General features: G+C 39.2%; 1 protein-coding gene and 1 long non-coding RNA gene across 3 annotated transcripts; one reads left to right on the top strand and one right to left on the bottom strand.

The window, feature by feature from the left end:
* Window positions 1-36,367: 36,367 nt before the first annotated feature.
* On the bottom strand, window positions 36,368-52,345 carry LOC148107009 (uncharacterized). Its single transcript, XR_015723365.1, has 3 exons — window positions 52,094-52,345; window positions 50,895-50,993; window positions 36,368-36,487 (listed from the first exon to the last, which is right to left on the bottom strand). It is a non-coding gene; the product is annotated as an uncharacterized LOC148107009 (long non-coding RNA).
* Window positions 52,346-86,533: 34,188 nt separating this feature from the next.
* GLRA2 (glycine receptor alpha 2) lies at window positions 86,534-261,293 on the top strand. 2 transcript variants are annotated; one of them, XM_087859367.1, is made up of 9 exons: window positions 86,534-86,601; window positions 88,760-88,893; window positions 132,039-132,106; window positions 140,142-140,365; window positions 162,973-163,055; window positions 166,015-166,152; window positions 167,880-168,094; window positions 224,675-224,824; window positions 260,931-261,293. In XM_087859367.1, the coding sequence occupies exons 1-9, from the start codon at window positions 86,534-86,536 to the stop codon at window positions 261,207-261,209; spliced, it is 1,359 nt and encodes a 452-aa protein (XP_087715493.1). In that variant the 3' UTR covers window positions 261,210-261,293. The 2 variants fall into 2 exon arrangements, with proteins under 2 accessions (XP_087715493.1, XP_045646816.1); XM_045790860.2 differs by lacking the exon at window positions 132,039-132,106 and adding an exon at window positions 131,876-131,943.
* Window positions 261,294-288,358: the final 27,065 nt, after the last annotated feature.

Genomic DNA, 288,358 nt, shown 5'->3' with positions numbered 1-288,358 from the left:
ATGACAGATGGGCCATTTATATGCCACACGCACGGTCTGTCCAGTATCAAGGAAATTCTCTCTTCCGAGTTTGATTTCCTCAGAGTGATGGTAGGTGTTATACATGCCCACATGTTTTGAATGCCAATGCAGAAATTCTAGCAATTCCAATTAGGGTCAGCTTGTTGCACTCATGGGAGGAACATCAAACACGTATAATTGAGTTTCCCAAAGAGGGGATGACCTCACTGTTTGCCCTTCACAAATACACATGCTCTCTTAGTCTATTTAACTAAACTCCTGCCTAAATATGTCTTGTGGGAAGGAAGAGTTTATATAAAGCCATCGAGTAGTCTCTCTCAAGGCCCCTGCCTGTGGCAGAGTTCTTTGTGCCTGTTATATACCTTTATTGAAATCTATTCGTCTGCCATTCTCATGCCAACCAGGGAAACTCAGCCTGGGTTTTGAAGTGCACAGCACACCTGATAAATCTGTCTGTGGGAAAAAGGTCGTGGTGGCTTATATTATTGCCAGTGGAGTAAATTTTATCTCTTTCAAAGTCTACAATTTAATAAACTTTCAGGAGTTTCTATGACTGAAGGATTATCCTGGATATTGGGAGATGATGATCTACAGTAAGCCTCAGTTTCTACATCTATAAAATGGCGGTAACGATAGAACCTACCTTGTAGAGTTGTTGTCAGAATTAAAGTGTGAAATACAGAAAGCACTTAGGAGCTGGCAAAAAAATAAGTGGTTGATAAATATTCTTTCATTGTCTTTGTCTTTTTCTTTCTATGGTTATCATCTTCTTGTGGGAAGGCAGACACATAAGTATCTATAATGAAAACCATAGGGCAGCCAATGTTGGTTGTGGTATAAATCAATACAGGGAGGGTAGAATTATCCATTCTGATTAGGGTTAGATGTTTTCGTGGAGGTGGCAGCATTTGCCCAGAGCTTTTTAGTATGAGAAGGGAGAGAGAGAAAAGAAGGAAATTCTCGGCAAAACTACAGACAGTGGAAGTGTAGCCCATAGCTCAGGAATATGAACAGAAGGACCAGTGTATTGGGCTGTTGGATTTGACTTGGAGAATAATTTGGTTCTCAGGAAGGGCCTTGAATATAAGACTAAGAAATTCAGGGCTTTCTCAATAAATGCACATCCATGACTCATTTGTGAAATGGGCAATCATAACACAATGTGTGTTTTTTAGAAAGATAACATTGAAGGCATTGTAGAAAACAAAATTAAGATGGAGACCATCTGGGCACCTTCAAGACATGGCTGATATTTAAGATGGGTCATGAAAAGTTTAACTTTTTTTTTAAAAAAAGATTTTATTTATTTATTTGAGAGAGACAGATAGTGAGAGAGAGCACAAGTGGTGAGGAGAGGGTGAAGTAGGCTCCCTATAGGGAGCCTGATGTGGGGCTCAATCCCAGGACACGGGGATCATGACCTGAGCCAAAGGCAGACACTCAATTGACTGAGCCACCCAGAGGCCCCCAAAAGTTAAACTTGTTGACTTGACTTTCAGGCCTCACTCACTATTAGTACAAAGACATTCTCAATAATTAGAAACTATATCAGTGATTTTTTTTACCCTGTGAATTCTCAAGACTTGGAGGATTATAAAATAGATTTGGAAAATACTGCCAACCCTAGTTAAGACAATAAACAAATTGAAGATCTCTTGTTTCAGTATCTAGTATAATCATAAACATGCTACCAAATGTTAAGAAAAAAGCATGGGAGACTTAAAAAATTCCAGTGCCCGTGTCCCACCCAAGTGCAATTACATCAGAATCTCTGGGTATGAAAACCACTGATCTCTCTTAGGTGCTTGATACAAATGTGGATATTTACTAACCAATGACTCATGACTTATGATAATCTATACATGGTGTTGCGTATAATTGGTTCAAGTCTTCCCTTCCCTACATGCATTTGTAGACAAGTGACTTATCAAGGAAAAGTTCACAATTCCAATGCCTCTCCACACGGAATTCTTTCTCTTCCATGAAGATAATGAGAGATCATCAGAAGCAAAGGAATATCAGCCTAGTGTACTGCTTCTAAAATATTCTACCAAAGTACCCATTTCGGCAAAACAAACAAACAAACAAACAAACAAAAAAAAAAAACCTACTCTCAGGGAACTAGCAGGCTTCTTATTTTTTTTTGAACTAAGCCTTTTGTGAATATTACATTTGCACAATACATTTATATTTACATAAGCACACACATATTAAATGATATCTGGGATCATCTCATACTAAAAACATCCAACATGGACATTTTGTATGATCTTATAAAAGACTGGAAGTCAGGGGCGCCTGGGTAGCGCAGTCGTTAAAGCGTCTGCCTTCGGCTCAGGGCGTGATCCTGGCGATCCGGGATCGAGTCCCACATCAGGCTCCTCCGCTGGGAGCCTGCTTCTTCCTCTCCCACTCCCCCTGCTGTGTTCCCTCTCTCGCTGGCTGTCTCTCTGTCACATAAATAAATAAAATCTTTAAAAAAAAAAAAAAAAAAAAAAAGACTGGAAGTCAGAGAGTTGTACAGTAATTAAAGAGTTGAAACAGGAAAATCCATGAATGGGGGTGTGTGTTTGTGTGTGCATATTGTTTTGTTTATTAACTCTTTGGGAATCCATTATGTAAATTTACTCAAAGTTTGGGTATCTTACTTAGATCAACTTTAAAGCTTACATCTTTTTTTTTTTTTTTAGCATAGTTGACACACAATGCTACGTTAGTTTCAGGTAGACAACATAGCGATACGACATCTCTATACGTTATGCTGTGCTCACCACAAAAAATCTTATGTTTTTATTTATTTGCTGATTAGCTGCTTTTTCAAATGGATGTCGTGAACAATTTCCCTACATTGTGTTTGGGTCATGTATTTCTGTGTACAAGCTATCCCCAAATCCAGTGGCTCAGAACAGCGATGGTGTATTCCTCCTTGCAAATCCATGGGTTGACTGTGCACTTGCACCTGCCCTAACGAGAGCACACTGCTGGGGGCTCTGCTTGGATGGCTGGGACTCTCTCTTCACGTGGTCTTTCCTGTCAGCTTCTCCAGGATGGTCTCAGGGTTCTGGGAGGGCATAAGCCAACGTACACGCCCGTCCTCCACTTGAATTGCATTTGTTGCTGTTCTACTGGCCAAAGCAAGGCACACGGCCAATTCCAGAGTCCAAGTGGGAGAGGATTACCCAGGGCAAGACTTCTGGGAGGCGTGATTCATTATTTAACAATGTACCACAACTCCTTATCCATTTGACAAAAGTGAGAGACAACACTGTTTGAGGAATGCTATGAAAACATTCCCTCTAAAAAAAAAATCTCCCTTTGGGTACAAGCGCCTGATGTTTATAGTAGCATTATCAACAATAGCCAAATTATGGAAAGAACCCAAATGTCTACTGACTGAAGAACGGATAAAGAAGATCTATCTATCTATCTACACACACACACACACACGCAAACACACACACACACACACACACACACACACAGAGGAATATTGCTCAGCCATAATAATGAAATCTTGCCATTTGCAGCAACCTGGATGGAGGTAGAGAGTATAATACTAAGCGAGGTAAGTCAGAGAAAGACAAATACCATATGATTTCACTCATATGTGGAATTTAAGAAGCAAAACAAATGAACAGAGGGGGAAGGAAAAGAGAGGCAAACCAAGAAACAGACTCTTAACTAGAGACCCTGCTGACAGTTATCAGAGGGGAGGTGGGTGGGGGATGGGTGAGACAGGGCGGGGATTAAGAAGGGCGCTTGCTGTGAAGAGCACTGGGTGTTGTGTATGTTCAATCACTAAATTCTACACCTGAAACTAATATTGCACGGCATGCTAACTAACTGGAATTTAAATAAAAACTTAAAAAAAGTCTCCCTCTATTGTGTTACCAGAGAAACCATAGTCAGAGTTTCATCGCATTTGGATTAGGGCAGGGGTTCTCTACCGGAGCTCATTTCAGAACAATTGTGGTATTTTCTCAAAAGACAGGTACCGGGCTCCCCACCAAAGCAACCGGATCAAGTCACTCCATAGTTGATTTTGATGTACGCATGTCCTGGTTAAGGCTGACCGAGTTACGAACTCCATTTTCAGTAAGGACCAGTTAACTTGTGGGAGACCAAAGCCCCAAAGCCGGAGTGAAAGGCCAGTTCCTGAGGGGCAAGGCCAGCGCCTGGGGTGAGAGCGGGACAGGGCGGTAAGTCACCGAGGTTGCAGGTGCCTCCTTTCCAGGTCCTGCAGAAGCAGTGGAGCGCCTCACTGTGGGCTGTGGGAATCGTTGTCAAAGCTAGTTCCGTTCTCCAGTCTCTCAACCCAAACTGAGAGTTGCGTTTTAATATTTTGTTATAAAAAAATTAAATGACTAATCCTTAGGAAGCTAGTAATCCCTTTATACTGTATTTTAGGTAAGTAGCACCAGGTGAACAAAAACAGTTTCTTGTTGATGTGCTTAGGGCTTGCTCTTGTTGAAGATAGCTAATATCATAGATTAGCACGTAATTTATTTAATTTATTCATTTAAAGGTTATAAAATACTTGAAGGGAATAAAACATACTAATGAGATACTCATTGGTGATTAGGAAAAAGTAATAGCACTTTTTTTTTTTAAAGATTTTTTATTTATTTATTCGACAGAGATAGAGACAGCCAGCGAGAGAGGGAACGCAAGCAGGGGGAGTGGGAGAGGAAGAAGCAGGCTCATAGCGGAGGAGCCTGACGTGGGGCTCGATCCCATAACGCCGGGATCACGCCCTGAGCCGAAAGCAGACGCTTAACTGCTGTGCCACCCAGGCGCCCCAAAGTAATAGCACTTTTAACACCAAACTTAAGTATGGTCTTAACTCTAGTTTGTTTTTGAGAGTTGAATAAAGCAATTTATTAGAAGTCTTCTCCTAGTGTTTCTCTTGCCAGCCCAGGCCTCTGAGATTTTGGAGCAGCACGTTGGCCTTCTCATCTCCTTGGGCTAGCTGTGTATTCAGTGCATACAGCTATCTGGCTGCTCAGGGGAGAGAACTTGCTTGCCCTTCTAACCTCCTTATGTCCTCTTCTCCAGTTGGCAAAGGCGAGGGGAAAAATAGCAGGCCTCGTTGTGACTTTCCAGGTCTCAAGTTGAGAAGTAATTTACTCAAACCACCTCTTCTTTTCTTCAAAGAAGCTTACATTGGCGTGCATAATTGTTATAAATGCCGACTTCAATCACATGCTTAAGATTATCCATTAACCATTCAAACAGGCACCTGGCTCCTTTTGAAACCGCTCTATTTTTAAAGGGCTACACCCCCTTTTTATTTTTGGACACTGCCTTTGAAATTCATTTAAAAATAACCGTTTCCAAATGAGCAGGTAAAGGCATTGTTGAGTGCACCGGATGATGCAATTGGAGATAGGAAAAGCTGAGGGCTTTTTACACTTGCACGACTCAGTCATCATGCTGATCACATAGACGCTTGTTGAGCAGAGAAATAGCACTGATTTGATTCAGAAGACTGGACCTATAATTCTGGCTCTATCATCAATTATATTTGAAGTCTTGAACATGTCATTTCACCATGTGGGCATTTATCTTCGCGTGGTAAAAATAGGGTGGTCGCGCGCTAGTTTATTCTGAAAGTGATTACCAGGGCTAATAGTTGACAATTATGAGCACATTGTACTTTTGTTGATGCTGATTTGATTCAGGGTCCTGTTTGAGGTCATAAATCTTTTGATAACCTTCTCATCAGTGTTTGGGATCTAAATTTATTTTAAGAAAATGTTACACAAATGTTTAAAAAACGAGACTGAGGACTGTTCTTATGTAGCAAGAATTTTATACTTGATGCATTACTAAATTGCAGACATTTGTTCTTGAAACCTAATCTGTGAACCTCTGTGGGATTATATATTCTCCAGAGGCTCTCTTATAAATTACCATGATTTGGACAGTTAGGAACCTACACGTTGATTCATGACCAGCCCTGGTAGGTTAGCAAATTATTTATAGCTTATTCTCTGAGGCAACTGCAACCCTTTTACTATCCACGAAAGCATTCTACATGCAGAAGATTGGAACAATCACTACAAAGACGCCATTTGAAACTGTTCTGAGACTGGGCATCTGAAACTTTGACACACACAAACCACCTGGGGATCTTGTTAAAATGCACGTTCTGAGTCAGTAGGTCTGTGATGGGGCCTGAGATGGTGCATTTATAGCAAGTTCCCAGCTAAAGCCAATGCTGCTGGTCCACAGCCCCGTGAGCAGTGAGGCACTAAGGGACTGGGTAAAATGTGTGTGGATTTCATATCAATTATAAGTCAGTTTGCCCATTATAAAGACAGATAGGCTGTACACCACTTCCAAAACACACTACCTGAGCTAACAGGAGAAGGATCTCTTTCCGAATGGCACATCAATAGAATGGCATGTTTCAACTTTAAATATTCATGACTTGTCTTCCTCTTGTTTCTTTCAAGCATTTTGACATTTACTTAAGTAATTACTGTCACTTTCAAATGGCGGCCCATATTTTTGTCCTTTGTAAATCCTCCTATGTTATTATTCATGCCTTTGTTCTGTTCCCACTCTTGGAAGCTGCCTTTATCGGGTTTGCCAGGTGGATTCCGCACATATCCGGAATTAATCTCCACGGCCCATCAGAGTGTAGCCAACTTCATTTAATCAAGGGAAGAACCAGGGAGGGAGACAGTGACTGGGAGGACAGATTGAGAACCCGATGACCACGGCAGCTTATCCTGATCAGACAAAACGAAAAAGCCACTTTCCGCTCACATCTTCTTAGAACTAGCAACGCCAGAATCTTAATGTGTTTTGCTAAATCCATTGTAGAGTTATCTTGCAGACATACAGATTGACATGTTAGCTTCATGCGGTCTTTGTTTCCCAAGATTATCTATATTACAAAATATTTTAGAACTGACAAATTGTCTTCCTTTTTGTGAGTCCATTTGGGAACTGAATTCGGTGGGAGACACTTAAAGGGAAAGGGAAGTGACATGTGCTCCTAATTGTGCTAAAATCTCTAAATTTATTATTAATCTTCTAAGCCTATTTAGTGTATTTAACACATAGCCAGTTATGCATGAATCCCATATGAAGGGCTGATTTTTTTATTAAAGGAAAAAGTCATTTTCTGATTAAGAGGCGCTTCCTCTTTTAATGAAAAGTCTTTTGGTTCTGCTATACAGAAATAAATCATCAAAGTTCTCTCAGTAATGGCTGTAAATATTTTGTACTTGTGCACTTTTAGAATAAAAGTTGAAGTCATTTTAAAGTCGATCAATTAGTCTTTGCCAAGGTTAAGTACATTTGGGTATTAGCATGCTATTGCATAATACAGTGAGCTGGCAGAACAGAAAGCAATCAGCCAAGTTTAAAATGCTCATAGAGTCTTTATTTTCTGGTGACCTTGAGGCAGGCAATTAACAAATGCTTTACATTTTAATTTTGCAGGTAAAGAAATCCAGAAGGGGTTGACTAAATCCAAGATCTGAGTGAATCAGATGGACAGTGCAGAAGCTACTCTTTTATGGTCTCTGTCACTGTAGCAGCTGAATTTTGGGTAAAATTATATTGGGAAAAAATGACCTCTTGATCATTTTTCTTCACCACTGATAATACACATTGTTTTTTTTCCCTGACAGGCATTATGCCTCCTTCTTTGCCCCAAGAGACAAAAGAGCAATCCTCACAGGCAGCTTTTTGTTATGTAACTCACGCCTGTGGAGTCTGAGTACCCACATGCCAGAGGCTGTAAAACACCTCCCACCCCATTGTAAGTGGCAGAATCTCTCTCTCTCTCTCTCACACACACACACATACACACACACACACACACACATACACACATACACACACACCCTTTGCAGTCAGAACTTTCGGATTCTGCCAGACTTCATTTGGAATCGTCAGGGTTATGTGTGTGACGTCCATGGGTGTGCCTGTCAGGGAGAGAGGGTTCTCTGTGGGCTGTGCTGACGTCTCGCTCTGAAGTGACTTCAGTGCTGATGCCCTGACTCCTCCCTCGGGGACTGCAGATCCATCCTGGCGCATGTCTGCAGGGGCAAAAATAGCTCACAGTCTCACAGACTCAGGTGCAGCCTCTTTGGCAGCCTCTGGGCCACGTCAGGTGAGGTCTGCCACCTGCGTGTTAGTGAACATCACAGAGCAGGGAGAGGACACAGGGCCACTGCTCAAGCTGCCCTTTGCTGGGCTCATTTCCATGCTGCTTTGACAGCTAATCTTTTGAGTCCTCCTTTCCATATAACCTCTCAGCTCTTGAAATGGCTGAAGTGGAATATGTTTACCTTTTTTAATGTGATGGATGCTGTTAAGAATTGCTTATATATGGTGAATCTTCTTTCCCCTTGACTCAGATCCTCATGTGAGATGTTTTATTTTCATTTCAGACTGATCTAACACTTGAGATTTGGCTCTGCCAGGTGGTCAAGGGGTCAATGATCTGTAAAGCATAACAATTTATTAAGGAAGCTTGCTATTTACATGGGCCTTGAATGCACTACTGCAAGGGGTAGGAGGTGTGGAGCAAGGAGGTATTATCTCTTTGCTCTGTGATGCCTCTCTGTGTTGAGCATACTAATATTGGAGAAAATCATATTGGAAAAAAAGATCTCTTTAGAATTATTCCCTAATATTGATTCAGATACAAGTGAATGATTTCTGATACTAGCAAGAAAACTCATGGGGCACCTGGGTGGCTCAGTCGGTTAAGCATCCGACTCTTGATCTCAGCTCAGGTCTTGATCCTGAGTTCAAGCCCTGTGTTGTGTTCCACACTGGGCGTGGTATCTACTTAAAAAAAAAAAAAAGGGGCGCCTGGGTGGCTCAGTCAGTTAAGTGTCTGCCTTCCGCTCAGGTCATGATCCCAGGATCCTGGGATCGAGCCTACGTCAGGCTCCCTGCTTGGTGGGGAACCTGCTTCTGCCTCTCCCTCTGCTTGCCACTCTCTTTTGTGCTCTCTTTCTCTCTCTCTCGCTCTCTCTCTCACTCTCTGTGTCAAATAAATAAATAAAATGTTTTTTTAAAAAACAAGAAAGAAAACTCATTCATTCTATGATCTTTTCCATCAGAGATTGGGGGTTTTATAAAATGAGGCCTGACATGGGAATAATAAACTGAAGTGTCTATTCCATAAAAGGGATAATGCCTTGTGGTCCACATTATACCTTTGAAGTGGTATTGGTGGTGTCACTTTAAAACTAGATGATTAGAACTATAGTCCAAATTGTCATTTATTTTCTTTATGATCCTACTTAAGAACTTTTTGCCTGCTCATAGGTCATGAAAATAGCATCCTGTTTTCCCCATTGCTCCACTTTTACATTTATATCTACATTCTAAAAAAATTAATTTTTGTGTATGGTGTGGGGTAGTGGGCAAGATTCATTATTTTTCCATTTGGATATTTAAATAATCCAGTGCCATTTATTAAAAAGATGCTTTCCCCCATTGCACCGAAGAATCAATTTTGTCGTGAGTCATGTAACTCTACATCAGTGGGTCTGTTTCTGGACTCTCTACTTTGTCCCAATGGTTCATTTGTCTCTCCTTGCACCAGTACCACATGGACTTAATTGCTTTAGTTTTATATAAGCCTTGATATCTAGTAATGTCCTCCAGCTCTGTGCTTGAAGATTGGCATGGATAAATAAACTGGACAACTTAGAAGAAATGGGCAAATTCCTAGAAACAGACAATCTTCCAAAACTGGATGAAGAAGAAATGACAAATCTGAACATATGGATTATAAGTAATGACATTGAATCAGTAATTTAAAAAAACTATGAGAAAACAAAAGTCTAGGACCAGATGGATTCACAGGTGAATTCTACCAGACATTTAAAGAAAAGTTAACACCTATTCTCCTTAAACTATTCCAAATAATAGAAGAAGAAAGCAAGCTTCTAGATACATTCTATGAGGCTGGCATTACCCTGATACCAAAACCAGACAAAGACACCACAACAAATGAAAACTACAGGCCAATATCCCTGATGAACATAGATGCAAAAATCCTCAACAAAATAGTAGTAAACTGCATGCAACAATATATAAAAAGATTATTCACCACAATCAGGTGGGATTTATTCTGGGGATGCAAGGATGGTTCAATATTCACAAATCAATCAGTGTCATATACCACATCAACAAGATGAAGGATAAAAATCATAGGATCATTTCAACAGATGCAGAAAAAGCTTTTGACAAGATTCAACAACCATTCATGATAAAAACTTTCAACAAAGTGGGGTTAGAGGGAACATACTTAAACATAATAAAGGCCATATATTAAAAACCCACAGCTAACATCATACTCAGTGATGAAAAACTGAGAGCTTTTCCTCTAAGGTCGAGAACAAGACAAGGATGTCTACTTTTACCACTTTCATTCAAGATAACAATGGAAGTCCTAGCCACAGCAATCAGACAAGAAAAAGAAATAAGGTGTATGCATATTGGTAAAGAAGAAGTTTAACTGTCACTATTCGCAGACAACATGATACTATAAATAGGGAATATTAAAGACTCCACCAAAAACCTATTAGAAGTAATAAATAAATTCAGTAAAGTGGCAGGATACAAAATTAATACCCACAAATCAGTAGTGTTTCTATACACTAATAATGAAGTACCAGAAAGAGAAATTAAATAAACAATACCATTTACAATTGCACCAAAAAGAATAAAATACCTAGGAATAAACTTAACCAAGGAGATGAAAGACCTGTACTCCAAAAACTATGAAACACTGATGAAAGAAGTGGAAGATGACAAAAATAAATGGAAACACATTCCATGCTCATGGATTGCAAGAATTAATATTGTCAAAATGTCCATATTACCTAAAGCAATCTATAGATTAAATGTAAACAAAATGCCAACAGCATTTCTCACAAAACTAGAATAATACTAAAATTTTCATGGAATCCCAGAAGACCTCAAATAGCCAAAGCAATTCTAAGAAAGAAAAAGAAAGCTAAAGGTATAACAATATCAGATTTCAAGATATACTACAGAGCTGCAGTAATCAAAACAATGTGGTACTGGCAAAAAAAAAAAAAAATAGACACACAGATCATGGAATAGATTAGAAACCCCAGAAATAAACTGACACATGGTCAATTAATTTATGACAAAGGAGGCAAGAATATACAATAGGAAAAATACAGCATTTTCTATAAATGATGCTGGGCAAACTGGACAGCTACATGCAGAAGAATGAAACTGGACTGCTTTCTAGCACCATACACAAAAATAAACTCAAAATGGATTAAAGACCTAGATGTGAGACCTGAAACCATAAAATTCCTAGAAGAGAACACAGACAATAATTTCTCTGACATCAGCCAGTAACATTTTTCTAGATGTGTCTCCTGAGGCAAGGGAAACAAAAGCAAAAATAAACTATTGGGACTGCATCAAAATAAAAAGCTTTTGCACAGCAAAGGGAACCATCGCAAAACAAAAAGACAGCCTCCTGAATGACAGAAGATATTTCCAAATGATATATCTGATAAGGAGTTACTAGCCAAAATATATAAAGAACTTACACAACTCAACATCAAAGAAAACAAACAACCTGATTAAAAAATGGGAGGACCTGAATAGATATTTTTCCAAAGAAGACATACAGATGGCCAACAGACACATGAAAAGATGGTCAATATCACTCATCTCAGGGAAATGCAAGTCAACACCACAATGAGATATCACCCCACACCTGTTAGAATGGCTAAAATTAAGATGACAATAAACAACAAGCGTTGGCAAGGATGTAGAGAAAAAGGAACCCTTATGCACTATTGGTGGAAATGTAAGCTGGTATAGCCATTATGGGAAACAGTATGGAGATTCCTCAAAAAACTAAAAATAGAAATATTATAATGTCTAAAATTTCTACTATTGGCTATTTATCCAAAGAAAATGAAAATCTGAAAAGATATATGCACCCTCTATATTTATGGCAGCATTATTTACAATAGCCAAACTACGGAAGAAACCTAAGTGTCCACGCATAGATGAATGGATAAGGAAGATGAGGTGTACACACACACACACACACACTCAAATATTATGCACCCATAAAAAAGGATGAGATCATGCCATTTGAGACAACATGGATGGACCTAGAGAGTATTATGCTAAATGAAATAAATCAGACTGAGAGAGACAAATGTATGATTCCACTCATAAATGGAATCTAAAAAAAATGAATAAACAGACAAAAAGTAGAATCAGACCTATAAATGCAGAGAACAAACTGATGGTCCCAGAAGGGGAAAGGGGTGGGAGTTGGGCAAAATGGGGGAAGGTCAGTGAGAGATATCAGGCTTCCTGTTATGGAATGATTAAGTTGTGGAATAAACAGTACAGCATAAGGAATACAGTCAATGATCTTGTAATAGCAGTGTAATGCAACGGATGGTAGCCACACTTGTGGTGAACATAGCATAAAGCATAAACTATTCAAATCGCTAAGTTGCACACCTGAAACGAATGTAACATTGTGTGTCCACTATCCTCAAATAAGAGAAACAGAAAAAACTGGTGGTTACCATAGGGGAGGTGGGTGGGAGGATGGGTGAAATAGATAAAGGGGATTAAGAGTGCAGTTATCCTGATGAGCACTGAGAAATGTATAAAATTGTTGAGTCACTATATAGTACACCTGAAACCAATGTTACACTGTGTTAACCGGAATTTAAATACAAACTTAAAAATATATACTTCAATTAAAAAGAAAAGGAAGAATTAAAAAGAAGACAATGTTAAAATAGATAAAATTTCATCAAACATGGCTCTTATTAAAAATTTCCTAACAATCTATAAAATACTCAAGAAGTTAACATATTACTGGGGTAGGTTAAAGGGGGTCATTCTATTTTTGAATTTGATCTTAATTAATAAAAAAACTACATATTGTAAAGAAACAAACATAAGAATGGCATGGATATTCTTTGCCTTTGCATTTCCATATAAATTTTACAGTCAATTTGTGTATTTTCACACATTGAAATTGTGTCAAATCTATACCTCAATTTAAAGAGAAATAGTATCTTTACAATATCAAATCTTCTAATCCACAAATAGAGTAAAATATAGTATATTTAGAGGAAAGGGATGCAGATTTAAAAGATCTGGAATAAATTCTGCTTCCTCCTAAATCAAGCAATTAGTTGAGTGCCATATATGTCCTAAAAATATATGTGAAGAAGGTGAGTATTAGCTTCAGTTCTGCTCTCCATTCTTTTTGTCTTCTCCTCTCCCTTTCCTATCACTGAAAATCCAGGAACGTCACAAATTCTTTCGGGTGTCTGGGCATTCATCTCAATAAAACTCCCCATTACTTCTCTCCAATCAAAATTCACATAGCACACAGTAACCTAATACAGAATAGTGGTAAATCACCCACTTAAGAAATGTTAGTTATGTTGGGGAATTGTAGGCACTGTATCAGGAAATATTTGTATTTTGTGTATTAGTAACTATGATGACAAAACTGAGGGAAAACAACCAATCACAGAATCTCAGAGGCAGAGAGCAGTAAGCTCACAGGTTTGAAGATCAGCTGGGGGATGGCTCCTCTGGGAGGGACTGGGCTGGGGAAGTTGGGCTCTCTGTGCCTCTCCTTTTCCTCCCAGGGACAGAGAGATAAAGCAAGCTCTTCTCACGGTGATAGCAGAGGTGCAAGTGAAAAAGCCCAATCTCCAAAGTGCTTTTCAAGCTTTGTGTCTTTTGACAACCCGCTGTCTAATATAAGTCAATGGGTCTAGTAGCCTGGTGATGGGTATTAAGGACGGCACGTGATGTGATGAGCACTGGGTGTTATACGCAACTAATGAATCATTGAACACTACACCAAAAACTAATGATGTACTATATGTTGGCTAATTGAATTTAAATAAAAAAAGTAGTCAATAGACAAACCTAGAATCCAGGGATAGGCAAGTATACTCCATCCACAAAGAAGGAGGAGGGGCAAGTGAATAATTTTTAATAACTTAATATACCACAGTTAGGGAATCTTAAAAGTTCTTAAACTATCTGAGCTTGTGAGCTGTGAATGTATAATCAAATTTTGTTTCAGTGAAATAACAGAAATTAACAGGTATGTTTATGTTGCTCTAAGACTTCCTTTGTTTCATAGGTATCCAGTCCACATTTCATCAGTGACACGATCTCCTATAATGTAGGACTCCGAAATTCATCTTATTAATCCTTCCTCTCTTATGATATCAGTTCACTACAACTTCAACCTGACCAAAATGGCTCCCTCTTCACTCTTCCCAGTCTCTGAGAATGGTCCATTCAAATCTCTAAGCAGAAGTCTGGGGAACATTCTTGATTATTTCCTTCTTTTGCTCACTCCTTATATTCATCCAACCCCCCAGTGCTATGAATTATCTTTCGTAAACTTCTCTCAAATCAGACCACTTTTTTTCATAGTCTAAACCACCCTCATTTTTCCTCTCGTCTACTGCACCAGCCTCCTAACTGGTCTCTACACTTCCTTACTTGATGCCCTCTAATTCAAATTCTAGAGCTGAATGTAAGTAATTTTTCAAAAATATAAATATGGTAATGCTATTCCTCTTGCTTTCCAGCCAGATCCCACAATCCAACCCACCTACCCATTGGGTAATAGTGTCTGAAACCACTAATTGCCCCCATTATCCATTCTTCCCTTTGAACTTTAGTCAATCGTGCCCTTGAGTTGTTGCTGTGCATATGACTGACCAGATAAAGACTGCATTTCCAGCCTCTACTGCAGTCATATTACTAAATACTGGCCAAAATGATGTGAGCAGAAGTGATAAGTGAAATACCTGGCTTATTTGCTTTGAAGGAAAGGAGGACGCCTTCCACACTCCTGTTCCTGGAATATAGACATGATGGTGGGAGTTGGAGTGGCCACTCAGATCATGAGATGGAAGCCATGGTTTGGAGATTACAGAACAACACTATGAAAGGCCTGGGTACCCCACACTGTAGATCTGTCTTATTGCCCTGGATGATTTATGATTGGAGTGTTACAAGGGGAAAAATGAATGCCCATCTTGTTTAAGCCACTGATATTTTGGTGTAATTGTTAGAGCAGCTGAGCCCACATCCTAATATCATTGACTTCTGCCTAACTTTACTGCCTTATTGTCTACAACTTCCCACCCTAGTTGGTGATCCTTGCTTTGTCACATCTCTGTGCCCTTACATGTATCCCCCATTCATCTACTGGGATAACTTCCCACCTTTTCAAGATTCAACAAAAGTCTTTCCACTTCTGGAAGCCTCCCTAATGCCTCTCTGTGTTGGGTATTTTTGAAAGGTCCTTTGGTCTCCCATTGCATTCACACTGTGCATTAATCTATTAAAGCACTTAATACATTGTGTTGAAAATGGTATTTGCTTGTCTGTCTTACTTCAACAGGTCTTCTCTCTCAACTACCCCACCTGTTCTCTTGCTGTGCGTTCACATAGGGCAGGATTGATCTTTATTCTTTGATCCTGGGTGCTTAACAGTGGGTGATAAGTAAATTCATGTTAAATGAGTAAATGAATGAATGATTTCTGTGCACATTTGGTGAGTGTGTATGTTCTTAGGATGGGTTTTGTGTCTTTTAGAAAGAGGCAACAGGGGTGCCTGGGTGGCTCAGCTGGTTAGGTGGCTGACTCTTGATTTCGGCTCAGGTCATGATCTCAGAGTTCTGGGATCTAGTCCTGCGTTGGGCCCCATGCTCGGTGGGGAGTCTGCTTGTCTCCCTCTCTCTCTGCTCCTCCCCTCACTCACTCACGCTCTTGCTCTCTCTCTCTCAAATAAATAAATAAATCTTTAAAAAAAAGAAAGAAGCAACATAATTGAATCAGAGTATTTGTTAAATTATGTTTTTGGTCTATTTAGATATTTTACGTATGCCTCAACTGAACTCTGGTTGGAAAGCTCCCTTTTTTATTCAGATAAAAGAAATGGAAAAAATTTCAGAGGGGAAAATGACTTAAATGTAAAGTATTCTTTTGATTTAAAATAAAAATCAGTTGCCTAGTAAAATCTCAGGTTTTGCTTGATCTCAGGAAAAAACTATTTCTATAGCTATTATATTAACATCTTCTACAACTTTGGTTTCTTTGAGATTGCCTATTAAAACTAATTAAAAAAGGAAAAACTCTGCCTCTGAAGAGAAAATATGTTTATGTTTTAACTGCCTTTGAGGACCTAAGTAGCAGTCACACACATGTGCCTTCCCCAGCTGGTGTTTGCTTATCCTTATGTAAGGGCCCATCTTCTCTCCTTTCTCCTTGAAAGGCCATTTTCTTCCTCTCCCTTAGCCCAAAGACTTCTGATTCATTCATTGGCAAAAGGAATGTCCCAGTGCCAGAAAACAGCAGGACCTAGGATTGTGAGGAGACAGTGACATTTGAAACCCTTTAACTTTCTATTGTCTTAAAGTGATGGCTAATTTGGTGGGCCAAAGGCAGAACTGAAGAGGCTTAGTTACATATATTTCCTTTTTGTCTACCTAAAATGTCAAGATTTGGTTTAAGAATACCTTTAATGTACATTTTCAGTTAACTGATCCCTTTTTAAAATAATAATATTTTCTATACAGCATATGGTCATTATAGAAAATACAGGCAATAGCTAAATAAACTAATAATATTTAAATTATCCCTAATTTCAACAATATATACTCATTATGGAAAATATAGACCATGTAGTTATAAAAAATAATATTATTTCTAGACAGAACCATTATTAATATTTCTCTCTACATATACACACATTTTTAAACAAAAACATAAAAATATTGTACATGTTGTTTCTTAACTTACTTTTCACTTTATAATATATAATGAACATCGACATTTCCCTTATTCTTAATTGTTCTTCCACAATATTATTTTAATAGCTAGATTATATAATTAATTTACTCAGTCCCTACTTGGTGTGTATTGAGGCTGTTTCCAATTTCTTCCCTCAAATACCTATATAGCCATAGATTTTTCAAAGCCCTATGATTTCCCCCCCTCAGGATAAATTCCTGGAAATAGATTTGCTAGATCAAAAGATATGCAAAATACAAATTAAGTCTTTTCATATACATTACCAAACTGCCTTTTCTGGATTTACTTTAATACTTATTTATTGCTTTTCATTTATAAGCAATGTGCCTCCTGAGCTTATTCTGTCCTTTGTTCACTTCCTGTGATCTCTGGAAACCCTGAGGGACATGGGATGTAAAGAGCTGTGCTCGTGCTACCCGCTGACTATGCAAGCAGAGCTGAATCCATGTCACACACACACTGGTGTCTGCCTTGCTGGGTTTCATCTTTACAGAGAGGTCCCTAAAACCACCCTTTAGGCCCTCATTGTGGCCCTTTGGGAAATAAGCAGCTGAAGTTTCAAATGTCAAGTCAGGTGCCATGTCAATCATAGCTGAAAGGCTCATTGTCGGTGTTTCATTTTTCAAGGCTGGTCGAAGTACATGCCAATGGCAGACTTCTTGTCTATTCTTGAGAATCAGCTTTTTTACTGCGTGTATTTCACACATGGTAATTTTCTCACAATACATGCTGCATAGACACTGCTAAAAAAATCACTGTGGGGGGCACATATAATGATTACTATAAATTTGAAAGGGAATATGAATACATTATGGTCATAGCCATCTTCTCATTGATCTAGAACAGTGCATTGCTCAAAGTAGGCAGTCAGTAAACATCTATTAAAAATTGAGTGGATGAGTGAATGAACGTTGTCTTGTGAAAGAGTTGTGTACGGTTGTAGTACTTTAGACTCTAGGCATGACTGGGGCCTAGCCACATTCTTCTTGAGTCTCACCTAAGTCTGCAAGAAGATATGAGTAGAGCTAGAAAGCTGAGTCAGAAAGAATATGACTATTATTACAAATATCACAGTTTTGTCAATTAGTTATGAATAAGGTGAGTGGGATGGACCAATTAGGACTTGGAAGTTTAAATAATAATGATAATAATAATAATCCTAATGAATCCCCAAACTTTTGGTGTTTACTTAGGGGATCAGATCGGCAACAAATCTCATATGACAGGAAATAAGACTATGTCCATTGGGGGGGGTCAAAAATCTCTTTGGAACCCTGCCTGATCTCTCTCTCTCTCTCTTACACACACACACACACACGCATGCACACACACACACTTCTTTGATGCAGAAGATGTTAATTATTTGTCATTTTTAGAAAAGAATCTGTATTCATTATCTATTGTTGCATAAGAAATTACCCCCCAAAATTCAGTGACTTAAAACAGTATGTATTTATTATCTCACAGTTTCTGTGGGTCAGGAATCCACATATGGCTTAACTGGGTCCACTGTCCCAGGGTCCCTCAAAAGGCCATGGTCACCTCAAGGCTTAACTTAGAAGGATTTGCTTCCTAGCTCACTCATGAGGTTGTTGGATTGTGTTGGACTGATGGCTTCAGTTCCTCATTGTCTGTTGGTCAGAGGCCTCTCTCAATTTCTTGCCAATTGGCCTCTCCACAGGGCATCTCCAAATATTACATCTGGCTTCATTATAGTGAGTACATGAAAAGGCAAGAGAAAGAGGGCAAGAGAGAAGGAAGTCACAGGGATTTGGAAGTCTTGTTACTTCTCATTGAGGAAGTAATATCCCATCACTTTTGCTGTATTCAATTTTTAGAACAACTTACTATAAGCGGTCCAGGCCACACAAAGGGAGTGAGTTATACATGGGCATGAATACCAGAAGGTGGGGATCCTTGGGGCCATCCTAGAAGCCTGCCTGCCAAAGAACCCATGAGGGGGAGTGGGGGAGTGGGTATACCTTTGTATCTACCCATCTGTTCATCCATATCTATCATCTATCTATCTATCTGACTATCTAACTATCTACTTTCCTACCTACCTATGCATCTCTATCAAGATTCCACTAGTTAAATAGCTCCTGGGCAATATCTGCAGCCTGGATTAGCTTTATAGATCTTTATCTCCTCAAAACTGATTATTCGTTCCAGTATTTCCTCATCCTCTGTCCTCCATAGGTAACACCTTGTTCAGTATCAGATTGAGAATGATGTTATGGCATCATTATCAGCAGCAACAAGACCAACAGACTTTTATTGGACAACTACTCTATGTGAGGACTACCCAAGGACCGCAAGGATATTAAGTTCATCCATTCATTTTTTTTAATTTAATGAGAATTTATTGAGTCTCCTCCACCTACACTATGCAAAGCACTTCAGAGATACAAAGATGAATGTCTCATTAAATGTTTGTCTAGTTAAAGTCATTAAAAGAGGTCCAGAGCCCATGTTCATGGAAGACATTTTAGACTGGTCTCATGAAAGAGGAGGTGCTGCCCAGTTTGGTCCCCCAACACAAGCCCTTTCCCCAACAGCTCTCCACTGTAATGCAGCTGGACTGATCTCCACAGACTGTGTTGGAACCTTGAGGGCAAGCCCATGCTATCAACACAGCCAGCTAGAACAGTGATTCTTAAAGTGTGGTGCTGGACCACCAGCATCAGCATCATCTGGGAACCTGTTACAGATGCATATTCTCAGGCTCTACCCCCAATGCCAAATCAACATTTCTAAGGGTGGGGCCCAGCAATCTGTGTTTTAAGAAGCTTTCCAGGTGATTCAGACTGACAGTTAGTGACCCAGAAGATCCCCTGCTCTTACTTCATAGTAAATAGATTTTCCCCCCAGTCCCAGAGACAACTTGGATCCAAATTCTGAGGTGGGCTTAGCCCCAGAGCCCCCTAAAAATTCTGACTTTGAAATCACCCTTTCTTCTGTTGCCTCTCAGCTGCCTGCTGTGTCTCCATCTTTTCCCCTTCCTCCTTCTATGAGCCCTATTGTACTCCTGTACAGGCACTCTTGCTCTGGTCTTTAAGTCACTGCCAAATAAAATTCAAGAAGTTAGCCATCTCACCATGGAGGCAGATGCACACAAAATCAAAGCATGGTCAGAATGATATAAGTCCTAGTAACGATCAAGGTGGAGATAAATGTTGGCAGAATCCAGGGGAAAGATTATTTGGTTCCAGCTGGGAGGACTGGAGAAGGTGTTATAGAAGAGATAGGGCTTGATCTGAGCTTTGGAGGATGAGAAGCATTTTAATAGACTGAGAAATGGGGGAATTAGTGTTTTGATATATACCTGAAGTGATGTGCAGAGTTATGTGCTTAGAGGTAAAGCTGCAGGTACAGCCACTGGAATTACAGCTTTTCCCAACTTGTAGCATTATCTGCTTTAACCTGGATTCATTCTGACCTGCCTCAGCCTCCTTTTGTCCAGACTTTTCTCTCCTCGTCTCGTAAATATTCTGTATTTTCTTCTTCATGGGATTAGCGCCTTATAAACAAGTTTGAGCAGGGACATTTGTAACTAATGGAGACAATTTGAGAGTTAATAGCCTGGGCAAGCCTAAATAGTTAAGATCATGTGGAAGCAATTTCACTTTGGTCTCAATCCAGTAAGTCATCATCACGGGTTTATAAGTCTATGGGTCTGGGTGATGAGTTGAGGAGTTTGGTTGGAAAGAGAGGGGAGTGGGTGGTGAAGAAAAGTTTTTAATTTCCAAAAAAAGGGGAAAGAACCCAGAGGAGATACACAAGTACTACTGGTCTTGTTTTACTCGGATTTAGAGTGCCGTGATGAATTACAGTGATTCTCAAGAAGGGAAGATTTTGCCCCGAGGAGACATTTAGCAATATCTGAAGACATTTTTAGTTGTCACAATGGAGTGGGGGGAGCTACTGGCATCTAGGAGGTAGAGGTCAGGGGTGTGGCTAAACCCTACAATGCATAGGACAGCTCTCCCCTCAACACAAAGAATTCTCCAATCCAAATCGTCAGTAGTGCTGAGGTTGAGGAGCCCTGGATGAAGAGCACATTCAACACGTATCAGATTGGCTAAAATAAAGTACAGTAACATACCAAGGGGTGGCAAGGATGTGGAGAAACCAAACGGAATCACACATGCACGGCTGGTGGGAACGTGAAACGGGGTAGCCACTCAGGAAACCTGTTTGGTAGTTTCTCATAAAACCAAACCCGCAATCACCACACGACCCAGCAATTGTACTCTTGGGCATTTAATCAAGAGAGATGGAAATTTACATTCCCACAAAAACTAGTGCACAAATATTCAAAGCAGCTCGATTCATAATAACCCCAAACTGGAAAGAACACAGATGTCCTTCAATGAGTGAATGGGAAACAAACCATGCTACATCCGTAGCACAGAATATTACTCAGGGGTACAAGGACTAGACTACTGATACATGCCACAACCTGGATGAATCTCCTGAGAATTACGCTGAGTTGGAAAAAGCAAATCCTAAAAGGTTACATACTGTATGATTCCATTTACATAACATTCTTGACAAGAAGAAATTAGAGAAATGGAGAACAGATTAGTGGTTGCCAGGGGTTAAGGACTGGGGAGTGGGGGAGCCCGTAGGGGGTAGGTGTGCTTTTAAAAATGCAATACAGAGGGCTCTTGCATTGGAACTGTTCAGGATCTTGGCTGTAGTGGTGGAGAGACAAACCTGTCTACATGATGAACTCTCTCTCTTTCACACACTCACACACACACATACACACACACACACTCAACACATACAAGTAAAACTAAGGAAATCTAGACAAGCTGGGTGGACTGTTGTGATAATGTACTACAGTTTTGCAAGATGTTATTATTGAGTGAAATCGAGTAAAATGTACCTAGAATATCTCTGTATTATTTCCTACAAGTACATTTGAATCTACAATTATCTAACATAAAAAGTTAAAAAAGAGCTAACTCAGATCTGCATACTTGGAGAACATTAATGGTTTGTTTTGCACAATTGTTCCATAGATTATAACTTTTCTTTTTTGTGCTCAAGTCTATTGTGATTTTTGTCTTCTTTCCTCAAATTAAGTATGAGGCTTTAAGGTAAAACAATCTATTCACTCTTACTGATAATTTCTCAATGTCGCTAGATATGAAAATTATAGTGATCCCCTTTCACCTAACCATTTTCGTTTGCAAATGCCACCGTCCCTCCTAACTACATGTGCTTCCGTAGGCTAAGAAACATAGCCTGTTGCCATCAGTACAAATACAGCACTTGAAATAAGGCCAACCTTTAGCAAACTGTAACTCATCTCCAATATACTATGATTCACAGAACGAAGAGGAGGAATTTAAAACATCAGCTCATCAGAGATTATAAATATGAGCGACATTTAAAGAAAAAGGAAGTTTTCAAAATAGCTCTTTCATTCCAAGTTTTATTTATTCAACATTCTTAATTAATATGTTTCGAATTAGAACTCCATAGATATTACCCATGTAAATGTTGAGTCTAACTGTTTGTTCTTCTGTTTACTTGTCACTGCTAAGAATATGTCTTTATTTCTCTGTGAAGGATGAACAGTGATTTGCCAAACCAGTTCCATGCTGCAGTGATGCTACTAGCTTCGCTTCTGAATCAGAGCCTCTATGGCACCTCCGTTACTAATGAGAATTCAGAGTGAGGGATCAAAGACATAAAATCTGCTTTGTAAAATGAAGGATACAGCTATTTCTGAGACTACGGAAGGTAGAAAGCAATAGGAGAGGGTGAGGTTAGGTGTTTCAACTCTCCTCTGTTTGATTTATTTGACAAATAGAAGACAAGCATAGTCTACATCTCAGGACAAGATAGAACCAGATTGTCAGCATGATTTTAGAGAAATATCTGGAAAATCACAGAGGACAATGATATTGTGTGCCTATAAAAGGCAAAAGGAAATTTCTGTTTACTTAATGAGCAATATGGCAATTTAAGAAATTATCTGGCAAAATTTTTTGAGGATATTGGAATAATTAACTCAATAATCCACTTGCTTGACTAAAAGTGATGTCTGTTTTCACCACTGGTTTTGATAACTGAATGAGTGTTTCCTATTGCTCAGGAAGACATTGAAAAATTGTTTGATGGTAGGAATCATTGTCCTGATTCTGTTGTTGACAAAAATGTCTCTATTTTACTGTTCAGTAAGAAGTTTGCCCTTGGTCCTTGATAAATACGCTTGCTCAAGTTAAAGACACACTTCTTGCCATCACTAATCATTTTATCACGAATTTCTGTTTAATTTTAGCATATGAACCTATTAAGATGTCATATGGCTTTTTCCTGTTTAATTACGTAAATTGTTTCCTGGTGTTGAATTATCCTTTAATTTCTTATGTGTGGTATATTATTCTTTTAAAATCCACTTGATATTCAATTTGCTAATATTTGCAGTATATTCATAAATGAGATTGGCCAATAGTTTTCTTATCTAAATGGCATGTCAGAGTTAGCGGAGTCTCAGAAATGAGTTGGGACTTTTATCTTTTCCTTAGCTTTGGAATAGTTTAAATAGAATACATATTATCTTCTCCTTAAAGATACCATAGTGCTACTCCACAGAACTATATGGTCATAATGGCTTTTGTGGGGGAAGGGAGAATTTTGACAATTTGAAAAAATTTCTTTTATGGTCCACTCAGTCTTTTTAACTCTATTTGGGTCAGATTTAATAATTTTTACTTTCTCTGAAAAATGTCCCAATCATGTATGTTTTCAAAACAGTTGGCATATAACTGTAATTCTCCTGCATAATTTTGAATGTGTCAGGCAAAGCATAAATTTGAAAATACTTCACTGTATCAGCTATTATATATAAAAAAATCTGGGTTTAGGGAGACCAATATTCTATCCGAGGTATGGGAAAAATTAGGTCTCAGTCTCTCAAGGATCCTCCACTTTCAATAAAGCTTGCTTTAAACATAGTCAGAATTAGGAGTTGCCTGGATGACGTGTATCGAAGGGAACCAAAATCTCTATGTCCCAAATACTTTACTACTTCTTGATCACAATAATGAGGAATCCCACCAGTCACTTCTTTAGATTAAGACTCTGGAGGCCCCAGATAAAGTAAAAATATGCTCTATGGAAGGAGTCTCACATTCTCCATTTTACCTTATCATAAATTTGTTTAGCCCTAACAGATCCCTGAACATCTTGGTTGGATGCGTACTGCTAGGTTTCAGATTCAAATATAAATGGGCCCAAGGGCTTGCCCTTGAAAAAATATATCAGTGCTTATTGTTTTATTCCAGTCTCTATATTCTAGATTTTATTCCATGCCAGGCAACCTGCCCCTAATTTCTGCCTCAAATTTGCTTGCCTGTTTGATTTTGGGTGTTTAATCCTGGATTGTGAACTTTGGTTAACTAAGGCAAAATCCCTCAGAAGGAAAAACCAGAACCCCCATACTAGATGCAGACTTGAGGGTGCACGGATGCCCACTGACCACAGACGAGCAAATCAAAAGTTAATTAACAAACAATTAACAGCCAAATAACAGGGTCATCAACCTGCATTGAACCAACAGCCTGGAAACTTAGGTATTCATTGCCCTTGAAATTTGCATTGACTAAAATGTACCTTCATGGCTTCTTGGCATCTATCTACTTACTTATTATAAACTGAGAGGATGGTTAGGGCTACCTAATAATAAACCTAATGAAACCAATAAGTTAGTTTTCCTTAATTCTAAAAATGGAGTCTGGGGATACCACTGCATAAGGTATAGAGCTAAGAGTTAGTAGTCTGAAATTCAACTCACCATGTTTAGCTCTCTCCATGCATTGTCTCCATCTGCTCTAAGATTGAGCATAATCAATATTGATCCCTTTACCTCACAGGGATTATTTTTTTTTACAGTGTAATGAGCTGCTTGTGTAAAGCTCCTTAGAGAAAGCTACTGCTAAGATACAGCACTTCAAAATGCATGGAAAAAGAAATCTATCATGGCCTTATCAAATGAAATTAGTATACAGTCACACACACCACCTCTTAGTATCTTGAGGAAAATCACACTTTTTTTTTTTTTTTGGTCTGTTTTGTTTAAATCAAGGAAGCGTTAAAGACTTGATTCCCTTTTCCCCATTAGTCCCAAGAAGATAGCTGCAGGGAAATCGCAGAGTGGAAATGCCCAGATAGAATAAAGCCAGGGACTGATTACACGTCTGCTGTGCATGCTAATGCCTCCCCCCGGCTGGTTCCACGTGGGGAAATGGGAGGGTTGCATTGATTCCGTCCACACTCCTCTAGAGCTCTGATTGATGCTGAGCCGTGTTGCCTATAGCTTCAGTCGACCGCTCCTGGAGCCAAAGAGGGCTGCCTGTTAGCTTCCTTTATAGCACAAAGTGAAATAGTCACGTGGACTATATTCTGATGTTCCCTTGGAAATGGTTCAGAAAGTTTCCAGGTTTGTTTCTATTTCACAACCTTGAAAGCTCACACACCAAATATATTCGCTTTGCTGTATGTTTCAGAACAAAAAAAGAACGCTTCAACTCAGAAGGAGTAGGCAAATAAATACAATCCTTTCCAGCTTCTGCCTCACCAATTAAATCCTTCCTTTGTAACGTACCTCAGTCCATTGTTTTCTTTTTAACTTTAAAGTGCACACAACCCGGGGCGCCTGGGTGGCTCAGTCGGTTGAATGCGCACAGTCCGGGGCGCCTTCCGCTCCGGTGAAGATCTCAGGGTCTTGGGATTGAGCTCTGCCTCGGGCTCCCTGCTCAGTGGGGGAGTCTGCTTCTCCCTCTCCCTCTACCCCCTCCACCCCTGCTCTCGTGCAGGCAGGTGCATGCTCTCTGCCTCTCTCTAAAAAAAATAAAATCTAAAAGAAAAAAAAACAAAGTGTGCACCATCCCATGAGGATAATGTTACGATGCACAGTATGACTCAGTAGACCTGGGTGGGGCCCGAGAGTCTGCATTTCTAAACACCTCCCAAAGTGATGGCCAAGCTGCTAGTCCACAGACCACAGTATGAAGAGTGGAGCTATATTGTCGCACAGAGGTGCTAACTATTTTTGAAATGTTTTAGAACATAAAAAAAGAAGAAGAAAGAAAGGAAAAAGAGAAAGTAATCAGGCAATGAAGGAACTAGGAGGCAGCCTGGATTTTCAAACAGTAAGTGAACAACTAGTAATGTACGGCTAGGCAAGAGCCTTGGAATTGGAGGTGTGGGGATGTGAGGGGCCTGTGTGTTGAGGCGTCGAAGGTGGGCAATAGAAACAATAGGACTCGTGGATATGAGCAGCCACTGCTCTGAACATGTATTCCATTTCAGTTCCCAGATGGATAAAGATTTTCACTCTCTCATGATTCCTCAGGTAATGAGAAAAAACTCCTGAAGTGTGACATAAATGGCCGTCAAGAGGCATTAGTGTTTAAAGACAAAAAAAAAAAAAAAAAAAAAAGAAGAAGAGAAAAGAAAATCCTTTACTTCAAGGTTATTGCGGGGGAAAGGAGCATTTGAAATTAGCAGGTATGGGAATAGCAAACGGTGAGGCAGAATTTTCCGTCTTAAGTGGGTCAGTTGATGAACTATTCAAGTCTGTTTAGAATCATCCAAATGTTCTAAGGCATGAGGGTGTACTACAGTGTTAGGTGGACTTTAATCTTGGAAGAAAATGTCAGAAGGAATCTTCCCTGCTCTGCTAGGTGAGGAGAGGACTGGTGGGTAGACTCTGGGAGGAGAAATTAGCACCTCTTCATCCTTTAGTAAAGGTGTGGAACACTTGGGTATAATAAAAATGAGCACTAGGCAGGGAGTCAGAGTATCCAAGCTCCAGTGCCAACGCTGCTATGAACTAGCTGTCGGACCTTGGGCAACAGCTCTCTGAATAAGTTTCCTTCTTGAGAGGATTAATCTAGAATAGCATTTTCCAAAGTGTGACAGAATGTTAATTGGAGTTATCTGGAAAACTGCTGTCTGTGGTTGAATGATAGGCAGATACTGGGTTATATACACCTAAATATCTTTCATTAGAGGTAAGCTTCTAGAGTTCTTTATATGGCGCCTCTGAATATGGAGAGCAGTATTTCCCAAACATGCTTCATTGTGGAACCCTGTTTGCAAGGACCATCTCAAAAGATTAATGCTCCATGGAACTTACTCTGGGAAATGTAGATGCTTTTAAGGCTATTATTCTATTTTTAGCACAATAATATCCAAATACCAAAGTTAAATCAGGAATATCCAGAAATCTACCTATATAAAAAACTTAAATAAAAAAATGAGGTTAATACTATTTTTAATTTGTTGCTGTTTTAACTTGATAAAATCTGTTTTTCAAAATAACCTCTTGATGTAATTTCAAAGTCAATGCACTTATATTGGAGAATTTGATTTGAAAAATAGAAAAGAGCACAAAACTTACAATTATTAAGAGAGTCACAACTGTTAATACTTCCATGGAGATCCTTCTAGAATTCAAAGTATTTCCTAAATTAACTATTATTTTTTAAAAACTATTATTTTCAACTTGGTATGAATCCTTGCATTAGAAAAAGACTTATTTATTTATTTATTTATTTATTTATTTTAAAGAGAGAGAGCGTGTGTGCACGCATGGGGTGGGGAGAGGCAGAGGGAGAGGAAGAGAGAGAATCCTAAGCAGACTCTCCTCTGAGCACAGAGCCCTGTGTGGGGCTTGATCCCAAGACCCTGAGATCATGACCTGAGCTGAAATCAAGAGCCAGATGTTTAACAAACTGAGCAACCCAGGTGCCCCAAATTAACTATTATTTTTATTGTTAAGTCAAATTTTTAATTTCCCATTTAGCAGGTCTCCTGTTCTAGTTTGCATATGGCCCAATTTTTATAAGGACCTTCAAATATAAAATTTTTCTGATACAAGATGGAATATTGAAGCCTAAAAATATTCTAAAATGAAAGATAGTAAAAAACTGCAAAGCAGAAAATTAGCTTCATCTTTACAGTCAGATACATTATTCTTATTACATATTCTAAGGCTGAATTTTTGTTATACCTGAATATTCCCCAACAGTGGCATCTAATTTATTTGTATATTTATACCCTACCTTATTACAAACATAATTTATGATGACTGTCTAAATGTCTTTAAATGACTTCAAGAATTAAAATTCATTGGCTTGAAGATACTGAGAACCCATCGCACCTTAAATATCTCTGAGGGTAGGAGATGATCACCTTCATTTTATAGATTCATCAGGACAGCAGGATTAATCATAACACCTGAATAAGTTTTCCCATTGGGTGCTTTTACTGAAAAGGCTAGAACAAATTCTAGGTTTTGTTTACAACCCTGCCTAGAACAAATGAGGAATACACAAAATGACCTCCGGGAGGCCTTCCAACTTGGTATGAATCCTTGCATTAGAAAACAAGTTTCTCAAGAAAGCGATAATGGTGAACTTCGTGAGTTAAGATGGCGGAGGAGTAGGGGACCCCTTTTTCAGCCGGTCCCCTGAGTCGAGCTGGATAGGTACCAGACCAGCCTGAACATCCACGGAATCAGCCCGAGACGCAGGAAGATACATCTGGATCTCTACAAATGAACATCTCCAGCGCTGAGTATTGACGGACGAAGCGGGGAGCCATGAAACCGCGCACAAATATCAGAAGATAAATGGAAGGGGGAGGGAGCCGCGGTGTTTGGGTGCTGGAAAGCGGTAGCCACCTGCACGGGGGAGTGGGCGGACTCGCGGACCGGCACCCGCGAGAGAGCAGACTGAGACCATGAGCCGGGGAGCGCGCGACCAGACTGAGGGCCGGAGCTTCGGAGCCTGCGGGGGTGGCTGGCGGTGTTAGAAACACAAAGGACAGACACGTGCCGGCCCTGGAAGTGAGGGCTGGGACGCCGGGTGTGGGGCGCATATCCCGGGACACTGCAGGGTTGAGCAGCACCAACAGAGAGTTAAAGTGGCCAGAACATCAGTGGAGAACGGTCCGCGATCCCTCTGTTCTGAGACAGAGGCTGAGATTCGGCCACTGTTGCTCTGACTCTCAGAAGAGGCACAGCAAACCACCAGGGAGCCGCCAGAGAACAGAAGCCTGGAAATACCGGCTCACAGTGTGCCCATCCCCATCCCCCCTCACAGGGGACACGGAGACTCTACCCAAATAGGGTTGCCTGAGTATTGGTGCGGCAGGCCCCTCCCCCAGAAGGCAGGCTGAAAAACCAAGAAGTCCACATCCCTAAGATCCCTATAAAACGAGGGCGCACGGCCTGGGTCCCGGTCAATAATTTGGGCTCTGGACAACCCCGCAACCTCTCCTCATCAGAATGACGAGAAGGAGAAATCCCCCCCAGCAAAGAAAAGACAATGAGTCTGTGGCCTCTGCCACAGAACTAATGGATATGGATATAACCAAATTATCGGAAATGGAATTCAGAGTAACAATGGTCAAGATGATGTGTAGACTTGAAAAAAGTATTAATGAAAATGTTAATGAGAATATAGAATCTCTAAGGGCGGAAATGAGAGCGAATCTGGCAGAAATTAAAAATTCTATGAGCTTGGGGCGCCTGGGTGGCACAGCGGTTAAGTGTCTGCCTTCGGCTCAGGGCGTGATCCCGGCGTTATGGGATCGAGCCCCACATCAGGCTCCTCTGCTAGGAGCCTGCTTCTTCCTCTCCCACTCCCCCTGCTTGTGTTCCCTCTCTCGCTGGCTGTCTCTGTCTAATAAATAAATAAATCTTCAAAAAAAAATTCTATGAGCCAAATGCAGTCAAAACTAGAGGCTCTGACGGCCAGGGTGAATGAGGCAGAAGAACGTATCAGCGAATTGGAGGATGGGTTAGTAGAAGAGAAAGGTAAAATAGAATCTGGACTCAAAAAAATCCACGCTCAGGAATGTAGGTTACGGGAGATTACTGACTCAATGAAACATTCCAATGTCAGAATCATCGGCATCCCCGAGGGGGTGGAGAAAAACAGAGGTCTAGAAGAGATATTTGAACAAATTGTAGCTGAAAACTTCCCTAATCTAGCAAGGGAAACAAACATTCGTGTCCAAGAAGCAGAGAGGACACCTCCCAAGCTCAACCACGACAAACCTACACCACGTCACGTCATAGCGCAATTTGCAAATATTGGATCCAAGGATACAGTATTAAAAGCGGCCAGGGCAATGAAATTTCTCACGTACCAAGGCAAAGGCATCAGAATTACGTCAGACCTGTCTACACAGACCTGGAATGAGAGAAAGGGTTGGGGGGGCATTTTTAAAGCTCTTTCAGAGAAAAACATGCAGCCAAGGATCCTTTATCCAGCAAGGCTGTCATTCAGAATGGATAGAGAAATAAAGACCTTCCAGAATTGCCAGTCATTGACCAATTTTGTAACCCCGAAACTAGCCCTACGGGAGATATTAAGGGGGGTTCTATAAAGGTAAAAAGGCCCCAAGAGTGATACAGAACAGAAAGTCACAAACTATAGAAACAAAAACTTTACTGGCAACATGGCATCATTAAAATCATATCTCTCAATCACCAGTCTCAATGTAAATGGCCTAAATGCTCCCATAAAACTCCACAGGGTTGCAGATTGGATAAAAAGACATGACCCATCCATTTGCTGTCTACAAGAGACTCAATTTGAACCTAAAGATACATTCAGACTGAAAGTAAAGGGATGGAATACCATCTTTCACGCAAATGGACAACAAAAGAAAGCTGGGGTAGCAATTCTCATATCAGACAGATTGGATTTTAAACTAAAGACTACAGTTAGAGACACAGAAGGGCACTATATTATTCTTAAAGGATGTATCCAACAAGTGGATATGACAATTATAAATAACTATGCCCCCAACAGGGGAGCAGCAAGATACACAAGCCACCTCTTAACCACAATAAAGAGACATATAGATAAAAATACACTAATAGTAGGAGACCTCAACACTCCACTATCAGCAATAGACAGATCACGTAAGCAAGAAATCAGCAAAGAAACAAGAGCTTTGAATGCCATACTCGATGAGTTGGACCTCATAGATATATATAGAACACTACACCCCAGAATCAAAGAATACTCATTCTATTCTAATGCCCATGGAACATTCTCAAGAATAGACCAAGTTCTGGGTCACAAAACAGGTCTCAACTGATACCAAAAGACTGAAATTATTCCCTGCATATTCTCAGACCACAACGCTCTGAAATTGGAACTCAACCACAAGGAAAAATTTGGAAGAAACTCAAACACTTTTAGACTAAGAACCATCCTGCTCAGGAATGACTCGATAAATCTGGAAATCAAAAATCAATTTAAACAATTTATGGAGACCAATGAGAATGAAAACACAACGGTCCAAAACCTATGGGATACTGCAAAGGCAGTCCTAAGGGGGAAATACATAGCCATCCAAGTCTCACTCAAAAGAATAGAAAAATCTAAAATGCAGTTTTTATATTCTCACCTCAAGAAGCTGGAACAGCAACAGAGGGACAAGCCTAATCCATGCACGAGGAAGCAGTTGACCAAGATTAGAGCAGAAATCAATGAATTAGAAACCAGAAGTACAGTAGAGCAGATCAACAGAACTAGAAGCTGGTTCTTTGAGAGAATCAATAAAATTGACAAACCGCTGGCAAGACTTATCCAAAAGAATAGAGAAAAGACCCAAATTAATAAAATTATGAATGAAAAAGGAGAGGTCACGACCAACACCAATGAAATTGGAAGGATTATTAGAAACTTTTATCAACAGCTATATGCCAGTAAATTAAGCAATCTGGAAGAGATGGAGGCCTTCCTGGAAACCTATAATCTACCAAGACTGAAACAGGAAGAAATTGATTTTTTAAACAGGCCAATTAATTATGAAGAGATTGAGTCAGTGATAAACAACCTTCCAAATAACAAAACTCCAGGCCCGGACGGTTTTCCTGGGGAATTCTACCAAACATTCAAAGAAGAAATAATACCTATTCTCCTAAAGCTATTTCAAAAAATAGAAACAGAAGGAAAGCTACCAAACTCATTCTATGAGGCCAATATTACCTTGATCCCCAAACCGGGCAAAGACCCCATCAAAAAGGAGAATTACAGACCAAGTTCCCTAATGAATATGGACACCAAAATCCTCAACAAGATCTTGGCTAATAGAATCCAACAGTACATTAAAAGGATTGTCCATCATGATCAAATGGGATTCATCCCTGGGATGCAAGCGTGGTTCAACATTCGCAAATCGATCAGCATGATACATCATATCAAGAAGAAAAGACTCAGGAACCATATGATCCTCTCAATTGATGCCGAAAAAGCATTTGACAAAATACAGCGTCCTTTCCTGATTAAAACCCTTCAGAGTGTAGGGATAGAGGGTACATTCTTCAATCTCATAAAAACCATCTATGAAAAGCCTACAGCAAATATCATTCTCAATGGGGAAAAGCTGGAAGCCTTTCCCTTAAGATCAGGAACACGACAAGGATGCCCACTCTCGCCACTATTATTCAACATAGTACTAGAAGTCCTTGCAACAGCAATCAGACAACAAAAAGGGATAAAAGGTATCCAAATCGGCAGAGAAGAAGTCAAACTGTCTCTCTTCGCAGATGACATGATACTCTATATGGAAAACCCAAAAGAATCCACTCCCAAACTATTAGAAGTTATAGAGCAATTCAGTAATGTGGCGGGATACAAAATCAATGCTCAGAAATCAGTTGCATTTCTATACACGAATAACGAGACTGAAGAAAGAGAAATTAGGGAATCCATCCCATTGACAATAGCACCAAAAACCATACGTTACCTTGGAATTAACTTAACCAGAGACGTAAAGGACCTATATTCTAGAAACTATAAATCACTCTTGAAAGACATTGAGGAAGACAGAAAAAGATGGAAAAATATTCCATGCTCATGGATCAGAAGAATTAACATAGTTAAAATGTCTATGCTACCCAGAGCAATCTACACTTTCAATGCTATCCCGATCAAAATACTGATGACATTTTTCAAAGAACTGGAACAAATAGTCCTTAAATTTGTATGGAACCAGAAAAGGCCCCGAATCGCCAAGGAACTGCTGAAAAGGAAAAACAAAGCTGGGGGCATCACGTTGCCGGATTTCGAGCTGTACTACAAAGCTGTGATCACAAGGACAGCATGATACTGGCACAAAAACAGACACGTAGACCAATGGAACAGAATAGAGAACCCAGAAATGGACCCTCGGCTCTTTGGGCAACTAATCTTTGATAAAGCAGGAAAAAACATCCAGTGGAAAAAAGACAGTCTCTTCAGTAAATAGTGCTGGGAAAACTGGACAGCTACATGCAAAAGAATGAAACTTGACCACTCACTCACACCATACACAAAAATAAACTCCAAATGGATGAAAGACCTTGATGTGAGACAGGAATCCATCAAAATCCTAGAGGAGAACATAGGCAACAACCTCTACGACATCAGCCACAGCAACCTTTTTCATGACAAATCTCCAAAGGCAAGAGAAACAAAAGATAAAATGAACTCGTGGGACTTCATCAAGATAAAAAGCTTCTGCACAGCCAAGGAAACAGTCAAAAAAACTAAGAGGCAGTCCACGGAATGGGAGAATATATTTGCAAATGACACTACAGATAAAAGACTGGTATCCAAGATCTACAAAGAACTTCTCAAACTCAATACGCGAGAAACAAATAAACAAATCACAAAATGGGCAGAAGATATGAACAGACACTTTTCCAATAATGACATACAAGTGGCTAACAGACGCATGAAAAACTGTTCAAAATCATTAGCCATCAGGGAAATTCAAATAAAAACCACACTAAGATACCACCTTACGCCAGTTAGAATGGCAAAAATTGACAAGGCAAGAAACAACAATTGCTGGACAGGATGTGGAGAAAGGGGATCCCTCCTACATTGTTGGTGGGAATGCAAGTTGGTACAGCCACTCTGGAAAACAGTGTGGAGGTCCCTTAAAAAGTTAAAAATTGAGCTACCCTATGACCCAGCCATTGCAATACTGGGTATTTACCCTAAAGATACAGACGTAGTGAAGAGAAGGGCCATATGCACCCCAATGTTCCTAGCAGCATTGTCAATAATAGCCAAATCGTGGAAGGAACCAAGATGCCCTTCAACAGATGAATGGATTAAGAAGTTGTGGTCCATATATACAATGGAATATTACTCAGCTATCAGAAAGAACGAGTTCTCAACATTTGCTGCAACATGGACGGCACTGGAGGAGATAATGCTAAGTGAAATAAGTCAAGCAGAGAAAGACAATTATCATATGATTTCTCTCATCTATGGAACATAAGAACTAGGAAGATCCGTAGGGGAAGAAAGGGATAAAGAAAGGGGGGGTAATCAGTAGGAGGAATGAAGCATGAGAGACTATGGACTCTGAGAAACAAACTGAGGGCTTCAGAGGGGAGGGGGGTGGGGGAATGGGATAGGCTGGTGATGGGTAGTAAGGAGGGCACGTATTGCATGGTGCACTGGGTGTTATACGCAACTAATGAATCATCGAACTTTACATCAGAAACCAGGGATGTACTGTATGGTGACTAACATAATATAATAAAAAAACATTAAAATAAAAAAAAGAAAGTGATAATGGTGATTCCCTCCCCCTTAAAATATGTTTTTCACCCTTACAATTGTGCAGTCAGTATTTTCTGAGAAGCCTAGCTTACAAAGTCACATTATTGATATTTAAAGGACAAATCACAGGTTTTTTGCCTGGAGAGGAGTTTTATTGACTTTCTATGGTTAAGGGATAACAAGAAGATTGTATACTGCCAGTTTTCCTCTGCCAGCTGCGGGTATTTTGATTGTAAATATCAAAATACATTTTCCCTTAGTACTCTTACAAAAATAACAGTGAATCTAAGAATTAGAGATAGTAATTGTTCAGATGGTTTGCCATCCGCTGAGAACCCCAGATAGCTTAAGGATGAATGATCAGGCTCTCATTGTAAGAACTTTTATTTTTAATAATTGATGACGAGTATGTATTGCTGCCACTGTTCCCCACTTAATTACTTTTCTTTTTGATCAAGCACATTAATGAAAAGAGACCTAATAAATCATGTGCAAAAACAGTAAAGCACTTAATTAACATGTGTTTCCCTGATTGATGGTGATAGAAAACCACAGTAGTGCTGAGTAGGCTCACAAGGGCACCTTCAACCGACATGGTGTCTTGAACAAACATACGGCTGAGAGCATATGTGAACTCTATTCTCGTTTAAGAACTAGCCATGACAACCACAGATCACAATGCCATTACATCTTCCTTCTCCTCTCTGACTGAGAGGCTCTATGCTCCTGGCTTGGGGGATGTAAACAACACATGGGAAACATAAAGCAACAAATGCAGGGGTAGACTCTTTCTAATGCCAACAGCCAGCATTTATTGAATACTTACTGTGTTCTGGGTTCTCTGCTATGTGTTTTAAAAGATTGTCTTATTTAACTCTTCAACAATACTCTTAGCTAGTGATCATTACTATCTTCATTTTATAAGGAAAAAAACCCTGATATGTATTGATGGTAAGCCATGGTCCAATCTGCTCAGCTAGTAAGTAAGGTAATCCGGTTAGCCTTACTCCATAGCACCATTTGATTGACTGGAAGATGTTTTCCCATGTGTTTCCAGCTAATTTGAAATTCTGTGGGAGACTCACAAACTACTATAGGTATCCCCAGAATGGGATCACCCGAGAACAAACAATGGTTGAGATAACTGGGTTTCATACACACACAATGAAAAAGTAGATCATGTTGCATGATTAAAACACAGCAACATCTTAATTTTGGTTCTGCGAGAATGGGAGATCAGGGGTGGAAGTGAGGGTTCGTTCTTCTTCCTTATCCCGTATTCCATTTTTTTTTTTTTTGGTGTAATGTGGTTTTGCTGCTTTTAAAATGACAACCAATAGAAGCCAATAAATAAATCCCTCTTCTCTCTACCTCCCTCAAGAATGGACAGGTCCTACGTCACCTTAATCTGATATTTCTCCAGAATGGATAAACAAATCAGCTTCACTCTTTAAATAGGTCACCTATGTTCCCAAATCACCTTTCAGCTCTGCAATCAAGTTTACTGATGGTTGAACACTTCCCACTCCCTACTGAGGATCCCTGGCTGGCCAGTCTGTTTCTGAAAGATATTTATGAAGACCTTCATCATCTACTGCTTCCAGATCCTTTCCCAGAATACTGGGGGGGGGGGCAGGTAAGTTAAGAACCCTTTGCTAATCCTGCATAGCATCTCTTTTATGGATGGTTGCTAGGTGTGTTTGGTTAAATGAGACAAGCAGACAGTGTTCTGAACTCACAGAGATTCAGATGAAGAAAGGGACTGATTCATTCTCTGTGCCATCACACCTCAAATTTGAGGACCTTTAGATCAGGTGCATCGTTTGTATGTTAAGGGATATGAAGGGAAGGCAAATATACTGAGTCTGTTAAGTACTCACATACAAGAAGGCAGAGAGCAGAGCTCCAGCTGAAGTGAACCAGGGGATCACAAAGGATGCCCAGGACCCAGAACAAACTCCTTTGGACCATGGAGAGAGGCAGAGAGCATCAGGTGTGTCCTAGAGTCAGAAAAAAAGAAATTCTAATAGATGAAAGGACCACAAAAGAAATTTTAAAAAGGCTGTAGGGAAATTGGCATGGAGACTGGTGGAGAGAATTACTCCTCCCTGCCTGACCCTTTTCTTGCCAAGAGATTTCAAAGTATAAACTGGAAGATTTTTTTTTCCTCCCCATAGGAGCACACATTTAATTTCATTATAAAATCAAGGGAAAGGAAAGGTCCACCTTACATATGGAGGGCAAAGTACTTCTGTGTAAAGGACAATCAGGGCCTGGTTTCAAAAGAAAAACAACAGAAGAGCTCCTCTAGAGTTATTCAGTAGGTATAAAATTTCAGCTGTGCAAGATGAATAAGTTCTAGAGATCTATTGTGACATGGTGCCTATAGTCAACATGGTATTGTGCACTTAAAAATTTCTTAAGACAGATCTCATGTTAAGGGTTCTTACTACCCACATACAAAAGACAACAAGGAAACTTTCAGAGGTGATGAGTATGTCCATTAGCTTGATTGTGGTGATAGTATCATAGGTATACGCATATGGCCAAACTTATCAAATTGCATACAGTAAAAATGTATATCTGTTTTGTATATCGATTGTACCTCAGTAAAGCTCTCAAGGAAAAAAAAAGGAAACCAAGTCATCCTCTGATGAATCAAGTTTTTACAAATTAAGTTTCCATTACTGCAGCGGTTCTTAGTTTTTTTGGAAAGGTAGTGAGGGTAAAGATCCTTTTAGGAATCTGATGAAGCTAGTGAACCTTCTCCACAGATAAAAGCACATACATTCATACACATGAATTGTTGCACGTAATCCCAGGGATCCTGCATCCCAGCTATGGCCTATCCATGGGGCTCATTAAAGAACACCAGCATTGTTGATTGCTCTCAGTGTTGTTCCGGGTTTCCTCCTTTCCCCAATAGGTATATAAGGTGCTGCCCTTGTGCTGTGAGCATCTCCGTGTCTTGTCATCATCGATATACCCAATTCATCTTTCATTCAACAGCTGTCCACTCCCACTTCAGAATGAGAAACCAGCCTGCTTGGACTTCATTTCTGTACACAGGGTACTATGAAGGCATATGATTTTCCTTTTTCCATGATCAATGTAGGTATGTGTTGATATCATGAAAGAAAACTGTTTCAGAATCTAAAAGGAAAGGGAAAACTTTCCAAATTGAAGAAAATATGGACGAGAGATTCCAATTTCTCCCCTTTACATTTGATGGTGTGATAAGAAGTAGAGAGTAGGGGGAATTTGTTACTGGAGCTTGTCTGGCTGTTTTCTGCCACTCTGTTATAAAGGAACACTTTCTAAGAATGGTTTGCACAAGATCCAGACTGATAATGAAAAGCAGAAATAATTACATCTTCTCAATATGTATGTTTTTCTTAATAAAAATGGCCCAAAGCAATCCTTAGACCTAAGAGGCTGTGTGTGTACAATGACTACTGTAATTACAACAGTCAATTGGGAATTTTTGTGATACTGTACGATCCACTATGCATTAACTGGGTATGATCTTATCATTAAACCATCCAATTTCCCAACCCACCAGGCTCTTCTCAAGTCACTTCAGTCTCTCATGTATGGCCAGACAATCAAATCCAACCGCTCTACAAGGCTGAGACGTACTGGTGGTTGCCCTGCAGCCTATACAGCTTAATGTGGCTTGAGATACGTTGCACCTCAGGCTGCCATGTGTAATGGTGCAGCTTGTGCCCTCCACAGATCACTGGGCTTTGGGGCTTGAGTAAGGACTGAACTCCGATCAGAGCTTACTGAGTGTCTAATTAGCCTTCAGTACATACCCACATAGCTCAAACCTTAGTGGCTAAAACAATAACCTTTTTTTTTTTTCCTGCTCATGGTTATTATAGGTTGGGTATCTGGATTGGGCTCAGTTGGGTGGTTCTTCTAAGTTTGACTGAGCTTGGCTAGCTGGCTTTTTCATCTATAGTCAGCTTATGGGTGGGCTGGAGCTAGCTGGTTTAGGATGGCCTCAGCTGGCATGGCTGGGATGACTGAGACCCCTCCCCTAACAGACTCCCATCATCCATCTGGCTACCCTGGGCTTGTTTGCATGGTAAGAAAGGTTACTGAGAGCAGCAGGAGGACAAATCCCAAAGTATAAGGCCTTTTTTGACTCTCTGCTTGCATCATGTTTGCTGATATCCCATTGACCAAATTAAGTCTTAGCGACAGTCCAGAAGTAGTGCAGGCGTATGGTACCAAAGACTATGGATGAGAGAGAATAACCTGTGGCCCTCGTTAGAATCTACACCACAGAGCTATGGCACTGGCCTGAGCCTACATTAGTGTGGAGGAAGAGGCAACTATTTCTAGATGTGTCTTTAGGTGTGTCTTTTCCTAATTCATTTGCCCAGAGTGGGTGCCTCTTTTTACAACTCACAAAGGTATGAGATGGGCTAGCTGAGGCTCTAGATTGGCCCAATATATGTTCTATCTTACTAACAAGATGGACATGGCAAATAATATCCCCAGGGATATTTTACCTTTTTTTTTTTTGTAGACTCTCCAAACCAGGCAGGCCCAACAATAAAGACCATCTCTTAAAAATTTTAAAATATTTTTAAGGGAAGGATCCATGTCCAATTCAACCTTGTAAACTCCACAGTCTTCAGCTTAGCATTAATTTGGGCTCAATAATATTTAATCTGAATTGTCACATTTTTATCATTAATATCAGTTACAATCTGTACCCCAGACACATGGTATTCAAAGTGGATCTGCAGACCACCTGAATCAGAATCACTTGGAGCCCTTGTTAAAATGCAGATTCCTGGGTCTGACCTCAGGTCTAATGTACCCAAATCTCTGCTTGCGGCTGGGAGATTTATCTTTAACTCACCTGGGTACTGCTTATGTACATTAAAATTTAAGAATCGCTGCCTTAGAGAAGTGGATTTTGCAATGGTCTGATCTCTATACAAGGTAATAAATAATTTTTACATTCTAATCACACACACACACACACACACACACATATCCATACATATACACAGAGACAGATGACTGAAAAAAAGATTTTAAGGTGAAAACACCCTAAGTACAATAGATCTTTTCTAATCTACTTACGTTTCCTAAATGCTGATCAGGGACTCAGATATATTTCATGACCCAATAATGTATGATGACCTGGCTTTTGAAAAACACAGCTCTAGGGAAGATGCTCATAGGGCATTTATTTGAACATTTTTTTCTTCTCCCATATATGTGGTAAGTATATAACGCTTCTTTTTTCTATGTTTATAAAGGCCTTTTAATATCCATTCCCCTATGCCAGTGGTTCTCAAATTTTGGCATGCATCAGAATCACCTGGAATATTGTTCACAACTTTCTGAGTCCCACCCCAAGAGTTTCTGATTCAGCAAGACTGGGGAGAGGCCAAAAATGTGCATTTCTAACAAGTTTCCAGACTGATCCTTCTCCTTGAGGGACCACTACCCTATATATTCCAATCTCTTTTATTTGCTCCACAAACCATAAGGCATCCCCAAGTTTCTGGACTGATTTTTTATTACCATTTTCTAACCACAGACGCACCATTTCTTGATTTTTTTTAAAATTACTGCTTTCCAGCTACATTTGCTTTAGCTGGTTTCTACTCACTCAGACTTAGCTTGCATTGTGTAATGAACATATTGGATTCAGCTGGCATTTCCCTAAAGCCTGCCAAATGCACTCCAACCATTGTCTTACTGGCACGTTTCCTACTCTGGTTCTAAAACTGTTCTTTTCGTTTCCCTGTTTCTTCAGAAAGCACTAAGGTGGCTCAAGTCCCAGTCTAGTGGTGCTGTTTGTTCTGTAAAGTTAGATACTGTTGTCTCAGAGATGGCAGATCAGCCCCTCAAGGATGTCATTCTGATGCTATTAATCATTTCTTCCTCCAAGGGCCTGCTAGATCTCAGCCTGAGTCTACTGGCCTGTGTTTATTATTGTGCCTCATGTTATTGGAAACTCTCTACCCTAAGCAGAGAGTGAAACATTTTGGGAAATTTCATATATTTGGCAGGATTGGACAAAATAGCAAGTTATTAGGGTGCCTTCTCTTCTCCCAATGCATAAATGTGGTTTTTGTTCTAGCCATTCTATCCAGTTGTTTTGGCTGTGAAAAAAGAGGAAGAGGGACATAGATAAGTCTAGATCTCCCCCCAAATCCTGTATTACCCATGGTAAGAATGGACCAGCTTTGAATGTTTTAATACAGGGGATAGAGGACTCATTCCTGTCTGAGAACCCTGCATTCTGGCCCCACCATAGGCCACTGTCCTCTCTTGGTCATGATAAGCTGATTAACACCTATGTCATGAATGGTCCAAGGGAAAGATATTTGGAAATCTGATGTCATCATGTGATTTCTCTCCCTCACTTGTCACCCAGATAGTCCTCAGGACCAGAATGGTGCTATGGTACTCATGGCAGTTGACCCTAACATTTCCCTGTAAAATTTCCAAGGTAAAAATTCTCTCTCCTATATCCTATGATCTGCCTATCTGGGGAGTGGGATGGGATCTCTGCAGGACTTTGAGCAGATTTTAAGTTCTTTTCTGAGAAAAATCTGGACTCTGCCCAGGTCCATCTGAGGCCCATTTCCATTAAAGGTAGGATGACTTTTTATCTAAGTCAAAATACAAATCATGTTCTTTAATTTTCAAAAAGATGTTTAAACTGGGGCACCTGGGTGACTCAGTCGGTTGAGTGGCCGGCTATTGATTTCAGCTCAGGTAGTGATCTCAGGGTTGTGAGATCAAGGCCCAAGTCAGATTCTGTGCTCATTGTGGAGTCTGCTTGAGATTCTCTCTCTCCCTCTCCCTCTGCCCCTCCCCACTCATTCTCTCTCTCTCTCAAAAAATTAAAAAAATAAAAATAAATAAAAATAAAAAAAGATGCCTCAACTTCCCACATAGTCATCTGAAAGCAAAAGCATTGGAAAAGCTTATTTTTGAACTGATATGTAACTTTAGCCAAAATCATGGTTGGGAAGGGTTATACTTGCAAGAGATGTTCTAGATTACCCACCAATAATAGGATCTCTTACTTCTAGCTTTGTGTTAAGTGCTAGATCCCCTAATAGCAATGCATTCAATAATACCTTGGCTGCAGTAGAATCTTCTTCAGGACCTCACTCCTCTCCCACCCAAAAGGTAAGAGCAGTCCCTCTGGCAACCATTTTCTGTGATATGGCCTTGGTTTCCTATACACACTTGAATGGTCCAGACTTATATGTGTGATCTAGACTGTATGAAATAGAGAACCTTCCCTGAAATTTTGGAATTAGGATTGAAGTTCCAGTTTCCATCAGGACTGCCTATTTAAAAGAAGGCAATATAATTCCATGAGTGGCAGTGCAATCCTGTTTTTCACCATGTGGACTGGAGAGCAGAGAAGCTCAGGAGGAGAGAGATACAGAAATTTCAAGAAGAAGAGAAAGAAATGAAGATGATACAGAGATGAGAAAAGGAAAGTGTACAGTTGGTGTTCCAAGCCCCTCATTTTAATGCATTCTAAAGGCCTTTGGGATCCATGTTATTATATCTTAATAAGTGGTGGCTTTTTTGCTTATACAAGTTTGGGTCCACTTAAGTCCATTTCTGTTATATGCAGTCAAAGGAGTTGTAAATAGGACTAATGCATTCTCTGAACTACTATCTAATGTTATCTCTCAGCTTAAATCAGAATCCTTATAGAAAAGACATCTGCATTCTCTACAGAGACATGGTTGAAGCAGCCCCCTTTGTATTACTAGCTGGGTGAAAAACAGACTCACATCTTTGTGTGAGTGTATTTCTGAATGCATATAATGTTACATTTTCTCCAGGAAAATGTTTAACTTCTCGTAAGTCATCTGACAAATGCTTATTGAGCACCTACTATGTGTCCAACATTATGATGAGACCTGGTTTTTTAAAAAAATGGTAATTTTTTTCTCTTAGGTGGTGACATTTTTGTAATCTATAATGTTTCCCTAATTATCTCGACTTCCAGGAAGCTCCCAGCTAAATTTACATGCTAGTTATGGTGACTATTTCATTTCACTATTTTATTACTGTTATGCTTTATAGTCTCACTTTCTTTATATGATTCCTAACCATGATTTAAATTCCTTTTTATTGGGGTGCGCATCCAACTCTTGGTTTCAACTCAGGTCATGATCTCATGGGTCATGAGACTGAACCCTGCATTGGGCTCCATGCTCAATGGGGAGTCTGCTTGGGATTCTCTCTCCCTTCTCCCCTCCCTCTTGCACACTGTCTCAAATAAATAAATAAATCTTTAAAAAAATTCCTTTTTACTAGCCTAGGTTCACATGTCTATACATTTTTATTTTAAGTTGACTCCAAGACTTTTGTGAGAAGTTGGGGCACAGATTATTTGGAAATCATACTAATGAAATTTGGTTCTGTTTGGGTTGTGGAGAGGTTGTTAACTTCAGAGTAGAGTCATGAGATGGCTATGTTTCTTGCCACATAGATGAGGGAGGAGAGACCACCCGTCAAGACAGAATAAGAGAGAGAGAAAGAGAACAAGAGTGAGAGAAGATACAAGTAGGCATGCAGGAAAACAAAGAGGCAAAGTGGAGAATGTTGCACTAAAGTGGGCTTTCAATATTCATGGTTATTTTTCATTTCTCCTCCAGAGATGTATCAGGTGCTTAGAAGGAAGTGTGCTAAGCGCTGAATGTCAGACACAGAGCTCCCTCTTAGTGTTTACACCGTCACTGAGGGATCATCATTTAAAACCCTCTTGAACTGAACCAGGTTTAATATTGCTGATCCAGGATGTCTTTTCTTTTTTTTCCAGACTGGTTTTCAATGGGTCTTTGGGCTTTATTTCTGATCTATGTTGTGGGATTCCACTTTTCACCCGCGGGTCTAATTAAAGCCCTGGTGGCCTCTCCTGGTCTTCACTAAGCCCTAGGTATTTACCGTACACCCCAAAGCCAGGGATAAGTCAGTATCCGACCTGCACCCGATGGTTTATCGCACTGAGGTCAAAGACGAGTCATGAGACGGAGATAAGCACTTGATATTGGCAGCTGGCTCTGCATGCAAGCTTGCAATTTAGAGTGAAAACCCAGCTGCCCATCCCCTTGAGCTCTTCCACATTTTAACAATGGCTGTGTACTGGCCGGGGAAGGGAGGCCTGTGCAGAAAGGAAGAATGGAAGAGAGAAAATCACCCAATCTACATTACGAAAATTAGAGCTTTGTTACTTCTCTTCACTACATATCCTAATATGTTGATCTGGAGAGATTTCCTTCACTGTGTGACTGTAAATGAATTCCATGAGATCCACAAAATAGCCTGAAGAGTGATTACAATGTACAGCAAAACAACATCACACATACACATATACACATACACGTTCTCTTAGTGGTGAAATTTTCTTCCAAGTCAATGAAATTTGGTCCTATTTAGAAGTCATATTTTAGCCCACTCTCACATCTAAGGATGCAACATAAATATTTCTTTGGAAAGCTGAAAGGAAAGACAATCAACTAAATGTTTCTATTTTATAGAACTGAATACAATTAGAATGCTTATATATACACACAATAGCAAGCAGGACTAACCATTTGGTTTAATTACACATTCTAGATTTTTTTTAAAAATGTGCTTTAACTCCCAATTGGCATTCTGAAATCTGAAAGTAAACTTCCTGTGATGGTGAATGGAAGGCATTCCAGAATTTGAAGAAGCCTTTCTTGAGGTCTCATCAGTGATCACAAAGAATGCGTTTGCTCAGTGAACACAATTCTACATTAATTTAGATGAAGACTGTCCAAGGAATGATTTACTGAAATTCAGTGTGCCTGGGTACAGTGGGCTTTGTGTTGGAAGTAGATGTACGTATAGTATGTATAATGAATTAGGTGAGATATTCTATTTACAGGCAACATCATTGCACTTTCTTTTGTCTTTGGGAATGCTCTAATCCATTCACAAGAATGTTCAGAATCACGTTCTGCAAATTCTAATGCTTGAGCAGTGCAGGGTGGGGGCGCAGAGTGAGGGGTAGAGGGACTTTCATCTAAGCAAAAATCTTCTCACTGAATTTTGTTCATATCAACCCTGGTTATACGGCAATTGGTAAAGGTTTTCTTTCAAATGTTCTCATCATGTCTCAGAGAGATGGCAAAGACGAGGCATGTAAAAGCCAGTAAGGGACCACAGAAGAGCTCATTGATAAATGGATGTTTCTAATTATAAAGATGATATTCATAAGTCTAAAAAGCAGAACATCTCAGCCAAGCATTCTAAAATTTGAAGTTCTAAAATTGAGCATGCCAACAGCAGAAAGGGGTTTTATGATCATCTCTATCACCACCACCATCATCACTATCATCGTCCCCATGCAGTCTTTTTATGTGCCAGGCATCAAGTTCAGCATTTTACTCTAATAGGTAATTTAATCCTCACACATACCCTCTAAGGGAGATATTATTATTATTCCTCTTTTATAGGCAAACAAACGAAGTCTTAGAGCAGCTAGCTAGATACCACTAAAGTCCAAATTCTGCCATTCTCCAGCTATCTGCCACGATAGAGACAGCAACCCTAAGTGTTCTTGATCTAGGTATTCTTTTTAAGAGAACACATTTCAAGTCTGAAGCGTGCAATCCACATTTGCTAGACGGAAGGGCAACCCTCTTCCAACGTGGAGTATGAAAGAGCTATCTGAATGTGATTTAAAGATCCTTTTACTGTTCCCTGCCTAGTGAAGAAGCAGCTATTTTTATCTTATCATGACTCCTGCTTTCCAAATTTGTAAAGTGGTGCAGAGACACACCAGGACACAAAATAAAAAGCTCTCTCTTTTCACCCGCCCTTTGTTAACTACAGTAAATGGTAGAGCCGATTTTCCCAGCGAGACATCAGAATGGCAGAACAACACGGAGGTTGTGACATGGATTCTGCAGCAGGACTGCCTGGATTCTTCCAGATCCTGGCTGTACCACTTGCTACCTGTGTGACTCAAGGCAGTCACTTAATGTGACTATACCTCAATTTAATTGTCTGTAGGATGGTGATAAAAAAAATATATCCTACTTCACAGGGTGGTGGTGAAGATTAAATGAGATGGTACATGTAACACACTTAGAACTATGTGATAAATGTTAACTTGTATTATCTGACTATGATGATCCCCACTTACTCACTACTAAACTGTCCCCTGGAGGTCATTGCTGGGCTTTTGCTGGCTCTAAAATGATTGGCTTCTAACTCTGTCTTCCCATGATAGTAAACTCCTTAATGGTGGAGGCCGTTTATTATCTCTTTATACTTCCTGGTGCCTGGCACAATTACCTTTCTATGGGTAAGAACTCCATACTGTATCACTGCATTAAAAAAGTGTGGGTGACAGAAAAGACCTTTTATTTTGTACCTTGGTCTATCTTTACACGAGTTTTACAAATTTCAAAAGCTGGAGTCATGACAATATAAAACTAGCTGCTGTACTCGACTGATGAAGCAGATGGAAAAGGATCTTCAAATCACATTAAAGCATCTCTTACATACTTTGCATTACCTGAAGGGAGGGTGTTGCTTTAAGCCAGTTAATGTCTGCTGCTGGTTAGTGCCTTGTATTTTTTCATCTTTTCTTTTCTCCTTCTCCTTCTTCTTTGAGAAGGAGAGGGAAAGAGGGAGGGTGGAGTAGAGGGAGAGAATCTTAAGCAGGCTCCACACCCAGCGCAGAGACGATGCAGGGCTTGATCTCATGACCCCGAGATCATGACCTGAGCTGAAATCAAGAGTTGGATGCTTAACCCACCGAGCCACCCAGGTGCCCTGTATTTTCTTGTTTATCTTAAAAAGAACACCAAGTCAAGAACACTTAATGTTATTGACCTTTCACTGGCAATGAATCCAACTGGATGGAGAGCAGAATTTGGGCATAACTGTGTGAGTCCTCAGGGATATGACTGAAGTTAGGTAAGAAGGTAGTGTGGCACAGAGGGGTGCTGTTCTTGGCCAAATCTTTTGATTAAATATCTATTATAAACCCAAGAAAGGACAAAGTATAACTTCTGTAGCAACCACACAGATTAATTTGGTGTTGGTAATGTTAACCTGAAAAACAAGTGCCTGGTACTAGCTTTGCAGACTGAGATGTGTGGGGAGAGAGTGTCATGTTGGTGATGGGGTCTGTCGTCTCTGAAAGTCACATGATCAATAAGGTCATATCAAGCCATCCATCTAGAGGGGTTGATGGAAATAAAACAGCATTTGGAAAGTATTCCACTGGTCAGCAGCAGCAGAAAATAATTGTCATCTCGGTAAATACCTAAGCTTTCTTCCAAGGGGCTCGAAGGTTTTATTTATTTATTTATTTATTTATTTATTTTTAAAGGTTTTATTTATTTATTTGACAGAGAGAGTGAGAGAGCATAAGCAGGGGAAACAGCAGAGGGAGAGGGAGAAGCAGGCTCCCCGCCGAGCAGGGAGCCTGACACGGGGCTCGATCCTAGGACCCTGGGATCACAACCTGAGCCGAAGGCGTTCGAACGCCCAACCATCTGAGCCACCCAGGTGCCCCACGAAGGTTCTATTTATACCCAGATAATGTAGAAATCTCAAAGCTTTCTGCTGTAAACATTCACCCCTAGGCTCATGCTAAAATAGCACTTGGTCTTAAAGAAAAAAACTGTGCTCTTGGAAGCCACATGGTTAGAGCTACTCTTGTTTAACACTCATTATTTGCCAAGAGGGACATCACTGTTGGTGCGTATCAGTTACCTAAGAATCAAGCCTTATAGACGTCGCACAACGATAACTCTAACATTAAGGAACTACAGGATATTAAAGCTGAACTTGATATATACGCCATGAAGGAGAGAGAGGGACTATTTCTTAAAGACATATACATACCATGTTGCAAACCTGTACTGTGCACTAGGTATGTATGGGTAACTTACATATATGTCATATAGGTTTATATACATTACATCCGTGCTGTATACTACATAATCCATCCTTACAGCTCCTCAGTCAAAACTCTCAATGTGTCACTCTTGATACCTCTTCTCTTCTTTTGATGCCTCCCTTCTCCTGCACCTCACAATGGGTTCACCAGCAAATACGATCAACCTGATATCACAATATACCTGCAATCTGACTGCATGTCACTACCTCTGCTGCCACCACTCCAGTCCCATCTGCCATCTTCTCTCACCTGGACTGTTGCACTGGCTTTATAACTGGTATCCCTGCTTCCGCTCTTGCCTCACAAAAGCCTATTCTCAATTAAGTTCCAGAGTGATCCTCTGATGGCATAAGGTGGGTCATGGCACTCCTCAGCTGAAAACCTTCTAATGGCTTCCATCTCACTCCATGATCTGTCCCACCTAATACCTCTTCGGCTTCATCTCTTGCTCTTCTGCATGCTTCATTCTGTTTTGTGTTTTATGTAAATAGAAGCACAGATTAGTTATTTTTTGTGTGTCTGGCTCCTTTCTTTCAACATTACGGTACTTAAGAGATAGTGGTATTATCTCAGGGTTAGAGAAACAGACTAATAGCACAAAAGGGAAGGGCTGAAATTGTGCCCACGCATACGTGAAAGAGATGAAAAGATTCATGAAAAAAAATGAAAAGAGATGAAAGATACATGAAAAGAGAGGGCCTAGAATTGGCGTACATAAACAAGAGTTGGCATGGGAGATCAGTGAGTAAATAACCCATCTCTTCAATAACAAACACTGGAATGAATAGTTATCCCTATGGAAAGAAATGAACTTGTATCTCCATTTTCTATCATAAATAAAATCAATTGCAGGTGGATACAAGACTCAAAGGCAAACAGAAAACTTAAACTTGAAGAAGAAAATACAGGAGAAAAGCATTACAACTCTCAGTGGGGAGGATTTCTTTAAGAAGATGACAAATACCCAAGCAAAGGAAATACATGCTAAATTTAAGTACATTATAATTAAGAATTTCTATTCAATTAATAGACCATAAAAGGTAAAAGATGGCCACAAATAGGGAGAAGATATTTGCAGTACATATGACTGGCAAGGGATTAATATTCAGAATATAAAGAAAGCCCCACAAATCAATGAAAAAAAAAGAAAAAAAATGCAGGCATTTCAAAAGAAAATATATATGAATGAAAATATCCCTAATCCCATTAATAATCTGGAGATGCTAATTAAGGACACAATGAGATGGCATTTATGCCTACCAGATGAACAAAAATTGAAATGTCTGACAAAGATGATTATTGCCAGAATGTGGCAAACCAAACACTTCTTGAGCTATTAGTAGGTATATAAATTGGTTCCACCACTTTGGAAAAGAATGTGACATCACCTTGTAAAGAAAAATAAGCATATTCTTATCACCCAACAGTTTGGCTCCCAGGCCTGTACCCTAGACTCTTTCTTATCTGACCTTAGAAACATGTGAAAAATATTCTTAGAATGTTTGTAATAGCAAGAGAATAGAAACACCACTACTACCATTGACTGGAGGATGGATGAAAAAACTACAATATATTAATAAACTGGAGCAGGGCACAAAAGAATACCTAATCTGTGCTTCCATTTAAATAAAATGTGTCAGCATATTAAGAGGAGCAGTGAAAATAAAATACAGTTATATGCATCAATAATGGGTGACTGTTAAACACAATATTGAGGAAAAAAGCAAGTCACCAAAGCATGCACACAGCATAATTCTGTTCATAAAATGTCCCAAAACATGTGAAGTAAAATAAAATTTTGTTTAGAAATGCATAAAGATTCTGGTAAAAACATCCAACAAAGTAAAGGAATGATGAACGCAAAATTCAGGATAGTAGTTACCTCGGGTGGGGGGGGGTGGAGTGGGGTACAAAAGGGTTAGGCAGGGGCACCTGGGGAACTTCAGAGGTTTGGCTAATATTCTCTTTCTTAAGAAGGGTTGAAGGGTACACGGATTATTTGATTATTATTTAAACTATACTATATATTCTTTTATGCCTATGATATATTTAATAAAAATATAGCACCCGTGAGTTCTATTACTGTGTTTTCCAATATGGTAGTCCCCAGACATGCATGGTTATTTGAAATCAAATTATTTAAAGTTAAATAAGATTAAACATTCAATTTCTTAGTCATACTGCCACGGTTCAAATGCTCAGTAGCCATATGTGGCTGCTGGCTACCATATTGGACATTGCAGAACATTGGGCAGCACTGTTCTAGAACATTTTTACCTCCTCGGCATTAGATACTGTTTTTATCCACTTTTTATAAAATCAGGCAATTCAATGACTTTCTGCAAAAAAAGTCTCCATAATTCTGTCAATAACAGCAGTAGGAGATGAAACAAAGATTTACTTCCTATGGATTTTGTTGATCCTCTTGGTTAAAGAAAATTCCATTAACAAATTTGTCAGACTTCACATTTCAGTTCACTTAACTCATCAAATGCCAGCATGAGCCTGTTTACTATTCTGCTTCAGGAAGTCAAAGACAGTTTCCATGCAGCTTCTTGTACCAACAAGGTTGTGAGCAGAATTTCATCTGCCAAAAAAATTTCATTGTGTGAAGATTTCCAAAGCTACATATCCTCCAAGGTAGAATTCGTAAGTGGAAAAGGGCCTTCTAGAATGAGAAGGTACCATAGAGAAAAGAGAAGATCTCTGCTTTCCTCCCACCTATTTTCCAGGGCCTTCCCCAAAGCAGATGTTGCTAATCCGAGAGGCTCAGATTCTAGCACTGTAGTGCGTGTTTTACCCTGTGTGTTAGAGGGTCAAATCCATGGGTGTTATTCTGTTTCCCTTGCCTTCATGGAGCAGAATCTGGCCTTGGGTTCTGGTGTCCTTTTCTTATTTTCTGTCTCACACACACTTGGATGTTCTAAACCCTGGCGTCATATTCCTAATACAGTTTCTATAAGGGTGGTAAAAATTTGAAAGTGGGGTATGGAATTAGGGGACGGATAAGCTCTCCCTGTGCACTTGGGTCTAAGCTGTGGATTCTTATCCAGTTGCCTAGAAAGCTCTGCATTGCAGTTTTAGGCACAAGCTCACTGAAAGAAAAAAAAAAGGTGCCTTTCTTCCCTTGCCATTGTCCATTGTGGGCGCAGTGACTTTGGGGGCTTCAAAGAGAAGAGAGGGGCTGAACCAAAATCAGATTCAGGTCATGCTTTCTCCTTTGCTCAAAATTCCACTTAAAGCCCCGATATCACCCCCAGAGATCCTAGGTGAGGATTCGTGGTTCAGAGTTGAACGGGGAGTTAGAAAAAAGAAGCAGTCATAAGGCTGCTGTCAGCTGTAGTCCAGCTCTGCTGGGAGCCAACATCCCTCCTTAAATGGGTGTTTCCTTCACCTTATGGGTGGTTGTCATCCCATCAACATCAGAGGTTGTACAGTAGGAGGCAAGTTACCTTCTGTCCTCGCTCAGGGCACTCAGGACATGCCTGTCCATCCTGGCGATGTTACATCTCAAAGCCATGAATGTTTGCCTGGTCTGCAGTCCTGAATCCCTGAAGAGAAAAGGCATCTTTTAAAACACCATTTTAATAGTCAAAATGTACTTCTAAAAAAGACATTTCATCTGATTGCTCTGCTAACACTGATGGTGGACCCCAAAGTAATAAGTGCCCCTAAATTCATCACAGATATTCATAGCAGTAACACGAATTATCATAAAATAATTTCCCATTTACCAATCAAAGTAATCATAATTCCAGACTCAGCAAAGAGGTCTACTTCCTTCTCTTCTACTAATAAGTCTAAGTTTGGGTCCCCCCCCAATTATTCATTTTCTATTTATTCATTCATTTGTTTATTTGAGGGCATTCATTTTCTAAGTCACTGGTTTCAAATCTATGCATTGTGGGCACTCAGGAATTCTAGGTCCTTTGCAAAAGGACCGTTTAATCCCTCTGCTCACCAAATATAGGCTGCCTAATTAATAAAAATAGGTCTTCCTATATATGGGCCTTGGGCTTCTGATATATGGACTATTTTCAAATGTCTGCAGGTGTTGTGATTAATAAAATACAAAATCATTTAAAACTGTGTTTGAAACTATAGTTATTTTGCCCTTGTATAAACTATTTTCTCAACCAACTAGCGCTAGAAACGTGGGTAAAATTATACGACGACTTGGAGATTTTTCTGATGGTATAAAGAGGTCTTCAGACTCCTAGTGTTAGGAAACTCTGGTCTAAGTCACGCAGAGTTGGGTCCTCTCTCACCGTGAATTAATGTCTGCCAACAGATTTTCCAAATCCTTGAGCAACGAGACGCACTGCTAATCAGTAACTGTTGAATACTGCTGGAGCACAAGCTGGGACAGAGACCCGGGATGTTACCAAAGGGAAACGAACAAAACCGTCTCACAAACAAAGAAAAAGCCCTTTTGCTTATTCAAAGTGATTGTTCCCTTCCTCTTTTTGCAAAATCCTATAAAGCCACAATTTCTTTCCAAATGTAAGGAAATAATAGCACCTAGAGGGAACGTGGAGGAAAAGTCCAGGGTTCCCAGGCATCTAGCCATCCAGGTTCACCCAAGCATTCCCTTGTCCTGCTTTTGTCTTCCACGGTGTTCCTGGATGGAGGCAGTGCCCAGCACCCTCACCTTTCAAACAATCTCTGCTTCTTCTCAGGCTCCTCGTATGCCTGGGATTCTGCTGGAGGAAGATGAGTGGCCAGCTAGGATTCCTGCTAGGGCTGTGCGTGCAACGTGCCAAGTGTCTCTGCAGTTCGCTTAAATAGCCAACATTATCTCTTCTTCAAGTCAGCTGCAACTCAGTTGGGGGACAGCATGGGGCTGAAAACTGGAGATGCACCTGGGCTCCAGTCCCAAGGTCAACAGATTCAAGATGTGATGACGAATTCACTTTCATTGAATTTTTTTTTTTTACAAATTCACTGGAAAAACAGTTGAAAGTATTATATGATATGTATCTTTTGCTTAAAGTTCGAACAGCAGGGACACACAATTCTCCAAAAATAAATCTTTTTGTAACAAGCTCCTTTAGCTCAGTTCCGTGTCCACACTCGGTACCTCACATTTTGGTTCATTAGTTTGCAAAATGCATGTTCTTGGTAACAACTGGGAGCGGCGAGGGTGAATCAGAGAATCTTCGTGGCTGGATGAAACAAAGAAACAACGAAAATCCTGCGCCCCTGATGCGAAATCAGCAGCATCAGCTTCCTGTGGAAAAAAACACATCTTGATACGGGGCTGGGGAGACTGTGAGACGTGGAAGGAGAGTACAGGGGGAAAGAATCAAACTTCATCACCTTCTAATGCCTACATTGGTTCTTGTGGGCATTTTAGAAGGCTAGTTTATTATACTACCAAATTGGCATAATGATGGCCAGCTTCAGCACAAAGCACACACTCCGCACATAATAACTACCCAATAAATATTTATTAACGCCATCTGACCAATTGGAGACCAATTTAGAAGACTGCTCCTGTCTTCTTTGCCAATTTGCCGCTACTTGATTTCAGCTCTCAGAATTCCTTTACCTAGGCTCAAGACCAAGATTATAGCTGGAATTACTATAAAACTTGCTCGTTTTGCCCTAGTATTATGCTCAAAGAATACTATCTTTTCTGGGGGAAATACACCACAAATAGCTGTGCCTGTTTTTTCCTCATGTTTCTAATATTATTTTTTAAAACATTAATTGTAAGGAATATAAAAAACTGTCTTCATTTAAAAATTACTTTATCATGTGCATTTCCTCTGAAGTAGTTCAAAAATAAGGCTGCATTTTTAACCTACACTTCATGTTTTTTAAAAGACTTCATTTATTTATTTGAGAGAGAGAGACAGAGTTAGAGAGCAAGAGTGAGAGAGAGCTTAAGCCGGAAGGAGAGGGAGAAGCAGACTCCCCGCTGAGCAGGGAGCCCAACGTCAGGCTCTATCCCAGGACCCTGGGATCGGAACCTGAGCCGAAGGCAGCGCTTAACCGACTGAGCCACCCAGGCACCCCTTACCTACACTTCATAATGATATTTTACCACCTATGGTGGTAAAAGGAGGGCCACACACTCTCCTGGAAGCTGGCAGTCTTATTCAATGCCTTTACTGGAGGCATCTTAGTTCTTCCTTGTTTAGGTTTAGGGAAGTCTAGTCCTAAAAGACTAATAAATCAACACTCAGTACAAATCTGAAAATATTGGGAAAAGCCTCTCATTTCCTCTTCCCAACTTTTATTTTTTTTTTATTTTTATTTTTTTTTAAATGATTTTTTATTATATTATGTTAGTCACCATACAGTACATCCCCGGTTTCCGATGTAAGGCTCGATGATTCATTAGTTGTGTATAACACCCAGTGCACCATGCAATACGTGCCCTCCTTACTACCCATCACCGGTCTATCCCATTCCCCCACCCCCTCCCCTCTGAAGTCCTCAGTTTGTTTCTCAGAGTCCATAGTCTCTCATGTTTCATTCCCCCTTCTGATTCTTCCCAACTTTTAAATTCAGCTTTGCGATAAGTGTAAATTGCTCATTGGTTGTTCTTAAACTTTTGAATGCATCCGAATCCCTTGGAAAGCTTGTTAAGATACAGATTCCTGTGCCCACCCCCAGAGATCTGATTTAGAAGGGGTTGCCTGAGCATCGGGATTCCTAACAAGCTCCCAGGTGATGCCGAGGCTGCCGTTCTGCAGACCACACTTTGAGGAGCACTATTCTAATGACCTGGATGAGTTAATGAAGCCATTTAAAATGCCTGACATCCTCCTAGAGGATTCTGTATGGGTGCAAGTAATCCTGCCTAATAAGTGAAGATGGATGGCCATACTTGGGCATCGTAAGACTTCAGCTCTGGCTATACCAGAAATAGTATGCTTTGAGACCAGCTCCGGTATGACAAATGTGTTATCATATAGCTGATCACCATGACTCATGCCTACTGATTCTGCTGTTAATGCAGCCTGAGAAGTATGCGTACCTCAGGGGGAAAGCCTGTCTCTCTACTTTGAGAAATACTGGGTCAAACGAAATTTGAGGTCGTTGCAGTAAAACTGTGGAAAAGGGAGAAAGCACCCAAGTAGATCCAGTTACCTTCTATGATGGCAGTTTAAAATACCACGGCCCAAGGGCATGGGTGAATTTGTCCCCTGGGAAGCAGAGGGGTTGACGGAAAACCAGTATGGATGTATTTTCAATGAATTCACACCAGTTCTTCTGCACACTTGAATTCTCTAGGCGCTTATCATACAGGACAGGAGGCTCTCAACAAATTGGGAGGCGTGATTCAAAGGAGAAGAGGTATCCTTGAGAGTCGTTGAGATGCGTTCATATCCTCTGGAGTCCTCATGCTCTTAATGCTCCATTTATTTGCTGTGCTGTCTATAAGACCAAGAGAAAGCATATTCTCTGAGAAAAATACTAAAATTCAGTTCAAGGTATGGAGTCTCCCTCTGTTTGGCTTATCTCACTCAGCATAATACCCCAGATCCATCTGTGTTATCACAAATGGCAAGATTTTATTCTTTTTATGATTTTATTCTTTGGCAACTACCAGTTTGTTCTCTGTATTTATGAACCCGTAATAGTCCACTGTATATGTATACCACATCTTCTTTATTCGTCTATCGATGGATGCTTCCGTTGCTTCCATATCTTGGCTACTGTAAATAATGCTGCCACAAACATAGGGCTGCATATGTCTTTCTGAATTATTGTTTTTGTTTCCTTTGGGTAACCGCCTAGCAGTGGAACAACTGGATCATATGGTATTCCTATTTTTAGTTTTCTGAGGAACCTCTATACCGCTTTCCACAGTGGCAGCACCAATTTACATTCCCAGAAACAGTGCACGAAATTTCTCTTTTCTCCACATCCTTGCCAACAAATTTGTTATCTCTTGCCTTTTCGGTACTAGCCATTCTGACAGGTGTGAGGTGATAACTCATCGTGATTTTGATTTGCATTTCCCCGATGGTGAGTGACGTTCAGCATCTTTTCATGCCATATGATTTCACTTACATGTGGAATTCAAAAAACAAAACAAATGAACAAACAAACAACAACAAAAAGAGAGGAACAGGCTTGTAAATACTGAGAACAAACTGGTGGTTGCCAAAGGGAAGGGGGGTGGGAAGATGGGCAAAACAGGGGAAGGAGATTAAGAGGTACAAACTCCCAGTTATAAAATAAATAAGTCATGGGGCCAAAAAGTACAGCATAGGGAATACAGTCAATAATACTGTAATACACTAATTGCAGTGAGCGTTTTGTAACGTACTTAATGTTGAATCACTTTGTTGTACAAATTTAATATCACATGTCAACTATACTTCGATTAAAAATTGGGGGAAAAAGGTATTGAGAACTTCTGGATCTGGCTAAGGTGGAGTAAACACACTTCGCCCTATCCTCCCACATATTACAACTAAAACCCCTGGACGGAATACGTACAGTAACATCTGAGGATGGCAAGTAAGCACGTGGAAGTATATTCAACATCATTTGTCACTAGGGAAATGCAAATGAGAACTGCAATAAGATATGACTACACAGCTATCAGAGTGGCTTATCCAGTGACCTGATAACAGCAGGTGCTGGTGAGGAAGCAGAGCAAGTGGAGCTCTCATACATTCCTGATGGCAACTCGAAATGGGACAGTCATTCTAGAAAACAGCTTAACAGTTTAAGGTAAACGAAACCCAAATAATCTAACATTCCTATGTGATATCCAAAAGAAATGGAAGCTTACATTCACACACAAAGCTGTACATGAATTTTTATAGAAACCTTAAAGTGAAAAAAAGATGTTTTTCAACAGATAAATGAATTAACAAATTGCAATCCAGGGGCACCTGGGTGGCTCAGTCGGTGAAGTGTCTGCCTTTGGCTCAGGTCATGATCCCAGGGTCCTGGAGGAGCCTCGCATCAGGCTCCCTGCTCAGCGGGGTGTCTGCTTCTCCCTCTCCCTTTCCCTCTCCCCCTCCCCTCACTCGTGTTCTCTCTCTCACTCGCTCACTCTCTCTTGCTCTCGAATAAATAAATAAAAATTTGAAAAAAACCCAAATTGTGATCTATACAATGGAATGCTACTCAGTAATAGAAAGAAGTAGACTAAGGACATATGAGCAAGATAGATGAATCTCAAATACATTGTGCCAAATGAGAGAAACCAGTCTAAGAAGTTGCATACTGCATAATGCCATTTATAAGACATTCTGAAAGAGCAAAACTATAAAGTGGTTAGTGGCTCGTCAGGGAAAAGGTGGGTAAGGGGTTGACCATAAAGGAACAGCATGAGGGAATTTAGGGGAATTTTTGTGCTTTTACCCAGAGTGTGGTCGTGGTTACATGACGCGATGTGTTTGTCAAAATCATAGAACTTGACACCAAAACGAAAGTGAATTTTACTGTATCCACTAAAGCTGAACATACACATATTGTAGGACCCAGCCATTCTATTTTTTAGTTTACATCCCAAAGAAATGCACACGTTGCTTCACTAACACACATGCATGAAAATGTAGTCATACTATTCTCAACAGTCCAAATCTAAAAACTACCCAAATGTCCATCATAATAGAATGGACAAACTGTGGGATGTCAGTACAATGGAATCTACGTGGGGATCGATGAACAGCAACTCCACATAATGCTGAATTTTAAGGAGCTAAATGTAAAAGTGTACATATTAAATGATTTCATTTATATGAAATTCAAAAGCAGGCAGAAGCTAATTAAGGCGCTAGAAGTCAGCACAGCGTTTACTCTCGGTGGCCTGATGAGTGAAAGGGGAAAGAGAGATCCCGCTGGGGTGCTGGTAATGTTCTATTTTTGATCTGGGTCCTGTCGATACGGGTGTGTTCAGTTTGGGAAAATTTATCAAACCATAACCTTATGTAATTTTAGCATGCTTTATGTATCTTATACTTCATTATAATGTGAATATGTATAGATTTTTCTAGGGAGAGTTTCCACAGCTTTCAGCAGTTTTGCAAAGGACTTCCTGCCTCAAACCTAATTGCAACCATTGAACTGGAGAACAAAGAGCAGATCTCAAATGGCATGAGGATTGTGGCTTGACCAGTAAACTTTTTTCTGGATTTTTCTACATTGAACGAGTCATTCTTCTTGTACTTAAGGGAGTTGGTGGTCACATGACATTCCCCACCCCTGGCTACCTTTAAGAAAGCTGTTCTGTATTTTCCCAGGACTGTAGGGTTTCCCAGCGCTAGGCACATTCGCTGCTAAAGCTGGCAAAGTGCTGCACAGACCAGACCAGAAGTGGAAGGGACCCCTGTTCTGCTTCTTTTTAGAAGAGAACAAATCTTCCAAGTCATGTGTCATTGGAGTTCTTGGCCTTTTGGAATCACCTGCTCCCACAGAAGCACCCAGATGTGTTTCACGGGGAAACAGAATAGAATTTCCAACAGTTCCCATATTTGAAGAAAACTAATGTGGGTCAGGGCAGCATTTAGAATTTCCCAGTGTTCTGAGGGTGAGGGCTGTCACTGCAGCTGGCCTTTAACCAACCCTCTGCAGGATTCCTCCTTTTGTCCTCTGTGCTAGGTGCAGGGGCCTGGTGCCCTGTGGCACCTCAGCTGCTGCACTGTCAGGACATGTGATTGAATGAATGTCTTTCAGAGCCCTTGCTGGTGGATCAGATTTAGCCCAGGCAATTGCGTGTTTCCAGACAATGAGTTCCCTAAAGCCCAGGGAGAAGGCACATATGGCCTAGTAGCCCTTGACAGTTTTCAGTGTAAGATGATGTTTTTCTTTTATACTTGGTGAACACCACTTAAAAATATTTAGTATAATGTAATCAAGGAGGTATCTTTTATAGGAGGTATCTTTGTCTTATGTAATAGTCACGCTTTTTGCACTTGTGATTAACAAACAGCCTCAGCATGGACTAGAGGAACAGAGGAAGTGGCTGGATTCTCCAAACATTGTAGAAACTCATAATGCAGGCTAGTGGACAGGATGTTTTACTTTCTAACCTGGTTTTAAACCCCCTCCAAAGGAACACATCTACACATCTATTTTTGTTAGGTAATACAGGGTCCTACTCTAGCTTCTAGAAAAGCCACTGTGCTTGGTATAAGAGCTTGAAAAGGGGAAGGGAGAGAGACAGGGAAGGAGAGAGAAGAGACAGCAAGAGAGAGAAAGAAAGAAAGGAAATGCTCTTGATAACAAGTTTATTGAATGCTGAGTACTTAATGAAATTTCTGACCATATATATATATAGAGAGAGGTAGATATATGACCATATATGTCTATGTCTATATCTATATTTATATCTATATTATCATTACACATGTATACATGATATTTATGTATATGTGTACATTATATACTTATTCAATCGTCTCAACAAACTTTGAGTGTATTATCTGTTTTATAGAAAGAATCTGAGGTTGAGAGAGATGAGTAATTTGCCTTAAGCATGCACAGGAGACAGAAGAGAAAGGATTTGAACCCCATTCTTCTTGATGCCTAGTGATACCTCAGGGGTGTTATGACCACTGTGGGCCTGGGAAATAAAACAGTCCATTTTTACGAAGGAGGACTCAAGCTGGAGGTTCTCAGGATAAGTTTGTTTCAGATCATCCAAGAAAACTATGAAAAAAAAAACATTTTAAAGGCAGAAGTCTCTGAGCCTTTAGGTTCAGAGCAATGAAGAATGCCACGTATTTGAGGGAAGAAGAAATAAAGCAGCATGAGGGAAATTCAAGGTCTGCCCAGGGTAATTGTGAGGGGGAAAATGGATGCTCAGATCGCCAGGGGTGAGAGAAGTTCTTGAACCCTAGATGAGGCATGTTGGCTCACGTGACCCCAAATTCTACCGCAGCATCAAGGGAGGTGACTGAAACCCAAATGAAGCCTTTTTTATCATCTGTTCATGGCACGATACACTTTGTGTCCTGAGTTTCAACTCCTTGAAATGACAGACTTCTCTAAGATTAGCCAAATTAGTGCTGAGTAAATCCCCCATATGTGGATTGACCTCAGACAAAATAGCTCAGATTGTTTCGGAACACTCTGCTACATTTCTCCTCCATTTTCAATGCATTTGTCATTACTTTCTGTCCTTGAGGTGATTGCATAAACACAGTTATCTCAGCTCTAAGGCAAGCGGAGAGACTGATATTACTGCATTTGCCTTATAATCTTAGAAACGGGTCATTTAGCTGGCCCTGCTTTCCAACACTGTCTTCGTGCTAACACCAAATTATTATCAATCCAGTGTATTTCCCAGGTGCATTGGTTCTGAAGAATTGAAACTGTTTTCTGGATTCTTGATTAATCCTTCCAATATGTGCCAGAGGGACCCGCTGTCACGTGTCAGGCCCATTTTACAGATGGGGGATTTGAGCAGCTTAATAAAGGACATGCCGGTCACATCCTCAAAGGCATGAGAGTCCAGCCCAACCGTGACCCTGGACCTGCTGGTTCCCAGCTATTGCTCTCCTTATTACCGAATGTGGCTTCTCTAGTTTTTACTCTGGTGCTGGTCTTCAGCTGGTTACTAGGCAACTTGAGCTATCAGCTTGGGTGCAAAACACCAGAGCATCAAAGTCCTAGAAAAAGGAGGCAAGTCTTCTCATTGTATGCGTATGAAACTGAGGCTAGCATCATGCCATGCCAGGCAGCACTGGTTAGGAAAAAACAAGAAGCTTTCAAGGGCAACCAAACACTACATCTGATGGATCGGGTTAATTTTAGGCTGCTAATTATTACAGGTGTCTTAGAGCACAGAAGAGGGAAAACTAAAGCACAGCGCTTACCCTACAGAGCTCCAGCTTCGGCGCTCAAATCAATACTTGTACCACAGGAAAAGATGGTGTAAGGGGGATGCTGAGGGGTCAAAACAGAAGAGAGAAATCATCCAATAACCAGGGCGACTTGATCTTAGCTTCTCTGAGCTGGCATGGTGATTTCAAAACAGGAAAGCAAAAATGTAAAGGTGGAGAGAGCAGATTACCCCAGCTACTTATTTCCAACCCATAAAAAAGAATTCCTCCTAAGAGTGAGAAGAGGAAAACAGGCTCTGTGTAGTCATCTATCATTCTCAAGGCGTGGGTCCACGTGGGCCTGGGGGTGTGAAGTGGGTTTTGTTCTGGGGGACAGAGAAGGGTGTGAGATGTGCTCCTGGGCTTCTCAAACAATAGCAGAGCAGCACGCCTCCCACACAGTCCTGAGACGTGGCGAGGGGAGTGGTGCACTGAGCCTCCAGCCGCCCAGCAGGCACGAGATCTATCGCTGGGAGCGTGTTCACCCCTCGCTGTGTAATGGGGGGAATTTTGACCAGACCCGAAAGTAAGAAGTTCACATTTTCTTAGTTTTTAAAAAGGTCGCTGCTCTTACTAAAAATGGTGTGGGTTGCTCTATCCTTGAGAGGTACTTCACACCCTGCCCTGCACGCTCCCTTCCCCCACCTGCCACCAACCACCTGGCTGTCAGATCTTGTCCCTTCAAAACCCTCTGACTCCACGGCAGTTCTGCTCAGGGAGGCGCTCTGACCCAGCCATAGCATCCTGATGGGACAGACAGTAGGAGGGTTCACACAGGAAGTATAGCTCTAAGGTAAACACTAGCCAACAGCTCATGCTCTCTCAGGGAAGAGATGTCACTGTTTTCATTTCTTGAGAGTTCTAGCTAATGCAGTACACTTTAAAAAGAGAAGAATTTATATAAATATTGGAAGAAAGTTATATTATCCTGACGTGCACATGATATAACAGTTTCTTAGAAAACCTAGTAGGTGCAATTAAAAAGTAAATTATTGGATTACAAGTAAAATAATTGAGTAACATACCAGTTACCAGGAAAAATACCTTAAAAATCAATTCATTTACTAGTAGAAACCAGATGGAAATGGAATTGGGCGGGGGGGGGAATCACACACACATCCTATTAACAATGGAGACAAAAACTACAGAATAGATAGGAAAAAATTTAACAAAGAAAGTGTAAGATCTATTTGAGAGCTATAAATGTTATTGAGGGACACAAAACAAGACCCAAATAAATATAAAGATACATCATGCTCCTAGATAGAAAGTCTTAATATAATAAATATGTTAATCCTTTTTAAATAAATATATAAATTTCATGTAATTTCTACCAGAAACACAATGGACTTTCTTTTTAAATTGAAAATAATGACTTAAGAAAATATAAGAAAACAAAGCATGCAAAATTGCCAACAATGGTTTTGAAAAGGTAGAAAATAAGGAGGGATTTATCATCTCTGCTATTAAAATTAAAAGCTACTGTGTTCCTGAATCTTTGTCGCAGCATCTGTTTCTGGGGAACCCAACATAACACAGTTATGATCAGTCTGTCACTAAACCATATATTGATGGGGATGTCAGAATTCAATTTCAACAATGAGGTTTTTATCCAGATAAAGAAGCATAAAAAGGAAGTGGGTTTAAGGTTTCTAAAGCTGCACGTTATGGCCAGTTGGGTCTCAGATGGGCTATGGGTCCAGAAAGCAGTCCTCATGATCCCTTTCCCATTGTCTTATGCCTTTGGGCTTTGCTTTTTAAACATTCACCTTTGTGACCTGGTCCTCTTTCTTGGCTGGGTCATTTGACTTGTTTCTCATCCAGCACAATTCCTTTCTGTTTTACTTGTAATTCTGTTACTTGGCATCCCTCCCAGTGCTTTGTTCTGGCTTGGCCACCTTTATGCTCCACTTGGCTTTGGCCCAAAATCCAGCACTTTTTCTCCCTTGCTCCATCCTTGCAGGCAGTTCCAGAATTCCAGATTTAGTCATAGAGTCATTTGCAATTATCCTACTCCCTCCCCAGAGAACACAGGCTCCAGTGGATTATGACAAGTGGCTAGACTCTGAATGATCTGGAGTCTGGGGCCATGTCTTATTTATCAGCCAGGCGTTGAGACTGTAGTTGTATTAGTTTGCTAGGGCTTCCGTAACAAAATACCACTCTAAGTGGCTTAAACAACAGAAATTTATTTTCCCACAGTTCTGAAAGCCAGAAGTCCAAGATCAAGGTGTCAGCAGGGTTGGTTTCTTCTGAGGCCCTCTGTTCTTGGCTTGTAGATGGTCATCTTCTCCCTGTGTCTCCACATTGTCTTTCCTTCATGCATGTCAGTGTCCTAATCTCCTCTTCTTATAAGGACACCAGTCATTTCGGACTATGGCCAACCCCAATGATCTCATTCAACCTGAATTCCTTAATTACCTCTTTAAAAACCCTGTCCCCAACATAGTCACATTCGGAGGTACTACGGGGTAGGAGTTCACCATATGAATTTTGTGGGGACACAGTTCAGCTCCTAACAATTGTCAAGCTATCTGGGTTCAAATACATATTCACCTCTTCCTAGCTGAGGGACTTTGAGCAAGTTCTTTCATTTCTTTGGGCCTCAGTTACCTTCTCCATAAAATGAAGAAAGTAAGTGTCTGCCTCATAGGACTGTGTGAAGATTAAATAAAATAATACATGTAAAGTGTCTGATTCACAGTAAACACCCAGTAAAGGTTAGCTCTTGGTATCTTTGAGGCCCCAGCACCATCATTGAATTCAATATGAATACACATGAAATTTCGTTTACATAAAAATATGCAAATGTGAGGTTTTTAATTCAGTTGCCCATTTGCCCAACAAGTATTTATTGAGCACATATCAAAAAGAGTAGATTCTCATTATTTGCGGCAATGGTGTTCTATAAAGTCACCATGAATACTGACTTAGCAAATATTGAAACATCGCTCCTAGGGAAAATACAGGGTTAGGTTCCTGAGAGTTTATGATCACAACATTTTTGTTAACTGACCAATATATAACTTTGTCTTATGTATATTTCTATTTCAATATATATTGTTGGTTTGTTCATACTGAACTCAGGCCAACATCATTATAACTCATGCCTGAATAAAGTTTATCGAATATGTGTATTTTCTCCATAAAGCACATCACAGCTTTCTTGTGTTTAGCAATACTAGACAACACCTCAGCATTATACTTGGAAGCCATTTTAAACCATGAAATCACCAAGAAAAAGCACAACAATTTTAAGCAATTTTAAGAACGTGGCACTAAGTTGGTTGGGAAACGTATGCTTATTTACAGTGTGAGAGCTAAAAACCAAGAAGGTGAAACTTTGTCTTATTTGACCTCAGTTGGAAGCATGCATGCACTTTGGGAGACTAAAAATTTTTTGTTGCCTTTCACATGCCCAAAAATGACCATGAACGCTCTGCAGGTATTGATTTTGGGGTTACAAATAAATTTTAATGAATTTGCAAATATGGAATCTGCAAATAATGAGGATTAACTGTAGGTTGGGCACTATATTAGGTTCGAGCGCACTACTGTGTAACAGCGGACAGAATGTCAGGGTGGCAAAAGAGGGGTTAATGAATGACCTGCTGACTTAAGGAGTTTGCAGGAATGTTCAGGTTCCTTGATTCCTCTGGGAAGGAAGAGGATTCCAAGCATCTGCCTCCCGAGGAAGCTCTACCATCACTCCATTCACTGAATGATGAGGATCTTTTTCCAGAGGGTACCACAATCAGGGTAAGACTTTACTGCAGTCCAAGCTGAGCTATGTGCTGTGTCAGCCTTTCCTGGTGTGTCCTGTGTCTCCTGGGAAATGCTTGTACTTGACTGACATGGGGCTTGCATTCTCCCTCTTATTTAAACAGTTCCCGGCTGCAACACTTGCCCTCTCCAGTGTCGCTGTGGCTGACCTCCTTTCAGTGCTCTCTGCAATGCCAACAGCCCACATTCTGCAAGGAGGCAGCAGGGAGGCAGTGGACACATCTCTGATCTGGGATTTACATGGCTTTTTTCTACTCCCCACTTTGTTCTACACCCCACTTTGTTCTACTGCCACTGAGCTTTAAAACAGGGATTCTAAACTTTCGCTATGTATGAGAACCACCAGGGGTGGGTACTTTGAAAAAAAAAAAAACATAACGCCAGTCTCCATCCCTAACCAATCAGATGGGCTCTGGAGGTGGCGCACAGGCAGCCCTATTTTCTAAAGCTCCCAGATAGATTTAGTGTGCAGCCAGAGTGGAGAACCACTACTTTGATCTCCCAGTCTCATTTTCCTCATATGTTGCAAAAGATGTTGGTATCCGATGAGTCCCAAGAAAATATGCTCTGAGCTACAATCCTAAATTCTATTTCAAACCTACCAGGGTACTTCCCCATCCAGTCTTTTCTTCCACTGATGTAGCTACTATAGGAAATATGTTGATTAACATAATTTCTTTCCCATAGCATGTTTATAGCATCATTGATGTCTGTCTTGCTATCTATAAGTTTGGAAGGAAGAAAAGGGATTTTCCCCCTCCATACAAACAAAAAATGAAAGAGACAAAAATATAACTCAGTGTTTACTAAATGGAAAGAAAAGCATCATAATCCTTCACATGCTAGCTGAACATGAACGCTCTATGGCATGAATTTCAATGCCACCTCATGTCTCAAATCCCATCCCTTGGGCCCTTAGGTCCGAGCATCATTGCTGCAACTGGAATGAGCAGGACAGACAAGGAGTTCGGCCAAACCATTTGTTTTTTCTGTTTGTTTTTGAAAAAGAACATGTCTGGAACTCTGAAAAATAGTTCAGATCAGAATCTACGAAGTAAGCCTAGAATAGATTTGAGTGGGCAGATGAGCAGAGCAGAGGCCACAAGGCTCTCCCCACAGGCCAAATGCTGAGTGGAGTAACAGGAACATTTTGGCAGAGTTCTCCTCAAATGAGACACGAAAATTCCATGCTTGAGTTACTTAACAAAACCCTCATTGGATGATATGTATGTAGTAAGTCCTCTGAAGGTAAAACTGAGTGCTAAGAATAATTTAGATAGACTGATTAGCGGTGGGCTAAAAGACTCTTTCTAGCTGTTTGATAAATGGAGTTTTAAAAAGTTATCCCCTGCTAATATGATAGGTCTGGGCACTCAGTTCATGATACCGCATGGAGGATAAGATATGTACTTGACCTCCACCAGCCAAAATACAATGTTTTTCAAAACTACCAACAGTGAAGAGAAAAGATGATAGAAGGAAACTCTGACCAAAGTCTGAATTTTGGGTCTGGGAATTTCCAGAATGTACCAAAAGTTTGGCGGGACTGACGTGGAAAGTAGCCAGCAGTTATTAGAATTCACATGCAGGGCAAGTGACACTCGGTGACATTAAGAACTACACATGATCAGATCTCAGAGGGGGAAAAAATGAAGGCTAGATAGAGGGTGCTGTCCATGGTGGAAAGAAGCAAACAGAATGCTTCTACACAGGGTATGAATCAGAAATCATGGCGTTGGGAAGCAGAAATGAGGAAGCTGGGCTCAAAGATTGACTCCAAAGGTTGAAGGACTCTGAGAATCTAAAGTGAGACAGGAAGTTACTCAGGATTCCAGCAACAAAAACAGTGGTTCGTAAGGAAAGATCTGGGGATTAGGGCTTCCTAATAGAGTGACCAGCTGTCCTGGTTGGTCTGGGACTCTTGGTTTTAGCGCTCAAAATCCTGTACCAGGGCAACCTCTCAGACCTGGGAATACAGATACAGCAAATCACCCTATGGCTGTATAATCCTGAGCCATGACCAGGCATTTTCTGAGTAAAAGGAGGCCTAGTCTAAAGAAGATTACAAAAGGATACAGCTTATTTGAGAGAGAATGTCAGAGAAGGGCTAGGGAATCAAGAATGCTCCTTGACACCACCATACCTGGCCATGGGATCTTCTAAATGTCCTTTTATCTTTGGAGACTTCAGTTTCTTTATGTGCAAAATGATTTGGTATTAGAGCAATGACTTTCAATCATTTTTATTTTCCTCTTATAAAAGCAGCAGACTCCATTCTCCAAATGAAATCTTACCCATAAAGGAATATATACACGAGAGAAAGTAGAGCCGAGGGGTTGGAGGCAGGTGGGGAGACCTATAACCCTGATCACTTTGTTGTGCACTTAACCCTCCCCCATTCTGTGCCCAGCTAGCCTCTGAGGCATCTGCACCAAACCTACACAGTTTTGAAGAACGGACTTTTAAAACCACCAACTGGATGATCTTCAAGTTCTCTCTGGGTCAGAAATCCCATGATGCCTTGGCCATCTGCAACATTATCACTATTTTTCAGAACTGGATTAGCTGTCCCTATTTTCAGAGTCCTGGCCTCAATATCTCTCCCTCTCTCCAACACACATACTACTCAGAACACAGTCAGGGAACCAGTATGGTTGGGATTTGCTTACTCTCGAAGTCAAAGAATGCAAAGGAAACGTACTGAAATGATCAGCTCTGGGTTGTGGGAATGTGGGCGACTGATTTCTTGTAGTGTGTGTGTGTGTGTGTGTGTGTGTGTGTGTGTTTCTGTATTTTCTACAATTTGGATATAATACTTGTTTGATCTTGGGCCAAACCCTGAGTCTTAGACATGCTTTGGCCTCGTCTACTCCAATTGACCTACAACCTCCCCCTGCTCAGAGACTCTTTTTTCTTGGCTCCTCCCTTTTGCCTTGCATCCTTGCTTTGACAGTGCACTTCCCCCCCCCCCAATTTCTCCTATATCGTTTTCCACCTTGCATTTCTTCCTCCTACTTTCGCTTCCAATGTGAATTTCTTTTATTAGCTTTACTGTCCTCTGCTCCCAGGGGCCTGATCCAGCCCTAAGATGCCACACTGTTTCCTGTGCATCTCCCTAGGAGCTAATTCCCTGGTGAAGTCTTCTCTCCCTGCAAATAGCTTAGTAATCATCCTGTGCCTACCTCCCAGCATTAGGGGTGATCTATCCCCCAGTTCTGTTAACCTTACAGGATGTGCTTTCCTTTGAAGAGGATGTTCTGATAAAGAGGAGACAAGTCCCTGAATTTGATGACCCTGGATGGTCCCATAGTCATATGGTCTCTCTCAAGATAAAGACCCTCCCATTGACCCTGAAACTATGCCAAAGGACGTGTTCCTCCCTTTGCCATGTACAGTAAAGCTTTATGGATAGATATTATGATCCTATCACCTTAAAAGTATCAGGACCACTGAGTTATAGTGGGACCCAGACAGTCCATTGGAAGGTGGTGGAAGAATCAGGTGATAGCTGTTAATAAAAATATCTTTGATTGCTTTAGAAAAAAAAGGACGCTTAACCAAAGCAAAATCTCTTATTCCAGTTTTTTATTGGGGTAGTTGCTTACAAGGAACACTCCATAGTCCAGCAACCAACTCAATTTCAACCATTCCTATCTTCAATTACATCACACCTGACTCATGCCTGACCTGGTTCTCCTGGTCTTTTGCTTCCAGCATTAATTTATGACCTTGGACTATCAGATCTGATTCTTCCTGATGTCATTCTCCTGTCAATAACCCTACACACTACAAACTGTTCAACCTTGCTACTTGCTGATCCTTAAGAAAAGATGGTGGTGGATAAATCTGAGTCAGAAAGAAACATTCCACCACTGAATGATTTTGTGACTTTCAGCTTATTACCTGAACTCTCTAAACCTCATTTTTTCATCTGTAAAACAGACAATAAGAATTTCCTCACAGGATTGTTGTGAAGACTAAATTATAATGTTCATAAAATAGTTGGCATAATATCTGCCCCTTAAAAAATGGTAACTATTATTTATATGGAACAGGGATACTCAAAGTATGCTTCATGGACCAGTGCTAATTGTTCATTACTGGTCTGTGATGGAAAAAGAAAAGGTAGAGAAATTGAGAGTCAGCATTTAGAAAATTTTAGACTGGTAATTTTCTTTAAAAAGAAAAACTAGACCTTTTCCAATGATACTTAGAGAAGCACTGCTATAAATGGAGTGGACCCTGGTTGGGAAATGTCTGATGTACAGCCTAGCATGTATTACCTGGAAAGACATTCTTAAGAAACATTACATGAGCTCTCCCTTTTCTGCTGGCCAATTACCTTCATGATTTTGTTAATCCTTGAAAGTTCTCCCATCACATCATCACATTCATGAAGGACCTCTTTCCCTTTTCTGCTCATCTGTTGGTGTCTGTTAAGGAAACACAAATTAACGTTAACATTTGTTCAAAACATAACTCAGAAAATCTGTTTCAAAAGCATGCAGGATGCATTCCAAAGCCAACTGGCATTTCTGATTTGTTACCCGTGCCATTTCCCAAAGCTGTCAGGGGATAATTAAAAGTCAGAGGGGAAATGTAATCTTTTCATGTTAAGGTATAGTGGCTATAGGAGAAAGAAAGCATTAACATTTTCAGGGGAGGAGGGGAGAAGTGCTTGATTAAATCTAAAGAAAACAATCAATTCTAGGTGTATGCTGTGGTCACTTTATCCATTAGCTTCAGGACAAGAGCGGCATTTGAAGCAGTCTTTTCAAGGCATTGGCACCAGGCCATTCCTGAAGCACACAGTCATTATGGAGACATTTAATTAGTGCATTTTGCATGATTGCCTATGGACACAGGAGGGGCAATGTGCCATCTAGCCCGTTTAGGGTCAATTGATGGCTGGAGAGGAGGCCAGCCTGCAAAGTCATGATAAATTCTGTGAGGTTAGGAACTTCATATTACTTCCATTTTTAATATTTCCCATGCCTGGAATGGGGCCTGCAACATAGTAGACTCTCAAAAGAGTGCTTGTTGAATGAATAAATGATTTCAAAGTCACCAAAACTAGCATCCTTCTAGAAATCTTGTTCCACCGGTGGTTTGGTCCAGCATGCCTGGTCCTAGTAAATGATAGCACCAGGATTCAAACACAGAGCTGTCCAACTCCAGAATTCAAGGTCATGCTATTACAGCGAGCTGCAGAGATGACACCAGAAATAAATGCCATGCCCTCCATAGCTGGAGTGGCTCCAGAATGCCCGATCTGGGCCACCCCCACTCCAGACTCCATGGGGCTGTTACCCCTCACTTCTCTCACTCCTCTCTGAAGAGGGATACACACGGTATCTCTTAAGCCTTTTATCAGGAAAACAAAATTGGACCCTTCTACTGTGGGCAAAGAAGTCCTCCCTCTCTCTATCATCATCCATGGGATGTGTTCTGGCCATGTCTTAAAGAACACAAGCTGGCCCTTCGGGGTACAAAAGGAGACATTGCTGTAATAGATTGAAGCATAAAGTCAAAGTGGAATCTGGCTCTAAACATTCATTCCAGTCTCATCTTTATTTATCCTCCCTGGACCAACAGCCTTGGGTACTATATGACCCCTGAGCATCCTTCACTTGATTTTTTTAATACAATAAAAAAACTAACAATGTGTTTAGTTTAAGTAAAAGTGATAGCACTTTCCAAGTAAACTGACCTCCTTTCCTTGATCAGCCAAAATAATTTTAAGATGAGCTTTGTATTTTGCCCTGAAGGGTGCAAAATTCAGACTGTTACATTGAGAAAGCAAGGGACTTTCAGACTCATAAACTCTGAGTCCTTTGATTTGTCATTAATAACCTAATTTAGTGGTTTTATAAAGGGGGATTTGGGACTTAAAGGGTTATAAGAATTGGATCCAGGAAGAAAATAAGAATGAAAGCATGGGTTAAGATTGAAAGAAAATAAGAAAGCTTGAAAGGAGAAGAAGCAAATCAAGAAATAATGAATTAAAATTTCAAATCCGGCTCCCTGCTAGTGCTTCTTCCTGGACTAGAAGCTAGGAGAAGTATGAAGAATGGATTTCTGTGTCATCATTAGGTGAAATATGTCTTACACTTAACTAAATAATTACATATGAATTTAAAACAAAGTGCAAAGTCATGATAGAGCATAGAGAACATGTGCTACAGGTGATATGGAAGAAGAGAAAATAATGTTGAATCCCAGCTTGCAAAACAGGAAGGTGACAGAGAATAGGAGAGAATTAAAGGTCAGAGAGAAGAGTTTGGATATGATCTCATGGGCAATGATGGCTTATATGGGAAGAGGTCCTAGCTTTGTATGGGAAGAGAAGTTATATTCGAATGAGTTAAATGAAGAGATCTGCTAAATGGACTATTTACTAAGGTCTGTGGTCAGGATTAAAGGAAGCCAACTAGGAATGGCAAAACACCTAGGAGCCAGCAATGGCAGGGAGCTGTTCAAGAGTAGAGCCATTATTGGGAGGTTCTAGAGTAGAGCCACCCTAGGCCTGAAGGTTCAAGAGTAGAGCCATTACTGGAAACTGGAAAGAGCTGTAGTTGTAAGAGAGCACCACCTTCCAGGAACTGTGGCCTTTATTTCTATTTGCTTTAATTGGTATAAGTGATACATTTTTGGAGGTTTGTATTTCTGTGTTATAATTTCAGTTTTTAGTGTTTCTCTCCCTTTTTCTTTATCCATATTTTCTTTGTTTTGTGCTACAAAAGTTTAATTTGAAATGTCTATCCATTTTTTAAATTGAGGTAAAATTGACATATAACATTATGTTAGTTTCAGATGTTCAATATAATGATTCAGTATTTATACATTGAGGAATGATCACAATAAGTCTAGTTAACATCCGTCACCATACATAGTTATAAAGAATTTCTTCCTTGTGATAAGAACTTTTAAGATCTACTCTCCTAGCAACTTTCAAATATGCAATATAGTATTATTAACTATAGTCATCATGTTGTACATTACATTTCCATGACTTATTTATTTTATAAGTGGAAGTTTGTATCTTTCAACTCTCTTTAACCTATGTGGCCCACTCCCTACCCCTCGCCTTTGGAAACCACCAATCTTCTCTCTGTATCTACAAGCTTTTAAAAAAATTCCATATATAAGTGAGATCATACACTATTTGTCCTTCTCTGTCTGACCTACTTCATGTAATACAATGTCCTCAAGGTCCATTCATGTTGCCACAAACAGTAAGATTTCATTCTTTTTTATAGCTGAATAATAGTCCACCCTATATTTTCTTTTCTTTTTTTTAGAGAGAGAGAGAGAAAGTAGGGGGATGGAGGAGGGGCAGAGGAAGAGGGAGAGAGAGAATCTCAAGCAGGCTCCACGCCCAGCATGGAGCCTGACATGGGGCTCCATCTCATGACCCTGAGATCATGACCCCAGCCAAAGTCAAGAGTTGGAAGCTTAACTGAGCCACCCAGGTGACCCCCCCCCCTTTTTTAGAAAGAGAGAGAGCATGGAGGGGGGAGGGGCAGAGGAAGAGGGAAAGAGAAAATATTTTTTTAAAGATTTTTAAAAATTTATTTGACAGACAGAGAGAGAGAACAAGCCAGGGCAGCTGCAGGCAGAGGGAGAGAGAGAAGCAGGCTCTTTGCTGAGCAGGGAGCCTGATGCGGAGTTTGACGTGAGATGAAGGCAGCTGCTTAACTGACTGAGCCACCCAGGCACCCCTGGAAAAGAGAAAATCTTAAGCGAGCTCCACTCCCAAATGCGGAGCCTAACTCAAGGCTCAATCTCACAACCCTGAGATCATGATCTGAGCCAAATTCAAGAGTCAGACACTTAACCGACTGAGTCACCCAGGTACCCCTGTATATTTTACATCCATTTCAAAATTGAGATATAATTTTCACATAATAAAATTCACCCTTTTAATACACACAATTAAATGGTCTTAGTATATTTGCAAAGGTTTGCAACCAACCCCTCTAACTCAAGAACGTTTTTATCACCCACCAAAACCCCATATCCATTAGCAATCACTCCCCATTTTCTTCTCCCTCGAGTTGCTAAAAACTACCAATCTATTTTCTGTCTCTTTGAATTTGGCTTTCAACAGAAGAACAAAACCACTACCAAATTTCTGCTCAGCTGTGAGGGAGCTGATGAAATAAATATTCCAACTTCTCTCTCCCTCCCAACTCTGATCTCGGGCTGGTCCCTCCCATTGGCTGAAATAAACTGGAAGCCAGATGTCAATAAAGCCTCATTTGTGCAGTCCATTGATGTCAGCCTCCAGAGGCATAGAGCAGGATGAAGGGTGGAGAGGGAATCTGGAGGGGGATAGAGGGGAAAACAGAGTGCCCAAAAGCCCTGTAAATTCTTGATGAGAAGATGCTGGGAAGAGAATGTACTGACAGACAGAACTGGAAAGTAAGGAGTGTGCAATCCTGGTACAAGGAACTGGAACTCCATGGTGAAAAAAAGAAACCCCTGGGGATAATGGGTCTATTTAACATAACAGAATCAAGGGGTCTGAAGTTCACAGTAAGATTGTTTTCAATGTCCTTATGTAACAAAAGATTAATCATGGCATCCTTTCATTTTAATTTTTAAGTGGCTTTTGGAGACCCAAGAAAATGATTCATCATCCATTATTCATATTTCATTTTCATTCTTATCTGTATCAGTGTGACTTTGTATACATGACATTGAGAATTGCATTCATCCTTTCTTTATGGTACCCTATAAATAAATATAAAAGCTTATTTTCTTATTATATGATGGGAGCCTGTACAACTAGATTTGTCTTGTATTTACTTAAAAACTGATTTAGTTTTGCAGTATAATTTGGCCTTATCTTCAAGGCATTACAATCCGTAACAAAAATAGTTTTCCTTAAAAGAAGAACGATGAATGGTTACTCAATTGTTTCAGTCTCTTGAGTTGATCAGATTTCTTGGTGTGCTGGTCAAGAAGCAAACACAACTCAATATTTTCCAGAATCAGTCTTATAGTTACATTAAATTACCTTTAGGTCCCTTAAAAATTTTTTTTTTCTGACAAGGAGACGTTTCCTTTGTGTCAACCGAATTCTCCCCCCATTCATATTTAGCAATTTATCTAAGTCATTTGGCTTGACTATTAAACATGTTTTATTATTAAACTTAGTAACTTAAAATTTAAATTAGGTTTTCTTTCCAGAAGCTCAAAAATAATAAATGACCATCTGAAAAATAATACGATCTTGTTTTCTTCATCCACATATATTTTGTATATACTATTCATCATCATTGAAAAATAAATTTCTCTTTTTTCTATTTTTCTAAATCAATGTGAAATGTTGAATACAAATTATAATCCTCTCCTTAGAATTAAGGAAATGATTAAGGAGGCTATTACATAAATAGTTTCATGTGATTGTGATAATGAAAGCATTTATTCAAGAATAACACTTAAATTTATTGGAGTCCTTGAAGTTTATATAACCCTGCAACCCATGTCATTGGATCCTTGCTACAACCGGGGGGGGGGGGGGTAGACAGGGAAGGTGAAATTGTCTCCCATTTTACTGAAGGGGAAACTAGAGCTCAGAGAATTAATAATTTGTCTGAGATTATAGAGCTAGTAAGTAGGGGTGCTAGAACTTGGATATACATCTTCTAAATTTTCAAATAATATCATGCACCATAGATGAATAAGCCTGGGGAGCAAGTGGGTTTATGACAGACCCAAACGTTTTTTAAAAATCTTTGTTGATGGGGATTCCACCCATTTCTTCTCTGCCTGGTCCAACAGCTAACCATTTGGCAAAAATTCCCATTATTTATATATCAGGACAACCCCTATATGGTTGTCCTGAAAGGAAATCGAGATATGCTGGTTTGGCATATTTTAGAAAATGAACTTTATATTCTTGAAGGCAACAGTTAAACTGTCCTTTAACATTCTCATATGAAGTGAACTAATCCCAGCATCTTGGTCTCTGAGAACCTGGAGTTGGGGGCGGGGAGAGGAAGATGGAGAGGGAACACCTCTGATTCTCCAGTTGAAAATGTTCATTCTATTCAACTTTTTTTTTTTTTTAGTATTTAAAAATTTGTCAGGATGACCCTCTAGCCTTCTACTCCCTCTATTATTCTTTCTGCTCATCTTCATCTTCCTTGATTTTTCTTTTTATTCTATCCTAAGATAGAACATAGTATATTCTATACTACAGCTTTAATCAGATTGATTTGGGTACTATTCCTGGCTCTCCCTAGTAAGATTTTTTTGCCTTACAACCTACTTTTGCCTGAAATTAATATACACTATTATTATTTGTTCATATTTACCTATTTGTATAGCAATTTCTATGTTCACTGCTTTTTCTCTCATCTTATACCTTCCTTCTGGAGTCACTTTCCTTTTTCCTGAAATAGTCTTTCACTCTAAGTTTTATTTTTCTTTTATTCTTTTCTGGATCTATCATTGTTAGTAAACATTCTCAGTTTTGTTTGTCTGAAAATATACTTATTTCACTCTTGTTTTTTTTTATTATTTTTATGTTCAGTTAGCTAGCATATAGTACATCTCTTGTTTTTTTAAGAACTTGCAGATATGTGATTCCAGGTTGACAGTTATATTCCCACAGTATACTGAATAATTCATTTCATTGTCTTCCTTTTATTATTGCTAAGAATTCAGCTGTCCATCTAATTGTTGTCACTTACTGATTTTTTAAATTGATTTCTGACTGATCTCAAGGTCTTTTCCTTATTCTTTAGTGTCTTTAGTTTCACTTTAAGTATAATTTATTTAGGTGTGGTAATTTTTCCATTTATTCTTGGATTTCGCCAGAATTTCTGATTCTGATGAATCAAGTTTTTCATCAATTCTGAAAAATTTTAGCCATTGCCTTTTCAAAAATTACTGCTCCTGAAATCTCTTATTTCTTTGAAACTCCTACTTGACAGGTGTTAGAGATCTTCCTTCTGTATCCTCCATGCTTCTTCTCTTTCATGTTTTCAAATTCTTTGTTTCTATGTGCTGTTTTCTAGATAACACTTTTGGTCTATCTTTCAGTTCATTAGTTATCTCATAAGTTACATCTAACATGATATTTAAAGAACTCATTGACTCTTAAGTGTAAATTATTATAATTTTCATTTCCTGATATTCTATTTGGTTCTTTTTGAGTTACTTATTTCTTACTGACTTTTTGTTTCTATAATCGTTAAACATAATTGTTACATCTATTTTAAGTCTGATAATTCTAATATCTGAAGGGTTTGAGTGTCTTATTCTACTACTCATTTCTTCTCCTGGCTCTTACGTATGCGTACCTTGTTTTGTCATATGTTCTGTGATTTGTGTCTGCAAATCATTATATCCATTATAACTTTAGCTAAAGGAAAACTTTGAGGTACGTGTTGAACTTCATTTCTCCCAAGCAGATTAGCATTGCTTCCACCAGAGATACTTGAAGTCACCAACTTAGAACAACTTTAAATAAATTCCCGGCTTGAGGTGTTTGGATTATAGAATTAGGATAACAAGCCTATATGATGTTTTCCTGTGGTTACAAATTATCAGATAATGTTTTAGCTCCATTAAAAGTCAAGTTTTGGATAGGCAGTGCTTCTGTGATAGCTCTGCTTTTGTATGGTTTATACAAAGGGTCTCCACATAGATCATCTCCCTGTCCTGGGCTCTAGGCTTTCTATCTTATTCTCCCTGTCCCCAGCCCTAGCCCATGCTGCCATTAAAAGTTAAGCCATTAGTCTTGGGGATCAAAAGATACTCTAGAGTAGCTCCTACCTTAAGCATTTGAATTTTACTCTGGATTCATGAGCTCTTGTTTTGGGTCTCGAGAATTTCTCTCAGTTCATGGCCAGTCCAACTTTGCCTTTAAAAACACATTTTATCCACAAATCCTAGGTGTTTTATATTGAGAGGTTTTTCAGTCTACCTAATCTTATTTATTGCTTGAATTAGAAGATGACACAGCACTGCAAATATTAATACTGGTAATCCTTTGACATGGCTCTTGTAGTTAATATTAAAGACAACTGCCCAATGAACCATACTTTCTAGTATTCACACCCTAGAGAAGTCTCCTTCCACACTGAAATTGAACTGGCCACGTGTAACTAGTAAAATGCAGCAGAAGTGACACAATATGACTTCAAAGCCTATGTCATAAGAATCCTTGCAGCAGCATCTTCCTTGTTATCCTGGAATGCTCAGTGTTGGGACATACCTTTTCATAACCCAGGCACCAAAGAGGAAGAAGCCCAAGCCTCAGGGAAAGGCCATGTGAAGATCCTTTAGTTGACCATTCCAGCTGAGTTCCCATCCAGTATCCAATAGCCAATATCAAATACCAATCATGTAAGAAAGCCATCTTGGAAGTCTGACCCAACTGAGTCCACAGATAACTCAACTTCAGTTCCATATAACACCTTGAGAGATCTCAAACAAAAATGTCCAGATGAACGCACTCAACCTGTGGAAACTTGAGAGATAGTAATAAATTGTTGTTTTAAACCATAAAAGTTTTTGGATTGTTTATTACACAGTCATACATTACGTGAACGACAGTCAAGTCTTTTTGGATTAGAGGCCACTTTATCTCTTTTTTTAAAATAAATATTTTATTTATTTATTTGAGAGAGATAGAGAGCATGAGCAGAAAGGGAGAAGCAGACTCCCTGCTGAGCAAGGAGCCTGACTTGGGGCTCTATCCCAGGACCCTGAGATCATGACCTGAGCTGAAGGCAGACGCTTAACTGACTGAGCCACCCAGGTGCCCCCATTTTATCTCTTTGAAGTGACTTTGCAAATCTATGCTCTAATATGCTATATCGATATTATAGGGCATTTTAATTTCCAAATTCTTATAAGGGGAGCATGTATGTGCATATATGTTTCCATATATGATCTACACACATCACTTAACAACTATATATGTATGACAGTCACATAGATAATTAAAATAGACAATATTTACTCAAGCTATTAATTATTTAAATGTGAATGACATTTAGAAACCTTAGAAGGTAATATAGGGACCCATCTTCATAATGTCGATATTGATACTTTTTATATTACAAGACAAAGATAGCAAAAATTATAAGGCAAAAATGAATTAATTGTATCATATTGGTAATATAAAGAATATGAAAAGCCACAAATTGGAAAAGATATTTGTAAAACATACAACTAGCAAAGGATTGTTAAAAAATCGATTTTACACAGGGGCACCTGGGTGGCTTAGTCGGTCTGACTCTTGATTTCAGCTCATGTCATGATCTCGGGGTCATGGGATTGAGTCCCATGAGTGTGGAGTCTGCTTGAGATTCTCTGCCTCTGCCCCTCTACTCTCTCTCTCTCTCTCTCAAATAAATAAATAAATAAGTAAAATCTTAAAAAATAATTTTTACACATAAATAAGGAAAAGGAAACAACCTAATTGAATAGTTTTCAAAAGAAATGTATTTCACAGGTAAAACACAAATGGTCAGTAAACATGTTGAAATGGTACTCAAGGTCATTCGTTAGATAAATGCAAACTAAAACCACAATGAGATGCTAGTTAATAGTCTCCAGATTGGCCAAAATTAAAAAGTCTGATAACATCAACTGTTAGTGAGGATATAAAGAAATTGTAACTTTCCTATACTATAGTGAGGGTGCAAATTATTACAACATGGTAGGAAACAATTTGGCATCATCTTAAAAAATTGAAGCTGTGCATACCTTAGGACTCGATAAATTTTCTTCCTCTAAATATGCATATGTACACCAGAAGAAATGTATAATAATACTATGCAGCATTATTTATCATAACAAAAACTCTGGAAACAACCCAAAAGTCTATCAGCAGTAGAATGGATGGGTAAGTTATGGAATGCTCACAGAATGAAGCAATGTAGTGTGAAAATAAATGAATTCCTGCTATGTGTAATAACATAATATTGACCAAACAAAGCAAGCCACAGAAGAACACAATCTCATTCAATTTAGGTACAGTTTGAAACAAGAGAAATTAAACAATACGTGTGTGTGTGTTTGTGTGTTAGAATAATAAATCAAAGCAAGAAAATGGTAACAAAATAGTCAGGATAGAAGTTAATCTAAGGGAAAGACTATTCCACATATATATTTTTATAAGTATATATATTTCACAATATACCATTTTCAAAAAGCAATGAATACGTCAATTAGCAGTGGAGTTGATTAGAAATGGAGCATAGGGGCGCCTGGGTGGCACAGCGGTTAAGCGTCTGCCTTCGGCTCAGGGCGTGATCCCGGCGTTCCGGGATCGAGCCCCTACATTGGGCTCCTCCACTGTGAGCCTGCTTCTTCCTCTCCCACTCCCCCTGCTTGTGTTCCCTCTCTCGCTGGCTGTCTCTATCTCTGTCGAATAAATAAATAAAATCTTTAAAAAAAATGGAGCATAAAAATAGAAGTCTGAGAGAAAAATCAAATCCCAATCCAAGAAATGAATAATGAGAACAGATAATATAAATATTCAGTTTCACAAATGGGTATTATGAAGTTGGAGATGGCTCTGTCGGTCTATTTTAGAGAGGTTCTACTCAACTTTTTCACATTTCAACCATTCAGTAAGATCCTATTAGTCTAACTTCATGTTTATCATGAAGCCTTCCCAGGCAGTGTGCACCCATAGAAGCTTATACACTGCTTAGGAGACATGGGTTACTTGGCAGCTCGATAGCTGTATTTTCATTCTGGTGTGTATGTCAGGCTCTTAGGTGTTATAGAGTTAGTATGTCAGCTCCCTAATTAGTAACATACTTGGGGCACTGACAAGATTAGTTTTGTGGACCTGCCAAGGTAAGAACCAGAGTCTATACTGTGAAGAATACATAGGTGAAGGTTACCTTTTGAAGCTCTTGAGTGTCAGTAAGCTGATTTCCTCAGATGATACCCTGACCGAGAGACCCACTTCTATAGTATTTATTTTTCTTATCTTCACATATACATCATAAGTCTCCAGAGGGCAGAAATAATATCTTATATTACTTTACCTCATCTTCATACACATATACAGTACTTTGTAAATAGTAAATGCTTAATTATTATTTGTTGACTGGATGATTGGCAGGACTGCTGATTACATATGCGCTACCCTGTTAGCATCTATGCTATGCTTTACAACAATAATAAAAATGTCATCATTGAATATAACGAATGGAACTGCCCTACAACTACCAAATGCTAGTTATCCGCAGATGTAAAACTATTGCTATCGTTCAAGTTAAAATAATTCACTCTTTTAAGATCAGCTTCTTTTCAGCCTTCTGTGAACCAAGAGGCATTTTATGGGGAGGGGAGATAAACCTTGATAAAATCAATAACAAAACTTTAAACTCTGAGAACTCTTCGAAGGACATTTTCAGCAAGGTTATCATGATAATGAAGGTGGGGTTGAGGCAGTTTTCATGCCAGTTGCAGAACGTAGATGATTCTAAGACAAGTGATACTGTAACAGTCAATCTTACTATTATTCATTATTTTCATTTTTGGAACTGTAGCAAAGGAAGAACCTTTCTAATACATTCAAGTGAGATTACATTTGACTTATCCTCCAAATTATTGTTTGCCCTCTTGATGTTTATGAAAAGAAATGCTGCATTTCTCACATTAGCCAACAGAGAAGCAATCACTTGTATGAATCATCGCTGGAAATAGAATTGTTTCAAGTGCTGGACACATTTGTGGTCTGTGAACACTGAACACTAATAAGCAGGAGAGTTCCAATCCTAAAACAATTTTTCTGACTTCTAAGTAATTTAATCCAGAAATGCTCTGGATAGACATCCAACTGTCTGCATGGAACCTGGAAGAAAAGTGATTCCATATTAAAACTTCATGGCGTTGAAGCTTGTCTCTCTGCATGCTGAGCATCTATCCATTCCAAAAGATAAGGAAGAGAGAAGCAAAATGGATTTCTAAAAATGAAAGAGAATAAATGCAGGGCGAATCAGCTCTTTGGCATCCTTGCTCTGTGGATAATGCTGACCATTGAAAACTGCTATAAATTCATCAGTACTAGTGCTTCTGGAAGCCTGCACAAATCAACATGAACTATGCTTTGGTTTTCACCTTCCATTTTAAATGCCCATCCTCCTAGCAAATTATTTAATCCAACAAAGTGGGCTATAGAGCCCTTACATTTCTAATGCAACCATTGCAAGGGGATAAAGAACATACGGGCCAGTGAGTGAGCATGAAAGTTGAGAGCCATTTGTTGACCCTGCAGTGGTAGCTTAGAGATCGGACTTAAGAGATAGACTCTCTATCTGATCCCTGAGATATTATATATAGTCAAACAATGGCAATCACTAATCTCACAAGCAACATGATTTAACAGATATCATAAAGACCACACGTCCTCATGTCATAGGATTTTCTGATCCAGAAATTCATTCTGATCCAGGGTCCCATAGTGAGAAAGGGTCTGTATAGAGCAAGAGAACTCTGTTAAAATTCAGAAGGTGCATTTTATCAAGATGAAATTTACTTCATTGTTCTCTGTGAGGAAGCATCCTCAAGAAAGTAAAGATTTCATAAAACAACTTTTTGCCCTAATTTACCTCAAACCTCTGCTTCTTGGGTGGTGTCAATTGTAAATTAACAAACCCTTTCTTAATCTCTAGTTCTTTTTAAGTGAAGGAAAAAACGTCCACATTTGAGGAGGATCATCTCTCTGCAGGAAGACCCATAAGAGTTCACAAGGAAACCTGATGTAGGATATTGATATATTAGACATCTTTGAACTCTTTCCCTAAGGAAATCAACTTTGAGACTCTTAATGGACTTTTCATTTGTCATTTGTGGGTAACTCAATATAATGGAGACCAAATGCCCTCAAGAAAGGGACACTTACTACAATGGAATAATAAATGTAGTGATTAAAAGTAGTTTAAACATAGGTATATAGTAGGTTTTCAGTGACTTCAAAGATAAGATCAATCATACATACGATGAGAAATAAGTCTGCTCACTTGGGTAGTAAATATAGAAAGTATGACTTTGTCACTTAATAATCATGTGACTGTGGGAAAATTGATCAACGTACATGAACTTTAGATTCCTCATTGGAAAAAAATGGTGATTAATCATCGTTCTGCCTACCATATAGTATACGTATTTTGAAAACTGTTAAGCATTGTATGTTAGAAGTTTGTCAGTGTTAGTAAATGATACTGATTTTCAAACAATGATGTTCATAAGACATGTCTCTATTTGTTTATATCTATTTAGGATTTTTAATATGTAGCATGATGCAGACCAAATATTGTATATTGATCTTTATGACATTATCAGATGGGTCAGAATCTTCTCACTGCTCTGATAAAAAGAGTACAAAACGAGGGTGCCACATGCCTCAACTAGTTGTAATTTGGTGATTTAGAAGCATAGGTACATTCAACTTCAGGATTCTGTTGCATTGCATAAAAGACCTTTTCTAAGCTCCTGAGACTTACTGTGTTTGAAAGTGGAACTGCCCAAGGGATAAAGTCAAAACACGAATTTTAGCAGTCAATAGATGTTAAGAACTGAGATTAGAGCCTAAAAACACATCCTCAGCTATGATTTCATATGACTTTCAAGAGTATTCCATATAGTAGTATTTTACACAATAATATTATCATCTGTATTTTACATATAATGAAAATGAGGCTCAGTGGGATTAAATGGCTTACCCAACATCACATAATTGATCAGTGTTAGAATTGGAACTGGAATCAAGGATATCAGATTCCTAGTCTCTTACTTGTACTTTCATCTCATGCTATAGACTCATTAGCCATTGAGCTTGGTTTCCTTTCAAATAATCATAGTTCCTCATTTGTTGATTCCCTGTGACAAATAATTTTTGACAAAATAATACATATTTAAGTATACTGTTTTGTTTAAGCAGCACTTGTGGATGCATTTTAAGAATTGTATCCTAATCATCATCAAAACCGTTGTGATTATTGTCAGTGTATTATCAGTGAATGTATGAGGATATAATGATGGTCTAATACAGATGCTATCCTTGTCCATTACAAAGCTCATTATTTAAGCAATTAACCATACATATGTATACATGCAATGGTGACAAGCTCTTTGACTCAGAGTTGCTGAGTGCTAAGGAAGACTATTATAGGGAGAGTTGACAGGTCAGGGAAGGCCTGAGGAAATAACATTTGGGCAGAGATTTGAAAAATAAGTTGATATGGGAGGCATAGGCATTCCTTGGGATTAAGCAACATGGCAAGCATGAGGAACTCAAAAGACACCAGTATAGCTATAGGAGAAGAAATGAGATGAGTAGGGGACGAGATGTAGGACAATGTAGGCATGGGCCAGACCATGTGGAACTTTAGGTCACATTAAGTAGTTTTTTTGTTCTACCCAAAGATCAATAGAAAGTCATAGTGTTAGTATTAATCAAGGGGTATGATATAATCAGATTTTGATTTTTAAACAACCACTCTGGCTAGAGTGTATAGAATGAGGTGGAGGAGGATCAGCTGTTGGTTCAGATAGACTAGTAACGTAACTATTGCTACAATACAAAGAAGGGATAGGAAGGCTCAACTGGGGTTGTAGAGGTTGAGATGGAGAGAAGTGGACAGATTTTGGAAACATATGAGGGATGAAATCAATCAACTAAATATGGTGGGTGATGGAGAGGGAGTCTTAGAGATGATGCCTTGGCTTTTGGTCGGCAACAATGAAACATGCACAGTAGAGTAGGAATGGATTTGGAGGAAGTATTAAAAGTTTGGTTTTGACATGGGGAATTTGAGGTGCCTTTGAGACATCCAGCAGGAATTGTTTAGGAAGCAACTGGATGTACAGGTTTGGATAGAAATATACATTTGCGTGCCATCTGTGTAAGAGGGTAATAGAAGGTATGGGCATGCAAAATATTGTCTAGGAGAGTATAGTATGAGAAGAAGAGAGTACCTAGAATCTAGCCTTTAGAAAATCTAACTTTTATAAGCCAGATAGAGTAGGCTATGCCTGCCAAAAAGACAGAATAGGAGGCAAGACAGGAGTACACTGTATCACAAAGTCAAGGGAGGAAGGTGCTTCAAGAGAGCAGAATGGTGGTTGCTGGGGACAGAGAAGAGGGGGGAGTTGGGGAGTTGCTAATTAATGGGTACAAAGTTTCAGTGATGCAGATGAATAAGTTCTAGAGATCCACTGTACAATATTGTGCCTACAGTTAATACTGTATTGCACACTTAAAAATCTGTTGAGAGAATAGATCTCATGTTAAGTGTTGTTACCACAATAATATAAAAGTAATTTTTAAAAAAGAAGGGAAACGAGACCAATAATGTTAAGGGCCATGGAAATGTCAAGTAAGATGACAAGAGAAAAAAATCCTTTGGCCTTAGTTACAAGGAATTCATTATAAGACTTAGTGAGAGCTATTTCTGTGGATTGATAGAGCTGGAATCCAAACTGAAAAGAGCTGAAAAGTAAAATGAGGAGGCTAGGATGCCTGGCTGGCTCAGTTGGTTAAGTGTCTGCCTTCAGCTCAGGTTATGATCCTGGAGTTCTGGGATAGAGTCCCACATCGCATCCGTATCAGGCTCCCTGCTCAGCAGGGAGTCTGCTTCTCCCTCTGCCTTTCACCTCGCTCGCACACACACTCTCTCTCTTTCTCTCAAATGATAAAAATAATATAATAAAAAATCTTTACAAAAATGAGGAGGCTAGACTAGATCCTCTTTAAAGTCCCTTCCAACTTTAAAATAGTAAATGCTGGGGCGCCTGGGTGGCACAGCGGTTAAGCGTCTGCCTTCGGCTCAGGGCGTGATCCCGGCATTATGGGATCGAGCCCCACATCAGGCTCCTCCGCTATGAGCCTGCTTCTTCCTCTCCCACTCCCCCTGCCTGTGTTCCCTCTCTCGCTGGCTGTCTCTATCTCTATCGAATAAATAAATAAAATCTTTAAAAAAAATAATAAAATAAAATAAAATAGTAAATGCTGTGATTTCATGCTGTTGGCCAGAGCGTCTCTTTGTCACAGGTTTCCCTACTCACCCTACTCCTAGTTAATAAAAAGACTCTGCCATTGAAAGTAATGATTTGCAAAGACCATATTACTTTAAGCATCATTACAATCAAACAAACTTGGGACAAATCATTCTCTTCTACGTTTACATATATATTTTTTCTTTTGAAAAGAATCTTGAGCACAGAAAATTCTTATATGATTTTTCCACAGCATCAGTTGAAGAAATATATTTCCAAGAATTGGTTTTATTTTTTGGGTCAGGACTGCAGGGATAAAATCAGGTCTAGAGTTTCCATGTGGATGAATTTGGAAGTGAACAGACTCGAAGCTACAGTCCAGGGATGTCTCACACTACACTATACTATTTTCCTTTTAAATTGAATCACCTTTTCTGGGCTTTGAGAGCTAAAAGAACACATCCAAAGAATTGATTTTGTATGTAAGCAGAATGCTTGGGCACTTCCTGCTTTTCATCTAAAGAGAGGTTCCTATATTCTCACTGTCTTGGTAGGACAGAAATCTGATAAAAGGTCATATAGATCATTGCTACTCAAAGTGAGATAAGTGGACCAGCAGCATCAACCTCAGTTAGGAATGTTAGAAATGCAGAATCTGAGGCACTGCCTCAGACCTACTAGATCAGAATATGCATTTTAACAGGATCCTCAGGTGATTTATATTAACATTAAAAGGTGAAAAGGACTTGCAATTTTTTTCTCAGAACCTACTTTTTTAAAAATATAGAATCCTTTGTTACTCTGCTATTTAATTAATCCAAGGGCAGATTAGTCATTTATGGACTAAAAACTAATCATTTTGTTTTAAAATTAAGACCTGCAGTAGAGTGCCAAGGTGACTAACGAGATATATTTTACAGGTTACTCACCCAACTCATGGTAGAACATGCATTTTTCATTTCCCCTTACCAGAAGCTGCCAATCAGTTGCATTGAACTATTTACTTTTCCTCTTGTAGTAATAATAATATTTGTAAATTTACTTTGAAATAGCAGGATTACCTGTCATGCTTTTGTATAGGATTTATAAACTTTCACTGTTTTCTGTCTCCTTAGCCAGTTTAGGAGAACATCTACACTTCATTGCATGGCCCTCCGTGGTGATTAATATCTGGAATGGACAGATGAAAACTCAGCCCTCAATCTCACCCTTCCTTTCTCTGTTTGTTACACGAAGCCCTACTCCAACCTTTAATCAAGGCAGAAAAAGATTGCTACTGCCCCCTGCTGGCCTGTTGTATTTTTCCTCCTCTACAAATTGACTTGAACAGGACGCCCAAGGATTTTGAGCCACTGAAGAAAGCTCAGCGCAAGGGACTTTCCCTAGTAGAGAGGTAGAGATCCTTGGGGAACAGGCGGCTAAAATCAAACGAAAACACACAAGGGGCGAAGAAGGCATAAAGGGCTTCTAAATTAAATTATTGATCCTCATGAACCTTTTTTTGCACACGGACTTGTCTATGCCAAGGGAATGTCCCCTCCTCTTCAGCACAGGACTCCTCTTTTGCCTCTAGGCTCCAATGACAAGGAGTGAACTACCCACTCCCCTATTATAATTTCAGTACTCCGGATTCTGTTTTCTGCTTCCCCCAATTTCCCTTTCCCACTCCTTGACCGTATTCCCTTTTCTGCTTCAAACTTCCGTCCCGCCCACCCACCGACAGACTCTCATTTCTAAGGGTCAGTCCCTAACCTCCTTCACCTTCCTCATCTACCCTGACCTCTGCTCTCCCCTGATTGTCATCGCATCTCCCTTTAGCACTCTTTCGCTGAACAGCAAGCCACTCTTTGCCTTTGAACATCAGGCTTGTCCCCTCTTGAATGCCTCTCCCCGACCCCCGCCCCAAGCGACTGAAAAAGGAAACATGCGCACTTCAGAGCTAGGAGCTGTCCGAGTGCTGAAATTTATAGGCTGGGTAAGATCACGTCTCCCGTCTCTTTCTGTAGCTCTCATTCCAGCACAGGATCTCAGCAATTTTGCCCTCTTCCCCCGTGCCCACTCCAGCGCGCAGAGTCCTTTCTTTTTTCTCATTTACAACTTCTTTTAAAAAGAGAACATTTTCTAGAGAAAAGGGATTTGCTAAACAGAAAGGACATAAAACAAAAGCCACAGCAACCCGACTTCCAGCATGGCATTGTCACCAGCCCCCTTTGCATGGTGATGCGATTAAGGTAGCGGCATTTTTATTATTCAGGAAAAGCAGCTGGGGAATCCATCAGTTCTAAGGCTTTGTCTTTCCTTGGTTCACTGATGGTCCTGAGCCCCGGTTTGACCTGACCATGATGCCTAGGACTGGCACTTCTTGTTTTTTCTCAGCAAACTGTACAAACCCAAATCTCTTTTTGATTTTCAAGGAAACTAGATTCCTGCCAGATTTCGAATCTGGACGATAAATAGATACTTTGTCCTAGCTTCTTTCTGGAATAATTTCGGGGATATTTTCCACAATCATCACAGAAACAGGAATGAACCGGCAGCTAGTGAACATTTTGACAGCCTTGTTTGCATTTTTCTTAGAGACAAACCACTTCAGGTAGGTGAAACGACTTTGCATGCTGATATTTTCCCCATGAAAACTGTTTAAAAGGGAACGTTTTATACATTTTTTATCTATTTTTCTATGCCCCGAACCATATTATTTTAATTTTATAGAGGAGAGTTAGATTTCTTTTGTTCTTTTAAAAGGCGTAATTATGGTGGGAGGGTGGTTAATTTTCACAAAGGCAAGTTTTTTGATCCATAACCCCACTCTATGTATTTCAACACATTTTCACAGGCAATGTGATATTAAGGAAGTCTAATGAGTTGCATGCTCTTTACATTTCTATATAATGATTTTTTTTTTGCTTTCAAATTCTTCTTAAAGTCATTTAAAATGATTATTGGATGCAGTGCTTCTCATATGGTGCAAGTGATTGGATTAATTTACAAGGAGCATGCTCATTTTATATAAAATATAAAAGAACCCTAATTCTTAGTCAACTTGAAACTTCTATTGTATTTCAGCAACTAGATGTATACTATGAGCACTATAATTCAGGAAATTTCTTGAAACATCAAAAATATTTAAAATCTCATTTTACCACTATGTTCCACTGCTCAGTATATTTGGAAACTGAATGTCTACCAAAATTTAATTAATATGACATCTTTGTATTTATCTATGCATGAGAAACAGACTATGCATAATTAAAATAAGTAGGAAATCATTATTTGCATGTGTGCATTTTCTACCTAGTTTATAAATTATCGAATCAGTTTATACTTCAAAGTATCAGATGATTACCAGTAAGTGAAATAGCCATCCTAATGGCAGAGGTTCTAAGACAACATAGAGACAGGAGATGTTCATACAACAAAGTGTAGGACTCTTCATTTAATTTTCACCAAATTTTATGGTATTTTTTCATAGAACCAAGAGAAATGGAACATATAGCTAATGTTATGAGTACTGGGAAAACCCACTATTTTCCTTTCAGGTTCACACCTACTATGATTAAGAAAAACTGTAGGCTGGGTTTCATTAGAAGCATCATCACCATCATCATCATCATCACCTTTATTACCACCAACACCACCATCATAATTAAATAATACTTGATTAATCAGGTGAATCTGCATATGGGAATGTGAGTATTTTTAGATGATTGTATCCATTTTTAACTCCTACCAAATGTTTAAATCCTCTTTGTACTTAATACTTTGTATTGAATACTACTTTGAAAAACTGGCAAAAATGGGGTGTTTTTCTCAGTGATAGAATTAACAAGATTATTTGTTAAACTATTAAAAACAAAGCTTGTAAAATATTATGCTTTAGGGAAGAAATTGACAGTCGACCACTATGTATTGTGAAAGAATTCATTTCACTACAAACCAAATAGGCTCTTTTTATAAGCCCTTTAAGGAAAATGAAAATATGAGAAATTTTCCAATCAACATTTAGTGGTTTTGATAATGCAGAAGAGAAAATGATTTAGAAGTTCTTTTTCATGAATACTTTACTGGAGAGTGAACAATTTAAATGCTAATATATAAATAACATCTGATAAAATAACAGAAGTACAGACACACTTATTGTTGACCTATTTTAGAATGAAGTTAAATTTCCAACTGAAGCTTTTCTTTTAGACAACGCATGGAAGATTATTAATAGCTGATAGCTGGAATAGAATCCAGCAGGTGAGAAAATAAGCAATGGAATAATTAGTTCACTGTTTACTTTGTTCTGCCCATCTTATTATATATTTCTAATAAAAAGTAGAGGACTTATATTAAGGGCTAAAATGCTGGAAGAATTGTTTGAGAGTCATGGGGGAATGATTTTAAGACAATCACATTTTAGACATTATCATCTTCGTTTCTCTGATGAGTCTAGAAAGAAACAGCTTTAACTATATGTCCGTAAAATCTACAACATAAGCTATGCATGTTGTATCATCTTAAACATCTTTATGGCTATAGTTTGGACATCTGGGAGATATGACTCAGGATTTCTAACTCTCATCATTTAAAGTTAACTTTAGAGAATGTACAAATTCAGAAGTTGACCAAAGAGTTTGTAATTTTCTTTTTCTTCTTACTAACATATCACATATATTAACAAAATATGATGTCAAACATACAGTGAGCCTTAGTTCTCAGGCAATGAGAATGGAATTGTTGCTAAAAAAAGTTAATGATATGTTTAGGACGGCTTTATGCAAAGACCATGACTCCAGGTCTGGAAAACAACCTTCGCAGACCCTATCACCTTCAGATTTCTTGGACAAATTAATGGGAAGGACATCAGGATACGATGCAAGAATCAGGCCAAATTTTAAAGGTAGGTTCCATTTAAATTTACATGAAGCCTGTGGGAAATCTAGATGTTTGAATAATCTGAAATAAGTTTTAAGGGCTTTTTATTATAAAATGGTATAGTATTCATTTCATTTTGGCATTCTTTTCAGCTAGCCAATTTAATAGTTTAAATTTTATATATTGCTTGCCACTTTTGAAAACTTTCCTCATTTGTATTCTATTCCACAAAGAAAACTAACGTGAGAGATTATTGCTACATTCCCTATTTTATCTTAAGTGGGAGTGTGACTGGAAATGAATCCAAGAGTAAATGATGGATTTGACTTATATGAGTGTCTACCAGGATTCATACAAGATTCAATGATTATTCAAAATCTTTGGTTTTCATTTCAAATACCTACTCCCAAAGTGAAGTTTAAATCTCAGTATAAAACAAGCCATTTTACACACTTTCAGGCCTCTCTCATTTTTCAACATTGTGGCAAGAGACTCTAATTGAATACATCAGAAATTTTTGGTTTCCTTGTGTTTAAACATTTTAATTGTTCATTTGAAATTGTTTATCTAAAATTACCAAAGATCATAGAATTGTAAAGTGCACATGTCAAAGATGGTGGATACTTTCTTTGTTCAATTAGAAACAAACCAAAAAGTTTGATGTTTTTGTTTATTTAATGTTATAAAAATGTAATTACTCATCTGTAGAAATTACTTTTCATCTATTTGGTTTATTTTTATTCTAAATAAGAACCAATTATTAATAAATGAATTATTTTGATGCTTTAATTTTTAAATACATTTTTAAATGACAATTGCATTTTATCTTGTAATTTAACATAATGCACTGTGGAGTGTTTATATTATTTTATAAAAGAAGAATCCTATAATATTCTAGATATTATGTTGTAATTCCATTGCTTTGGTTTTGCTTATTAGCGATTTAATTGGATTGCTTTCCTTGAGTTTTGATTAATTTTTATTATTGGCAAATATGAGCATGAAAGCTAAATTCTAGATTCATTTCTTCTTTAAATGCTACACCTCTGAATATACCCAGCTAAGGGCACATTTTATAAAGAGCTATGTCATAATTTTGACAAAAAAGTATTTCTGATTTATAGAGTATGTCCAAAAGAAACAACAAAACTAAGTTTAAAGCTCGATTTTCCTGAAAATAATTTTCATGCTCATCCCATTTCATACTAATTTTGTGGTCATTGCTTTGGAAGTCAATATTTGAAATAAAATCCTATGAGTAACAAGTTGAGAATGAGCTTTCAATGGGACCACTCATTCCTACATTTATTCACTTAGTCATTCAATAACTTCTGAGTCTGAACTATATGGGAAATACCAACTACTGCATGCATTGAAAAGTTGAGAGATGAAACAGGTTTGGGTGCAACTGTCAAAAATTTTAGTGGGGAGAGTAGATGTTACATGAATAGTTATAAATTAATATGTATTATGAGACAGAAATAGTTAAGTAGTTAATAGTTAAGTAACATTAGGAAGTACAGATAAAATGCTACAGGATTCCAACAAATGAAGAGATGATTTCCTATTAAGCTACTCATGGAAGGTTTCATAGAGAAGGTCCAGAGATGGAAAATTGTTTCAAGTATATGAGCATCTTGTTTAATAACAGCTATTATTCATTATTTTCTACAAGTCACTTTTCAAAAGGAGAGAAAAGTGCAGAGTAATAAAACAAACACCCATGTTGCCATTGCTACTTTAAATGACCATGTAGAATGAGCAATCATTTTCACACAGCTTTTTTTCTAGTTCTTCTGTGGATGTCACCCTTTGGAAATGACAGTTCTCATTATTCCAAAGGATAAATAAATGGAGAGAATATCAAGTATAGGAAAGCATGGTCATGTTTTTGAGATCTTTCCACTGCTTAAAGACCTGAGCACAGGATGTTTTAAAGAATTATAAAAGGGAAATGGGGTAGATATCCTTTAAGACTCGAACATTAATGGACTTCACTGAGTTTTGTCTCCCACTCCCTTTAACTCTCCACCTCAATGAACCCTGATCCTCTTCCATAAATTTTATTTACATGACCCATTTATATCAGATTAATTACCTCACAGGTCCCACAATTCTCTTTATTCAGAGAATCTTGGCTCTTCCTGGATGTAAAACATTCCCCATTATTTTAGAGTAAAATAAATTTCACTTCTTAGTATTCCCATGAAACTTTATGTGTCTAATATGGTTCTTTTGCATATTTATGTTTTATCAACCCACCCCACACTGCATCTGAGGGGGCAGGGTTATATAGAGAGTTTTATATATATTTATTTATATGGAGAGAGAGAGAGAGAGATTTACACACACACACACACACACACACACACATGCACACATACACAATGTACGGAAAAGAAGTCATCTTTTTCTCCAGAATGAGGAAATAAGGACCGAGAAAGAGAAGAAAATGTAGATCAATTATGAAATTAGTGCTTTCAATTAGTTGTAGTAGAAACTGAGCATAAGAACTTTTGAGGAACCAACTAGTGGTCACAGTGACTAGCAAAGATGATCTTAGCTGAGCTGAGGAGAAAGAAATAAAAGAGATAATAGGGAACTTGTAACAGTGAGGAGGCTAGGAAGAACTCTATAGTACTTACTGTAACTTACTATAGTTGATTAGCAATACGCCAATGAGAAATTTTATACAGTAGGTAGAAATGAAGGGTGATTAGGAAATGTGACTGTATCTGCAATAGTGACAGGTACACTAAATGCTAAAAAACAAATTGCTATGATAACAATAAACATGATGATGATGATGATGTTGAAAACAACAATAATAGTAATTAATACGAAGACAGAAGCACAAGGTTTGATCACAAAAATAAAAGCAAGAGCAAAATATGGGCTGTTGAGGTAAAGGGAATGGCTTTTCTAGATGTCTTATTAAATATTAGTTCTTCTCTATTTTCCTTGCTGCCATACATTGGCAAGGGAAAAGGAAATGCATATGCATAATTTTTCTTATTGGAAGGAATCTTTCTTGCATACTTTTAAGTCAGTAAAATATTTCATGTCTATTCTATATCCCTGATGGACTCTGAAAGATGTCATAATGGGCACATATACAAGAAGGAAAATGGACGTAAGCTAGAAAAGGGGACCAGAAATGAATCAGACTTAGGCTCTGTAATTGAGAGCCATTCTTAGAAACTACAGGGAAAAAAATAGCTTTTCTGATGTGCTGAAGCACAAGTGTATAAACAAAGTCATGAGTCAGAGTTGCCAAATGCATTCCATCTATAAGATCCATAGAGACCTGGGTCAAATCTTGTCAAAACAAAAATTTTCAAAATCTTCAGTTCAGATGAAAACACCAGCTATGTCCATTCATAATTACCTGGTTCCAAAACCATGGTAAATATTGATTCTATGTCGACAGAGGGGCCACTTTCCCCACTTGGGTGATTTGTCTCATTGTCAGTTGATTTATCATGGTGTTACTCCATCATCCTATCAGATACTCCTTTGTCAGTGTTATTGTATCTTGAGAATGCCACTTTAAACATTAAGCTTTTAAGGAGGCCAAATGAAATGCTCAAACCTGGGCAAAATGCATTAGTTCTGATTCTGTCTCTTTGAAACAAAGGCTTTATCTAATTTAATGAAATTTTCTTTGAAAATAAAATTAACTTAGAGTTATATCCTAAGTTTTATCCCAATGTGAAAAAATACATTCCACTATAGCATTCATTTTGGAATAGGATCTGGAATGGATAATGCCAAGAGATAATTATTCACTCCACTTCTTTGTGCATGCCATGCACACTAATTTTTTTCTATGTCTGGAGACCTAAATTTGAAAGTGTGATGTGTGACATTAAAACCTACATTTGCATGCAATATGGTTTCCTTCATTTTCTAAGGAGTTATCAGCTCAAGAGGTGTTTCAGATACGAGTAGAAATAGATCCACTTTCAAAAAAAAACTAGAGGTTCAGGTTTCTCCCCTTGGAAATTTGAGCCAAGTGGAACTCAAGCTCAAATGTTGTGCTTGCCAATCCCTGTAGGGGGTGGCTTGAGCACAAATGTCCAGCAGGGACATTTGGAAAGGGTGATTCTCTCAGTTAGTGATAATGCAGCCCCAGCATGACTATTTCTTTGATCACCCTGGTAGATATGGGCATCAGATATTACTATGGAATCTGAGAAAAAGAAATAATGCTTGCAAGTATCAGAAGTATTTGACTTGAGTGCAGGTAGGTGCAGAAAGAGTGCAGCCATTTTAGTACAGGACAATAGGAGATAAAAGGGGGAAAAGTATTATTGAAATGAAAGGCTGGTGGTAACAAAAGAAAATTTATATATGACAGTTTTATTCAAAAATGACGTTGAAGATTTTTGAACATCTGAAATCCATTGACTGTGTCACAGTTTAGTTTTTCTCTGCTGTATGGACAACAACCAACACATTTGTATATACTAGGCTGCTACTATAGGCCTACAAGGTGCTTGTCAGGGATTTGAGATGACATCAGGAAGGAGACATCTACAATATTCTAATAGACTCTGGCAAAGTATATGTTTTCCATTTCATGGTGACAGAGAAGCATAGTGGAAAGGGTCCTAGACTTGGATTCAGAAAACCCATGTTCATGTCCTTTTTGAGAAAAGGTGTCTTCACCTCTCCATGCTTTAGGTTTTCTTCTGCCTTTGCCCATTTCATTTGAGTTGTTCTGGGCATCAAATGAGATCATGCATCTGACTGATATGCTTTTAACTATTAAGTTTATTGCAAATAATTTGAATGATCAGTCCCTATTACTAGTCCCTCATTTCTCTTTTTTAACTGGCACTGATGATATATTGTCAAAGATAACCCTCTATGGTGGTTGGGGTCTTATGATTGCTTGATTTTTTTTTAATGGTAAAAAAAAAAAAACAAGTCAGAGAAGTTCTAGTACCTTTGAGTCCTAGTGCTCTAATCAGAACATAGACACCATGTGTCTCAGCTTGTTCTCCTTTTATTCAATTGGTGGGTAGATCTCCAACCTGAAAGAACCTTTTCATATTCCTAAATATGAAACAAAGAGGGAGTCATTTGTGTGAAGGAATTATCTTTATCCATTCAAATCCCATCCTGATTATTTTCTTGGACTCATTTTTAAATGAACCAAGTAAAAGAAAGAACCGATTTTACTTATTCCTAGAAAGAAGGACCCTAAATTTAACTGACTGTCATTTCTTGTGTATTTTCTTGTCCAGTTACTTCACTTGCAAGGGTCACTGCACAAGTGTGCAGAATTGATTTCTTATTTTAGAATACATATTTTGAAGAGAATATTTGGTCTCTACAACATGGAGGTTAAGAGCAACAGGAATGGAAGCCCATAATTTAGTTTTTGAGAATGTATTGCACACTGCTTGGTTGATTCTGGGTAACTTCATATCCTTAATTTTCAATATTGAAAGAGCCTAAACATTTTATCCTAAACTCTATAGTGTTTGCTGGTCCATCTTGAAGGACAATTCCATCCATTTTACTGATAATCTGAGATTTCATTTTTTATAAAAAAGATAAAAGCATTGATATCAGGCTATCTTGGTACTTAATGAGTGGACATTATAATGTGTCCAGTTAGAGCTATCAGGTTTAGAATGAGAAAAAAAAAATCATCGTTTGTTCTTGGTGGTGTTGAACATTTTTCTTGGTGTGTTGGATCACACATGTTTGGAATAGGGTCTTAAAAATGGAAATATAGTTGATCAAACCTCATACCAATAAGGTCTTTGGAAGCATTCTGGGTTCTCTTTGGAGTTAACACCTATGAGGCTGTCCTGACTGTAATACAAGCATTTGCTCATTGACTTCTTTCTTGAGAGGGCTACTCTGGACACTTGTGACTGATTGCAGACATTTTTTGCTGTGTGAAATGCACTAAAGGAAGGACCTGCACAAAAGGAATAGGTCTAAGTGGTATTCTTAAGTGAGCAGGCCATTTAAAAATACAGCCACTGGGTTACCCTCTTGGAGTCTATTCTGGGTAGCCAACCAAGTGTGGTCATGGGGCAAGTACAAGAGGAAAGATGGACACTGTCTTAGACTCATGCCCTAGCTTGTGTACCCACCATTTCCTTATGAACATGAGTATATATACTAAATGGCGTCTTTGTTTTAACACATTTATCTAAGAGGGCAAAAGAAAATCCTGGATCAAGTCAAACTATGGAAAGTCAATAGGCAATTATCACAAATGTGACTGCCTAAGTTTTTTTTTTTTTAAGATTTTATTTATTTATTAGAGAGAGAGAGAGAGTGAGAGAAAGCACAAGCAGGGGGAGCAGGAGAGGGAGAAGCAGGCTCCCCGCTGAGCAGGGAGCCCGATGTGGAGCTCAATCCTAGGACCCTGGGGTCATTACCTGAGCTGAAGACAGACACTTAACCGACTGAGCCACCCAGGTGTCCCCTAAGTTTTGTTTTTGATTTCTTCTTTTTTTTCTGATGGGAGGGGGCCATATTTTCTTGAGGAAAAATAAGCTATATCTGCCCATGCATTTTCAAAGCAATAGAATAAATCTGTGGCAAGGGAGCATCTATGTGGGCCCAAAAATTTACATGTAATGGTTTTACATCTTTATATTGGAGTTTAAACACACAATTCATTTTTTTGTTCCTCTTAAATAGTGAGTAATTACTATGTGCCAGGTGCCACGTTACTTGTTAAGTATACAGTGGTAAACAAAATTTAAGCTGTAAAATGTCAGTTCTCACTTCACTAAAAACTGGAATATAATTTGTAAATTGAATGTCGTATCATCCAGGACCTCTGCAGGAAAGAAATGGCACACTCCAATGGGGTGTGAGAGGGTTTGGAAAACCAATCCCAAAAGAAGAGTGTAGTACTCCAGGACTATCAACAATAGACCTGAAGAGGCAAGGGAGGGAGTGGTCATCAGAAAGTAGAGAATGTGGCTATAGAGACAGGCCATCTAATGAGCTCTGTGGAGCAATGTAGTCAATTTGTGCTGTCCTAGCAGGGAGAAAGCTAGAGAATATTTTGACCTCACTTTCCTCCTGTATTTCCTTTTCCTGTGGGAGTCTCTCATTGGCCAAATCCAACTAGAAGTCAGAGGGCAAGGGAGCTCAAAAATGCAAACCCCAAAGGTCAGCTTCCCATGGTACAGAGAAGAACAGAAAAGAGAAGAGAATGTCTCTGGATGGGAAATGGAAGATAATCAACACAGAGAAAACGTAGGAACAAAGGCATCCCTCAACCTTCAGGTGGCGGAGCAGATATCTCCAAAACTGATAACTAGTTTAGTAAGCCTTCCTTTATCAATCTTGGGAAAGAAGGGAAGTGAGAGCGGGATATTGTTTGGATAAATTATCCCAATAGTAAATGATACCTCCAAAGGCAGAGAAGAGAGAGAAGTATAATGTAAGGTGATAGTTCCTTCTCCTAAACAGACAACTGAAAGAGGCACAACCAATGGACTGGTATGTGTGCTTGTGTGTGTGTGTGTGTGTGTGTGTGTGTGTGTGTGTGTGAGAGAGAGAGAGAGAGAGAGAGACAGGGAGAGAGACAGAGAGAGAGAGTGAAAGAGCTTTCTGTGGAGTATATGAAAATAATGTAGTTTTCTGTTTATCTGATATGTTTCTATGTTTGCCAATACTGCATTGTTGTGCTTGCCCCATGGCAACCCCTTCCAGGCTCCTTATGCTGGGGTGTGTTGTGGGCTTAAATTTGAGCACAAGACTTAATGCCAAGTCTCTTTGGGGCAGCATTTCTAGACACATTCTTTCCCTTTGTGCTCGTCTGTTCTACATTGAGCTGTAGAGAGTTAGAAGAAGAAAAGATTGGGTGGTGTTTAGAAGAGCATAAAGACCAGGAGCAGAGTGGTGTGCATTTCAAAGAAATGGCAAGGCTGAAGGAACAGTTCCTTGTTTTCCACTTCTTGGTGGTTTGATTACTGCACCTGAAATACAGCTACTTATCATGGCAATTCTGCTACTTCGGGAAAATCTCAGAACCACTTTACCACATAATTTTTCTTTCATTTTTAAAACCCACGTGTATATAGAAGGTAATATAATCTATCATTTTTTGATTTATTTACATTTAAATACTTCAAAATGTTGATTTCTAAGAACCACTTCATGTCTAACAAGGCAGTTGAGATTTCTTTTATCAGGCTTTCTCTTAGAAAAAGCATTCTTTGCCCAAAATAACGTATTCAGTAAACAAGGGGTCAATGTATTTAGCTGTGAACCGCAAAGTCTCTGAAAAGCGAATGATACACACATGTGGCAAACCACACTGTAGCGACTCGTTAGATGATGTGATTTAGGATAATTTATAAATACACTGTGCAATGCTCACAATGGAATTCTTATATTCTACTTTTTCCTTTGAATTAACTCTTGCTTTAGTACTTCCGCATTGTACAGACTATGTGAAGGCAAAGGATTTAGGACTTAATACTAAACCAAATGAGCAACCAACCAGATGTCTTTCTCAAAAGACGCTTTTTGGAACACCTGCTCCAGACCCACCTGAGTCCTGTTGAAAAGGCACATACCTGGGTCCCACACTTCTCCAGCTCTACCCCTCCGGAACTCCTGAATAATGGGATCTTAAAATATTCACTTGAACAAATTCATAACTCCTTGCAACTTAAGCACTACAGGACCAGAATGAGAAACTTTTGCCCCTGTATCTGAAGGATAATACTTTTCTTGTAGTATTTTCCACAAAAATACTGTGTACCAGGGATTGCCTTACCAAATAAAGGGGAGGGAAATACCACAGGAGAAAAAAAGTCTAAACTGATACTCATGGGGCCTGGTTTTAACTCCAGTTTTGTCAGCCGTAACCTGGAGCATGCCACCTAACCTTTCTAGGATTCATTTTTGTCATCTCCAAAAATAAAGGATTGAGGCCAAGATGTCTATATCATTCCCGACTTTGATAGTCCCGGTCTTTATATTGTAAATTAAAATTCTGGAGTATGTGCTTTTAGAAATTATTAATTTACCCACAGAAGAGCTTGGATACATCCAATTTTCCTAGGGAATTTGTCTTTCCTCTGTAAAATACTAATTTTGTCCAGATTTTTTTCAGTTGCCCGTATCTTATTTCAACTTCCAATATTTCAAGGATGATCATTATTCTACAGGAAGACTCTGGAAACTTGTGAGGGGATTACTGAAGAAATCAGCCATTTACAATTTTGTCTTGCTTTTGGTTTGGAGGTAGCAAATTCATGGGTAGAGGCTGCTTCTGAGAAAAGTAGCTGCCATGTTTCTTTAGTTCAGCATCTGGCCAAAAATGTTTTTCAAAACAGCCCCACGAAATATTCTCAGATAAAAGGTTTAAAATGAGAAAATGGAAAATAAGAATAGGAAATTCTACAAAACATCTTCTGCCAATATTCATTAGTATAGTAAAAGTTTAGAGAAAACCTGCAGTAAAAATACACAAATAAATATTTTTAAAACTTTTTTTACACAGGGGCTTATCCTATACTTACGTGATCATGGATTTCTTAAATGAATAACATTCTGGGGAACTGGTGTTTCAGGAAATACACTTTGGAAAATGTGGGCTTGGTAAAATCCATAAATCTAAATTACATTTTTGCCCTGAAAATAGATGATGATGATGATGGTGATGATGATGTTGGTGATGATGGGAAACCTACGATGCTCTGCTGGAAAGATAATATCCATAAGAGAAGGCCTCTGCATTCAGTAAATGTGGCTTTCATTCTGATACATGGTCAACATTAGCATTCTGATGCCACAAGAGAATTACTCTACAAATTAAGATATTATTGCAGGCTATTTATCTCCTGCTTCATTTACATGAAGAAATGAGCAAACAGTGGCATTTTGAAAAAAAAAACAAACATTGAAGACAAAAGAAAAGACATTAGTCAATACAGCAAAATACTTTGATCTGATAATCATCTTCTGTTTTAGTCTTTACGATTCTTTTTTTTTTTTAAAGATTTTATTTATTTATTCGACAGAGATAGAGACAGCCAGAGAGAGAGGGAACACAAGCAGGGGGAGTGGGAGAGGAAGAAGCAGGCTCAATAGAGGAGCCTGATGTGGATGTGGGGCTCGATCCCATAATGCCGGGACCACGCCCTGAGCTGAAGGCAGATGCCCAACAGCTGTGCCACCCAGGCCCGCCCCCCCCCCCCCCCCCCGGTCTTTATGATTCTTGAATGCTGAATGACCAATACACATTTAAACAAGGGACCTTTAACCTTTAACTAAAGACATTTCTTCAGCAGGCTATAACAAAGTTTCATGCCTGTATGAAGAATTTCCTTTTGGAGTGCCATCTTCTCTTTCAGGCAGTATTCCAAGATGGATAAATCTTATGGTTGTACAATTTCCATCCAACTGTTTGTTTAGAATTTTTTCCCATTTTCCATTTCACCTCCTTGAAATGAAATTTTTCAAATTTGAATCCATACTAAAACAACCCCCACATTAAAAAAAATGAAATTATGCAAGATTTATCCGAAATAATTTGTGTAGATTTATGATCAAGGTCTTAATTTATTAGCAATAAAATATATTCTAAGTTAGTCTTCTCAAAATTAATCATGTTTCATACTTAGATATGTAAATTCCCAGGAAAAACTATTGAAAATTGTTTTCAATAAAGATGATGCAGAAAGAAATGTCTTTGAAATAATCACTAAATGTCTTGGGAAAAGATATATATCTTTATTACTAGTTCTGCCCCCATGCTTTCTCTGAGAGAGTTTGTCAAATAACCAAGTATAATTTTTTCTTCCTGTTGCTTACTCCAGGATCTTAGGAAAATATAGAGAACAAATTAGGGGATGGGAAATATTAAAGCTACCTTAGATTGAACCAATGGCTCCTGATCCATGTCATTTATTTCATACAGTAGATGAAGAGACATTGATGAAAGAGCCACTACACATTCTGCATGAGACTAGTCCTTTATTTGAAATATTGCTTCAAGGTATCCACCGTGATGGCCTTAGCCTTGCTAACATTCCACTGTACAACTCACAGATAATGCGATACCAATTTTTAAGCTTTTCTGGTGACTGAGGGTTGGCAGTCTTAGATATACGGCACCTTGGAGAGGAACTGAGTGAAGATTAATGAAGTTATTTAGCCTACACACACTTTGCTTACTTTGTCTTTAAATTTTGTTTTATATAGCCTGGGTGCCTGACTCAAATTCCTTGCTATCATTTGCTTCTGATGTCACTGTTGCTTCTCCATTTGTAGGAGGCAGACAGTGGCATTAGATATTAAGGGACGAGGAGATGGCTTTGCTGAATCCTTACAGAAGTCAGGGAATACGAACAAGAAGATAACATTTTCTCCAGGATTCTGAGATTTGCTTTCAAAATGAAGTATATAGTATCTTCCCAAAATATAAAAATTTAAGAAGAGATCATGCCTCTTTGAAAGGAAATGTCACATAGGCCCAGTGCCATGTCTTATAAATAGGAAAACTGACACAAAAATTTCCATTTTTTTAGGAGGATTTTTGATAGATAAAATGCCACTCTGCTTCTTCTAAAATTTGAGATCATAGCTTGTTAGCAACAAAGTTGCTGTACTATTCAGAATTTATTTTCTCTGGAATATCCCTATTTCATTTTCTGGAGTTAGGGACCACTGTGTGACCAGTGGCATACTCGACTTAATCCTTACTAAATTAACCGTATATTAGCAGGCCTATTTTTTCCAGGTCTCCAAAAATAGGAGGAATTACCCACAGTTTGGAATACCTGTTCCTTTTATTTTCCCCCAAGTACTACCTAGATTTCCAATATTCGCATTTCTTTATTAGGCACATATGCCTCATTTAAGATCATCCTTTATTCACATCTTCTGAACAAATATACCCACTTAAAACCCAGCAGGTAGCTTTCTGTTCCATAGATCTCCTGATGCCAACCAAGTTTATAAAATGCTGGGCTTTCAGCAAAGTGTGAATTTGTGACTTGGGGCAAATATCCTAAAGCCCATTAAAAAAAGGATTTCCTCAGCAAGAGAACACAGTTATCGCAAGGAAAAAATTGCACATTTCTACTTCTCAAACAGACTCTGCAAATAGCATAATTACACACACATTTCTTATTTCCTGCCTACTTTTGAAACCGGGTTTGTATAGGGCCCCTGGGTCAAGAGTCTTCCATAGCAACCACTCACCCCAACTGAGTTCATTTTAGAGGTGTCAGTGTATAGTTAACAGCAATATAGCTTAGGTGAAGGAATCTTTGCGGAGCTCAGCGGAAGTGGATTGACATGTGAAGCTTCCATGATTGAGTTATGAGTCCTCTACCATGGGACCTTTCTCCTTCCTCTATACATTAAAAGAACATTATTACATAAGGTGCTAGCAATATGTACCATAATAAACTGTGCATATGTAAAGTCTCAAGTGAGCAGGTATCCCTCAGCGTCTAACTTTTCATGTAAATGTCAAAATAAATTATCTGCTTCAGCGATAGAGCAAAACAGTTGAAGGTACTAACAAAAAGTGTCCATCAGTGACATCATGAAATATGCCATATAAATTGCAAAATGACACCTTTGAAAAAAGTTATTTACCACTGAGTGGTGATGTGGCAGGTGCAAAAAAGGCAAAGAAATAGAGAATTGGTAATAAATAGATTCTAAAGGCAAGCTAAGATCAGAAATAAACTCCTATACTTTTTTTAGAAAATTCATAGTGCAGCTGCTCTGGGGTGCCTGATTGGCTACATCTTTATCTGAATGCACAGGAAAAGCAAGCTGAGCTGTCACCCAAGAGAGTGCAGAGCTCAAAATACTAGTATCCTCAATGTTCTAGGCCTCTCATGACTCTTGAAATTCTCCTGGGACTTATCACTTCCTTATACACCTGCACATGGCTTATAAAGATCTTCATGGTTAGATTTTTGACTACATCTATCTGACGTTAGATTTCTGAGAAGCAGACCCTGTATGCAAATAATTATTAAGGATAAGTGAGCAGAAGAGGCACATAAAAGAGTGATAAAATCAGAAGAAAATGGGGCGGGGAACCCAGTATGAGTGTGATCTCAGGCAAAGTCCAACAGAGAGCGGGGGTCGGCGTGATCCCCAGAGTTTCTGGGGAAACTCTTCAGTGTAAGCTGTATCCCAGGGTTTTCCTGACTGGAGGCAAGAGAGCTGGCTTTTCATATTCTCCTCTGTCAATTACTGAGCAAAGACTGCCCTCAGGGTGTACTAGGTGGGTGGGGAGAGTAAATTTCCCAAATGCTTCTATCTCTTTTCACATGGGCAAAATGACCTCCGGTAGCCCCAGGACAGTCCTCTGTGAAAGGCCACAGGTTTTGGCTACTGGAAGCAAAAGCATACTGAGGTAAGAGGCACAAAACGATAAATGGGACCCAAGGAACCTGGGTGGAGAATCAGTATCGTCCATTTCAACCTGACCGTTCATATTTTCAGCCATGCCCTCCCACTCTGTTCCGGCCTCAATGCCCTGTTTCTTGTTCCTCAAACCTTTTATCTGCGGTGCTTTGTACTTTCATTTACCTTCACTGTGCCTGCCTTGCCATCAGCCTAATGCCTACTCATCTTAAAGACCTCAGCATCTGGGGCGCCTGGGTGGCACAGCGGTTAAGCGTCTGCCTTCGGCTCAGGGCGTGATCCCGGCATTGTGGGATCGAGCCCCACATCAGGCTCCTCCGCTGTGACCCTGCTTCTTCCTCTCCCACTGCCCCTGCTTGTGTTCCCTCCCTCTCTCGCTGGCTATCTCTGTCTCTGTCAAATAAATAAATAAAATCTTTAAAAAAAAAAAAAAGACCTCAGCATCAATATCATTTCCTCTAGAAAGCCTCTCTTCAACTACTAAGTCCATTCTGTCCTTCATGCTCAGTCTATAATCTCTATTGTGACTGGCTGCTTCCCTGTGTCTTTCCCTCCTAGACTAGTTCAAGGAGGCCAGAGATTGGGCTTATCTCATTCTCCACTGTACCCCCAATATATTCTGACAGTAGGTCAGGCCAATAAACATTTATCAGATGTATAGAAAAACTTAAAATACCAATCTTTATTCCTAGAATCTATATTAAAGCAAAGTTGGGTGTGAACAATTGAACTAAAATAATAAATTATTATCTGGTAATAGTTGTGATTCTTTTAAAATGCATGAAGTTCCCCCCCTACGGTATCTCATTTGACTCCTTATGCATTTCTCAGAATGGAAAACAGCTGGAATTTTGTTTACCATACTTGTTATTTAGGGGGAAGAAAAAAGTTATTTTGCTGCCAGACACGACTTAAATCAACACAGCCTTTCCAGGTATATAAAACCTAGGAAGATGGGGTACCTGGGTGGCTCAGTTGTAAAGCGTCTGCCTTGGGCTCAGGACGTGATCCCAGGGTCCTGGAATCAAGCCCTGCATCGGGCTCCCTGCTCTGCTGGGAGCCTGCTTCTTCCTCTCCCACTCCCCCTGCTTTTGTTCCCTCTCTTGCTGGCTGTCTCTCTCTGTCAAATAAATAAATAAAATCTAAAAACAAAACAGAACAAACCCAAAAACCTAGGATGGAGTAGAATGTATGTCATCATTTAAAGAATGAAGATAAAGACATTCAATTTGCAATACTTTATCGAACGTATTTTTTTAAAGATTTGTTTATTTATTTGAGAGGGGGGCACAAGGGGGGGAGAGAGAGAGAGAGAAAGTATGTACACATTGAATGTATTTTTAACATAACTGCCCCCCTTTTTATTACAGGGTGAGTCTAACTTATCTTTGAAGTCCCAGGTTTTCATGCCTTTCCTGTCTTTGTAGGAGCTTAATAAATGTTTAATGTTGAGTGAGTGGATTCACTCACATATAGATACATATCAGGCATTTATTGTGCATATGTCACTGTGCTAGGCACCAAGTAGAGGAGAATTAAAAGGAGAATTGTTAATTCGCCAGCATTCTAACTTCCAACTTTTCTATCCCACCTCCTTCTACTTTACCACTATTCCAGGGTCAATATCGCATGTATAAAATGCTTTATTTTCCATGCCCAGTTCTGAACAGGGATGTATGGTGGCATCAAACATACCCAAATAGGATCCACTGGCCTGAGGCAACTTTCTTACCCAGTGTCTGCAGTGTTTATTTTTTTTTAATTTTTGAAAGATTATTTATTTATTTATTGGACAGAGAAAGACACAGTAAGAGAGGGAACACTAGCAGGGGGAGTGGGAGAGGGAGAAGCAGGCTTCCCACTGAGCAGGGAGCCCGATGAGGGGCTCGATCCCAGGACCCCAGGATCATGACTCCCAGGACCCTGGGATCATGACCTGAGCCAAAGGCAGAGGTTTAATGACTGAGCCACCCAGGTGCCCCTTGCGGTGTTTAGTAAATAAAACCCATGTACCCAAATGATACTCATTTTGAATATTCAATATACCTGAATTACCAGTAAGTTTCAACTAATAAAGTAATATCAGATTTCCTTCAGGGTTATAGCCCATAACTCCTTCCAACCAGTGAGCCTGTGGTTGATTCTCCTCTAAAATTCTCCTTTTGAGCCTCGTCTTCCAGCTTCATCAAAAATCAAAGAGTGGCTTTCGAGGTGTAGGATTCTCCCAGACTATGAGGCAATGGACAAAAAATTTTCACAAAGCATGGGAAGCCCAAATAAGGCACCCACTACTAATGATGATCTTTATATTTCTTTGGAGAGTCCTTTATATGTGAGAGGCCAGTCTACAGAGGAGAAAAAAAAAAGTAGCTCTAGGCTTCATAAAAGAGGAGATGTTTGAATTGGGTCTTGAGAGATGAGTAGGTATTCAATGAATGAAAAAGGGAATTTCAGATAGGGAACACTTGATGTCCAGAAAGAAAATGGCTAGCTTGGGGGATAGCAAAAGATGAGTATACCTAGAGGATGTAAAAGAAGGGGGGTCATAGAAGATGTGGCTAGAGAGTGAAGTTAGGGCCAGAGTATTAAGGAGATTATTAAGGAATTGAAATTTAACCGTAGGTAACAGGAAGGCATCAAGGTTTTTAAACAGAGAAGGTGCATAATTATATGCGGTTTCTAAGAGGATAACTCAAGATGTGTTTCAATTGATATACTAGAAAGAGGGGGAATCAGGGTGCCATGACAATCACCCACAAGAGAGAAAGAGTGAAGGTTTAGGCTTAGGCAGGGACAATGGGATTAGAAAGCAGGAGCCAGATTAACAAGACAAATTTAAGGCCAAATTGCATTAGATAACATATGGAGGGTACAACAGAAAGAATAGTGTTTGACTCAAGGTTCCTGGTTAGGCAATTGAGCAGATGGCGATTTTGTTTACCCAAAGAGGAGATGTAAGAGGAAGAAGACGCTGAGGGAGGAAGGTAATAAGAGTTCAGCTTTGGGCATGTTTTTGAGATTACTGTTACAAATCCACACAGAGATGTCTAACCTGCAGTTAAAAATGTTAATTTAAAGCAAAGAAGAGATGTCAGGGCTAGAAATGTAATAACGGGAGTCATGAGAATGTTACAGTATCAACTAAGATCATTCAGTGCTAAAGTGTAGAAAGAATAGAGAAGAGGAATAAGGATGAGACTTCCATGCACATGGACATTGAGGGAGTAGGGGAAGAGAAGGACTCAACAAAGAGTACTGAGAAACAGTGGTCAGAAAATCTGGAAAAGAACCAGGAAAAGATGTAGTCACTGAGGTTAAAGGAAGAGAGAGTTTTGTGGATGAGGAAATCAACCATGCCAAGTGCAGCAAGAATGTTGGATAGAAAGAGGCGAGGAAATAGACCTTTGGATTTTGTCACTGGGATATTTTTTGACCTTAGCAAGGCAAAATTTCTCTAGAATAGGGAGACAAAAGCTTAGACTGTATCTAGTTGTCGAGTGAATGAGATTTCAGAAAGCAGAGAAAAGAGTGTGTAGACTTTTCATTTAAAAGACTAATGCCAGGGAGAAAAAGGGAGATCAGATATTGGCTTACAAAGTTTGAGAGAAGGGAGGCTTTTGTTTTGTTTTGTTTTGTTTTTCGTTTTTATATTAAGATGAAAAGAATGCTTTTGTGAAATAAGGGAAAGGTAGATTGAAAGTACAAGAGATATAGAAGGTAATTGATGAAGGAGAGTTCTGGAAAGGACAGAAAGGAGCAATGTCATGAGAACAGATGGAGAGACTATCCATGCACTCAAGGAGAAATATCACTTCCTTACTCCAACAGTAAGTTTTACAGGTGGAGAGGAAGGTAGTCAGGGTAAGTTCATATCCAACGGCCTCTGTTTTCTTGGTGAAGTCATGCTCCGTCACCTCCCACAGAGGAGTCACTGCCCCTGGCATGGACTGGTCCTGAGTATAGTCACCATTAAGCTGGAAAGGAGCACCAGATTCTTGATGTTTTGTCTTTTTTTTTTAGAGAGAGAGAGAACAGGGGGAGGGACAAAGGGAGAGGGAGAGAGAAAATCTCAAGACACGTGGTTTGATCTCACAACCCTGAGGTCATGACCTGAGACGAAATCAAGAGTCAGATGCTTAACCAACTGAGCCACCAAGGTGCCCCATGATGATTTGTCTTGATGGCCTTCTTTACCATCAGGGAAGTCCACCCGGACATTCAGGAAGCTTTTGTAAAATTTAAATACATCATAAAAACAGAGTTTTCTACTAAAAATACACTTATCTGTAGGCTTACTGAGTAGGGAGATTTTTAAAATACATTTAAACATGAGACCCAGAAGATGAAGCAAGAAGGTATTATGTGCAATACTCAGACAAAAGATAAGGGAAGGGGCTCAGTGTCCAAGATATCCATCATTTGCCTTCTTGGCCAACCCTTTATTCCTTGCTGCATCTATCCACGTATTTCACACCATTTTCATTGCAGGGGCCCAGAAAGAGTTAATAATAATAGTTTATGTTACTTGAGTCCTTATCATGTGTCAAGCATTCTTCTAAGCACTTTGCATATTTATTCATTTAGTCCTTCCAATACCCTATTCACTTTGTTATTATCCCTATTTTACAGATGAGGAAACTGAGAAAAGAGAGAGTGGTCGTTCATAGTCATACGGCTAGTAAGGGTGCAGAGCTAGCTTTCTATCCCAGGTAGTGTGACATGAGTCCACCCTTTTACCACTAGTAGGATAGTAAAGGCCTAGAGGATCTGTGTTGTTGTACACCAAGTTCATGAGTTAGACCTGCGTGCATTTCTTAATTACACAGCCATCCTGGGGGCCTTGAGTATGGAGGCTTGCAAGAGGCTTTGAAGCATTTTCCTCAGAATCTGTTTATTATTCAACCTTATATCTTCCAATTCGAGCACATTATTAATCCTTCATAAATATTTGATGAATGATTAAATGAATGAGCAAAGCTGATTTCTCTCCAATCACCCAACAGCTTTCTGCTTGGAATATACTGGAACTAGCTTGCAGATCACGGGGGTGGGGAGACAGCTAGTGGCTGAGGAAAGAAGAGATACAGTGACTGCTTCTTCACAGGTTACACATTCTGTGATTTTTGTCTCTGACTAACAGCATTTTGTAGTCATTTTTTACATCTTTCAGTACAAATTTGTGATATATTTAAATATGTCCCAGAAAAATGCTGACTATGACATACCAAAAGCATCTGGCATTTTTTCTAGTCTGATAGCCTCCTTCAGAGTGCAGTTTACTATCTGGGCTCTGGGAACGTTTTCTTTTAATAATCTCAATCATTTGGACACAGTGGGAACAAATGCTAAGTCTGGGACCTGAAGTCTGCAATTCGATTCTCTTTATGATAACTTTCCAACATATATGAAGAGCCCAAGCTTGCAAAGATAGCAGGGGAGGGAAGACTTATGAACTGCTTGCTGGAATAGTGTTCTATAAGAACTAAGGACACTGCTCTCTGAAGCAATGTATGTGGTCTTTCCCTAAGCAGAAGAAACAGGGGCTGCTTATGTACAAAGTCAAGTTTACTTTGTAGCAAGGTAAAAATTAATCACAAAGTTTTTGGAAGAAAGACTTATGATGGGCCTAACTTCTAGGTACTTTGGGGGCTTACTGAAAGCAGTAACAGGATGGTAACTGTCCTTTCAAAAGGCATCATCTTGATGAACAAATGAAATAATACACATAAAACAAGTCTGAGCAACACAAGTCAATTCTTCGCCATATAAACATGCAGCTGTGTACGGAATTATGTCATGGACACTAGGAGTTCTGAGTAAGGGAGTTGATGATGGCCAAAGTATAAGGAAGAGGTGGAACTTGAACTACAGGTGGGGTCTACAGAGATAAAGAGTGTCTCATGATGTGTCTGGCAACATGTTAAGTATATTGCATGCAGGATCTCATTTATTCCCTACAAAATTGACAAGTATTACTGGTGCTAATTCCCTTTTTCTAGATCCAAAAACTAATGGTCAGAATCCTTCCAGCTGGCACAGCTGGGAGAGGCAGAGCAGCCAGTCAAATTCAGGCTATCTAGTGTTGGAGCCCACACACTCACCCACCACACTATTCCTTGCGGTAGCCTACGCAGACTACCAGTGTCTGTGTTTGTAAATGAACAGTGCATCTGACTGGAAGGGAACTTTTGAGGAGGCATGCATGAACTCAGGGTAATCCCCAGAGAGAAGCCTCTCTTAGGAAGATTCTTGCCTTTTAACTTGAGGGACTTTCTACCTCCGTTACCTGATAGTTTGGGAATGGGACCATTTCTCATCAAAGGATTCTCTTCTACAACACAGCTCTATTGTGTTTGGCACAACACACAAAATTAGAGCCTCTTAAAAGCTTCAACAAATCTTGTCTCTAGAGCGAAAGGATTAGGAGTACAAACCCCATTGTATTTCTTTAGCAAAGCATCCAGACTCTTATGTCTTCAAATTATAATCCTGCCAAGGTCCCAAAGTGATGTTCCTGCTTCTTGTCATGAGCTCACAGAAAGTGATGATGTCTAATGGGAGAATGACATCCTCCACTTGAGATGTGAACTCAACTGTGGTGAATGAGAGGAGGCCACTTAGCTTCTTCATTCTTGGAAGGACAGCTGTACTCAGTATCAGAGATCCTATTACTGTGAGATGGAGGTAGAAATATAGGATATTAAAATCCAGATGAAGGACAGTTTCTCCACAACTTTAAAAAATCTTAAACAATGCAGAATTTGAAGGCCTCTCAATTTCAGGGAGGATACGTAATAAAAAGAGCAATAATGCAGGTTCAACCTTCGATTGCTGATTATGCTTTGGCTAATAATATGTACTTTTTATAAAATACAGCCATATCTTCCCCTCCTCTGTATATAAATACACCAACCTTCTTACAAAGAATCCTTCCTCTTCTTTCCCTTTCTCCATTCCCATGAATGATTCATTTCCTCTGCTACATTCCCTTAAATTGTTAGTCTTATTATCACATTACATTACAGTTAGTCTAATTGATGTCTTTGTGCCATGACAGATTGCGAGTTTTTTGAATGAAAGGATTGAGTACATTTTGGTATTCCAGAGCCTTGCAGGCACCACTCTAAGCACCCAGACCATATCCCCAATCCCTTATCACTGCAATGCACCATCTGACTTCCAAATGCCAACACTTGCATTTTTTGCTCGAGGGCTTTCTCCAACCTAAGCCACTTTGCCCACCCCTGTGGCAGAACAGATGTAAAGATGAATTAACGCCCTCTGAGAATACTCTCATTCAGTGACTGATGGGAATGGACATAAAATATCCCAGCTCCTTCCTCCCCTGGGTAGCATAGTTCTGGAAGAGTGTGCCGTCCAGAGTTGCTCATGGGATAAAGCTTCATTTTTCCTCAAAGGATAATGGACCTGCTAAACTACCTTTTCTTAGCTTCCTTCCCTACTCTGTCTCTCTTCCCCACTTCCCCACTCTGGCATATCGTTCACCTCTTTAATAAACTACTTTCACCTGAGTCCTTGACTTCAGGGTAACCCAAACTAAGTAAACACCCAATATAAAGAAGTCCGATATAAAGAAGTCTGATAAATGTCCTTTTAAATAAACTGAATTACAAAGATGCATAGTGTAGCATGAGATAAGAGATGGGGAAGCACTGTACTACATAAGTGCTAGGGGCCTATTAGTCAAATGTGAGCACACGTAAACACAACACACATCCTGATTTCAGGGTTTCCCTCTGCAGTAGTGAAACGGCTGTCCTAGTTGTTAGCAGAGAAGAGTGCATGTCAGGAACTCTGGCTTCTATTTTTAGATCTCTTGCTGACATAGAAAACCTCTGTTTCCTAACAGTACAGTGGTGATCTTCCTACCCTCAGAGAAATGGTGCAGAATGCCTAATGAGAAAACAGTCCCTTATTTGTGGAAGCCACAGAGGAACAGCAGAGGGAAATGAGAACTTAGGTACTATATATTGGCAGACATGGTGCTCTAAGATCTCTTTTGGCAGCAAAACAGCAAGAGCTGGGTTGCCCAGCAGTGCAGTGGCCTTGAACAGAATTTAGGTCTCTAAGCTTCCAAAGCCTGGTTCTGAGTCAAACACTTCCAAAGGGTAATCATTTCTTTCTCTTTTTTAAACCCTTGCATTAAAAGATAATTTTTTATAAATGTAAAATCACGACTCTCATGCAGGCACAAAATGAATACATGTTAAAGATTTTCTTTAACTCATTAATCAATGAGGGAACCAGAGAGACGGTATAGCCAGTTCAAAAGAAAATCCAAAGAACAGACACATTTATAGATCAAGAATATTGAAATGAATGTGCAAATGGAGGTGAAACTAGCCTCTTCCACAGTGGGGGAGGGAAGCCACTTGAACTTCTAAAGGACAGAACAGGAAAGAATTTACATGTCTCTAAGCAAAAGACACCTTGCTATCAGTTATAAAATTTACGGAACTGTAAAATAGCTCCCATAGAATCAGAATCAGATAACATGGCAGGGTGTACTATTGACAATGCATAGTTTCCACTGAAGCACATTTCCCCCCACATTCATGATTCTCCAACAAAGAGGAGATTATATATATGTTTCTTTTTCTAGAGCCTATTTATACTGTTAAAATCCAGGTCTTTCTCTCTTTTTCTTAACACTGTGAGTAGGGATGAATATATACAATGTAGGGCAGAGATATAGTGCTTGAGAAAAGTATATCTGGTTGTTAAATAAAGGGAAAGGTCTCAAGGTTTAAGAGGAAGATCTTTTCTTGATAGGGGAAGGAGATGGTAAGAAAAAAGAAATAGGTGGCATTTCATACACACAATCATATTCAGTCCCCTCAATGGACCTGAGAGTTCAGTGAAGATATTTCTTTTGTAGATGAGGAGCCCAAAGTGATTCAACAGCTTACAGAGGGTCACACAAATAGTACATAGCAGAACCAGGATTTAAATCCAGTTCTTCTAGCTCTGGAGCTTATGACTTCCCCCCCCATTATTTCATGCTGTGCTGGTGAGGGATGATGTTAGGAGGGAGGGAAACAGTCAAGAAGTTTCCCAACCCCCATCTCAAACAGGGCAGCTCATTATAGTTTCAAAGGGCCATGTTGCAATGCTACTCATTGGTGACTGTCACGTTCTTGTCATAATTTTCTCATTCTGCTGAGTGCTCTGGAAAGACAGCAAACAGAATTCACTTCTGATTTCACGAGAGTGGGATGAGACAATTGATTTAAACGAACAACCATTTGAATGAACTACCCTTTGAAGCTGAAGGGATGGAGGTCAATTGATTTAAATTGATTTAAATTTTGAAATGTCCATATTGAAAGTTGTTCTGAAATGAAATGGAAATGGAACGGATTTCTTAGATGCCACTAGCATTTCCTACACAAAAAGGCTAATATTCTGATCAATAACATTCATTGAGCATTTATTGAATGTCAACTATGTGCTCAATACTATACTAAATGCCTTGGAAAACATTATAGTGAATCAAATCTGAACCACAACTCTTCTAGAGCATACCAGAAATGATTAGACACATATGAAAACGTGACCATAATACAACAGGATAAGGGTTGTGGGGCATGGAAATGCCAAGAAAGATGATACTCAAGTGGGGAGAATCATGGAAAAACTCAGAGTAGGTATCATTTGAACTAGACTTTGAAGCATGAGAAGATTTGAACCTGGAAACATGTATGTATATGTGGGTAGATTGCACCTACCAATTCCATTATTACAAACCTAAACACAGCATAGTTCCTTCCTCAAAAATTATTAATGCAAAACAAATCTATTTTCAATTTGTCAGGACCTAACAAGTTGTTGAACTTGCTATTCATTTTGCAAAGTAGTAAAGGATCCAATTAACATGAGAGAAAGTTGTCTTTAATTCTATTTTTGTTACTTCCTGAAATCAATGGAAATATCATTTGAGTTCATGAGAAATTCTCAGATCTCTTCATTTCAAAACTAATTCCAAATGGCATTTAAAATTGTATTCTTCTAAGACGAAATAGGTCTTTATTTATCATTGACGCTAATCCCAAGATAGCAAGAATCTCATGGCTTTTTTTTTTTTTAGCATTATCCATCTGATGACATTTTATGATAGCGTAAACAGAAATACATGTAGATTACACTTAAAATTACTCCCAACATGAAGGTGTATATCTAGTCTCTGAGATCTTTAAAATAGTAAATGAACTTTGTCACCACAAGCAAAGTGCCCTAAATCTCCCAGAACAAAAACTGTTCACTTTAAGGTCACTATGATCCTACAATGAACAAAAAAGCAGCAGTTCACTTTTATTATGAGGAGGCTTAAGAAAAATGCCCTCTGTGTGATGCTTGGGTAGGCACACACTTTTTGTTCCACCTGACATTTAAGGGGTTTTCAGCAAATTGTTTCTGACTTGTCCGTAATGCCTGATTTTCTTATATTTAGTCCCACAACTCACCATCTAACAGTAAATGATAATTAGTAGAAGACCAAATACATACCAGGCACATAATGGGTACTCAATACATGTTTGTTGATTTAATGAATGACTGAAGACTTATAAGGTGGAAATGCCCAGAATTCAGTAAATGCCTGCAAAGAATCACCAAATTTAATTTCCTGAACCCAACAAAGGAATATATATTTCATGAGAGTTCTTACAAGAAAGTCACAGGATCAAAACTATTTTAATATGACCCTAACATATGTTTGGCGAAGCAGAATAATCTGAAGCTCATTTAATTATTACATAACATGTAATCCTTGTTGAAAAACCTTTCCACTCATCCTGCCATTTTTACCTTCTTCTTATAATCTAGTGGTTCTCAACCAGGGGTGGTTTTTTTTCTCCCAGGGGACATTTGGCAATGTCTGGACACACTTTTGGTTGTTACAATAGGGACCATGAAAGCTGGGGAGCTACTGGCATCTAATGAGTAGAAACCAAGGCTGCTGTTCAACATTCTACAATGCACAGGACAAGCTCCCACAACACAGAATGATCTGGACTAAAATGCTAATAATCCCAAGGTTGAGAAACTTAATTTTAAAGAAAAAAGCTAGCAGCAATTATCTCAAACCCATAGTGCTAGGTGGTTGCCCAAATGAAAAGAATGTTTATGCATAACTTCTGGAAGAAAGAAAGTTATAAAAGATGATTGGATCTTGCTAAAAAGTTCTGTAGATCTGAGAAAAAAACAGAGTTTACAGAGAGAAGAGAAAGAAAATTGGATAAGATGGGCATTATTTCATCAAGATTAGCACAGAAAATGTCAGGAGATCTAAGTTGTTGATGTAGTCTCAACAGTTCAGTTTACTCTATATTAAAATGGGTTTAATGACACACCTCCTGCATAGGCATATTTTCACAATCCAATGAACCTGTAATAATGATACTAATACTACTAGTATTACTATAAACTACAATTTATTGAGCAACTATTATGTGCCTTCCATACATTACTACTAATTTTCACAATTAACATCAAGGCAAGCATCATTATTCCCATTCGACAGAAGATATAATGGACTCAGAGAGTATTTGTACCATTTAAAGTTCACAGGTGGTAATAAGCAGACTAGTGGCAAAAACAAGACAGACTGTAGTCACCATACTTGAAAAACATCTGAGTAGTATGGCCCAAAGTCCAGGTTTTCTCAGGACAGTCCTGGTTTATGCTTGGTGTTTCTGTGTAATTATCAATAGCACCCACTTTCTTTCTTAAAAGTAATCGCCCTATATGAGATAATGGTCCCTGTCTTATCCCTTGTCTTTAAATCATTGTCGACATTCTCAAGGATGGTTGAATGGACATGTCTGACATGGATCTGAGCTATGTGCACATCTCATTTGGTTCTCTATATTTAAGCTACCTTAGGTGCTAATTAATTGCTTTTTCTGGCAATTTCATCATTTTTTCAACATGGCTGGTCCAAAGCAAATGGTTTGTTGGACTATCTCATAAGCTGTGGGAATCAGTAAATGGCCAACTTCTTTACCTCTCTAAATATTTTGCCCTTTCCACAGACTTAGATTTCAGCAACTAAACTAAGTGTAGTAGAACTGGTAAACCATTTTGACCATGTGTCAAATCAACAGTATATAATTCATTCATGGTGAATTATCAAGAAGATTAAAATAACGCAATGGATTACTTAGTTTATGTGGTCATTTATAATTACAATCATGATGTTTTAGAAAACCTTCTCCCTTCTTTCAGATTAGATGCCTCAAATCACCCCTCATAAAGGGGCTACAACCATGAAAATCCATTCCCTCCCCTTGCAATCCTCCCGTTCTCCAAGGCTCTCTCTTTCATGGGCATCAAAGCACCACGCAACACAGGAAGCCATCATAAGAAACATTGCTTCTCCCTGTTCAAATAGCAAGGCTCTGACCCTTAACAATACAACTTCTTGCTTCCTCTGTGTGCTTTATTTTCCCCTTTTATCTCTTGAGCCAATGGCAAGAATCTTTCTGCCACACAAAAATCTTCTTATTCCAAAGGAAACTTAATTTCTGTATAAATCAAGCACATATATTTAATATTCCATTCCCATCCAAGGGTCTTACACTAAAGCAACCATGGTACTTAATGATACATTAAATTATTTACTAGGAATAAAACACAAAATGAAAATGCCACTCTTGCCTATTTGTGACAGGAGAAAAAAATAATATTTTCATCTTGGAACTCAAAGAATGCCCTCTGCTCTTAAATCTTTCTCCTTAAAATGATGTTGGAAAATAACATTCTTGAGGCAAAACTAATGAATAGTGACTACTTGTTTTAGTATTACACAAGATCTCCTATTCTTTCTAACGCTTATTTTTTAAATCTTTGCTGCAGCCCTTGTTTAAATTTCTTCCAACTTTATTGAGATATAATCAACATATAACATTGTGTAGGTTTAAGGTATAATGTATTGATTTATACATGTATATATTGCAAAATGATTACCACCATAGCATTAATATTGCAAGATGATTACCAGGTAGTGTTAACATTGCCATCACATCACATAACTACAATTTCTTTTTCGTGGTGAGAACATTTAAGAGCTACTCACTTAGCAACTTTCAAATATATAACACAGTATTGTTAACTATAGTCACCATGCTGTACATTATAGCCCAAGAACTTATTCATCTTATAACTGGAAGTTTGTATCTTTTGACCAATATCTCCCCATTTCTCTCACCCACAGCCCCTATCACTCTACTCTCTGCTTCTGTGAATTTCTTTTTTTTTAGTTTCCACAAGTAAGTGATATCATACAGTATTTGTCTCTGCTGCTTATTTTTAAATAGAATCTATCATGAAGCTTTTTAAAAGATAATATTTATTCTTAACTTAGAAAGATATAGTCAATACAGATACATATATATATATGTTTATATTAATATAGTCACTAAGAATAATAGATAAAATTTTCATTACCATGGTAGAAATTATAAAAATTGTTTTCAGGTTTTAAATATGCAAGATAGAGAACATATTAAATATAATGACTGAGTCAAATATACTAAGTATTTATTGTCCACATTATCTGGCCTGGCCTTATTTTTCTTTCATACTGCCTCCTAGCTCTTGTAATAACATAGCAGTCTAACTCAAACTTAATGGTTTTCACCCACAACAGTGCAGCTGGCTCAAAGCACATCATTTCTTATCCAACCTTGCTGCCAAAGTAGAGTTTTCTCATGCCAAAAATCACAGTATCAAACTGATTATAGATAATCCTACAGACAGTCCCTATGCTCCTCCATGATAATGGCCAGTCCTCACTCACAGGTGTGGAAAAATCATGGAATTCCACAACAATTTCTGTTGTTCACCAACCTCCTACTCTGAGCCCAGAGCAGGGCTCAGCGAACTTGGCCCGTGGGCCAAATCTAATCCACCACCTGTTTTGTAAAGTTTTACTGGAACACAGCCACACCTACATACTGTCTATGGTTACTTTAACTACAAAAACAGAATTGAGTAGGTGTGACAGAGACTTTGTGGCTCACAGAGCCTAAAATATTTACTATCTGCCCCTTTACAAAAAATGTTGCTGACCCATCATCCAGAGCACTGAGTTTTTAAGAGAACTCATCCAACAATTAATACATTTTATCAAATCTGATTACAAGCGAGTTTTTCACTTGCATCTTTGAGTTATATCTCTAGACCACAGGATCATTACATAAATTTAGTCTTAGACAAGTAACTGAGAAAGATTAAGCTGATCTTTACTGATTCTTTGTTCTTTCTCCATTACCTCTCCATTCCAGGCACTTACCCTGCAGCCCCCAATAAAACATCCCCTCCTTGGCAGGAGCACAGAGTTTTATTATAGCCCTATGATTGCCTTTAGTTTTAGTCATAGTTTTATTATTATCATCTAACATATTTATTGTTCAACAAGAATTTGTTAACTGAATTAATAAAAGAAAAACGTGGACCAGCATTTCCAAAACTATGTTGTGCAGAATGCTTGCCATCTTTGAAATGTACTTCATTAAAAGGATGGTCTTCTATTTAAAAAACGAAAAACTCCTATGGTCAAATAAATTTGGAAAACAACAATACACATTATGTTCTCCTTCAGAAGCACCATAATTCACAGTAGTATATTAAAGTTTTGGGGAGGAGGAGGCTGATGTTAACAAAATGGCAGAGTAGGCAGCTCCAAGCTCTTGTTCCCCCACAGAAACATCAAAAAGTAAATAGAAACTGTCAGAACTAATTCTGTCAGAGTTAACTCTAGAAAATAGTCAAAAGTTTGCTGTAACCAAGAGACTGCTGAACTAAGAAAAAGCTGATTTCAAATGGTAGGAAAATTTTGTGGCATTTTTTACTCACCCTTGCCGCATTCTGTCCCCAGCAGTGGTTTGGATTTTGAATTAGTGGTAACCTGCATTTTCAGTGTGGAACCCTGGTCCTTGATTCTGGAAGAGGCAGAACAAACATTATTCACAAATTATTTTGTCTGCCTATTCTAACCAATGTCTTCTACCAGAAGGACTAATGCAAGGCACTTGTATTAGTTTGCTAGGGCTGTCACAACAAAATATCACAGACTGGGTATCTTAAACAATAGAAATTTACTTTCTCACAGTTCTGGAGGCTGTAAGTCTGAGATCCAGGTGTCAGCGGGATTGGCGTCTCCTGAGGACTATCCGCCTGGGTTGCTAACAGCCACCTTCTCACTCTGTCCTCACATGGTCTTTTCTCTGTGCACACATATCCCTGGCATCTCTTTTCTCCTCTTTTCATAAGGACACCCTTTATATCAGATTAGGGCCTACCCTGATGACCTCATATAACCTTAATTACCTCTTTAAAGATCTTCTTTCCAAATTCAGATACATTCTGAGGTACTAGAGGTTAGTACTTCAACATATGAATGTGGAGGGGCGGACACAATTCAACCCATAACAGTGCGTACCTCTGTTCCACCTAACTGGGAACTCAGGATGAAAAAACAGCAAGTATTGATTGAAAACACTGCAAAAAAACACTAAAAACTTTCAGATACCTGGGGCAAAAGACTACAGTTGAAATAGACAATAGACCATCTAAGGCCTGAGAGCTAAAGCTGAGGAAATTTTCTTAGGGAAATAAGGAAATTCAAATCAGCCATGTACGCAGGGGGATTTTTGAAATCCATGTGCATTTTCAGGGCAAGATGCATCCTCAGAAAAGACCTGAGCAGGGCCTAAGATTTCACCTTAGGACGATCTGTAGCTTCAGTTCAAGACTGGCTAGGTATTGAAGGAATGCCCAGCACAGAGGCAATCTGCATACTGGGAGAGGTGTGTTTCATTTGTTTGTTTGTTTGGTTGGTTGGTTGATTTGTTAGCTCTTGGTGTTCACGGAAATCTCTGTCAAAACCCTCACTGAACACAAGCTGAGGAAAGGAGACTACAATGGCCACATGTGAGAAGGAATATAGTCTTTGTAAAAAGAGTTTGGGAAACAGATGGATTACTATATCCTTCAACAATCAAAACATCCTGCAAACTCTGGGGAAGGGAGAGAATCTGATATCCAGAGTTATCACATTATAATATTCAAATGTCCAGTTATCAACAAAAGTCACAAAGCATACAAAGTAACAGGAAAATATGTTCCATTCAAGGGAACAAAATAAATTAACAGAAATTATCACTGAGGAGATCCAGACATTACTAAACCAAGTCTTTAAAATAACTGTCTTAAATATGCTTAAAGGTCTAAAGAAAAACAAAACAAAGAATGAAAGGAAATCAGAAAAGTGATGGATGAAAAAAATGAGACTATCAATAAGGAGACAGAAAATATAAAGAAGAATCACACAGAAATTCTGGATCTGAAAAGTATAGTAATAGGAATGGAGAATTCACTAGAGGAGTTCAACAATAGATTTAAGCAGGAAGAAGAAAGAATCAGTAAACTTGAAGATGGGGCAATTGAATTACTGAGTCTGAGGGGCATAAAGGAAAAAGAATGAAGAAAACTGAACAGATGCTTTGCCCAAGAATAGTAGAATACACATTTGACTTAAGTTCACCAATGTGATACCACCAAATAGACCACCATATACATTCTGGAAGTTCAAGAAGGAGAAGAGGGACAGGAAGAGGTGGGAAGAACATTTGAATAGAGTATTTATTTATTTTTTAAAAGATTTTATTTATTTATTTGTCAGAAAGAGAGAGCAGGAGCAGGGGGGTGAGGCAGAGGGAGAAGCAGGCTCTCTGCTGAGCAGGGACAGGGAGTCTGATGAGGGACTCAATCCCAGGACCCTGGGATCATGACCTGAGCCAAAGGCAGATGCTTAACTGACTGAGCCACCCAGGCGTCCCTTGAATAGAGTATTTAAATAAACAGTGGCTCCCCAAACTTGATGAAAACATAAATAATACAAATCCAAAAACCTCAATGAACTCCAAGTAGGAAAACCCAAAGAGACCCACACTTCTGAGAACCTTCATAATCAAACTGTTGAAAGCCAAAGAGAGTGAGAGGATTTTTAAAACAGCAAGAGAAAATTCATTATTTACATGGGATTCCCCAATAAGATTATTAACTTATTTTTCAGTGAAACCTTGGATGCCAGAAGGCAATAGAATGATATATTTTAAGTGTTGGAAGGAAAAAAATGTTAACAGGGAGCTTGGGAGCTGATATCCAACAAAACTGTCTCTCACAAATAAAGAAGAAATAAAGACATTTTCAGAGGAGCAAAAGCTGTAAGATTTCATTACAACCAGATCAACTCTATAAGAAGTGATGAAGGGAGTCCTTCAGGTTGAAATGAAAGGGCACTAGACAGTAACTCAAAATCTAATGAAATTAAAATTTCTGGTAAAGGTAAATACATGGGCAAATATAAAACAGTGTTATGGTAGTTTTTTGGTTTGTAACTCCACTTTTTATTTCCTCCAGGATTTAAGAGACAAATGCATTTAAAAGTTGTTAATCTATGCTATTGAGCACACAATGAATAAAGATACAATTTGTGACAACAGCATATAAAGGCAGGAGGATAGATTTGTATAGCAGTAGAGTTTCTGTATGTTATTGAAGTTAAGTTGGTATCAATTCATACTAAATTATTATTAATTTAGGGTGTTAAATGTCATCCCCATGGTAACCACAAAGAAAATATTTAAGAAGTATACAAAAAAGAAAAAAAGAGAATCAAAATGATTCACTGCAAAAAAGTCAACTAAACACAAAAGAGGGTAGTAATAGAGGAAATGAGGGACAAAAAAGCTGTAAGATATATAGAGATCACACACCAAATGGCAGATGTAAGTCATTCCTTATCAGTAATTACTTTCACTGTAAATGGACTAAATTCCCCAATCAAAAGACATAGACTGTAAGAATGGATAAAACAAAATATGATGCAAGTATATGTTATCTACAAGAGACTCACTTTAGATCCAAAGACACAAGTAGATTGACAGTGAAAAGATGGAAAAAGATATTCTATGCAAACAGTAACCAAAAGAGAACTGAGATGGTTATACTAACATCAGACAAAATATACTATAAGTAAAAAATCTCTTAAAAGAGACAAAGATTTACATTATATATTGAAAAAAGGGTCAAATAATCAAGATGATATAACAATTCTAAAAGTAAATGCACCAAATAATGGAGCCCCCAAAATACATGAAGAAAACCTTGACAGAAACAATGGGAGAAATAATACTTCTATAATAATAATTGGATACTTTAATACACCATTTTCAATAATGGATAGAGCATCTATACAGAGATCAGTAAGAAAATAGAGGATGTGAACAACACTATAAATCAACTAGACCTAACAAACAAATATAGAATGCTCCAGCCAACAACAGTAGAATTCTTCCTTCCTTCCTTCCTTCCTTCCTTCCTTCCTTCCTTCCTTCCTTCCTTCCCTTTCTTTTCTTTCTCTCTCTCTTTCTTTAACTTTAATTAACCAACACATAATACATCATTAGTTTCAGATGTAGTGTTCAACAATTCATCAGTTGTGTATAACACCCACCCAGTGCTCATCACATCTCGTACCCTCCTTAATGCCCATCACCCAGTTACCCCATCCCCCACCCACCTCCCATTCAGCAACCTTCAGTTTATTTCCCATAGTTAAGAGTCTCTCATGGTTTGTCTCCCTCTCTGATTTCTTCCTATCAGTTTTCCCTCCCTTCCCTTATGGTCCTCTGCACTGTTTCTTATGTTCCACATATTTGTGAAACCATATGATAAATCACATTCTTCTCAAGTGCACATGGAACATTCTCCAGGATAGACCTTACATTGAACCACAAAATAAATCTTAATGAATTTTAAAATATGAAAATCATAAAAATTATCTCTTCCAACCATAGTGCAATGAAGCTAAAAAACAATAATAAAAGGAAAACCAGAAAATTCACAAATATTTCAAAATTAACACACTGTTAAACAACCAATGGGTCATTGGCATTTTTCAAGGAGCTGGAACAAACAATCCTAAAATATGTATGGAACCAGAGAAGACCCTGAATCACCAAGGGAATGCTGAAAAAGAAAAACAAAGCTGGGGGCATCATGTTGCCTGACTTCAAGCTATATTGCAAAGCTGTGATCACCAAGATAGCATGGTATTGGCACAAAAACAGACACATAGACAAATGAAAGAGAATAGAAACTCCAGAAATGGAGCCTCAACTCTATGGTCAACTAATCTTTGACACATCAGGAAAAAATATCCAATGAAAAAAAACCAGTCTCTTCAATAAGTGGTGCTGGGAAAATTGGACAGCTACATATAGAAGAATGAAACTAGACCATTCTCTTACACCATACACAAAGATAAACTCAAAATGGGTGAAAGACCTCAACGTGAGGCAGGAATCCATCAAAATCCTAGAGGAGAACATAGGCAGTAACCTCTTCAACCTCAGCCACAGCAACTTCTTTCAAGACACATCTTTAAAGGCAAGAGAAACAAAAGCAAAAATGAACTTGTGGGACTTCATCAAGATAAAAAGCTTCTGCACAGCAAAGGAACCAGTCAAAAAACTAAGAGGCAACCCACAGAACGAGAGAAGATATTTGCAAATGACATTACAAATAAAGGGCTGATATCCAAGATCTATAAAGAACTTCTCAAACTCAGTCCTCAAAAAACAAATAACCCAGTCAAAGAACAGGCAGAAGACATGAACAGACACTACTCCGAAGAAGACATACAAATGGCTAACAGACACAAGAAAAAATGTTCAACATCACTAGCCATTGGGGAAATACAAATCAAAACCACAATGAGATACCACCTTACACCAGTTAGAATGGCAAAAATTAACAAGACAGGAAACAACAAATGTTGGCAAGGATGTGGAGAAAGGGGAACGCTCTTACGCTGTTGGTGGGAATGCAAGCTGGTATAGCCACTCTGGAAAACAGTATGGAGGTTTCTCAAGATGTTAAAAATAGAGCCACTTTCTGACCCAGCAATTGCACTACTAGGTATTTACCCCAAAGATACAGATGTAGTGAAAAGAAGGACACATGCACCCCAAAGTTCATAGCAGCAATGTCCACAATGGCCAAACTGTGGAAGGAGCTGAGATGCCCTTCAACAGATGAATGGATAAAGAAGGTGTGGTACATATATACAATGGAATATTATTCAGCCATCAGAAAGGATGAATACCCACCATTTGCATCAACATGGATGGAAATGGAGGGGATTATGCTAAGTGAAGTAAGTCAAACAGAGAAAGACAATTATCATATGGTTTCACTCATATGTGGGACATACGCAATAGCATGGTGGTCCATAGGGGAAGGGAGGGAAATCTGAAATGGGAGAAATAAGAGAGGGAGACAAACCATGAGAGACTACGGACCCCAGGAAACAAACTGAGGGTTTCAGAGGGGAGGGAGGTGGAGGGATGGGGTAACAGGATGATGGGTACTAAGGAGGGCACATGTTGTGATGAGCACTGGGTGTTACACGCAACTAATGAATCATTGAATACTACATCAAAAACTAATGATGTACTATAGAGTGGCTAACTGAACATAAAAAAAAAACAAACAAACCAATGGATCAAAGAAGAAATCACAAGGGAAATTAGAAATGAATGAAAACAAAAACACAATATACCAAAACTTACGGGATGCACTGAAGGCAGTGCTGAGAGGGAAATTTATAATTGAAATGCCTGCATTAAAAAAGAAGAAAGATCTTAAATCAATAACCTAATCCTGTATCTTGAGGAACCAGAAGAAAAAAAGAGCAAAATAACCCCATAGCTCTCCAAAATAGTAAATAATAGAGTGGAGAAAAAAATAGAAAAGCAATTAAGAGAATCAACAAGACCAAAAGTTGGTTCTTTTAAAAGATCAACAAAAATTACAGACCTTTAGGAAGACTGACAAAGAAAAAGAGAGATGACTCCAATAACTAAAATCAGAAATAAAAGTGGGTGCATTACTACTGAACTTGCAGAAATAAAAAGAATTATCAGAGATTATAAACAAATTAGGTAACCTAGATGAAATGGACAAATACCTAGAAACACAAAAATTACCTAAACTGGCTTAAGATGAAATAGAAAATCTCAACAGACTATAACAAGTAAAGAGATTGAATTAGTAATCAAAAACCTTCCAACAAAGAAAAATTCAGGATAAGATGGCTTTGCTGGTGAAGTCTTCCAAACATTTAAAGAAAAATTAACACCAATGCTTCTCAAAGTCTTCCAAGAATTAAAAAAAAAAGGGAAACTTCCAAACTTGTTCTATAAGGCCGACATTACCCTGATATCAAAGCCAGAGAAAGACACCACAAGAAAAAATCACAGACCAATATCCTTCATGAATATAGATGCAAACATCCTCAAAAAAATATTAGCAAATAAAAGCAAATAAAAGGGGCACCTGGGTGGCTCAGTTGGTTAAGCGTCTGACTCTTGATCTCGGCTCAGGTCACGATCTCAGGGTTGTGGGGTCGAGCCCCACATTGGACTCCATGCTGGGCATGGAGCCTGCTTAGATTCTCTCCCTCTTCTACTGCCCTCCCTCCTATGCATGCTCTCTCACTTCCTCCAAAAAAATATTAGCAAAACAAATTCAACTGTTTGTTTTGAAGAGTCTGGTTTTTGTATGTTCATTTTTTTCTTTTTGATTTCACATATAAGAAATCATATGGTATTTGTCCTTCTCTATCTGATTTATTTTACTTAGCATAATACCCAACTAGGTTTCCACATTTCAAAAGAATGAAGTTGGACCTCTATAGCACACCACATACAAAAGTTATCTCAAAATGAATCAACAGCCTAAATATTAGAGCTGAAACCATTAAACTCTTAAAAGAAAACATAGGGGTAAATCTTTATGACCATGGATTTGACCATTGATTTTTTTTTGATGACATTAAAACACAAGCAACAAAAGAAAAAATAGGTAAGTTGGACTTCACCAAAACTAAAAACTGTTGTGCACCAAAGCACATTATCAAGAGAGTAGAGACAACCTACTGCATGAGAGAAAATATTTGCAAATCATATATCTGATCAGGGTTTAATATCCACAACATATAAAGAACTCCTGCAACTCAACAACAGGAAGACACCCCACCCAATACAAAAATGGGCAAAGGACTTGAATAGACTTTTCTCCAAAATGATAGCTACTAATCACAAGAAAAGATACGCAATATCATTAGTCATTAGGGAAATGAAAATCAAAACTACAATAAGATACCCCTTCACACCTACTTGGATGACTATGAACAAAACACAGAAAATGAGTGTTGACAAAGATGTGGAGAAATTGGAATACTCAAACATTGCTGTGTTGCAATGTGAAATAGTGTAGCCACTGTACAAAACAGTATGACAGTTCCTTAAAAAGTTAAACACAGAATTAGCATATGACTCAGTAATTTCACTCCTGGGTATATATCCAAAGGAACTGAAAGTAGGAAGTCAAACACTTCATTGCAGCATTATCACAATAGCCAAAGGGTGAAAAAAATCCAAGTTTCCATTAACAGATGAATAAATAAACAAATTTTAGTATATACATACAATGATTATATAGTCATAAAAAGGAAAGAATTTCTGGTACATGCTTCAACATAAATGAACTTTGAAAGCATTATGTTAAGTGAAAGAAGCCAGAGACTAAGGACAAATATATGATTCCACTTAAATGAAGTATCTTGAATAGACAAATTCATAGAGACAGAAAGTAAATAAGAAGTTAACAGTGGCTGGAGAGAGAGGAGAATGGGGAGTTATTGCCTAATGGTTACAAAGTGTCTGTTTGAAGCGATGGAAAAATTTTGGAAATAGATAGTGGTTAATGGTTGCCTAAATTTGGAGAAACCTATACTAAAGAAACTTGTCTAACCTTATACAACAGTGTTTTCCAAACTTGTCTGACCTTAGTAGTTTTATTAATGGACTACAGTTAACATTTCAAGGAACGCTTTGGAAGACTGAAACAAAATACAAGTGACCTTGATTTTGAAAGGGAGAAGAAATTAACTGTAGAAACAATTCTCCCTTGTTAAAGTGCAGACCACTTCAGCAGAACTCAAATAGGGCTGGAGAGTGTGCATTTCCAACAAGCTCCCAGGTGGCGCTGATTCTGATCTTCCCACTACAGTTTGAGTACCAGGGGATAAAACAGTTGGATGCATTATTAATTGTGATCCTATTCTTTCTTACAGCCAATTTGATCAAATGATCCAAAAGTGAAGATGTTAATAGACAATAATTGATAACTCTGTTATTTCTCCCAAGTAGCATCACTGTAGTTTCACTTGGGCTACCAAGACAAGTGCCTTACTCCAAAGAAGATAATCTGAGAGAGTGATATATAGCAACAAAGAGGATCAGTATAGGATGCGGGTTGTCATCTTTGTGCTGGGGGTCAGGGAAGGGAGCCTTTCTTCCAAATATACTGAAAGTATCTGACATCTATTTACCATATACCAAATCTACCTCCATTTTATATTTGAATTATATACTTGAGTTATGGCAATTTCATTCTTCTCATAAGAATATGGCAAAAAGATTCAATGCGATCCCTATCAAAATACCAACAACATTTCTCACAGAACTAGAACAAATAATACTAAAATTTATATGGGACCACAAAAAATCCCAAATAGCAAAAGCAATCTTTAGAAAGAAGAACAAAGCTGGAGGTATCACAATCCCAGATTTCAAGATATACTACAAAGCTGTAGGAATCTAAACAGTATGGTATTGGCACAAAAAGAGATGCATAGATCAATGGAACAGAATAGAGAGCCCAGAAATAAACCCATGCTTATATGGTCAATTAATCTATGAGAAAGGAGACAAGAATATACAGTGAGGAAAAGAAAGTCTTTTCAATAAATGGTCCCGGGCAAACTGGACAGCTACATGCAAAAGAATGAAACCAGACCACTTTCTAATACCATACAAAAAAATTGACTTAAAATGTTTTTTTTTTGTTTTTGATTTTTTAAAAGATTTTATTTATTTATTTGACAGAGAGACAGCCAGCGAGAGAAGGAACACAAACAGGGGGAGTGGGAGAGGAAGAAGCAGGTTCCCAGGGAAGCAGGGAACCCGATGCGGGGCTCAATCCCAGGACCCTGGGATCACTCCCTGAGCTGAAGGCAGACGCTTAATGACTGAGCCACCCAGGTGCCCTGGGGAGGTTATATGATTTATCTATGGTGGCATGCTAGCAAGTTACTAGGCCAGAACTCAGGTTTAATTTCTGGGTCAGATTCCTTTTAGATTTTTTTTTTAAAGATTTTATTTATTTATTCGACAGAGACAGAGACAGCCAGCGAGAGAGGGAACGCAAGCAGGGGGAGTGGGAGAGGAAGAAGCAGGCTCATAGCGGAGGAGCCTGATGTGGGGCTCAATCCCATAACGCCGGGATCACGCCCTGAGCTGAAGGCAGACGCTTAACCGCTGTGCCACCCAGGCGCCCCTCCTTTTAGATTCTTAAAGGCACTTCTTCCTCTCCTTAAACTTTCCCTCTTTGGAAAAGGCTTGGTGGATTATATAACCAATGAGCTTAGATTTAGCGTTACCTATCTGCATCACACATATCTGTTCAAGAAATAAAAACAAGTGTCTTTTTTTTTTTACTTCTTTCCTCATACAAATATATGGCATACATTGAAAAATAGAACAATTAACTTACATTTATAGTGTAAAATCTGCTAGTAGCAATCAGTGCCTTAAAATATATAAGAATTTCAGTAAGATACAATAAGGCTTTAAAAAGAATAATTTTAGAACACTTGAGAGAAATTTCCAATGAAAGAAAGATAAATTTAAAGTTTAAATTCAAGTGAAAAGACAGTTTTTCAATACTATAAATGTTTTATTGAAAGTGCAATATACCATTTGCTCTTATTGAAACTGTTCATTTACTAAATCTGCATGGATAATGAAAAATCTTCATGGTCTGTTTGTCTATCTATGGGTTAAAGACCTAAATGTGAGACCTGAAACCGTAAAAATCCTAGAAGAGAACAGAGATAGTCATTTCTTTGACATCAGCTGTAGCAACATTTTTCTAGATATGTCTCCTAAAGCAAGGGAAAAAAAAGCAAAAATTAGCTATTTAGGACTACATCAAAAAAAAGCTTTTGCACAATGAAGGAAACCATCAGTAAAACAAAAAGGCAACCCACCGAATGGGAGAGGATATTTGCAAATGATACGTTCAATAAGGGGTTAATATCCAAAACATATAGAGAATTTATACAACTCAACACCATAAAAACAAACAACCCAATTAAAAAATGGGTAGAGGATCTGAATAGACATTTTTCCAAAGAAGACATCCAGACAGCCAACAGACACATGAAAAAGTGCTCAACATCACTAATCATCAGGGAAATGCAAATCAAAACTACAATGAAATATTACCTTACACCTGTGAGAAAGGCTAAAATCAAAAAGACAAGAAATAACAAGTGTTGGTGAGGATGTGGTGGAAAAAAGGAACACTTATACACTATTGGTGGGAATGCAAAGTGGTATAGCTACTGTGAAAAACAGTATGGAGGTTCCTCACAAACGTAAAAATAGAATTGCCATAAGATCCAATGATTCCACTACTGGGCATTTACCAAAGAAAATGAAAACATTAATTTGAATATATGCAGCCCTATAGTTTATGGCAGCATTATTTACAATAGCCAAGATATAGAAGCAAACATAAGAGTCCATCGATAGACGAATGGATAAGGAAAATGTGGTACACACACACACACACACACACACACACACACACACACACATATACACACAGAGGAATATTATGCAGCCATAAAAAGGATGAGATTGTGCAATTTGCAACAACATGGATGGACCTGGAGGGTATTATACTAAGTGAAATAAGCCAGATTGGGAAAGACAAATACTATATGATTTCACTCATATGTGGAATATAAAAAAAATGAATAAACAAACAAAAGCAGAATCAGCCCTGTAAACATAGAGAACAAACTAATGGTTGCCAAAGGGTGTGGGAGACAGGCAAAATGGGTGGGGGGGGGCGGAGATACAGACTTCCAGTTATGAAATGAATAAATCACATAAATAAAAAGCACAGCATAAGGAATATAGTCAATGATATTATAAATATCAATGTATGGTGATAGATGGTAGCTATACTTGTGAGCATAGCACAGTGTTTAAACTTGTCAAATCACTATCCTATATCCCTGCAACAAATAGGACATTGTGTGTCACCTACACTCAAATAATAAAAAAGAATAAGGCAAAAAATTAAGGGAGAAAGAGAGTGATAAAGAAAGGGAAAGAGGGAAGGAGAGAGGGAAAATGAGAGAGAAGAGACAAAGTTTGTAAAGAAGGAAGGGGATAAACAGTGATATGAGATATTAGATGTCTACATAATTCTTTTCCCTGTCCAGTTCTCATCCAGTTCAGTTTGGAATATCATAACTTTGCTGATAAAACCAAAGACATGAGGTTAACTAGTCTTAACTCTTTCTACAGCTTATAGAACCCATTCATTCACTGGCGAGCGCGTCTAAGATGTGTCCTTGTTAATTAGAACACTTTAGCAGATTACAGGGCTAAAATACATGCCTCAAATGAATAAATAAAATCTTTAAAAAATAAAATAAAATATAGATGAAAGGTTGTGCTGGCACATATCAGGATAATAAAAGTGAAAAACAGTTCTATCATTTAACTCAAAGAACTAGCAGGCCAACTCCCAGTAGCTTCTCTCATTAAGATAATTCCATTGGCCTCAGACATTTCATCCCTGCAGTTAAGAAAAGCGTCCCTAAAGTTAGGCAATTTCTGCCTCTTACGAACTCTGCAACCTTGGGAAAATTGACTACCTTTGTGTCTCAGCTTCCTCATCTATAAAATGGGGGACATGGTAGCACCTAATTACTGAAGAATGAATAAGGCATTCACTGGTACACAGCAAGGTTTTAATATGTATCAGCTCTTAATATATGCATGTGCTAATCCCGCATCAAAAAACTGCCTTTTCTTCTTTCCAAGATTTTATATCCAAATGCAAATGAAACTTGAGACAATGCCTCAGATTGAAGAGGTTAGATATAAAGGATCAAATTATCCCAGAAATATATAAACCAGTGGAAAGTACCACGGTTGGCAGGTCAGGAGGGAAACAGGTTATAGTGTAATAAATGCAGTGCAGTAAAGTGGTTGAAAGTTTAGGGTTTTTTTGGAATGATAAGGCATGGAGTGTCAGCTTTTCTAATTACTGTGGCAGGACTTCAAACAAGTTACTTAACCTGTCTCACCCCCAGTTTCCTCATCTGAAAACGTACTGGTGCAGTAAAACAATTCCTCTTTTGTGAGGATTAAACTGGATACTTTTTTTTTTTAAGATTTTATTTATTTATTCGACAGATACAGAGACAGCCAGTGAGAGAGGGAACACAAGCAGGGGGAGTGGGAGAGGAAGAAGCAGGCTCACAGCGGAAGAGCCTGACGTGGGGCTCGATCCCATAACGCTGGGATCACGCCCCGAGCCGAAGGCAGACGCCCAACCGCTGTGCCACCCAGGCGCCCCTAAACTAGATACTTTTTAAAATGTGCTTAATACAGTGTGTCAATATGTGGTAGCTTTTAAAATATCTTGAGTTCCAGCAATATACTCACACTTCCATTTACTGGGCAGGATAAAAATAAATATATTACGGTATGATCCAGCCTCCTAAAGCCTGCAAGCCAATTGGGGAGGCTGGACAAATGGATAATGTGCAGAAGACAATCTATATTTGAATTTTCAAATTCCTCTTGTTAAGATGATATTTCTCTTTTTCCTGTTTCTTTATCCCTCATCATTCACTTTTTTATCTTGCACATAAAAATTCATGAAAGTTTTCCATCTTGAGTTGCACTATTTAAAATGAAATACTTTATTGTGAAGAGAAGAAAAAAAGCAAACATACACAATTTCTCATGACTTGCTTTTACCTTGTCTAAATTTATTTCTTATTAGCAGAAAAATATATTTGTTATAGAATAGAATTTTATGGCCAAGAAAGAGACTCATTTTTGTTTTGATTTGAGTAACCAAAAGAGAAAAACAAATCAAGCAGAGTAGAAAGTGACTCTGGAGAAGAGGTCATCTTGGCAGATGCTGAAATAAGAGGGGAAGGGAGGAACTAAAAGGCTTGGAATATCTCAAAGACGTAGGCTGAAAAATGTTTTGGTAATGGGAGGGTGCCTGTGATTCTATACCTACAAATATTTAAAAAAATAAACACAACTGTCTTTCATTTAAAAACAGAAAAGTTAGTTATGTTAAAGAAAAAAGCTTAACACACCTCTTTTACTGAAAGTTCTTCCCTGGAGACTTCAATTAGCCGTTCAGCCTCAGTCTCCTTTCCTCAAAAGAAAGGGTTGGAGAACCCAACAACTTGTAGAGTTTAAAAAACATGATGCCCAAGTGCCACCACAGCTGTGTTTTACTACCAGCCTGAGGGGGAGACCTCAACCTAAACTCCTCCTCACTTAGATCCTAGTGGCTTGTCGGGTACAGAGCTAATTGGAGTGTAGACTACACTAGGTTGCTGAGACAGTGTCAAGGGAAGAGAAACAATTTTCCACTGGGGAAAGCAGCAAGTGAATAGATGGTTCATAGCAGTGTGTTCTTATCCCAGAACGCATTAGGGGGTAACTACATGAGGGCAATAAATATATTCCCCAGAACAGCATGAAACTGGAAATCATTAGACAATGATACATATCATTGAAGGGCAAAGGGTCTGTGGCCATACCCCCTGAACACACCTGTTGTCATCTGATCACAGACACAAAGCAGAAAAGGGTCTGATTAGTGCTTGGGTGGGAGACCAAGGGCAAGAGAAAAAGAGAACTAGCCCCGGGTCTCTGGAGAAAAAAGTGGGTTCTCTATTGAAAGCACATTGAGAATGAATAACCCTTGCTTTACAATCTGGGCATTAAGTGACATTTCTGAGTTTATTTCTTAAAATCAGCTCATTTTCTCTGGTTTCGTATTTCTGTACATCATTTTTCACTGGGGGTCAGAGGATATAAAGAATGAATGGGGTAAATTCAAAGGTATCAAGAGAATCAATTAGACTCACTGATTTAAAGGGTGTCATGCAAAAAGATGTGGATATTTCTGACTCACCCGCAGTTCAAAACGCAGCTGTATTTGAACTCATGACCCTGGCTGTTTCATCACCGTGGGGCACCCACTGTTGATGTCTACAATGTTGATGAGCCTCAGGTGGAAGAAAGCCACCCACCCAAAAGGCTATTTTGATAGCAGCTACTGACAGTGAATTCAATTTAATAGTCTCCAGCTTGTATTTTCTAAATCCAAAACTCTGCTGGTAAGTTATCATTGCTTAACTGTCATTATTTGAAATACTAGTGGGAATGTTATCACTCTGAACCTCTAGGTAAAACATTTTTGCTTTTCGTTTTTTGATTTTTTTTTTTTTGCAATCTCACCATCATTTTAATTTAGTTTACATTTCTAGTCATTTGCACAGATGTTGATGGAGCTGTATTTTTCTTCAATGTCTATTGCAATATTCTTATTGCATTCTGCAGGTCCTCCAGTAAACGTTACTTGCAATATTTTTATCAACAGTTTTGGATCAGTCACAGAAACCACCATGGTAAGTGCTACAATGCCACTGGCAAGAGAAAAACATGACTTGATTATGCCATGAACACAACCTGTCAAATTTTCTATTTATTGTTCAACTTGCAGGGCCTCCTGTAAATGTTACCTGCAACATATTTATCAACAGCTTTGGGTCAATAGCAGAAACTACAATGGTGAGTGGGACTGAGCATTGAAGCCATCGTGTGAAGGAATGGGATATGGGATCGAAGACGCACTGTTTTATATTGTGGGACACTTACTGAATGCCAGTTTCCAAGTTCACTTACCTTAGAAAGTGATTATTTATACACTTTCACTTTAGAAAGTCACTAGTCAAATGTTTATTACTTCAAATTCAATAATATTTTATCCATCATGCCAGAGAAATTTTGAAAACACTTGCTATTTGGTTGGATTTAGGTAGAATTATCAGTAATAAGCAGAGTGTAACATTAAGGATATTTAAATATTTCTATCTCTAATGTTTCAGAAATATGAATTTCAAAGTTTGGGAGATATATTTTATAGCCAGTCATTTTCATATAATGGAAGTTTTAACACAGTCAAGCCTCAGATATGCTACATTTAAGATATATGCCAAAGGGGCTGACCTTACAATACACACACACACACACACACACACACACACACACACACACACACACATGCACACACACACACAATCTTGTTGGCAAAAGAAAGTAGTCCCAAGTCCATAGCAATTATATCACATGCATGGCTCCCTACCCCCCAACAAAAAAACTCAATAAACATAAAACTAATTATAAGCTCATCATAATGTATGTGCAAACATGTTTCATGTACATGAAAAAGATTTCAGATACTATAAAACCCACCAATATTCCTTATAAATGTCATGGTGATGGTGTTGCCTGTGACATAGCCTACTAGATCAATAATCTTACAGTGCTAGGCAATAGTGTGGAGACTGACTTTTGGGTAAAATTTCTTCTTGGTCCTCATACGATTTATTTTAAGTCCTAAATCAATTGGCTGGTTCTAATTTTCATGACTATGTAAAGTATACAGCCATATTATTGGATTAAGTCAAAATAAAATATAGTTGAACTCGACTAAGTACTATGGTGGCTGATGTCCTAGAAACACTCAAGTGAAATAATGAACATAATGCCATTGAGAAGTAAAAAATAGTGTTTCCTTGTCTTTATAAATTTTCTCTTTTAAGCTACCAGGATTGTGTTTAACAAATTACTGTACTTTTTGGTGTCCTTGAGCTAGAAAAAGTAATTTAGCTTTTACCATTCCTTTTCACTGGCAAAATTAGACATAATGCAACTCTACTACCCATTTTAATATTACTGACACAGCGTTGTCCAGAAATGAGCCTTCTGGTGCTCTGACAGGATGTAGTGCATTATGAATTTTACTCAAATAAGATAGTTTTGATAGGGTTATTAAATGACTCACAAGAAAAGGTAAACATAGAAAGACTAATCCAGCTCCGGGCTTGGCATTCAGTTTCTGTCTCTCCCCTCTTGTTTTTTTCCTGAGAACAGAGGGGCAAATCTTCTAACAGCCCAAATCACTGTCACCAACTTTACACGATGGCATTCAATGACGATATTTGCACGACCTAATGCTGATTGCATTAATTAGAATCCTAAGTTGCTTTGATTAAATCTCCTCATTGCATTTACCCTCAATCAAAAATGTAAATGTGCACCTTTCAATGTTTATTAATGCAAGAAAAAGCTAAACATTCACGGAGATGAAAACGGAAACTTTGGATGTCCTTGTTTTCCTGTCTTTAATAGCTACTGAAGGTGTTTAATAAATGGGCTGCTTAGGTGCTTCCTGGCCACTTATTAAGGTGTCCTTTGTCATTTTCCTATGAGAAAACTTGAAATCATTGCTCAAGTGTAAAATGAACAGCCTGCCCATCTTGCCATGTGAGATAGACTGCAACGCATGGTCAGAAGCGTGATGCATATTGTGCTTCTTTTACTTCTTAGCTTTTGATGGAATGACAAACTTCATGTGGCTTTCAAAAAGGATCTTTTCATTTCTTCAATTAAAGCTTTTGTGTGAAACTAAAATACTTTTTGAAACTCTATCATGCTTAATAAATCCTCATGCTATGTAGGGTAGGGACTGGCCAACATTTTTTCTGTAAAAGGCCAAGACAGGAAGTACTTAAAACTCTGAGGGCCTGACAGTCTCTGTCACCACTACTCAGTTTCGCCCTTTGGACAGGAAAGCAACCATAAACAATAGTAAGCAAGTGGGTGTGGCTATGCTCCAAAAAGCAGGCTGTGGCCAAACTTGGCCCGCAGGCCATAGATGGCCAACCCTGGACCTGAGACATCAGTATTTAAATAGATGTTAATCGGATGCTCATAAGAACAGGAGAGTTGCTCCATCTTGAAAGAGTCTATCTTGCCAGACCCGTGGGGCCCTGCCTGGGAATCCACCCTCTGCACCACAGAATATCATCTCAGCCCAAGCTTACCTTACCCAAACCTTGAGATTCTACCACCCATGAATTGACCCACACTTTCACAAATTTTGACTGAAAGAAAATTGGTCAAAACAGTGAAACAGAACGAGATTTTTCTCTGAACTGTCTTTAATTGAAGTCAGAACATCAGACCCTGAGTTTTTCTGCACGGTAATGTATGTGGTCACTGAGGACAGGGCTCAGTGTTATTGGGGAGCAATAATAATTTTGCTTTCTCTCTGTCTTCTGGAATGAGTTTTTCCAAGAATGCCTCAGAATTTTGAGTTTCTAAACATGTTGATTTTTCGCTTTTTCCCTCATGCCCTATTCTCACTCTATAACCCCGATAGCATTATTGAAGGATCCAGTTTGGGTATTTGTTTGTTTCTAAATAAGAGACAATGACTATCCATTTTAAGAACTCAGGATGACTTTCTTCTGGAGTTATTGAGTTTGCCCCTCTTATGTTTGATGTTATCTCACTAAATTATTATTGGTACTACTTGCCCACAAAGTATAGGCTCACTTACAGACCCGATACTGCCTCTCACTCCTCTGATCTGTTAGTGTTGAAGATATGTCATTGGAAGACAACGTATTTGTGTTATTCCAAGGAAAATTGTTATGAATAATTATGATGATATACATTATTCCAAAATACACACTTTTTTTTTTTTAAGTAGCTTCCACGCCCAGCGTGGAGCCCAACCTGGGTCTTGAACTCATGACCCTGGGATCAAGACCTGAGTTGAGATCATGAGTCAGATGCTTAAATGACTGAGCCACCCAAGCGCCCCTAAAATACAACCTTTTCTTCATAAAAAGTCATGAGAATCTGTTGATGGTCATTGCTAGTTGACCCTGTATTAAGAGATTTCAGTAGAACAATTTTTTTCTTTGTGGTTCCAAATAACTTAGGAGACTAGTAAGGGATGTGTGATGAAACAGGTTATATTTTGTCTTGAGACTGTCAGTTTACCATTTCTTTTTCTTTCTTTCCCCCTTTTCTTTAGCTGCTGATGGCAAGTGAATTTAGAGGATTGGGGAGTGTATTGCAACTCCCACTTTCCTGATATAAAGACATGCTTTGGGAATATTATAATGTCAGTAAAGGTCAAGAGTATTTGCATACCATCTGCATGCAGCTCTCCCCAAGGCTGGGCCATCAGAAAATGAAGAAGAGATAGTCTCAAAGGATGTGGGTGGATAGAATATGACTTGGACCTGTGGGTGCTGGAACACTCCCCATGCCACAGTAGCAGATCCTGTCTCCCTCCTCGTTTAACAGATTTGAGGTGGGGGAGAAAGAGCTCAAAATGCATAAATGTCTTCCCTCAGAGAGTATCTCCACAATATGATTCCTGCTCCCCCAAACTTGTCCCCCAAAGATAAGTTCCATATGCTCTGCTGGTTACTGCTGCAGGGTGAAGGGCTTTTTATCTGTGATCTGAAATCACTTTCTGAGGAAGTGGATAAGAGGTAGACAGCCCCTTAGGAGGATGCCTGCAGTGCCGGAGCTGCTGAACTAACACTGTGGGCTCCCTTTCATTCTATAGCTGTATCAGCAATTCATGAGGAGATACTAACTTAGCAGGAAGAACAGGTAGCTACATTTCTTATTTCTGACTTCTTAAGGAAGAACCAAGAGTCTACCCCAAGCCTGGCATTTTGTGAAACTGAGATAGAAGGTGACCTTGGTCTCTAAATTAACAGTGCAATGTTAAAGCCTGAATTCATCATAATACAACTGCACCCCCCCATGATCTCAAATTCAAGGCTAACTTCCCATATCTAAGCCAGCACAGACTGAGGATGAAAATTTTACTGCAGTGTAGCCAGAGGTTAAAACCAAAGGATGACTAACATAACATAATAAAAAATTATTATAAAATAAAAAAAATAAAATAGTAGAGCCCCCAAAAATAAAAAAAATCAAAATAAAAATTTACTACTGTAATAAATAAATAAATAAATAAATAAATAAATAAATAAATAAAACCAAAGGGCCACATTAGTACTGTGGGGAATCAACAAAGCATATCCTTGTGGTTGATGACTTTGTAACATAATTGGATTGAGAAATGTATACATATAAAAATATAAGAGAGTAACAGTAAGGTTTAATACGAGTATATATGAGACAGAGTGGCAATCTCTGTGCATAAATGCTAGACCAAAAACAATAGTACCCAAATAATTCAATTTAAGGAAACCATCTGTGGCACAGGCATAGCATTAGAAGGTAATAGAAAAAGTGAAACTTTAGAAATAATAAACTCGATGTGAAATAATAGTATGGAAGATAGGTACTTGCAGTACCTGTGTTAAGAATATAATAAAGATTATATGACTCACACACAGCATTTGAAAAAATACATACATATTTGCACATATGTATATATTTTTTAATTTGAATGTTTTCATGACCTAATCTAATACCCAGAGAGTCAATCATAGGAAAACAAATTTTAATACGAGGAAATATGACATTTATTTGAAGTAGAATATGTTTCTGTAGAGAGAAGGCAGTGTAAAAGAAAATTTAGTCTGCATTTAAGTATGTCTCTCAATATTTACTCCGCCCTTAATATTTTATTAAACCTAGAAGTAAACACAAAGACAAAGACAAACTACAGAAGAATATAACTATCTCTTGTGGTTTGGAATATCATGAGGAAATAAACTTATCTCTAAATAAACAGAGATGATGGACAGAGAAATCACATGTGTCAAATTTTTACCCTACACTGAAAATCATAGTGAATTGAGAGAATTACAGAGGTCCAGCCCCAGAAAATCTTTTCTTTGGATGTGTAGGTCTCTAGTTCCTTGGGGGTCCTTTTCTAAAAGGTTTTAAGTGTTGCTATTTATTTTAGAATAGTGTATATCATTATAAACAAAAGTACGGAAAATTTTAATTCCTATACATTTATATAAAGAACAAATACTTCCAAAAGATCTAATAAAAGTTGTATTTCATATAATTCCTGTCATTGTGGCATAAACTGTATTTTTTCCTCTAAGATTTCTACTTACCTCTGCTTACAAATAGGATTTGTTTATTTTAAAATAACTTAATGGTTCTATTGCAATATCATAGATTCATTATTCTTTTTAAAGTTCTGTTATTGGGAGAATCTATTTTATTATTTTCTATATATAAAATTCAAAGTAGAAAACCAGGAAACACTGGAGAAGAATACTCATGGGAAAGACTTTTTAAAAAGATGTACGTTAGCTATGAAAATTTATATTGAGATTTTTTTAAAGGTCAACGTTTTCATATTGTATGTGATCATGTAATATTTTCTAGAGTCTCTCAATATACAGCTTCAAATCATTCTCAGGCTCAAGGGAGGATTGCAGTGATGTTCTCTTGGTGATTTCACTGCCCAGTACTGTCTATCTGGCTTCTCTGGACTTTCCCATCCTACAACTGCTTCCTGGGCAGGGTCGGGGGCCTCGTTGGCTTTCCAATGGCCTAAGATATTTAACCCATTCACCTCTATTATTTCTAGCTGTCATTACTTCTCATACTTAAAGTTTCTCTACCTCCAGAATTGTCTAAGGGATGAGATTCTCTGAGATTCTCTTCTCTTCTACTTCCTACTGAAACAAGCTCATAGACCCCCTACCCCCCCCCAAAAAACCCACACCATTTTGTTAAGGAAAATTGGCTCTTACTCCAAGGGATATATAACAGGGGTGGATGCCAAACACTGGAGAAGCTGCATTTTTTTCCCATCAGAAAACCTTAAGGAAAGCTCACAGTTGATGTATTTAGTTCATACTTATATGTAAGTTGGATTATTCTATTTTCAATAACCCCCTTTTTTTTATTTTCTACATATCACATATCCTTGCTCTTTGTTCACACACAATTCCAAATCTTCCAGTAACTCCTGTTGCCAATGAAACACTGAACTGGTAATCTCTTTCCAGTTACAATCCTCTGGTCCCTTTGAACAATTCCAAAACTATATGATGGGAACAACTTTGAGGTTCTGCTATTCCCTTGATTCACTCACTGGAGGAGTCAGTGAGCAAACAGGATGGGATGGAAGCCTGACTGGGCCCACAACAGTGCCCTTTCAGATTTGAAAATTTGCCATGTGTGCCTGGTAAAATCCCAAATAAAAGTCAGCTGATAAAATTTTCCAAGTCAGAAAGTTCTTATGTTATACAATGGAGAATCTTAAGGTTATTTCTTTTAATATTTCAGCCTTTCCAAATGAGCTGAGTTTTGATGACTGATTTTCAGAAGTTAGTAACTACTTGATTACTAGCATTCTTTAAGCCTACATTGGGCACTACTTCCAAGAACTGCCACCTTCAAAATACTCTATCAGCCTGATAAATTAGGATGGCTGTGTTTGACAAAAATGTCATAGGAATTTGGATAGTTTAGTAATAGGTAGAAGGAACTGGAATGAAGCTCTTTTCTATATACCCTAATCTTTATAACTTATATTTTTTCTTTTGGCCCTGAGGGAATGAACCAAAACTGACCATCCTGAGGTATCCTCCACTGTACCTGGTAGAGTAACCAACCATCCCAGTTTTGCCTAGAACTGAGTGGGTCCCCTAAATGTGTGACTTTGGGAGCTAAAAATGGGAGGTTCTCAGGCAAACCAGAACAAGTTGGTCACCATTAGAGTAAAATAAACAGTGACCAAAATCCAGGTGCCAGAGATGTGGGGATGGAGCAAATGGTAAAAAAGGAAATGGGAAAATGGTGAAAAAGGAAAAGGAAAGAGAGTAAGAAGGTATGAGTATGTATCACCCTAAATGACCATAAGTGTCAGGAGTGAACAACTATTAGCTCCGAACTATAGCCCCGCTTGACTAGGGAATACTGTTAAAACCTCTTTCAGGGTCCACTCTACCAAGAAAAGCAACAATTTCCATGGACCCAGAGACCTTTGAGTAGAAATTTCCAGAAGAGAAGTCACTGCCCCAGGCTGATTCGCTGGCAAAGAAGTAAATTCCCAGATCAAATGGGAATGACAGGGTGTACCTGAGTCTCCTACAGGGAGGAACACTTTGTCAGGTGCTCAGATTAGGAAAACATGAAAAAGATCTCTGTATTGATGAAGTATCAAGTCAACTACTATAGATACAACCCATTCAGAGAAATGATATATTATTTAAGAATTTTAAAAGTAAGTAGTGTGAGGGAATTATCTTGTCAACATGAAGCATCTTAATATTTATGTAGATGAATTTAAAAAATATTGCCCCATCATGTCAGAGTTTTATAATAAGATTTCCACTACCAGAATTACAGAGTGGGTTTCCTTGTGCCCAGAGCAACTGAGCAAAATGAGAATAGAGATCATGTCATTTCTGATTTGGAAAATGAATCAATTTTGACAATCTGTCATCACAGACTGACTTCTGTACTCATGGTTACCTTTTTCTATGGAAAATTCAGCTTGAGTTAGTATTATTTCCTCCCAGAATGAATGATTTAAATTTAAACATAAAAAAAAATTCAACCAACTCAACCTGTTCCATTAGCATTCTGTTTTGGTTGAGCCTTCTTTCTTTCTACCCTCTGTTCCTACTCTTAATAGAACTGAGCAGTTTATTTTGACCAAGATATACACAGCCTGGTTGTACAGACACCAATACTTTACCAAACCAGGGAGAAGAGTGAGGGGAAATGTGGATAGACCTTTTATGCCAGACTGAGTGATAAGTAACTCTTATGCATGGGGTTTCTATAGGACTACCGAGTGAACATTTTTCTGAGGCAACAGTGGAATGATTCAAGGCTGGCATATAGCGAGTACCCTGATGATTCCCTGGACTTGGACCCATCCATGCTGGACTCCATTTGGAAACCAGATTTATTCTTTGCCAATGAGAAGGGTGCCAACTTCCATGATGTCACCACCGACAACAAATTGCTTCGAATTTCAAAAAATGGCAAAGTACTCTACAGTATCAGGTAAGCTTCTGTTGGCTGCACCTGTTTACTTCACTTTTCTCCTGGCCTGGGGCTGCCTGATTCCGGACGGTAAGACGTATATAAATATTTGACTTTTGTGGTCTCTTGGTTATCATTTGAATCTTAAAATTGGTGAGAATGCCACAGGTTCCCATGGTCTTGGAAACGTGATTCTCCACAACAAAAACATATTTGGAAAAAAAAATATATATATATTTGGTAAGATGGTGGGTGGATATCAAGTAAATACCTGCATACGTGTAGTTTTGATTGCTTCAATAAAAGAAGTGCAGGCTTTTAGTTCAATTAATCATTGAGCATAATGTACAAATTCTCCATTTCAAATAATTTTGCCATTCTATAACATGTAACCACGCATACAAAAACATTCAATGGCTCAGCATGGTCATCGACAGTATACTTTGGGCTGGGCAAGTGAAAAACTGGCTCTAATCTCAGATATGCTTCTAACTAAACATGTAACCAACTTGATCTCTTAACTTTTCCTAGGCTTGAGCTTGGGAATGACAAATCTTGAGATCCATTTTTGCTTTTACATTCAAATATGATCTTCTCCAGAATTTTTATCACCCCAATCTCAAAATCATATCTTTCTTTTCTGAACTCCAGTTCCTCTGTGACTCTATAAGGCTCTTGTTTCTTCCTACCTCGTATTTTGGCTATTTCTGAATATGAATTTAGCATAAGAATATGGATCTTTGGAATCACACCATCTAGAATCAAATGCAAACTTTGCCACTAAGTTGCATAACCTATAACCCTCAGTTACCTAACTGTAAAATGGGAAACACTATATTCATCTCTAAGTATGCTTGTGAGAATGAATGATATAGAGTAGAGGTCAGCAAATATTTTCTGTAAAGGTCCAGACAGTGAGAACGTCAGCTGTGTAGGCCAGACAGTCTCAACTCTTGTCACAACTACTCAATTCTACTATTGTAGCACAAAAGCAGCCAGAGACAATACTCAAACAATTGAGTGTTCTGTGCTTCAAGAAAATGTAATTTACAAAAACAGAGAGTGGACGAGATTTGGCCCTTTGGCCATAATAGCCAATCTCTGATACAGCGTATATGAAAATACTTGTCATAGTACCTGACAGCATATGCATTCAATAAATGAAATGATGGCTGTCTGTGTTTTAAAGTTAACGTTCTTTCTAAATAGTAAGCTCTTTAAAGCCAAGACATTTGGATTTCACACCTTCTGTAACTCCTCCCAAAGGTACAAGATGATGTACTGTATATGAGAGATATTTAATAACATTAAACAAATATTCACATTTTAAAGATCCTTGGTAGAATTCCCCCTTTATCTCCAATCTTATTACAAAAGAAAATGGACAGCTTGTATCCTTGCAAATAATTTTCAAAAGTTTGTAGAGTCACCACCATCAAAACCTCATTTCACAACTCTCTATACAATATAGGTCTGTACCGTGTATTCCATTCTTAACCTAGTAATTTCACAGTTTGCTGATGGCTGACAGACCGAATGTCTTATGGAATGAAAGAGGCTGCTCATTTGTAAAAATTGGCAAAGTCACTGCTTACACAAAAACCAGGAAACTTCCTCCACTTGATTTTTAAGGAACTTTACTTTTATTTTTATTTTTGTAAAAATTTTAAGGAAACACAGAATATTTCACATGGTGATGTGTTTGGTGTAAGATGCAGTATTGGGCACAACCTAAGTTGATGTGACCTGATGAAATGGGACATATGTGGACCGTGGTGCTAGGGAGGAGAGTTATAAAAAGCAGCACAGGATACCTGCTGCTCCGGCTAACCCCCTGGGCCTTGGGTGGCATTTGCTCTAGTAAATACCTGGCATCATGCACTGCTGAAATAAAACCAAGTTTTTTCCCTTCTGGTCAATGAAGGCCTTTCCATTCTAGAACCATGAAGAACATAATGTTCCCCAGACCTAGATCCAGAGGCAGTTCTTCTATCTCTTGTTCCCAGTATAGCATACTATAAGCTCTGAAACACCCTGATAATTGTTTTGGATTGGGTAGAGTTTGTCCTGTCGCAGGCTGGTTTAGATTTTTCCTTCATTGTGGGTGTTCTATGAAATCAGAGGAAAGATCCCTGGTGTAGGAGAACTAGGCATGTCATTTTAGAGAAACACAGCTCTTGGCAGATTTGAACTACAGGAATCTAATTATTTGCCTGGAAGCATTTTCAATGAGCCAGATACTGTGCTGGGCCTAGAGATCCAGAGCTGAGTAAGATACCGTCCCTGCCCTGGAAGGGCTCCAGTCTAACAAGGCAGGCAGACATAAGATAAATTAAGTAATAGGAATAAATGAGGAACAAGGAAAAGAAAAGTGGCTCTAAGTTTGCAAATGCATGCATGACTCAAATATTGTTAGAATTTGGGGGCTGGCACCTACATGTCTGTTTATTTGAGTCACTGGACTCAATTTAACTAGAAGACAAGGAGTAATTAGCGCTAATATATGCCCAGCTGCAGGTCCGACTCAAGTTTAAGGCCAAGCAGATGACAGTTTCTGATGTCTTAAAGGGGCTGGAAAGATTCCTGCTGATGTTGCATTAGGAAGGATCTCCCCTCTACTCAGGTTTACAATGCAAATACCCCTAGAAGAGGGAATCCATTGATGTAAATTAATACAAAGCTGTTAAAGAGCGGATATGAAAATTTCATACTGATACTACATTTGATGCCTAGGAAGAATAGTGAGAATGAGCAAGTTGGATGCCTGAGATGAGAAATCAGGATGAAGAGGGTTAAGAAAGGTACAAGGAAGGGATACAACAGAAGGACCAAAGATAAATTCATGAATTGCCTCTACCTTACATATTTAAATAACTACTTGAACACTGGTCTACCTTAAAAAAAATAATGTTCTGTGGTGATGTTTTATACTTGCATTTTCTGAAACCTAAAACAAGTGGATAGCATTTCATCCACGAAAAATTCCATGCTTTCTTAGCTTTGTAAGAGCAGCAGTAAAATTAACTCCACATGGAAACCAAAGCCTAAGGCTTTGATGGCCAAATACAACACACAGAGAACTATGCAGTCCATTGATTTCATAACAAGCAAGATCACACTTTCCAAGAAGTTTCCTAAAAGGCAGCAGTTTAGAAAAGAGGGGACAGTAGACCAGAACTCCACAAGTGTCCTGCAGATCTAAACACCTGGGGTACTTTAGTAAAATTCAAACAAATCTTTTAAATAGGAGCCAAAGGTATTAGCTCACTGTTAGAAAATTTCTATCCAGTATGGCAGGACACAGTCTTTGCTGATGAAAAAGTGTCAAATTTATTTTTGTCCACTTCTCTTCTGATTTCTTCTTTGATATTCACTTCCTTAATACATTTGATCTTACTCTTTGTTTTCTTTTTAATTTTTTTCTTGACCCACTCCATTAAGTATTGATCATCCCTGACCAAAGTATAAACAAGGACACAACATCTCACTTTGTACATTCCCTTCAGAGACAGTCAAATTCTAAATTCATGTTACTTAAAAAGGCCTGAATCCATAGTGGAATAGTGAGGTGAGCCTTGAGTATTGTGCATATTACTGCTCAAACAATATTTGCTGAATTGAATATAATGGATTGCAGTAAAAGTCAGAGCACCATGGCATATGGTGTGCAATATGAAAGAAAAAAGAAGGTATTTTTGGAGAGGACCAGCTTGTCTCACTTGTCCACAATGTCTTTGCTAATACTTGTTTTCTTCCTTTACTTTCCATTGCTTTTGAGAATTTTCTGCCAAAATTCTGACTTTTATAGAAGCATAGGATTATATTTTTATTTTAATGTTTTTATTATTAAATTATGTTAGTCACCATACAGTACATCCCCGGTTTCTGATGTAAAGTTTGATGATTCATTAGTTGTGTATAACACCCAGTGCTCCATGCAATACGTGCCCTCCTTACTACCCATCACCGGTCTATCCCATTCCCCTGCCCCCCTCCCCTCTGAGGCCCTCAGTTTGTTTCTCATAGTCCATAGTCTCTCATGCTTCATTCCCCCTTCTGATTACCCCCCCTTTCTCTATCCCTTTCTTCCCCTACCGATCTTCCTAGTTCTTAAGTTCCATAGATGAGAGAAATCATATGATAATTGTCTTTCTCTGCTTGACTTACTTCACTTAGCATTATCTCCTCCAGTGCCGTCCATGTTGCAGCAAATGTTGAGAACTCGTTCTTTCTGATAGCTGAGTAATATTCCATTGTATATATGGACCACAACTTCTTAATCCATTCATCTGTTGAAGGGCATCTCGGTTCCTTCCACGATTTGGCTATTATGGACAATGCTGCTAGGAACATTGGGGTGCATATGGCCCTTCTCTTCACTACGTCTGTATCTTTGGGGTAAATACCCAGTAGTGCAATGGCTGGGTCATAGGGTAGCTCAATTTCTAACTTTTTAAGGGACCTCCACACTGTTTTCCAGAGTGGCTGTACCAACTTGCATTACCACCAACAATGTAGGAGGGATCCCCTTTCTCCACATCCTCTCCAACATTTGTTGTTTCTTGCCTTGTCAATTTTTGCTATTCTAACTGGTGTAAGGTGGTATCTTAGTGTGGTTTTTATTTGAATTTCCCTGATGGCTAATGATTTTGAACAGTTTTTCATGCGTCTGTTAGCCACTTGTATGTCATTATTGGAAAAGTGTCTGTTCATATCTTCTGCCCATTTTGTGATTTGTTTATTTGTTTCTCGCGTATTGAGTTTGAGAAGTTCTTTGTAGATCTTGGATACCAGTCTTTTATCTGTAGTGTCATTTGCAAATATATTCTCCCATTCCGTGGACTGCCTCTTAGTTTTTTTGACTGTTTCCTTGGCTGTGCAGAAGCTTTTTATCTTGATGAAGTCCCACGAGTTCATTTTATCTTTTGTTTCTCTTGCCTTTGGAGATGTGTCATGAAAATGTTGCTTTGGCCGATGTCGTAGAGGCTGTTGCCTATGTTCTCCTCTAGGATTTTGATGGATTCCTGTCTCACATCGAGGTCTTTCATCCATTTGGAGTTTATCTTTGTGTATGGTGTGAGAGAGTGGTCAAGTTTCATTCTTTTGCATGTAGCTGTCCAATTTTCCCAGCACCATTTATCTAAGAGACTGTCTTTTTTCCACTGGATGTTTTTTCCTGCTTTATCAAAGATTAGTTGCCCAAAGAGCTGAGAGTCCATTTCTGGGTTCTCTATTCTGTTCCATTGGTCTATGTGTCTGTTTTTGTGCCAGTATCATGCTGTCTTTGTGATCACAGCTTTGTAGTACAGCTCGAAATCTGGCATTGTGATGCCCCCAGCTTTGTTTTTCCTTTTCAACAGTTCCTTGGCGATTCGGGGCCTTTTCTGGTTCCATACAAATTTAAGGACTATTTGGATACCTTTTATCCCTTTTTGTTGTCTGATTGCTGTTGCAAGGACTTCTAGTACGATGTTGAATAATAGTGGTGAGAGTGGGCATCCTTGTCATGTTCCTGATCCAGCTTTTCCCCATTGAGAATAATATTTGCTGTAGGCTTTTCATAGATGGCTTTTATGAGATTGAGGAATGTACCCTCTATCCCTACACTCTGAAGGGTTTTAATCAGGAAAGGATGCTGTATTTTGTCAAATGCTTTTTCTGCATCAATTGAGAGTATCATATGGTTCCTGAGTCTTTTCTTCTTGATATGATGTATCACGCTGATAGATTTGCGAATGTTGAACCACGCTTGCATCCCAGGTATGAATCCCACTTGGTCATGATGGATAATCCTCTTAATGTACTGTTGGATTCTATTAGCCAGGATCTTGTTGAGGATTTTGGCGTCCATATTCATTAGGGAAATTGGTCTGTAATTCTCCTTTTTGATGGGGTCTTTGCCTGGTTTGGGGATCAAGGTAATACTGGCCTCATAGAATGAGTTTGGTAGCTTTCCTTCTGTTTCTATTTTTTGAAATAGCTTTAGGAGAATAGGTATTATTTCTTCTTTGAATGTTTGGTAGAATTACCCAGGAAAACCGTCCGGGCCTGGAGTTTTGTTATTTGGAAGGTTGTTTATCACTGACTCAATCTCTTCATAATTAATTGGCCTGTTTAAAAAATCAATTTCTTCCTGTTTCAGTCTTGGTAGATTATAGGTTTCCAGGAAGGCCTCCATCTCTTCCAGATTGCTTAATTTACTGGCATATAGCTGTTGATAAAAGTTTCTAATAATCCTTCCAATTTCATTGGTGTTGGTTGTGACCTCTCCTTTTTCATTCATAATTTTATTAATATGGGTCCTTTCTCTATTCTTTTGGATAAGTCTTGCCAGCGGTTTGTCAATTTTATTGATTCTCTCAAAGAACCAGCTTCTAGTCCTGTTGATCTGCTCTACTGTACTCCTGGTTTCTAATTCATTGATTTCTGCCCTAATCTTGGTCAATTGCTTCCTCGTGCGTGGATTAGGCCTGTCCCTCTGTTGCTGTTCCAGCTTCTTGAGGTGAGAATATAAAAACTGCATTTTAGATTTTTCTATTCTTTTGAGTGAGGCTTGGATGGCTATGTATTTCCCCCTTAGGACTGCCTTTGCAGTATCCCATAGGTTTTGGACCGTTGTATTTTCATTCTCATTGGTCTCCATAAATTGTTTAATTTGATTTTTGATTTCCTGGTCTATCGAGTCATTCCTGAGCAGGATGGTTCTTAGTCTCCAAGTGTTTGAGTTTCTTCCAAATTTTTCCTTGTGGTTGAGTTCCAATTTCAGAGCGTTGTGGTCTGAGAATATGCAGGGGATAATTTCAATCTTTTGGTATCGGTTGAGACCTGTTTTGTGTCCCAGAACATGGTCTATTCTTGAGAATGTTCCATGGGCATTAGAATAGAATGAGTATTCTTTGCTTCTGGGGTGTAGTGTTCTATATATATCTATGAGGTCCAACTCGTCGAGTATGGCATTCATAGCCTTTGATTCTTTGCTTAGTTTTTGCCAGGGTGTTCTGTCTATTTCTGATAGTGGAGTGTTGAGGTCCCCTACTATTAATGTATTTTTATTTATATGTCTCTTTATTCTGGTTAAGAGTTGGCTTGTGTATCTTGCTGCTCCCCTGTTGGGGGCATATATATTTATAATTGTCATATCCACTTGTTGAATACTTCCCTTAAGAATAATATAGTGCCCTTCTGTGTCTCTAACTATAGTCTGTAGTTTAAAATCCAATTTATCTGATATGAGAATTGCTACCCCAGCTTTCTTTTGAGGTCCATTTGCGTGAAAGATGGTACTCCATCCCCTTACTCTCAGTCTGAATGCATCTTTGGGTTCAAAATGAGTCTCTTGTAGACAGCAAATGGATGGGTCATTTCTTTTTATCCAATCTGCAACCCTGTGGCATTTATGGGAGCATTTAAGCCATTAACATTAAGACTGAGTACTGAGAGATATGATTTTAATGATGCCATGTTGCCAGTAAAGTCTTTGTTTGTATTGGCTGTGACTTTCTGTTCTGTATCACTCTTGGGGCCTTTTTACTTTTATAGAACCCCCTGTAATATCTCCTGTAGGGCTGGTTTCGTGGTTACAAAATTGGTTAGTGACTGGCGATTCTGAAATGTCTTTATTTCTCCATCAATTCTGAATGACAGCCTTGCTGGATAAAGGATCCTTGGCTGCATGTTTTTCTCTGAAAGAGCTTTAAAAATGCCCCCCCAACCCTTTCTCTCATTCCAGGTCTGTGTAGACAGGTCTGATGTAATTCTGATGCCTTTGCCTTGGTACGTGAGAAATTTCTTTGCCCTGGCCGCTTTCAATACTGTATCCTTGCATCTAATATTTGCGAATTGCACTATGACGTGACGTGCTGTAGGTTTGTCGCGGTTGAGCTTGGGAGGGGTCCTCTCTGCCTCTTGGACATGAATGTTTGTTTCCCTTGCTAGATTAGGGAAGTTTTCAGCTACAATTTGTTCAAATATCTTTTCTAGACCTCTGTTTTTCTCCATCCCCTCGGGGATGCCGATGATTCTGACATTGGAACATTTCATTGAGTCAGTAATCTCCCGTAACCTACATTCCTGAGCGTGGATTTTTTTGAGTCCAGATTCTATTTTAGCTTTTTCTTCTACTAACCCATCCTCCAATTCGCTGATACGTTCTTCTGCCTCATTCACTCTGGCCGTCAGAGCCTCTAGTTTTGACTGCATTTGGCTCATAGAATTTTTAATTTCTGCCAGATTCGCTCTCATTTCCGCCCTTAGAGATTCTATATTCTCATTAATATTTTCGTTAATACTTTTTTCAAGTCTACACATCATCTTGACCATTGTTACTCTGAATTCCATTTCTGATAATTTGGTTATATCCATATCCATTTGCTCTGTGGCAGAGGCCACAGACTCATTGTCTTTTCTTTGCTGGGGGGGATTTCTCCTCTCGTCATTCTGATGAGGAGAGGTTGCGGGGTTGTCCAGAGCCCAAATTATTGACCGGGACCCAGGCCATGCGCCCTTGTTTTATAGGGATCTTAGGGATGTGGGTTTCTTTATTTTTCAGCCTGCCGTCTGGGGGAGGGGTCTGCCGCGCCGATACTCAGGCAACCCTGTTTGGGTAGAGTCTCCGTGTCCCCTGCGAGGGGGGATGGTGATGGGCACACTGTGAGCCGGTATTTCCAGGCTTTTGTTCTCTGGCGGCTTTCCCTGGTGGTCTGCTGTGCCTCTTCTGAGAGTCAGAGCAGCAGTGGCCGAATCTCAGCCTCTGTCTCAGAACAGAGGGATCGCGGACCGTTCTCCACTGATGTTCTGGCCACTTTAACTCTGTTACCATTGGTGCTGCTCAACCCTGCAGTGTCCCGGGATGTGCGCCCCACACCCGGTGTCCCAGCCCTCACTTCCAGGGCTGGCGCGTCTCTGTCCTTTGTGTTTCTAACACCGCCAGCCACCAGCCGCCCCCGTGCGCTCTGGAGCTCCCGGTCTCAGTCTGGGTCCAGTGAGCACACCGGAGCTCCGTTTCAGTCTGGTGACGCGTGCTCCCGGCTCACGGTCTCAGTCTACTCTCTCGAAGGTGCCGGTCCGCAAGTCCGCCTGCTCCCCCATGTAGGTGGCTACTACTTCCCGGCGCCCGAACGTGGCAGCTCCCTCCCCCTTCCGTTATCTTCCGATATCTGTGAGCGGTTTCACGGCTCCCCGCTTCCTACCTCAATACTCAGCGCTGGAGATGTTCATTTGTAGAGATCCAGATGTATCTTCCTGCGTCTCAGGCTGATTCTGTGGATGTTCAGGCTGGTCTGGTACCTATCCAGCTCAACTCAGGGGACCGGCTGAAAAAGGGGTCCCCTACTCCTCCGCCATCTTAACTCCTCCTCAGGATTATTTTTTTAATTTGAAGGTATTCTGTTGCTAAGTATCTAATCCAACACCCTTGTTTTACCAATGAGGAAGTGACTTCTTTCGGCAAGTTAGGTGAGGTAAAATAATGGAGTGCATAAATAGGACTGCTAGGCCAAGAATCAAAGCTCTTGACTTCTATTTCAATGCTATCGTCTCCTACCCCACATTAATTCTTCATTTGCTCCAACTCAAGTCCAAAGGCACAAACAAATACAATTCCAAAGGCATGTCATTTTGGAACCAACCTTTTTGGGGCTCATTTTTCAAAGAACTATTGGAGGAAGAAGGTAAGATCTAAGATGAGAGCATAAAGTATCTTCAAATTTTGCAAATGTCTGAAAAGACTGTTTAAATTCAGGGTGCAAAAACTGACTTTCAATTCAAGGCGCAGAAATGTCAATTATCGATTTGATAGTTTTACATAGCATATGTCGCTAATATAGCATATCTACTTTCTGAAAAATTTTACTATCCCAGGGATGAAAGGGTTGAAGAGAACCATTAAGGTCATTAAGTCAACTTTCCTACCTTCAGGCAACCTGTTGAGAACTCATTCTAGTTTTAAAGACCATCAGAGAAGGAGACTTTATTTTCTCCCATTGAATCCTATAATAAGTTACTCTAGCATTATGCAGAAATTCTTGCTGATATAACTTAAATAACAGTTGCTACAACTTAAATCAGTAGCTTTTCCCTACATTTGTTAACATGATAAACAAATGGTTACCATTTGGGGAAGAATGGAGGGAATTACCTCACTGTTTTTACTTTCATACATTTTAGTCCCACTAGATTTGGTAGACATATGCTTGGTCAGCAACACTATGTGGCTAATTTAATTTTACAGTGTGTTCCACTTCGCACCAAGATGTTCTTTAGCTCCCAGTTTTCACTTTGCTGTACACTTTGGGGCTCCTACTCGGAAACTTATGATGCTGAATGCTGTCCTGGTTTTTTCTGATACTATAGTATACAAGTAAAACACTCTTGGGCTTGAGTCTCTGGCCTCAGAGCTTGCTGAATGACCTAGGGAAACTTGTTACTCTCTGAACTTCTATTTCTTCAGCTTTGAAAAATAGATGATTTTGTTAAGACCATTAGTAGAGTACAATATATGTTATATAGATACGGGTCAAAAGTGGTATTGCCATATACTCTAGGGTCCTTGGTATTTTCTTGTAATTTAATGATTGTGCTTTCTGGTCCCGGCTCTAAGACAAAGAGTAAGCTGATCAAGATAGATCCCTACAAATTCCAGGCATTAAGGATAGGATGGACCCACTCCTTGAGTGTGACCCTATAGAGTAGGGGTTCTTAACCTGAAGGTTAGGTGAAAACTCCAGGAGGTCCTTGAATCTCCCTAAACTGTATGCATATTTCCTGTACTGGGGTATTCAGCTCTTCTGTTTATTTGTTTGTTTAGAGGAAAAGGTCCTTAAGGAAGCTCTGATCCTCCAACTGCTAACAATTCTGCTTTAAGATTTATTGCATGCCTCCCAAATGGATATACCTGAGGCAAAGTTGGTAAGGAAATATTGTTTGCCTTCAGTGTCTTCTTATTTGACTGACCAAGTACCTAGGTGTTCTATGCTACCCTCCAACTACAGAGAGTCCTGCAAACCATAAATAATTATGGGATTGCTCCTCCACAACAGTACCCCTTATCACCAAGATATCTGCTCCCTCTCATCATCAAACATTATCTGACCTGAAACTTATTCTTTTATGGTATTGGAGGTGATTTGCTTGTTAATCTCTTTTGATTCAATTCATGAGTCTAGGTGTGGAGGATTCAGTGTTCTACCTTCCCAGTAGTACTTGAGTTGTAATAGAGAACTCTTGGGGATTGACATGCTTCTCCCTCTGATGATAGATTAAGGCACCACTGAGAGTAGGTGGAGTGTAGATTTCTAGACAGACATCCAACGGAGCTCCCCAAATAATCCTGTCTAATGACCGACTCTACCCACACACATAAAAGGCCAACTTTTCTCACATAACCTCCTATCCTTGACTCATCCGGAGCTTGATGCAAGAACTTCAAAAGAGTCTAACTTTAGTTACAGAATGATTTTTATGGCATAGGAAAAAAGAAAATTCTCTATTTAGATGTCAGAGCTGAAAATAAAATGCACAGTGAACTTAGACCTGCCTAAATGTTACCAATGGTGATACTTGGATTATCTTACTCTCAATTTTGATGAGACATGTAAGCCCACATTTTCTGTTAGAAGGCAACTATAAAAGCTGTGATTTCTTGTCTCTGTGCATATTTGAACCATATTTATCTTTATATCCTATAATCCAGGCAAAATTACATTCTCATTTTCCAATTCTGTGTCCAAATCCTCATTAGTTTTGTGACTTGACTTAATGCAGTAATTAATGACTGTAACATAAGCGCCCACATCAGAATTAAGCAGTGAGTCTTCAGAGAAGTGCTGGGAAATGCCATGGAAACCACTATTCCATTCTTCCTAGAGTTAAGCAAGGATGGGAGGGTGGGAAGCAGTGGTCCTCAAAAAAGACCCCACTGACGGTACAAGTTTTAGAGTTCGGAAACTGTGTTCTGTATATGACAGACTCTCATAAAGTGCTGGAAAGCTCTGTCAAGCTTTTGACTGGGTTCAGAACTTCACATATACTCATGGGCATAATACTGGTTCAAACACAACAGTGCTAGGATTTTACTGTTGTTTGGAGGAAAAGAGGGAATTGTGCAAATGAAATACATGGCAGCTGGCATGAGCACTTGTCCCTGACCGTTTACCTGATTGGACTAGCAATAGCAACCAGTAGATTTTCCTCCTTTTGGAGGTAACTTTCCACTGCATTAACATTCATCAGAGTTTGCTCTGAGGGTGATGGTGCAAAGAACAGAATACTGAGAAGGTAGCTCAGGGCATCAGGAACTCCACACTTGCTTGCATCATTTACTGTATCCTCCAGGCTCAGAGAACTGCTTCTGTAACCCCATCAGTCATTCTGAGTCTTAGTTTCCTCATTCATAACATGAGATTGAACTAGAAAAATTAGATAAAATCTGAGGCTCCTTGTAGCTCTATCATACATCTATAACTCAAAATGATCTCCTTCCCAAACCATAAAATTCCCTCTGGATGAGGAAATACGAGTGAGTCCTTTGTGTCCCTTACGGCTTGGGAGTAAGCAAGAGAGGATTCTGAAGTTTAAGGTGCCTATCTCAAACAACATTTGGATCTTTGAATCTTTCTCTCACAAGTTAAATATCCAACTCTTGAGAACTGGAACCTGATTTTGGAGGGGAGGCAGGAAATATTGAACTACCTGTAGTTTAAGAGGCAGCCTTGTGTTCAACATATAGTTTTCATAATGACAAATACTCAATACTAAACTCCCTATTGAGAAATTTCCCAATTGCAAATTAGATCATTTATACCCTCTGATTCACTCAGCAGGAGTATCCATGAGATATTATTTTAGAATGTATACATGAATTATGGGTTTACATACTTTTAGACAATTATACAAAGATGGTTGGCTGGGACAATTATTAACTAGATATGTAGGCTAAAGGAAATTACATGGTATATTTGAGGCAGCAGAGTCGAAGGGCTAGTCTGCTATTACTCATTACTTGAATTTTCTTGTGGCAGGAAGCCAAAGGAAATTCAGAGGTCCTAGTGAGCCTGTTCAACTCATGTCGACATGGGCCTCTGCCTGGTCCATAGTGCTGCCTTCGAAAGCCTCCCTGGATGGCATCAATCCCAAAATAAATACATATAATATCACCATGGCTCTTATGAGACACATGAATTACTTTAGCACATTCTCATAGCACATAATCCAAAAGAAAGGCAATCCATTTTAAAATGGGGAAAAAATTTTTTACATCCTCTAAGCTCAGCAGTCTCTCCAACAAGTCTATCTTTGCTTGTGGCATTTTAAATTACAAACCAACATCTTTACTGAAGAGAATACAACATTTATCACTGGACAGTCATTGAAAGACAATTAAGGACATATGTAATTATGTAAAGTTCTACACATGACACACACTCAGAGTAAGGCCAGCCCATATCTATCTGATTGATGGTTCCTTTCAAAGGACAATAAAACAAATGCTTTATTTGATGTTTCATTTTAGTAGGGATATTTTGCTAAATTTGAGCACTTAGATGAAAAAAAGCAATAAGTGAGGTGGGGATTACAGACAGAATGCTATGGAGATGGGGAAGATGTTAGTTCTGAGATCAGTTCTGAGATTTAGGAAGACTTGGATTCAAATCCAATCTTACTAAGTGACCATGAGAAGTCATTTAACCTTTCATTGATCTGCAGTTTTTCTCAGTTCCAGATTCATACTAAATGTTCAATGAATGTCATAATAACCCTGAGGTGGCTGTAGGATAAAAGGGAGGAAAGAGGGGAAACAGCTCTCCCTATTCCCCCAAACCCATACACATGGACATTTCTTTATTCAGTACCTATTACACTCAGGCTCCACTCGCCTTCCATACCTGTTTCGAGCAGACGGATATCCTCCTTGCCCTAGGTTTCCTCCCTTTGGGATGCATTTGGCTCATAACAGAAGTGATAGTTACATCTTCTTTCAGACAATGGCTCAGGTCTCCTCTTTAGCTGCTTGTTAAGAGTAAACTGAGGAATTGTGCTGGATTTCAAAGTGGTACCTAGTCAAGGATGGAGCACCCTACCATCTAACCATCTCTGTTCTAGCTCCAGCCTTTGCCACCAGAAACAGTGGCAAGTACTCTCCACCAGTTATCACAATAGAAGTCTTAATGAAGTAAAACACCAACAAAGTACCACAATTTTTCTCTCTGCTGTTAGCAGATACAAAGTTACTTTGGTTATCTTAAAACCCTAGGTACAGTTCACAAGCATTTGTTCCCTTTCTCTTTTGCCAAAAGTAAAATAAAACCAAACAAAATGTTAAGACTTATTATACAGTACTTTTAGATACAGAATGACTAAGAAAATTGCACACAGTGCTCTTAGACATCCAGTGACCATGGACAAGACAGTTCTCATTATTCTAATGTGCAGACTTAATAACATTTTATCTTGATGAATATCTGGGTATATAAATAAACACTACATATGAAATGACTTTGAAATGTAAAATGTAACTAAAATGTGAACAGTATTAGTTGAGTCTTTGGTACTTTGAGCTCTTCTTTCTGGTGGTGTCCAATCTAGCCCTCTCCTATTCAACACCTTCAAAACATTTTTGTTCAGGAAATATCAAAGCATTTGGAAAAGTTTTAGCCACAGATTTATCAGTTGCTCTCCAAGTTGAATCCAATCCATATTTGGACTTAATTAACATGGGCCAACCATATGTGTGCACATTTTTCTGAAAGGACCAGGCACAGATGGGAACAGATATTGTATTTTTGTCCTTCCCAGCTAGTATTGCTTAATGCATATGGGTATTTTCTGTGATGCCTTTATAATGTTTGGTAAACATTGACCTTCCTTCTCAGCCACTCACATTTTAGTCAAGGGAGAGGACTAGAACAGTCAATGAACCAACAGTGATGTGATGCATCTCCTCCAAATCCCATAGTCAACAGTGAAAAAAAGGTCTTATATTTCTTTGAAATTAATTGAGAGGAGAGAGTCTAACCATACAGTTTAGATCCAATGTAGGGTTTAGGTTCAGCCCTAGACAGTATTGAAAAAATTATTTCTCTCTGGTGCCCTAGCCATGCTGTTTTGAGCCATGTTTTCCATCCAGCTTCATCCTTCCGTTTAATACTCTCGATATCAAAGTCTGCTCTTGGGGATGTTGGTAAGGAATCTGAGAATCCATCAACTCATATACACAAAGGAGGAAATGACTAACAGTACTTAAAACCCTATTCTTTTCCTAGATTTGCATCTTAACAGTCATGGGAGTCTTTAGCTAAATGTCTGCTAGTTAATTATATGTAGCAGCTAAGAGTTAGAAGGTGTTTGAACAAGGATATGCATTGGGATCTTTCTGGAACTCCTAATAATTTACATACCATGAATTTTCAATCTTTACTTATATGGAAAGCCTTTCTAGGTGCAGCCACAGCTGTGCTTGCCCATAGATTAGGGGAATAGCTCAGGGCTAGAGTGAGCAGGACCCTCGTCTATGCTTTATATGTTGAGTGAGTTTAAAGCAACCATTTAATTACAAAGCTTTCAGAAGATGAGTTTAAAAATTTCATTTCTTGCCTGCCTTGCCAAAGTTGGACCAATTATTTTTGTTCTTCATAGATCAAGATCCTTTTGTGGGTACCTTGGGTTTTGATTTAGGAGCATCAAATGATTATTACAAGTCTACTTCCCTGATACACTCAAAGGGCCCTCTCAGGATCTAGGTCTGTAAGGGTCGGTTATCTGTTCTACCCAACCAGTGGGAGCACTTATCTAGGCTGCAAGGGAGTAATTAAAAGCCTTTTACTTAACTCAGTTCAGTTATGTCTGATTGACATAATCTGGAAAGATTCTTTAAATGGGGATTTGGAAACAATTTTAAGAAGTTGAATAATAAATGCACAACTCTTGAGATATATTCCACTAAAAATATATATAATCAATATATATTATCATGTAATATGTAAATAACAATAATATTCAACTATGATCTCCTTCAAGAGAGAAACTGTTATTTCAAGTGTCTGATATGCACAGTGCCCAGTAAATACTTGTCAAAAATTGCTGAATGGATATGCTAGATTACAACCCGGGTGCAGTTCTGTTTAACGCTAATACCTTCTCACTGAGGACCTGGTCCTCCTCTGTGCTCTGTCCTCCTTCCTGACCAGTACCATGAGATTTTTAAAATTTATAGCTGAGGTTCATCCAATGCATGTTATAGCCACCTCCCCAACTTCCTTTGAAATTTCTCGGTGGCTGATTTTCTAGTCCAGAGACCAGGGACAGTGCCCTGATATACTGCCACTGCCCTGAGTAGAGTTCCATTGCCTACGTTTGCACATTTGTGTGTTTTAATAGACATGGATTTGGTTTCCTCTTTGCTGTACCTGAAAACTGTCCTCCTATCCTTCTTAGCAGCTATCCCAGGTTCCTGGTCACATCCACCATATTCTTTTTTTTTTTAAATTTATTTTTTTGAGAGAGAGGAGACAGACACAGAGGGAGAGAGATCAGGGGGAGGGGCAGAGGGAGAGGGAAGAGGAAGAGAATCTCAAGAAGACTCCCCACTGAGCACAGAGCCTGATGTGGGGCTCGAGTCCATGACAGACTGAGCCACCCAGGTGCCCCCACACCCACCATATTCTTGGTTGCCAAGAACTAACCTTGGTTTCACTGCCATGATTTTACCAACATGTCTCTCTACTGTGACTGAGGATCATGATTAACACCTCTTGTCTTACAACTCCTGGTACAATCACTTAAAACCTTACTTGGGCTTAATTGTCCTGCCCTGGTTTCAAGTAGAAAGTAATATTTCCCAAAGAGAGTGCTAACATTACTGAAAAATTGCAGACCTCTTTCTCAACCTTCCTATTTCCCTTTTGAAATTTTCCCTTGTAATCTGTCATGTTGACAGTAAAGTCATCCATTGAGGCATGCCGAAGTAGTGGTTCTCAAAATGTGCTCCAGGACAGCAACATCAGTATTACCTGTCTGTTCATCAAGAGGGCCTGAGAACCTGCATTCAGACGCCCTTCAGATGACACTTAATGCCCATCGGAGTTTAAAATGCACGATGATAAAGGGTTTCCTGATAAGACAACCAGCCTGGCAGTGTCTTTTAATCCACTGACTCCCTAACTCTTCCCTCCCCTCTCCCCATCTGTGGCTTGTATTAATGATGTACTTTTAACTTGACTTCTAACTTGCCCCAAGCTACTTTCACTTAAGGTCTCGGTGGATTCAGATGATACTCTTGTTTGATACTTGATGAATCCTGTCAAATATCCCTGGCATTAGAATGTCACATGGTTCAGAAATTTCAAAGTACAACTGAGAGGAGAGATTCAACAAACCTACATTGTATCATAAGGCTGTCCTTATGTTCTTGGGAAAAGAGTGGATTGTGTTCTAGGATGTTGGAGGACAAAGCCCAATGGGGGCAATAAATATGTCACCTATATACCCAGATAGCAAGAAAGTTCCTATTTTAAGAAGCATTATTACTTGCATTTAAAGTTTCATTATATTCAAGAATGCAAATTCACCTATAAGAAGAAATCCTTTCAGCTGGTCACCTTCACTTACAGTTTAGAATCATAAAAATTTTGAACAGGATAGGATTGTGGGTGGAGAACGACCCTAGAGATTTAGTCAAGCTCAAATAGCTCTTCATGTGTAAGCTGAGTCTACCACCTAGGTCCCTGGATCCCCAGTCAATGACACTTCTACTCTGTGAAGCTACCAGGAGAGGCTAGACTTTTTAAAAGAATAGATCATGAGAAATCTGGATTCCTGAAGAAAAATGAAAGGGGTATCCCTGAGTAGGTACAAGGCAACTAAGGTGTCTACAACCCACTCTGTTGATTTTGCAGACAAAAGAGGATGATAAACTAGTAAGATTTTTTTTTTCTAAGGAGAAAATGTAGTAGAGTGGAAAATAAATAAATGGATCTGACACCAATTAAAGTTGGGTTCAAATCTAACTTTGGTCACTTAATGGTTTTGTAGCTTTGGGAAAATGGCTTAACCTCTGAGCTTCAATTTGCTTATCTCAAAAACAAAGAGAACAGTGCCTTATATGATGGTATCCCATGACTGTAAAATAATAGAGTGCTTGACCTACAGCAGTTGCTCAGAGAATTATGATTATTAATACTATCATGGTCATCACTTAATTTTTTTTTTCCTTATTAAGTATTTTAATGCTAAAAAAACCTCACCATAGGTCCTGTCCCCTCAGCGGGGTTTTGCAGTGTGCTACACAGAGTGTGCTAAATGTGGTCCCTAACAGAGGAACAATAGTAATATACCAGAGACTCTCTTGCTTCTCCTGAAAAACACAAAAGTATCCCTTTGTCCTTCCTCTCCAAACAAGACAGTCTACTGGAACCATTAGAATCAACTCTCCCAAAATAGTATACTAGCAGTCTTTGCTTCAGGCAAACAGATCACTCATTAAAATTTGTATTTCTACCTGAAAATTCGTTTTCTCTTGAAATGGCTTTTTTCTCCCCTTAATAATCTTTCACTGGGAATGAACTCCCAATTCTAACACTGAGTTCCTCATGAACCAGTAGTTGCTTCAAGAGTCAGGGAGCTTTCTGCCCACCATAACAACGGAAAGTTAAATGATTAATTTGCATCTCTCTAGCTATGTGAGAACAGTCCTGGCTGTGGACCCAGCTATCTGTCCAAGGCTCAAGGACAGGTGGACTGAGCTTACTGACTATCCTTCAGCTTGAGCTGCCTCACTTCTAGTAAGACCAGGTAGCAACTTACAGAAGGGGCAAGCAAGCTTTGCTGGCTTCCCTTGCCTGTCTTGTAATTTGGCAATACCCTCTGGGCTCTGGTGACCAGGTTCCTTTCTTCTAAATCCATAATCCTTTCCCATTTCCACAGCTTTAGGATGCTGATTCATTTATTTGTTCCACAAATATTTACTGAATACCTACTCTGTGCCAGGCACTGTTTTAGATGGTAAAAAAGAGAGTCCCAGGCTTTGTGGATCTTGCATTGTAATAGCAGAGAGATGCATGTAAGGGTAACTGAAACAGTTTACAATATCTGCTTCTATCAGTCATTTAAACTTTGAGTAAGGTATAAACCCAAGAGCTGGTTTTGTGGGCAAGGTGAACTGAACAGGAGAGTCACAAGAAAGGGACGTGAGATTTGGGGAGACTGAATCCCATGCTTCATTTTATTTTTTTGCCTTGAAAATAGAAATGGGTGCTCAGCCTTCTTACTCTCAGTAAAGTAACAGGGCCCCTGTAAGGGAACTTCATTCTTTACCTTGTGCAAACAGGAGCAAGGCTACCCTGAATGCATGCATGTCAACCGCAATAACAGTATAATGCTTCAGGAAAAAGGAAGATGGGTAGCCTCAGCTCAGTGCCTTCGGGTGCAATGGCCTTAATATTTTAGATCACAGGGAAGAAGAGAGCATATCTGACATGCTGTAGGCAGTACCAGCTAGTGAAAAGTCTGAGTTTCAATTAAAATATTTAATTCTGTAAGACCTACCAAAATAGATGGAGAGCCAGAGTAAAAGAGATAAAAATCATTCATGTTCTAGTATAATGTTGTGTCAGTCTTATTTGGTGCAATTTCTACATCTCAGTAGAGATGGCCAAAATAATATCAAGCTAATTCCCCACCTCTCCAAAACTCACATTTTTTAAAAATAAAAAATAGCTTAAAAATAAAAGCAGTGCAGTGGTAGTTCGTTTTGAAGATTCTTTCCAGGGAAGAGAGCACAAAGGAAGCTCTGGGGTGATGGATATATTCTCAATCTGGACCTGGGTGCTTTTTAGATAGGAGGATAAAGATGTAAAATGTCATCATGCTGTAACTTAAGATTTGTATGTTTTTACTGTGTTTAATGTTTACTCCAATGAAAAAGGAAAAAATAAGTAGAGGGTAAGTCTGAATTTTAGGCCTGCAGATATGTAGTAAATAAGACATCATAAATTATGGGCTCTGTGACCCATGAAGGGATTGATTAGGTCTTTACAATCTTTTCCCATTTGCTCAGCTAATGACATGATTTAGCAAACTACCAGTCGTTAACTTTTCTCCTTGTATCAGTGCCCACTGGATTCCAATACAAAACCTATCAAGAAAGGAAATTAGAAAAACAAATGAGGAAGAAGGAAAATACTGGCTGAGTTCTCAGCTGAGACAGAATTCAGAGATAGTTTCATGCTTGTTGGGAATTTCCCTCAGTGGGGTTTTCCATACTGTTCGTAGTTTTGACCCTAAGAATTCTGGGTCCCTATAGGATTGTGAGATCTTCCACAAAGGCAGAAATAATTGTGTGTGAGGCCTCTTCTCCCTAAATAAATGTAAAAATTTCACTTCACAAAAGAATCATATTCAGCAACCCTATGATTAAGAAAATTAAAATTGGGTTGTTTCCAATAGCAAACGAAATACAGTTGGATTACATGTTGCATTTTTTTAAAGCTGTATTCATTTCCGCTATTATTCTCTAACTTCGCAAAACTTTTCAAAATCATGATGAAATTTCCAGTTTCTGGTTTTTCGCTTAAATTATGCACATACCTCTTGATTGTTTTTGTCTGATGAACATGTTTTTTTATTTGATGAAAATATTTCCATTTTAAAAAATAGAAGACGATAAATAGATTCTCACTGTGTTAATAACAAAACCCATATCTGTAGATCCTGCTGAGGTCTTTTCCCCCTCAATAAAGTGCCAGGTTTTAAAAAGTTTTGATTACTAGAAATTTCCATTTTGATTCTTTTACTCTGCCCTTAAAAATTTCATGCCATTAATCTCAGCAATATTGTGTGTTCCAAAAAATAAAGTTTTTGTGATAGGAAAAAAATCTAAATATCTGTATCTCCATTTATATCTATCTCTAAATGAACTCCACTATCGAAAAAAATTACAAGTTCCGTCTAAAATGTTATTTTTAAGTCAGTTGTTTAGAACTCAAAGCTATTTTTTTTCCTTTAGAAACATGGTATTTGTGTTCTCAGAACAGCCCACAGAAGCTAGGTAATTTGTTTAACAATGAAGGTGAAATATTGTATGTTTATGGCACAATTTTAATAATAAAAAAAGCAAAAGATTACTGAATAAGACAGAATTTTATAATTTTACCTTTCAGCTATTGTTTGAAGACAGGCATGTTTAATCACGTGAAGATGGACATCTTCAAATAAATTATACTTGTCAACACAGATAATGCTGAATAAAGATGAATCATCCCACCAAACAGAAATACTTACTTTTAACACAGTGTTGTGTTTATTTCCAAGATTGAAAACTCTTTTTTACATAATTGAGATTACAATGCACCGTTTTATATCTTGCTTTTCCCAATCATTCTTGTATTTTAACAATTTTGAAGACTGTCAGCATAGATTCTTCACCTAATCTCACTTCAAATCCCAAACATTTTTTTCTTTAACATAAGTGTGCCACACTTTTTGTTTTGTCTTGGCTTATGTGGGATGTATAAAATGAAGCAGAGAAAGGAAAGAGAAGGGAACCAGGAGAGGAGAACAAGAATGAGCATGACAGTAAGAAAAGTTTAGGTAACCGTACAAACACCAGAGGGTTCTATGCATATAAAAGATGTCTGCAAGAAAATGAACAAAATCTGGAGCAGCGAACTTTAGAATAACAGGGATGCTAAGGTTAGAGCTAAATGGGAATAAACATCATTTTATCCTATCCCATCCTTTGAAAAATAGATGAATGTTTATTGAGTTTAAGGTCTTGCTTAGGGGACAGAGAGTGTTTGAGGAAATATTGGGAAGGGAACCTAGATCTGTTGATTCTCAATTTCCTTCCTTACATTTCTGGGTATAGAAAAACTGAAGAGGAAGAGGTGTGCACCATCTCCTTGAGGAATAAACAAAGAAATGGTGGAGAAGAGATAGCAGCTCAGTCAATATCCTGATAAAAGTCATGGGCAGAGCTGGCTGACGCTCTGAAAAGTTACGGAAAGAGGAAAGGAGGAACAGAGTAGCCTCTCTTTGGTGCGGAGAGGTGGAGACTATGTATAAGCTACTGTTCTTAAATGTTTTTTTCAACTCAAACATTACTTGCTCCAGATTTGTCAAAATTCTAGAATAAGTGCTATAATATATTGTGAACCTATCCATGTGGATTAGCAAATGAAGAGTTAAGCATTTGCCCATTTGATGGCAGGAGAATCAATGCTTATCACATCATTTACTGTCCTTGAAGCAAAGTCCACCTGTCCCAAACTGCAACTCTAAAATAGTATAGACTTTATGTCTTTTGGACATCAGTGTGGGTAAGAGCCTATTGTTGTCATATGATACTATTTCTCAGTGCTCTTGTTGATTCTAGACTAAACTTGAGATCACTGAGGTGGGAATCAGAGGCTGGAAGATGGGAAATAGAGTAAGGGGTTATAACGAAATTCTATAATATTCTTAACATGTAACAATAACTACTTGTTCACTTGAAAAATAGCATTGCCCTGCGTGGAGCTTAGATTTCATTATATGAATCAGTGTCACTTTGTTTAATGCCAAACTTATTGTTGACTTTTTTCCCCAAGAATCAGACCTTGCAGAACTAAAACTTGTTTTTAATTTTTTTCTTTGCTAAGACTCACCTTGACCTTATCCTGTCCCATGGACTTGAAGAATTTTCCAATGGATGTCCAGACTTGTACAATGCAGCTGGAGAGTTGTAAGTCCCCCCCCCCAGTTGAAATGACTGCCTGCTTGTTTTAACTGATGACCTGGTTCTTTTAGTGTGTCATTAAGAAGAAAGGACCCATAAGACTCATTCTCTACCTATTACCAACTCCCAAGGCCCTAATGGAAGGACAAGCAAGCGTGCATGTCTCATACACAGGCAATCCTTCAAGTAAAATGCCAAATAACTCACCCTTCCTCAAAAAACAAACCCAATTTAGTAGCTTTTATTTGAAATGAAAATGTCTCCTGGGAAAATTAAGATTATTAGTCATTCAATCTCTAAAATGAATCACTCTCTCATCAGAAAATTGTATTTCTTTCTATCTTATGCTCATATAGACCATCACCCCAAAAGAATTTTGGCAGGAAGGGATAATTGATTTGAGGACGAGGAACAGGGACCTTAGCCAGAGGAGGATGCAAGAACAGGGGGGCCAGAGATGATATGGAAGAAAAAGCATTTCCTTTAGATGGGCAGTGGATCCACAAAGGCATGGGGAAGGAAATAGAAAAATGCCATCTTTTTTGTCCCCTTTATGCCCTAGCTCTGATGTCACTGAAATCTTTGACATGTGCCATACGTTGCTGATGCCTCCAAGGTAATGGGATTTTTAGGCAAGAGACATGAAAATTTTTTTGGCTTGTTCTGTCACTTTCTCTGTTTGTAAAGTGGAGAGAATAATAAGCAATACTGACCTACAGGGATGTTAGGAGATTTAATGAGGCAAGGGCAAGCAAATACTTTAAACTTCTTGGTTTAGAAAAAGAATAAAGATAAAAAGATGCATCACCTATTATTGAAAAAGAGGCAGTGACAGGGTTTCCTTCTGATCACTTAAAATCACTGTAGATTTCCCTTGAAACTCCCTACAGAAATAAGCAAAATAATGAAATGTCTTTGTTTTAAGAAGTTGTCAGGGACAAAATGAGAATTTCTGATTTACAATAGACTTTATGTATTTATTTTTTTCCCTATTGCCCCTTCTTTTGAGAAGAAAGTGGAGAAAAACATTTTCTTATATAATGGTTCCTTCTTTGTGTCTCCTCTACTGCTCCAAACTCTCTCCTGCCTCAACCCAACATTTATTTTCTCTGTAAAACAGCAAGCATAGCTGTCATCTGGGGCTCCTCCAAGACTTAAAAAACTCCAATTAGTAAATATGCTTGGTCCTTGCAGGCCCTAGAAGTACTGAAACCAAAGCAGCCACAAAGTGTTCACCATAATTTGAATGGGAAGGGTGGGAATTATTCCATCCTTTCTTACTCTCATATTACTTACTTCCTCCTTCCCCATCTCTTTCTCGTCTGTCTGCCCCAGTGGGGGGGCTTCAGGATGGCTGACAACAACTGTTATTGTGGTGGCCAGTAAGAAGTTGACCAGATAAGAATATGGGATGACACGGATATGGGGATATAAGCTTCTCGACTTGGTTGGAGACACCCAACAAGTACTCATGCAGTGTTGCAGTGCAAGAGACAGGGTTGGCCATTCTCTTTGTGGAACATCAATGCTTGTACAGGCTCCTCTTTGTAATTCCCTGCTTTCCATGTTTTCTTTTTTGGCTTTGAATAGAAAAGGTGGCTCAAACAAAGAAGAAAGTAGATTCCAATTAACTTTGTCATTGATTTCTGGGTACCTTTGGTGAGTCACTATCTTGCAGTAAACAAGAATCTACAAACTCAATACATATGCTGAAGTTATTGGCCCACCAAGACCTCACATAATACCCCTTGTCCTCCTCACTCTCATTTTAGAGTTCAAATATCACAAAGAGGGAAGGGAGAGAAATGATGCCTGAAGGAATAGCAGCCTTCATTTCTGGGGTACAGAAAGATCCAGAAGCACTTAACAGATACTGACCTAGTTAGCAGGAGCTTGGAAACTAAGAGCTAACTCTGGCTTACTAAACTGATAACAATCTTACTTTGGATGATTCAAAGTCATGTAACAATATGACCTTACATTATGGAGAGTCTGTTTTACTTCATATTAATCATTGTGACGAGTGGGCCCAGTTAGCAAGATACTAGCACAAATGAATATTCTCGTTTGTATTATTCCACAACTTCCTTTTAGGTTGCCTGCTTACACCTTCCCCACTTGGTAAAATAACAGAGGATTGACCATAAGAACTTTAATATAAGCTTTCCTTTTTTAATTTACATTTAATTAGCCAACATATAATACATCATTACTTTTTAACGTAGTGTTCAATGATTCATTAGTTTCATGTAACACCCAGGGCTCATCACATCATGTGCCCTCCTTAATGCCCATCACCCAGTTACCCCATCCCCCCACTCACCTCCCTTTCTGCAACCCTCAGTTTGTTTCCTGGAGTCAAGAGTCTCTCATGGTTTGTCTCCGTCTCTGATTTCTTCCCATTCAGTTTTCCCTCCCTCTCCCTACGATCCTAACATAAGCTTTCTGAAAACAAAGCTAATATACCCAAAAGAGGGTCCAAGTTTGCAATGGAAGTGTTTTAAGCAGGACTGTGATGAATTCATTCTCATTTAATAAAAAAGAAGAATGCTTTTCATTTGAAATACTAAGACTAGTGCCGTGAATTGGATTGTCTTACTGGATTGTCACAGACACAGCTCTTTCAAGTAAAGACAACCTTTAAAGGATTTTTATGCTTATTTACTTGTTTGTTCTTCAGAAAGATTAGTAAATAAAGAGAGCAGAAGAAAATGGACTTTATAGATTCCATTCTCCCATTACATGGAAAAAACTCATTCAGAAATACCTTGCTCTCTTCAATTTCTTTGGCTCCAATGACATGTAGTTGTCATGATAATTATAGCTCCTTTACTAAAAATGATCTTGAATTGATTGAGCACGTATCTGCTTTAGATGGTTTCCTTGTTTGTTCTTTACATTGCTAGGCTTTCGAGCTTTCTTGGAAAGATGCATTTAATTTTTCACTATGATTTGTTTACTCCAGTTGGGTACACGATGAATGACCTGATATTTGAGTGGTTAAGCGATGGTCCAGTTCAAGTTGCTGAAGGATTGACCCTGCCTCAGTTTATTTTGAAAGAAGAGAAAGAACTTGGCTACTGCACGAAACACTATAACACTGGTAAGTTTACTTTCAGCTGCTAAACCCAAGTGGGCTCTATCTGCAGCATGGACTATATATCACATCACCTTAATTGCTATGTCTTTACCAAGAAAATAGAGCTACAAGGCACAGAACTGGGCTCAAAACCCCCTTTACAGATAAGATACCTGGACCCTCTGGAATAAGTCAGTGAGCACAACAGATAATTTCTCCAAAATGGAGAGAGAAGGAAAAAGATTTGGGACTCTTTTGCTGTTCCCTTGCTGACCATGTGCTGTCAGATGAGTCTGAGGAAATGCGTACGAGACCTTGTATATAGCGCAGGAAATGTATAAATTCTGGCCCATTCCTGGCATCTACTCTTGCCATTGGATCTTCAGATCAGTTTGTACTCTCTGACTTAGTGGAAGAGAGGAATAACCACATAGGCCTTTGTAAACTCAGAAATAAAGTTGCTGTGCTCTCCAGTCCCTGACAGTGATAAGAATTTGGATGAAAACCAGCTGGTGAGAATTCATCTGGCTCTCAATTCATGCACTGTCAGTAATGCTGATAGACACATGGGTCAGGGGGAAAATATGAGGTGGCAGTAACAAGTGGGCATATGTTGTTACCTGGAAGATCATGCCTGCCCAGTAAAGTTTATGGCTTTTCCTATGAATGTCACAGTCCTTGATACCACACAAGCTGATCATGGAGAGGCAAGCTAGACAGGATGGATTATTCAGTGACTGCTCCAGGTCCCCTGCTAAATAGAATGTTCGTGAGCACTTATTTCGAAAGTCAATAGTGCTTCTTATGAAGTGACCAAAACCTGATTCCAAGGTGTTTTTCCTGACCAAGAGGAATCCAACCCTATCTCTCATAATTTGTGTGGACAAAGCCAAATTACCTTCCAGGGTTCTGTCTCCAAACCAATTAAGGAGGAAGAAAAGTGGCAAGGGGCAGGAACATCAGTCTCTTAATAGTATGTTAGAAGTTTTAATATCTTTGTAGGTACTTTTTTTATAAGTAATGTAACACTGTAAACAGATTCTAGGAATATTCTAAATATCCTCAAGCAATTACCCAGAAAGCTAGGAAACTGTTACAATGACTAGATTATATGCATGGCATATACAAATGTACATTTTTCTCTTCCTATGGATAGCACAAAGATAGATACATAATTATCTAAATACTTTGAAAGTCCCATGAGGATGTTACTATTTTCAGCTGTCGCATGTGTTCTATATTATATGCTATACTTACATACTGCAGGTTACGTACTGTATGTTATATATTACATAATATAACCTCACAAAATGTGACTATTTCTACTGGTCAGTTTCTGACAGTCTTGCAAATTCTGAAGCTCTGTCTAAATAATCAAACTACAAGCACAGATTCAGAAAATCAAATATGCCACATGGTTTGGTCCAGGGACTCTTTTTTTTTTTTTTTAAGTAGGCTCATGCAGAGCTTGAACTCACAACCGTGAGATCAAGACCTGAGCTGAGATCAAGAGTCAGATGCTTAACCGTCTGAACCACCCAGACACTCCTTACTCTTTAGATCACTCATTCTCACAACTGTTAATTTCATTACTGGTTGAGTTGAAAAAGAGTTGAATTGGTTATGTAGGGTGAGCATTTTGTGCAATCTTCCAAATCCACCTGTAATACTCTTAAAAACTAAACAGTGGGGGGCTAGAATGGGAAAGATAAATTTGAATTGGATTTTAAATCATTATTTCCCTCTTTCAGGAAAGTTTACCTGCATCGAGGTTAAGTTTCACCTGGAACGCCAGATGGGATACTATTTGATCCAGATGTACATCCCCAGTCTATTGATAGTCATTTTGTCCTGGGTCTCCTTTTGGATAAACATGGATGCAGCCCCTGCTAGGGTTGCACTGGGCATCACCACCGTCTTAACAATGACCACCCAGAGTTCAGGTTCCAGGGCATCTCTGCCAAAGGTAAGAAGTCTCACTTGACAACAAGTGACGGGGGGCTGGGGGGGCGGTTTGTCAAAGGTCTTGCGGACTGGAGAATTCTGTGAAGACAGAAATATTTGCCATCCTGTGGTACGGTTGGAGGTACAATGCAATAAGAGAATGAAGAGCTGGGTTTGAGAGAATTAGAGCTCTGAGGACATGCGGGACCTTCCTAATCAGATCAATTAGGGGAGAGGGGAATCAGGGTTGAGAGAGAAGAGGAATGAGTGGAGGTGGTAACGTGGCTCAAGAATTATGTCTTAGAAGTCCTTGAGTGCTTTTGACCTCATGCTGTTCGTGAGCCATGAAGCTTGCCGGAATTAGAGTAAGATAGATACAACTTATGCTGTATTGTCAAGTATTTATTGGTGAGGCTATTGTGATACTTATGCTCAGTGAAGTCATTTACAGTAATAAAAGTCTGAATTAAGCTCCTGGAAATTTACACAGAAAAGCCATGTCAATGAGTATATGTGCGAAATAAATATAAATATTAGAGTGCAGCAAAGCAGATACATGAATCTTTGCCATTCCTTAATTTGCCTTAATGGCTGATACACAATTATTTTCAAGTGACATAGTTATCTAGAGAAGGAACAGTGGAGTCTTCCAAGATGCTGAAAATTCTGACAACCATGGAAGGTGGACATAGAAGCATGAGATGGATTAACAGGTACACATAGACATTTTGTAGCTCTTCAAATAATAATCCATAATAGCTGTATAATTTATTTTTATGTAAGGGCAGGCCCTCTATATTTGTAAATATTGCTTAAGCAAACAATGATAAATGTCCTGTTTGTGAAATGTCCCAGCACCCCAGAAGTGTGCCTATGTGTCTTTCCTTTTCGATGAGTACATTGAGCCGCTGGCTTCAATTTTCCAGGAGTGTGAGTTCAATTTAGTATTCACTGAACGCTGTCTCATACTGGTTGAGCAGTCTCTCCAAAACCTAGTTCCAACAAATAATTGAGGTATAATCCCCTATCTTTGCTGGCTTGAGCTTATGTTCAGTTGTGCTGCATTTGACATGAGATATGTTAGATCATGTTCCACATTATCTCCTGTGTTGGAAGATAAGATGACATATGGAGGAGGTCTGTGGCTATACTGGAGATGGACTGAATACTGGGGAAATTGTCATATAAACTTTCCAACTTCTGTGCCTCCAAATATAAATATTAGATTTGTATGCTAATAGAGAAAAGGATAGATCCCTCTGATACTTTTTAATTTTCTAGAATAACATATAGTACAAAATACTTGTGCTGCATTTCTATTGAAATTCAGATATCAGAAATACTAACAGCTTTCTTTTCAGCTATGTAATCACAAATCAATTTTACCTAATAAAAATTCTAATCCACTGTGTGCCCCAATCCAAACAGGTTCATTTGCTTATGCCTTCTTAGTTACTAGTTATAGCCATCACTGCATGCTATGCCATTAAACCTCAGGATGCACAAAACATGTAGTTTATAATTTAATAGATAGCCAAAGTATTGGTAATAAATTGTAAGCAGATAATATCAAAAAAGAAGACATTTATAGCCTCCAAACTCCCATTGCTATGAAAAAAGTTGTCATTTAATTTCAAAATGGGAGTTTTTTAAAAATAAATTTGTTATTCATTCTTGTTAGCTATTATGTTTCTACATCAATGGTCAAAACTATTGCTAAATAAATGGTCACTGATCAGTGATCTTTGTCTGTAGAGGCAATCAGGAACTCAGATAAACTAAAAGATAGTATAATCAAAAGTCATTTTATACTTGGCTCTGAACTCATAGCGGTTATCCTTTTGCCATCAGCAGGTTTATCTTCCTACGTATGTTTTTCTTAGGCTATTATTAAACATGGTTGGCTCTCAACTGACTGTGGGGAGATGTGACTCATATGGATAACAGTGAGAAAGGAAAATGCGATAAAAAGTGAGTCACGGAAAATAAAGAATTGACCATACACTTACACACACACACACACACACACACACACACACACACACACACGTACTCATTTTAATTTATAAACACTGTAGTCCCCAAGCAGATGCCCCACTATGCTGATTTTATAGTTGTTCCAGAGGCTATAGCAATGCCCTTTACAGACGAGGCATGCACCTTGAAGTTTAAAAATAAGACATGCTTGTTATAGAAAAATAGAAGATATAGAAAATATTAACATGAACTACCCAATAAATAACTGTTGTTAAGACTTTGGTGTATTTTCTTCCAGCCTTTTTTCTATGCACACTTGTAGGCAAACCCACACACATGCACACACAGAAAATTGGATCAAACCATCTAAAAAGACAGTTATATACTATCTGCCATTTCCATAGCATTAAAAATCTATCATGAACATAATTTGCAATGACATAATAATCTGTCTGGTATATTAGTCATCATTAATCTTACTATCTTGGATATTTAGGATTTTATCATTTGCTTTTCTAAGTGTGATCATTATAAATATATTTCTATATGAGCACTTCAGTCTCATAACCAATTTAATGCTCTTTCCCTCCCTTGCCCCCAGCCCAGGCCTAAATTTGGCTTGAAGGTGTCCGGCGAGGTGGACATGTTGTCTGTTCTTACCCTTGCTTTTCACAGTTCTTACCCTTGCTTTTCCAATTCTCTTCCCCACTCCTGTTTCTTGCTTCTCTACTGTTAAGGGCTGAGGGTGAAAGAGGGGATGGAAGAAAGTTGTACAAGACTGACACTATTGTATTTGAACTCTTGCCTTCTCTAATGGCAAGCCTCCAAATGCTGGCTTTCTTGACGGTTGAACTTGAGTTCCTTGGTAATTCCTGGGGATCCTGAACACTACACCATTCCTGGATGAATAATGCAATCTCTGGCTGGCGTTTTATAATCTCCTCTTATCTATCACCTCCTAGCAGCATATCCCATACAACTTCTTACTTCCAGGGTCTCCTTACTTAAGTAGATAGCCCTCCTGGTTGACATGTTTTCAAGATGATTCACATTTATCTTCCACACCATTTATTTGGACCACCAAGAACATGTATTCATTGTCTTGCTAAATAGTGGAAATGCAACTTAACTGTCAATGCACCTGCTTTCACCCTACCATCTTGGGTATTCTAGCTAGCCTACTGCCTTCAGAATTTATCCAGGTGAGAAACAAGTATTGGTGTTCCTTTTTTCATACAAAACCCAAACTACTGAGGATACATAACAAGTTCTCCTAATAACACCTTTACTCTCTGATCCAGGAGCAACCTGTTGGAATTTCAGTAGCTCAGCAGATACATGACATGTGCAGGAGATGCCAGTCTCTTCTCTTACCAGAGTGGGGGTAAACCATCTTCTCCTCATCTTTAGGAGAATAGGGAAAAGGCCACAGCAACTGTCAATATCCACAAATCCCATTATTTCAATTAATTCTTTTCAAATGTCTAGTCTTCTGTAAGGGTACAGGGTATGGGGTGTAATGGTCACTAAATAGCATTTGCTTTCTTCTAGCAAGTCCTGTATCCTTCATGCATATGTGTAGTCTCCCTTCAGAGTGAAGCTTTAGTTGACATTCTGAGACAAGAATATCCTATTCCCATACTGTTACACTTATGAATAAACATACTTAATTTTAGAGATTTATCCCTTTGAGGGCAATGACTCCATTGATGTCATCCATGTTCACATACCTACCACTTAGCACAACACCTGGCTCATAGTAGGTGCTCAGCAAAGAGTGGGTTAGTAAATGAAAATACAGTATTAAAAAGACTTATGGTTAAGTGGCATGCCAGCTGTAATTTAACTGGTGATTCATTCATCCATTCATTTATTCAACTAATACTTATTGAATGTTTTCTCTGTGCCACCCATTGTGCTAGGGGCTAGGGAAATCAGAGATAAATAAAACATAGTCCCTGCCCTCAGGGACTTGTCATCTAGTATGCCAGAGGTAGATACTTGTAATGGTGACTATTAAACAATGTGGAATATAAGGACATCCAGAAGGATGCCTAACTTATTAAATGAAGTAGGGAGAAATGGAGGAGAAGGAAAGGGGCTGGAGGAAGAGAACCAAAGAGGGAGGGAGAGAAGTAGTATTAGGAAAATGGCCTGAAGGAGGGAGCCTGAGCTGAATCTGTGAAGCAGATTAAATAAGTAAGGCAGGAGGTGGCAAAGGTCATTCCAGGCAATGGGGACTTCCTTTTTTTTTTTTTTTTTTAAGATTTTATTTATTTATTTGACAGAGATAGAGACAGCGAGCGAGAGAGGGAACACAAGCAGGGGGAGTGGGAGAGGAAGAAGCAGGCTCATAGCGGAGGAGCCTGATGTGGGGCTCGATCCCATAACGCCGGGATCACGCCCTGAGCCGAAGGCAGACGCTTAACCGCTGTGCCACCCAGGCGCCCCCAATGGGGACTTCCGAATCATAATATTTGGGCTACACTCATAAAATAGACTTTTCTAGAAGACACTCTGGGCAGGTTTCCAACATGCTTCACAAATTTTAAACACATTTCAAGTAAGAAACTTGTGTTTGTTGATTCCAAGTTAATTTCCTGCTTTCCTGCCAACCAAAGCTTTTTGTGGTTTTTGTTTTGTTTGGTCTGGTTTTGTTTGGTTTGATTTGGTTTTCAAAAGTTCAATCTCATCCCTAAATACAGGAAAATGAAATACCAGCATGGTATCTCTTCCATAGGTGCCTTCCCATTTGAAGTTGTAAAATTGGTTTTTTAAATATACATCTCTGCCAACCTCCAAGAAGCTGTTCTGCTGGTAATGTTCTATTTGGAGCACAAAACCCCTAGTGGTAGACTAAAGGCTGGGTGTATTGTTGTCTTTTCGACCCACAGGAAAATGCCAGGATGAATTGAATAGAAGGCTGTGAGACATCAAGCAGGCTTTGAGTGTGGCCAAACAGAGTTAAACAATCACTTTCCTTTACTCTGTGTTCGCTATTATTGCTGAATGATTTAGAGCCACTCCTAAGTGTGTCTTGAGTTTCATTTGTAGCTGCAGCCCAGAGACTGTAGATGTGAGAGCCAGTGTTGGTAGGGGAGAGTTGGGATGATGTGCTGTGCAGGTGACTCTGACAGATCCCTAACCAACTCCTTAAAGCAAGAATCCAGAGGTATTATCTTTGGCCATTATTAACTGAGATGCCCTATGTCCTATATAAGGAAATTTCCCCTTACTTTTCAGCCATCTGGTCAACTAAGACCAGCTGGACCATTTCAAGCAGCTGCCAAACCCAGGACAGCTTGAAATTTAAAACAAAAGAGGCCATAGTCTTACCATATTTGGTCTTGCAATTTATTCCCCATGAGAACATTTCTAGCTAGAGACTGCAGTAAGAGAAACTATGAAAGAGTAAGGCTGATACCTACAGAAGTTTTGAAATAAGAATTTGTCTTGATGTCTGTTTTAACTCTAAAAAACAAAGATGATTGCTCCTTGAATCAAATACATCCCCAGCTAATTGGAATGAATCTCCTAGGTCAGACTGGTATTTCTGGAAAAAAAATGGGAAAAATTTTGTAATAATGGGAGAATTTTACTTAGTTCTCAGGTAAAAGGTTGAAAAGTAAGAAAGCCAAGCTTTTGCAAATTGATCTGCAGGTCTGCTTGCTTTAGCCAGATGTCTGTATATATGGGAGACTATATAAATTTTCTCTTCCAGTATTTCCTGAGACACAGCAAATTAAAGAGTTGTTGATATAGTGAGTGTGTGATAAAAATATGCAAAGAGATGAAGTGCACGAATTCTCTTGGGACAGTGCTGGAGCACTGATGGCACTTTCGTTCTAGAATATTGTTGGCAGCCTTTACAGGGAAGCTGACAGCCTCTGCTTCTGCTCAAGTCTTGATGAGGTTCATAAATCTTTTTGGGATAGCATTTTAAGGTTCAGGATTATTATTTTTTATTTTAATTCCAGTATAGTTAACATACAGTGTTATATTAGTTTCCAGCATACAATATAGTGATTCAACACTTCCATGCATCATCCATTGTTCATCACAAGTGCCCTCCTTCATCCCCATCACCTATTTCACCCAGCCCCCCACCCACCTCCCCTCTGGTAACCAGCAGTTTATTCTCTATAATTAAGAGTCTGCTTCTTGCTTTGTCTCTTTTTCCCCTTTGCTCACTTGTTTTGTTTCTTAAATTCCACATGAGTGAGATCATATGGTATTTGTCTTTCTCTGACTTATTTGCACTTAGCATTATATTGTCTAGCTCCATCCATGTCATTGTAAATGGCCAGATTTCATTCTTTTTTATGGCTGAATAATATTCTGAGATATATATATTCCCCACATCTTCTTTACCCATTCATCTATCAATGGACCCTTGGGCTACTTCTACTTCCATGATTTGGCTATTGTAAATAACACTTCAATAAACATAGGGGTGCATGTATCCCTTTGAATTAGTACTTTTGTATTTTTTGGGTAAATACCCAGTAGCGTGATTACTGGATCATAGGGTAGTTCTATTTTTAACTTTTTGAGGTTTCTCAGAAAGTTAAAAACAGGATTATTTTGAACTCTCTCTTTCCATTTCACTAAAAGGAGTAACTCTATGTAGGTCATACAGCCTAAATGTCTTTGGTTTTATAAATGCCACACACTGAGGGGAAAAATCAACTATTATGGAACATGCACTACTTAAAAAAACAGAACTTCTTAAGAAGACTGATGTATACATAAAATAGATTATAATTCAGTAGATTTTTTTACAAAAAAAATTGGCTGTAACGATTCTCTCTGTATCCATACCCTTTGGGTAATAGGCCCTTCCCAAATTGTCAACTTGACTACGTGACTTGCCTTGCCATGTGGGACAATGGCAAATGTGACACAAGCAGAGACTTCAAAAATGCTTGCATATTGTAGCTAGTTTTATCTTGCCACTCTTTGGATACTATACACACTACCACGTGAATAAGGCCAGGCTAGCCTTTTGAATGACGAGAGACACGTGGCCCAGTTATCTCAGCCAGCTAACTGCCACTTCCTTGCTCACTGCTCTAGGCACACTGGCCTCCTTGCAGTTTCCTGAATATGCCAGGCACATGCTGTCATCCCTGGGTCTTTGCAATGACTGTTGTCTGTGCCTGGAATGCTCTGCCCCCAGATATTTACATGATAAACTTTTCCACCTTTTCCAAGTCTTTATTCAAATCCCGCCTCCTCAATAAAGCCTGTTCTGGCCTTTATCACCTTGCCCACACCCTCATCAATACCCTGATCCAAATTTTCATTTTTTTTGTTTTCTCACCATACTTTATTACCTTATAGCAACAACAATGACTTGTATAAAACTCTATTATGGATTATGCTTCCTGTATATGGCCTGTTTCCCTTAGCTTGACTATGAACTCCATGAAGCAAAGATCATGATCTAGTTTGCTCCCTAAAACATCTAGCCTATAATATATGCTCAGTAAATGTTTGTTGATAGAATGAATGAATGAATGAATGAATGAATATATACATCTCTAAAGTCTAGTCATTGTGCAAAATCCATCTAAACTTTCTTTAGGATACAGAACAAATAAAAGGAACCCACATAGCCAGGGGGCCCATCTTTCCTTAACTGGGTGGCTATTCATTACCACAGAGAATCCTGATTGCCTATGTTACTGTAACATAATTACAGTATTTTAGAGTTTCACTTCTCTGACTTTATCAAATAGTGTTATGTACATTTTTTGATAGCTGTTTCTTACAGAGCAATCTAGCCAAAGAAATAATAATAAAACAGCAATGGTTTAGATGCTGAGAGCATGCAGACAGGCTATTTTTATCTGAGTTTTGCTTCCTCGGCACTGTCACAACATGGAAGTTTCTCAGTGTGCCAATGCAAGTGTCCATTTCCCCTTCTTGCTGCTCCAGTTTGTTTGGATGCAAGGGTAGCCTCTGAATTCTGATGAAGGCATCCAGGACGCTCCTCATCTGAGCTCTCGATAACCACTCGGGGCCTCAGGTGCAGCCCTATACTCTTTCCTAGGGGCCCAGACACCAGAACTGTACAGCTGTGATCCTGGTACTTTTTTGTTTCCAATATAAATGGCACATTTTGTTTCTAAAAAGAGGCATCAGAATTTAAACAAAATTTTAATGTGTAGCCAGGGCTGAGAACCGCGGCTTTGAATTTTGTTGCGGTCTGGGGAAATGTTTTCAGTGTTTATCATGTACCAGAATATACATTCATTTGAACTTCTCAACAACACTCAGAACTAGATACTATTATTATCCTCACTTTGGAGATGATGGTACCAAGACACAGAGGAGTTAAATAACTTGCTCAAGTTCATACAGAGCTAAACCTGCTGTTTAAGGCTAATGACTAATCACTGTGCCACACCATCTTCCATCGTTAACAGTTGCTGAGTTCCTTCTACGCGCCTGGCCCTGTGCTAAACCCTTCACATAGTTTGTGTCACTGCAAACAGATGACGTAAGAATGATTTTGCATCATCAAGTAACAGGTAGGGAAATGGAAACATAAAGGGGTTAAGTAATTTGTCCAGTTATTTTTCTAGCAAGTGAAGAACTAAGATTCAAACCACCTGTCAATTCAAATCCTCCCGAAGGAAGAACTAAGAATTTTTAGTTCCATCACGCTGTCCATACCATGCTAATTACAGGTGGAAGTTTTGACTGTGAGAGGAGTTCTTTTCCAGGCTCTGAAATCCCTGTCTGTGGCTATGCATATTGTATTCACTGGGTACTCAGTGCAGTGGGCATCTTTGTTCATCATGTGGAGGAAGAAACAATGCTTGCCTGATTGCCCTCTTTCATATTATGAAGAACTTATAATGGTTCCTGAGGCTTCCGTTAACACGTTCCTCCTCAGCAGACTGAACGCAGTTGCTGTTTATTGCTTCGGTCAGCTGTAGCCATTTTAACCACTATTTTCATCAGCTCACAGGTGTGATTATGTTAAGAGCCCCACCAGGCATAAGCCATTATCTATCATTTAATGTCAATTAAAAGGTTGAACAAAAGCAGATTGGGTGATCATCAACAATAAAACGGGTAACTAAATTGTGGCCTATTCATACAATAAAATACTAGGTACAGAAATGTAACAACTGCAGGCACACTTAACAACAGAGATGAATCTCTCAAATCCAATGTTGAAGAAAAGTTAACAAGCACAGAAAAATGTTCGCAGGCAAAATTAATCTAGGGTGTTTGAACTAGAGTTATGGTGGGATCTGGGAAGTAGAGAGAGATTAGTGGCTGGGAGGGACCATGAGGGATTGAGCTTCAGGGGTCAAGGAATGTTCTATTTCTTGACCTGGGTGGTTATATGGGCATGTGCATTTTGTGGTGATTTACTGAACTGTACAGCTGTGATCCTGGTACTTTTTTGTTTCCAATATAAATGGCACATTTTGTTTCTAAAAAGAGGAATAAAAGCTGTTTGGTAAAGCAAAAAAATACAGATTCCCCAAATGAGCTTACAAGAACGTTTCGGCACAAAGCCATTCTTTTTTTTTTTTAATTTTCTTTTTGATCCTGGTACTTTTAAATATTTTAATAAACAAGTTAAAAAAACCCAGATTGCACAAATAATGAATAAACATAGACTTCAGGCAGTTTCATCCTCTTCCTTTTTCAGAATAAAAAAACAAGCTGATATTTATTGACTCTAGGTTCCAAACTTGCTACAAAGTGCTTTTCATTCATATATTATTTAATCCTCTCCACAATCCTATAAGCTAGATATTATTGGTCCCATTTTCTAGATTGATTGAAACTCAAGGTTATACAACTAATAAGAGCCAAAGCCAGAATTCAAACTTAATTGGACCCTACTCTATTCCTTTCTGACTATGCTACTCTCATTTTATAGTCACTAATGTCCTTTCAGCCTTTAAAATGGATGTTTTTTATGACTGTTGCAATTTATATGCTTGAAGGTTGACTGATTGGACTCAAAGGATTCGGTAACCTAGAGATTTCTTCCATATTCTTAAATTATGGGACACAGTGTTGAGTGATCACAATGAATTTTCCATCCAGTTTTGACACTTCTCCCTGGAACAGTCTCACCCTTTATCTTGCTTCCCACTGCTGTTTCCTGCTCACTTGCTAAACGATCCTTTTTTATGGAAAGGGATATTAACAGCTTTCTGTCATTGGAGAGAATATGAAGGTCCAGGATATTAAACAAATTGGTACCTAACAGTGTTTTTTGCCTTATGTAATCCTAATGAAAAGATCATTAAAAAAGGGAATAAACTTTTTGTAATTGGATCATATAGAAGACCGTATCCCTTTACCCATAAACTTGGTTCCAAACCATATGCATGGATTTCTCTTTTTGTGGGACTCCATAGAAAGTATGGTCTGCAAATACAGAAATATAGGACTAGTCTTTACTCGTTCAGTTTTATTTAATATTCATAGTATAGCCTGTATTCTGAGATGCACTTTCTCCTGTTTTCACAGCTCTGAGTTTGGGTTGCAGCTTAAAACTGAAGGCAAATCAGAGTTTAATTAGAGACGTTTTTCTTTCTCAGTGGTGCGTAAGATAATGGGGCATCTTACAATACTGGCATCTTAGATGTAATGACCCACTGTATTGAACTTCTTCTAGAGCCAGCCACTACGCTTGGCACTGGGCATAGGGAAGTAAGCAGAATACACACGCGCCCGGCCTTCAGAGAACTCACACCCACCGGAGTGACAAATATTGAGTATGTAATTAGCTGGAAACACTGTAATGCCCCATGAATGATCAGGTTTTCTAATCTGGTTGTGGGAACAAGCATTATTCTCGGCCCTGTGAGAACACCAGATACTCTTTCCTCTTGTTCTCTATGGCTATTCTTTCCCTTTCCCCCTCAGTTACTTTCTTCACAGGTGGGCACTTAGTACTTTGCTGATTGCTCCAAAGGAATCTTCTTCAGACATCTAGAATCTCACTGTCTGTATATCTCCCTTGACAATTCTCCCCATGCTGGTACTCTACCCTGTGAACTCTAGACTCTGTGGACTCCCCAGACCCTCAGCTCCATCTCTTCAATTTTGGGAGTTTGTTCATCCTTTCTGCATCATGACCTGAAACCTCTCACAAAACAATACACTGGAGCAATAGCAGGACCAACCGCATCTGTTTTCCATCTTTCAAGGATCACTGTCCTTTTTGCCTAATGTCTAGTGCCTTGAAATCCAATTTTTTTCATGTTTTGTCCAGATTTTTTCGTGATTCAGGGTGAAGGGTAAATCTGGTCCCTCTTATTCCCTCTTGGCCTTAAATAGAAGTCACTGCGATGGTTTTGAATCCTTGATTTATTTTTAAAATTTGAAATTGGATGTAAATAAATCGAATGTGACAATGTAGATAATTGAAATAATTATCAGAACCAGCATTAGCTTGTAATGTTAAGAGTACAGTTGTTCTAATCAATGAAGACTACATTTATTAATACATGGTCTATGAACTTGAAGACCGAGAACAAATGTTTTGTAAAGAAATTAATAATTGGGATGTATGGGCATGAATATTAATATCCTAATAGGAAAATTCGTTTTGCTCTACAAAACATTTCATTAAAAGATTTGCTTCAAAGTGACATATTCCAACATATTTAGGCTTATAGTTGACTGATAATTCTTGATTCTTTTTTTATAACACACTCTAGACTGCTTTGGGAAGAGGGGACCTTCCTCCCATTTGGCAACTCCTCTTCACAAGTCAATTTCTCTTAATGGTCCCTGCTTGCCCTCATGGATACAGTTACTAAATGACATAGTTGTTTACTTCACTTAGGTTTGATTTGATTCAATAAATATTCAAGGTACACCTGTTATGTTAGGCATTAAGTAGGTCGAAGGGATGGTAAGATAGTCCCCGCCCTTAAGGAATTTATGATCTAGTACAGGAGTTAGCAAATATTGTCTGCAAAGGGCCAGATAGTAAGGATTTTAGGTATTGTGGGCCATAAGGTCTCTGTCACAACCTAACTCTGCAGCTGTAGCATGAAGGCAGCCACAGACAACACATAAACAAATGAGTGTGGCTATATTCCAATAAAATCCCTGACCTAATAGGGAGAAGCAGAGATGTACATAGAACAATGTATGTATTACGAAGATGACCAAAAGCAAGCGCTATAGGATGTCACAGAAGGAAGATACATATCTTTATATCAGGTTTATAAAAACAGTGAATGATTTAATGGAGGCAGCAATATTTGACTTCATGTATTAAGATTAGATAGAATTACAATAAGCAGAAATGACAGGAGGAGACCTGAAATAAAAACCAGAGATGAGTAAGCACTGAAGATTTGGGGGGAAAAGCCATCCTATTTAGCCAGAATGTTGATTATACTCGAGAGTGAGGTAGAAAAATAAAGAAATGTAAGGTCTTTGGGCACCCCCACTCCCCAAGCCCCCAAGACAAATTTCTTCCTCCTCTAGACCGGTTAAGTTCCTCTCCTTGGTCCTTTATCTCATTCTGCCTTATATTATGGTCATTTTTGTACTTCTCTTTGTTCCTCTGCTAGACAATCTTCACCTTTAGGGCAATGATTATATATTGTTTGCTTTTGAATCTCCATTGTTTCTAGCCAGAGATGAGACCCAGCAGCAGAGGAAAGAAATTTGTGGGGTTAATAAATGAAACCATTCACTGCAGCCCAAACCATTTCGGTTTACTAACTGGACTCTGAGGCCGTGCAGAAACAGTTTAAAGACTAGCTGACTCACAGGGGGTAGAAATGTTCACTCATTACAAGAGCAGCACCTTTATTTTTCAACAACAGTTTTGGTAAGAAATCATGCCAGCGTGCATAGGTTAATTCCTTTAATTCCTTTTCTATGTAGATTTGACCGTAATTAGTAGCCACTTGAAATACAGCTTCTAAGTTGCAATTCTCCACAGTCTATTTCAAGGGGGAAAATCCATATAGATAAGTACTGGGGTTTTATTTTTTAATCAAAAGGTTAATTAAGTGAATTAATCATTATGTTTGAATACATTTTTCCATGAAATTTGGAATAAATAATTTAAATGGGTTAAAATCAAATCAGTGTAGTATTAAAATGAATAATAAAGCTTAGGAAATGAGTAAAAATCTTATGTGTTCTATTAATCATGCATCAGCAGACAAAATTGCCTATGGCAAGTTTAACCTGAGAAAACAGGAAAGCTGATACAGATTCTCAAATCCTCCCACAATTGCTAGTATCTCCATAGAAATCATTTTGTAAAATGCACAGTGTTTCACAAAGACATTGTTTTTGAGCAGTTCTTTGAAGAACACCAAGCAGTTAGCATTTAAATTGCAATGAGAGTAAATAAGTGTGGAATTATAAATTGGCTTTGTGTCCACTGAGAAAAGAAAGATAGATAGCAAAACTGGACTCTGACTACACACATGGGGCTGGGAGAAGAGGAGGCCCAGAACCATTTAGTACAGATTTCCTAGGAGCCAATGGTGACACCATCCATTAGCAGGATCTGTTTATATAACACCTGTGTGTCTGTGAGACTACGTAGGTGGTAGCTTATGAGTAGGAACCTTCTCTTGTTAGTAAATGTCACCAAAGAAGCAAACAAGAGAAATATGAGGCCAAAATCTGTGTCACTATTCAGAAGAAAACGGGTGGTATGATAAAGATACAATGTACACGTCAAAATAAGAGAATGCAAGACAATTTCTGTCAAGGTCTTTGAAGGCCCCCCCAAGAAGTGTTAATTTGTTCTTTATGTGAAGTTAGTTAGGTCATGTGAGATGTGTGTCTCGTGTTACCTCTACTGGAAACAACTCCTAAAAAGGAGGAGTTTTGAGTATATGTCTCCCAAGCCCAAATTGTGGGGGTCAAATGTACTGTGGTTTGTATTGAGAACAAAGAGATACTCCCCCTTGTGCCCAGGTGGAATCACTGCTCCTGGGATTTCCTGACTATACTGAAACTGGGACACACACACAGAACGATTGGGGTACGTCAAAGGACACAGGAGCCGAATGAATGAGTTCCCAGTGGCCAAAGCTGGAACAATTTAAATGAAATAAAGTAGTACTGGATTATAACCCATAGTATAAAGTAAATATCCATGAGTACATACTGATATAAATAAATGAATAAAAATAGTTGGGGACAGTAAACAAATCTCCCATGCAGAAGGATTCTAAAGAATTTATGTAGATATTCTACCCTAAAGGAGATAGAGCATAATTCCCCACTTCTTAAGTGTGGGGTGTATATAGTGACTTTCTTCCAAAGAGGTCAGTAGGGAAAGGAGGAAAAAAAAATAACTTTACAGTAGAGAAACCTGACAAAACTGACCTCAGCCACATGTTGATAGTATGTAACCTTGATCCAATGTGATGAGAAGGAATTTTGCCTCTGTGGTCTTCTTCTCCAAAACCCATAACCCTCGTCTAATCACAAGAAAAACAACAGACAGTGCCCAGCTGAGGGGTATTCTACAAAATTCCTACCAAGTACTCCCCAGAACTGTCAAGGTCATCAAAAACAAAATAAGTCTGAGAAGCTGTCACAGCCAAAAGGAGTCTACGGAGAGACAAAAACTAAAAGTAATATGGTATCCTGGATGGGATCCTTGAACAACAACAAAAAAATTAGGTAAAAAATAAGGTATCAACGTTGGTTCATTAGGTACAACAAATGTACCAGACCAAAGTAAAATGTTAACACTAGAAAAAACTGGGTATAGGTTTTATGGAAACTCTCTGTGCTGTCTTTGCAACTTTCTATAAATCTATAATTATTCTAAACTTTTTAAAGTTTAAAAAGTAATTTAAAAAGTAATATCTATTTTATTTATTTATCTAAATATTTATTTATTTTTATAATAATTTTTTATTATGTTATGTTAGTCACCATACAGTATATCCTTAGTTTTTGATGTAATGTTCCATGATTCATTATTTGCATATAATATCCAGTGCACCATGCAATATGTGCCCTCCTTAATACCCATCACTGGCCTATCCCAATCACCGCCCCCTCCGAAGCCCTCAGTTTGTTTCCCAGAGTCCACAGTCTCTCATGGTTCATTCCCCCTTCTGTTTACCCCCCCTTCATTCTTCCCTTCCTTCACCTACTGATCTTCCTATCTATTTTAAAGCAACTGAAATGTCTTATAAAATCTAACGTGTGCCTAGGCATCCAAATTGGACTAGAGAGATGGAAAGAACAAGGGAAATTCTCTTTCTCTGTCTCTAAATAAGAGACCTGGTTTGTTCTGTTCTCTCTCTCACTCTTGTTTCTTATCCACAGGGTAGCAAGCCTGGCTATAGACAGTGCCAGAATGTTCGTGTTGTATGCTAGGTACCTGAACAGGGACTGTTCTCTTTCTGGCCAAATTCCCAGAGGAAAGGATTATCTGTTTTGGGACAGGATTTCACCTCCATTTTCATCAGCTGTGAGAGTCAGAGTTAGGGAAATGACTCCAATGAAGCTAGCTTAGGTTGCTTGTTTGCCCTGGACAAATCAGTAGCCATCAAGAGAACAGATATATGTATGTACATGATGGCCCAGAGACCCTCCCCTGTGGGGGAAGAGGAGGAGGAGGAAGAGGAGTTTCTCCCAGGGTGGAGAGCGGTGGGGAGGACAAGGTAGCTCCTACCCAATAAAGGAATGTCCGTAAAGCATCTAAAATTGCAGGGGTGGGGGGGAGAATCAGACTTAATATAAGACATAAATATTTAGCACTTCTGAAAATGTACAAGTCCAAAATCCCTCATCCATACTTCTGAAATCTCCAAAGCTCTAAAAACCAAAAGGTTTTCCATAGCTCATTTGGCAGCAAACCTGTCCTGAACTGATGGGAGGCTAATTATACATTCTACATATCCCATTTAGTGTGAATATTCACACTGTTTGCCAAAGAAATACTAATGTGTTTGATTACAGGGTCTTCCCCAAGCCCCAGTAGGAGTAAGTAATATGTAATAAATTGTACATGTTACAGTATTACTTTAATAAAATCTGAAAAACTCTAAATTACAGAGCTTTAATGATCCCATGGGTTTCATATAAGGGATACATATATAATGATACAGATATTGAAGAACATGAATGTCAATTTCTATGTAGCTCTGAAAACAAAAGCCTCAAAAATAAAAACCATACAAGAAAACAAAGGAAAAACCTTTAAAACAGTGAAATAAAAATACGCAATATCTATGCTCATTTGGGAGGATAAACTATTAATGATAATACCTTGTTTTTACATAATGTTTAGTTTTCAAACCACTCTTCTGTTATTTAATTACCAAAACAAGTCTCAGACATAAGCAGGGCAAATACTATTATTGACTTTATGGATAAGCGAGGGATAACCAGCGAAGATTTTACTAGAGAAAGAGTAGGGTCTCAGTTACATGTCTCCTAACCACTAATCCAATATCCTTGAACTCTGGCACTTGGTCTCAAATGGAAAGGGGCTATTGAATTAGCACTTTGAGCAAGTAGGGAAAAGGATACCAAAACTACTTAATGTGTGCTTTCTTTAATGTTTTGAGAACTATGAAAAGGAAGGTTTGCCAAGGATCCTTGGGAGGTGGAAGTGGGGCAGCTTCCTGCAGGATAAAGCATCCAGGGTTCATATTCCTTGGACCTGAATCCCTTATCAGCTCTAAGTGTCTTTGGTCAAGGGTTGCTGTGGGGTCTCTCATGACACACACTCCACAAGTAAAGTCTTGCATGGTGAATTCCATAAAAGGTAGTCCTCTTTTCTTCTTCAAAGTCCTGCTGGTCTTTCTTAGGAAGTCACCCAAACCTTCTTTCCCAGGTGACTCTTAATGGGAACCACATCCCCCATGCTGAGAAATAGGACATTACAGACATACAGAAATATAGCATACACCTCATGAAGGCAGAGACCCATTGGGTACTCAGCAGAGCACAGAGCTAGCTGCTTGATGTATGTTTAGTGAGTGAATAACTAAAGGAAGATTAGGAATTTTCCATTGGAGAAAATCCCACATCAGAAGGGAGGAAATCCTCAACAATTAATTAGTTAAATTAGGCGATTTAATACTTAGAAGAAATTCCCTCCTGTGTTGCAATTATTTATGGTTTTCTCTATTCAGTGACAATGCTTTTCTATTCCAGTGTCAGTATGGGAACCCCAGGGACAACTGTTAAAGCCAGCTCTCCAGTTCTGGGCCCTGTGCCCCTCTGCTTTCTACTCTTCAAATGCTGCACATTCATTAGCAATTCTGACCTATGGTGCCTTTGTAAGATTCTAAATTCTTAATAAGTGCCTGAAAACCCCGCAAAAAGACCTGAAATCGGTCTAAACTTGAGAGATTAATCCTATTTAAATAGCTCCCTGTTTGTTTGCTATATTTGCTCTTTTTATTATTTTTGTTTGGAAGATGCCTAGAATTATAAGGTAAGCTCGTCATTTAAAAAAATAATCAAAAAGTATATTGCTTGTACCATAAGGGAAAGGAATGTCATGCAAATGAAAAGAAAGGAAAAAAGAGCTAAAACATTCTGTTCAATCACAGGAAAAAATTTTTCCACGCACAAATCTTTTCTTTTCATTAGAGTAAAAAAATACACACATTAAAATGCATAAAATGCCCTAATGTTAAGTGTACAGCCCCCCAAATTTTTACACATATATACATCTCAGATCAAAATGTAGAATATTTCCAGTACCCCCAGAAAGTTTCTTTCTCCTCCACAGTCAATTCCCCCCCCGAGGAAACCACTGTTCTGATGTATTCAACTAGTAATTAGTTTTGCCTCTTCCTGTATTTCATATAAATGGAATGTCATACTATGTATTTTTTTTTGTGACTGGCTTTTCTCACAGAACTGGGTATCTATGTGATGTATCCATGTTGTTTGCGTAGCTGTGATTTGTTCCTTTTTGTTGACCATTCTCCTGTTGATGTATGGTATCATGTCCAGGTTTTAGTCTATTACGTGTTAAACCTGCTGTGAACATTTGACACAACTTTTGATGAACATATGCACCCATTTATCCTGAGAATATATCTATGAGTGGAATTGCTGGGCCACAGGGTCTGAGTATTCCCGAGTGCTTAAAATAATTTCCACTTCCCTAGCAATGTGTGAGGGTTCCAGCGGCTCCACATCTGTGTCAACAATGTCAGTCTTTTTCATTCTGGCCATTCAGATGGTGTTTGGAGGTAGCTCATTTGGGTTTTAACTTGCATGCCTTAATCAGTAATGATGATGAGCACCTTGTCATAAGTTTAGTGGCCACTTAGTTCTCTTCTTTTGTGAAGTGCTTGTTCCAAGTTTTTGCCCATTATGTTATCAAGCAAGCACAATGTTTTATTTGAACCCTATTATCTGAATACTGTATGTTGAATTTTACATAATTTTTGTAAATCAATCTAGTGAGGTTTTTCATGGGTAATAATTTTTGTCTTTCTAGAAGTTCTCTGTGGTGTTTTCAAAAATGGTGATTTCAAAACGGTTATTTTTTCAAGTGTAAAATTCTATAAGGTAGGATTCCTCTTCTGCATATGTTATCAGAAGTGAGATACCATCCCACAGTTTAGTTGTTCAGAGCATAGACTCTGAAGCCAAGATATCTGCGTTCAAGCCATATGATGTTGGTTATATTTACATGCCTCTGATACCTCATCTGTATAATGGGGATCATGATGTGACTTGCCTGCCTCAGTGCTGGGGAGAGCACTGGGGTTAACCTATAGAAAGCTCTTAGAGTGATGTATAGTGTATAGCAATCCTTCAAGAAGTACTGTTTACTGACAACATTACTTAGGGTGCCAGATTAGGCCCCCACTGTGTCTGTTTAATCAAGAAAAGATTAGAACATTATCCAATGAATTGGGGAAGCAGTCACATGTGGATCTGGACCACTTGAACAAAAACTGGGGGATTGGGTGTGAATCTCCAGAACTGGCTGTTTGAAATGACCACTGAAATGATCACTGAAGCCTGTTGAAAATGTTCTTTCTGGTCCATTTGGCTTTGAGGACCCAGCATATGCCTAATAGCTCCGTTGGTGCCTGAGTTAGGAGGGCCCAGGCCAAATTATACATATTCATGACTCGTAAATTGTTCAGTCTGGCTCTGAATAGCAACTAAAAGATGTAGGGTAAAAACAGCAGCTCCCCTTCCAGGCATCCCAAGACATAGGAGCACTTTAATAAAAATGGGAACTGGGGTTTCATAAGAATCATTTTGTAAAATCTGTAATGCACTCTGAAAAAGGTTATATAGTCAAGGACATCCAAGTGGCTGGAAAGCACAAGTCAAATGTGGCAGGGGAGAAATTGCCTAAGTAAGAGCGCTTACTCTCTGTCAGTAACTTAAAGAGGGCCATGGGCTTTTTCTCTCATTAAGTCCATCTGCCTAGGCTAGGTGCCTGGCAGATCTTCTACTAATGAGAATCTGTTCTTCCTAATACTGGAAAAACTAAGTCTTCATCTCTATCCGTTTACATGTGCCAGTGTCATGTCAGAAATAATTTTTCAAGAAAGAGACCTTCCGAGGCACAACCAGGTATGATCGTTCAGTCACCCAGCTTCTCCTGTCATTTGATGCAGTGAGGACAGAGGACAGTGCTGACTGACTGTCCTTCCTCTGCTGAATCATTACATTCAGAAGGGAATCACATCCTTTATGATCTAATGCCATCAGGATGTTAGCTTCCCCAAAATGCTCATGTAAGAATGCAACGATTTGCACTTGGTCATGATTTTTTTTTTTTTTGCACAATTCATCAAGTTATGGAGACATGGATTTTTCGCTATTAATATGTCCACCAAGCAATTATTTTTATTTTGCTTATTTTTTTAACTCTCTACTTCATGGATTTTAAGAAAATGATTCTTGAGAATTATTTCTACTCAAAGGAAAGACAGTCCTGGATCCCTTTAATATGTTCATTGACTTGATATGGTGGGCAGGATTCTAAAAATGCCCTTTCACCCCAGAATCTATGAATGTGATGAGATATCACTGCTGTGATTGTATTATGTTGTATGGCGTAATTGACCTCAATACAGGGAGATGATCCGGGTGGGCCAGATCTAATCATGTGAGCCCTTAAAAGCAGAAAGCTTTCTCTGGTTGGTTGCAGAAGATGAAGTCAGAGATATCTGAAACACAAGAGAGATTCTATTCTGGCTTGAAGATGGAGGAGGCCACAAGAGAGGATAGGCAGCCATAAGGAGCTGAGAGGCCTTTGGCTGACAGTGATCAAGGAACAGGTATTTCAGTCCTATAACTACAAGGAACTAAATTCTGCCAATAATAAAAATGAGCTTGGAAGAGGAATTCAGGCTACAGATGAGAACACATCTGGCTGACATCCTGACTCCAACCTTATGAGATACCATGAACAGAACACAGCGATGCTGAGCCAAACTTTGCACCTACAGAAATGAGCTAATAAATGGATGTTTTAAGCCACTAGATTTATGGTAATATGTTACACAAGAGAAAACTAATCCACTTGGTTTCTTCTCTTTGGTTTCTTTCAAATGGCCAAGCAATAGATGAGGATTGAGTAGAGAAAATTAAAAGACCTGTGAAACACCCAGGGATTGACTCAGATTATTAGAGATTATGGGGTCATCTCAAGAAGAAAAGGCTCCAATTAACCCCATCTTCACAGTAATTACCACACTATAGTTGGGATAAGGAAAAGAATATCGCATCTTCCAGTGGGAGCCTAAGAGAGTTGACCAGGTCCTGGGTCTGACGATCATTTTTCCTCAAATTTGAAAAAATGACAGGAATGTCATTTTGCTTTGTGCTTCCCTTTCCTCCTTGATTTAGAAGGACTCATTCTCATTCCTGTAGCAATACGACCAAGGTCAGGAATGCTATGACAGCTTCATGAATGAAACAGGAACATGTTGACATCATCATTATCACAAAATCCATTATTAAAGCATACACAGCATAACACAGTGTCCAAGGTGTTAGAAAAGTGGAAGGTGTGAAGTGGTGATAAAAAGTAATTTCCAAAATTATAACAAAATATGATATGCTGATTCAGGAATCTTGGGGAAAAAAAGAAGACAGGAGTATGGGTCCTGTGTGTGTTTAACACAGAGCTAAAGCAAGAAGCTATTAAGAGAAGGATACATTTATCCACATTTATCTCATTGGCTTCTGCTTCCCCAGGCGTGCCACCAACGTTGCTGGATTTTCTCTATACTCCTGATATCCTTTACCCTTCTGCGGCCCTTCCAATTCTTATAAGGGATTTTTTTCAGAGAGATTCCCCATGATACTGTCCAAACGACACTCTTTTTTCTGAATCCAGAGTCTTCTCCTCAACAGAGCTCACGTCTCTTGCTCTGTTTGATAGAAAACTGAAGTTTAGATAAACTAATTAGATTTTTTAAAAATGAACTGAATTTTTTTTTAAGAATAGAGAAATTGAGGGTCATAGATTTTAATGAACTAATGGGGCAATCCAGATATTTGGAAAATTTCTTTTTCAAATAATATTCTCAGCTTTCTAAAAAATAGACAATTAATGGTAGAAAGAAATGAAGATTCAAAGCCTACTGGTTTAAGCAAAGAAAAGAAGTATGGTATTCCCCACAGCCAAAATCTCAAAAGGAAAAGCCCAGGGCATCAAATTCAGGTAATATGTTTTATTATCCTAACTTACAGTGTTTCTTTTGCTGATATGATTTCAGAAGATGGATTTATCTTTTTAATTAGTATCCTTTAAAAAAAACATAGAAGGCTCCTTGGTCTACCAAACAATAAATTTTATTTCCTACCTAAGTAAGTGGTTCTAAACTGTTTAAAGTATTGCTCTATCCTTAAACATTCCTACTTGTCAAATTAAATGCTGATTTGAGGGACAGGAACAAATGAGAGAAGATAATTCAGTTCAGTATTGGCTTTTGGCTTTACAGTTTGATAAAAGCAATCCCTTTCTTGTTTATTCTATACTTTTCTAGTGCTAACCTCTAATATTAATCATAGCCCTTTAATGAGTGTTGTAAATACTGTTCATTGTTCAATCTTCAAAAATATATTAACGCTTAAGGCTTCATCTTCAAGTGAAGTAGAATTTTGGTGGTGGCATAAATAAAAATGGCCCGAATGACTTTTGTATATGGCATTAATGAGAAATATTGATTTCATACAACTGATATAATTTCCCTGATCCATAGTAATGGATTAGGTATGTAAAGGTGAACAGCAACTTCTTGGCTTATTCCGCTCATGGTTTGATTACTTGGCGTGGGTACCGGAAAAAGAACTGCAAGGTGGATAATATATATTTTCCTTGATTTGAGCCATAGACCTTCTTTACCTACAGATAAAAGTGTCTAATAAATATTCTTCCTTTTCTTGCACTAGTGAAGGTGAACACTTAATTGGTGCCTTCATTTTTCTCTTCTCCATCCTGATGGCTGTATGTGCTTCTAATTCTTATTGCGTTTTATTTTCTAGTCTCTTCCTCGGGGATGGGAATTAACTTAAACTTTTAACAATACGAAACTGAGAAAAAATATGGAGAAATGACTGTAAACTCTATTTTCTGGTCTTTTCTTCTTTGAACCCATAATTAGACACTCTGTGCAAATACATGTGCAAATAGCAGAGTCATTTTTCAAAGCAAAATACTTTGAACAGAGATCCAAACAAAACACAGCTCTCAATCCATTATCTTGCCTCTTTGTAATTAACCTACAGGAAAGACTAGAACAAGAACTCATCACAGATTCTGGAGCAAAATCCTCCTGGGGCTTGCCAGACCTGGTACAATATTAGATGGCTGGTTTTCCCACAGAGTGAGATAGATGTGCTTTGAAAAATAATTAAAGGGCTTTTGTTTCTTGGGTGAATTAAAACTGCCCCTTTGCTTGCCTGTTCCCTTGTTTTCCTTTTACAATAACTCCACTGATCCTCTGTGAGTTGAAAAGTATCACAAATCAGTCTCTGCAAAAATAGCTTCTCTACCTTCCAACCCACATTTAAGAGTACATATCATTAAAGCCATCCCTCTGGAATGAGTGGAGACAAATGAACAGTCCTCCAGAAGACCATGATTAAATAATTACGGAGGAGAATTCTAGTAACCTAAGAAATAAAAATAGCCAATTGAGTTGAATGTTTATTATGTACCAAGCACTGTACTAGAAGTGATTTATACACATCATGTTACATGATGCTTAATACAACCTATATGGTAAGGTCACTATTATTATAGATAGATGAAGAAATTCAGCCTACCAACTTAGACTATGTGACCAGTGACTGGCAGAGACAAGATTAGAACCTAGACAGTTAAGAGTCTGAAGCCATGTGTTTTATGGCTCTGTTCTAGGTCCTTTCAATTCAACTGACCGGCATACTGTACTTGCATTGACTGCTTACTTGGTCTTGGGCGCCATAATGAATTGTTTATGTGATTAACTCATTAAACCCTTTAATTAACTCATTTAATCAAACAACAAATGAGGTAGGTGCTGTCAGTTAGCCCATTTGACACCTTTATAAACTGAGGCAAGAGAAGTTAAATAACTTGCAATCGTTAGAAAGGGAGTAAGGCAGAACACTGGAATTTGAATTTGGAAAACCTTTACCAGAGGCTGTGCTTTTAACTGTGGCCTCTCCTTCTGTCACTAAATAACTAACTTGAACCTTCCCATGAGAGGGAGATGGAAAAGTCAACTTAATTTAGGGAGCCAGACTCAGTCTTGGACAAATCCAGAGGGCTTGGAAGAGGGTAAGCGGGATGTGCAGGTAGACACGTGACAGAAGACTGCGAGTAACATGGTCCCAAGGGGAAGGTTTAGCAAAGGTAGGGAGGGTCTGTCAGCAGAGGAAGGTGGGCAGCCCCATTGCCATAACCTCGGTGTGTCCTAGGGAGGCACATCTTTTGATGGTGTTGAAAATGGGAAGAGATTTTTACTCAAGGCTTCAATTTTCCTTTCCTGCTGTCTGTATGCCTGGGACCTCATAAAAGACAGCGAGAGCCACTCTGGGGCCACGTTTTCACAACTGCAAAAACCTGAGTAAATCAAGCAAAATAAGTCATTATTCCTCTTCACATTAGCTGTAGAAAGCCTGACATGAGCAAGTATGAACAGATGTGGGCAAAGCACAGAGGGATCCGAAAGCATATAATTAAACACAAAACAAAATGCAGTGAGGAATGAGAAGGTTCTGTTCTGGGCTTACTTTGTCCACAGGGAGACTTAGGAGTCAAGGATCACTCTGAGGAAATACCAAAAATACACCTAAAACATGTCTCCAAAACACATGTGCCTTCAACTGTGGGGCTGAAAGATGCATGGATTGAAGCTAAAGTTTGACTTCAATAGTGATTATGATAGTTTATATTTGCATGGCATCTTAAATTTACAAGTGATTTTCTCATTATTTAATTTCCAGAGCAGCCTTCGAAGGTAGGCAGGACTAGATCTCCTTCGCAAAGGAGACAATGAAGAGCCCAAGCCCCACAGTCAGTGGTTGACAGAGCTAGAGTTGAAATCCAGATCTCATGACTACTGGTCTGAGGTTACAGGAGGCTGAACAGAGGAGCAACAGGGGAGCAGGGGGGACCCATTAACAGAGGAGAGCCTGCCACAGCCAGAAGATAGATATTAAGAAAAAAACGATAAAAAACTAAGGGCAAACACCATTTTTTTTAAGGTGAGCTAGATAGCGGTTTGTGGCTATATAACTGAAGAAGCACTCCCATTTACCTGGTCATTTACCTGGTCAGATTATGGGAGGGACATAAAAGTGTTGCTTTTTGAGATGGGTAGAATACTTTCAAGCAGAGATGAGGTGGAGAGAATTGTAGGGTGGAAGAGACAACGTGAATGAATGTAAAAAAGCAGAAATCAATGGCATAAATGAAGAAAAATGACTTGCCCAGTACAATTGTTGCCTGGATATGTGAAAGGGAATAGCAGAGAATAAAGCTGGCAGGGGCCGGGGGATGGATAATACCACGGACACTTCTGAATGCCAAGCGACATAGTTTGAGCCTAATTCTTAACTGCCATATAAGCTTTGGAGAACCAATAATAATTTATAAACACTGAGGTAACACACTGTCAGCCTCGTGGGTTTGTTGTGAAATTTTAGTGAAATGTTGATGCCAAACTGTTTTGTAAACATATGATTTAAGTAATATTATATAATTGCATTCACCCATTCATTCATTTATTAATTCATTTCACAAGTATTATTTGAGGGCCCATTACATATCAGGAATGGTATAAGCATTTGGTATTCATAAATGAGCAAGACTTATCACTATGCATTCAGTGGCTGACAGCCTAGCAGGGAAAGTGAACATTTAAATAAATAATTACAATTAAGTACTCTGAGGTAAATGTACACATGGTGCTGTGAAAGTACAGAAGGAAGATCTGATAAACTCTTCCTGGAAGAGTCACAGGGGAAATGAATCTTGAACACCTGAATCCCGAATAACCACAGTTCTAAGTGTAGGAGCTATAATTATTAAATAAGAAAACATAGCAGAAAGTCTTTGAGATATTGGATTAGACAAGGTTTTCTCAGACAAATTACAAAAAGCACAAGCCATAAAAGAAAAAATGCTAAAATGGACCTTATTAAATTTAAAATGACATTTACGTAAATGAAAAAGCAAGCCATAGACTGGGAGAAAATATTTGCAAGACGTATAGGTGAACAGAAAGCTTATATCCAAAATATAAAAAGGGCTCTTACAAGTCAATAACAAGAGAAACAAACAACCCAATAAAACAATGGGCCAAAAAGTTTCAACAAATACTACAAAGAAGATCTATAAATGGCTAGTAAAGAAAAGACAGCATCATTAGTCATTAGGGTAACGCAAACTAAAATCACAAGACACCATTATACACCCACTGGAATGGTTAAGTTAAAAAGACTGATTATACCTAACGGTGGTGAGAATGTGGAGCTTTTGAAATCTTCATGTATTGCTGGTAAGAATGTAAAAAATGCAAAATGTAAAAGCGCATTTTAAAATAATATGGCAGTGTCTTATAAAATTAAAGACACACCATATAACGCAACAATCCCACTCCTAGGTATTTACCCAAAAGAAATTAAATGTATGTCCACACAGACTTGTATATAAATGTGCATAGTAGCATTCTTCATAATATTCTAAAATGGAACATGACCCAAGTGGCCATCAGTAGCTGAATGAATAAACACACTGTAGTATATCTACACTCAGAACTTTTAGAGAATAAGGACTGGTGGTCCTTATTTATCTGTAGAAGTAAGACAAAATTAAGGCTACAAAAAAGAAAGCATACCTAATGGCTGTACGTTTTGGCAACAGAGATAAAGCACAGCTAGCAAAAATTTGAGGACAATGAGAAGAATAAGTTCACTCCTAATAACTTAAAAATATTTAGGCAACCTTAAATATACTTTATTTTTAATGCTGAGAGATTAACTTTTAAAGTAAATAAAGCCCAAGATGCAATATGTCCTCTTTCTCTCTAATATTTACATTTTCTGTCCTGCCTAATCTGATTCCCCAGATATACTCCTGTCTTCTTCTCTCATCAGGAATATGTGGATTTTGATCACTTACTTAAAAAAAAGAAAGTAGAGCTAAAAAATGTTAAACAGTTATGAAAAGTGATTTCTTAAAAGTTGATCTTTAAAACTTTTCATTGTTATGAATCAGTTAGTTGACAAATATGTAATGATTATTCAATGCAAGAATTCTAGACAAGCCAAATAAAACACCAAGTTACAGATTCATGTAAAACATAATATTCCAGCCCAGGCAGTACTGTATTGCATATATTAAAACATAATAGGAATATTTTAGTTTCTGATTATCACAGGACTAGTGCACTAATCACCTTCAAGAACTAATAAAACATTGATGCAAGGAAAACAAAATCTAAACACATCATAATGACTACAGGAAAATCTCTGATGAAATATTATTATATATAATAAACGACAATTTTGAAAGCTTTCTCAAACTGTGTTTTAATCATGTTTGTCTCCATTAAGCCTCTAAGTTAATTAAATAGGCAAACCAACTTGAGACAAGGAAATTGATTTTCTGCATAGAACACTCTCAACAGAGTAGCAGACATAAGAAGAGGGTAAATTTTTCTTCCTGTGTGCAAATTAAGCTCCGTTAAAAAAAAAATAACAAAATCCCTGTTCCCTTGTTCCCTTCTGTTCTTTTGTTCTTAGTGACATGTTAATCGAGTAAATATGGCAGGAAGGGAAACTACATCTGAATGTTCTTGTACCTTTCACCTCTGGGAAAACAAAATCTCCAGTCTCATTAGAGAGAACCTCCACTCCCCCTAGCCTCCTCCCTAGTGGAGCCTGGGCACTGAGGCCCAAGGAGTGGATCCCACTTCTGTTTTACCCACCAAGGAATTCTAGTAGCAATCTGTTCAGCATGGATCCAAAAAAAGAAAACACAGCTTGCGCATGACTTTTTAAATTATTATAAAAAAGGCTGCCTAGTCCTTTGCTTTCCATGTCATCACAATCTCCTCATCTCTACCCCAATGGTCTTAAGAGCACCAGGGTCTCATTTGCATTTGCCTCTCCAAAAGAGAAACCAGAAAGACCAACGTTTGCCTCTGTTTGTAAGGTTAGAGGAAGCTTTTCTGTGGCATCCCAGGCTTGAGTCTTTGACATGGGATTTTATTATTTTAGTGACTTCATCAATGTCCACTTAGAAACTAGAATAAGTGAATGGAGGGCCCTCTGCTATATTGCTTAACTAAAAATCAAAAGAATATCCTTTTGTGGAATGTGGTTGCTGAGAAGCACGTTCTCAGATGGAAGGTAGAAGAAAGAATTTTTCCTATACCCTTTTGCTTAGCATCTGCGTGATATCAGTAACTCTATATTTCAGAAGGTGTGTGTCAACAATCCACCTGTGACAGAGTAGTATTCAGTGTAGAGCATGCCATCTCCGAAATAATTACATGCAAATGTGAATATATTCTTTATTCTTCTCCTGTTGAATTTGAAGAACAGCAAGACCTTAATCATTTCCGAAAGTGGTATTACTTTTTCATGAGGGAAGAATTTGCTAATAAATGAAGTTCAAGCAGGAGCTTTTAAATAATTCCAGAGAACTATTTTTCCCACACTTTGCAATTCTAAACCTGTGAATAGGGCACGGTGTGCTTTTTGAGATGTAAGGATCTGCGTGTTGAGAGATTTTGAAGTAAAATCATGCCTGATATTGTAAAATAAAACTGTATTATAATATTAAAATATAAAATATATAACATATTAAAATATAAATTTGTGTTTTATTTTAGAATATCTACCATCCAATTATAGCTTAACTCCATGTTATTGTATTCAGATATCCCACAGTAAAATCAGGTGTGTTGAAATGTAAAGCTCCAAAGAACAAACCTAACTTGGAACATATGCGACTAACTTTACTTAGCGTGCTTTCTCAAGGCTGTCATCTAGGCCCTGCTTCGCTTGCTTGAGCAGAAATTGAACCAGGGATTACTGAACATAAGTGAGGACAGAGAATCATCCTGATGTCCTTGAGAGAGGAGAGAGACACTGCTGTGTGCTCCCTTCTGAGTTTTCTTTCCACACACAGATAGCATGTGGGCGTTTCTATCTCTAACACATTTTTAGTCTTTGAAATCAGCATCCACCTCTGGTGAACTTACATTTGTACTCAGTGCCCTAAGCATGATAAATGCTAAAAATATTTGGGGGTGAAGGACATGGTACCCTGGATGTTCAAGGTATTCCAAAATGGAGGCGCATGAGAGCTGTTTGGATGGAAACAAATAAGCCAGGTGTCAGGTCCACACTGCACAGGGGCTACTTACACATTGGGAATTCTGTAGAGAAGAAAGCAAGCGCTTAGTTGGGTAAATCCCGGAATCATGAAGTTTCATTTTGGAAATAGGAGAAGCTGGGTAAAAACAAACCAGGTTGAGCTCAGAGCCAATGTGGGTTGTGTGGAGCATCTGTGGGGCAGAGAGCTGAGTCACTGCCAAGGTTCTCTATTACTCTCGCAGTGGTGGGTTCCCCTTCTCCCTCCTGTACTCCAGGCAAGGACATCTGGAATGGGCCTCTCTTCATTATTTTTTCAGCCACCCCTGATTTACTCCCTGCCGTAGACCTGGACAGGTGATGACCAGATCAGATTCTCACGAGAAGTCTGTTATTCTTGGTGACAGTAATCCGAACTGAAAGTTCCTGTATAACCCCCTCCTGACTCTTTGATGGCCACTACTCCCTGGAGGAATCTGAAGGAGGCTTCTGCAGCTGCACTTTTGGATCTGTGCCATTCTCAGAATCAGTCCAGAAGGAGGTTTCTATAGCTTAGTATTTATTTTCAGTTCTTAAGATATTTTCTTAATTGCCTCCCTCGGCATCCTCCTAGTTCTTGCTGGCTGCATTTTATACGGGGCTCTGTTGCTTGCCTTTGTACATTGTTGCTTTTCAATTGTTCCCCAGATATAATGGAATCTCACTATGAAATATGGGGTCTATGCCACAGATACATCTGTGTTAGAACACGGCACTTTGCATGTTTATTTCATAATTATATGTAGGCTATTTTCGAACACTGATCACTTCTTGCACCTGGGAACCTTTGTACAGAACTTGAGGACCGGCAGTATCGGCATCACCTGGGAGCTTGTTAGAAATGTAGGATCTCAGGCCCTGTCCCAGACCTACTGCATCACAATCTGCAATGTAAGAAGACCTCTAGGTGATTCATGCACACATTATAATTTGAGACACATTGGGCTACAGCAGCGGTTTCTGAAGCAGGGGCTGTACATTACTCACATAGAGAACTTAAAAAAAACCACCACCACCAAAGTTAGGTCCGACTCCTAGAGATTCTAATTGGTTTGATATGGGGCCCTGATATCATTTTTAGGTTTCATATCTATTTTAAAGGGCACCCACAGTTGAGAAACACTACTTCTCCAGAATAAGTGCTATTAGGTAAGATTTGTATCCTTTTAGCTGTACAAGTTGCATACTCAGTGTTAGACTGGAAGATCCTTGAAGGCCAAATCCACATCTTCTATTTTTTATGTGTCCTCCAAGTTTCCCTTTATGCAGGGCTTAGCATATGGTGGTTACTCACTTACATGTTCATGGCTGATGGGGTACGAAAGTGGGAGAGAGATTGCTAGGGTTCATCTCCTAGCTCTACAAGACATGACGTCTTTGACCTTGAGCAGACCACTGAACTTGTTATGAAGCCCACTTTTTGGTCAGTCAAATGTGAATGGCTTGCTATTCTAGTAGTTACTCAGTCATTCATGCAATATTTATGAGCACCTATTCTGTTCCAGGTGCTGTTCCAGGCACTGAGGATACAGTGATAAATAACCAAGAAAGGAAAAGCTCTTGTCCTCATAGAACTTGTATTATAATGTGATAGGCATAACAAACAAGCAAATAAACAAAAGTATAAAGGATAGACACACAGGTAGTGATCAGTACTAAGAAGAAAAATGGAGCAAAGTGATGGAGAGTGGCAGATTGTGTGGGGACAGCAGCATAGCTGGGTGATCAGAGAAGAGGTCTGTGAGAAGGGGACATCTGAGCAGAGGCTTGAATGATGGAAGCAGCCAGCCAGGCAAGCATAGGCAGACAGCCTGAAAGAATAAAATCCCTGAGGCGAACAAAGCTAGGACTAGTCAGGGGCAGACATAAGGCAAGGGTGGCTGCAGCAGGATCCTTTGTAGACGTCACGAGTCTATGACTTAAAGGACCAGGTAGCTTTATTGGAGAATCATAACTATCAGAGCTATAGTGCATTTTGTGGGAAACATAAACTACCTGAAGGTAAAAATATCTAAATATTTGACGCAGCAGCAAAGTAACAAAAACCAGAGCATTATCATCACTGGCTGAACTTCATTTCTCAATATATGAGTGTTTTACTCTGGAATCCACGGGACTGTGTTCCCAAACACAAACAGAGACCATATTTACTGCTCTAGACACTGCCTCGAGTTCTGTGGATGTACTCCCAGCTCTCTTGTGTGATGAAGAGGTCCAGTGAGGCACTCTCCTGCTTCTGCTTCCTCTTATCAAAGCTCTGTGAACTGCTCAGCAAGCCAGGATCAGAGGCCTGGCTTTCTGAGAGCTGGAACTTAGCTCTGGTTCCAGGTAAGAAGCAGAACACCATTATTTTGTTGCTGTCTTGCTTCTTGAGCCATTTTTTTTCAGATGTCATGGTTTTATTTCTACAGTTCAACCACCAGACTCCAGACTTTCTGGTTCCATAGCCTGAGCTCATTGTCATATAGCTTACGTGCTTGACGGACACCTACTTAGCTTACAAAATTCAACTTAAGAGTCTACTCTCCATGTAGCTTTCCCTTACCTCCCTCTCATCAGGTCTAAATACTATAGCAAAAACTATATAATTACAATGTTAAAGTCTTATTCTGTGTCAGACTCTATGTTTAGTGCTGTACTTACGTAACCCTTATAAAATTAGGCTGTCTCCTGGCCAGGCAGTAAAATGGTTTTATTCCAAGTCCTACACTGTAAAATTAAATTGTAGTTTTCGTCCTTATTGCATTCTCTCTAAAAACTCCAGAAGGAGAATTACATTCATAACACAGAGCAATACTTCTTAGAACCCTTCTCTCCCCACTTCCCCACACCATCTCTGCAGCCTACAAAGCAGTGCATGAGAGCTGCCTCCAATCCCATTTCTTCCAAACTTCCACAACTCTCTCCCTAAAAACTCATCCCAGGATAGACTTTCTTCCCTCACTCCCTCCCTCCCAACTCCCTCTTCTTTCCAAATCCAGTTTTTTTCTCTCTCTAGAGAAGCTCTGTATCTTTTCCAGGATAAATCAGTCTACTATGTTCTACGCTTTTTTCATGTTGGCTTGAATTCCACATAGCCAAGAGGACGGGTGCTCAATCAGCTGACCTCACCACAGGGGCAGCCTTAGCGGCAAAGGAAAAAAGAAGAGAGAAGACAATGGCCATCCATGTGTTTATATTTCCCCTTGTCACATAAGTTCCTCAATTTATTATCCCCTCTGAGATGAGTCTAAATCTTTGCCATTTTTTTCCCCAGTCCTTCACTTTTGGTCTCCGTGTGTCTCTAGGTCTCAAGTGAATCTCTTGTAGGCAGCATACAGATGGGTCTTGTTCTTTTTATCCACTCAGTCACCCTACATCTTTTTTTATTTTTTTTTCTGAATATAGTTGACACACCATGTTACATTAATTTCAGGCGTACAACCTTTAGTGATTTGACAAGTTGATACATTATGCTATGTTCATCACGCGTATAGCTACCATCTGTCCCATTACATCACTATTACAATGCCATTGACTGCATTCCTTATGCTATGCTTTTCATTCCGGTGAATTGCTCATTCCGAAACTGGAGGCCTGTATCTCCCTCTCCCCTTCACCCATTTTGTCCAATTCTCCGCCCCTCCTCCCACACCCTGGCAACCATCAGTTTGTTCTCTGTACTTATAGTTCTGATTTTGCTTTTTGCTTACTCGTTTTTAGACTCCATTTATATGTGAATTATACAGTATTTGTCTTTCTCAGTCTGACTTATTTTACTTAACATAATGCCTTTGAGGTCCATCCATGTTGTCTCAAATGGCACGATCTCATCCTTTTTATGGCTATGTAGTATTCCATTGTGTATATATTCTGCATTTTTCTTATCCATTCGTCTATTGATGAATACTTAGGTGGCTTCCATGTCTCAGCTATTGTAAATAATGCTGCAATAAACATAGAGGTGCATATATCTTTTTGAGTTAGCGTTCTCTTTTCCCTGGGTAAATACCCAATAGTGGAATTATTGGATCATATGGTACTTCTATTTTCAATTTTTTTTGAGGAATCTCCATACTGTTTTCCACAATGGCTGTGCCAATTTATGCCAATTTACATTCCTTTTTCTCCACATCCTTGCCAACACTTGTGGTTTCTTGTCTTCTTAATTTTAGCTGTTCTAATAGGCATGAGGCGATAGCTCACTGTAGTTTTGATTTGCATTTCCTTGATTATGAGTGATGTTGAGCATCTTTTCATGTGCCTGTTGGCCAATTGCATGTCTTCTTCAGAAAAATGGCTATTCAGGTCCACTGCCCGTTTGTTAATCAGATTTTTTGGGGTGTGCTGAGTTGTAGGAGTTCTTTATACATTTTGGATATTAACCCCTTATCAGATATATCATTTACAAATATCTTCTCCCATTCAGTAGATTGCCTTTTTGTTTTGTTGATGGTTTCCTTTGCTGTGCAAAAGCTTTTTATTGTGATGAAGTCCCAATAGTTTATTTTAGCTCTTGTTTCCCTTCCCTTAAAAGACGTATCTAGAAAAATGTTGCTACAGCTGATGTCAGAGAAATTACTGCCTGTGCTCTCTTCTAGGATTTTTATGGTTTCAGGTCTCATGTTTAGGTCTTTAATCCATTTGGAGTTTATTTTTGTGTATGGTGTTAGAAAGTGGTCCAGTTTCATTCTTTTGCATGTACCTGTCCAGTTTTCCTAACACCATTCATTGAAGTCTTTTCCTCACTGTATATTCTTTCCTCTTTTGTTGGAGATTAACTGACCTTGTATATGTAGGTTTATTTCTGGGATCTCTATCCTGTTCCATTGATCTATGTGTCTTTTTGTGCCAGTGCCATACTGTTTTGATTCCTGCAGCTTTGTAGTTTATCTTGAAATCTGGAATTGTGATACCTCCAGCTTTGTTCTCCTTTCTCAGGATTGCTTTGTTATTTGGAGTCTTTTGTGGTCCCATAAACATTTTAGTATTATTTGTTCTAGTTCTGTAAGAAATTCTTTTGCTATTTTGACAAGGATTGCAATCAATCTGTAGATTGCTTTGGGTGGTATGGACATTTTAACAATATTTTTTCTTCTAATCCATGAGCACGGAAGATCTTTTCATTTGTTTGTGTCATCTTCAATTTCTTTCATCAGTATTTTATAGTTTTCAGAGTACACGTCTTTTATTTCCTTAGTTCAGTTTACTCCTAGGTATTTTATTACTTTTGATGCAATTGTAAATGGTGTTTTTTAAAATTTCTCTTTCTGCAATTTTGTTGTTAGTGTATAGAAATGCTACCAATTTCTGGGTATTAATTTTGTACCCTACCACTTCACTGAATTTGTTTATTACTTCTAGGAGTTGGTTTTTTTTTTTTTTTGCGGAATCTTTAGAACTTTCTATGTATAGAATCATGTTGTCCACGAATAGTGACAGTTTTTGCTAACTTAAGATGAAGAAGGAGGGGTAAGCCATTCGCCCAATCCGATAAGGTAAATAAATATGGATCCAGAACTTGAATCCAGTCTGAATAGATAAAAGCCCTCAAGTTTAGCCAGACCAGACACTGGGTACATGACCTAACCCCTTCAATCTCTCTTAAGGGCTCTAGTGTCCTCTAAAACAGAGGTCAGCAAGCTATGGCCCATGGGCCAAATCCAGCTCACTATCTGGTCTTATAAATAAAGTTCTATTAGAATATAGTCATTGTCATTCATTTACATAGTTTCTACAGCTGCTTTTGCACTACAAAGGCAGAACTGAGTAGTTGTGAGAGAGAATGCAAAACCTAAAATAATTACTATATGACACTTTGCAGAAAATGTTTGCTGACTCTTACTCTGGAATAAGACCTCATAGCACATCTTAACAGTTGGCTGGAAACAGGCCAATTCACCACAAATAGTTTTAAAGGAATTTGAGAACTTGATAAATTTATTAAATATGGTAAATTGGTCATTCAGTAAATTTATTTGCTGCAAGTTGGGTTCTGACAAATTTTTTCACTCAGTAAATTCATTCAAGAATTATTTATGGAGTATCTACTATGAGCCAGGTTCTCTTCAGATTTATGAATGGAAATGACCCCCCCCCCCCATGCTTTTATACATTACATTGCAGCAGCAGGAGACAGATAATAAACAATACATATAATAAATAAGTAAATTATATGGTACTTTAGAAGGAGATATGGGCTGTGGGATTAAAAAAAAGTCGATGGGAGATTGAGAGCACAAATGGAGGGATACAATTTTAAATGGTATTTTTCAGAGTAGACGTTTCCTCAACATTTCTCCTCATTGAGAAGAGGATATTGAGCAAAGACTGAATGAAGTGAGGAGAAAGGCACATAGGTATTTAGGAAAGAACATTCCATGCACAGGGACCAGTCAGTGTGAAGACACTAAGGTGAGAACAACAAAGAGGACAGCGTGTCTGGAGTAGAGAATGAAGGGGAAATTAGTAGATTTGGTCAAAGTAATTATGATGGAGGTACCATGTAGATCCTTGTTGACCAATGGAAGGATTTCAGCTTATAGTCTAGGTGAAATATGGGTAATGGAATTTTTTGAACAGAGAAGCAACATGATACAATTCAAGTTTTAAAAAGATTACTGCAGATACTTTGTTGATAATGGATTCTGTAAGAACAAGGGAAGGAGTGGAGATAGTACTGATTAGGAGGCTACTGTAGTCATTCAAAGGAAAGATGATGGAGAGTGGGACCAGTGGCTGGCAGTGGAGAGACAAGAAATGGTTGCATTCTGCTGGATATATATTGGATTAGAGCCAACAAAACTTCCTGATGGACTGAATATAGAATTTAGATTAAAAAAAAAAGTAGTTAAACTTATTAGCATAGCAACTAGAATGGAAGTACCAACTAATATGACCATGGAAAAGATTTCAGGTACAGCAGGTTAGTATAGATGTCCATGAAACATCAAAGTAGAGTTACTGAGTTGGCATTACATACACAAGTGTGGAGTTAATAGAAGGTTCTGGCTAAAAATGCAAATTTCATTGATTAGAATATAGCTCATGACATTTCTTTGTTTCTGTATATTCTTTGATGGCAGGACCTTTTCTCATTCATCTTTTTATCTCTAGTCCTTAATATGGTGTCAGGAGCACAATGGATAACACTGTATTTTACTGATATTCAAAGATGCTACATGAATGAATGAATAGGTAAATGGACAGATACTTTAATGAGAACAATTTACACACTTTGAGAAAGGACTATTTTCCTTCTGTGGAAGAAAGAAGACCTCAAATTACTTAGTTTACCTTTAATAGTATCTAGAAGCAGTGTTCATGTAGGTATCATGGTAAAAGATCACACATGACCTTCAAATTTGGCAGCAGGCAGTCATTACCATCATGTTAGTTGTATGAAGACAATAAACACATTGGCAGTCCTAATTCTTGTTATTCTTGATATAAAAAAATGACTCAGGTTGATCAAAAAAGAGTTGTCAATTTCTGAACAAGCTGGATGATCAGAGAAAATGAATTCCAAAGAAAAAGGGCAGGAAAATTCACCCATCTGGGAAAAATTCTGTAGTTGAAAACTGTGCCCAGAGAAATATAATAAATTCTAGAAAGTAGATAACTTTGCTAAAACTTAATTTTAAAACAGATTTGTCAATATCATCCAGTCTAACAAGTGAGTATATTTTCACAGATTACTTAATTTTTGATCTGAATAATATCTCAAGCCTATGATTTATTAAAATTAGAAATTCTAGCCAGATAAATATAGTACTAATATGGATATTTAATCACTTTTAATTTTCAGATTTTATTTGATAAAGGGGGTGGAATAGTTAGCTGGGTAAAACTGAAGTGCAAGGACATCTGAGATTTATTATTTCCCTGAATACTCCCCAGTTTGTCATTATAACTCTTTTTGTTGACTTGTGATAAATGAAGATGAATTACACATTCTAAGATCTCTGTCTCTTTAAAATTCATGAAGCAGAACAAAACACACAGATGCACACACACCACACACATACACACAAAGACTCACACAAATACTTATTAATGAAAATTCACAACCAATAAGACACTTTTACTTAAAGGGGCAGATATGATGCGATTTCATATTTTTCACATTAACTTCAGGTTTTATATTACTGCACAAAAAGATGAGCAACACAATTCACTTAAGCTAACTCAGTCTCAAAACTATATTTCATAAGTCAATCAGAGAAAGACAATTATATGGTTTCACTCATATGTGGAATTTAAGAAACAAAACAGAAGGATCATAGGGGAAGGGAGGGAAAAATAAAATGAAATCAGAGAGGGTGACAAACCATGAGCGACTCTTAACTATAGGAAACAAACTGAGGGTTGCTGGAGGGGAAGGGGTAGAGGGATGGGCATTAAGGAAGGCACGTGATGTAATGAGCACTGGGTGTTACATGTAACTGATGAATCACTGAACTCTACCACTGAAACTAATAATACACTATATGTTAATTAATTGAATTTAAATTTTAAAAAAACTTTCAAAGTTCTAAACCAAAAGGAATAAAAAATTTTGTGTTACTATAGGGGAAAAAAAACCTGTATTTCAGATGTGAATGATTAAAAAATAGAGACATTATCCTGGTAAGAATTCCAGGGCCCAAATAAAATGTATATGAATGTTCAGGCTTTAGGGCTTAGTTGCACCTGATTTATAAAAATGTTTATTTAATTTTCTGAACAGGCAATATATTTATATGAATGCCCATATAATGTACTAAAAGGAAGTCTTCCCTGACTCCATCTTCCACAGGCCCACTTCCTAAGTTTGTATCCCTCTCAACAGGTAAACATTTCACATATTTATCAGGAATACACACAGTTACAAATTTAATCTATAAAAAGATTAGAACTTATATGGTATTGAGCCTTCTTATGCAAGTACACGGAATGTCTTTTCATTTGATTCCTAAATCAACTTTTGTGTTCTTGCACATTTCTTAAGTATATTTGTAAACATTTATTCTTTTTCTAATGCTATGGTGAATAAGTTATTTTATTACACTCTTACATGAATAAAAGTTTTTGATTTCTATATATTAATTTTGTACTTTACTACCTTAGTGAATTCTTTCAATACTTGAAGACTTTTCAGTTGATTCTCTTGGGTTTTCCAGGAAGATTGTTAAATGATTCACAAGCAGTTTTATTACCATCTCCTTTCTAATTTTTATAGTTCTAATTAGTTAAGTTCTTTGGCTAATTGCCTTAATGTCTACCTCTAGTATAATGTTGCACGATAAGGGTAATGTGGGCGTCCCTGCCTTATTCCTGACACTAGTTGTAATTGTACCAGTGTTCCCCCTGTTAAGCATGGTTCTGGCTTTTGCATACATAGTTTCCAAATTAATATTATTGAATATTTTATCAAGAATTTACGTTGAATTTTACAAATATCTGTTTAGCATATCAGAAGATGACCTTATAATTTCTCACATTAGATTCTGGGCCCAGATGGCTTCACAGAGGACTTCTAATATACCTTGAAAGAGAATAATTCTAATCTGTTTGTCTATTCCAAAACCTGATGTGTGAAAGAGAAACTTCTAAATTATAAAGCAAATAGTGATACCAAAATTCCCCCAGAAGATTACACACACACACATACACACACACACACACACTCTCTCTCTCTCTCTACAACTGCAGACAAGACTTACTTAGAAAAATGGATGCAATAATTCTACATGGCAAACAATTCAGCAAGGCATTAAAAAATAAGTTATAACCAAATGGGATTTATTAAAGAATACAATGATAATTTGCTCTAAGAAAATCTATTGCTAAAGTACTTCATATTAATTTATGTAAAGAGGGAAATCATACGGTTATCTGTATGCTGAAAAAGGTAGTCCTTGAATAAATGTCTCTATTTTTTCTTGGAAAATGGTCTACTTTGATTTTTAAACAATTCCTTCTGGGATCAGTTTCAGTAAATCATATTTTTCTACAGTATTATCCATTTCATCCAGGTTTTGAAATATGTTTAAGTTGAACAAGGTAGTCTCTTAGTAGTCTTAATTTTCTTTTTCTGTTTTTTGACCATTAAAACCATATAAAATCAGAAATGATATTTTCTCTTTCTTGGTTAGTCCAGCTAGCAGTTTATCTTGTTGTTTTATTATAAAAAGCTAGTTTTTCACTGTATTTATTTTTCAAATGATTTCCTTTTCCTAACTCATTAGTTTCTGCTTATAAAAGACAACTTTTAAGTTCTCCCTTCTACTTTCCTATAGTCTATTTTATTTACTGATACAATATTAAATATAAATATCATTCTGAGTACTGCACTACATAGGCCCTATAAATTGCAATACATATTTTCTTACTATTTTCTAGACACTACGCGGTTTCGGTTTATATTTCCTCTTTGATTCAAAGATAAAGAGAAATGCATTTTACCCCAAAAAGAAAGGTCTTATTTTCTGGATTTCATTGTTCTTGTTTTTGTTTATTTCTAGTTCTCCCATATTATGAGAAAATGCTTGCTGTACTATTTCCAATTTTTGAAGGTTATTGAGATGGTCTTTGTAGTCTAGTGCATGGTTGATTTTTGTGAACACTCTATGGGTATGTGCAAAGAAAGCATATTCTTTATTTAGAGAGTTCAAAAATGTCAGTTAGATCTTCCTCATTAATTACATTATTAGGTCTTCCATTCATGCTCGCTTCAAGTTTCAACTTACTGGACATTTCCTCTGACACAGGTTTTCAAACCAGGCACACTCTAAGCCTTTCCTCTCTGCTCATCTGGCACCTGCACTCCCTGCTATTTTCACAATTCTTACCCTGTATTATAACTGTTTATTTACTTGTCAACACGTTCAAGGTCCTTGAGAACAGGGAGCATGTCTTGTACATTGTTGTATCCTCAGGACCTGCCAGTACTTGGCACATAGAAGATCCTCAGAATCATTTGTGGAATGAATGGATGAGTATCTCCACAGCTTTCCCTCCTTTAGAATTCCTCTTAGAGAAGAAGACTAGGGAGAGGGAGCTAGATACTGGGAAGAAAATATTAAGGATAGATTGAAGGTGTCTGGCAAGTAGATAACATCCTAAACAAGTCCTATGATTCCCATCCAGACATTGGCAGCCTCCAACATTGGTACCCAGCTGTGGTCAGTAGCACACCAAGAGCCCAAGTACATCAGAAAAAGTGGCAAAGTGGCTAGTGTTCATCACCAACATTTTCTACTTTTATTCTGTACCCAGCCCTTGAAGAAGCTACAGATCTCATATGACTGATCTAGTTCCAACATTCAGAAACCTCCTCAGTCCTTTTTTTTCCTCTCTGCAATGTAAATTCCAGCCAATTAGGCCAGTCTCAGTTAAGTACTGATTATATTAAAGCAATTTGCAATGAGTTGTGACTGACTCTATAACTTAATTTTTCAGGACATATGTTCATCCCCAAATGGGAGCCTGCTAATCCAAATACATCTTGAGTTAGTTGCTGTTTATCTCTTCTGAATAGCACCTTCACCTCCAAGCTTAATTATGCTTTCAGAATGCACGGGATCAGCATAGTTTAAAGCAGGCAGTCATAGACAATCTTGCCCTTTTCGTTTCTGTTCCTCATCTGGAAAATGAGGGAATTTAGTTAGCTCATCTAGAAAGTTGTCTCAGCTCTAAAATTCAGTGATTGGTGTTCTGTCATCTAGTCCTTGCAAATTACTCTAAATAACCTCAGTCACCGCTGAAGAATTAGAAAGGACAAGCAAGGCCAATATTGAACCTGATCAATCCTCAAATTGGGGGAGGAGATAGTATAGTCAGTCTTTGACTATCCACATCACTGAGGCATGGCACAAATATCTGAACAGTGAATAACACAAAAATCTGTTACCGATGAGCAAAGACAAATAAAAGAATAAGGAAGAATCTAAGATACCATCTGGGCCAAACCCTTTCCATAGGCATAAATCCCCTAGAAAGACACATTGTAGGAAGCATTCTGATTAATCAAATATTCCAATTAATTGTTAGGTCTAAGGTACTAAGAAATACAATGCCAAAAGACTTAGAGTACAATAAAAATATCCCAAGTGTTAAAACTAGAATGAATGGGTGATGTCACAGTGGAAATAAGGCTAGACCAAGAATCCTGTTCCAGGCCTGGCTTTGCTCTTAACTAGTTCTTTGACATTAGGGAAATCTCTCAAGCTCTCTGACCTCAGTATCTGCACAGCTCTAGTATGTAGGGATAGAATGAATTGTATATTGAAATATTTTTGAAAGATCAATGTATATTACACAACATACATAGTACTAATTGTTCATGGTGATAATATGCTTCAGAATGTTAGAGAAAGCTGGGAAAAATTATACAAACTTTGTATTCTCATAATATTACTCATAAATGCCTTCAACATTACCACCATGAGTCATAATATTGGATAAGGCTCAAAAAAAGTTTATGGAAAAGATCAAATTCAATTATGAATTATAGAAGCATAAATGAATCTCTAAATAGAATTTGAGCAAATATACAGTTTGCATTCTGTTTATCTAAATTCCACAAGAATAATTCTGCCCAGTTTTCTAAAAATAAACAGTTGGGGATTTAAAGGTAAAACAGAGCCATTTCAGGCCAAAAGGTCATTCTAAAACAAGAATAGTGGCAGGAAAATTAGCCACTCACTGATAGCATTGATTTCAAGATACAGCAGTTGCCCAATATCTCTTAAGTGCTTCCATCCAGGAAGGAGTCACACGAGACTGACTCCCACATTTAATTTTAATGAAGATCCTAAATTGGATGAAACTATTAATTAATCTAACTCATTTGCAGTACTCAAGGCATTGACTCTAATGGCAGGATTGGAGTACAAGAGGTCAGCTCCACCGTGATGATCAGAGTTAACACGTTTGAGCATTTACAAAGTACCAGGCCCAGTTGTAAGCACTACCCCGTTGTTAGTTCATGTATATCTCAATTGTTACAGCAAACCTATGAGATCAGCTCCATTATTGTCCCCATTTCTCAGCTGAGAAATCTGAGGCACAGAGTGATTAAGTTATCTTGCCCAAAGTGTATAGCTAGAAAGAGGCAAGGCCTGATTTGGACCCTCAAAGTCAAACAATGGTGCAAATGGGTTTTACCACCATGACAACATAGCGTGGATAGAGAGCATGGCCATTGACTACTGAACAATTTATAAGGATTTGTTGACTGACTGCTAAAAATATGCAATGCATTTTGGGACCCTATATCTGTATACACAATAGCAACAAGAAATTGAGATGAGAATTTAAGAAATTCCAAAAAACAAAAACAAAAACAAAACCCTTACAATGGAATGTTTGAGTATGAATTATCCAGTTTTACTTTCTATGTTGATCAAACCATAGAGAAAATTTATTAACTCAGACTACCCTGGGTAGTGTTTAGTTTGAATTACAACATATGATTAATTCAGGAATTCACGACAAAATTGTTTTCCATAAAGGGCTGGAGAGTAAATATATTAGGCATTCTGAGCTGTCAGAGCTCTATTGAAACTATTCAACTCTACCATTGTAAGTAGTAAATAGAGAGCTGCAAATAATATGTAAATGAATGGGTATGGCTGCATCTAATTAAACTTTATTTACAAAAGAAAGTAACAGAACAGATTTAACTCATGGCAGTAGTTGGTGACCCCTGGACTTCAGCATGGGTAAACTGATTTTGAATAGCTATTTTATATATGTTTAAGGAGGGAGTCTGCTTGAATGAATAGATTAAAATTGAATGTGTTATAGTTTTTGTTCTCTTATGCTAATTATATCCTTCTGGATACCTTGGCTATTATTATTATTTTTTTAATTTTTCTTTTTTTAATAAAATTTTTTTATTATGTTATGTTAGTCACCATACAGTACATCCCAAGTTTTTGATGTAAAGTTCCATGATTCATTACTTGTGTATAACACCCAGTGCACCATGCAATACATGCCTTCCTTGGCTATTATTTTTAACTAAACTTTGCTCTTTAAAAAGTCCAAAACTAACTACAAAATCTTACCAAATTCTGACTCTGTGAGGCCCAAAATAAACAATGTATCTCCCTTTCCTTCTCTCTTCTTCTTCTTGCTCTCTCCTGAAGACACCATGTATTAGTTAACTATCACTACATAACAAATTACCCCCCTACACCACCACCACCACCACCACCACCACCACCACCAAAGTTTACTGGCTTAAACAACATTTTAATCTTTACTTTTTTAGAGAGAGAGAGAGAGAGAGCACAATCAGGGAAAGCAGGAGAGGGGGAATCAGGGTCCCTGCTGAGCAGGGAGCCTGATGTGGGGCTTAATCCCCAGACCCTGGGATCTTAATCTTTACTTTCTGTGGATCAGGAATCCAGGCAAAACTTAGCTGGGACCTCTATCTCGGGGTCTCTCAGGAGGCTGAAATCAAGGTGTCAGCTAGGACTGCAGTCTTACATGAAGACCCAACTAGAGAAGGATCCATTTCCAAGCCAACTCATGTGGTTGTTGGCAGGATTCAGTTCCTTCTGGGCTGTTGGACAGCCAACTGACTGTTGGCTGAGTGCCACCCTGAGTTCCTTGCCAGGGAGCCCTTTCCACCAGGGCCAGCACATGAAAAGAGCCAGAGAGAGCATGCCAGCAAGAAAGAAAGTGCAAGCAAGATGAAGTCTATCTTTTATAACGTAATAATGAAAGCAACATCCCATCATTTTGCCATGATGTACTTGTTAGAAGCAAGTTGCTAGGTCCAGCTCACAGTCAAGGGGAGGAGGTTATAATACCAGGAGGCAAGAATCATTGGGGACCTCTATTAAAACTAAGTCTTCATTGGTCTTTTAGTGTAATGTTGATAACATTTTTAATTGATGTCTTGTCAACAGGACTAATTTGTACCTTCATAATATGTACATCCTTATAGGCTCAACATATAGCTGTGACTCAATCTCCCTAATAAACATCATACCTAGCATGGAACAGATTATGTTTCTGCAAATAAGGTACTCTCATTATTTCCCTGACCCCAAGAGGGTTAGTACATGCTGAATAACTCTTGCATATTATTGATAGAAAGTATTAGTTTTTGTTATAGTTACACAATTCCAATTTGATCAGTTCAAAACTAGCTGTGTAGAACAAAAAGGGAAGTGATGGGTATTAAATGATATGGGTAATAGATCCCAAATTGATTTGATACTTCTCCAGATTGGTTTTTGAACTGTGTTGACACTCCATTCCTATTGTTGATGTGCAAACCAGCCAGATATAGGGCTTTTGTCAATAAGAAAGGAATTTTCAGGAGGAGGTGTGGTTGGTTTGTTTGCATCCTGGTTCTAAATGGTCCTTGATGTGGAAGGCATCATATTTGTGTCAGGCTTCCCTGATCTAAGTTTAGGTTTGGGTCATTTGTTTCATTAAACCGTGGGCCCTATAACAAGTATTTAGATGCAGATAGTTCATTTGGGAGGTGGTCTCAGAAAGGACAAATGAGAGAGTGGGGAGTGTAACAAAGAAAGGAAAAAGCCAATAAAGTGTATTACTGAGCTGGTTATCATGGAGGGCAACTAGGGCTCAGTCCTGCTGGGGATCCTCTGAAAAACCACACAGAATTTTCATTGGACTTGTCCCACCGATAATGGGAAACCTGAGGTCTTTATCTACCAACTCAACTCCATTCCTCCATGGTTGAGAGCTGCCCCTAGGAGTGTTCTAGGTTTCCTTGCATACAAGTAGAAAAAAGTTATTAAAGCACCAGGAAAATCTCTTAGGCAGAAAAGCTGAGGGGTCGAGGGGCTTGAGGTAAGTTGCTGACCGTTCACAGGAGACATTTCCACTGAATTTGCTGGTGGATTCGGTGCATCTACCACACACAGTCTTGCACACATAAATATTTTCCATCCTGCTATTGACTTGGTTTCCTCTCTCATCACTTTCCATTTCCCTTGAGTCACAGAATCATAGACTAGCAGAAACCTTAAAGATGAGCGTCCAAGCCTTTTCTATTTCCAAGAAGGAATCTGAGGCCCAGAAAGGTGAAGTGATGTGATCCAGTTTGCAAAGCCAGCCACTGGCAAAGCCAAAACCCACATCCTTCCTCATTGCTCTCTCCATCACAGCCCTGCTACCTCCTCTTAGTTTCTATAATCCTCTAGGATTGATTGTCACCACGGGACTGAGATTGACTGTAACTCTCTGAGGCAGATATATACAACTGATATATTAGAAACTGGTGTGCTCACTGAGTCCTACCAAAATCTTTTCACATTTACAATTTATTGTTTTTACTAGTCTGTACATTTCCATACTGAAATATAATAATAATGCTTCCTGATGGCAGGGCATTTTTTTTTGTTTCTTTAAAGAGCTTGCCCATCTATTTTTGTCATTTTATTCAAGAGGCTGTAGGATTTCTTTTTAATTACTAACAGACTCCTGCAGGCTAGTATCTATTGCAAATAAGTATCTAATTATTAGCGGGTGATTTGTGCTTCTGGTTTTTGTGGTGAGGAGAGAGGCGTAGAGCCGACTCGCATCAAAATGCTGCCAGGCTATAAGAAATAGATATAGTAGAGGCCAGCTCTTTGGTAATTTACAGTAACAAAAAGTGAAATCACCAGCCCGGCCAGTGGCTTTTGTATCAGTGAATTCTCCACCCCCGATTGACCTGTAGCTCCTTTTCTTGTTTTCTCCTCCCCACACATAACCTGGAATTTGATGGGGGCCTGGAATTTCTCCATTTCAGGAGCTTTAGGTTAGCATGCACCAGGCAGGAGCGCTCAGAGTCTCAAGCCAAGAAGGGAAGGTTTCTGTCAAGGTTCTCTCATGGAGACATCTTCGCTGGCCTGCTGCCTCCACTGTGAGCTCACGTGCAAGTACAAAGCTGGTGTTAAACCAGGCCAGAAGCCAGGAGGTGGATGGTAAACTTCTCAGCTACCACGGGCTCTGCCATTCAGTTATCATCTCACACTATGTCCTCAGCTGTGAAATAGTCTTTGTCCCTCGACCAAAAGAACACTTATCCTTATCCCAGGATGTAGCATGCCAGTGCTCAGAGGATTCAGGTCCATTGTGGGGAAGGTCAGCACCGGGAGAGGTCTCTTGTACCCTGAAGTCAAGAAAGGATTCTAGGCGTTCTTCAGGAAATGGCTTCTCTATAATTGCGGGTTGAACTGGGTTTCTCAGACTGCCACCATTTTACAGTCCAGAATCACCCATTCCTCACCGCTCTTACCTACTGATTGTCTCAGAAGTGGGTGTGAATCAGGAGTCCGCCATCATGATTGCTGTGGGACGATGAAAAGCCTGCACGGACTCGGCACTGGCCTGCCCACTGGCTCCAACGCTCTGAGTTTCAGAAATGGTCAGGGTGAGAGGTTTGACCGGGGCTGCCTTCCTGATCTGGCCTCCTCAACCTACTCTAGGGAGCACTGCCAACAAGCCCAGTCTAGGAGGTAGGGATGCTTCAGCTTTTCCACACTGCCTCTCCCATCAAGCCTCCTCCATGGGAGCACAAGTTGGAAAGCCAGAGAAAACCTTCATCACGATAAACCCTGGCCATCATTCCAAGGCCTTTCACTCAGCCTTAGTCTGAAGAACAGGACTGGACTGTCTTTATTAACCTTTTACCCCTTCTCCTTCCATGCTCACAAGTATGAAATTTGAACCTGGGTAGGGTGGGTAAGTGAATCAATAAAGAAGTGGAAACAGCACTATCTGCTGACCGAGAAAGCAAATCGGTAACAGGGTGGTTATGTCTCATCTTTAAACATTTATGTTCATCGTATCTCCATGGCTGCAGGCATGACTGTGCTGCCATTTCTTAGGCTCCTGCCCCACTGCATGCACCTTCCCACCTCTCTTTCACACCAGATGTTGTCATCTGGTGAAATCAGCCTGTGAGTAATTCTCTTGACTCACTCCCCAGAGAGGAAGGTTCCCACAGGGTCAGTGAGCCAAAAAAGCACGGAGTGTGGAGTCACGCCAGGTAGATGGGAAGAGCAGCTCAACCATTCTTTGGCCATGAGATCGCGGTAGCTGATGAGTAAACTCAAGGGTCCTTATCTTTATAACGGAGATAACTCCTAGAGCTGTGTTGTTGCAAGCTTTTTGTTGATGGTGGTGGTTTGTTGTCGTGTTTTGGTAACAGCACATATCCGCTCCTGTGACATTTTCCTTTGTCACTACATATTTATTGTGCTCACTACAATGAGGTTCCATTTTATGTGAACTTAGCTTATGTGAATTTGAAGTAGGGCAATGTAAAAACACGAGGAAAGTCTCAATGCATGCACAGAACATGAAATACAACAAATTCTACTTTATATTTATTCCTCCAGGGAAAACTGCCTTGAGTTATGCAAGATTTGAATTTCACAATGGCTTCAGGAGCTCATCCCTGGCAAACCATCGTGACTGAGGGCCTGCAATCTGCCAAATGAGTGTTAAGATTGACATAGTGTCTTATTCAATCCTTCAATGATTTCATGACACTGGAATCCTTGGGCCCCTACTTCAGTCTGAGGAAACAGGTTTCCTCAGCTTAAGTGATTTTCCCAAGTTGACTGGCCATTCAGCTAGAATTCAAATCCAAGCTGGCCTGGCTCTAAAGCTGTTCCTTTCCTTTCTTTCTTCCCATCTTCACAGTCTTCCCAATTTCTCCCTCTCCCTCTCTCTCTCTCTCCCTCTCTCTCCCTCTCTTTCGCACTCTCTCTCTCTCACACACACACATACATATACTGATCACACAAATATCTATGAGGTGGAGGATCATCTCATTATCCCCCCCCCAAAAGCTGGTGGTTGTCTTTCTAACACTGAGATAATCCAATTGGCTCTTCTTCATTGGGGTTGTTTTTTTTGTCACTAGTGGGCAATTTGCTCCCGTCTCCCACTCCCTCCTTATTTCTGCCCTTGTTTGAGAATGTACTGCCATTGTTTGGGCACTGAGGGTACAGCCACAGGAAGTAGACTGTGGGACAAATCAGTATTCCAGGCCATAAGCTGAGAATGTGAGGAGACATGTGCAAACACAAACACAGGGAAGAAGATGTCCCCTGGTCCTTCTTCCTCCCCTTCCTCCAGATGCCAGTCCCTCCTCACCTGGGCATCTTCCCCAGATGCTCACGTTTGCAGAAGACTGAGAGACTTGGGGGTGCCTTGTCGCAGGGTGTCCCTCTGGTGCCTCTAACAGTGGATACCACCTAATAGTCCTTGTATATTCTGGGGCTGGTGGTTCTACCCTTCTCTTAGCCTCTCCACCCATAAAATCTTATGTAGGTAGTAGGCTTTGGCAAGTTACTTTGAACAGTTTGCTGACCACCATAATGGAGAGAAACTTACTCCTCTTTGGAAATGACATCAGCTATCTAGGCCTGTGTGCCACCCAACAAACAAATTGGTCCCTGAAGTTTGTTCAAGTTTGTCCTTACGAAAGTTTTATGATTTAAGGACTACCATTTTTCTAGTTGCCTCCTGCGGATACCAGGCTAGGAGGCACTGCCACCCAATGGCTGTTTCTACAAACAGCACCTTCACAAGAGTGTTTACTCAATATTCCACCCAGAACCCAGCAAGAGCATAAGACATGGAGAGAAAATGGGGTAGGGGTAGTGACACTGGGATGGGCCAGGTACTTGATGCTGCCACCATCCCTCTCTGCCAAGGAAATCTGATTTTCCCGGCATTAAACAGCAGATGTGAGCTCTTTAATTAGGCAATAAAAATGGCAACTTGGCAGTGAAATTATAAAGATAAAATTGTACAACACCATGAATCTTTGGCACTAGGATTAATTCAACTGTCTACATTTTTTCTGATGATATTTTTACAGTGACTGAATGTAGGTAAGAGTCAAAACAGAAAATCAAAGCCAGAATTCTCATTTCCTCTATTGTTGATTATCAGCTGTATAAAATTTAGACATGCATTTAATAAAATTATTTTTTCTCCCATAAAATGGGGATGGAGAGAGTAGGGGTATCCTTCATAGCACTGAATGAAAGACAAGTTCATTGGAGTTACCAAAGGCTTCTGATCCATGTAATGAAAGCACAAGTCAGGTTACTGTAACCAACAGGTATCCTTCAGTTCAACAGCTGCATTAACAAGGGTTAATTAAAACTTTGCTTTCTAAATTAGGTAAGAAGTACATAGCAGAAGAGCTTCTGTTCTGGTTTAGCAATGGTTTGTATGTATAGTTTGAGAATAAACATTGACTCAAGCAGGTGGGTGTGAGAGACCATTTCACTTAAAGAAAGAAAAATATCTTAGTATTTTGAGATTGCCCTGTGAATCCATTCTGTCTCTCTTCTATCAAGAGATACTACTTGGGGGGCACCTGGGTAGCTCAGTGGGTTAAGCATCTGACTCTTGATCTCAGCTCAGGTCTTGATCTCAGGGTGAGTTCAAGCCCCAAGCTGGGCTGCACACTGGGCATAAAGCCTACTTAAAAGAAATACTCCTTGGTTGATCATAGTCACCTGTGATTTTTTTCCCTACTGTAGAGAGCTTCTATGTGCTCATAACTAACCCTCCTTGCTTGTCTGTTGGAGGAATATCACAGCTCTCTGAGGTCAGCCCAGAAGCTGAGAATGTGGATATATTTTGGTTGACAAATTGTCACAGGACAGTGTCTTGCCCATGAAGGATGGAGAGGGCATTCAAGCTGTAAGGACATTCAGGCAAACCTCATACAATGATGATTCACTCTTCTGTGCAGAGGATAAACCCTGGGTAGAAAATGGCCCAACCCCTACACAACCAGCTTCATGACATGGAATATTATGTAGTTTTTTAATATGAACAAAACAAATTACGGGACTAAAGTAAATAAATTCATGGCTTGATTTTCCCTTTTGAAATGGATCTGAGTATATCATTAATAAAAAATTTAACTCAAGAAAACTTGCCCAAGTTTTCAAAAAACGCCAACAGTCTTGAAAGAACAGTGATGCAAAATATCTCTAAGAAATGTCAACATGATGCCAAAACAACTGAGCAATGAGCTAAACTCCACCATCTAACTGATGTTTTCGAATACCAGACCAGTGTTTATTTAGTGCCACAAAAATCTAACCCATTTGACTGGCTCTACTTTTTCACCAGATAGGTTTGCAAACTACATAAATTGTAAAGTCATGAAAATAGTAAGTATGCTTCTTTCCCTTAATGCAAATAAATAAGGAGTAATCTGGATATCATCACCTATAGAGACCGAAGCTAATTTTTTCCTTTTAGTTTTAGTTGTTCTCATTTTTGCTTTGGTAGCTGATCCTTCACATAAAGCATCGATTGTGAAAGGAATCTGAATTTATATATGGCTTGGATAACTTGTCAATCAACAGAAACTATGGGGCACTTATGATATGCTCAAAGACTTGTCCTTGGTGGCATAGATACAAAAGACATTACTGGGTCTTTATCCTCCAGTATCATATACTTTAGTTGGGTGGATAAAACATGCATATATGAAGCAAAGACTAAACTGTATGATCCTAACTGTAAGTGTAATACAAATCCTAAAGATAGGCAAGACCACCGTGGACTAGAATGGGTAGAGAAAGCATCACTCTGGAGGTGGAGTTTGAGCTACTTCTTGAGGAATTATCTGGAAATAAACAGGTAGAGCATAAATCTTTATGCTGGGAGAAATATATAGGTCAGGTTTTTCTTAAACCTGAACACTATTAACATTTGGGGCTGGAGAATTCTAGGTCATGGGGACAGTCTTATGCGTTGTTGGGCATTTATAGCAGTATCCCTGGCCTCTAACTACAAGAAGCCAGTGGCAAAACCCCACTCTCCAGTTGGGACAACCAAAAACATCTTCAGGCATTGCCAAATGTCTTCTCAGAACAATATCGTCCCCAGTGGAAAACCACTGGACTAGATATAGATGCCTGGGCTTGGGGTGTTTTTGCTTTCTCCATCTCCGAGTTTATCAACCTCAGAATTACTGAGATTTTGGGTTGGATGATTCTCCATTGTGGGGGTTGCTCTGTGCATTACAGGATAGTTAGCAGCATGCCTGACCTCAACCTCCTAGACACCAGTAGCACCTCCCCCTGGTTGTGACAACCCAAAATATCCCCAGGCATTGCCACATGCCCCCTGGGGTGCAAAATCACACCCATTTATGAACCGCTGGGGTTCTCAGTAGGAATGGACTTGGCCCCCTCAGGGATAAGCAGAATTACTTAAACAAAGTACAAGGTTCATGTTAGGAAAGAGTGGAATAAGATTGATTAAGTAGGGTGGACACATACTGTGAGAGATCTTGGATACTAGAGCCTATAATAGGCAACCTCGGCAGTTCTTTAAGCTGATGTGTTGCAAACTATAATTGGCATTTTAAATTTAATCTCGCAGAAGCAAACGAATAAAGTGCCATGGAGAAGAACTGAATACAGGGAGTAGGGGACTCAGTCAGGAAGTTATAATAACCAGGTTTAAGTACTGATGGCCAGGGTTGTAGTGACATCTTTAAAATGGAGAGGAAAGAGTAAACCCAACGGTTTACTTTCTTTACTGCAGAAAGAAATGTTGAGCTTTTACAACAGACTGAGTATTAGAGATAAAGGCGAGTGAAGAACAATGGCGAAACTACATTCACTAGTGGGAAGAAAGATAAAAATCAAATGAAAGGGAAGGAGGGAGATTTAATGAGTTTGATACTAACTGCAGGCATTTTAGAATTAGCACACGAATGAGAGGTGAGAGGTCAGGACTGAACGATGCATTTGGGAGTGTTGGAAAGACAATACCCTCCGTGGCCTAATATAATGAAAATTGATTTCTCACTCAAATTATACTCCATTATAGAGTGGGTGGCCCTGGGTCTTCCAGGGATCCAGGCTTCTTCCATCTTTGGGCACTGCCATCTGAAATGAGTGATATCCAAGGTGGCCGCAGATGGGTTAAATCATAAGGACATCATGGGAGATTTTAGAGGCCCTGAAGTGGCATATAGCACTTCTGCCCACATTGCATGGGGGATCCAACTGAAGTGGCAAATCTATCTTACTGGCATCCCAGGAAAAGGAAGTGGGATTCATGAGAACTTGGCCAATCTCTGCTATAGGACGGACACACACACACACACACACACACACACGAACAAGAAAAAACTATAGGAGTAGATGAATTCATTGAGGACGTGAAGACGGGGAAAATCAAAGAGGTAGAGTTCAAGGAACACAAATTACAAACAGAAGAAGATTCATAAAAGGATTCAAAGATGTTAGAAAGCTTGGGAGAGAATAGGTCTTGTGTGGAGTTAAAAGTGGCAAGAGGAAGGAAGGCAAATTTTGGTAAGGAGGGGAAATGTCTGCTTTTGCTAAGACTCTGGCTTTTGAAGACAAAAAACATCAGGATAATTAGAAAAGGACTTACACACCTATACCCCACCTCAAAACCATCACTAGCTTATCTTTAAGAGCAGTCTGAAACCCAAACTCCTCGGCCTGGCCTTTGATGTGCTGGCCCAGCCTATGTGTTCACACCCCACCATGCACTTCCCAGGTCCCTAGCATATCCTGGTTATGAGGCTGTTTGAGATCCCTGAGCCCACCTCCTCTCCCATCTTCGTGGCTTTGCTTTTATAGCTGTTTCCACCCACCAAAGTCCTGGCTTTCCATAAACCCTAGGTCAAATGCCACATCACTGAAGAAAGAAGCTTTTTCTGATCTTCCCTGTCAACATCAACCTCCCCATATTCCAACAGCCTTTTGGTCTTTCCTCTACCTTGGCACAGGGGACCACCTACTTTGGATCAGTTAGCTGTTCACTTGACTGTCTCCTCAGTAGACCATGAATTTCTCAAGCACCAAGCAGTGCTGCTGTGATGTATAACCTCAGGACAAAGCACACACACTATAGTCTAGGTGAGGGGATAGCAAATGTTTTCTGTAAAGGGCCACATAGTAAGTATTTGAGGTTTTGCAGGCCAAATGGGCTCTGTCACAACTACTCAACTGTGCCATTTTAGTGTAAAACCACCTGTAGACGATATGTAAATGAACGAGTAGGGCTGTGTTCCAATAAAACTTTATTTTAAAACATGTGGTGGGCCAGATTTGATCCACAGGCCATAATTTGCTGCTCTGTGACGTATGGGAATGACACTTTCTGGAGCACAGCATGAACAGCGTCCTCTGAAGTATAACCCGGCAAGTATCGATGTGCGTCTTAGTTATCGTTGTATCTTTTGCCCCACCTCCCACCAGCACCTAGTACAGTGCCTTCCACATAGTAGGCCCTCAATGTTTATTTTCCTGAATTAAATATGCCTGGAAAGATACTAACTCAGTGAGTCATAATAGCATTTTGAGAGTTTAATTACCTTGGAAAACTATTTTTTGCAAGATTGTAGTAAAGTAGTTCTGAAAGCAATCATGTAGGCCCAAGAATCATAAAAAGAATGTGACAGGGGAAGATGTGAGCTAACAACATCTAGGGATTAGCAGCCAAAGAGAGAGAATCTGACATCAGAGCTGGGTAAAAGCAACAAAAAGGCATTTCAATCCTCAGAGACTAGCACCAAGGGACATCACATCATATGTAATAGATGTCTCACAACACCCTCTAAATCCGTGTGAATAATGCATTTAATGCCAGCACTTCAATGCTGGAAAGATGTTCATGATTTGGAGGAAACTCAGAGACCAACCAAAATGATTAAGAGACTGAAAGGACTCATTTATGAGCAGCTATAAAAGAAGCCAAATGCGTGCTTGGCCTGCTGATGGCCAGAACGAGATGGGGGAAAAGGTTTACAAATTACCAAATGCTGTAAACACCAGGAAGGGGAGGAATGATGGTCCACTCTATTGGACTTAGTTCTTGGTATGGACATATCTCAGGCACTGACAAATTCCTCTCATTATTGGGTCTTAAAACATTTACGGGCCTTCTGAATAATATATAACTGGGAATGCTGTGATTGGTAATGTTCTATTATTACAGGAGAATAGGATTGCTCTAGAAGAGCAAATGTAAGACAAATTACAGGGGAACGGGATTGCTCCAGAAGAGCAAACACAAGACAAATGATTGCTTATTAAGGAAAGAAACATTCCAGGCATGCTAAGTGTGCTGAGAGAATTAAAATGCACCAACAGTCCACTCCTAGAAATATCAAGTACATGCAACTGTGGATAATGTTACATAGTATAGAATCATTGAAATTTAATCCAAAGATGGAAAGCTGGTCCGATATTTCCTTCATTCCTTCTGTCATTCAATCATTGATTTATCCATCCATCCCACATATCTAATGTTTACTCACTATTTGCTAGGTCCTGTGCTGGTGATACAGAGCCTGTCCAAAAAATGAAAACCAAAAAACAAAACTGCTTGTTGTCTAGTTGTGGGGTCAGGGAAGTTCATGGAGTAAGAAGGGACAGGTTCAATAGAGAATGATGAGAGAGCAAAGAAAAGTGGCTCCTAACCCAGATGGGAGAAAGTAGGAAGGTTGGGGAGGCTTCCCAGGTGAGCTGGCATCTGAATCTAGTCCTGAAGGATTCTGAGGAGTCTGTGAATCAGGAAGAATGAGAATAAGCATCCCAGGTAGGAAGGGTGATCGATTCAAAGTGCTGGAGATGACAAAGTGCTGGACCACTTTGTCACAGCATATGTGGGCTGACCAGTAGTTCAGGTTGACCGAGACAAACAGTATAAAGCAGGGGGTAACCTTAAAAATAATAATTGGAATATATTCCAAAATTTCTCCATTAACAAAATCACACTCTTATGTAGACAAATAATTGCAAACATTTATATAGCACTTATTCTGTGCCAGATACTATTCTAAACACTTTGCATATATTAAGTAATCTTTGCCATGTAACTTTGAGATAGGTATTATTGTCCCTATTATACAGACAAGGATGGGAGGCAGAAAGAGGTTTAACAATTTGGCAAAATCATAGTTAGTCAGGAACAGGGCACTCTTTTCTAATTGGAGCATCTCACTCTAGAGCCTCTGCTGTTACATTCCCTATGTTGCTATTAACTTTCTAAGTCAGAAGCCTGTTTTCCTATCATTCTTCCCATAATCCCACTCTAAAAACTGATGGGACAAATAATCAGAGATATAGCCAAATATTTTGGGGAAGAACGTTCACAGCCTCAACGTTTATAGTAGCAAACAACAGAACTACAAATCACCTAGATGCCTTGTAATACAAAATGGTTTATCATGGTCTGGACCATTATGCAAGCATGATTTAGAAGAAAGTTAAATGATGTAAGAAATGCTCACTCTAAAGGTCAAAGAGAAATGTAAGACACAAACTGTATAATCCTAGTAGTGTGTTTGTGTGTGTGTGTGGAAAGGAAATCCACCAGTCAGACTGGTATCCAATTCCAATCTTACCTCTGCCATTTAACTAGCTCTGTGACCTTGAGTAATAACTTAACCCTTCTCTACTCCAGTTTCCTCATCAGAAAATGGGGGTAATACAGTTGTTGTAAGGGTTAGAAAATACGGGTAAAATGCTTACAATACTGCCTGGTAAACACTCAGTGTCTGATATCAAAATAATTGGAAACCCTATTTAAAAGTTAGAGCTAGGGATGTCTTGGCTAAGTGTAGGACTCTTGAGTTCGGCTCAGGTCATGATCTCAGGGATTGAGACCCGTATCAGACTCCACATTCAGGGGGGAGTGTACTGGAGATTCTCTCTCTCCCTCTCCCTCTGCACCCCTACCCCAACACATGTTCTCACGCTCGTTCTCTCTCTCTCAGATAAATAAATCTTTTTTAAAAAAGTTAGAGCGGGGCGCCTGGGCGATTCAGTCAGTTAAGTGTCTGACTCTTGATTTTGGCTCAGGTCATAATCTCAGGGTGATGAGATCGAGCCCTGCAGTGGCTCCCCCCTCAGCAGGGAGTCTGTTTCTCTCCCTATCCCTCTGCCCCTCCACTGCTTGTGTGCTCTCCCTCTCTCTCAAATAAATAGATAAATCTTTTTTTTAAAAAAAATTTAGAGCTAGATAGTACACATTCAGCTAGCAGTTTGATAAGCATCCTTTGTAGTCTGGGGTCCAGTAGGTTACAACACCATCTAGTTATTTTAAAAAATAAGTGGGAATGAGGTGAGGTGAGGGGCACTTTCCATTGCAGGTAAAAACTATTTGCTTTCAGAATCTGATTTCTCAAATTTTAAGGTATACTGAACACTCAGCTAACCATTGAAGTGTTATAAAATTTCCTTTTTAACCAGATCCCTTCCCAAGACCAGAGCCCTGATGTTTTATTTGGGTTGAATATTTTTGAATTGTGATAGTTTAAAACCATTTAGAAATGTGTTTTCATTGTCAAGATCAACAGATTGATGGAAATTACAAATGGGTTTTTGAAGGGCCCAGAGCCACACATAGCTTATTTCTCATCCGGGTTTTGTAATTATCTAAATTATACTGTTTTTTAAATATTAAGAAAAAAAGTGGAAGGAAATAAGCGGTTTCAAAATGTTGTTTTTTTCTTTTTTTCCATTAAGGAAATTCTTGTAGTCATCTGCGGAGCTGGTCTCAGGGATGAGGCTACTCGAGCAGATGGGCTATACTGAGAGAGATGGAACAAGGGCCTGGGGCAAAGGGCATGTCATTTTCACTGCTCGGCCCCGAATCTGCACAGTGGAATGGAAAATGCTTAAGCACTCTCTTAAGGAAAGGATAGAAAATCCTTGATGAAGGAAAATGAGGTATTCTGCTTCTCACAACACGAGGAACCCGATTTCTCCATGAGTTTTCACAGTGCCCCCCCTCTTCTCTCCCTCTCTTTCAGGTGTCCTACGTAAAAGCGATTGACATCTGGATGGCGGTGTGCCTTCTGTTCGTGTTTGCTGCCTTACTGGAGTATGCAGCAGTGAACTTTGTCTCCAGGCAACACAAGGAGTTCCTGCGGCTCCGGAGAAGACAGAAGAGACAGAATAAGGTACTGTTGACCCTCAGCGCAGACAAAGTCAGGTAGAGCTTGAGGTAGTTACCAGGCAGTGGAATTCAAAAAATAGAATACATAATGAGCAAGAGGCTAAGGTTAATTTTTGTCCTGAGGTGTCCTACTATACTGAATTATTGCTCAGGTCAGTCCTTTAAAATTGGGGCAGGGTTGTCGCATTTAGCAAATAAAAACACAAGGCATGAAGTTAAACTTGAATTTTAGATCAACAAATAGCATTGGGTATAAATATGTCCCAAGTATTCCATGGGAGATACTTATATTAATAAACTATTTGTTTATCTGAAATTAAGATTTAACTGGGAGCCCTGTGTTTTATCGGGCAACTCTAATTGGAGATACATACTCAATTTGACAAAATTGCTTTAAAATCCTGTTGTTTTGAACATTAATAATTTGTGTGTATGTGACTTTGTGTACATATAACCACCTCGACTGACTTTCTCAACAATTGCTCTGGTTGTATGTAAATAAGGTTCCTACCCAGGTTGGTCACAACTTGATAAATCCAGTCAAACTGATCTCATTGTCTCGACTTAAACTTTAAGGCATAAACCCAAATTCTACACCATTCAGAGGTTTGAGGTTTCAAACAGATGCTCAAATCAGTAGCTCCGTCGTCCCTAAACTTGCCTGCCCATTAGAATAGCCTGGGGATCTTTCCAAAACCCCAAACCTTGGCCACACCCCACAGTAATTAAATCCCGGTCTTGGGATGGGGCACGGGAGTCAGGATTTCTGAAGCCACCCCCCCCCACCCCCGGAAATTTCAGTGTGTGTCCATGTTGGAAAAGCACTACTCTGGCTTATAATCCAATTTCATTACGGGACACCAGGAGGCTTACACTTGTTTTCAGTTTCAGGTTCTGGGAGAGAAACACGTCCCTTGATATGGAGGATGCTAGTGCCTGTAACAATGTTGCTAGCAGACTTCAGTTAAAATTTTACATATAGGATATGATACTTTTCAAAATCTGTTCTCCTAAAATTTGAGAAATTAAACTTTCTATTAAAGCCATAGTTTCACTGTCAATCTTAATGCTTCCAAATACCTAGATGCAAAGTTAAACGTTTATTGTGATTTAGATGTTGGTTATGTTGAGGAGCTCGTATGCCTGGAGCTCACAGAGTCCTGACTTCATCTACCAAAATGTTTCCTGCACATACTCTGGACTGGTATCTGGCTGGTTGCCCTGTTTCTCTTCTCTACCTCTTAGGAACATTTTGTCCTACCATAGTGTAGAGAAACAGACACATTCTCCTTGCTGTACACTTTGAGTATCAAGCCTTTCTCAACTTTCTCGTCCTTGCCTCCCTGGTGATGATAACCATTTCTTCAACCTCATCCACAGGAGTCTGCACAAAGTGGCACCTGGGCCACCCAAGAAATTATGAGAATGTGAGGGTATTTCAGCACATAAACTGTATTCTCAGAATTCCCTGGCTTAGCATAGCAGATGGCCACCGACTGCATATTCTCCTAGATCAGAGATGGAAAATGAGTTTCATTTTGCTTCCCAAGTCTCAATAATTGGTAGGTCTTCCTTGGAATGCTATGTAGAAGATTCTTAGGCTGTATCTATATCTTATCATAAGAGTCATATGGAGCGCTTGTTAAAAGTAAATTCTCGCACAGATTCCTAAACCTATGAATCAGAGTCTGCAAGGGGAGGTCACTGAGAATTAGTACTTTTCACGAGAGTCCCAAGTGAGTCATACTATAAGTTTGCAGAAAACTGGGCAGTTCTAAAGCAGGCGGGAGATAATGAGATGAGGTTGCAGGAATAGGCAATTTCAGATTCATACAGGACTTCGCTGGCCAGTATAAAGGAATGGATTTTATTCTAACTGACTGGAATCCACAAATTAGTTTCACCATAGCAAATACCAGGATATCAAGTGGATGGTCCACGGGGTCAAGCATAACAGCAGCAGATAAGTTAGGAGGCTATTATAGAAATCTTCCAATTCACGAGCATGGAATGTCTTTCCATTTCTTTGCGTCATCTTCAATTTCTTTCATCAGTGTTTTATAGTTTTCAGAGTACAGATCTCCCACATCTTTGGTTAGGTTTATTCCTAGGTATCTTACTATTTTGGGTGCAATTGTAAATAGGATTACTTAATTTCGCTTTCTGCTGCTTCATTATTGGTGTATAGAAACACAACAGGGGCGCCTGGGTGGCACAGCGGTTAAGCATCTGCCTTCGGCTCAGGGCGTGATCCCGGCGTTATGGGATCGAGCCCCACATCAGGCTCCTCTCCTATGAGCCTGCTTCTTCCTCTCCCACTCCTCCTGCTTGTGTTCCCTCTCTCGCTGGCTGTCTCTATCTCTGTCAAATAAATAAATAAAATCTTTTAAAAAAAAACAACACAACAGATTTCTGTATGTGGATTTTGTATCCTGTGACTTTAGCGAATTCATTTATCACTGCTAGCAGTTTTTTTGGTGGAGTCTTTCGGGTTTTCTAAATATAGTATCATGTCATCCGCAAATAGTGAAAGTTTTGCTTTTTACCTCTTCCTTACTGATTTGGATGCCTTTTCTTTCTTTTTGTTGTCGGACTGCCGTGGCTAGGACTTCTAGTACTGTGCTGAATAAAAGTGGTGACAGTGGACATCATTGTCTTGTTCCTGACCTTAGGGGAAAAGCTCTTAGTTTTTCCTCATTGAGGATTATGTTAGCTGTGGGTTTTCATAGGTTGAGGTATGTTCCCTCTAAACCTACTTTTTTGGTTTTTTTTTTTTTTATCATGAATGGATGTTGTGCCTTGTCAAATGCTTTTTCTCTATTTAAATGATCATATGGTTCTTATCCTTTCTCTTATTGATGTATCACACTGATTGATTTGCAAATATTGAACCACCTTTGGAACCCAAAATTAAATCCCACTTGATAATGGTGAATGATTTTTTTAATGTATTGTTGAATTTGGTTTGCTAGTATTTTGTTGAGGATTTTTACATCTATGTTCATCAGGGATATTGGCTTGTAGTTCTCTTTTTCAGTGGTGTCATTATCTGGTTTTGGTATCCAGGTAATATTGGCCTCATAAAATAAATTTGGAAGCTTTCCTTCCCTTTCTATTTTTTTGGAGTAGTTTGAAAAGAATAGGTATTCAACAACACAAGAAAAAAAACAGGTGTTGGCAAGAATGTGGAGAAAAAGGAACACTTGTGCACTGTTGGTGGGACTGCAAACTGGTGCAACCACCGTGAAAAACAGTATGGAGGTTCCTCAAAAAGTTAAAGATAGAACTACCCTATAATCCAGCAATTGCACTGCTGGGTATTTACCCAAAAAATACAAAAACATGCATTCAAAGGGATACATGCACCCTTATGTTTATAGCAGCATGACTTACAATAGCCAAGATATGGAAGCAGCCCAAGTGTCCATTGATTGATGAATGGATAAAAAAGAGGTAGTGTATATAATACAATGAAATATTATTCAGCCATAAAAAATAACAAAGTAGTGCTATTTGCAATGACATAGATGGAGCTAGAGAGTATTATGCTAAGTGAAATAAGTCAGAGAAAGACAAATACCATATGATTCACTCATATATGAAATTTAAGAAACAACAAACAAGCAAAAGAAAAAAAAGAGAGACCAAGCAGGAAACAGACACAATTACAGAGAACAAACTGATAGTTACCAGAGGGGAGGTGGGTGGGGTTCTGGGTGAAATAGGTGATGGGGATTAAGGAATGCACTTGTTGCGATGAGCACTGGGTGATGTATGGAATTGTTGAATTACTATATTGTACACCTGAAACTAATAAAATACTGTAAGCTTAAAAAAGACAATGGAGGAGTTGGAGGAGAGGAAGGGAAAGTGGAAGGGAGGGCAGGGGAGTTAAGGGTGCTTGCAAGGGACCGGTAATGATGAACCAGGGACCCTAAGGTAGGTAAAGTGAGAACATGAAGGAGACACTGATTATTCATGGATTGGCCATTTTACTGAGACCGATGAAATGCTGAAATAAGAATGTTAAAATAACTGCACTGGAAGGACTCAAGCCAGTGGTGAGCAGGAGAAAGAAATGCTCAAAAATCAAGATTTCACAGGAAGTAAAGACAAGGATAAGGGTATGATCACGGGTACATGGCTAAGGTCCAACAGAGGAAAAATTGACAGCAAGGCAGTCCAGGAATTGGAAGGCCAAGGATGGAGCCAGTTATCCATTTGGTTATTGAAGACCCTCCACCAAAGGTGGCATTCATGCATATTGAGTTGATAGTGAAAGAGTCCCTAAGGTCATCAGCTACTAAGGGCTGGAGGCTGGTAGGTGACAGCAGTGATAAAGGAGACCAGTGATGAAGTCAAATGAACTCAACTTCAGAGGCTCCAGAGGAGCTGGGGTTAAGTAAGCAGAAAGCAAGACAGTTTGGGCACTGCAAAGAGGAGCAAGAAGGACACCTGAAATGGCTGGCAGTGATGGGCATTAAGGGGAGACTCCTTGGAGATGCCAGTTGGCATTGGTAGTCACTGCTTTGTCTTAAAAAAATTGAGAAATCCACGTTTAGATGTTTCGCATGGAGATGTTCTGGAGTTCAACTATGCATCTCAAAATGGTCATTCGAAATACAATGATTAATTAACAAATTTAAGACGTGAGAAGGAGGTGGGGAGCAAAACAAATCACGCTTAGACCTTTGCAGTCAAGACTCTTATTTTCATTGACAATTAAATTTTGTAAAAAAAAAAAAAATTGAGACCTTTCCAATTATGTGTCCCTTAGAAAATGGCATCTTTTTCCCTAAGGCAGCACTCTAAGTTTTTTAAGTCTGAACCATGGCAAGAAAAAAAAATGGTAATAAGAGCTAACACTGATTGAGGGCTTACTATATACCAGGTGCTGTTTTAGGCACTTTCCATACAGTATTGATTTAATCCCCACAACAGCTAGGTGAATAGTGCGATCATACAGCCCAGCTTACTGTGGCAAGTCCTGGCCTTGTATATTGTCCTGATGCCTTGGTATAATTTAGCATTTGTTATGGATTATTCATTTTAAACAAGTTATTAATAGTTGCATCAAAACTAAATGAAATGGGTTTGGTTGACCTCTATATCTGATTTCTGTTATGCTGTCATCTTCTGGGGTGGGGGCATACATGCGCAGTGGACGAGTTCTCACTTTAACATGTAGTAAGATCTAACAAATAACCATCACTACCCCGGCTTCTTTTCTTGACCCTTTCCAGAAGCAATGTCATGTTATATCACTCTCCTTCCAGTATAGCTCAAAGGGAACTTGCTGATATCAAAATGAAGTGCACTTGGACACAAGAGACTGGGGATAGAGGAGTCTTTCTTTTGGCCTCTGTTGGTGGGGGGACACTGCTATCCTGCTGCCCACTTGGGGATGCCAGTCTTGGCCCATGACATGGCACACAAAACCCATGACACCACTAGGCTACCACTTGGTGGGATCAGTGGAACACATGGAAAATCATAGGTTCAATGGACAAAAAACAAAACAGAGGCTGAGCAGTCTTTCTGTTGAGCGTCTGAAAGTTCACGACTGAATGCTTTTGTCATTTTTTGCAGGATAACTTTGCTAATGCACTTCTATTTTGTAATAAATAACATCAAAGAGTTGTATTGTCTGTTAATACCATTTTCCACTCTCAAAGTTGCCCTTGTTTGGATAAATTATGTGGTCATCCTGTCAATAATGAAGGCAGTATTCTTATCTCTGTCCTACAGATGAGAAAACTAAAGCAAAGAGAGGTTAAGCAAAATGCCCAAAGTCACACACGCAAGAAGTCTGGCTCCAGAGTCCCTGACCTGAACTGCTATTGCTCAGAGTTCACGTTTTAGATCATACATTATGATCCAGTATCTCTGAGGCACAGATGTACTTGAAACAAACACCTCTAATGCACTCTGATGGTCTATTCTGCTTTTTAAATGTGAATATGACTAGGGTTAAGGCAAGTGAGGTGAGCACACAAGTACAGAGTCAGATCCCGTTTTTATTTAAAATTTTGATATTTTGTGCACCTTGGATTTTTTGCACTAACAATGAAGTTTTTAAATACTCCATTAAAACATTGACCTGGAGCACTGGGGTTGTGCCACCCCCTTACATTTTGCACCTGAGGCCTTACCATGCCCTAGTTCTGGCCCAGCTAGTCATGAACCACTGAATTCTCACAGACCCTAATAGGTTATGGCCTGAGTTAAAACAAAAACAAATCACCATTTTTATTTTTTTTAAAGATTTATTTATTTGAGGGAGAGAGTGAGTGAGCGAGTGAGGGAGCATGAGTAGGGAAGGAACAGAGGGAGAGGGAGAAGCAGACTCCCCGCTGAGCAGGGAGCCCAACGTGAGACTCGATCCGGGGACTCCAGGATCATGACTTGAGCCGAAGGCAGATGCTTAACTGACTGAGCCACCCAGGCACCCCTAAAAAACACCATTTTTAAATGTTCAATATTCCCAATGAAAAAAAGTCATTGGGGAACTGACCTCTGCAGCACAATACAGGCTGATTATTTATAAGATATAAGAAAAAAACCAAGAGCAAATCATTTTCCAAAGTGATACTGGCATTAAGATTTATTCAAGGAAGATATTTATTGAGAGAATGCCTGAGATTGCATTTACTTGCATGGGAAGAATGCCTGCTGCTCACTAAACAACGAAGTTATGAAATGGGGTCACTTTCAAGGAGGGGCCAGGCAGTTTGTGACTAGGTGTAGTTGCTTAGATTGTCCTTTCTACACCTTGCAAAGCAGCCACTGTCAGTTTTACTAAAGCAGACTTTCTTGGAAACAATCAAGTCCAGATCTTCAACTGACAGAATCTGCAAATGCCTATGGTTGGGCCAATCCGAGTCTATTAGATGCTGACGCCCCAGGTCTATGTGGTAAAATCCTATTTTTATGTTACCTCCTCGGCTCCAATAAGAAGTTTTCATACCATGTGGTATTTATAACAATTTCCCCACAAGAACTTTAAAGCCTCATCTGAGTTTCTCCCTTTTTTTGTTGTTGTTTCCTTTCTTTTTACTATCTGGCCGCACCACACCTGACTTTTGGCTTTGGGCCGGGTTTCAGATATTTCCGGTTGCTCACAGAGCCCCGATTTCTTTATTTTCATCGACAAAACAAAAATTGTGGCTGTTTGAGAACATAGTTATGGGTTTTAGGCCACCTAATGATAAATTCTTTGTTTTTAAGGTTTTCATTTTAATTCCAGTTAGTTAACCTACAGTGTTATATTAGTTTCAGGTGGACGATATAGTCATTCAACACCTTCATCCAACACCCGGTGCTCATCACCATAAGCAGCCTTTTTTTTTTTTTAAGATTTTATTTATTTATTTTGACAGAGAGAGAGACAGCCAGCGAGAGAGGGAACACAAGCAGGGGGAGTGGGAGAGGAAGAAGCAGGCTCCCAGCAGAGGAGCCTGATGTGGGGCTCGATCCCAGAACGCCAGGATCAAGCCCTGAGCCAAAGGCAGACGCTTAACGACTGCGCCACCCAGGTGCCCCCATAAGCAGCCTTTTAAAAGGAACGTTAACACATTATTCAGACTTCAACCTCCCAGGAAGAAAATAAGGGGCTTCAACCTGACCAGACAATAGGATGAGAATGTGAGGCCCTGATCAAAAGGTCTCAGATGATAATAAGTTGGCAAAGTAAGAATTTGGTACTCATTTTGTTGTGATTTTCTGCTCTTCCCCCGTCTATCCTTTAACTCTTAGCTAACTTGCTAATTCCTCAAAAGATCATTTCCTGGTCCTACAGGGCTGAGATAATCCTACTCTTTCAAGCACCCTTAGTAACCAATTTGTTCCTTTTGATAAACATGTACAACAATGGGTAGAAAGTGACGTATGTTTACAGAAGAATAGAAGATTGGAAAGATATTGGTAGATATTATTTAGGACACTTTACCTAGAAATACCTGAATCTTGCTCTCAACCAATCATCTTCTCATTGACCTACTGAATAGAAATAAACCTACAAGGATAATAAACTATTTTTATCCACGCTTTAGCCTCAAACCTGAATGCAATGCCCCCAGGAGGGAAACAATTTAGAAGAAGCCCTTGTCCCTCCACCCAGGAGGCCCAGAAGCCCTGTGCTAATTCCTCCCTACTGTTCCAAGAGCCTTAGATTTTCGCATTCCAATGGGACATGAGACCCCACTGGTGAAAGCCAGAAGACAAGGACCCAGAGCAAATAGTCATCTTGGAGTGGCTTATTAAATCCACGGAGTCCTGGAACGTCCCCAGTCAGACCAGCCCTCCTCCTCACTAGGGGTAAAAATCTCCTTCCTCTCTTCCTGGAGACATCCCTTCAAACACTTAAGGATGGTGAGCTGGCAGGACTTCTCAGATCTTTTGAGCTAAACAGACCTAGTCCTTCCTATGATGTGGCTTATAGCCACGCAGCACACTGATCACCTTTTTGTGGTTTGCTAGTGAACACCTTGAAGTATGAGTCACAGAATTTGAAAGATAACCCAGGCATGATCAACACGTAACACAAAGGAGCAGTAATGTCCCCTCTTTGTCTGCAGTTTCTAATACAGCATTAAATTACGGTAGTGCTTTTAAGTCATCCTATTCCACTATTGGCTCTTTTTGACCTTGCTAAATGCTTGTTAATTTCCCAAGTCTTTTTTTCCCTGTTATTAATATGAGTAGCTATCAAGTTATCTCCTCTTAAGTGCTTGACTTTTTTCTAACCTAAATAAACAACTTTATCGCTGTAAATTTTCACTTCCTTGGATTCAGCCCATTTTCTAGATTATATTAATCTTTTTGATACTGATTTAGTCATCTGGAATTAGCTACCACTTTTAGCTTTGTAACATTGACAAGTAGTGTCAACACTGCTCAGCCAAACATGACCAGAAACAAGGCTGTAGTTAAGCAAGGTGGGTTTACGATTCTGCAGTGAGGAAGAACACACACCATGGAGAGCAGCAGCAGAAGGGTCCCCTGTAAATTGGGTGATTTGGGAGGAAAACCTAAGGAAGCAGGGGTTTTCTCTAGATTGGATGCTGTCAGAAAGCACGGGAAAATTCGGGGCGCCTGGGTGACTCAGTCCATTAAGCATGTGACTTGATTTCAGCTCAGGTCAGGATCTCAGGGTTGTAAGATTAAGCTCCATGTCGGGCTCCACGGGGCATGGAGGTTGGTTAAGATTCTCCCTCCCTCTCCCTCTGCCCCTCCCCACCACTTTCCCTCTCTCTCTAAAAAAAAGGCAGGGTAAATTCTATAATTGGGTATCTCAGTAACATATCTATAGAAGGGCAGACTCATGTGAGGATAAAACTATAATTGGTAAAGGAAGAGCAGTCACTTACTTTAACCAAGAGCTGGATAATGAGTATTTTGTGGGTAGTATAGTGACCTGGTTTTTGTTTGTGCTTAGACTAAGTTATGAAGTAGCCTTGTTTTGTCTGACTTTGTCAGGGTCTCAGTCTAGCCTTGTCTGAGATGGGTATCCTGTAAGGGATTCAAGTTTAGGAGTTGTGGGTTTCGTCTCCAAAAACGAGGGGCCTAAACTGCCAACATTCAAATGGAGGCACTGTAATTTACCAGTCCTGTGACCTTGGCAGGTTACTTAAAAACATACAAAAACCTCTCTGTGCGTCAGTTTTCTCATCTGTAAAATTGAATTAATAGTATTCCCCTCATAGTACTGTAGTGAGAATAAAGTGAGTTCCTGTGAGTAAAGCTCATAGAAAAAAAAAAAAACCAGGCACATGGTAAATTCTATGTTTAGTGATTGTTCATTTTAGTATCTACTTTCTCCACCACTAGGTACCAGACTCTGGGTCATAAAGCTTTTGCTCAATTTAATGGAGAGCATATTGTACAGATTAAAACCAAACATCTTCAAATAGCTTCATTCCCCTCCATTTTCATTCCTCTTGTCGTTCTTCCACAAAGGAAAATTAGATTGCACAGTGAGATGTGACCCATGTACAGCGATTTTTATAAGCATAGGATTGAAATAATGAGTTCGTGCTTCTACTCTATAGTGTCTAAACAAGAGAAGTGGAAAAAATTAGGGGCAAGCTGAATTCTTCCATTCTGTCTTCCATGGTTATGGGCTGTGGCTAAACTTCCTAAGTACAAGGGTGCTTTTTCCAAAGGTAGAGAACCCATGAAGACCCTTCTAACCCAATTAGAACGTAAACTGACTCTGAAAGGCGACTATTGAAATGCAGATGTACTATCATGAAGCCTAATCAACCCCACAAATCGAAGCAAATGAATCCATTGAACTGTAAGTCCAGTAGGATCGACCTTTGAGACCTTGCATAAGGTCTCTCATCTTCTTCCTCTCCAAAGGCTTACAGTAGTGGTTCTCAGCGGGAGCAGTTTTGCCCCCAAGAGACTTGTGGCGACGTCTGGAGATAGGCTTGGTTGTCCCATCTAAGGGAGGGATGCTACTGGCGTCTAGTCTGTAGAGGCCAGGATGCTGTTCAATTTCCTACCATGTGCTGGGCTGCCCCCCAACCATAAAATGAAAAATTATCCAGCCCTAAATGTTGATAGTGCCATGGTAGAGAAAACCCTGGTTTACAACATTGTTAGGACTGTTTCATATTGAGAAGTATAGCCTAGTTATTTCCTATTTCTTGTTCGCAAGGGTGACACAGTTCGCCTACATCTGCCCACTAAGTCAGGAGAGTGCTTTCAGTTCTGCAAACCTCAGAGTCAATTCCTCCATGACTCATATGTAGGTGGGGCTCATTGGGTGATGGCCAGTTCTTTCCCTCACATTAGAAAAAGGCAAGTTCTATCCAGCAGCTTATCTTTGAAAATTTGATTTATTCAAATGCACACTCAGCTGAGTATGAAAGAAAACTCCATCTGATTGGCTTCATTGAGACATGAATCATATGGATCTGCACACCACACACCCTAAGAAAACAAATCTATGATGCTATGCATAGCTTCAAGCAGGAGGTAAGGCAGGGCCCCTATCTGGGAAGTCTTAAGTTCACACTCTGAATATCCAAATTCTGGGAGATGAAGATACTTGTATGTGGGTAGGAAAAAATTAAGTTCTTTATCACACCTATTTAGGGAATGCTCAGGAGTGTTAACAGGCGTAATGAAAGCTTATTTTTAAATTTAACACCTGAATGTGTGTGGTTCACAGGCACACACAATGATATGTAGTGTTAAAGAGAAAGGGAGGGCGGTGGGACAATGCTAAAGAGACCCACAATTTCATCCATTCTAGAAAGAATCTAGTGGGAACTTTTGAATTGGGTAGGTTACTAAAACTGTGACAATGCATATAAGAATCCTCACTACTTGGACCAGAAAGAAGCACAGGAATTGAGAAGAACCAATGACAAACACACTTGTCCACTTGCAGACTACTGCCGGAGCATGGGCTGGCTCTTGACCTGCTCTAGATCAGTCCTTCTCTAACTCTGGTACACAGGAGAATCACCTGGAGGCCTAGGTCCAACAGAGTCCTGGAACCCAGCCCCTAGCTTGAATCAAAGCCTGGACATTTCCAACAAGCATGTGCCAGGTACGGGCGACGCTGACGTTGCTAGTCTGGAGAGCCACACTGAGTACTGAGGGTCCAAAGAACCCCTAAAAAGGCCTTCAGTAGTGAAAATGCTATCATTACCTCATACCTTTGGTACTAATGTATCCATAATCATGTCAAGGACATTAACCCCAATGATTCCATGTTGAAAAACTAGCCATGAAAAGACTAACAAACAGAAAATAAGTACTTAATAAAGACATTTTTAGACTGGAAATGCCGACAGGTGTCCTTTCTCCTTGTCCTTGGGATGGAAACTCCATCGTCTTAGCTTTTTTTTTTTCCTTTCAACAAAAATACAGTGAAACGGTGTACGTTCTCTCTTGTCCTTTAGCGTTTCCCCCTATATTCTGCCACATGTTTGCACATGGTGTTTAAAGAGGATTTTGTAGATCATTAATTAAGGTAAGAACTGCTTCCTTAGCAAGCAGGATGTTGAAAAGGCTGTAACTGCTTCCCCAAGGAGGTAGACAGCGTGTTTGTTTTTTGTCTTAAAGGTTGAGGAGTTTAGATGAGGCTTTAACAGACCTGTGTGGATTAGTTGGACTTAATTGTGAAAGCCAGCAAGAATAAATAAATGTCATGGTACTTTGCAATTCCCCTAGACCACCAGGGTGAAGAGCTGCTACTTGTCAGGGATACAGTGGCTGGAAAGGTTTGTAAGGTGCTTTTCTTCCAAGCTTGTCCCATTTTGCTAGGTATTATGACATCCTTATTGTAGGGCTTGCAGTATGGAATGCTCTGAGGCAGAATGTGAAGTGATGTGCAGAAGCAGCCTTGCAGATGAAATCCCCATTTTTTTAGTATCTCTAATCCTTTCTTTCATCCCAGCCTGTTTACCATTATCTCTATTTTCTTGCCTGCCTTCCTACTAGATCCTATTTTTCTATCCCCGGTTTTCTTCATCATTTTCTCTTTCCCTTATCCTCAGTGTCATCTCCTCAGACTATCTCATTATACTCATCCATTCATGCACTCAGTGTACATGTAGCGCACACCTACTATAAGCCATGCACAAAGTCCAGTGGAATCTGCCCTGGGGATGCTCACAGTCCAGAGAGAGAGACAGACTAACAAGCAGACACATCTTCCACGTACATTGGACATGTATTGGGCTAGAGGCCAGAGGACTGCTATGGGAATACGCCAGAGGGGCCCTGGGCTAAATGCTGTCAGTGCTGGACCCGTTATTCCCATGCCACTGCTCATTTCTATATCCAATGATGGCTTCCCACTCTAAGCTCTGCTCTGCCATGATGTGGAGAGGAGGGATCTTAGGCCTCAGAAGCATGCTCAACTTGTACAGGGCAAGCTGGAAATACTGAGGACTCACTACAGGAACAGCTGTCTGCCAACAATAGCTGGGGACTACAGATAAATATCCCAGCTTCCTTATTCCTCTGAGTTATGTCCTATACTGGCTCCCAGTGATTCCCAGTGGGATTGAGCCAGTCACCCACACTCTAACCTGCTTACCAATACACCCTGAATTGAGATGGTTTCTTTCCCTGCCTCACTTTCTCTCTGCTGGTGCCTCCTGAGATCACCTCCCAAATAAACTATATGCACTCAAATCCTTATCTCAGGGCCTTCCAGAAAAAGCCAACTAAGACAAGCACCAAACCAACAACTGGGCTCCCTAAGAGTTAATTAACAAGACAGGAGCCCAGAGAGCAAGGGGCAGGGAAGGAAAGGCTCTGCATCAGGCTAAGAAGTTTGGACTTCCTCAAGGCAATGGGGAGACAAAAGTATGGCTCATGTGATGGTCCAGGAGGGGGTAGCAATGGCGATATAATGTAAAGAGGAGAAGAATAACAATGAAAGGAGAACACTTTATACATAAATGAAAATATGACCAATACAGTACAGGAGTTACCTACCACCAGTTTTTTTCTTTGTGATAAAGCAGTTACCTCAGGTCTTTAACATCAACGATCCCTTTCATTTCTATAATCATCAAACTTAGCTGAAGTTCCAGTTTTGCATATAGAGACTTGCTACACAAAATTTTAAAAGGGAATTCAATGTTAAAATGGGAAGAAAAACTTTATCAACTAGTCTCATTTTTGTGCTGTGTTTCTTTGCCTAGGATGGATAGACTCGTGGACAAACGGTTTCAATGCAGAAACCACGTAGTGTGCTACAGGCGAGGCTTAAGTGCAAGATTTGTTGAGGACCAAGGACAGAGCAGGTTCTCCACTTTGTAACACCTGGGAAGTGACCACTCATCTGGGTCCGACACAGGAGTAGGAGTTGGACAGGTGAAAGGGGGCTAAGAGGGATGTTCAGGTTGAGAGAACAGTTACGGAGGTTAGAAGTCCAATATGGGCCTCACTGGGCAAAAAAGAGAAGGTACTGGCAAGGATGCATTGCTTGTGAAGTGTTGTGGGGGGTTTTTGCGATTTGGAGGCTGATCAAGGAGAAAGACAAGCCCACGAGAGGAAGCACCACACGACAAGCTGTATGGGATGGGCCTTGGCAGGGCGGCATGAGATGGTTCAGAGGCTTACAGCAAGGAGCTGCCACCCAGAAGGGAAGAGGGCAGAGGGACTCCCAGTGGAGAGGAGGCTTACCTGTCTAGGTGATGTCATTCAGCAGCATGCAGAAGCGTCTGTGTCAGATAGCTTCAAAAGGCAGAGCAGCCGAGGGAGGGTCTCAGAATGACAAGGCTCTATCTTGTCACTGGTCAGCAGATGCTGAACACAGTTTCATGATGTATGCAAAGCAGGCAGGCTTTAGATGAAGATCTGCTTGTTTGGACCATTTAAAAAATTACTCAACATGTAAAATTTGACTGAGACGCCAGCAGGCCTTTGAGCTAACAGGTCTTAGCCCGCAGTGAAATAAACAACCCAGGGACCAATACACAGCGGCCACCTTTGTCTCACTTATGTAACAAAGTTCTAGCGAAGAATCTGATTTCTTGCGTTTTCCAACTTCTAAAGGCCACCCACGTTCCTTGACTTGCAGCTCCCTTCAAATTCCTCAATGTTGTCTCTCTCTGACCCTTCTTCCATAGTCACATCTCCCTCTGACCACAGTTGAGGAAGGTTCTCCACTTTTTAAAGATTTTTTTTTAATTTGAGAGACAGAGCATGCGCACGAGTGGGGCAGGGCAGGGTGGGAAAAGGGGCAGAGGGAGAGGGAGAAGCAGACTCCTACTGAGCAGGAAGTCCGACTTGGGACTTGATCCCAGGACCCTGAGATCACGACCTGAGCTGAAGGCAGACACTTAACCCAGGCGCCGCCAGGTTTTCTACTTTTAAGAGCCATGTGACTAAATTAAGCTCATCTGGATAATCTGGGGCCCTCTCTCCATCTCTAATTCCTTAACTTAATCATACCTGCAAACTTTCTGTGGCCTGTAAAGTGACATTTTCACAGTTCCAGGGGTTAGGACGCAGACATCTTTGGTAGCCATGATTCTCACCACCACACACAGCAATGGTTTCCTGCAACTGTTTGAGAGTGTCTGCAGGCCACTCTAGTATATTCCATCCATAGATGAATGCCTCAGGAGTGGCCTTCAACCAATGACAGCTGGGGCTGGGTGGCTGCATACCGAGCTTCCTCACTCCTTGCTAGCTTAAGTCTGAGTCTCTCAGAGGTTTGAGCTCTATTTGCCAACAGTAATCTGCTGCCGATTCACACACCCTTTCTTGACTTTTCTCCTTTCCCTGTCCCATTTCCCCACTCCGCTCTGCACTTCCCACACTACTTCCCAAATAAACTACTTGCACGCAAATCCTTGTCTCCGGGTTGCTTTGGAGAGAACAAAGGCAAACGAAGGTGCAATGCCTTTTGGGCCAGGAGCCTGATGACAATTACAGTCCCATTTAACCCCATCCTCTGCCTCCTCACCAAATACCAAACAGACCCTGGAATACGTTTTGTGCCTGAAGTGTGGAAACAGACGGCTAAGGATCTAGAAGGCACAATGAGTGGCATCCCTGAAGCCAGAATCGTCATTTCTCCAAATTACAGAAAAACAATTGCATTCCACCTATTGCAACCTGCAGTTGGCATTGATAAAACATTTTGTGCTACTGGGTATTCCAAAGAACTTGATGGGTTTCATAATACAATTCTATTTCCTTACGTCCCCAAAATCAAGCCTGTGCCTTCAGCTCCACTACTATCTTAGAAAGGCTATGATGGCAGATACCTTAAACCTTCTCCTTTTACTGTCTAGCTCTTAATTGCTATAAATTCTCCATGGTGACGCAAACTGTAGTTACATGTCAACATAACTGGACTCTCATAAGAAAATCAAACGGAATGAGAGAGAAGTCTGGTGCTTCCCTAATCACAGTTTTAATTTGTCTTCTATCAATATTATTATTCTTTGTAACAAGCTCATTTGGGGATGACACTTAAGCTGGAGTTATTCCCACCTGATTGAAGAATTGTCACAAGCAAGTGTAGTCTTTTAGAAAATAAATGATTCTGGCGCTGGGTAGAAGTGCATATATGGAAATAGCCCTTATTTTCTTTGTTTTCACCTAAGCTGCTGGACAAACCCTAGAGTTCATTTATTCAGGCGTTTTTTAGAATGCTTGCTTTGTACTGCGTTCTGTTTTAGCTAAGGGGAAGTGAGGATATGAAAACTGCTTGAAACCTGTTTCCATGCTGCTGTAGAGATCCATAAGAAGAATAAGTAAGTGCAAAATTTTTCTAATATGGGGTAGAGAATGTCAAGAACCGTAACAGTTACAGGTGGAGCTGTGGCAGTTCCTAGGAAGGGAAAGTACTTCCGGCTGATGAGGAGGGGTTGTCCTCAAGGAGGAACTGGCATTTGCGAACTTCATTTCATCTTGGAATGTTAACTGTAAATTATTCTAACCTCATCTTGTTATTGTGAATAAATAAAATAGAATTAAATAATTAAACAGGCAATGAACATTCTGCTCTATAAGGTGGCAGTTAATGCTCACCAGAAAATGGCCTCGTCCTACCTTGCCGATACACCTCTCATTTGCATCAGGTGAACCCCAAGAGCTTCCCACACTGAAACGTTCAAAATGAAAGTAAGAGTCACTGGTGTGAAAACCTCCTTTGATCTAAGGCAGTTATTTTTCCCTTGCCCCGGGGCATACCTGGCAATGTCTGGAGGTATTCTTGGTCCTCACAACTTCGGGGGTGGGTGGGAGACTGTGCTATTGGCATTGAGTGGGTAGAGGCCAGGGATGCTGATAAACTTCCTACAGTGTCCAGGACACAGCACCCACAGCAAAGAATTAGCTTGTTCAAATGTCAACAGTACCACAGTCGAGATGCCCTGATCTAAGGGACAGAGACATGCTGTACACACAGACAACTGCAGTTTTAAGAGGAAAAAAAAAAAGTTTAGCTTCGTGATTGCAACCTGCTTAGGAACAATGACACCACTCCTGTCAGGAGTAATTAGGTTAGTATAACCCAAAAGATTATCCAGCCAGAAAAACGTTTTAATTAGGAATTTCCTCTTTAGTAAGTTAGCTCTTTATGTAAGTTTTTTTTTATTTACACCAGACAGTAAAAAATGGATCCAAAATATGGTTCTTTGCACTGGTGAGAGGGGTATGAATTTTGTTGGGCATATAATTTAATTGCTTTTCAAGAAGTTGACATGAGTGTAAACATTAGGAGGTTAAGTTATTGAATGTTCCCACTTCATTTCACTCTGCTGCTGGATTTATTCAAGAGCAACAAAAGTCACACCAGAAATGAGCCCTCATATTTTCTAGAGACAAGGTAATCCACTAGAGCAAAGTTCTTAATCCTGGCTATACATTACCATCACCTAGGAGTGTTTTAAGCTCTCCATGCCCAGATGCCACCCCAGACCAATTAAGTTAGTATCTTTGGGGAGTGGAAAACAAATCAAGACGTCTTGATTTTTTAAAGGCTTCCCAGGTGATTTCAATGTGCAGCCAATTTTGAGAACCACTGTCCTAGAGGCTTGTTTAATAGAGTGTCGCCTGTTGACCAGGAGCAGCGGCATCACCTAGAGCTTATTAGAGATGCAGACTCTCAGGCCCCACCCCAAACTATCAGAATCAGAATCTTCAGTAGAGCAGGATCCCCAGGAAATTCACAAGCACACTGAAACTTGAAACTATTGCAAATAGTCAATTTAAAAAATGTACGCATATTCCAATATGTACATTCTAAAACGAGGCCCACTGTTAAGGCATGGGGAAATGCCCCAAAGCTCAAAATAAAATGAATTTTCATTTGACAAGAAATGTTAGGTTCATCACTATGGCCGCTTATGTTTTTCAGTAAATCTTACCTATTTTATTATGAAAGCTCTTAAACACATAGAATAATTTAATCCTATGTTGTGGGGTGTTTTGTTTTGTTTTGGGTTTTTTAAAAATTTTCTTCAGAGTAGCACTAGCTATTTCATGGCCTGAGATTATCCTTCTGGTATTGGGAACCCGATGAGAACCCCAGGCAACAGCTTTGCCTGTAAGTGAGAAGGTGGCCTCTCAGCTGCGTGTGCACATGCATGAGGAGGAGACAGTATGAAATGCCATCCAGCAGAATCCATGCCAGGCTGAAGAGTTTCCCCTTAGTTAACAGCATTGAACTGTGCTCACATGTATCGCAGTAAAACAATTATTCTAAGTAGTCACACGACTTTATTCTGGGAAGCACAAAATGCTTTGAATTAAAGTAGTTCAACAGTGAGGTTTTCCTAGGTAATTTAGTAGGTTTGTTAAATGTCGTACAGCCAATTCCTGGCTGCCAGACCTTAGATGCCTTAATTCGTCACTGAATCATCGAATGCTCTTTCACACTTCCTGTCTTTTAGGACAGATTGATAAAAGGAAAAAAACCCCATAAAAATCCCTGTCATAAAGCCAACTTGCTTCATCCCAGCCAAGTACCCTGTCAACATGTTTCATTAGACCACCCTTTTCTAGAACGATTCTGCCATGTGAATTTCTGCCCTTTTAAAAATATATATACCTTTTTCTCTTCAAATCATACAAAGAAAGAGGTGAGAGGGAAGCATGGCTTAGTGAAATGAGCTTCTGCCAGGAGTCCAGCTTGCTAAATTCAGATCCTGGCTGGTACTCTAGTTGCTGGGTGATTTGGAGCCATGATCAAATCACTCTGGGTCTTAGTTTCTTTATCCGTAAAAAGGGTCTAATAAAACCCTTTCTTGGAATTACGATTAGAAGTAAACAAGATTATGCATGTAACAACAGTGCCTTGCACACAGCCAACACTCATCAACAATTTTCTTTCTCTTCCCTTCACCTGTTTTTTTAAAAACCCTCAAGAAAATGTTATCAGACATCTTCTAACAAGCAGAGGCTGTTCATTATTCATCTTTTAATCTGATGAGCCTGTCGTGCGGTCTGGTATATACCAGGTACTTGAGAAATATTTGTTGAATGAATTACTGCTTTCTACTCAGGGCTTGTAGCTCAGTAGTCCGAAAGTGGAAAACTAGGCAGCACTAAGTCATCAGAAGTCATGCCATTTCTTACATGGCATGCGGCAGACGTAGATAGCTACGTCTTCTTAAGAATCCAGCCCACTGGCATCTCACATCTAGCCCAACGTGCAAATCTGTGGGAAAAGGAATGGCCAGCTACCTGCAATTGTATAATCAAGTTCTTTATGTAAGCTTAGCTTCTCCTGTTCATGTAAAATGTCCTCTGACTCTAAAATGATCCTATGTATTATTTTGATTAATTGCCCACTGTTTAGTGCATAAAAGACTCACAATTGTATTATTAAAATCCAACCTAATAAATGCAAGCATTTAGGAGAGAATAGAAAAAAGGTGTGGCTCCTGCTAAACAGGTGGCAAAAGAGCAGGAGGCACGAGCCTTCTGGAGGGAGCTATAATTTGAGCTAACGATGGAAGGCTGAATTGTCATCCAGCAGGCAGACAAAAGTCAAAGAGAACCAACGGACAGAAAGAATAGGACATGTAAAGGGCCTAGCACAACGCCTGATACATAGTAGGTCATCTGTCAGATCTCCTGTGAAAGCCCAGTGCCTTCTTCAGCATGACGGATGACAGCTGCAGTGAGTTTGAAAAGAAGAGCTGACTCTTTGTCAGGACTCTCCTATGTATTTATTTAGAAGGCTCTCTTTTAGATTTCTCCCAGGACTGGCACATGCCTATCATATATTAGATGCTCAGTAAATACTTGAGGATGACAACTGACAGCGATGGAACCAATTAAGACCATTCAACACAGTACTTTTCAAACCGTGGGGTATGACTGGCTTGTGGGTCATGAAGCCAGTCCAGTGGCTCAACACCAACTCTTCTGAAAAATATAGATTAGGGGAAAAACTCAGAAAATATCAGAGTGCATCTTGTTTTGGGAAAGTCAATACCACTTTGTGAAACTTTGGTTTCTTTCAGATATACTAACGTATGTGGGAGTGTATGTGTGTGTATATCCATGGAAAAGAGGCTTCCTACTTTGGGTCATGGCGAAAACGTGCCTTCAGCCTGTATCAGGCCAGGCAGATGAGTTTACCAGAGCTTCTCTGGTTTAAACCTTTGCAGACACACTTAGGAATCAGTCACAGATCGAGTAACAGGGGCCCTTATTTGGTTGCTATGACGGCAGGGACAGGAGGTGGCCCTTGTACCAACTATTGCACCTCCCCCAAACTCCCCGAGCCGCTGGCCCTTGTCTTACCGGCACACATCCACCCACTAGCTGAGCACTGTGATGCCTGTGGCCCTGTGAGCTCATCATGCAGTAACCTGTGCCTGCAGTGTGAGAGCTCTGCCATCCTCAGTGGGCTGTGACATCGGCCTTATCAGGAGGCACAGACTGAGGGGAGAAAAGGCATCTGCCCAGAACTTAAGTCTATTTTCTATGAAAATATATTTTCTTATAACCACATAAGGTTTACTCTTTGCCTTTGATTATGACTGTTGTGCCGACATCTTTGAAAAAGAAAAAGAGGCAGATTCGCCATTATATGCCAAGTACTGTGCTCCATACCTTCACACACTTTATGACCCAGAAACTCAACTGGTTAACAGCTCAACAGAGAGTGGTATTATTTTCAAATTGTGCCCGGTCTCTGTCTTCTGTGTTTACTGAAATCAATCTTCCCCCTGGGCCTACAGACAAGTTTCTGTCTGAATCTTAAATCTGGTAACCATAGTAATGAAGCAGAGAGATGGGGAGACCTTGGAAATGCACCACAGATACTTCAGGAAAAGAAACCAACCAACCAACCAACCAACCTCATTTTATCTATTATTTTCATTTTCTTTCTTCTATTTTTTTTTCTTTTTGGCAAAAGTTGCTTGCAAGAAGCTATAGTCAAAGTGTTAGTGAACCAATGGTTGCAGGGAAGGTAGAAGAGAGCTAGGGCATAGATAATCTGCAAAACCAAATAATAATCCAGAATAACAGAGCACAGATTTTGTCTCTGGTTCACTTTGCTGCTTTGAATGTCCTTGGGAGAAGCACTACAAAAGTGCCTCCTGATGGTTTACAGAGCTCATATGCTTCAGTAACTGCTAATTTTAAAATAGGCTGGTGATGGGTAGTAAGGAGGGCACGAATTGCATGGTGCACTGGGTGTTATACACAAGTAATGAATCATGGAACTTTACATCAAAAACTAGGGATATACTGTACGGGGACTAACATAATAAAAAATATTATTTAAAAAGAAGACATACAAATGATGAAAAAAATTAAAAAAATAAAACAGTCCATATTCATTTGGGAAGACCTAGCTTATCGGGATCATTCAAATTCAGAAGGAAATAATGACTGGCCAGAGAAAGCAAGTTTCTAGTTGTTCACCTGCAGAAAATGTGTTCTGCAGCTGTGGAAGATGAAGTAATGGCCCACAGATGTCTCTTTCCTCAGGCTATGCCTCACTGCCCTCTGTCAAAGCCTCCTAATGATTCTCCAAGTCATGCCTGGGTGATTCCATCATGACGTTAACCTGTCTCTTCAAAGTGGAGCGGAAGGGATCCAGGGCAAGACCAGAGATCCAGCCCTACTGATTGAGTTCTCAGTTCTTGAGTTTTATCGAGCTTCCTGCAGCAGCAACCATCTCACCAAACCCTGACGGCCCACAGCATTACCTCCTCTCCCTCTGAGCAACTTTCAGCAGAAATTGAGCAGTGGGAGGGAAAAGAAGAGGTGGCTACTTGGAAGGTTGATATTATTGCTTGTGACCTCTAGGTTTCAAAACGGGATAAAGATAGGACTCCATGAATATGGTGTGTTGACCTCCAGAAATACATCCACTCAGGGCTTAATTCTTCATATAATGTGAGGTTATATGTTACTATTTGGGGGGTTTCATTATTCTATAGTCTATATTTTATATATTCTATATTAGAATCTTCTTCAAAATTATAACAGTAGCAAGGGGCTTATTGCTTAAATGAAACCCTTAGAAATAATGAAATAAAATACTGTGCAAGTCAAAGATAACTGAACGAGAAAATATACCTGAACCAAACTGTTTCTGTGGGACTGATTACATTAGAGCAGGATTTCTCAAAATGGGATCAGAATGACAAGAAACTTCCAGGAGGTCAAGGAGGGTCATAGCAGGGTACAGCTTATTGAATACATCTTTCCTGCACATAGGTCAGCACCTTCCATGTATTTTGCCTGCCCAGACTTCTTACCTTAGTAATTTTCATGATCAGAGATGACCACAATTAGTAGATACAGAAATGGTCATCTAGTTGCTTAACCGACATGTTACGTCAATACCCAACATCTCCAACAAATGATTAAATGGCTTGAACACCTCTAGGAACAAGGAATTCATTACCTTTGAAGGTGTTGTGCTCCATGTCCAGTCGCAGAGTTGTTAAAAGTTCTTCCTCATGGTGAGTTGATGTCTGTCTCCCTGTAATGTCAACCAATTATTTCTGTTTAGCAAGCTGGGAGCCATTAATACAACTGCCCTTCACTCTTTTGAAAACACCTGTCATATGAGCCAGGCTCATCTGTTTCTAAGGCCAGCCTCTATTGTTCCTTCTATGGTTCCTCAAGTGGTATGCTTTTGGAGACATTCAGCACTCTTGCACCTTACTCTGCTCTCAGGCTATTCTGTTTGTATTTCTCACCCTTTTTCCTATTCAATGACCCAAGCACAACAGTCTATAAGCTGGGATATCCATGAAATTCTCTCTTTCAAGAATTTGAATGAAGAGTACTCCAATTAGATGATAGATGATAGCAAGGACTTGAGTTGAAAAAGTCCCCATAGGGTTGAGGCTGGGTTGGCCCAGTAGAAACATGCGTAAGTAAAGGAAGTTGAAAGGAGAAAAGCCGAAAATGGAAGAGAATAACGGCCATGAGAGATTGAGAATAATCTCATTTCCTGACTTGTTCACTGGAGTTCCTGGTCTGGGGAGCCCTGCTCACACCATCATCAATATCCTCATCATTACTAACGTTTATTGAATCCATACTATATACCAGGCACTGTTATAAGTCCTTAATGTGCTCTATCCCACTGAATCCTTTCAAAAACCCTAAAGGAAGTTGTCACTATTTCTCTTTTACTGCAGAGGTGACTGAGGCACGCAGAGGATTGAGTGACTTGGCCAGCTCCCACGCTGGTTTGTGGCGGGGCCAGGATTTGAAACCAGGAGTTCTGGATCCAGAACCCAGGCTTCTTTCCTTTACAGGGCACTGCTCCTGGATCCCTGGAGACTCATGAGATTTTTTTACAATATTTTTTATAGTAATTTCTTGAAGAAATTCCCCATTTATGTAAGCAACCGTGAAGCAGGTTTCTGTCCTTTGTAACAAATCCTCCCTGATTAAAATACAGGAATATTAAAAGATACTAACTCCCAGCCAAAAGGCACAGACAAGTGCTTTTGCACTGCTGTGTAGCTGCCCTAAAAGGTAGGCTCAGTTGACAAAATGAGGCTACCTCTTGACATGGCTCACTTCTCTGTAACATATCTGTAACTCTCATGTATGTATTCCAGAGGCAGTGCATTTCATGGTGCTAATAGAGAAAGGATGCCATCTAACTTCTCCTTAGTTACTCCAGCCTAACATTACCCCTTCCCTAGTATCCTATTTAGTCTGTACATTCCTTTACCACAGCACATATCACATTCTATTGGAATCATTTGTCTGTGTCAGTGTTTCCCAACCTCAGCACTATTAAGACTTCAAGCTAGATAATTCAGGCTTTGCTGTGGTGGAGTGTCCTGTGCATTTTAGGGTGTTTAACAGTATCCTGGCCTCTACCCACTGGATGCCAACAGCACCATCCCCCCCGCTTATGACAGCCAAAAATGTCTCCAGATATTGCCCGATATCTCCTGGTGGGTAAAATCACTATTGGTTGGGAACCACTGGTCTACATGTTCTAAACCCCCTCCCCCAACGCCCCGGTGACTTCAAGGGCAGGACTCTGTCTTTTTGATCCTTCTTTTTTTTATTATGATATGTTAGTCACCATACAGTACATCATCAGTTTTTGATGTAGTGTTCCATGATTCATTGTTTGCATGTAACACCCAGTGCTCCACGCAATACATGCCTTCTTTCTTTCTTTTTTTTTTTAAGATTTATTTATCTGACAGAGATGGAGACAGCCAGCGAGAGAGGGAACACAAGCAGGGGGAGTGGGAGAGGAAGAAGCAGGCTCATAGCGGAGGAGCCTGATGTGGGGCTCGATCCCAGAACGCCGGGATCACGCCCTGAGCCGAAGGCAGACGCTTAACCGCTGTGCCACCCAGGCGCCCCTACATGCCTTATTTCTTTTCAGTGTTTGGGACATTACGATGCTTAATAAGTCTTAATTGAATAAAACTATAGTAACTTGCATTAAAATGGTGTTTTGTACTTATAAGCCTGGAGTACTATCTGTATCTGCCTGGGTTTAGTCAGGAAAACAGACACACAAAACATACTACCAGAATAAGGGGTTTAATATAGAAATCAGGGGTTATATGAATATGAGAGTAACTACAGGAATGAAGATCTGAGAAGCCACCATATCCAGCCTGGAAAGTGAGATCATTAAATGGGAGCCCACAGAAAGATCTGGAATTTCACTATGTCTAACAAAGCAGCCTCATCTGACATCCACAGACTCCCAAATATAATAGCCTCTGCCTCCCTTCCACCCTTGAAATCTCTCAAATTCTTCTCACTGACAAACCTTAACGTGGAACCAATCAAGAAGGGAATTGTGGGAAGTGTAGTTTTTCCCAGCCTTAAGGCAGGCTCTTCAACAGGAATGGTAGTGCCAGGTAAACAACAGCAAATCCTAACAACAGATATCTGTTAGCCTAACAAGCCACTTTTTGACACCAAGTGTGCACGTGCGTGTGCCCACACACGCGCACACACACACACACGCACACAGGAGCAGATAACGGTCCAGAGAATTTGGCAGTCACGATCATCCAAGTCAGAAAGCAAGTAGATGTGATTTTGTTGCTGCGGCTGTTCTTGTTTTTAGTTTGGCAGAGGGCTCATCCTCTGATCACTCGTCCCCTTCAGTTTGCGCTCTGTAGACAGTCTCAATGTTCACTTTGTTTGCACCCAGAACAGATGGCAAACTATGTTAATAATCGAACAGCTCATACTCCAGATGGAAGATGTTCCCCTTCATGCTTCTTAGAATTTCGGGTGTCTTCTGAGCATTCTTGCTAGACCAGAATTGACAGAGATTACTAGGAAAGAATTTCCAGACACAAGGCATTGCTTCGCTCTTGAGGAATCGAAGCCTCACAAGCATGTTATCAACTTCTAAACTACCCTCTAGGACTACAGCTGACATGAAGTGAAAACATTTCTGCTTTATAGATATTGACCCAGAAGTCAAACAATTACTTTTAAATAATGACTTCCAGTCCATTAAAAACATGGTACTGCAGGTAAGGTGTGGTCCAAAGCAGAGTGAAGTTTATATGTCGCTTCAGAGAATTAGACTCCAAGTATACGTTGAAAGGATGTACACTTCAAAGACTGCATGGCCCATGACGTCTAAGATGTTTACCATCTGGCCCTTCACAGAAAAGGTGTGCTGACATGTGGGCTGGAAGGAGAGCAGCAGGAGTTAAGGTCTGAGAGGTAAAGGGGACATTGCAAGGACTTGTCTTTTACCGAGTGAGGTGAGATCCACTGGAGAGTTTTGAATTGATGAAGAACCCCCTGACTCATATTTCAACAGGATCGCTCGAGTTGGGGTCCTGAGAACAGACCTTATGGTTGGGAGGAAGGATCTAGAAGCCAGGACACCAGGTAGAAGACTATTACAGTAATTCTGGTGGGAATGATTCTGATGAGCCACCCGTGGGTGACTCAGACCAGCATACAGCATTGGAGGTAGTTAAAAGTGACTAGATTCTGGTTTGGAGATGGGGCTGACTGGACTTGCTGGTACTCAATGTGTTGCCTAGCCCCACACAGGTGCAAGGGAGGCCAGAAAATGCAGTCTCCGCATGTGCAACATGTATGACCGGCTAAAACAGGGCCTCTTCAGTAGGGGCGATTTTGCAATGTCTGCCTATGTCTGGGGACATTTCTTCATTATCACAACTTGAAGGAATGGTGCTACTTGCATCTAGTGGGTAGCGGCCAGGATTGCTGCTAAATATCCCGAAACACACAACACGGGTTCCTACAATAAATAATCACCTGGTCCTACATGTCAGTAGCGCTACAGTTAAAAAACCCTGAGCTAAAGGAAGATCCACCACTGGAAGAAGAGAGAGAGATGGGTGTTTGTAGATAACTAGGAGTCTTAGCCCAGTGCCATCCCTGGGCCCCAACCCCTGCAAGGCATTTGCCCACATATTTCCCCCCATGACTGGAGGTGAGCTTTGTCCTCCATAAGAGCCCCTGTGGGCTTTTATTTTCACATGAAGACTTGCAGAAATAATACGTGACCCAGGGAAGGAAGGAGGTTTTGTGAAATGATAGGTAAATGATGCATGGCACCACAGGGCACGCATTCATTTGTTTTAAGAGATTTGTGGAGAAAATGTTCCATTAATTAGAATTTCATGACATAGGGGCGCCTGGGTGGCACAGCGGTTAAGTGTCTGCCTTCGGCTCAGGGCGTGATCCCGGCATTATGGGATCGAGCCCCACATCAGGCTCCTCTGCTATGAGCCTGCTTCTTCCTCTCCCACTCCCCCTGCTTGTGTTCCCTCTCTCGCTGGCTGTCTCTATCTCTGTCAAATAAATAAAAATACAATCTTTAAAAAAAAAAAAGAATTTCATGACATAAAACCAATGTTTGGTGATGACCATAGGTTTACAGGAATTATATTCTGTTCCCCAAACCCAAATGGACAGCATGTGAGCTCAGATACCCTTAATGTTATGCAAATACTCCTTAGTCTTTTGCTATAGGTAATAATTGATAAGGTCTAATTTTTTTGGTGAAATATTTGCATATATCTAATATGTACTGTCTTTTCATTTACCTAGCTATTTTGACTTGCAAGTAGATGCATAAATGTAAAAATGTTTCTTTGTATTCTGGCATGTTTGTCTATGCCATTTATTTTCTTTGCAAATGAGTGTACATTGTTTGCTAAGATTGCTAATGGGTTTGATCTAAATTTATGTATTTTCACACTATCTGGGCTACTCACTAGCTTAAGTGGACCAAAAAAAAAAAAAAAAGGACAGTGTTTCAAAAATAGACCATAAACACCTCAGTGTTTGAGTGGCATTGTTAAGTTTAAATTTGCCCCAATTTTATGTCAATTCAATATGCAAAAATAAGCCACATGATAAATAAGCAAGGAAAGCATTTTTTGTATTACGAAAGACTTTTTTTTCCACTATTCATTTAAGAAGCATTTCCTTTATATATATATACATACACGACATAGGAAGCTTTAGCCAAGTATTGTTCTAGGTACTGGGGCTATCAAGATATGAGAAACTGGGTCCCTGTACTTGAAGGTCATCAAGGAGGCTGACATGTAAACAGCTGACTCTAATACTATGCAGCAAGTTCTGTTATGGAGGTATGTACCAGGTGCTTCTGAGGAGAAACCCATGGCCCAGGCTCAGGGGTCAAAAATAGGCATCCTGAATGGGATGATGGCAGAGTGGGGTCTTAAGGGACATGGGAGCTTGCCAGGTGAAGAGAGGTGAGGAGTACTCAATGCGAAGGGAAGCAGTTGACTAAAATCACAGATCATGGAGCCCCATGAGAGAAGTAGGTATAGGACAGGACATGGGGGACTTTGAATGTCACGCAAAAGAGCTTGGGAGTTGTCATTAAGGAGATGAAACTGTTGAAAACTATGAAGTCTGGGAATAGAAGCAGTGGGCCAATGCCATTCCCTCAACCCCACTACGGCAGAAAGCAGGGCTGGCTTCAAAATTTGGGGGGCCCAGTGCAAAATGAAAATGTGGGGCCCTTGTTCGAAGATATTATGAATTTTAAGATGCTTACAGCAAAGCATGAAACCAAGTACGGGCCCTTGTAAGCACTGGGTCTGGGTGTGACTGCACAGTGTGATGCCCACGAAGCCAGCCCTCGCAGAAACTATCAGGGCAGGGGTAGGAAGAAGACATTAAGACCCTTATTCACATACTCTCCAGTATGTGGTTGTGAAGAAAACTCTTAAACATATCAACCAGCTAGAGATTAGTCTTCAGGAACATACTAGCTGGCATTAGAGTCCTATACTCAAACTCAGAAGATGGTCAAATGACTAATTTCCTCCTTTAAAAGATGAGGACATGGGAGAGCAAAAAATCTGAGGGACTCTCCTAAACCCACACATTTAGGAGATAGTAAAGACGTGAATTCAACCAAAGTCTTTCAGATTCGGTTCCGGTGTTTGCCTCGGCTCCTCTGCAATATCAAGGCTATTGTGTCTATAGTGAGAGGGATAGGGATGGAAGTTCTTAGAGGCTGCAGAAAGGACTGCAATTGGCAAAGAGAGGGAGATCAACTAAGAGACAATCACTATTCCATTCTCTCCCCCAGAGAACATATCCTTTCTGAGCCTTTACTCAGAATTAAGAGGATGCTGGCAAGCACAGTTACTGAATAACTATCACAGGACCAGCACTGTTCCAGGGAATAGGGCTCTGGAGATGACGTTAGCACACTCTTAGGAGCTCACCCCCCAGTGAATGAAGACAATAATGGAAATCATATATCAAAATCCAGAGTTCCTGACTACCTATTTTTAATATAATTGGGAAGCAAAAATTTTAAAATAATAATAAGAAGGAAAATCGAGAATGTATTCTAAAAACCAAGAAATAGCTAAAGAGTCTTTTCCAGATGACGGCAGTCATAGATGATTTGCACGCTGCCTTGTGTATCGCAGCTCTATTACTGTGGATACCCTCACCAATTCTGGAGACTCTAGGTGCATCTGACCACCAATATACCTTTGTACATATCTCAAGAATGTGTCTTGTATTATTCTCTGTGCCCCGCCTCGAAAAAACCCAAGGTCTTATTCATCTTTTGCTTCCCACGGTTCTGAAAATAAAGTTCTAAGCAGATGGCCCCTGCTTACTTGTGAAACCTTGTCTCACCCCACTTTGCCCCCGTATTCTGGGAGCCACCCCACCATCTCTCCGTCGCAGCAGACCTTCCCATCTCAGACGTCTCCCAACTCTGCCTTCACCTCTTTAATGCCTTTGATTTTTCAAGCCTGTAACGAAATATCACTTCCTCAGGGAAAAGCTTCTCCTATCTGCCAGATGAGACCAGGGCTCCCAGCCATAAGCTCACATAGCACCCTATAACTTTCCTCCAGGGCCCTTATCATAGTTAGCAATTACGTATTCCTATGATTATTTTAATTTACATTTGTCTTCATCTCAGGATTGTGAATTCTTTGAAGGCAAGAATTTGATCTGTTTTGCTTACCACTGGATCCCTCGCAAATGGCCCAGTGCCTGGCAGCTCCTTAGGCATTTTCTGTCTGATTACTCAATCTGAAACATCCATTTCTCTGCCACACATCTCTCTTAAGGTTCTTACCTTGACTGTTTTTCTTCAAAGCATCCAGTTATTTGTGTGTGAGTGTGTCTGTGTAAGTGTGTGGGAGTACTGTGTGTATACACATATGTATATATGTGTGTATATGCAGAAGTGTTTGTGTCTGCATGCACAGTTTCTTTACCTGTTACTGTCTGTTTTCCCCAATAGAACGTCAACTCCAAAAAAGCAGAAACTATGTCTCCTTGTTTACTGCTGTATCCCTACCACACACCTGGCACATAACAGGTCCTCAAAGAATCTTTGTTGGATATACGAATACATGAATAGCAAGTGCTCAAGAAATGAATACCAGAAGTTCCTCGTGCAAAAATTAACGTGAATGACATACCACATTGAAAAAGAGCTGCTCCAATGATAAGCTTTTCTTTCAGAAAAATTGCTATTTACTGTCTGCCCAAAATGATACTTTGACAGTTCTAATTCATTTTACATGTCATTAAACAACAAAGGGTTATATTTGGCTTAGTTTACTTCAAATTTGTTGTTCTACAAAGTTCAGTCAGATTCTTCATCCATAATCTTCAATGAAGCGATTTGGGATTTGATAGGGACAAATTCATAACAATCACAGACTTTCAGAGTCTTTGGAATCAGACAGTTTTGGAATCAGACAGACCTGAATTTGAATCTCAGCTTCAACATTTATTAGCGATATATGGAAAGCCACATAACTTCTCTCAGTCTCAATTCTCCCTGAAAGCATGTGATTTCCACGGTTGGTTTGGTGAAAGGACTTACTGTAGTTTTAAGGGCTTACTACATAGTTATAATCAATAAATGATTCCTATTTATTATTCATATCAATCCCCAAGTCCCTGTGACAAAAAGAAGGAAATTGAGACCACAGGAATTGAGAATTTCTCAAGGCCATCGCTCCCCCCAAGTCCAGGTGATAGAAATCAACAGGCCTTACAATTAAACATTATCCAGCCTTCATTTGAACAGGGGTCTTTTTTTGGTGAAAACCTGCTGCGTTTGGAATCACAGTGTTTCCTTTTTTATAAGAGGTGGAGGAAGGGCAGGGGGGCAGAGGGAGAGAGAATTTTAAGCAGGTTCTATGCCCAGTGTCAAGCCCAACGTGGGGCTCGATTTCACAACCCTGAGATCATGACCTGGCCGAAATCAAGAGCTGATCGCCTAACCAACTGAGCCACCCTAGGTGCACCCCGCCCCTGCCATGGACTCATACTGTTTCCTAAGGAGGGCCAGAGACTCCATTATGTCCTTGCATTGATTGAGGCCCACTACAACCCTGAGTTCCAACTGAGGAATTTCCTATTCCAAAAGAAGAGAGACTCAACCCAATCAAAGAATCTGGTTGAGAAATGTGATGGGAGAATTTTTCCCTACACCCGTTTTTAAGAATCCTTTTCTTTCCTCCTTTCTAGGGCATAAAAGAAAAATTGGAACTATGGGCTCCCCTAAAATCTTTCATTTTATAAATACCATGTTCTTTAATTATATTGAAATCGTTTGCTTATGAGAAACAATTCACTACAATGCAATTCTGGTGAGCTTTAGTTTCAATTTCACATCTAGACAAGAGTTATTCCAAATACAGGAATGAGTAAATTTTACAGTAAGTAAAACGGAGGCATAAACTAAATAAAATAACAAATCTCGAATGAATTACATCATGCCATGACAGTGCTTCATATGGCAGGGCAAGATTTAAGGAGATTTTCTCAAGGTGGGATATAGAAATTGAACGTATTGAAGCTTTGGATGATTCATTTTCTGTGGCTATTTAATCAGTGAATAACAACACAGAGGGAGCTAGAAGTATTTACTTTTCAAAGTTACTGAAGATGGTGGGTCAGTAGCAATACTTAACTAATTGGTTTCCCGGCTAATTAGAAGAAGTGGAGAATATATGCCTAAAATTCTTTCCTTACTGGGAAGATACGACTCTCCCTGTTAATATGTTCAATTAAGCTGTGCCTACAGATTGTTCTTTATTTTAGATTCAGCTTACCCATGATTCAAGCTCATCTCCATTTTACCCTCATATAGGAATCTTGCCATATTACCATAACATTTTATTCTGAACCTGCTATAAAGGCAATTAGTCATTCATTATAACACAAAAATTCAAACTGGTTGCAATTATGTTTTCTGAATCAAAACCATACCCTTTGATGTGGATAATTTAAGGTTCTATATTTAAAGTGCACTGAATGAGTCATAATGGTAAATAAGAAGACCCTTAAACTAGCATTCATATCTCCTGCATGTGAAAAATTAAATAGATAATTTCTACCTACGACAAATTTATCTTTGTGGTGGAGAATTTTAAAGAATGGATTTAATTAGCTGTAACTATGCTCAGAAGCAGAATTTGAAGTACTGTTGAATGAATGAGGAAACTATTTTCAAGAAGAGAAAAAAACCCTCTTTCAATCCCCTTTTGTTCATTACTCAACAAACGTTTATTAAGCAGCCACCGTTTGCCAGGCAATGTACAACTTAATGATAACCTAACCTGGCATCATTCTACTCTAGCTCTGGTACTTAATTGAATGAGTTAATCTCTTCGGCTGTCCATTCACAGCATGTGAGGAAAGACTATAGAACTTAAATGAATGAGTCAGTCTGAAAAGAAACATGGATGTGGGTATTTAGGTTTCCTTTTGTTCTGCGTGCTAAAGCAGGTTACTAGCTAACTACCTTTTCTATTTCTTTAGGGATCCAGGAATTTAAAAAGAATCTTATCTCACTCAAGCAGTGATCTATATGCTTAATCATGAGTTTCTAATGTTTATAGAGAACAGCAATTTGCAAGATTCTACAGATATGGAAAGGAAAAACAGCACAGTAAATTTAGGCAGAGAAGGGGAAAAGTACTTTGAGGAATAGTTCCCATTCAAAAAGTAATTTTAGACTTAATAATATAGAATAGGTTCCGCATTTTAGAGCTGGACGTTAAAGCTCATCCAGGTCACTAGTTTCCAACCTTCTCCATTAGAGTCACTAGGTTTTAAATCTCCCTAGAAATTCTAATTCAGTTCGTCTGGAAGGGGTTAGAAGGAGAGGCAGGCATGCGTATACTTGTAAAAGTTTCTCAACAGTCAAAGCTGAGACCCACAGATCTAGTCCAGCCTTGACATTTTTGGTATGAGGTCCCTGAGGCCTTAATTTAATTAATTCATTTATTTCTTTTTTTTTAATGTTTTTTTTATTATATTATGTTAGTCCATTCATTTCTTTTTAAGTAGGCTCCATGCCCAACACAGGGCTTGAACTCACAACCCTGAGACTGAGACCTGAGCTGAGATCAACAATCAGACGCTTAACAGACTGAGCCACCCAGACAACCCCCCGAGGTCTTTAAAGAAAAAAGAGCTTGCTTAAGATCAACACAGCTTACAACCCTTGGAGCCTGACCTAGAACCCAAATACCCAAATTCCTAGTCTGTATCTCTGTTTACTAAACCAATTGGCACTGTTTCTACTTCTCTCACACAGTAGTTGAGATCTAATTACCGGTTAGTAATAGAAAGTCCAAGACAGCCTATATAACCCATGTGACTCCCAAGTCCCCTCCCCCTAATGACCTGTGTGCTTCCTTTCTTGCTAAGTACTGAATAAGTCTTCTGATAACACTATAATGATTAATATATCTGTTTATTCCACATTTGTAAATACTTCACTTATTTAAAACTTTTGCATCTATAAAATATATCATTCACATTTTAAGGCAAAGAAAACAGATTCAATATTTGAATTTAAGTCCAATTAAAGTCTTTATTATTGATATTATTTAGCTGGGCACATGAAAGTACTCTAATGTCAGGCTGGGTTTTCTTAGCCAGCTTCCTTATATGATAATGTCTTTAGGTTGAACACTTCCACTGGGTTCTGAAAGCTCCATGCAAGCAGGGCTCTTGTCCAACTTCATCAACTGTTTCTGAGGACCTAGCAAAATGCCTGCCATAGACCTCAACACTCAGTAATTCATTGTTGCATGAAAAATTCTTTATTACATTTTGTTAAAAAATGAGATGGAGTATCTTAAATCAAATTGTATAGAACAATCCCATATAAATGAAAGTACTGGGGAGATGATTTTATAAAGGAGTAGTTTTACAGTTACTTTATTATAAGAGTAGTTTTACAGTTACTTCACTGTAAGAGCTTTGGCCTGATTTTCCTGACATAAATTTGTCCTTGCTGTACCATTTGGATTACAGTTGGGCTCTCATTCATACTATGTTAAAGTACTTCATTCAGTATATCTTTTACATGTGGCTGAAGGCACAACCGATATGCAATAAACACTGATGAAATAAAATTCATACCAAGTTTTCTTGTGTTTTAGGAAATATAAGCATTGGTATTATCTGGCAAACTGAAGAGAGCAGTGCCTTTGGTGACTCACAGGGGTTGTACTGTGGACGGCAGTGAACTCGTTTCAAAAGAAGATTCAATCAATGGCTATTTAGAAATAAATTTTTATGTTTATTATTTATTTATTTGAGAGAACGAGAGAGAGAGAGAGAGAGAGGAACAAAGAGTAAGAACACAAGTGAGTGGGAGGAGGAATAGAGACAGAGAATCTCAAGCAGACTCCACACTGAGCATGGGCCCAACACGGGGCTCCATCTCACGACCCATGAGATCATGACCTGAATCGAAACCAAGAGTTGGTCATTTAACTGACTGAGCCACCCAGGCACCCCTAGAACTAAATTTTTATTAAGCAGGTCATTTCAACCCCACCTTTTCAACTCCACCATTTTGACCCAACCATATACCAAGATTCCATACACTTGACTCTACTAAGGCTATTTGTACTTTACCCTGAGGTTGCACTTTTTCAGTGTTTTATCTAATTCGCATAGAAACAATCAACATAAAATACCACTGACATCTGTTAAAATGACCCATGTTTAAATATGGTCGAGATAAATAACGAACAAAAGAACCAATGTTAAAAATGGACACTAGAAAACAAGTGTTGGCGAGGATGTGGAGAAAAAGTAACCATCATGCACTACTAGTGGGAATGCAAACTGCTGCAGCCAGTGTGGAGAACAGTATGGAGGTTCCTCAAAGTGTTAAAAATAGAGCTACCCTACGACCCAGCAATCACACTACTAGGTATTACCCAAAGAATACAAAAACACTAAATCAAAGGGATACATGCACGCTGATGTTTACCACAGCATTATTTACAACAGTCAAGTATGGAAGAAGCTCAAGTGTCCACCGATAGATGAATAAAGAAGATGCAATATATATAGATATATATACATGCACAACAGAATATTACCCAGCCATAAAAAAGAATGAAATCTTGCCATTTATAATGACATGGATGGAGCTAGAAAGTATAATGCTAAGTGAATAAGTCAGTCAGAGAAAGACAAATAGCATATAATTTCACTAATATGTGGAATTTAAGAAACAAAACAAATGAACAAGGGGAAAAAAGAGAGAGAGAGAAACCAAGTAACAGACTAACTACAGAGAACAAACTGATGGTTACCAGAGGATAGGTGGGTGGAGGATGGGTGAAACAGGTGATGGGGATTAAAAGTACACTTACCATGATGAGCACTGAGTAATGTAGAGAATCATTGAATCACTGTATTGCACATTTGACACTAATATAACACTGTATGCTCAAAATACTGGAAATAAACTAAAACACTTGATTAGGGCACCTGGGTGGCTCAGTCGGTTAAGCGTCTGCCTTCAGCTCAGGTCATGATCCAGGATCCTGGGGTCGAGTGCTACATCGGGCTCCCTGCTCAGCAGGGAATCTGCTTTTCCCTCTCCTTCTGCCCCTCCCCCTGCTCCTTCTCTCTCTTGCTCACACTTTCTCTCTCAAATAAATAAATAAAATCTTAAAAAAAACACTTGATTAAAAAAATTAGATTGCCTAAACTGACACCAGACAATTAGCCATGGTAGAAATATTCACCACCACAGAGTGAACGTTTAACCTCTGATATATAGCTGAGATGAACTAGAGGACTGGAGGGGAAACAGGTATACATTTAGGGGGTTAATCTTAGGTCTAACATTAACATTAAAGCCAATGTTAATGGAAGGAACTAGGCTTTCAATGGCCACAAAACTAAAAGTTCCTAGCTCAAGGCCAGGTACACAGCAGGGATTCAGTAAATGATTTTTTGAATGAATGAATGATGCCCGAGTAAATGAACGAATGGTCCTTTATATATATGCAGAGTATAATATTTGGATTTGGAGGCTTGGCTTTAAAACAGTCCATTCAAAGTTATGGATTAATAAACTAGATTTGGGGAAAGTCAGGGCTAAATATAAGTGTTTCTGTTTGTTAATTAAAATGACCACAAAGTCATTATTCCTACTCTTAATTTCTCAGCCTGAAAGTTAATGAACTGTATCTGTTCCATGAATAATTGAGTTGAACTTGAAAGAGAACTCCACATTCCAAAAGCCTCCCACACTACCAGTTTAACTGTGATTTATCCTTTTACTTCTGAAGAATTTTAAGCATCTTCCATCTGATTTGACTGACAACCAATCTGTGCTTCCTCTCTCTTTATTCCCCCAGGAAGAAGATGCTACTCGTGAAAGTCGTTTTAATTTCAGTGGTTATGGGATGGGTCACTGCCTCCAAGTGAAAGATGGAACAGCTGTCAAGGCCACACCTGCCAACCCGCTCCCACAACCCCCCAAAGATGCAGATGCCATCAAGAAGAAGTTTGTGGACCGGGCAAAAAGGATTGACACGATATCTCGAGCTGCCTTCCCATTGGCCTTCCTCATTTTCAACATCTTTTACTGGATCACATACAAGATCATTCGGCATGAAGATGTCCACAAGAAATAGATGTGCCCTTCAGACCCTCGACTTTCTTGCCTAACTGTTGTGCTTGTAAATACACAGTGAAATTGTCTTTATATCACTTTGACAGAGGAGGAGACTGGGGGAGGGGGGCGGGAAGATCATGAGGGCAGGTTTCCTGGCACCTACATGAATAAAGATAAGTTATCTGGGCAATGAAGGAAAATGTTTGCACAAAATTAAGGTGTTACAGAATCACATGAGCATAATTCCCTTCGTAGTCTTTAGCATTGTTCTTTCAGATGATGTATTAATTAGACATGATATGCAAGGTCAAGTTCTCGAAAGCTATTTGTCTTTGGTTTGGTTTGGTTTGGTTTGGTTTGGTTTGGTTTGGTTTGGTTTTGACTAATTCTGGCACTGAAAAGTTAGCTTAAACCACACAAACACACACACACACACACACACACACACACACACACACGGAAAATGCTTACCATCTGACCATAGTGACTAGCCTATAGTGAGTCAAGGACCAAACTTTTTCAGGAAAATGCTGCCTCGTTTTTAAAACAAGTACTCTGAGCTACATTCTTTACAATGTCTGTAATTAGTGTTTCACCCAAGAAATCCTTTTGTGGGTCGTAAATTATTTCTACTTATTGAAAAAACAACAATAGAAAATAAACACCAACTACAAAGAACAGATTTCTACTTTACTGTCCGTGTAGGTGTGCAATTTAATATTATTTTTCTTCCTAAATGTAACTTGGGGGTTTAAATTGTGTGTCGTGTAATTGATTTGATAGTATACCCTCTTAAAAATAAATGCCCATTTTATGTTAGATCCCGATCAGCACATTGTATTTTTTCGCTTTGGCTATATCTATGTGTGACTTTAACTGCTCAAGTGTGACTTAGCCATTGCAACCTCTCAGCCACAGTATTTATGGAGATGGTGTGTCTTGAATGGTGTAGCTCATATTAGCTTGAACTTTCCATTTCTGTTCTCATTGTAGATGTAACTACTAGTCCTAATGTCAAATGACCCGTGATTTCTACTGTCAATCAAGTGAATATCGTTTTAAATATCCTTAACTAACTTAAAGAATTTTAAAATTGTACTGTGATTTTCATAACCCGTTGCCTTTTTGGTACCAGAGCTACGTGGTTTGAATCCTGGCTACATGTTTTAAGTAAGAAAAAAAAAAAAAAAAGACGTATTTTTGCTTACTCAGATAAAAGACAACCTGTAAAAATATAATGAAAAAATTAAATTTTACATGTGCTGTAAAAGGGATTATTAAAAATATTTGTTCAATTTCAATAAAGCTAAGTGTGCCACAGAACTTCCCTAAGAGTCTTTCCATTTTTGCCCCACAATGTCAGTAATTTAGATGACAATGGTAACTTGGATTTTTGTTTCTGGTCTTTCTCAAAAACTTAAAGCACTTATACCTATGATGTTATGTCCTAATATAACAGTAACTCATAGTGTCCCCAGGAAGAAAGAAAAAATATTATTCTCATTGTAGAAACAGAGAAATGGGGATGTGGAACTAATGGTAGTCACTGTGGGCAGAATGTAATGCTGGATACTTCATATGAGCTCTGAAAAAGTTCCAAGAACATTGAGGAATCATGAAATAGCAAAATGAAAAGAAATTTAAAAGAACAATCTGTCCACCCAGCCATCCTGATTTTGTCAGGAATGGAGTTCTAGGATGAAAACAAATTCTGAAAACCTCAGTGAAGTAGAGGAAATTCACCTTCACCCCTTGCAGATTTTCCTTAACCAAAGAAATCCATCATAGTATTTTCAGATAAGATGCAGATTTATAAGTTGATGTTTATGCCTTTTAAACCTATTCAAATATTGAATCATTTCCATAGAGAGGAATATTGTAGAATGGCTAAAAGCAGGATTTTGCAGATAGACTAGCTTGGCCAGTTAACAACAGTGTGATCTTGGATAAGTTACCGGACTTTTCTGAATAGCTCCTATTTCATAGAGTTTTAAGAGAATAAACTGAGAAAACTGCAAGTAAAGCCATTAGCTCATGTGTAACACACAGTAAATTTCCCATAACTAATAGATAATAGTAAAATTATTACTATCATGAATACTATTGGTTATCCACTGGGAAAGAAGCTTCACAATTCCTCACCTTGGCAAGATTAATGCTATGTTTTTTATATCATTCCTAAAATATCATTGCCATCCTATTGCTCATTCCTTTCCAAACAAATAAGGTGAAGTCTTTGATTAGTCTCATTTCTCTTCCTCCCACCAGAAAATAGTAAACTGAGGCTAAAATGCCTTCCAAACATGGGCCTGACTCCATAAGTATCTTAAGAAGAGACCTGATGTTGTTTATAGAGGGATGAGGAGGCACCTTGTGGGATAATCCTAAGCTAAATGATCAAATCTAATCAATGTGTGTACCATATAATTTTCGGGGGGTGTGGTCCCCACATCAGACAATTTTAAAAGATTCACCTCTAAACATATCTGCCAGCCACTCGAGTTGGCAAAGATGTCCTGGATGGCAAGAGGGATTCTTGACTTATCTCTGATTCTCATCTACATTCAGTGGAAAGAATTCTTCAGTGCACTGATTTGAGTTATATAAATAAGATAAAATCTCAGGGAATAGATTTTTGAGTGCTGCATACTCTGGCAAAATAGATAACTCCCCTATAATGTTATTGGAGGTTTTATTTAGGACATTTTTTCTTTCATGGATCTGAGGAAGAGAACTTATCAGTTTTCATTAGATTGGAAGCTTCTGGAAGAAAGTGGCTATGTTTTCGTGGGTTCTCTGCACTGCCTGCCAAAGCTCAAATGCCCAATGAATATTATTACTACAGCTAGGAAAAAGTTGGTGAGGGAGGATATGATGTGCCTATTGACAAAGTTATATAAGTTTTTCCCAACAAAGCAATGGCATGAAATAACCAACTACTGCTATCATTTTTCAGATAATGGATTACTGGGAGATTTGTCTTTTAAACATTTTTCAATTCCTACCACTTGGTTTTAACAACTGATCGAGATGACTTAAGGCTTAAGACTCTTTATGGCATTCTCAAACACCCTGGCCCCAGACAAAGGCTACAAATCAGACTTGCTGTAGATTTTTAAAAATCCTTCTAGTGTTAGCATTAAGCTCCTCATCTGTGCTGCTGGACAGAACTGCCAAATTCTGAAACCAAATTTTCCAATAAAGATTAAATGAGTATCATTTTACAGTATGCTCAGTCAATTAATATCAAACAAGAAAGTTCTATTCAAAACACAGCACAAAATTCCCTATCATAAGATTCACAGTTTTGGGGAAAAAAATCTATTGAGAATTTTTTTTAATTTATGCATTTCCTAGTTTAAGCCCAAAGCCAATTTGTGGAATGAGTATAAGTCATATGTCTGCCAAATATATATTTTTAATCCTTTAGCCTCTGCTTTAAACTTTTTCTTATTTTCACCAATTTGGGTTTTCCTAAGGATAATTTCAATGATTCAAGTAATGCATGCTCTTCATAGATCACAAAGTAGAACTAAAGATAACACCACAACCTCATACTCTTACAGTGCTTTCAACATACCAAATGTTTTGATGTCCACAACAGCATTCAATTCTAATAATTGTCCAAGGTGGTCAGATCCAAAGGATCAATATCCATCCTTTGGTCAATAAACAGAAGCTCCGTGAGTCACCTGTCATATTGGGGGTTGAACAGCTAGCATAATTTGTTTCCTAACTCCTCAGACTCTATCTGTTCACTACGTACACCATGTTTAGGAAAATAAAAGCTGAGAAAGTTAAAAGTCATGGTACCACTGACTCACTCTCATGGATGACAAAATAATTTGGTAAAGGAGGGCATATAACAGAAGACTTCTGTTGAAAATGCCTAAGAGAAATCACTGAAATGCTACATACAGCATTAAGAATATCCTCACAGAGAGTAATATCTTACACAATCAATGGTCAAAAAGATCCTAGGGGTGAAAAGAGACCAATAGAACTCAATTTAGGAGGTGTTATTTCCATTCTTGAAAGAGGGAAAATGACCTTCATTGTCACATATGCCCCCACATAAGAAAAAAATACAATATTCTTACTTTGGTGCAAACACATTTTAAAAATAACAACTAATATGGGGCACCTAGGTGGCTCAGTTGGTTAAGCATCTGACTCTTGATTTCGGCTCAGGTCATGATCTCAGGGCCATAGGATCGGGTCCCGTGTTGGGCTCTGCACTCAGTGTGGAGTCTCTTTGAGATTCTCTTTCTCTTGCCTCTACCCCTTCCCCTGCTTGCATGCTCTCTCTCAAGAAAAATAAATAAAAACTAAAAAAAAAAAAAAAAACCCACAACACTATAGTTTCCCCCAAGCTGGAGGTAGTATGTATGTGATGCTTTTAGACCATGAGCCAGCATTTAGAAAGCACATTACCACCTTGGCACAAGTGATTCATAAATATTGAATGTGTCTTCAAAGAGGACAGCAAAGCTCTGGGGTGCTCTTTTGAAGTGTGTACAACACTGGCCTTCTTCTGGTAGGACCCAGGGCTGGTCATGGAATGGATAGCTTGGTCAGTCCTTATGCAGACTGAAGCCTCATGAGAGGTTCCAGGTCCCCAAAAATAATAGAATCAAGAGCTAGGAGACCCTTCATGTGCAAGGATCAGAGCTACCCGAGACTTCATCAAATCCAATGGATGATCATTTCCTGAGCTACCCCTGCTTTCTAAGGAGAAAGATGTAGAGGCAGGGTGGTGAGAAAGGGAAGAGAGATCAAAGAAAACATTAGGCAGAAAGTTCCTTTCAAGGCATAAATCAGATCATGTCACTCTGATTTAAATCTCCAATGGCTTTCCATCTTACAGAATAAGCCAGAATCTTCATTGTGGCCACGTGATCTGACCTCCCTACCTCTCTCCCATTACCCTCTCCTATCCCCCCTGTCCCTCCAGGCATACTGGCAGGTGCTTAAACATACCAACCACACTTCTACTTCAGAGTTTTGTGTTTGCTGTTTCCTCTGCCTGGCACCCTCTTTCCTTAGACCAGGAGTTGCGAAACTTTTTAAAGGCCAGATAGTAAATTGTTTAGGCTTTGCGAACCATACAATCTCTGCTGCTACTATTTGACTCTGATATTGTGGTATGAAATCAATCATAGACAATATGTCAACAAATGAGTGTAGCTGTGTCCCAATAAAACTTTATTTACAAAAGCAGGTGACATGCCAGATTTGCTCCATTGGCAGTACTTTACCAACACCTGTTCTAGATACATTCAGGGCTCACTCACTCATTTAATTCAGGCCTCAGCTCAAATGTTTTTTTTTTTATCAGAGAAGCCTTCTCTGACCACCCTATACAAACTAGTACCCTGCAACCATTATACTCTATTTCTCATTCATGCCTTATGTTTTGCATAGCATTTGTCACTTCCCAATTGAAGCTTCCGTGTGTTTATTGGCATGCACACACACACACACACTTGAAGGACAGTTTCATGTGAGAAAGTAGAAACACAAGTTCATTGTTGTATTCCCTAATTCTAGATCTGTGCTTGGCACTTAGTAGGTGTTCAATCAATACAGTATTTGTTCAATGAATACTGAATAGTTCATACTTATTAAGGAGTTAATTGAATGTTTGCATGGGAGGCTTGGAGATGGAAGTAAGCAACCTAATACTAGCTAGTTAGATAAAAATTATCAAAACTCAAGCAGGTTTTGGGTTTGTAACAATGAAGAAATTGTACTAGATTAGCATTTACCGAAGTGTATTCTGAAAAACCGTATTTCTACAGATCCTTAAGGGTTGGTATATTAGCAATCCTGCCTGAATTGAGTTTTTGTAGTTTCCCATTGACTTTTATCAGAGGATGGGGGACTTCTAAGACATGGGGTTTCTGAGACGTACCCCAGGGGATCTCAAACATTTCAAACATATTTCCCTTTACCTCCATTATGTAGTAGCAACTCAATTTCCCCTTGATAGTCAGGATCGGTCACCCCAGCTAGTACAGTAACCCCCTTCTTTGTCTGCTGGCACGAGGAGCCCAAAGTGTCAGGCAGCAGTCTCAACTTCTAGTTCGTTTATCGTCTATCTTAGAGGAAGCAGAGGCACAGATTCCAGGAAACATAGATTTTAGGCTTTGTAGCTAAATAGTCTTAAAGCATAATTTTCTTTTTTTTTTCAAGATTTTATTTATTTATTTGACAGAGAGAGAGACAGCCAGCGAGAGAGGGAACACAAGCAGGGGGAGTGGGAGAGGAAGAAGCAGGCTTCTAGCGGAGGAGCCTGATGCGGGACTCGATCCCAGGACTCTGGGATCACGCCCTGAGTCTAAGGCAGACGCTTAATGACTAAGCCACCCAAGCGCCCCTTAAAGCATAATTTTCAAAAAGATAAAATCATGATGCTCAGGCAAATATAAAATTAACACATGTCAAAAATTATATTTAACTTAATAACTGGTTTAAAAAAACAGTAAAATGTTAAAACCAATCCAAAGAGCATTTGGGAAGTTAGGTATTCACAAGCACCTCCAGATAAGTTTCCAGAGTTAGACACAAAGCCGGTTGATGTCCAACAGGTCCATAACCAGTAACCTTTGGGATTATTTCTTCTTTAGACAGAAATTATTTGCACTTCTACTGGACAAAATTCTGCGAGTTCACCTCTGCCTCTACAGAGCGGTAAAATAGGCCAAACAATACAAGGTCAAGGCCAGCACTGCACTGAAAGAGCACCTGCAACCGTTTTTGTTTTTTTTTGTTTTTTTTGGTTTTTTTTGGTCTATTTCCAAGTTTCAGATAATTTTTATGGCAGGTCACAATTCAAATTTAATGCTTACATATTATTTGACTATTAATATCATACCTTAACAGGACCAAGACCCAGAGCGTTAAAGTGACAGGCTCTGTATCACACAGCATGTTAATGTAACTTTGGGCTCAGAAACCAAAATCCCCTGAATTCTATCCTGGTTCCTTTCTAAGCACTCCCATGAGCTTTTTTCCATGTATCCCTGGTAGAGAAAGCTAGAAAGGGCAGTTTCTTCCTTTATATTACTTTCACTTCCATGTGATTATTTGCCCATTCTTCTAGAAGGCAAGTGGCATGGCTGTAAAGGCACAGTTTGTGGAATCAGATCTGAGTTCAAATTCTCCCTCTGTCTCATATTTGTAAGGTGTCCTTAGGCAAAGCTTTAATGTCCCAGCGCTAAAGATATTGTAAAATAGAACATAATAATGTCTACCTCATACAATTGTAGGTAAGGACTAAACTGATTGGTATCTGCCACTTAATGGGTAGTGAATAAATATTAGTTCTCATTTCCTACCCATCTTTAATTAATGTTTTATTTCACTAATGATGTCATTCTGAACCTATCACCTATGAATGGAGTCTATTCTTGTGTGGCCTACTGTAACTATTGTAATTTTATTTTATTTTTTTCTATTGCAATTTTAAATTATCATCTAAACATTTACAAGTGAAAAGTAAATACAAGAAGACCATATCGAGAGACAGTCTGAACAAACTTCTTCAGTAAAAGGGGACACTAAAGTTTTTATTGTTTCACTTTGACCTAATACAGAAAGAAAAACATTTTCCTGATTTAAGTGTTTGAAAAGTTTAAGGTGGCATAATCAGGGCCAGCAGGAGGAAGTTGTTATGAGGACTTTTACTATATATAATTAACATTTGTGCAGCACCAGTACAGTTTACAAATCATTTGCACATAAATTCTGCCAGATTATCCTGTGATCATAGGAATTGTGGCTATGGGCAAGTTTCTCCCGTAGCCTGAATTTATTCTCCTGTAATGTAATGGAGAAGAATAATGGTTTCCCATTAGAAAGCCTAGCACAGAGCAGGCCTTCGGTGCATGATAACCATCACCACCATCACCACCATCATCGTCATCATTTTATGGATAAGGAAACTGAAACCTAGCACAGTTACGGGATTGGTTACTGTCACAGAGGTAAATCCAGTCTTCAGAGTACTAGCTATGTGACTCTAGGCAATGTCTGGAGAACGAGGATGATGTATTTGCTGCACCTATCCATCTTTCAAGGCTGCTATAAAAATAAAATAAAACCATGAATGTCAAAGGTATCCAAAAACTGTTTTATTGAAGAGCAACATGGGGCACAGAGAGGTAAAGTAACTTGCAGAGGGCACACAGCTTATAAAATGTCACAGCCAAGATTCAAACTCAGTCTGTCTGCACAATCCATGCTCTTCGTCACCAGAGTATATTGCTTCTTCAGTATAAAAAATTATCATGTTGGATGTATATTTATATACAGTTGTATATACACAACTATCACATTGGATACATAAAATATACATTTGGCATATTTATTTTTAGACTTTATCATATCATTTTAAATTATTCATTTCCTTATCCATTTCCCCTATGAAGCTTTCAAGGGCACTATATTAGTTTCCTAGGGCTGTGGTAACAAATCATCACAAGCTGGTGGCTTAAAACAACAGAAATGTATTCTCTCACAGCTCTGGTGGCTGAAAACATGAAATCGAGGTGTCAACAGGGCCATGTTTCCGCAGAGGCTCTAGGGAAGCGTCCTTCCTCGCCTCTTCCTAGCTTCTGCTGGTGGCTGGCAGTCCTGGGCGTTTCTTGGCTTGTAGCTGCATCACTCCAGTCTTGGCCTCCATCTTCAAATGACCTTCTTCCCTCTGTGTGTCTGTCTACAGATCTCCCTCTCCTTATAAGGACTCCTCAGAAGGCCCATCTTCATCCAGTAGGACTTCATCTTAACTAATTATATTCGTAAAGATCCTATTTCCAAATAAGGTCTGGTCTGAGGTTCTAAGTGGACATGAACTTTGGGGGAACAGTATTCAATCCAGTAGAGGCACCAATTGTGTCTCATTTTTTACAGCCTTCCAGGTGCCTGGCTCAGTGTAAGGAACAAACAGATTCAGCTAGATCTGGCTTAGTGGTTGAGCATACAGGTGCTGCGATGAGATTGCGTGGGGTCAAGTCTTAGTTACGCCTTTACTAAAGCAGTGAGCCTTTCGGCAAAGGTTCCAAACTCTCTATGCATTGAAGTCTTAATGTGTAAACAATACCTATTTTATGAAGTTCTAATGAGATTTAAATTAGTCAGTTCACATCAAGTGCTTAGAATAATCATTAGTCCCTAACAAGCGTTCAACAAATACTACTAGCATTATTTTTTGACAACACAATGAATATTTGTTAAATAAGATAATGAAAGCAAGGAGTGCCAGAAAGCACTGAAAACAGGTTACATTCAAGCCGTTAATATTATAAAATATTTTCACATCAGCTCTTTTACTGTGCGTAGTCTTCTTAGAGCATCAGTGAACACTCAGTTTAAAAGAGAGAAGGGCTGCAGAAGCAAAGGTGAAAAGGAAAAGCTTGCCTTTCCTTCTCCCTCAGGGGAAAAAATTTCAAAGAGCCATGGAGAAGTAGTATTATTTCTAAGAGACCATGCTAGGAAAATGGAATTGCTTTTCTGAAAGAAAGTAGAAGATTAATACCTGGAGGGTCTAAAATGTAATTATGGTATTGATTTCAGGAAAGCCTTGGATGGATCTATTTTTTTTCCTTTTTTGCTCACCAGTATCATTAAAATGGGCTCACATGTTAGGGTCTGTAGACTGCAAATATCTGAACATCACACATCAAAATAAGCAAAAAGGTCCTGTTAATGGATCCTGGGAGGCATCAAGGTAACATTCAATATGTGCTCTTATTTGGTTCCCTCTTTCAGAAATTTTCTTAATGGCTCTGGGGACTGATTTAGCAAGCTGTTAATTAAATGGCGAGGCAACACTAGCTTGCAAATCAATCTGAAGATTCTGTCTGTATCCTAGCTCCATCCAGTCTGTGGGTTGACTGAGGGGGCAAGAGGACCCCAAATCTCAGACTGAAAACGAATTGAGGCTGATTTTATACCTTTCCTCCCTAGCCCTAGTGAGGAGATGGCTTTTTTTTTTATTCCAGCTTTTTTACCTCCCCAGCTTCTTTCCCCTCTAAGTTGTTCAGAATCCTGCAAACAACAGTCCCCTTTCCCACTTGGTCAGACAAACACACAACCCACTGTTTTGCTGAAAGCCCCTAACTGCCTCCAAACCAAATAAAAGCCTTGAGACTTATGACTGGGGATTCCGGATTTTTAAGAAACAGTTTTTTTTTTTAAAGATTGTATTTATTTATTTGAGAGAGAGTGAGCACAAGCAGGGGGAAGGGCAGAAGGGGGGGAAGCAGACTCCCCACTGAGCAGGCAGCCCAATGTGGGGCTTGATCCCAGGACCCCGAGATCATGACCTGAGCCAAAGGCAGACGCTCAACCAACTGAGCCACCCAGGTGCCCCTTTTAAGAAACAGTCTTAACAACAACTCCTATTAGGGGTATTTCAGGTGGTTGAGGGGGAGCAAGCTGGAGATACATTTGAGGCCTTTTGGACATCTCTGATTCTATGGTTATATTTTGACAAAATCATTCAGTCAAAACTTTTAGCATTCCACATACTCCTTCAGAGAGAAACTATACCAGCTGCAGACAGTTTTAAATGCTTGGATCTTATTCTGGAATGGGAATGAGAAATGAGGCTGGAAAGAAAAGCTGGGATGAAAAGATAAAGTCACATGCCCGCTTAAAGGATCTTGGGATTTCTCTTCTAAGTAATGACACACCATTACAAGGTTTTAAGCAGGGGAGAGCCAGAATTGATTTTGCATATCAGAACAAAATTATGGCTATAGAGCACAGAAGAGACAGGAGGAGGATGAAAGAGGGATGATCTCTGAAGTTTTGAAATTAAATATTCCTGTTGAAACTTGACAAGATCCATCTACTGCTGAACATAGCTTAAGCAAAGGAGAATGTCTAGTCTGGACAAAGAGGGAAACAAAACGGACCCTAGAAATGTGGATGAACATTTTTACCAGTTAAAATTCACCAAAATTCACCATGTCACCAGCTGAAAATTCAGTAACATTCCATTTCCAGTTACAATCAAGAGTTAAGCAAAATGGTAAGGTATTATCACTCTGTGATTAAAGACACGGGCTTCAGCACTGGAAAGGCCTGGGTTCAAGTCTCAAATCTGTCACTGTTCCTTCTGTTCCTGTTCCTGTTTCTTTGATGTGTTGCTTACCCTCTTAAATTCTCACTTTCCCCACCTACAATGTCAGGAATGAGAGCAGCACCTGATTTGCAATGACCTTGAGGCTCACACAAGGAAACTGTCAGAACCTACAACACAGGGTTTGTGGAAAGGGTCTTGTTTCCCAAACTTGGTGGTTTCTCTACATGTGAAGGGATCCCACTAGGGTATTCCTTCTGGCTCCTCTCTGCCCTTCTCTGGACAGGAAAAGTAACTGAATCTGATCGTGGAGTTTGAAGGTGTTTTCCTGCCCCCCCATCTCCTCTTTCCTTTCTCTTGGGGGATGGCCAATCCTCCAAAATTGCATGTTGTGCTCTGGTCTTGCCATATGTTTTCAACATAATGGAAATGTTTGCCATGGAGGAAATATTTTCCACATTTCCCTTCAGGGAAAGCCCATGGTTCTCCAGCACGATCTATGACTCAACAGACAAGTGTGACTAATTCTAGAGCGCAGAATTTTAGAGCTTGCTCGCCCACAGATATAAATCACACTTTCCAATATCAGTACTATTTACAATAAAAGTGGCACAAATATACCACACAGAATGTGTCTTTAGTTAATGTTTTCTCAAGAAAATCCCTCTTGGCTTTTAATATCCCTACTTCACCTAAGTACTTTTTAAGGGAATGAGGGTTGTATTAAAAAATTACATTTATGCCTTAAAAAATCAATACAACATTTTTTAACAAAAGAGTGTACGGGAAACATCTCCAGTTTCATTCCTAATGCAATTGGCATTTAGAATAAATCAAGTTTAGATGGATCAGAAGCACACACAGATATTTTGAAGTGCTCCAGAGTGTCAACAGAGGGGATTTGTGGCTAGGATATTGCTGGCACTAAAAAAGACATGGCTGTAGACAAAGCAACTGCTTGTTACCAACCATATTAATTATTTGGTGTCAACAAAGCAATGTTTTAAGCATTCTACCTTATGATATGACAGTTTGTTCTTTATATATGGGCATTTTAATGTGTTTGGGTTGTGGTTGGGGGTTTGGGGTTGATGTGTAATGCGTGGTGATTTCTCCCATTTAAAATAATTGGAAAAGAGCTCCTTTAACATTTTTGTGGGGAACATCTGATTTCATTAACAGAAAACCAGTGTTAAGCAAGAGATGTTGACATTTTTGGCCTCCCATCTGCCTCACCTACTTTTCTGATTTTTCAATTAGCTCACAACTCAATGGAAAAAGCAGATGGCTATTTGTTGGCCTCTACTAATAAAAAGAATAAGGCAAAAGTGACAGGATGTCACTTTCAAGATCAGGTCACAAAAGATTGACTTCTGTCTTGCTCTTCCTTGGTCTTATTGCTTGCTTGCTCTGAAGAATCAAGCTGCCATGTTTTGAAATGCCCTATGGAGAGGTCTGTGTGGCAAGGAATTGAGGGAGTGCTTTGGCCAACAAGCAGCAAGGAACTGAGGCCCTAGACCTACGAGGCCTATGAGGGACTGAATCCTGCCAACAATCATATAAATGAGCTTGGAAACAAATCCTCCACCAGTTGAGCCTTGAGTTGATTGCAGTCCTGGCCAACACTTTGATTTCATCCTGTAAGAGACTCTGAGCCAGGGGACCCAGCTGAGCCATGCACAGATTTCCGACCCACGGAAACTGTGCAATAATAAATGTTTGTTGTATTTAGCTGTTAAGTTTTAAGGCAATTTGTTGTGCAGCAATAGATAACTAACACAATCAGCAAACATATGCTGCTGAAGAGATAAATGCATGACTTAATTATTCCCCCAAAAGCTCAGCTGATTTGGATCCTTAGGTACTTACTTCCAGGAAATGGACCAAGACTTTCTGAGTATGCTTGGGTTTATGGGAAAATTACATAGGGCATGTGCCCAAAACTTGGTTGGATTGCATCAGTTTAAATCAATCATAAATTTAGAGAATTGCTGTCTGGAAAGGAACTTTGAGGTCATCAGCCAAACACCCTCATTTTATAGAAATGGAAACTGAGATTTAGAAGAGCTAAGTGACTTACTTGCCCAGGGCCATAGGATCTATGTAAGTGTCATGACAGGACCCAAGGCTTCTGATTTCCACTACAGAACTCTTTCATGACATCCCATGACAGTGTTTAGAGGACAGGAATATCAGAAGGGCTGGAGGAATCCTGAATGTAGAAAGTCAGGCTCAAGAAGGGCTTAGAACAGTGGGTGGGATTAGGGAAGGCATTCCACATGAATGGTTCATGACAAACAGTGATGGGACTCTACCTCATGGGAGGGCTACTAAGGATCAAGATCTCCATGGTTTGGTTAATCATCTTGAAGCACATATGAAAGGTGAGGATGGGGAGGCCTTGGAAAGAAATGGTACCTACAAAAAGGAGAAGTCAGCAGAGAAAGGAGGACAAATCTTGGTGGAGGGGCAAACCAAGGAAGGAACATTTGCATAAGATTTTATGGCAAGCAGATAGAGTGAATCTGGAACTAGAAAAAATGGGTGGGCAAGAAGAGATGGTGGGCATCAGAATTTGGGAAACTTGCTAGTTTCATAGTCTTGAAGCAGAAGGAAAGAGGAAGTGTTCACACCTAAAGATACAGGGCTCAGACCTGTGCTTAGGATGTACCAAACCCTCACCTGGATCTTATGGCATTTGTATTATCCATTATATGACTGTATGAGCTGCCAGATATGGTTATGTAGTGTTCAATTTATACCGCTGTACATCACAGACCCGTCCGTGATAGGCTAATCAGGCTTTGGGAACTAACATGTAAATTTAGCCCACAAGACATCACCTTTAAAGAAATTCTTGAGAAATCATTGATTTCTTTAAATTACTGATTCCTCAGACCTGCATTGAAGAATCCCAAATGTAATAGCCTGTCATAAAGTGGTCTGGTGGATTCTGCAATAATTTCCTGACTCCTGACACAGACTCCTGACACAGACACCAGGGCGTCAGAGAGGAGCCAAAAGGACAGTGGACTAGAGTCACAAGTCTGGCTTCTAGTCCAGCGTGACTGAACCTCTGTGCACTTCATTTTCTTCAACTGCCCAATGTAGATAATAAAAGCTGCCTGTCCTATGTCACAAAGCTTCTATGTGGGTTGGAGTTTGAAAAGCATGAAAGAGTTGTACAAATACATGGTTATATATAAAAAGAGTTTCCACTAAATTGTCCATTGTTGCCATGAAAAGGCCTTTTTTTCTCTCTCCATAATGGCTTCCTTCACAAAGAACAAAGAAGTTCAAAGGCTGAATTACATAAAATTACATAACACTGTCACAGCACATGCAATAAATATTAGGACTGAGGATGATTCACAAAGATAATAGGATCAAGGCCCTGCAAAGCAGAGCATTTAATTCCTATGATCCTGGCCAGTGAGGAGATGTAAGGATAAATCTTCAAGGTTTCAGTTTTGGAAGACGTACCAGAATCCAAATGATGAAAGCAAAAGGAAGTGGTGGGATGAACGTGGAGACTTCTCTGACATATTAATTAAGGTAATGCTAGCTGTTGTAACAAATAAGCCCCCAAATCTCAGAGTCTTAATACGATAAAGCTTTATCATTCACTCATGCAAAGTCCAAATGGGCATTTCTTTTTTTTAAAGATTTTATTCATTTATTTATTTGAGAGAGAGCAAGTGCACGGGCACACACAAGTTGGGGGAGGACCAAAGGGAGAGGGAGCAGATTCCCCACTAATCAGGGAGCCCAATGCGGGGCCCAATCCTAGGACCCTAAGATCATGATCTGAGCCAAAACAGATGCCTAACTGACTGAGCCACCCAGGGGCCCCCAAATGGGCATTTCTTTTTTTTTTTTTTAAAGATTTTACTTATTTATTTGACAGAGATAGAGACAGCCAGCGAGAGAGGGAACACAAGCAGGGGGAGTGGGAGAGGAAGAAGCAGGCTCCCAGCGGAAGAGCCTGACATGAACACCGGGATCACGCCCTGAGCCGAAGGCAGACGCTTAACGACTGAGCCACCCAGGCGCCCCCAAATGGGCATTTCTGATTGGCAGGTAGCTTTCCTCTCTTTCAAGTGGTGATTTGGAACCGAGGGTCCCTTGACGGCTCAAGCATCACCATGGGCTCAAAGGCCCATGCTGAATCCTCTGTATCTGTCGTGTAGAAAAAAGATAGAGAAGAAGGAACACCTGCTTTCAACTACTTATCCCTGGAGATGATACACATTACTATCATTCACATTCCTGTGGTGAGAACCTGTCACATGGTCCCACTAGATACAAGAAAGATATGAAATGTAGTTCCTGGCTTGCCAGCAATGACTCAACACTATCAAAAAAGGAGTTCAAACCTTTGGGGGAACAGGTAGCCATCTCTTCCTCACCACAGAACAAAGAGAGAACATAGATTTCTAACATTTTGCATCCTTTCCTTTTGCCAGCATTTCTATGCAATACATGCATCAAAGGTTTTTATAGCTAGAAATGTTGCCAATAAAACAGATAGCATTGCTTGGAAAGCCACTGCCATTTATCCTTAAATCATACGAAAATTGTCCAGCATGGTTCTAAATCAGAGATCAGAAGCTTATGGGAGGACATCATAAAAAAGAAAAAAAAAAGCTTTGAAGTCAAGTCAGGCTGGGTTTTAATCTCTGTTCCAGCCCAAGCAATAATGGGGCTTGCACAATTTATTTAACCCTTCTAAACCTCAAAGTCTTCAGCAACAGCATAAGCTCAATAATAAGATCCTGAAAGGATTTTGTGAAGACTCATCGAGATGGTATGGCAAGTTCTTGGCCTATAAAAGGCACTTGTAAAATAGCGCCCTCACAGCATCTACAGAAGTTGAGTACATACATCCCATATGGCCAGGTTTACACCCAATGCATATACATATTTACCCAAAGTTAAGTACCAGAATGATCGAAGAAGCACTATTCATAACAACTAAAATGCAGAAATGTTACATATGCCCACTAAGAATAGAATGGACAAATAGATTGTAGCGTATCTTCTATGTAATACTACATGGCCATGAAAATGAACAAACTACAGCTACGTGCACCTGTATGGGTGAATCTCACAAATATTGAGCAAAAGATACAAGAGATACCTACTGTGTGACTCCATTTATATGAAGTTCCAAACAGACACATTTCATCTACCCCGTTAGAAGTCAAAATGACGGGGGTGCCTGCGTGGCGCAGTCGTTAGGCGTCTGCCTTCGGCTCAGGGCGTGATCCTGGCGTTCTGGGATCGGGCCCCGCATCGGGCTCCTCTGCTGGGAGCCTGCTTTTTCCTCTCCCACTCCCCCTGCTTGTGTTCCCTCTCTCGCTGGCTGTCTCTCTCTCTGTCAAATAAATAAATAAAATCTTAAAAAAAAAAGAAGAAGAAGAAGTCAAAATGACGGCTACCCTTGGAAGAAGCTATTGAATGGGAATAGATGTGAGAATGGCTTGTGGGAGGCAGGTGACATTCTCTTTTGGAAGGAGGGAGGTGCCCGTTACAGAGCAGATTCAGTTGGTGAGAATTCATTAAGCTGTACACTTACATCAATAAAAAAAGTTTTGAAAAATATCATCCTTCCCCTGAGAGACTTCCAACATGCTTAAATATTACTCATGAGTGCCACTAGCCTTTGGAAGGGGAAAAAAAAGAGTTAAATGGAGCAGGAGGGGTGAAATGTGAAAGTAAGCCAGAGAGAAGGAGGCGAGATGGTGAGGATGCAGAATAAGACTAGAGGATACCAAGAGCCAGAGATACTACCACTTGTCTTAAAAATGCTATTTTGTGTTATATGCCCCAAATCCCTGACAATAACAAAAGGGTCCAGGACATTTTTTCCACTCTGACATGGGCCTTCTTATTTGGGCTAAGTTTTAGTGCTGCTAAAAATACAAGTCTTCCCTATGGGCAATCAACTACATGTCTTCCAGATTATAATGTGTCTTTCTATTCCATATGCCACCCTGTCATTTCTGTCATTGTGATTCTTCTTTCCTGTGTCATCTTGGGGAGCTATGGGTATATGTATGTGTGTATATGGGGAAGGGGTTGATCCTTACCAATCCCAGTCCTCACAATCTGTACCACTTACCCTGATCACCAATGGAGGCTTCCAACATCATGATCATGTAAAAATCTTTTTCTGCTAGTATCATCCCAGATAGCCTAGCTTCTACAGGGGCAACCACATGATAACTCAAGCCTGGGCTCACTATACATCCATATATTTAATGAGGCACCCAACTATAACCATAAATATATGTTATGTGTAGTTATCACATAATAACAAAGAATCACTAAGATGACACCACTAGAAGTCACCGATCATCACATGTGATTTTGTTTTATAACTATTTTATAAATGTTAGCAGCAATAGGAACCTTAACAAATTACCTCTCCATTTAATCTAGGGAGAAAATTGAGGCCAAGAGAATTGAATAACTTGCTTTAAAATATAAAGATAGTTGTGGCAGAACCAAGACAAAAATCCAGATTTTCTTTTTCCTACCTAGTACCCTTTATACCACATATTTTTAAAAGGCTTCTGTTTACATGTACTGGGCATAAAATGCACATGGTTTCAGCATTCTCCATGTCCCATTTCGATAATAAGCCCCAAGTTCTGATGTCTACATAAATAAGTATCTTGGCTTGTGCCTAAAACAAATGTATTAATATAGTGTTGTTAGGAAGTTTGTGAAGGAAGCTGTATCAGTTAATTTTTTATTTCCTCAATTGTTGAGTTTTCCTTTTTACCTTTTTTGAAACATTTTATTTTTTTTAAAGATTTTATTTATTTATTTGACAAAGAGACAGACAGTAAGAGAGGGAACACAAGCAGGGGGAGTGGGAGAGGGAGAAGGTAGTGGGGCTGAGCAGGGAGCCCGACACGGGGCTCGATCCCAGGACCCTGGGATCATGACCTAAGCCGAAGGCAGATGCTTAATGACTGAGCCACCCAGGCGCCCCCTTTTTTGGAAACACTTTAAAACTTAAAGATACAAAAATAGTATAAAGAACCCCTATATAACTTTGCCCAGACTGATCAATTTTTATTTTTTTATTTATTTTTTTTAAAGATCTTATTTATTTATTTGACAGAGATAGAGACAGCCAGCAAGAGAGGGAACAAAGCAGGGGGAGTGGGAGAGGAAGAAACAGGCTCATAGCAGAGGAGCCTGATGTGGGGCTCGATCCCATAACGCCGGAATCACGCCCTGAGCCGAAGGCAGACGCTTAACCGCTGTGCCACCCAGGCGCCCCAAGACTGATCAATTTTTAATATTTGCTACAGTTGCTTTATAATTCTGTCTTCTACCTTCTTCCTCTTCCTCTTTCATCTTCTTCCTCCTTCTCTCTCACATATTATTATTATTATTATCCTCTGAGAGAGAGTATCATTATTAGTATTTTTCTCTGAGTAAGTTACATAAATCATGCCACTGTATCGCAGAACACTTCAGTGTATATTTCCCAAGGGAAAGGATGTTTTCTTACATAACCACAATATAATTACCAAATTCAAGACAATACTATTATCTATTCCATAGTCCACATTACAATTTTTTCAATTGTCCCAGCAATGTCTCTTAGAGCATTTCCCCCACACAGTCCAGGATCCAATCTAATATGACATATTACATTTAATTTTCATGGTTCTTTGTTATCCTCCAATCTGGAACAGTTCTTTGGTCTTTCTCTTCTTTCATGATATTGACATTTTTTTTTTGAAAAATGCAGGTCTTTTTTTGGTAATAGAATGTTCTTTAATTTAGGTTGTATCTGTTAGTTTTTGCTATATAATAAACCACCCCCAAACTTAGCAGCTTAAACAAAAATTTGTTACAACAAAAATTTATCATTTCTCAAATATTCGGTGGGTCAGCTAAATGATTCTTCCGGTTTGCACCAGCTTGACTGGGGTTGGATGGTCTAGGATGAGCTCTCTCACGTGTCTAGCAATTAGATGAATATGAGCTGGGGGGATAAGGATGACCTAGCCATGTGTCTCTCATCATCTGCATTAGTGGGCTAACCTGGGCTCATTCACGTGATGGTGGTCACGGTTCTGAAGCTCAGCAAGGGAGCAAGCCCCAGTGTACAAACATTTCCCAAGCCTTTGCTCGCATCATATTTGTTAATGCCCCATTGGCCAAAGGAAGTCACAAGGCCAGCTCAGAGTCAGTGTGGAAGAACACTCTCATAGATCATGGATAGAAAAAATAGAATAACTTGTGGCCATTTTTATCATCTACCATAGAAGCTAAACACAGGGGCTGAAATTTTTTTTTAAGGAAGAATATGCTATCAATAGAAGAAATGAGGAGAAAAGACAAAAGCCTCCAAAATAGGGAGGTACAAATACTTAAAATTTATATCCTTGAAAGAATCTGAAATCAAGATGCCACACCACTGAGGGAAAAGGGCCTATAACACAAGCTGCCTTTTTTAAATTGGTCAAAGGGGTCAAATTTAAGAGCCTGTACATGAAGTGTAATGCTCACTCTCTGACAGAGAATTCTGTGCAGAGGAGTATGTCCTTATGGTAAGACGAACAAGAGAGAAAAGATTAAGGGACACTGGCAATCTTTCTCCCTGTTGGGGCAGGGACAGAGAGGCCTGAGACTGTGATGAAGAAGGGAGCGTACACCCATTTTACAGACAACATGAGCAGCTCCTTCATCAGTGCAGAGCACTGCTAGGCAGCAATGGAGGCCCTGAAATACCCAAATTTACCGCTGTTTTTCAAGAAAATATGGAAATCTAGACTGAAATGTGAAATTTCCAGACTCTCTAAATGTTGCTTCAAGTATTTTTAAGAGCACATTCACATGCTAAATTAGGCCCAAGGACCACGCATTTGAAAACTCAATTGTCTAACCAACAATCAAAAAAATTAAACTACAAGAACAGAAAGGGTTTAAATTTTGGATAAATGAAATGCTTATCCAATCACCTTAGACACAATCTCTCTCTTAACCTGTGACTATGTAAAATGTACCTTTATTTATGCTCAGTAACTACAAGACTTAGCATGATATACATAGCATGGATACACCTTTAAGCTCAATAACCATCATCTGCAGCATGATATATTATGCATAGCATAGATGATTGAACCTTGTAATACTGCCATATGCAGACCTTCCAAAGGTAATGGAAAACTGACAAAGAATAAGACCATGACACAATTTCTGAAATCAAAAGCCTGAGTTTATTTCTTACTTAAGGGAGAGAGAGTTTTACTGGTCAGCCCAGTCTCTCTGAGCAAAACAAACTGCTGATTTAGGGGATGGGTTTGTTTTGAGGTTACACTGTCAAAGATACAGGAGTGGTCAATCTTGGAAACACGTTCAAAGTCAGCGGCTTCCCATTAGGTGACTGTCAAAGTGTGAGACTGACACTGAATGGCTGGCTTTCAGATAAGACAGCTAGACAGCTTTAATTCTTGTTTTTGGGTTTGATTGTTACTGTGGCTAGAGCATGGGCTGTCTCTCCCTAAGAATGTGAGGGCTTTTGTGAATTATTGGAATTAACTGTGTAGAACTAATGTGGGACACTGCAAAGGTTACACTGTCATGGCCTCATGTGGGCATAGATGCTATCTACCAATGGGCTATGAGCTTATTACCACAAGGGGTGTGGCTCCTCTGTGACATCCTGGCTCCCCAAGTAGAAAGTCAAGGCCACTTCTCATCTCAACCTAAGAAGAGCTCTATCAATGCAGACAGGTGGCTCTTGCTACTCTGAAAGGTGATGTGAACCCTCATCTACTACCCTCATGAACTACAAAAACCATTAAGTCCAAAAAATGGTATTTCATTGAAAGCATAGTCTCTCTGATGCCCCAATACTGAGACAAAAGGGGTGAATAAGAGAAAGCATGGGATACTGAAGAGGAACAGAAGGGGGAAAAAAAAGAAACCAAAGTAAAGGTAGTCTTGTATCTTATTACAACTACATTTGGAATCAGAGAATAGATTAAAATTCAGGCAGCCAGATAGTGTTCATTTTTTATATATTCCTGTGAAAGAGTTCCTAAATCCCATGATGACTTTTTCTCCTTATTAATAGCATATCCCTAGCTTCAAATAAAATAGGATGTGGGATATCCCTTTACAAATATGAAGCCAAGTTAGATCTTATATGAGATTCCCCTCTCCTGCCTTCTCATGTAAAGAGGGTCACAGGGAGTTTCAGAGAATTGGGAGATCTCCAAAAAGGGCCATAGGGAATAGGTGAGACAAGAAGAACCTTGCTGGGTGTTCAGTGCCAAATGACAATGCCATGTATTTCAATCAGTCTTACATCTATCTGACCCTTTCAGTGGGAAATCTGCGTCCCCCCCCCAAACCGACAGGCTACAAGGAGTGGCTTTAAAGCAACATAATAAGAGAATGTGTTGTTTCTCATAACTGCTTGTTCATCCATCCATTCCACAAACATGGAGCATTTACTAAAAGCATAGGCTTCAGAGCAAAATAAAATTCATCCCTGGGCTCAAAGCACCACAATCTTAAAAGAAAAAGAAAGACACAGATACATAGACATACCAGTGAGTACAGAGGTAGGATCACTGTCTGAAGGAGGGAGGTATTTAAATAAGTACCACTCCCTGTGGGTTTTGAGAATTCACCAAGGTGGTATTTGAATTGGATCTAGAAAGAAGAGAAATGGCTTTCCAGGAATTTTTGGGTAAACCATAGGATAAAGCTTCATGGTGGGAAATGGAAATTTAAAAGTTAGTCTTGGATTTGTCAATAGATTCTTAGTTCTGGCACCAAAAGCACAAGCAACAAAAGAAAAAGTAGTTATCGTACTTCATTAAAATTAAAAACTTTTGTGCATGAAAGGACACTATCATAAAAGTGAAAAGACAACTTGCACAATGGGAGACAATATTTGCAAATCATATATCTGATAAGAGTCTCATATCCAGAATGTAAAGAGAACTTTTAGAACACAATACAAAAAACAAAACAAAACAAACAAACAAAAAAACCAATCCTAAGGACAAATGAGCAAAAGGCTTGAATAGACATTTCTCCAAAAAAGATACACAAATGGCGCATAAACACATGAAAGGTACTCAACATCACTAGTCATTAAGGAAATGTAAGTCAAAACCACAGTGAGTTACCACTTCACATGCACTAGGATGGCTATAATCAAAACACAGAAAATCGCAAGTGCTGGCAAGGATGTAGAGATATTTGAACCCTCATACTTTGCTGGTGGAAATGTAAAATGGTGCAGCCCCTGGCAAAACAGTGCAGCAGCTCCTCAAAAAGTTAAACATAGAGTTACCATATGACCCCGCAATTTCACTCCTAGGTAAATACCCAAAAGAATGGAAAGCAGGTATTCAAATAAAAACTTGTATACAAATATTTATAGCAGCACTATTCACAATCACCAACAGCTAGAAACAACTGAAATGTTCATTCACTGATAAATGGATAAACAAAATGTAGCCTCTCATACCATGGAATATTATTAAATAGCCACAAAATATATACCCTTATAGAGGTAATCTTAGAAGGTTTTTAAGAGTAACACTGCAGTTTAGTATTTGAGAAAGAGTCTGGGTAATTGTAAATAAATTACTGAAGAGGGAATGGTGACAGGGAGGTCAGTTGCAAATGATTCCAGAGACGATGAGGGTTTGAATTAAGGCATCGCAGAAGAGGTGGAGAAAAGAGGCTGCCATGAGATAAGCTTTGAAACAGAATGGATAGCAGCTCAAGACTGGATATAACGGTGAGATATTATAAGGAGTTGGGGACACAGTGCCGGGAGAAGTAGACGGCAGTATTATCAACACTGAGTGATATATCAAGAACAGGTCTGAGGGGAGTCCTAAAACTTAAGCAGCCGCACATTGGGGGAAGGTATGTAGACAATGGATTAGTAGTACAACTGTGAGATCTGGGCCAAGACTGAACTTTTAGAGGGCTAAGAAACAATTGCCTCTTTTGACCAACACCAAGGAAAGTGGGTCCATTCTGGGCCCATGCATCTCATCACTTTCCAGATCAGTGATCATAGGTTTTACAGAATGAACGGCAACAGTCTCAGAAGCTCTAACTGGTTTATTCACTCTGGTATTGATGTTTTCTGAAGTGAAGGACCTTGCATCGAATCATTGTTTTTTCCTGGATCAGCCAGAGGATTTAAGTGGCACTTTTCACAGAAGAAATGGGGAGGCTGGAGGAGCTGCTGGTTTGCTTTTGTTGGCTATCAGGCACTCCTGCAGTAGTCATGCACTCTGCAAATGCTACTGTAAAGAATGCTAATTGCAGCTGGAAGAACAGTGTCAACAAGGCACTACTTTCTGGTCATATGAAGAAAATGAAGTAGGGTAGGGAGAATGAGCAAGGTCAGTTGGGGTCATTCAGTTGGGGTCATTCAAGAGATGCAGAGTGCCTGAAACAGAGAGAATGTCAGCAGTAGGGGTGGAAAGAAAAAACTGGTCATAAGAGGGTTTTCTGAGGTAGAACACATAGGATTTAGTGAATGGATACAGAGTGGTGAGAAAGATTATGAAAGGCTGAGAAACAGTGGAGGGTGGAAAGTGGATGATGGATACATGAGGAATAGACACGAAACAGGTCTCAGGCAGGTACAATCCTTGCTGGAGAGGATGAGCACATCCCTATTTAGAGAGTTAGCTTTCTCTAAAGAGAGTGAACAGGGGGGCACTATGAATGTGTGCATGCAGTAGATGTGACGGTGAAACCTCAGTGGGGATGAATAAAGACAGCATGATGGCGGAAGCCTGGTCATGACACGGGGAAAGGGCCATTTTGGACAGAACCATCTCAGTGTATAGAGGAGGATGCGTTGACCACACATGTCTACTAGAGGGTATCAAGGATGTCCTCTTGGCCCAAGCATGAGTCTGCATGTCTAATACTAAAGTGTTGGAATCAGGGGCACCTGGGTGGCTCTGCAGGTTAAGCGTCTGACTCTTGGTTTCGGTTCGGGTTATAATCTCAGGGTTATGGGATCAAGCTCTGTGTTGGGCTCCACACTCGGCGGGGAGTCTGCTTGAAGATTCTCTCCCTCAGCCCCTCCCCCTCCATCTAGCAAATAAATTAAGTAAGTAAGTAAGTGTTGGAATCATGCTTCTTTCCCCATTAAGACAGTGGCCCTCAGGCTTTTCTTATTTTCTTTACAGTAGCATTTGCAGAGTGCATGACTACTGCAGGAGTGCCTGATAGCCAACAAAAGCAAACCAGCAGCTCCTCCAGCCTTCCCATTTCTTCTGTGAAAAGTGCCAGTTAAGTCCTCTGGCTGATCCAGGAAAAAACAATGATTCGATGCAAGGTCCTTCACTTCAGAAAACATCAATACCAGAGTCAATAAACCCTCATAAGATCAAATACTTCTGTGGTCCACAACTACTGAAATAGCAGTCAATTTGTCTCCATGCACCAGGCTTGCTTCCTCTCAATTCATTCTTCAAACTTTAGCCAGAGATATGAATTGTGTTTTGATATTTTGGGTGTTATTGCAGTGTCTAGCATTGTGTTTAGCAAGTAATTAAATACTTAAGGATTGACAAAAATGAATTTTGATCTTTCACTTACTTTAACCTTTTAGTGGCTCCTCAGGATAAAGTCCAAATTTGAGCATGGTTTGCAGGGCAGTGAGCCATCTAGAACTGACCTAGCTTTCTGCCATCTGTTTCGACTACTCTCTTGTATTTCAGAAAATGGTCTAAACCAAGCTTGGGAAGGTAGACTGGTGCTAGAGTGCTTGGTTTCCTATAAACCACATTAGATGCCTCACTCCTTGATTTCAAAAGTCTGATGTCTTCATCCTATCACCCAATTCCACTTTTAGATATCTGTTCAACATATGTTGTTGTTCACCAAAGCCATGCACAAGGATGTTCATAGCAGCACTGTATACAACAGTCCCAAAGGGGAAACAACCCAGTTCATCCACATGAACAGGAATCAACGTGGTATCCCCTTAAAAGGCAATACTGTGCAGCCATGAGACAAAAGTAACTACAGCTAAATGTAACAACATGAATGCCTCTCACAAACATAACACTGGGGAGGAAAGCCAGGTACAGAAGAGCATGTGCCATATTAGTCCAAGTTTATAAAGTATAAAGAATCAAAATTAAACTATGATGTTACAAATTAGGACAGGGTTACCCTTGCAGAGGAGAAGGGTAGGTTCCTCTCTGGAACAGGACACAGGTAGGCTTCTGGGAGGCAGGTCACACTGTTTCTTGATCTGAACAACAGTTGCATGGGTGTTCGCTTTGTGAAAATGTATCCATCTGCACACTTAGGATTTATGCACTTTTCCTGTCATACCACAGTCGTTGACAATTTTAAAAGTTCTCTGCCTTCACACTCTACATCCCTCCTTTTTTGCCTAAATAATTCTTGCTCTTCCAACTTTCAATATCCCTTTCTCCAGAAGCCCTTTCTTGAATTCCTAGACTATTTTAGCTCATCCTGCTGTACACCCCAAGTCCCCTGTTGTTCACCTATCTTAACAACTCTCCACATTTAATTGCAATTACTTGTTGGATCAAGTTTTGCAAATTGGCTTTATATATCTTTTCAGGCACATTGTGAAAGTGCACAAATTTTAATAGAGGGCATGAGAAGGGAGTAAGATTTAATAATACTCTCCCAAGGGTAGATATCAGCCCCAATATAGTGCGAAAGATAGAAGGGTGAACTAGTTATCTATTGCTTTGTAACAAATGACTACAAACTTAGCAGTTTAAAACATCATACACTTATTCTCTCACAGTTTCTATGCCTCAAAACCCTGGGTACAGATTAGCTGGGTCCCCTACTTCAGGGTCTCACGAAGGTATGATAAAGGTGACACCAGAGCTGCATTCCTTTTGGGAGTCCGAGGTCCTCTCCCAAGCTCACATGGCTGTTAGCTGAATTTAGTTCCTTGCCACTGTAGAACTGAGATCCCCTCTTTCTTGTTCACGTCGGCTGAGGGCCACTCTCTACTCCTAGAGTCAACCCATCTTGTCACACACAGACCCTCTAGCGGGTCTCTCAACAAGGCAGCTCCTTCAAGGCAAGGAGAGTCTCTTGCTCTAGTAGGCTAAAAGGGACTCATATACTGTAAAAGAATTATGATAATGAAATCCTATTACCTTTGCCATATAATATAACCTAATCAAGGGAGTGACATCTTATCACCTTTGTCTTATTATGTTGGCTAGAAGCAAGTCCCAGGCTCTGCCCACATTCAAAGAGAAGGTATTATACACGGGTATAACTCATTAAGGGTTATCTTAGAAGTCTGCCTTTCACAAATAGGTAATATTTAGAGAGTGAGGGAGATCTTATCAGCAGCCCTCAAATCCCACATTATAGATGTGGGAATCAGCCTCCAAGATGGCACCCTATGATCATACCCTTGTATAATCCCCTCCTACATTGAATGAGAATGGTCTATGTGATCAAGAGAAATTGGCAGAAATGATAACATGTGACTTCTGAGATTATATCAGAGAATACCATGCAGTTTCTACCTTTGTCACTTGTTCTCAGAGAAGCTGGCCATTACACCATAAGGACACTGTAACAGCCCTTTGGAGAAGCCCACATGGCAAGGCCTACTGCCAATAAGGTTATGGGATTCAAAAAAAGAGGGCCAATTAAATTTGGATTTCTGATAAACAATGAATAACAGTAAAAGTATGTCCCAAATACTACAGACTTCTATTGCAAAATTATTTATTGTTTATCAGAAATGCAAATTGAACTGGGCATCCTGCGGTATTTATCGTTTGTTTGTTTTCCAAACTCTGCTAGCCCTACCTGCCAGCAGCCATGTGAGTGAAACGGATTCCCCAGCCCAGCTTCAATCAAAACTTCAGCTGACTGCAGCCACAGCTGACATCTTGACTGCAACCTTGGGAGAGACCCTGAACCAGAAACTCCAGGCTCAGCTGCTCCTGAATTCCTGACCCACAGAAACTGAGACCATACATGCTTGTTATTTAAAGCCCCAAAGTTTGGGGAGTAATTTATTACACAGGAAGTGA

The sequence above is a fragment of the Ursus americanus genome, chromosome X (genome assembly GCF_024610735.1).
Source record: "Ursus americanus isolate L20-20 chromosome X, mUrsAme1.1.p, whole genome shotgun sequence".
Lineage (NCBI taxonomy): Eukaryota > Metazoa > Chordata > Mammalia > Carnivora > Ursidae > Ursus > Ursus americanus.
Note: the sequence above shows the minus strand (reverse complement) of the source record. Positions and strands in the feature narration are given on the sequence as shown.

What these genes read in the sequence shown, in the direction of transcription:
- GLRA2 (XM_087859367.1), top strand. Translation starts at nt 86,534, where the DNA reads ATGAACCGGCAGCTAGTGAACATTTTGACAGCCTTGTTTGCATTTTTC. An exon ending in AAAGTACTCTACAGTATCAG is followed by an intron (nt 140,366 to 162,972) that starts GTAAGCTTCTGT and finishes TTCTTTGCTAAG; the next exon opens with ACTCACCTTGACCTTATCCT. An exon ending in GACAGAAGAGACAGAATAAG is followed by an intron (nt 224,825 to 260,930) that starts GTACTGTTGACC and finishes TTATTCCCCCAG; the next exon opens with GAAGAAGATGCTACTCGTGA.